This window comes from Rissa tridactyla, chromosome 9 (genome assembly GCF_028500815.1).
Source record: "Rissa tridactyla isolate bRisTri1 chromosome 9, bRisTri1.patW.cur.20221130, whole genome shotgun sequence".
Lineage (NCBI taxonomy): Eukaryota > Metazoa > Chordata > Aves > Charadriiformes > Laridae > Rissa > Rissa tridactyla.
The window spans coordinates 37,943,498-38,231,855 of record NC_071474.1 but is presented as its reverse complement, the minus strand read 5'-3'; the positions used below and the strand labels follow the sequence as shown (position 1 = coordinate 38,231,855).

General features: G+C 40.8%; 2 protein-coding genes across 5 annotated transcripts; one reads left to right on the top strand and one right to left on the bottom strand.

Annotated features, from left to right (window-relative positions):
- The first annotated feature begins 63,875 nt into the window (after positions 1-63,875).
- On the top strand, positions 63,876-217,469 carry GRIA3 (glutamate ionotropic receptor AMPA type subunit 3). Of its 4 annotated transcripts, none has more exons than XM_054214869.1 (16): positions 63,879-64,531; positions 65,422-65,580; positions 100,175-100,414; positions 134,255-134,442; positions 152,456-152,509; positions 153,942-154,103; positions 157,455-157,622; positions 161,001-161,105; positions 162,446-162,553; positions 163,753-163,959; positions 173,480-173,856; positions 181,281-181,479; positions 197,153-197,400; positions 214,179-214,293; positions 216,431-216,678; positions 217,268-217,469. In XM_054214869.1, the coding sequence occupies exons 1-15, from the start codon at positions 64,441-64,443 to the stop codon at positions 216,674-216,676; spliced, it is 2,667 nt and encodes an 888-aa protein (XP_054070844.1). In that variant the 5' UTR covers positions 63,879-64,440; the 3' UTR covers positions 216,677-216,678; positions 217,268-217,469. The 4 variants fall into 4 exon arrangements, with proteins under 4 accessions (XP_054070845.1, XP_054070844.1, XP_054070846.1 ...); XM_054214872.1 differs by lacking the exon at positions 214,179-214,293 and adding an exon at positions 197,961-198,075 and having other exon boundaries at positions 64,270-64,531; XM_054214870.1 differs by lacking the exon at positions 163,753-163,959 and having other exon boundaries at positions 63,876-64,531.
- Positions 217,470-229,888: 12,419 nt separating this feature from the next.
- On the bottom strand, positions 229,889-287,778 carry THOC2 (THO complex subunit 2). Its single transcript, XM_054213480.1, has 39 exons — positions 287,615-287,778; positions 280,463-280,521; positions 279,008-279,099; positions 277,757-277,808; positions 275,475-275,545; positions 274,592-274,713; positions 273,663-273,796; positions 271,800-271,966; positions 271,122-271,214; positions 268,338-268,493; positions 266,132-266,304; positions 265,785-265,980; positions 263,242-263,283; positions 261,904-262,034; positions 261,715-261,816; positions 260,365-260,449; positions 259,248-259,341; positions 258,686-258,766; positions 258,326-258,422; positions 256,429-256,546; positions 255,473-255,652; positions 254,765-254,929; positions 253,804-254,079; positions 253,214-253,355; positions 251,041-251,198; positions 249,614-249,742; positions 248,974-249,105; positions 248,705-248,889; positions 247,771-247,955; positions 247,366-247,468; positions 246,543-246,979; positions 245,603-245,661; positions 244,040-244,075; positions 239,655-239,792; positions 239,254-239,323; positions 239,022-239,179; positions 238,292-238,368; positions 238,137-238,184; positions 229,889-230,750 (listed from the first exon to the last, which is right to left on the bottom strand). Exons 1-38 carry the CDS (start codon positions 287,674-287,676, stop codon positions 238,157-238,159), a joined length of 4,785 nt encoding a protein of 1,594 aa, XP_054069455.1. The 5' UTR covers positions 287,677-287,778; the 3' UTR covers positions 229,889-230,750; positions 238,137-238,156.
- Between the last annotated feature and the right edge of the window lie 580 nt (positions 287,779-288,358).

Below are 288,358 nucleotides of genomic sequence, written 5' to 3'. Positions count from 1 at the left end.
GCAATGATTTTTTTACTTAAGTTTCCAAATTGCAACTTTATTGTTGCCTAGACTACAGAGGTAAAAGCTTTTCTGAAAACGTTCTCTTATTTTGGTTGGTAAGTCTCCCATCCACAGCTGAGGAGAGCATTTTCAGCAGAGGCGCCATCCTAACATCTTTATTTCCATGTTTAACCCCTAGTGAGACACTTTCCGTTGCCTACAAAGAGAGTCTACAGTAGACTAAGTTGTGGTGTGGCTTTTTTCTTCTGGACTGTTTCCTTTAGCAGACAACAGAACTATCCTGGGCTCATCTTCAGACTGTCTTTTGTGTGATTCTGAACCTCACGTTGATTAAGTGACTTTTTTCACCGATGCAACAGCAGTGCTACTTCTCTTTGTGTACTTTTATTTATTTTGGCTTTGCTTCATGAGTTACGCCATCTGTGGTACCAGTTCTCCATCTCTTAGCTATAACATGCATCAGTGAACGGACTTAAGCTGGCCTGTTGTTGAAGAAGCTGATTGATGATGAGCTCCCTCAGCAAGCAGCAACTAATAATAAAAGTGACCTTACGGGGCGATTTGAGTTAGTGCAAGCAACTACCTAGTGGCTGCAAACATGCAGGGAAGGGAGCATAATATATAAACAAGTTGAAACGGAGAAGATGGTAGCGGTGGTGCTACTGCGCCTGCTACCTGCAGCTCACCTTCTTTTGAACTTAAACTACTCATTGCAGGGAGAAAGAAACCCCATTGAAGCAGAGACAATGAAAAAGATCATCTGCTTAGATACGTTAACCTTTGTTTATCATTCCTCTGTTCTCACATTTGGGTTTTGACACAAAATTTTTTTTCAGTTTACTTCTCCCTTGTTCCCAATTAATCCAAATCCATACTGCACTCGGTTTCCAGTTTGTTGAAGACGTGTTCTGACCATGTTTGGGGAAAAAGTTTTGTATGGTAGAATTTTATTCCATAAGGATGATTCTGGGAACTGTCCATGCATATCCAAAATTGTTACTTTTCAGCACACATTCTGAGCTTCTTCATTCATTCTCCAATTTTTGCCTTTTTATGATCACCTGATGAAGTTTTCACTAGTACAGATACAGCTCTGCCATTTTGTAATGTCCTCAAACCTTTCGTCATCTGCTTTGCTGTCTGCAATAATAGTTTGCCAAGTACAAAGCAGTTTTCACTTGCTTATAATAAAATAAATTACATGTGATAAAAATAAGGAAACTGAGACTAATGAGGGGGATTTTTACAGCATTGAGAAAGCTGGAATTGCCACTTGTGATTGATATGTGTAGAGTTTCACACCACACAGTTCTGCTTTCTTCAATCACCATGCCAATTAATATACTAAAATGTTAATGATACAGTCAGCGAGTCATATACGGTTGCTGATTTATCAAGTTAGCAGAGAAAATGCAGGTAATTCAAAAAGAAGATAAATTTTGGAAAGTTAGTTTGCCACTGCCTGTTAAGAAAAAACAATGCAACCACTCAGAGATGTGGAAATAGGTTAATTTTGTAATAGCTACAGATGTTCATTGCAATTCATATCATGAGAATTTTGTTCGAACTTTGTTAGTATCACAGCTATGAGATTGCTATGAGAATGTAATAAGAATTATTCTATTTTCTTTTCTCTTTTAATCTTCGTGGCAGTTATGAGTCATCAAAGAATTTCAGTCTTCAGTATATTGCCAGTTTCACCATCACGTCAAAATGCATAACAAAAAGAGAAACTGTGCAAGTTGAATCTGTTTTTGTGAACATTTTAAAGAGAATAAATGATCTACTTATGATAAATTGTGTTTCTAGGGCTCTTCCTGATGCAGCATTTTCTAATCATAGCTATAAGGTACATTGTCACAGAATTCCAAACAGAAGATGTGTGAAATATCATTAGGAGTTTATAACGTGTATAATAACTCGTATCATCCATTAAATGTATGCTTGTTAAAGTATCATGATGGATAAATTACCACCTTATTCATGGAAACTGAAATCACACATACAGCTTCAATAATAATATTGGTTCCGTTTCTGGCCTGTAAGAGGCAAAATTACTCAAATAATCAACAGTACACACTTCCGTTGGGCACAGAGGACCTGGTGATGTGTGGAGTCCATATAAGTCCCAGGTCAGCTATCCTGGAGGCATCAAACTACCCACTGGGAAAAAAAACTAGGCCAATCTTATTCCAGATTGCCAAATTAATCCCTGGTCTAGCTTGACTGAAGTGTGTGTGGTTACACGTCAATAAAGTTGGCCCCAACAGGACAAATCACATCTGCTCACTAATACAGTCATGCAGTTGGCAAGACAAGGTGGCCATTTTCCTACCAGAGCAATGATGATTTATTTTTACTCTTGCTAAATTGCATTGACCTCAAAGTGGTGACGTTCAATATGTGTAATTGTATTTGTCTCTTGGAGGATGGGCTAATGGAAAACATTCCTATGATAAATACGTTCAGTCCAATTTGCCATTATTAGATGATGTGGTGACTGTCAACTTTGCAAAGGAAGCGTAGAATGATGCCCACTCAGAGCAGCATGTGAACTCATTTTCCACAGGCTTAGGTGGTAACTCAAGATGCAAGGAGTTAGGATCAGTATGCTCCTAGGGATGTGCATCTTAGTTATTTCTATTGTTTCTCTTGTTTTATATTTTGCATAGCACAGAATCTGTTATTTCACCTCAGAAATAATAAGAACACTCTACCAAGTTCAAAAGATCAAGCAAATTTTTCACTTCTGTAATGAACTAATTTTGTTCTTAATTTTAATCTTTAATTTAAAAGGACAACAGATGTCTTAGAGGTGTTTTAGCATTAACTTTCTTTTCTTTTAAATGTGCACTAAATGAGGTTTATTCATTCTCATTTGAGAATCCTCGCTCTCTGAATTTGGGCATCGTGAAAAATCACTTTTCTTGGGTGGCTTCTGCAAGCTACAGAAGCAAGAGAGAGACATGGTGTGGAGGCTGGCTTAGGAAGCACAGCGGCATCTGCATCTGAACTTCTCTAACATTAACTTTTCTTGAGGCTTGCGATCAGGTGCAACTCTGAATCTTTCCTTTGATATGTATGCTTCAGCATGGATTCAGTCAGGAAATACTGAGTTCATTTCCTAGCAAGAGCTAGCTAGCATTTCCTAGTAAGAGCACTCAGAATTTCCCACAGCAGTGTTCTTCATTCTTGAGTCCAGGAAATTTAGGCCAAGGAATTTTAGGAAATTTAGCCCCTACTTGAGAACCTTAACAACTCATTCTGTATCATCTACAAATACTGCTTGCTCTATTCTGTAGTTGAAGATCCCTGGTTTTGCCAGGGAAAGTTGTATTAATGTCAATATTTTAAGAGGCTAGTTCAGTCCACATCAAATGTTATCTTCCTCTCAGTCATTGTAGTGTGTGCTGTTTTGTCACTGGTAGCTTTCCTACACGATTTCTCTACTGTCAGTTGGTGACACTTGCCTGCTTAGTATAACGACATACTGAGGTCTTCAGGTGCAGTAATAAATTTTCTATACTGTTCTATTAAATTTCTTTCTATTATAGATACTAACTACTATCTGTGATCTCCATGTTTAGAAGGTAAAAGCCTATCAGGAATTGGAGACCGGTAATTCAAAGGATTTTTTCAGAATTGCATTTACCCCGCTCATCACTTCCATCACATAAACACTTTCACACACGTCCCTGCGTGGTTACAGCATAAATTAAAGGCAAAAATCCACATTCCATCACTGCTAATAGGACCTGCCATCATTTTCTGGTAGTACCCAAAGACTCAGCTGAAGACTGGAGCTTGATGTAGCCAGGCTTAGTACAGATGCACAAGAGGACACAGACCTTACTTCATTATGCAGATTTTATTACTGTTTCTCATACTGAAAAATCAGGAAATTACCTGTAGAGGAGAGTATTTCACAGCACAAATGAAACTGTAAGAGGATCCTCTCTTCTGTCCTTGAAAAAAGAACACCCCAGAAAAAAAGGACACCCCAAGTGATATTGTATCATACTATCAGGGCTGATTAGTTCAGGGTAGTGTAAGCTAATGCATGAAGAGAACTGCAGCTTTCATATTGTTAGTTTAATTGTTAATGGATACCTTTATTTAATTCCCTTGATGATAGAAAGAAATCCAGCCTCATAAAAAATATAAGGCAAAATTTACTACCCATATTAACATGAATTTAAGGCCATTGCTAACAGCTACTGTGGAGTATATAAAGAAAAGAGAAGATGTTTTATTCAGTGCTGGCACAGCTTATCAACAGCATGTGTCTGTGCTAGCGAGGGGAGCCTGCTGTACTCCATCAAAGGCTGGGACAGTCTATAAAAACATTCAAGGAACTGGGAGAAGCAGCGGACTCTGTTCCAGCTTTGAGAGACAGCAGCTGTGTGCCAGGATGTCGTACTTCCTGCTGTAACAAGTAACAATAGCGAGCATAAATTAAGGAGGTGAAATGGGAAGTGATGGAGAAAGAGTAACTGAACAACTTGGAGACGGTAATTTACAAATTGTTTAACTGTTTGGCATACCCCAGTGCCAGCAGGCTGGATCCAGCCTTGAATATCTCTTTCTGAAGATTGCCATTGCCCTGCTGTAGGTTTGGGTGAGGAGAAGGTGACAGACAAATAGTACTGGGAAGCTGAGCCTGTATAAAAATGGACTCAGAAAAGATACCTCGTGCAGGACACTGCTAGGTTCAAGCACTGTTAGTTGTTTCTGCATAGCTCTCTCTTCACTTGAGCCATGGACTGAGACCAAAGATTCATTTCACATAGGTCAGCTGAGAGCCAGCAGACAGAGGTGACCTTCAGGTACTCTCAATTTGGTTTGTCCCTGTGGGCTGGAACTGAACAGCCTCACATCGTGCTGCCAGTTCTCTGACTCACACAGCTCTCTGTTGGCCTTTTTTTGTTTTCAAGACCTTGTGCTTTGATTCTGGAAAATCTCTGCAGTGGCGTCTGGAAAAAAAATTCAGCTTCAAGCCCAATTTATGTTTTTAGATATATGTATTCAGTAAAGTTCTAAAGGGGAGCAATTCTTCCCTAAAGTATCTGTACCTTCCAGCCAGCAATGAGGCCTCCAAGAAACAACTGAATCTTGAACAGTAGGCAGTGATGCTGAAAAAGAAACATAGTCACAGGATGTCACCACATAGATTTACAGGTCTCCCAAAAGGTTCGTCCTCCCAGGGTACTCCAGAGCTTCTATTTAAAGTTACCCTGCCTAACGTGATTATGCCCACCCAGAAGAAACTAGCACAAACACCAGCTGCCCTCAGTGGAGAGAAATCCCTTCCTGCCTGAACTTGCCAAGAACGGCATATATAAAATAAATATTTCTCTCATTGTATGGAGGAACAAGAAGGCCTGTCACTCAAGACCCAGCTAGGGGGTACTCATGCGAACTTCTTTGGCCTCCTGCAAAATGCCATAGAGCTTAGAGTCTCGTTCCTGAAGGATCTGTGTGCCCAAGCGTCAGCATTTGTTTCCAGAGTCAGTTCTGTTTTGCCAGGTGACATTTAAGCTCCTTTAATTTCCTTCCCTTGTCTTCACAGCATTTTTATGGCTACTTACAGATACATTCACCCATGCATTACCTTTTCAGTACAGCAATCTATCAGCCTCATAGAGAATATTTTGATGTATTTGGCTTCCCACAGTTGTACAAAATTCCCTAGCAAATCCCCTACTCTTTTAGAAGAAGGTATAATTGCGCTGTATCTGTTTTTTTCTTTTCCAAAGCTGAGTGGGATTTACAATAATGCGAGTCGAGCATCAAAGGAAATAAAACCTCTTTGTCAGTTTTTAGCTAGCAAAAGAGAAGCACCAGCCCACCTTATCCATGTGGGTGTTCTTGGTCTGTTCCAACAGGGTGCATGCTTTAAAATAAGAGTGGGACAATAAAGCTTGGGAATCATTCAGCTGAAATCACCAGCCTGCATACACTTGGCAGATTAAAACTCCGGAAAATTTCAGTCTGACATTTAGAATGGAGTGAAATTGTTTAAACTGCTTTTAACAGTAACTTTTCCATAGCCCTCATCTCTTCATCTTCCTAGCACGACGCCAACGGACAATTCACTTGGCAGTCTGCAATATGTCTGGCTGAGATGGTCCCAGTCTAAATCAATAACGTACACTGCATATATACTGTGGTGATTCACTGGGCTGCATTAAGACACCTGATGGAAACTTTGCAGAGGTGAGGCTGTTTAACCTTTTAAACCCATATCTGGAAGGTATTTTGCAGCATCCTGTGCCCACTACTGGAAAACCACCTCAGGTGCCTGACTGACCAAGGACTGTGTTAAACCCTGGCTGTGGTAACCCCTAGCTGAACACAATGGTCTGCACTGAAAACTGCGCATTTACACTGTGCTTAGTGTAAAGTTTGGCTAAGGCTGAGGAAGGAAGTATTCAACCATTACTAGAACTACAAATTGTCTATTCAGGTTTTCGGAGTAGACGAATCAAAGAAGTTGTTGGTTTTGGCGTGGAGTTGCAATGCAGCCATCAACGCTAAGAACTCGTTTTCCATGATTCCACAGTACTTTGTGCAGTAGCAGCAATTTGCCCAGCTCTAACTAAATTTTGTTTCTTTCTCTGTTTTATGCTTATGTCTAAACTATTGTTTCAGTGACATATGCCACTTGGAAAGTGGTAATATAAGGTTCCTTTTCTCATCTTGGCAATAGGTTTCAATCCCCATCTTGAACCGTAGGTTCCATGGTTGAAAGGTACTCGCTTAATTTCCTAATGCAAGGGTGGTTATTCTGGGGGGTTGTGTTGATATTTTGTACTGTGGGTTTGATTAAGCACTTATTTTTCAAAATGATATAGTTCACTGTAAAATGTCTTCATAGACCATAGAAACCATGGAAATAAAAGCTGGAAGGGACCTCAGGAGACTATTTATTCTGACCACCTATTCAAAGTAGGGTTAATTTCAAAGTCAGATCAGGTTACTTAGGGCTTTGTCTATTCAAGCTTTGAAAATCTTTAAGGATGGAGATATATGTAATATGGTATTATGGTCTTCCTTCCTTCCTTCCTATTCCTGTAAAGATAGAAAATCAAGGAATATACTCTCATTTAGGCAAAACAAGCTGCAAGAACTGATGATTCTTGCATACAGTTGGAGAAAGGTATGGAAATGCATTTCACCTGTGAAACAGAAATTTTCATTCAGTTGTTACAGATCTTATTTTTTTTTAACAGATGGAAACTTTGTGTCTCATTTCTACCTCTTAAAGAAGCCAACCACCATTTATTTTCACAATTTGTACAGAAGCATACCACCTTATAACAAGTGACTATGTTAATCCCTACTCCATACCAGCTAAGAATTGTTCGCTTACTGTTATTTTACCCTAACTCTTAACTGAGTTCTTTGGCTCCTGCATTTGTTGTATTGCGCATTCATACCCTAGGTTTCTGGGCCACTTAGATTTTCAGACAGAGCGAGCTTTAAGGAGGCGAATTTATTATGTGTTTGTGCAACACCTAGCCAAGAGGGCAGTGCCTTCCTTAGAGATTGTAAACATGACCAAAGAACAAATGCTAAATAATAAAAAGAATCCATTAAACTCTGAAAAGCAGCTATGTAAAAAGTATTATTTCTTCAGTTGTCCTGCTCACCTCTTTGTGTATTCAAGTGATTTTCAAGTGCATGGAGAAAGGTCTCTCTGGGAGATGTTTGCCTAACACTCCCAGTTAGCTACCTAAGGGAGGAAGGGATTGCTGTCTGGAGAGTCTGTTCTCTCTTCCCTGACTAGATATGTAGAAAGATGCTTAACTTGGAAACAAGAAGTGCTGGTTGAGGTATATGGCAATGAGAGTGGGAGCAAATGTGGGGATCAGTTTACAAGGAGTAGCCTTACCATTATGTGGAGAATATTAGTATTTAATTACTTACTTGTTTTGCAATATCTTACAGGCACTCTGAAGTTGGAAGTAGCCTAGAACTAGTCCAGATGCTTCATAAAGCATTAGCTTTCACATAAGGATCCTGTGCCATGCAAGCGTGTTCATTTCTGTGGTGGGAAGAACCAAGAGATGGGGTGGGAGGTGAATACCACCTGGCATTTCATAGCACAGTTGTCACGGGAATGGCAAAACCTACTCAAAGGATGCTGTGGAATTAGCATCCTCCTCCCAGCCACAAACAGAATTTCCAAGAGCTGAGAGCAGCTCATAGCCTGAGCATGAATGAATGTACTGCTGTGACATTTGGGCTGGTCGTATTCTCTCTCACCTTACTCATGCAACAGCAGGGGACTTGGGCTATGTCTAAAAGTTGGGATGCTGGGCAGGCAAAGAGCCCTGGCAGCTGGGTGCACCACAAAATGCCCCTGCCACGGAGTCTAAACATGGCCTTACTCACTGAAGCAGGATTTAGTGACTTGTGTGAGGTTAGCACGTAGGCTTGCTCTCTTATTAGATTTTCACCATGTGCATCTAAAAGGGCAACCCACCTTCCAGGCCTCATAGCCATGTTTGTCTTTAGAAAAGGCTTTAGTTTGCCTTTAGAAAAAGGAGGCTTTTAGTCATCCAACAGAATCGTTCATGTGTCATATTCAAAGACACACTTCAATGGATTTCAATGTTTCAACCATACATCACGTGTAACATCTGTTCACCTCGTGAACAATATTGACTTGATTCCACTAAATGGAATGAAGTGAGATCTCAACTATTAATTGTAATGAGCTGGAGTTTATTTTTAGGACCTTAGAGTACTTAGTGTAGGAGAGCTCTGTTGTTCTAGCAACTGCATGTGTACCTGTCCTCAACAGTAAATCATTGTATTCAGACTTCTTCAACTATCAGTAATTGATTTTATTTCCAGCTACCATAATATGCATAAAATAGTACTTAGCTGCTTTTGGAAATATAACTTCCTTCACTCTTTGTTCTTAGTAGGCAGACGTTTAGTGAATATCTGTAACTACAGGCATTTTTGCAGCTCAGAGAAAATGTCAGATAAATAAGGGCATAGCTCACACTCCACTAAGCCTGTGGAAAGACTCCTATTGACATCAGTAGGAATTCTACAAGGCTTTAAACGTTTCATCCTTTTTTATTCCCTTTTTCATTGTGCTGTTATCTGCACTCTCCTCTATTAAATCCAGTTCACCTAGTACATGATAATGATAATGAAGCCCCAAATAAGGGTGAGAAGAATCTATTAATGGATAGAAACTAGTCGATGACAGAACCCCGCTATAGTTTCATAGGATTATGGTGGCACAAAAATCAGTAGATACTTCCCGGAAAGGATAAATTTGCAAGGAGATTTTCTTCCACTTCAAGCCAGAATACTGCATTCCTTAAAGACAGGAGAAATGTTAGAAAACCTCCTGGGCTTTGCCTCTTTTGGGGACTTTATCAGGAACAAGTTAAGTGAATTTGTTTCCTGAAAAGCTTCCTCGGTTTGTGGGGTTTTTTTTCCCTCTTTCATGTTTTCTTCAAAATTACACAGGGAAATACTCAGAGGATCTCTGGAACCTTTGTTCACATGAGATACAAGAAAGCATCATACTAGATATGAGCTGGAATGCATGCCTGAAAAATATATAATATTCACTTAAAAGCATAGTTCAATTTTAAGACGTTTTCAGATAGATAAGAGCTGCCTCTTTCCTAGCAGACTGTGCATAACAAAAGTAAAAAACCTTCAAAACGTCTTAACTTTAGAAATGTGATTCTAGTGCTTTTCTCTGGTTATCTCTATCTTCTCTTTTTATTTTTTTCTCTCTAGCCATCTGCAGCCCCACTGAGATCTCTGCCTTCCAAAGCCTGGTTTCCACCTGATACAAAAGCATGTAGCCTGAACGCCAAAGCTGCGGTGGTGGTCTTTGCTATGCTCTCTCTGGCAACAAAGCCACATTAAATAATTCTTATGCTGTCCTGTCCCCTGTTCCATGCTGCTTCTTGCTTTTCCACCTCCTCTAGGTCAGTGTCCCATCAGATGTGATGATTCATCTGTTTGTAGGGCCTTGCCTGTAGGACTTAAAAAGGAGGATTAAGAAGAACATATTGCAGGATTTGGGTTTTTTTTTCATAGTCTGGGTCAGGGATCTAGTTTATAGCTTATTCCCTGAAAGCTAAGATAGTCCTGCTTAGAGCTTAACCCCACTAATAGTTGCATCAGCCCAGCAAAGGGGAGCAGTGAAGGACAGTGGTGACCAGCAGCAGCCAAGAGAGGCCGAACGCCTCCAACACTGGCCTTTGCTACCAGCGAAATCCCAATGTGGTGACACCACGACTAAGAGTATGGGTCCAAAGACAACTAACAGCTGAGTAAGTTAGGTGTGACCTTGCAGTCTGTGAGTTGTCCCACAGGACCCACTGAAGGGTACGTCCCATGCTACAGTAAATACAAGTGGGTTTACCCCATTTCATTAGGAGTGATGTCATCCTGCAGGGCTCAGTGCTTAGTCCTAGGTAAGGGCAGATGTACCTCACCACGGGGTAACTCACCTGCTGTAAATCAGAAGTTATGCTGTCCCTGTTCATCTGCCATGTCCTAAGTTCTGTTTAAATCAGTGTAAAACCTGATAAGGACCCAGCTATTCCTTTTTTAACTTAAATTACTTTTGTTTTTTAAATTAAGTTTTTCTGTGTCCTATTTAAAATCCTCCTCACGCTTTCTCCAGCTCTCCATACAGTAAAGACTTATCTGCTACACACACTCTCCGGTGATTGAAAATGCTGTGCTGTTCTCTCCCAGCGCAGCCAAGTCAAGGTGATAACCACACTTCCCCTTCTCCTGCCTGTCAGTTTGCAGTGTGCTGAACTTACATTTTCATTAACTTGACTTTAACAAAACTTTTCACAATCCTCCAGGGACGCCCGCTCCCCAGTGTAAGTGCTCAGAGCTCCACTGAAGTCAGACAACTTATGACAATTTCTACCAGCTGAGGTCCAGCCTGAGAACACTGGGCTGTGTCTGACGCCTTAATTCCTCACGAAGCTCGATTTATTCTAGACTCCTGTCCTTTCAGTGGGCAGCGTCCTTTCTGCATGAGGAGGATTGCAATGTTTCACCAACCATAAGTGGATAAGCATTTCTCAGCAGAAGTTTCTGCAGCTATTTCTGCAGAAAGTTCTTTGAAAGCGGTTTTCATTGAGAGGGGAAAGGGAAAGGCAACCTCATTGTTTTGAAATGTGATTTTCTTGCTGAATTATTTATTGTCCCTTCTGCTTCTGTTGCCTCAGGTGTTCTTTCAGGTGAAATGCCCTTAAAGCTGATCACATCAATGCCACTCTGTCTCTTCCCTCTCACTTTTATGTAGTACTGTGTTTCCTTTTTTCTTGCATCTGTTAAGAGAGCTATGGCATATCAATTGCAGAGCCTAGAGCTTCACAAAGGTACCACGCTAGACAGCTTTGAGTTTCAGGAATGTGTCAAGGGTCTTTTCCTTCGTTTTTGTCCTTTCGCAGCACAGAATACTCGCAAAGATGCTGTGGTCGTTTTTCCTTTTAGTTACATTACACGATTCTGATTATCACATAAATTTATAATCTCATTACACCCCCCACCCCGATCTCTTTCAATTTGGTGAATGTTATGTTGTTTGACCCATGACTTATCAGCCTGCTTGCATATTTTAATTAAAAGTCAAACTCAGAAACCACCACTATACTTTATACTAAATATTTAACTCATGTCCTTGGCAGGAAGACAAAACCTTAACCATAGATTTTAAATGGCCTTCAAAATCAGAAGCCATTATCTACAAAAAAGGTTTATTCTCAGTTCAGCCATCTATAATTACTGTACAATATCAAGCATCTGTCTATCCTATTTATATTGCCCAGATGAATTTATAACCATGGTTTTATTCTCTTTATTTTTATACTGAGAACTAGCATAATCCACATTCTTTGCAAAAATAATCACCCTCAGCCATTTAATGGTATTAGCTTTTCATTTTCACTGAGGCTTCAAAATATCTCTCCATATTAAAATTTATTAACAATTCTCAAATAAAAGTATTTTTAGGTATAATTATCTGTTGTTCTTCCTTTGTAAATATAGTAGCAAGAGCAGTACTACTTGATTACCATCAGTAGCATTAACACTAGATTTATATCCTGAAAAAGAAGTGGATAAAGCTCCTGATAACAGGTATGTTTAGGAGGGTTCTATTGAACAGTGAGGGTTCTAGTGCTTAGCTCAGCCAGTAACTAGAAACTCTTCTCTGCCTGCTGGCTCAGACTCTACAACTTAGCATATATTCCTCATATGAATAATTCTGTTGCCATCAGTGAGATAATACATATAAATAAAATTCACACATAGCTCTATGTTTTCAGGCTCTTACTGTATAAAATCACCTAAGTGCCTCTGCAAAAATGATAGGAAGTTCTAGTTTCTGGTCATAGATTAACTCTGTCACTTCTTCCAAAACCTCCGTTTCCAATCTTACCATTTTCTTTTGATTGGTTTGACCTTTGATCCATTTCCCTATGTCTTTAATTTCTGAGGCTCAGCATTGCCCGTCTCCGTCCCCTAAATACCAGCAAACTGGAAGTTAACTCTTTGACATCATCTCCATTTTTTGGTGCTGTGAAAAGACACAAAAGCTTCCTGGACTCTCCTGACCTGCCTTTCCCAGAAAAATCCTGTCTCAAGTACTGAGAATCTCGGCGAGCAGGTATCTCAGAGGTTTTGTCATTTGTAAGCAACCTTGCTGAGAGCGGATGGGGTCACGGTGTGCTGTTTCAGAATTAGGGATGTTTTTTCACTCTGGGTGCGTAGAAAGACATAACGCTCCCTCCCAGCATCAAAAAGAAATACCAGCAACTGTAGTATTTCTAATAAGTTGGGGTTTAAAATTTTTCCTTCAGTGTTATCAGCTGCTTTTGGGTGGATATTAAAATCCGGACCATATCTGTAGCTTATAGGTGCCACAGCATCAGAGGGAATGGTGGCAGAAGCTTGCTGGTCTCAGCATTCTCCATGTGAAATCCAACCAAGCCACTGTAATATATTCCTTTCTGAATACCAGTAGCGTCAGTGCGTTACCTGCTTGTGCCAACTGGCCCTGTGGGGCGGGATTTCAGACAACATAAAATGTATAATATACACAAAGAAACACTCGCACTGAGATCTGCGTAGATCTCCTTGTAGGACAAGGCTTAAAGACGTGGGGTTTCTTTCTTTGGTTTTCTTCTTTTGGTGATTGAAAGGAAGGGATCGACATCCATGATTCAAGATACAAACAAACAATTGAAAAATCCAGTTTTAGAACCAGAACTAATTGTTGTTCTAATGCCTGGACTAGAAAAAACATTATTTTTAAAATAACACAAATACATTCTTTCTGCTCCTCTGCTGACATTTACGGGAAGCTTTTCAGCATAGAGAAGCTAATTTTAGACAGAAAACAGTGAAAGTGGATATGCAACATTCAGGCTAAAAATCTTGAGAAATTGTTCACAGTGAGGTTGTTTATTCTCCTCAGTTACAGTAGTCTCAGTACCGGAGACTACTAATATTAGCATAATTTTACTATGTTTTTATTAAGTTACAGTCCTTTTAACAGTGCTAGCACAATAGTTTAAGTTAAGGAAACATTTGAAATATAAATATTGTAATATAATGAAGAACTAAAGGTGAAATTCTTTGCTGGTATGTACAGGCCTCTCAGATTTGTGAGGGGGATAGAGGGTATTTAGCAGCTCATTTTCTTTGGTTTATTTTAGGTTTTCACTCTCTTCAAGCATTAGGAGAGCAGATGGTATTGATATTTTGCCCACTTTTATCATTGCTAACCGTTCAGTTTGGAATGTATTTATGTAGCCTCATTGTCATGGAAATGCAGACAGGAAACTTTAAATCAGCTCAGCCATGTATGTGCCTTTGTAAATCTCTGTTTTCCTTATTTAGCTGTGAAATGAGCCTGGTTTTTTTCATGAACTTACATATTTTTAATATTCGATGTTTCAAGAAAACCTGGGGAGCAAGTGCTGGCTATATCAAATTAACTGTGGAGTACAAAATTAAACTCACTAATACAGGGGCGTAGAGGCTTCAGTACTGCATTTATTCGCAGTAGCAAAGGCAACGGAGTGGTGTCAGAAACTTCTGTTAGACCATAAAACATTTGCAAAGGTGTTTTTAGCTCAGAACCATAAAATATTTATGTAGGGTCAGTGTCTCCCTTCACTAAACTGATCAAAGTGAGATCAATAGTGACCTTTCCTCTAATCCAAAGTCCTTATCATACTGTAGAAAATTCCTAGAGATGTAAAACGAAGGAGGCAAGGTATACGAGGGAGATAAAGAAGGCAAACAATAGTAGAACATAAATTCACAGAACGTGTTATTCGACGTGCCCAGTGCAGCTGTGTCTGGGGAGGACCTGCTTTTGCTGCACATGGTACGCGCGGCAGCTCGTGCGCTGCCTCCTGCGCCGCATGAACCAAGTAGGTCCCTTCACAAGGAAACTGCCACGTGCTCAAGTGGCCGGAGAGTGACTTAGGTCCTGCACCTCCATGCAGTGGAGTAGAACTGTAGTCTGGCCTGATCCAACTCCCAGGGCACCGGGGATCTCATCAGGTGAATGAAAGCGGAGTGTATGTATAGGAACGAGCCTCCTGCTAAGGCCAGTGTGGAAGCAGCCCCACAGAGGAAAGCAGAGACGCTGTGAAGGCCAACGTTTTCCTCACATTTTCTGCTCTGTGCATTCTTAGTGGTCTTCCTTTTAAAAAGAAACAAACAAACAAAAAATGTTGCTCTGAAGACAGAATGACTTCATCCAGGACAATTATTCTGAACTTTTTTGGGATATGAGGGAGTCTGGTTTAATTTTCAACTTTTCTGTTTTTGAATCTCTGTTATTAGTTCTCTCTCCTGAATGATGTTTGTGAATCATCAACCTAAAAAATGCAGAGGAAAAAAATCATCCATAATAAATAGATTACGCAGCAGTGAGGAACTGGAAGGTACTAATGCTGGGAGAGACCTGCTGGAGAAGGCAAGCAGCAAATTAGATTTGCGTTTGTAATTGATATGGCAGCATGAAAGACAAATGCAATTTGGGCCAGGATATGGAAAGACATCATGTGACAGAGCAGGATGAAATGTAATACTGTATTTAATTCTGGGCACCAAATAACCAGAAAGGTCAGTTAGGAGTTAATTAGGATGCAGTGTATTGGTTCTTAGAACCACATTCCCTGGGGATTCTTCAAACTCTAATGCATTTAGCACCAAACACATTTTCTGCTTCTTCCATTTTCTAGTCATCCCACAAACTTTGCTTCATTAGAGTCTTCTTCACAACTGAAATGTCCAGCATGATTCTGTCTTTGGACTTCTTCCTGCATTTCAGTATCTTCCTGTAAAAGCAGGTGGCTGGTGACCACCTCACTATCCTTTTAGGAGATTAGACCTCTGTTTGTTCTTTAGGGACAAAAGATGTATATTCCCAAGTCCTCTGAAGTTTTTCAGTCTTTTACATAAGCATTTCTTGCATTATTTGGATCAATGTTTGAATTACAGCAGTAAAGGTAAAAGCGGTGCAGAAGCTTAAAAATGATGCTGATTTTGTACAGTCTCTCTGTTACCACAGTGCCAAAACAAACCACAGTCTGAATAGCCCTAAACCTCAATTTTTAGTTAAAATACTTGGACAAGCCTGCTTATGTTAACTGACAAACCTTTGTACTTCTATACCACACACTAACTGTCGCCTTGAAATTAGCAAGGAGACAGATATTTTGAAGATACAGATTGAGTGATTTATGGGCTTCCCCTTTTCATTTCAGTGCTGTTACAATCTCACTTGAGATCCCTGCTGTAATCTAGATGAACGTTACAAAGGTATTTGACAAAGCAGAGTATGGGCTCTGTAATTATATTTCGCCAATACATCTTCAAAGAAGTGTTATTTTGATGAAACTTTAAACCAACCCTATTGGCTGTGAAATTATAAAGAAGCCACTCAGGGCTCATCTATAAGTAAGCTGAATAATACAAAGTTCTCTTTTATTCTTTCATTTATTGTCTTATAGTAAAATCTCTAGAACAAATACCAGTTTATCTAATGAAATACGGTGATCTGGGGTAGTGCATGAGGTGTTAGAATACAGATGAAATGCGTGTATGTACCTGTGACTCACAGCCCGAGCTTGCTTCAGTCTATTACCAAAGGTACTGTAATGTTCTAGCCTGATTATATACAAATACAGATTTTTAAAATTTCTGTACACCCAGTTGGGCTATCTAATTTTGCTTGAGTCGTTTTTTAAATGTATGCTCTTCCTATTGCAGCCAGAAATACTCCTTTACTTTGTACTCAAAGTATTGGTTTTCTCTTCTATTTCTGTATATCTACTTTGTAAATTTAAAAAAAATATTTAAAAAAGTACTGCACTTAAAATTTCCTTTTGGATGCTTGGGATAGAATTTAAACAGGAGCTAATAAAATTATTGGAAATCACTTGGGCATGAATTCATGCTCACACTAGTTAGTCCTCTTAAGATCCTCTCAAGTCTTAGCTGAAATTTCAGGCATATTACTGAGTCTGTAGGTTTAGACAAATTATCTCTCCTTCTCAGCAATCTCCAATTACTGTGAGTGAGCACCAGCATTGTAACATTGCGTAACCTCAGTGCTTTTTTACTGGCCTTTCTTAAAAGCTGAATACCTAAGGAAATAGAACATTTCCGCAAAATGATCAAATATCCTCCTCAACTATAAAAAGTACTTTTGAAAAAGTACTTTTGCAAAATGGTTTTGATCCAATACTTCATTTTAGTATAGCTATAACTTCCTGGTATTTAGTAGTCTAACAAGGAGAGAATGAAAAGAGGTCAACAGCTGAACCTAGATCAGCTTTGTGACAATGGAAATTTCTGCTCTTTTTTCCTTCAATTAGAGGACAGATTCCCAGATCTGTGGAGTTTAATTCTTTCATTATTGCTGTTTAAGTGTGATTACGTGCTTTACATATCTGTGAAGTCATCTTATTTCTAGTTTTAAAAGTTCTTTTATACCAAGCCATCAATTGAGAAATCTCTCCTCTGTCCTGTGTTCTCTTCCTCTTTTCCAAATCTAACTACTTTCAGGTATAATTGGAAGACCTCTCCACCTTTCTGTTCCTCTGGAAAAAATTTAGAGTAGGAATAAATCTGTCAAAACTCCCATCAGATGAAATAATAATTTTGCTCATTTACTTTGTGGTACCTGTGCTCAGAATATATAGAGCGGAGAGTATGTTGCATAATATCTCCTCCTCAGGAGACAGGCCCTTGTAATTATATTAGCAATACTATTCCGTTGTAGTTGATCTCATGCATACAAATAAAAAGTAATATAAGTAAATTTTGCATTAATTTTTTTTTTTAAAAAGGCATTTGAATACAACCCTCTAAATGGGTTTTTCTCAAATATAAATGGATAGCTCTCATGCCTGTATCGAGCCTTAGTCTTCTGAGACTGCATTATCTGATGATCAGTTGACACTTGGAAAATACTGCAGGTATTCTTTTTTTGAAATGGTTTTACAGTCATTGTTGGATTAAAATTGCAGAGCTTCCGCAAAAAGGTACTTCTGAAAGATTTTCAAGAGAAAGCAAGTATGGATGTGACAAAGTGAAAGACTTGGTGTGATCCCCGAGTTTTCCTTCCTTCTTCCTATGCACAGTAAGCAGGGAGTAGGATGGCACTCTGTAGAGCCTGGAGTAGAGAGCAGCGAACAGGGCTTGTGAGAAGGATCACAGATGTCTTTTCCTCAAGAGGAGAGAGGGTGCCAGGCATCAGCTGGTGTGTACGTTGAGACCATCTGGGATGTGATCAGGGCCCTGGTTTGATCCCCGCATCCCTGAAAGGAGGATGAAGAGGGAAGGTCAGTCACTATCAGCTTAAGGAAGCCTGTGACACCGAACGAGCCAGGGGGACAAAGTGTTTCCTCCTGCCTTTTTCATAGGTGGTCCAGCACACAGGACAAACGCCTCCCTGTGCCTCACAAAATTCATCAGATTTGAGGGCAAACTCACTAAACATGCAGATTTTCAAACATCTGGAGAAACAGCCTGAAGAGGGAAAGAATTTTCAGCTTTCACTATAGCACAGCTAACGCTGTCTTGTCGTGTGTGTTAAGTCATATGTCTAACTGCTGGTGCATCTGGGAAGTAATTTCCTTTCTATGGATTAACAAAAATGGGAACACCCCCATCTGACTGGCATATTTGTCATGGGTGGGGATCAAACAACAGCTGCCTAAAGAGCTGGCAAATTTGACCAGACAAGTGCAGAGATGATCAAGATCCGCTTTGGTCACCTAAAAGCGCAAAAGTGGTTACCCAACTGCTGATGAACTTCCATTGCTTTTGCTCAGGTGCCTTTTTCAAAGTTAATGCAAAGCGAGCGGATCAGGTGGTGTTTGCTCTGCATCCCAGGAGCCCGGCAATCCAGGTGCAGGTCTTTGGGGCTGGATGCATCAGAGCGGCTCTTCCCCTGGCCCAAGGCTCCAGCGGGAATGCTGGCAAGGCTGGGTGTGCAAGGGGGACTCCCCAGCTGGTGCGATTCTCTGTTTATTAATATGGCAAAAGGTGAAGTGAAGCATGTAGTTCACTGCTTTCCACACCTTTGCAAATACAGTTGGGCCAGCACACAGTAGGAGTACAGAGGAAAATTTGACAGTAACAACTAGTTATTCTCTTTTTCTAATGAAAACAGGAGGATATATTGGCCTTTTGTTGACTATGCAAACATTGTATATTTGTTTTAGGTAGAAAACTTATTTGTAAACTAGAGAAGATCTCTTTCACTTATCATGTTGCTATTGTGTTTTTAAAATTAGATATTTCTTTAACTGCTCTATATATCAAGTTGTTGGCTAACACAGATGATCACTTCCCAAACAAATGTTGGTATGTGAAATGATTCCCAATGTAATGATGGTCTCTGTTTACACCATAAAGATTTTGCATAAAATTCACAGGAGAAGTTACTGTCCTGGGTTTTTTCCCTGATAAATAACATCAGGAATATGAACAGCAAGGAAGCCTCAAAGTGCATTTGCATTAGAGAGAAAGAGTATTAGCAAACTTTCATCTTCAGTAGCTGAGCTGATATAAAAGCACCTATATCCCAGACATAAGGTTTTACACAATTGTGGGAATCCCACATTAATTGACACTTCATAAACATACTTTTTTCCTGTTGTAAACAAAGCATTGGAAATGACCATTACCAGGGTATGATACGTAGTAATTATCAAACTGTAACTCAGTTCTCTTTAAAAATGACAGTTTTGCTGAGCTCAGGATTTGCCCTAAGTGCATGCAGTGAGGAGAACTAAGTGCTGAACCGGGACACGGTTTTACTCAGCTTGCTGATTTGAGGACAAGCCAGGGCTCAAAATCAATGAAATCAATATGAGCCCTTCCTTTGACTGCAATATTCTCATATTGGGTTTGCATGGTGAGGTTTTGGTAGCAGGGGGGCTGCAGGGGTGAATTCTGTGAGAAGCTGCCAGAAGCTTCTCCCATCTGCAATAGAGCCAATGCCAGGTGGCTCCAAGATGGAACTGCCACTGGCCAAGGCTGAGCCCATCAGCGAGAGTGGTAGCACCTCTGGGATAACGTGTTTAAGAAGGGGGAAAAATCTGTGTGGTAGCAGGCAGACGAGAGGAGTGAGAATATGCGAGAGGAACAACTCTGCAGACACCAAGGTCAGTGAAGAAGGAGGGGCAGGAGGTGCTCCAGGCGCCAGAGCAGAGGTTCCCGTGCAGCCTGTGGCGAAGACCATGGTGAGGCAGGCTGTCCCCCTGCAGTCCATGGAGGTCCATGGAGGAGCAGATAGCCACCTGCAGCCCATGGAAGTTAACAGCGGAGCCGATATCTACCTGTAGCCTGTGGAGGACCCCACACTGGAGCAGGTGGATGCCCAAAGGAGGCTGTGACCCCATGGAGAGCCCGTGCTGGAGCAGGCTCCTGGCAGGACCTGTGGCCCCATGGAGAGAAAAGCCCAGGCTGGAGCAGGTTTTCTGGCAGGACTTGTGACCCCGTGGGGACCCATGCTGGAGCAGTCTGTTCCTGAAGGACTGCACCCCGTGGAAGGGACCCACGCTGGTGAAGTTCATGGAGAACTGTCTCCCGTGGGAGGGACCCCACGCTGCAGCGGGGGCAGAGTGTGCGGAGTCCTCCCCCTGAGCAGGAAGGAGCGGCAGAGACAACGTGTGATGAACTGACCACAGCCCCCATTCCCCGTCCCCCTGATAGAGCAGCTTGGTGGGCACCTGGCATCCAGCCAGGGTCAACTCACCACAATTCTTCACTTTGGAACTTCACTGATGTTTGAAATATGTCTGTAATATTAAGAAGTATTTGGTTTTATTTGCTGTGCACATTTACTAGAGATGCAATCTCCTCGTTAGCCTAAATAAGCTTATAATGCCCCTCTGAAAGAAAGAAAGGTAGAAGAAAAAAAGAAAGATCAAAGGCCAGGAAACTTGCAGCTGCACTGTTAAATGGGATAAGCAATAAAGTACACCATGATATGTAAAGAGTTAGGGTAACAAAGTCATTGAACTTCTACCATTATAATGGAAATATTTTATTTGCAATTAGACAGAAGACCTACTTATTTTGCTATAATTCCTAATAGGTTAGTAATGAACCAAAAGAAATCACAACTATACAAAACAGGCAACGTTCAATGGTATCACTGAAGGAAACAAACAGTAGTGTAAGTGCATTATTGCCCTCAGTAGTCTAAGTGCATTATTACCTATAATAGTTCTCCTGTAGCGATCAAACTTTTATTTAGCAGAGCAAGCAAAGAAATAAAGCAACTTGGTAGATCCAGCATGGCCAGAGAGGTCCCCCCAGTACACAGACTGGAATGCAAAATACACCTATTTTAATGCTAATGCCAGTGATTTCACCAATGTACGGCATAAAGCATTTTCAGTAAGATCCATCTCCTTCCACTGGATCTTCATCTCCCCATTCACATATATCCAGCATAATAAAGCGCGGGTTGGAATCCTTAATTATAGGTACATATAAGCACTGTTTTGAAGATGGTGCATTGTATTGATTTCCCCTCCTAGTTACCTCACTGTTTAATAATAATAATAAAAAGAAACACACGATAATTAAATCTGCCATGACATTAAAAACCCTTCACACTCTGCTCTGTTAGTCACAGAATTTCTGTTCTTTTCTTTAGAATGACCCCAGTTCATTATCTGGGAGCCAGGGCAGGAGGGAGCTTTTGTTAAACTTTTTGTTTGAAACTATTCATTTTGATTTAAGTGCCTGCTTTGTAACAGAAAATTCATTGGGGTTTTTCTGTGTTCTGGAGCAGGTACGGGAGTCTGAAAAAAAAAAAAGTGTCTTGCTGCAATACTGCTGTTTCCTGTACTAACTCTGTATGTGCAGATGAAGTCAAATATAGTCAGTGAAAGAGGAAAATTAGCTGAAAGTATCTGTAGGTTAGTCAAACAGAATCTGGAAATTAATCTGCTCAGCTGAACATCCCCAAGCCCAACCTGAGACAACAAAGCTGTCGCGTGTATCGATGTGCTTGTAAATAAGCTGAGGAACATTTTCTGCAGAGACTGCAGCTGGATGGATCAACACTTTACAAATGTCATTGCTGGTGGAAGGTGTCCCTCATCTTCACCTCATTGTCCTCTTTTAGTGCTCTGAAATTCAGAAGCAGTATGATGATAGGAAGGCAAAAAGGGCTCTGAACTTGATTCAGCAGCACTTGCTTCTTTGAGCGGTAAATAAAAGATAATCCCTCCGTTTGTACAAGTGCACAAAAGAGATGTAAGCACTGCAGCCAAAACAGATGTAAACTGCACCCCTCCCCACAGACACCTGAGCACTAATGTGCCATCTAGTTAATAAGGTCATAGACTACAAGGCCAAGAGAAACCTCTGTGCTATTATTATCTAGCTGTGTTAAACATCTATGAAATTATTCTTGTTTGAACTGGAGTTCTAAGAAAAACATCTACTTTTGATTTTCAAATTACCATTAATAGAATTCTTCACAACCTTGATTAAATTGTTGCAAGATCTAATAACTCCTCCTGTTAAAACTGTGAATGCTATTTTTAGCTTGAACGTATCTGGCATCCGTATCTAAGCACTGACGCTTTGTTAAAGCTTTGTTTGCAGACTGAAGATACCATTATCGGAGTTATGTTCTCCATATTGGTCCTTAAATACAATTGTCCTCTTTCCCCTTCATCTTCGCATTGGTAAACTGAAGAGACTATGTTCCTGGTGGCTATACATTCTCCAGTCTTCTAAGCATTCCTGTGTCTCTCCATACCATTTAGCAAAAGCCTTTTGAACTACAGGTCTCACCAGTATCAAATAGAGAAATAATACTTCCTCCTAATCAGTGCTTCCCTATCTATATGTTCAAATGTCTCATTAATCCATTTGTCCTCAGCATCACACTGTGATGGTTATCCACCAGGATCAGCCAGCTTTTTTACAGTCAGTGCTTCCATGTTGGTCTCTTATCTTGTAAATATGGCTTGACTGTACATGCAGAACTTGACTTCTGATTATGTTACAGTTTTTGTGTATCTTTGGATGTCTCAGGATGTGATCCAGCACACTCAGTTTTACACTACATATCAGCAATTTATTTCCACTTCACCTTTAATCACCACTACAGTATGTTCATTTTTTATTAGGTCTTAACTGTCCAAAGATGTGGTCTTAGTCCCTGAAGATACTCATTGAAAACACTTGCTACGGAGTCACGTTTTTCAGAGTTAACAATTAAGGGACAAGCCTTATAACAAAATTGATTTGAAGTGGGCAACATTTACTTGATATTTTCTTAATCAAGAAGCAGGATTGTATGTATTGTAGAGATGCTGTGGCCCAAAGAATGGTCTTTCTGCTCAGTTTCTCACAAGTTTTCTTCCTTGTTTTCTAAAGTCAGCATAGGAAAGTATTTGTATCCTGTGCTGTACCTGACTGGTAGTTCCAGGTGTGTGGGAAAAAAAAAGTCTCTGAATATAATTACTTGCTTTCTGCTAGCATGAAATTATAAGAAAATAGAAGAAGGTGTATTTGTAAGGTTCGTCAGTGGTCATTAGTGCCTACTCAGTCTTGGATCTCAATGTTTGGGCTAAAGGAATAACCTCACTACTTGCTCTGTTACTGTCACTCTTGATTAGCTATCACAGGAAGGGAGAAGAGAAACCATGAGGAAACTGCCCTGATATTCACGGAAAGTTTCATTATCTGTATTAAATATATCTTGTTAAATCTATCTTAAAAAGCTAGCGGTGTCAGCTTCTCTCAGACATAGTATCTGTCAGCCAGTCCTCTTGTTTCAGGAAGAACCTCAAACCACCTGTGCTCTACGGAAAAGTCCTTCAGCACCTCTAATTGCCAAAGTCTGAAATCACCAAATGATCAGCCAAGGCTCAGGGCTGAATTCATATTTTCAACTGTATTTAAAATCTTTTTAGCGTATAATATTAAGTGATCTGTGCTTTGTGATGTTTGGTTTTTGTCATTTCAAGAAACAATTTAGGATGTGTAGTGATCACCCGTATCAGCGTGCAGCTCATTGGTCCACTGTGTAACAAAGACTGAAAAAAAGATTTTGTCTTTATTTTAATTAGTAGAGTTTAGCACTTTGACTGTAATCCATAATAGCTCTCTTGACACATCGTCTATTCTTCCCTTTTATGTTAACTTGCTTCCAAGCTATTCTCCTGTAAAGGTTGCTTGCTGGCAACTCCTTTTCATCTAGACTTCTAAACTTGGGGCTGAAAGTCATTCCTATGCGAATAGCTGATTTCAAGGATTCGGGTCTTTGCTAATTTCTCATTAGAACTGTGCAAACGTCATAACGCTATTGCGCGTAATCTGATGAGAATCTCATTGGCTATAGGCCAAAAAATTATGAATTAAAACTTTTCTGGTGTATTTATCAATTTTAAATGTTTTCTGACCATAAATGTTCTTGTCTGTCGACATTTCATGAGGTCAGTTGCTGGAATAGAAGGTCATCTGGGACAAGAACATAGTGTGGAAACAAGGAGTCAAAGCAGGATATAGAGGATGAGGTTTCCCCATTGCACTGGTCCTTCGCAGAGTCCTGTTAAGTCTCTTCTGCGGCTTGGTTGGCTTTACAAGCCCCACTTGGCACAAAATAGTTAACCTTTGTGTTCAGCAGAGATCTATATATTGGGGGGTGGGAGCGGGCTTTTTTATAGCAGCAGGTGATTTAGGGATTATTAAGGCAACAGTGGCAGAGACTCTTAAATCATAGCAGAGCTTTGTGTTAAATTACATAGCGCCGAGTTCTGTGCTTCTCGGTAGTTTTTCTTAATTGTGCTTGTTAAAACGTACTTTAGAGTTACATGTCTTGCACGGTGATTTATGGGTATAGATCTTGCTTCTGCTCATAAATAAGAAACCTTGCATCCTCCCTACAGCTGCCTGGCTCACTGAGCACCTGGGAAGGTATACTGTCCCAGGGAGTCATTTAGCTCATTCCCTGAAGGCCATTACCAGATGTTCTCTCAGTCTGTCTGGTTTAGGGGTTTTGTCTGACCTGTTGCCCTAGTATTACTCTGATTATACACTAAATTAAATCTACATGAGGAAGTCCCTAGCACTTTCCTTCTGGTCAGTCTTTTAGGTGTTCTGCCTCAGGCCAAACCCTAACTGCAGTCAACGAAGTCTGTACCAAATTGTATTTGAACCTTGTCTTCTGCCTGGTTTTTGCATGCTCCTGTGGCTCCATTCAAAGTTCACCATCTCCTTGTAGTTATCCCAAGAACTCAAACTAGAAACCTGCCTTCATAAATTTGGCTTATTAAGCCTCATAAATATCAATCTTAGAGACTTTTCTCCAGCTCAAATGAAAACCAAACACTATTCTCATTTGCTCTGGCAAACTAGAAACAGTTTATAAGAGGAGCTATTTATATTTCTGTCCAAAAAATTCTATCCATATTTCTAGTTCAGAATTCGGTTTCGAGGGTTTTTTTACCTGTAGACATTATTCCTTTAGTATGTTACTGCAATTGAAGTCTCCAGTGTTTTCTTTTTTTCCCTGCGTGGAATGAATCTTGCTTGCCCTGAGATTTTTCTTAAATACTCAGAACTCCAACAGAAGTTCAATACCAATATTTTATGAAAAATATGGGCTCACTAGGACATTTGGTGGAACCACTATACATGACTTTAATTAAACATTTTACAGATGCAAGTTTTAAAAGCAGCATTTGCTTAGTAAATGTTATATTTTTACCAGTACAGGAGAATTACACGTCTAGTTGTCTCTTCCTAAGCCTCTGTTTCTCAGATGTTGAATAAATTAAGCAAAGAAGCTGCTGCTACCTGTTACTCTGGTTTGTTTGTTCGTTTGTTTTAGAAGAACGTTTCTTGTCTTGGAGGTGTTTACATGCGATAGTATTTTACTGCTCCTGACCATGCGTGCCATTCGTAGCAGACCACTTTGAAGTGCTGTTGCTCCCAATTTAGATCTGGAGATCTTAGGCACAGGAAGAAAAAAGACAACATTAAGTTGCAGACCAACGCAGAGACACTGGAGCAAGCTCCAAGGAAATTGCTAGATCTGCACAGTGCGGTACCGCAGCACAGGCTCAGGTGCAACCAGAAGGACTGAAATGCTGCATGTTTCACAGGCAGCTGGTTCAGCAGTAGCTCTAGGATTTCTGCAGGACATTGCATCACCAGATGTAGGCATGCTGAATATGATTCCTCTAAGGTTACACAGAAACAAATCCATGTCTCCTGGGATAACAGTAATAACGAGACCATCCTTCCTCCTGTTATTCATCTCCTGGCTGTGCAGATCTCTCTGCAGAATGGGAGGACCAAGAATTTCAGCTAAATGTTCTGAAAGCTTTGCAAGCTCATAGCTGGCAGGGAGATAGGCAATGCTATGCAATATATCAGAGACAAGTGGAAGAAAAGATACCAGCTACCCAATACTGCTGTAACCATTAGACTATACTGTTTCAAAAATATATGATTATTATGGGTTTTGTGTCTATTTGTATTTTTTAAACAAGCTTATCTTATCTGCAGTATATGTAAATTATTGACTCTTATTTTCAAAGATCCATATTCTTCAGTTCTAGTAAATGCCTTGAAATATTTCACTTAAATGAAAACTTGCATATAAATATTCAATGAGTTCTGCTGACCAGAATAGATGTGCTCATTTATCCTTCAGGCAGACATTTTGGAGAGTCAGGAGCAGTTATGCTTAGTTGGGGTTTGGTCCAGAAAGTACGTATCTGTCTCAGTATCAAGCCTTCCTGTTGCTTTGAGGCCCAGTATCCACTCAGACCACCTAACGTTGATGTGAAATATTATATATGAATCCTGTTATATAAAATAATTATTTTTTCATCCCATTCACTCTGCTGAAGAGATTGCTCCCTCCTTTCAAGTCCTTCTCTTGTTTCTGAACTTGGTTTCATGTCTCCCTTCCAGAGTCTCTGTTTTTTTCTCTTTGCTCACAGGCTGTTTTCTAGGCTTGTTTTAGCATCTCTTCTCTGAGAGGACTGGCCAAGGTCTGTAGGGAAACTACTGCCAAGAATCCAGGACCCAGAATTCCTAATTTCCAGCAGTGTAGAGCAGCTGGGACACTAAACAAACCGTTTATACCACATCATGGTAATAATACATAATAATGCCACTATTGAATGATATATATTATCAATGAACATTGAAATTTGCTGGGATCATGAACATGGAAGTACAAAATATAACTTGATAAAGGTTTCAGCACAGCTGCAGCTAACAAAAACTGGAGATTTGGGAAGCTCGTTTACCTTGTTTTTATGGAAAGAGACCTAGGAATCCAAAAAAGAACCGTTAATAGCATGTGTAATGCCAGAAAAAGATAGACTAAAAAGGGGCCAAGTCAGTTTTATCTCTGACCAAATGTGAAAAACAGCAGTGGATGGTAGAGCTTTACAGAATACAACATAAAATGAAATAAACCAAGTTACAGGCATTTCTGTATTCAGCTCCTATACCTGCAATCATGGGCTACCTCCAACATTTTTTCCTGGATATCTCCATAAATACTGTTATCCTAGAAAAAAATTGTTTTAATCAGGATTAGTTCCATTACTAACGTGACTTCTGACCTCTGTGTTCTATGTCACTTCATACAGCACAGCGCCTTTAAGCATATCAACGCCTACGCTGGCAAAATTGCCCCCAAGACGATCGGGTTTTGCAAGTAGTTTTCCTGAGTATGAACTATAACAGAGCAAATATCTCCCATGTTGTTGGAATGACCTTACATATTTGTGATCAATTTGGCTTTTACAAGAGCTCACTAAATTCAGTATTTGCACAGTTATCCTGAAATTGCTTAACTGTAATGAGCAATGAATATCAATTACATGGTTACTAATGAAAACCTAACTTAGCCTAAGCACAAGTAATTTCTGTTGAAATCTGACCCCTCAAAATGTAAGTAAATCGACTTGGTTCTGTTTTAATGGAAAGATTTTTTTAAAGTTTAAATATTTTAACAAGCCACGTCAATTTTATAAAATATGGTGTCCAACTGCAAAGCTTCCTCTTTCATTTGCAGATGCATACATCTTGGAAAGTTAATACACCATATGTAACGAGAAATTTCTGCAAAGTGATTTAAAAGCATAGGGAACTATTTGTCCCCAAAGGCCCCATCTTAAAAGATGTAAAGGCACTGATAACAATATTCCAGGTATACTCTGTAAGTCAAAAGGCCTGATCCTTCAAGTTTCTAAAGACTTAGGTCATCTGATCTCCTTACCAAGACCCGTTTAAAGGAGGGGAGCACTTTCCCTAGGGGACTACAAAGACCACTGCCAAGAGAGAAGGCCGAGAACAGAGGACCGTCAGATTCAGTGGCTGTGGAACTGAGGTGTTAGTGCTAGCAGTCCCTCTCAAGCTCTTCCTGTTGCTTAGCCTGATCTGTCTGCATGGTCCTCTAGAGTTCAAAAGATGTGAAATATGTGACACAGAATAGATTGTTCCTTCATCTCAACTGCCAGTGAATGAACTGTATTTCAGTAGGGCTGTTGTACCAAAATATCTGAGAAGACCTGGGGTTGTTTCTTAGATCAGAACTGAGTATTAAAATGTACTTGCCACACCAAGCTCAGCAAAAAAGTTTGCCCTGGAAAGTTTCGTTTCCTAGCAAGCCATTATGAGACAAGCAAAGGAAACGAGGCATTACGGGAGTTACCAACCACTTCTTGTTTCTTATATTTGGTAATTCACCAGTTCCCGCATTTCAGCTGAATATGGAAGAGCTGATTCAAATCCCTTGAAAGGGGCTTGGCCCTACAGCCTGGATGAATATCCTAATCTCCCAGGTCTGAAGTCTCTCTTGTTTAACTCTTCCAGGTCAACGAGCAGTCGATAGAGCTCCTCCTCCAGAGGGGAGGCTGAGGATGCTGCTCTGGACCAGCAAACAGCACAGTTTAGGACAGATTAGGGCAGCAGCCAGGTAGCAATGTCCTCTGGGCTCCCATATCCCTAATGCCTTGTGCTAACCACTGGGCCGCTGACGGACTACTAGCTAGTTGTAAATCTACCATTTGCATCTTCTTTTAACTTCAGGCGATTTGTTGCATGCAAATTAAATCTGTGAGTTTTGATCAGCAGCAGTGGCCAGCAATTCAGGAATGAACAGCAATTCAGTGGCACCTGTTTCAGCGTGTTCATTCATTTTATGCTTGAATTTAACTGATCACTTTGCTTTGAAAGGAGCTCTGAAAATCAATGTAATAAATAAATACCAGTATTAAGCTCTATACTTGTTTGTTATGAAATCCATTGTTTTAAATGAAAATTTCAATACTCACACATACTACAAAGCAGGATCATTGTAAATTTTAACCCAACATTCACATACTGCAGGGTACATCCATAAAATTTGTAGAGGTTATTAGATGTTTTTACTTGTAGGTTTCTTTATTATTGATTTAAAAGCTGTTAGCCAGAAGGCTTGCTGACATCAAGCTTTTTTTGTTGTTTTTTTTTTTACAGTGAGGAAAGCAAGTCAGGACTCTTAAGTCTTCAGACACTGGTAATATGCATAATTTTATGTGCAGCCTTTTAATAATACAGCAAAAGGATATGCAAATATGCCGATTTCATTTACAGAGGTGAAATCTGCTTCAATAATTCTTGTGAGATAAGAAGAGATAAACTATATGTATTCATTTGCATCAAAAGCCCATTGACAGTCAGGTTTTAAGAATAGCTCTGGTACCTTCTTTGTTCCAAAGTACAAGTTGGAATTTTTATTTTCTAATAGAAAAACAACATGCAAGGGAAAATGGGCTACTATATACTGGATATTTCCTACACCAGGCAGTCTGCACTGGTGTCTAGCTAGATGTCTATCGTGCATTCTCTTCAAGAGCCTAGAGAAAATATTTTCACCACCAGTCATTATCTATGTAGTCCTTCCCCCACATTTATCAGCCAGTTTGGAAGCAACAGTCAATGGTATATATTGGGGATTATAACCTATATGTTTAAAATAAGCAATTCAACTGAGTTTTCCGCATGAAACTGGTCCCAAGAAACAACTACGGTGCAGTTAATACTGAGGTGGGCTGCCACAATATGGTGAGATGGCCCTTCAAAAATCTTTGACTCCTTCAAGGTGATCCCCTCAAAAGTATAAACTTGTGAAGCGGAGATAGTATATAAATTTTAAGAAACTGCAACAACAATGTCCGGCGCAAAATGGCCTACAAACAACTCCCTGATACCCAAGTTACTGTTAGTATTCAAAAGGCTTTTAGCAGTAAAAAGAATAGAGTATCAGTCTTTTTCTTAGCATCTTGAGGTCGTTCTGGGACACTAAGGGGTATTTTTGCTGTAGGAAAATGATTCAGCCTATACGTTACAGAGGAAAATTTGAAGTGCCTCAACTTTTCTGGTCTAGAGATTGATCAGTGAACGTATAAGAGATTTTTAGCCAATTTCCTTGAATTGATCTAGTTATTCCCCAAAGTGTCAGTGTACTGCTATTCTCATGAGTAACAATGCCAGCTTTGCAAGCTAGCTGAAACGGTGCTTGTATCACTGGTCTGTTCAGCATGGTCCTGGGATGTCAGCACAGCAGTAACTCAGAGGGACGAGGGACAGCTACCAAATCCTCAGTGCCATTCCTCTGGGTGAGGACTGAGCCCAGGGTCTGCACTCGGTTGAAGATCAAAGGACAGGCAGTGCTTGCTTAGCTCGTCAGCTCTGATACAACCAAGGAAATGTGTGTGTTATCTAAGATAGACAAATCTCTCTGGGCAACAAGAAGTTTTGATTTAGTCTTGCGCTTTTTTCTTATTACAAGCAAAGGTGAGTGTTCTTCATTAACTCTGATCTGTTATTTTTGAAAGCAAAATTTTTTTCTGCTGTTATAAAACTGCTAGAAACTGCCTGTACATATTTATGCCAGAAGATTAACAGAGACCAGGTCACCTGTCATTGCTGAGGTTTTGTTCCACATTGCTTTAAATCCTTTAGATGTTACCATGATGCAATTTGCTTAAAATAGGTAGCCAGTCATAGAATCCCTAATGTTGTTGGTATTTATCATCCAAACACACAGCTGGGCATTCACCGTGTGCTACAAATGGCTCTGGCTGTGCTCTTTGTCAGGGAAGGATCCTGAAAGTGGTATTTGCTAGGTATTCCCCTGTTAAAGTAAAGGAAACGGGGGGCTGGGGAAACACATGCAAAAAAGCAGTAGAATTCAATGCCTTTGTAGGTACTGTCATTTTCATTCTTAAAAAAAGGCATACCAAGGACAAGAGTGACTGGAAAATTTAAGGGGAAGCCATGAAGTTTAGCAGATTCTGGCTAGGTTTACTGCTGAAGCCGCATAAAATATTTAAAAGTACTGTAAGAGGTATAAAGTAAAGTACCTCTAATAGTGCTGTTTAAATCTGAGTTTATGGAGAATTAACACCTGGCAAAACTGTTAAAAAAGGGTAAGATTAATAACCTCTGGGTCTTGACAAATGGCAAATAGAAATGTAAGATTTTTTCTTGACCTGGTTCTGATCAAAACTTTTAGTTCCCATCCCATTAAAGCTAGGCAGTAAAACAACAGGAGCATTGAGAACAAAGATCTACGTAAAAACTGACATTGAGTTACCTGGGCTTAATCCTGTAGTTAACGTAAAGTGAGGAATATGTTCAAATTAATGCCTCAACTTTTAGTATTCAGCTTGAAACAACAGCGAGCATATAAAATAGTATTTGCTGAAGCTCCTGACTGGCTGAGATTCCCAGCAAATTATTTGATTAATTAACTTCCTTTCTTATAGCAAGGATTTTAACTTTGAAGCCTTCAGAACTCAAGTATGCTCTGAATAATGAGATAACTCTGACACATGTTGCTGTGGCAGTTAAAATTACTATTGTTTTTTGTGTGCCATCACTACAAGTTTCCACTTCCTTAGAAAAATACAGAGGGAGCATCTGCCACGGCCTTGGCCTTGCAGTGCCTAACCAAGTGTCTGAGATTAACCTTAACACAAATGGAAATGGACCAAGTTCACCAGATCTGAACTGAAGCCATTGAACTACTATGAGGGAAAATACCTATCTGTCAGGAAAATACCACAAGTGGACGGCTAGGAAAAATACTTTCTTGAAGTGATTCAAAAAAATTATCCAGAGCTTGTGTCATTGCCTGTTTTTAATACTTAATATTTTTCCTGGGGTTACCTAACCCTAAATGTTTGATTATCATATTAGCATCTCGGTCTGTAGAAAGCAGCAGTCTTCCCCATACTCCATCAAACAAAAAGGCTTCTGAGAAAACTCCTTGCTGGATCAGCATGTGGTTTTTCTTTTCACTCTTCTACCTCCCTACATTGGCAATATGCACAAGATCCTTCAACTGATTTCACAGAGGGATAGTATTCACATAAATATACCTGCTATTCTATATATATAAAAGTCCTATTACATGCACATTTTAAAGGAATATTGCCTGCAGGTGTTACTCAAGAATTGAAAATGGACCAATTTGGGCTATATTTAAGCAATAATGACTGATGGAGAGGCTGTTTCTTTTCAGCTAAGTGTGCCATGACTTATCTGGTAATTAACTGCTGGGAAAGTCCTCCCTGTCAGTCATCACTGCTTAAATAAGTATTAGATGGGGGGGAGGGGAGAAGGCTAATTAGTCACTAGGAAATGTCAGACAGCTGCTGTTTTGCTGTTACAGAATGTGCAAGTATTAAGAAACACCACCAACAGTTACCTTCCAAGGTATTGTAATTATATATTGGCCTGCGTGTTGTCTTAGCTAAGTCTCATTTATATATAGCATTTAGAGATCAGCATAATAACTGATAAGAAAATAGGACGATACAAAATTTGTAATTTTCAGTACGGTCACTGTTGCACTTGGTTGCTTTCAGTATGTTTTTCAAGTGAAAAAAACAGCATTTGCTAGGGACAGGCATGCATCAGCTTTCAGAGACTGGGAAGAACTAAAGTCTTAGCCAGAGATACAGGCAGTGAAGAGCCTGTTCTGAGCAAGGAGCAGGATTTTCTCATTTGGTATTTCTGTCTGGTGTTTTGCTTCATCGCAAAGTATAAGAAGTATAATAAGTAAATAAGAAATATAGCAGTAATTATAAATGACTTACAAAATAAATACAGATTTCATATTTGTATAAATATCTATCTTTCTTAAATGTATTTAAATATTTTTTAAAAATAGAATTATATAGATGAATGTAACTTGTATAAATAAACCAAAACACAATAAACAAATACATACAACCTACCACAGAAAAAAAAAAAGGACAAAATGTCTTATATTTCCACATAGGCAAAGAAAGCTCAATTCGTGATTGTCTGGTGGTCCTTTAGCTCCAGCTTGCACAGAAACAGTTGCATGGACTCACTCTCTTGTCTACAGCAAATGCTCTCATACTGTGCTATTAAGATGAAACTTGACTTCTCCAGCCCTAAGCTGCTCTGTAGAGGTACTCCTAAGAGCACAATATGCCAAATACACAGGTAGCCCTGCCCCTCAGTTCACAGTCCTACTGTGAAACCAATGTGAGCCGCTGGCAACTGATCCCAGGTTACAGCAGCCTTAAAAACTCTTCTACGCTCAGTCAAGTGTCCCTTCACCTGAGATTAAAAGGGACATTGGTTCCATCTGTGGCTCTGTGTACATTTGTCTGTCTCAGGAAGGGATAAAACTGAACCCCATCTTTCCGTAAGACAGCACATATTGTTCACTGCTCTGCCAACGGGGACTCTTACTTTCTGCCTGGCACATATTAGAGAACTGCATGCAGGTTCTAATGCTTTCACATTAGGAACCAATAGTTGTGAAAAGGCTTTTTTCCATCTTACCAAGAGGGTCATTTGTGCCACTTTCCCCTTTCTAGCAGTAATATTCAGTACCAAGAACCTTCAAAGCAATATATTTCAGGATGAACAACCCACTATTTTAGTTTACCGTGGATGTTATGAATATTACTAGCTGTACGTCCTGGTGCACATATGGACTGAAATCCCAGCCTCACTGAAATGGTGGGAGCTTTGCCAGTCACTACACTGTGATCAAGATTTCGTGCACTGTAGCTTAAAATGTAAAATATCACCATATGTGACAGATACAGAATCCCGCCTATCTACCGTCCCTTTGGCAGGTATTCTATACAACAATGTCAAGATCATTTCTACATGATTTGTTTTCTTCAAGTCATGTAATTTCAGTGGAGTTATGTGTATTGATGATACTCAGATGAGAGTAGCTGCTTCTAGATATATTACCAAATATATCTAGTTTAAATCCTGAGATTTCACAACAAGAGATCTAATAAGGCTTATCAGAGAATAGAATAGTATAACAGGCCGCCCTGGGGCAAGTAAGAACTAATGAAGCTACAGTATTGGTATTTTAGCCCAGACACAAAGCAGACTTCATGATTTGATGCAGACATATTCCCCTCTGCAACAGGGTTGATGGACTTGGATATGATACAGCATTTGTACATAGCATATTACACAGCTCCCTCCTGAGAACATCAACCAGGTTGTGTGCAGACTGTGTAACACCCACAGACAAGATTGTTCCCTGGTTGGAAGAACCGCCCTAGCAAGGAAACAGGAACAGGACAATATTTAGTAGAAAGACAGACCATGTCAAGTAAAGGAGAAGATGCGATCCGTGACTCAGAACTTTGTTTTCTAACACTAAAGACTGATGCTAAGTCAAGCAGAACGAAAGAGTACATTTTTTTATGACACACGTGAATTAGAAGGCATAATTCTTTTTTTGGTAACCACACATTGTAATTTAGGGTTAAAAAGACGAGAGAGAAAGGGGCATTTTCATTGAGAAAGTTCATATATTAGTCAATATTTAGTTGCAAGTGTGTGGTTTTTTTTAAGAACTTTAAATCTTTTCAGGCTTACATATATTAATGTTACAATTTATTACAGAAATCTTTCACTCTAATTTTAGGACTACTGTCTTGGATTAGGATTCAGGCAGGCAAGCTACCAGCTCTTTCTCTCACCTACTCTCTCTGTGATTTTGGGCAAGTCCATTTTTCAGTCTCAGCTTTTCACCCGTAAAATAGGAATATCAGCAATCATATCTTTGCTTGTCTTAGCTATTCATATCTGTAACATAAGCACAGCCTTCTGACTTTTTAAAAACCTGTTATATATTATAAACAGTAAGGTATGAGCCTTGGTACCTTCTCTAAGGGAAGTATTTGTTTTCTTTCTGGATGTGCTGTAGATCCATTTCTCTTGACTATATGACCATACTGCTGTTATATAAATGTTAAATAATTATGTTGGTAATTATATAGAGTCAGTGTGCAAATGAGGCTTTAAGAAAGATGTCCAAAAAAGGAAAATTGTTTACTGAGGTAAAGTTAAAGATGAAACAAATAAAATAAGCCTTATGTTTCAGCAATGCAGAAAAATTGGTGTCTAAAATAAACTTAGGTATATGTCTAGAAGTTATGCATTTCTCTGGTGTCTGATTTACCTGTTTATCACCTTGCCTTGAAAACTTCTATTATTTTCAATCTTGTTAAATTCTAATTTGAACTAATTAGGACTTAATTTGAAGTTATATCAGATGTTTCTCCATGCCACATTGTATAGTCTTGGTTTTTCTCATTAAAAAACTCTTTGTTTTTCTACTTTGCTAGGAGTACACTATGGATGGTTGCTACAGGTTGTCCAAAAGAAGTAAAGAAAAACATATGCTGCAGTTATTTCTATAGTTCTTATTTTAGAGCTCTTTACTAAAAGGAAATTGGAATTGAAATGGCTGTTTCAAAGCAGAATGGTTAAATGAAAAGATCTTGTGTTCGGTTTCAATTATCCTTAAGATATAATCACATCATTTATCATTTTATCAATACTATAAGCATTGTTAAAGTAAGAGGTACCAGAGAAAGTACCACTGTAATTTTTTTGGTTACTTTTTTTATTGGCTTTTTTACAAAAGCTTTTCAGGTACTAAGAGTATTTCTGGTTGGTTTGGGTTTGTTTGTTGTTGGGTTTTTTTTGTCATTTACAGAAGCCCTTCAGTGACTAAGAATACTTTTAGCTGGTTTTTAATCAGGCAAATGCTTAGAACTCAGTTTAGGAAAGAGCTGATTTGTTCTAAAGCTGAGCAAGACCAAAGTCCTGCTGTTGGTCACTGGAAAGTGCTCCAATGGATCTGCAGCCTGGGTGGGTAGAAGGTGCAGAGCCACACCAGGCAGTTCATCTGGGAGCTCAGGAGTGTATTTGGTTAGCTGCTAGCGCTGCTGTCTCGCACTCCAGCTTCTGTTGGAGACATTCTCTATTACCGCCACTTCTGCACCTGATGGCCCGTAACATGAAAGCGCTGCTTCCTTTGTGGGTTCAACAAGGGAGTAGATTAGAGAGGCAGCCATCAGCCCAACTCTAGTCCACAGGGCAGTGCCTCTAACAGCAGAAGACAGTATGTGTATATTTCGCCTGTTATTATTTCTGAAGCAGCTTCAAATTGCCTGAGAATGTCACAATAAGCAAATGAAAGACAAATGAACTCAATTAAAGAAAAAGGGGGAAGGAGGAGCTGGATTTTCAAAACCGCTTATATGATTTAGAGCCGTAACTCCTTTCACAGCTCCCAATTCACTGGGAATTGACTGACTAAATCTTTCAAGCTCTTTTGAAACTACCACCCAATAATTTTTCCCTGGGCAGATATCACTAGCTCTTGCTTCTCCCCAATGAGATAAGTGTATCATAAATAACGTTCAGCAAAATAACTCCATAATACACACTTTTTATACACTTTTCATACACTTTCACAAGGGTAAAATACTGTCTGTATAAAAAGTTAAAATGGTTTCGTTCTGCCATGGATTAATACATATTTAAACTGTAAAATATTGATTCCTTGCCAAATCTCATCTGGGGTAGTGCTTTCCACGTCTGTCTTCCATTTCACTTTGGTTTAAAGGATCAAAGAAGTTCCATTACCCAAGAAGCCCAATAAATCAGGGAGACTAAAATCTCAGATTCAAAATGAAGTGTATCTAAAGGCTAAAAAGAAATTGTATTATGTTAGAGGTAGGTAAATACTGTAAAAATGCATTCACCTCACTGAAATTAAACACATGAACACATGAACAAGACACATCACATGAACAAGAGGCTTCTTTAGTTCCAAGCCAACATGAATTTCATTGAATGTTTGAGAAGTGTCAGCACTCGTGTTTGTGCGACCCACACTGAGTATGCGGACGTTTTCCCCGTCTTGAGGTGCACAGCTGCACCCAGTTGTGCTTCACTTCAGGCAAGGCTGCAGTACAGTATGCAGTTCTCAATCAGACACACTCCCTTTGCAGGTGTATTGAATATGTAGTATTAGATATATCACTTTCTGTTGGAAGATGTTTCCTGTTCTTTGGTATGACAATTATAGATTATTGAGTGTAAATCAAAAAAAAAAGTTAAAAAAAAAACAGAAAACCCAAACTGTAGAGACTGTCTGTTCCACTAAAACAGTATGAATGTGTCTCAGAGAGGCATAAAAGAAGAGGAAAATTAGTTATTTTGCTAATATTAACATATTTTTGGCCATTAAATTCAGAAACATTACTAATGCCATGCTTTGGAGAAGGTATTTAGCATGGGGTTCATCTCACTTGGCTTTATCCATCCAGAAACTAGATGTCCGGTCTAAACTCACCTAGGCTTCCATATGGCCAAGAGGTATCACAAAGTGATTCCATCTCTTTTGGACTCTTAATTTAAGGAAATATGTATTGCTTTCTGGTGGTACCTATCTCCTGGCAATATATAGAGCAAAGCTTCAAATAATTTAGCTTTGACTAATGCCGATCTTTTAGATGTTTAACACTAGGTGAGATGAATTCTAGGTTTAAAGTTTGCCGTGGGAGATGGCCTAAAGGCTGGGAATTGCTTCCTGTCATTCTCACTGTTTCACTCATTCCATAGGGACTATTTACTAAAGTCTAGAAAGAATCCATGTGTGTAGCTACTCCATACTACTTACACAGTTCCTTCACCTTCTCCGATTTCCACGTGTGCCTGTCCCTGGGCCTGAGCTGGATTTTCCCACAAATTTTTTGTGCTCCCGTGTGCAGAGCACAGAATGGTTCAGAAGAAGCAGACAAGCCAAACACACTTTTGGCAACATGCATTGGTGATTGTGGCCTTCCTGGTCCCTTCAGATGTGTTGGTCACCTCAGATCACATCATATCCAATTTTACTCATCATCTTTATGAAGAACAATTCTCCTCACGAGCTAGGGAGGAAGGAGAAGGCTCAAAAACTTTTTGAACTGTCTGATCCTGTCTGGCCTAACATTCTGCATACACATGTTGAAGAGCTTCCATAGCCTAGACAACCCACAGACCAACATACAGTGTAGCACCTTAGGAAAGGCAATTGTAAAACAACATATTCTTAAAGAAGTATCTAATCTTGTTTTGAAGGCTGCAGAGATACTGAGTGTACAAACTGCTCCAGTATTTAATTACCCCTGTAATAAGAGAGAAGGGCGGGGGGGTCGTGTCCGAGTTCCATGGCTTCCCTTCACTGTCTTAAGTGATTTTAGCATTTATGAATCTTTTCTCAAACATAGATGCCAGGCTCTAATACCGCTTTTGCCATTGCTGTTAAGAAGGATAAGATAGTTTGATAATTCCCCCTCCTTTTATTCATCCAACGATCATATTAGACGGTACTGCTACAGAAGTGCAGTGAGAGCTCATCAACTCAAAAGCAGCAGGCAGACAGAGATGAAAATCCTAATCCTTAGGTATCACTTTCGTCCATGTTCTGGATAGATTGCTGCATATTTGTATAAAATTAAAAATATTGTGTTGGCTTGTGATCATTTTATCAGGTGATTCATATCACATTGTAACAGCAGCCCCTCCTTATTGCAACTCTAGTGTTAAAAATACTGGAGTTTGTTATAACACAAACCAGTCCTTAAGTGTTACCAATAGAAGCAAGAAAGTTAATACCGCCTCAGTAACAACTATATTCTCTGATCTGTCAGTGGGCCAATAACCCATCTAAGCTGTCCTGTTTTATGTTGCTGTTATGAGCATTTTAAAATCAAAATTTGATGTACTAAGTCAAATGCCTTGAAGAATTCAGTACCCCACCCCAACAGAGTTGCCGTTATCAACCAGGCACACACTCCTGCCAAAATAACAAGACTTGCCTTCTAGGAACGCTGAGTGGCATTCATTGCATTTTTAGGTTTGGATGCTTTGCTGACACAGTCTTGAATGAACTGTTTATTATTTCAGCCAGTATTGATATCAGGCTAACCAATCTGTTATTCTCTACATCATCCTTCTAATACGTTGGGATCATGCTGGCAATCACCAGCTGTTTGATATTTTCTCAGATTGCTGAAGTGTGTTTAAGTTAATATTACTGGTTGAGAGAGACTCATTCACTTTAAGACTCCTGGGGTGGACCTGTCTGTGTACGTTGGTCTGAAAACATTTCTGTTTTGAAGATTTAACAGATGTGATTTCACATTTTGGGTTGTTTCATTTGATAAATTTTTCTGAATGTTTCTGCTTTTTAAGCATATTGTGAGGCATTGCTGTCTTACTTGATACTAGAGGATGTATTTTGAGTCCTTCCTTAAGAAATCCTGTAATCCTGCACATTGTTTGCCTTTCTCATTGGAGTAATTCCATTTAAGTGAAATGGGGGCATAAATATGAGAAGCATTTGATCAAGACTTCAGGTTACATTTCCAGAACAAATAGTACCCAGTTATAAAAGCTGGATGTGGTTTATCTGTGAACTATCTCCAATTTATAGATGCATATACACAGGGCTTTGATCTGATATTCTACTGATACAGATGGGTTATACTATTCACTTTAGTATCTGGTCTTCCTTAGATCTGAATATATTTGAGCAAGGCCAAGTTTTAATTTGAACCAACAACAAAGACGTTACTGGCTCTCTGTTATCTGCTCTGCAGGAAAAATAATGTATGAGTGTATATACATACACACATGTACTTCAGAAACTAAAGCAACAAAGAAGAGAGCGAGACAGAAGCATTGACCAAAATAAATGGTGGAATTCTGAGGATGATCAGAAATTTTAGAAAGAGAAATGGAAAAGGAATCAAAATACCATCCCATATCAGGACATATTTGCAGAATAAACAGTCCAATGACTCTGGTCATAAGGCAAAGCAGGTGTTTTGAGGAAGCAGGAATGTTCTCGCGTTCTCGGAGTGGATGCAGATTTCTTGTGTGTCATCCTTATTGCTCCCCAGCCTTAGCACAAGGTAATATTTTAAGGGAGGAAGTAGAGAGATTAGAAATAAGAGCATTCCAGCTTGAACATAACAGTTGCCAAATGATACTGTAAGATTTACCTGTGTGCATTAACAAACCAAATAGGTCCACTCAATCATGAGAAAAGAATATTAGAAAGGTTGATACATTGTTGTTATTACAAAATACAGAGTGAAAATGCATCTGAAAGTAATTTTTTCCCATTTCATTATAGTTTACAATATGCACACTCAATACTGGCCATTACCTCTGTAAACTATGATATAATGGCTTCCTACCAAATCCTAAGCAACGCCATTGTAAGCAATTTTAGCATATTTTATTGGGTCAGTGAAAATTTTAGTCTCTGAAAGACTGTAAGAGAATTAATTACTTTATGAAAAAAACAGGATAGTACCATGTGCAGATTGGAGGGCTAATCCACAACCAGTGAGATTCCCTGGCTTTAATAAACCACCTGAGTTCAGAAGCCAAGTTCTCTGCGTGTGGGTGACACTCTTGTGTGCAGTAGCCAGGGAATGCCATCTCTAGTAACGCTGCCAGACCTGTTGCTGAAGTTCATGGTCTCTAGGAGTCTTAAGACAGATAGGTTCTTCTGCAATTGAGTATTTTTCAAGCAAGCTAACTTGGTAGCTACTGCTGGGTAAACTGCTGTTTGCTGGCAGGTATTTTCCTGTCTGCTACCTCCATTGGAGGAAGGAGGAAGCAAGTACTAAGGAGAGCTTAAGTCCTTTCCATCTGAAGACTCGAGATGTGAGTTTTTTATCTTCCTAGGTGTAAATCCTACATAACAAGGAGAAGGGAGATGAGGGTGTTAATGGCAGATTGAGGGGCTGTGGTGTGAGTGTGCTCATCTGAAATCTGTGCAGGGCTTCTCTGAGCATAGGATCTCATGGGGTGACAAGCCTGGAGGTACAGCACATTGCTGGGTCTTCTCTACTCCATGCCACGCTAGTTGGAGTGGAAGCAGGCTGGGGCAAGACTGGTGCGTGAGCCTATGAAGCAGTAGCCAGATATGTAGGCTGATGGGTTTCAGGGTGTAATAAATGACAGGCTTGATTGTGTATACAATGATTTTCAGGCTTTTTCAGTATAGAGGCCCTAAACGCTTTCCAGAGGAAGCAGAGATTTGTGTGAGGAGAAGTTAAGCCTTTTCTTTTTTTTTCCTTAGTTACCTTTCTCGGATCCCTTATAGACCACTACCCTCAGGGGCTCACAAACCGTAGGCTGAAAACTACTGTAAACACACACACAAATCACACAGTGGCACTAATGTTGTTTGTAGGCTGTCGTTCACTTCACATTTGTTTTGTCTCTCTGGACTGCAAGCTTTTCAGGGCAAGAACTGCCATTTTCTGTGTATAATGCTCAACACAGCAAGGACTTGATTTTAGGTGACAATACAGGAACCCCAACAATGAATAACAATAATGAATGAACACAGTGATTGTCATCTAGTGTCAGGAAGGATTCTTCCATGGAAACCCAGCAAGTCAGAGACCTGATTACGATGAGGCAGAGAAGGAGGTGAAAGAAGTTTTCCCTCCCACTACTGACTCGGTCATTTATTTATTTATTGGTACGGTGGGACAAAGATGTTAAGTGTAATGTGCATTTCTTCCTAGAGCTATTGTACTTGCAAAAAAGTGCAGTATAAAATGTTGCCACCATGCCTGCTTTCTTACATGTGGCCATCGAAATACTGACACAAATATTGTACCCATGCTGTTCATTCCAGAAATCTGACATTTCTCAAGATGAGGCCAAATGTGTTTACAGATAGATTTCTGAGTTTATTCAAGCTGAAAGGTACTTCTCATCTTTTGAAATGTCAGACTGCTGCTCCAAGAAAAATGAGTACAAGAGATAGGGCCACTGTTGCACAGCTCCATTTTTAAATGAGCAATATCTGATTGAAGATCCCAGCATTCATACAGCTCAGTGTTTTGCTATGATATATTGGCTGCACTGGCAGAGTGTAGTTACTTGAGCCCACTGATTATTTGCTTCAATTGAATGCCCACAGCAGTCCCAAAATTCTAGTATCCTTTACAACCTTTGTATTTGTTTCAACATCTGTAATACTGCCTGAGGGGCTGTACTTTTTAAATGAGTGATTTAATAAGCTAGAGGGCACAGGTTTGCCATAGAGCTGCTCTGTAGATACGTAAAGAGAGGCAAAGGAGAGCACAACACAGTTAGGAGTCTCACTGTGGATCAGCAGCGAGCAGGCTACCTGTGCGTTGCAAGAGCAGATTGGGAACAGCAGTACTGAGACTGTCAGAAAAATTATGAATTGATGTCTCCTGCTTCAATGCCCAGTACCTACAGCTTCATACAACTTCTCTATATCTCCTCTACAGAACTCCTCTTTAGAGTTCTCTGTAAAATCCACGTGTAATATCTAAGCCCTCATACCATACTGTTCATGTACCTTCCGTATATATGCTGGCTGGGCATGTTTTTAAACAGAAAGCATCTGTTAGGAATATTTTATTTTTATCCTAGATGAACTGAATAATTAGTGACTACTTGCCTCAAAATTGCTTGGATATGGAAAATGCACCACACACCACACCAGAAAATCCAACAGAATAGTAGGACATTAAAAATGGTTAGTAAATCATTTGACTGTTACAAAAACCTATTTTGGTTCCTCTGGTAATAATGGAATCATGTTAAGAGCCTGCTGCAAGACAGTAATGTGGATTTGCTATTGCTGTTGAAGCCTCGATTGAACCTCTGTGCCAGAGTACAAACTACCTGATCTACACTTAGCAGTGGAACCACTTTGACCCAGCTCTCTGCTAGAGCAAGACGACTTCTGTTTAGTTTAATATTGTTCAGTACAAAACTAAGGGTTAGATTATCTGTAACAGCTGCAAGGTTTAAGTGTGGCAAAAGCACTGTGAGGGATTGGGTCACCTAGCTTCCATTAAAAGAAATAAAAAGTGAAGCAGCTTGGAAAATCTGCCTGTAATTTTTTGATGTTCATCTTTTCGGATTCCCTTTCCCTTACTGAAGGTGTCTGTTGTCGGCACATCACTTATTACAAACCTCAGTGCTTGACATAAGCTGTTTTATTTTCACTTGTCTCTTCAGACAACTTCATCATAGTCTCTCTTCTTTTTTTCCCACGTGGCAGCCTTCTGTGAGAACAAATATCGAAATTAGATATTTTCTGCTTGTATGGAGAAGAGAAGTATAATGATACTTAAATGACTTTTAAATAAAGCTAGTACTGCTGCTTCAGACAAGGCAAGGGTATGTGGGATTTGTCCTAAAGAATTTATTCTATGGAGAAATTTATCTGTAAGATTTGTATAAACAGGCTGTAAATAATACCCAGCTGTACATAATAACAGTCCCTAAATAGCGCTTAACTTATACAGAGCACTGGATGAAAAAATTACAAGATGAGGCCAAATCAAGGACAGTAATGTCCATAAGAAATCTCTGGACATCGCCAGTAGGCATGGGAGAAGAAACACAACTTTCAGTCACTCTGCTGTGGTGCTACATCTCTACGAAGACTTGAAGTCTTCCAGTGTCTTCTACACATCTTATTTCAAATGTCTTCCTTCTGGAGATACCCATGAAACTTGCTGGAAAGTTCATCTTTGTGTAACATGCTGGTTTAAACAGACACTAGAGATAGTGAAAACATCATTCCCTTCTCTCCTTTGATTTTGGAAAGCCATACAAAGAGGGAGGCCGAAGGCTGCTACAAAGTCAGGAAGTGCTGCCTCTTAGTCCAACAATTTTCTGTCCAAAGAAGCAAACAATAGTCTCTGTAATGAACAGCTGAGACAACAGTGTGGTGATCGGTACTCCCCACGAGACTCCAGGCACTGGTATGAGACCTATCACAAACCTAGGCAGGAAAATCCAGGCCTTCCAGCCTCCTTCTAGTTAATACACCCAGGTGTTTGACTGGTTCAGATGATGTTTATTAATATGTACTTCTGGTCTCATGTTGAAATTGTTCTAAAAATTACTAAATATAAAAAACTGATTTGAATTAAGGATGGTGTAGGAGGAAAGGGATTAAACTGCAGAGTTCTCAATGCAGTATCATTTTCCTAGTTTTTCCTAGTGCATTTTTCCTAGTGCATTTTATGTTAATAAAATCTAAGTTTTCATTTAAGTTTCACATAAGATGGAATAAATTTACTAAATACGTGAAATCTGATATCGGGTAGGATCTGGATACACACTCCCCTACATGGCAACCTCTCAGAGGACCTCAGTGTCTCACATTTATGAAGCTGTGTGTGGCAGACTGAGTCTACATTTGCTGCTGCAGCGAACATTTACACTTAATGATGACAAGTGTATCCTCTTTATGCCATAAACAATTGATTTTCAAGCAAAGATAAGAGAATTATATATTATGTATTCTGTCTGTAAAACTAATTAACTCCTTTGATTTAGCTGAGAAAGGTGATGTTTTCTGAAGCTCAGCTTTACTGAAAATTGACCTTTCCATCTACAAACATACCATTTAATTTACAAGAGAAACAAAACCTTCGGAATTGTATTTACTCAGTAACTTTAATAAAGGTCAACCCTTTTCAGAAACAATTGTAAATGTGGCATTTAGCCTTTCATATTTTGGAAAGTGTTACTTGAATCTCCACATCCAAATAGAACATTGCCTTTGAATTAAAAACAACTAAATAAATAAGAACAAAGAAATTTTACAAAATTTTCTAGATCTAAGATGTTGTATTTAACCCTTAGCTTTTATACTACTTTCTTGAGTCTCTTGTGACTAAGGTCAACTAATATTCCATGCCCATAGTACATACACGAAGAATGAATATAATGTGTTTTAAAAGGTCCGCCAAGTTCAGCAGGAAATAGAAGAGGCCTTTTCTTTGACCTTTAGGAAGGAGACTTGGCAAATTCATTGAAGAAAAGCTTATTCATCCAAGATATGAAGCCCCAGTCTAGCAAAGCACTTTAGTATACGATTAACTTTAAGTGTGAGTAGCCCCACTGCAGCCAATGGGTCCACTCCTGTGTTTGAAGGCAAGCAGCACTAGTTATTTATTATATGTATTGTAGTTCAGCCCTGGGATGTCAAGCTGGAGCACAGCTGTGTAATGAACTAAAAAAGAAATAAAACAATAGACTATGCCAAAAAGCTGACAATTTCAGTCACAAAAAAATTTTTGTTTGTTTGTTTTGTGATTTGTTTTGGGGTTTTTTGTGGTTTTTTTTTTTTTATTAAGACCTTTCTGAGATCAAAGAATCTAACTGCTCTGGTCTCCAGGTACGGAAAATGGCATCCAGAAAGAATTTCTTTGTTCCTTCTGTCTCTCATGCTTACCTGTATAGCTGGAAGGACTGAGTTTTTTATTCTGCCAGTTCTCAAATAGGAACTACAACAAATGAAAGCCATTTGGATGAGAACCCCTTGAAGTTTGTACAATCTAAAGAGGACATAACCAAATGACAGGGCTAAGACAAGCAGGGATTTAAACCTGTTCTTTTCGCTCTTGGTTTCTCTCTGAAAGTGCATTCTTTCTTAAAAGTAGACAGTGCTAAAGATGGTGCTCAGAAAGGTTTCTGCCATCTCATGTGATGCTGTAATAGGAAAAAGGGTTGGAAGTGTGCAGTGGATCCGAAATCTGCAGTTGTTCTAAAGCTTGGACTTTCTGAAGAAAAACCAGTCTCTCACAATGTATTTGTGATGCTTTTCAGCATGTGGATCCTATAAGCAATGGCGGAACCCTTCCAACAGCTTCAGTGAAGAAAGGATTTACATAAATCCAATAAAAAAGCTTACATTTGTCATCATATGATAACATTTCAAACTAGCATGTGGAAAATTCTGCCTAATAGAATTAACCAGAGAACTGGATGGCTCAGGACATTTCAGTCAGATTAATACTAATCTTACAACGATTTACAGTGTGAGGAAACTTTCTCTACAAAATAAACATACTGGAGTCAGTTGAAAAATGTTATCTGTTGACTTCAATGCTGTTACACCTGGGATGTATTAAAATTGTCCTCCCAAGAGCCCTTTTCTACAGTTTTTAACCAATATTAAGTCCCATTGCCTTTAAGAGATTAAAATAATTGTGAATGAATCCCAAATCATTGTTTCTTTGATCTTCTTCAGAGTTGCATGCTAGTCCTGTGTTTTGTGGACCGAGTGCTGTAGGCTAAAATTTAAGTTCGGGAGCTGCTGGAGCAAGAAATTGTTTTGCAGAAGCAGCAGAAGAAATCCTCTAAAACAAACTCAGTGTACAACCTATAACAAGGCTAAGCCATAAGTATCTTGCTAGATTCAGAAACTGTGCTGGACTGCTGAAGTTCCTTGTGGGTTCAGTAACAGACAGGTTCAAAAAGCTTCTTGCCCGTGAAAAGTTTGACCAAAGGTGAACCAGCTTTCAGCATCATTCATTCAAGACTATCATAGTCTTCAGCCTTGCCATCAGCATCTGACCTAATCTTCTACATGCTTGAATCTCATGAAACGTCTCAGTGAAGAACCAGTCTCAACCATGCAAGAGCAGCGCACTACCTTGTGTGAATGATATTGAGAAAACTCTTTACCTCACTGCACCAAGCAGCCCTGAGGAATGAACCATGTGAGCTTGCTCAGAAAAGCAGAAAGGAACCCACTTCAAAGGACTTGGCAAATAAACCAGCTAGAATTAATATAAGCAAAAATTTTATTATGTCCTGACTTAATAAAATGAAGGAAATTTAGATTGGACTTGGTGGGTTTTGTAGCAGCTTTTCACGGGGAGACCAATTCCGTTTTGTTACCAAGCATAAGCACCTTCACCAAGCTGTCAGCCAGCTGCTCAGAGATTGTACACGTACTGTCAGAGTAGGTGGACAATCCAGAGCCGGGACAGATGAAAAAGAACAGCTCCTGTTTCCTGGTGCATGATCCCTTATCTAACTGAAAGAGGAAGGAAAGCGTGCTCATCTTTCCCTCTGCTCCTGAAGAATAAAAGCAGCTTGTTGGTGTTCTTGCAGCAAAGTGAAGGTTCCATCGCATACTTTTTGTGCCACCTATTTTATGTTCCTATTTGAGTTTACATTATTGAGATTCAATTGTAAAGACTGTGGTTCCTAAAATGTTTGTAAGCCTTCACCAACTACAGAAGGCGGTCTCATCAGATTACTATTAATTGTGTTAATTATGGTGGGACCTCCAGGACCAACTAGAAATAAGGTCCTCTTTGGCTAGCCAGGCAGAGATAGATATGTGAGCAGACAAGACAAATTGGAACAAAATAAAGGCACAACACACAAAGTGAACAATGTCAATGCAAAACCGGACGGGTTGTAAGCATTGTTTTGTTTGGGACAGACTATGAAAAAAGGAAAGAGGGCACCATGTAAAACTAAGTATTAAACAATTACCGAATGACCAAAGGTCCTTTACTTCAGCTGCTCTATACCTGCTTTATTTAGTTGAAGTTTCCCGAGAACTCTTTCTCACAGTTTTTGACAAAAGCTACGTACAAAGAAGGGGTATTTGCTGCATCTTACCCAATCCTAATTCTGTATAGTTTTGCACACAGAGGATTTTGAAGTCCTGGTTTGAATTCGAATTTTTGCAACTCTTACTATACTAAGAGAGTACCAGTTGTATTCTTTCAGTACTACTAGAAACTGTCATCACTTAAGCCGTGAAAGATGTTTGATTCTGTATGAATTAATGGCAACAATAATGAAAAGGACTAGTTGAAGTACTTGACAGACTTTTCGCTGTAGTAGAGGCCAGTAACATTTTGGCTATATGAATTATTTATCTCAGTACCAAAAGAGCATAATTTCTGTCTCATTGTGAAAAAATATGGGTTGATGACACAAGTTCAGTTATTTTTTCCCACACTCACAGTAATGCATGCTTCACCTCCATAAACTGACTGTATTCTTTCAAATCTTTCAGAGTCCTTTGCAGTGTTGTCACTAAAAATGCAATCTCACTCAACACAGTAATAAATCTCAAAATGAGGTATAGAACTCTAATGTATTTTAAGTGACACTTCTGTCTTGTCATGTGTCATTTGGACAGTAATAAAATGGCAATGACTGGCATGATGCTAGGAGGATCAGACTGTATGTATTGGATCAGGAAACATACACAGCTTTGTTATAGAATAAAACCGTGCATTTTTAGCTAGGAAAAACGTCTTATTTTGTGGAAATGATAATAATAAGGCAGACAAATCAGCCTGTTCCAGCCAAGTTTTAAAAGTCCTTTAATATATCCTTTCCCTTTTCAAGAACAAATTATCTTCTAGGCTCAAAAGGTGAAATGATGATGTTTGAAAGCCTCATTGCTTTGGAGATGAAGTACGGTGTAGTTTAAATATCAGAGGGAAACAGAAAAAATGTGTAAATTTGGGTTAAAAAAAGATAAATATTTAAGTCAATACATTCAGATATCTAAAAGAAACACTAATAAATGCATTGTTACTTTCTGACTTTAACTCTGAAAAAAAAATATAGCTTTCATTGATAACAATTAAGATTTGCTGGAACTTACTATGTTAAGATAACATATTTAGTAATAAGCACTGCCTTGAACCAAGTACTAAAAGCAATCTGAGAGTGAATACTAAAAAGGTTCTTTTACTCCTTAACACAAAATTCCAACAGACAAATACATCCACTGTCAAGCACCAGCTGTGCTAGAGTTTCATGTTTATCTTATAGAGACCGCGGGTACTAAAAATGTGCCCTTCACCCTTTCAGACTAGGCATAAATATTTCAGTAAAGAGAATTCTGAACATACTTCATTCCATTTTTTGAAGGAAGAGTAAGAAAAATTCTGTTTGTGTTTCTGTGAATATGCTCAAGAATTGCAACAGTATTTGTTATTTGTAATGGTATTTGTGAATGGGATTTATCTTTGAAAACTTACTCATAAGGGACTGCAGATATTGCACTTGCAAATGTAATGCTTCTGGCTGCAGTTCCAACGTTCTAGCAGCATGCCAAGGGGCTGATCGGGAAGTGTTTGGTGCACAGCATTATCTAGCTCTGTTCACACTCCCTCATATTCTCCTCCTTCCCTCTCTTCCTCCCCGGTTGACATAATTTTCCACTAGCAGTTTAGAAACTGAGGAGGAAAAAAATAACAAGTTCCCATGTATCCCTTAAATATGCAGAAGTCCCACTGATCTCAGTGGGAAGTTTGCATATGAAAGGATGACAAGGTTGGGTTGTAACCAAAATCCATATTTGAAAAATGGCAAAAGCTTATGCTCCTAAGCTTTAGAGGTGATTAGAATGCAGCAATCCCCTTTCTGTTCAGTTGCTATTCTAATCCAGGCAGCTGGACAGCATGAAGATACATAAAATAGACTAAAAGTTTCCTATTAAAACACCCATCTTCCTTAACAGGTATTTCTGTGCTCTTTCTTTTTATATAATTCAGAAGAAATAAGCAATAAAGACAGCATTCTACCTAAGAAAACCATGCAAAAGGCAAGAAAAAATGAAGCTGATTATTGCTATCTTGGTGATGTCTTTTTCAGTGCCCCAGTATTTTGTACCCCATTTGTGGCTTCTAAGCTGCTTCAAGCTCCTTGCTAATGTTTGATTAAGACATCACATGGTGTCTTGAAGGTGATATGGCAGCTGCCCCCAGGCAATTTGAAACAAAAAATAGAGGTGTGAGTGCACCCACACACATATGGACTGTATTGACTTATACAGAACCGGTCTTCAGAGACTGGTGACAGATAGCCAATGAGTCTAGGTCTTCCGCTATGCTCTGAAAAACACTGTTCTGACTGTAGATTTTGCTGACTTGTTTGGAGCAGTGTATTAACTCTCGCATAAATGCCTGCGCACATTTCTCTATTTTAAATGCGGTTCATTCTTTCATGGTTTTGTGAGCCTCTGTTTGATGACAAAGTAGCTCTTCGCTTGTCAAAGGCTGAATGCCACTTCTGTACAGCGCTGGAGCTTTTTGTGCCTAGCTATCAGTGCATGCCAGTGTTCAACAGCAAAGTGATGAATTCATAAAATGTACTAGCTGCTCAGCATTAAAAATTCTGCACCACTAGGATGTGATAATCATACTGACTTTTGAGAAAATGTTTTGGGGTTTGGTATTACAAAAGGTCTCTGTGCCTGGGAGTTGATGCTCTAACCCCTACTAATATGAGGAGACTTCTGCAACGTTCCCCCTGCCCCCTAAATAGTGTACTTGCTGATGTGCTCAGCTTTTGTCTGGAAGCACTAGGGAAGGCATCCTTTCCCCTTTTACACATGGTGGTGCCAGAATAAATTTTCTTTCCCCCAAGACTGTTTTTGGTAAATAAGATATCACAAGGATTTTGGCAAATAAGCATTCTCACTGGAAGTATTCACAAAGCTGTTTTGAAAGAGCTGGTGTGTTTGCAAATCATCCAGATACGGATCAGAAACAATGGTATGTGACTGAGGTGACCAGTAGCACTTACAAAACCTAGAGAGCCGATACTTCATTCATTCAATATGTAAGGAAGATGAATAGTGCTATTGCCTTTAATTCCTCTGGAGGGTTTTTCACATGAATATGTATATGCAGGTCCTGCTGTTACGTTTATAGATTAACTTTTGGAAAACTGAAAGAGTTTCTTATTAATACCGAAGCTAGAAGGGGAAAGCGCAGCCATTGACTATATGTGGTTACAAAGTATGTATTTTATTACATGCAGTCATTACCTTGCTTACATCTCTGAATATAGTGATGAACAGTTGCTCTTAGCAAAGTTTCTCACGTTTATGTGATCACGTCATTTCAGCGATGGGCTTCTGGAGGCAGATGGAGGCATGTCAGAGAAATGAGAAGAACTACTCCGAGTATACAGCAGTCAAAAATCTCTAATCTAGACCTGCTTACATAGAGGCTCCTGCATCTATATTTCACCGCGAAGTAGCCAGGCTTCTCAGAGTTACAGAGCTTCTGCTGCTTTCACTGATTTATATTGTTTTCAGGTACCTAAATTAGAGACTTGATTTCAGAAGGTATTATTCACAGTTTAAATGTAATGCAAAATGCAACTGCTCAGTGCAGTTATTCTGTCAGCTTTTAAACTGTGTTCATATCTAGAGTCAGTTGCCTGACTGGGAAATCAGAGTTTGTTTTTCACCTCTCTATTTCAGTTCCTGTATATCAGTCAGTCACTCATCCCTGGTTCTGCAAACACAGAACGGCTAAGCCTTTTTTTAAAAAACATGTATCACATAATGTGTTCTTTGAGGTTTGAGCCTGTGCCCATTGAGGTCAATGACAAAGCTTCTATTGACTTCAGTGATACAGAATCAGGCCCCAAGGCTCAAAGAATTGGTGCATTGTTAATCCCTTGGTGCTAGCAGGCAAAAGGGGCTTGTAAATGCATATCCCACTGCCAATAAATGGATGCCAAGCAGTGAGCATTTCTTGCATCCAAAGCATATGCACTTCATATCCATATAGGTTTTAGAAGTCTAAAGGAAGTACAGTCCCTCTCTAGGCTCCCAGAGCTAACTTTTCTACCTTCTGATTAAAGCGTCATTAATTAGCAACACAAATTTTGCTGAATTAATCAGACCAAACACAATTCCAGCATATTTATGTATGGAACAGAGGTATAGTCTGCTTGTTTTATTATCTCCTCTGTCATCGATCATGTACAGTACATTTTACAGAGTAAAGTTTTGAAATGATTAACTGCCCTGTTCCCCCCCTAGTACTTCGCCCATTTGATCGATTTCTAGTCATTTCATTCAGCCCTGACCTTGCTGTGTTACAGTCATTTCTATAGCTCCAAATCCAGTTAATCTGTGCTTAGTGTCTGAATTTATAGCGGAATAACCGAAATATTTAAATATTAACTAACCTGTGCTTGTGTCTGTGTATTCTCTTTGGCTTCCTAAATTTTTATGGTATGATTTCAGTTCTGCATATGAACTGTAGGGCCAGATTCTGAGGTCTGTAATCCTTTCTTCACCAGAAAAATCTACTGAAAATGGAAGTACACTCCCAAAACTTGCAAGGTTATTTGGCTCAATCTCCTTTTTTTAGAAAACAGCCTATTTAGAGAATACCTACTGATGCTTTGAAACACTGAGAAACATTAGAAAAGGGAGGTGAGGGCTGGGGAGAATATAGACAGTTTTCTAATGATTTGAATCCAGAGGCAGAGAACGTTATTATGTTTGTGTAAAAAAGCTTTCCTTTCCATGCTGCTCCTGGAACAACAGAGCTGCTTTTGTGATCAAACTTTCACTTCCAAATAATTTTTTGGGCTAGAGTACAAATCATGTACTCTCCTGAACAGAAGGAAAAGCCATAGAGCCAAAACACATGCTAACCCCTACCTGAGGAGTTTTGTGCAAAGTGGGGAGTCTGTTTATTGCACATTCTCACTCAGCAGTCCTGTTTATGTTTTTAAGAATCACTTATGCTGGCTTTCGTGTGAAAAATAGGTTTTCACTGCTCTCTTGCTTCTGTTTTTCAGAAAGAACCAACATAGCTTGCACATGCAAGCTGGATTCTTATGAACAGCTTCAACAGGATTGAAAGTGTTGAAGTTTCAGTGTGTTACCCCTGATAAACCTCACTGATAGGCTTTAGGCTGCAAGGACATCACTGGGGGCGCAATTAGGAGGCAGTGGTATCACCGAAACCATTGAAGGCCTTGTTTAGCCTTTAAAGACTGTACTTGGTTGTGAGATTGGGAAGAGAGAGAATGACTTGACTCTCAAGGCCCCAAATGAGTCTGCAGAACTGAGAGCTTGAAAGTGCATTTTTAATCTTAAAAGGAGTATGTTTGGTACAAGTAATCAAGAGATACACAGGACTCCACAATGCTGTTTTTACAAAGCTGCTGCAAAGTATTGAATTTCTCGGTCAGTTGGAAGCATTTGACCTTCTGAATCAGAAACATATTTCCTGTTATGGGGAAAGTATCCATATACGTACTGCATGTTTTTAAGATGTGACAATCATGGCCTGATCAAAATAAAATTAGGATAGTATTTCCTCCTTCTTTTTGCATTTGTGATATAATGTCTTGGAGTTCAGTCTGATGTCCACGGATGTCAGTGAGGGTTTCTCATTCACTGTGCATGGGACCAGAAATTTGTCTCAAGGTTACATCTTTATATTTCCAGGCTTAATGGTCTGATGACCTTGAGGCAGTCTGTGAACTTTGAAAAATGCAGTTGCCACTAAGAGCTGCCATTCAGTTTCCCTTTGGCTTGGGTAGCCTAAATGGTCTTCTGTGTTCCAAAACCTCACTAATTCAGCAAAAGCCTTTTGATGAACACCAACTAAATTGAGAGAGTAGATCTTCTCTGATGAACCAATTTTGGAAATTTTAGTTATGTTTTGTCATCAAAAATGAACGTTGCTGATGGATGTGAGAAGTGCTGTCAGCTGATCTTTGCGTTTTTAGCTTACAGCTATAGTTCTTAGAAAATTATTTTCATGTCCCTATTTTAGAAGATCACTATCAGCTTATTTGAAATGTATCATAATCAAGGCATATGTGAGTGTAAAGTTATGGGGATTCTGTTATTTGACCAAATGACTCTTTGTAAATATGAGAACTACAGGAATAATCTCTTACAAAAAAGCTGGTACATATAGTGCATACTGAAAATATGCAGAAATTAGCTAAATTTCAGTTCGTTATTGTGCAAAGTATGGAAAATGCATTCACTGAGAACAAGTAAAACAGCTGGATTCTGGTCTTGTTTTAAATACAAATCTCAGCACTTATGAAGTTCCCAATGTCATCTCCAATGTGAAATAGCTGTTTTAGCTTGAGTAAAGCTCATGCTGCGCTCGAGGAGGCTGTGGCCTCAGCTGAAACAGCAGAATGTATGTGGAGTACACGACCGTACTCACATAGTTCTATGCCTATGTGGAGGCACATCCATCATGGCCTGACATTTACTTGGGTTTGACAGGAGGTCTGCAGGGGTATTTGTCGGGCTGCTAATTGTCACTGACTTGAGTTTCTTTATATATTGACTCATGGAGTGTTCTAGAACAATTCCTGCATTTTCTGAATTAGTTTCATCCTCTGAATTACAGCGTAATCCACAAGCCTCTTTTTCCTAGTCAGGCAGGGTCCTCCCTACAAAAATCACATGTGAACTGACCTGTTAGAGCAACATCACTGCGGTGATAATTATCATTTATCTGTATGCAGATTTACTGTTGATTGCTGTCTGAACGGGAGCTGAGAGAGCTCCTGGCACCCTAAGCCATATTTTACAGCTAGCCGTTGTTGTATTTACAACAGTGCAGCCTGCTGAGGTGAGGTCTTTCAGCATTCTTCTGCAAAAAGAGAGCATGTGGAACTAAGGGTCAAATGCTGAGTAGAGGTATATAAACTGGCAGGTAGCTTCTAGCAAGAGCCAAGTGGGAGACAAATGATTCCGAAACTACAGGGTCAAGGAGATGCAAATCTTCCTAAACTGTGGTCATTATGGCCCAATTCATACAGAATTAGAATAATGCCCTGTCTCCTTGCTTACCACAGATATTTTATTTGCTTTTCACGCTCTCACTACATTAGTAAGTCCATAAAAGAGATATTTATCTTCCAAACTGAATCCATAATCCAATCAGATGTATGTAGCAAACACATGACTTCACGTGTGCCTTAAAGCCAGACTCCTCACTGAAAACTTTATGAGTGCTGATCTACTTAGAAGTTGAATTCAGCTCTAACAGCAAAGCCAGGTTCAAAGTTCATGTATATCGAGGCATAAGGGATTGTGTGATGCTGGATGGAATGGGGTGGCCCTTCTGCTATGAATAAGCTTGCAGTGAAAACATACACTTTGGTGCTCCTGTCACTGGGTTTCACCTTTGACAGCAGAATGTTTCCCTAAAGAATAACAGAAACAAGTGCTTTCCAAAAGATTTCCAGCATGTCGCTTTTCATATATACTTAATACTTCAAAACCTTTTAACAGCGCTCCAGAAATTTACAGCACCAAGGAGCCCTATTTAGCAACGCCTTTCCGTTAATCTGCCTTTTTTTTCTTCAACAGCATAATTATGTGAGAAATAAGGAAAGCAACTGTGTATTCATAGTCCAATTTAATAGGCCCCAATACTTTGCTAAAGCACTGCAGTGGATCAGTTGGAGTTAATTATTATACAAGATTACATTGCAAATAACAACAATATGTCAAAGTAATGTGTAAGGTCTGCCTTGCAACACAAAAGCAAGAAATTTCAAAGTTAAGTCTAAAATTATGTGTTTGCATTTCCTCCTTATCTCACTACATCACACTTACAAGTATTACAGCCCCAAAGAAACCTTGTGTAAGACTGGCCATTTCTTAGCTAACTCTTCTGATAACTGTGTACAGCTGATTAACAAGGTGTTAAGGAAATTTTGAATTGTCTTGCTTTTAGAGATTTAATTAACTGGTCAATCACCGGGAAAGTAATTGTGGAGTTTGAGGCTGCTCATATTGTCTTAACCTAGGTAGAGGAGGCAGAGCTACTGTTTCTGAAAAAGGGTGATTTTTATGTAAACAAGTTTTGAGGCAGAACTATAAGGTGACCTCTCTGTCACCTTCCTCCTCTCTGCCACCTTCTTCTTCCAAAACAAAAAAGTCCATGCTCTTTTATTTTATACTTTCTGATGTATGAAGAACAAATAGCTTATGAGATATTTTAAATAAAAAAATTCTAGTCCTACCTTTCCTGTTGTTCCCTAGCCTCCCTTGCACCTAAACACTAGGGATGTGTAGAAACAAAATAGGCTATTATCTTTATTCAAAGACCATTGAAGTCAATAGAATGATGCTTAATGAATGTAATGGTTTTTAGACTAAACTCTAGGCCACTGCATCACAAGTACCAACGAAATAGCACCTGACTCATGGAAAGGAAGGATTTGACTTGATTTACATTTATTGTTTTGCATTTGTTAAAATACACAAATTATTATTCAAGATTGAGCGTCCAGTTATGTTTTGATGTTTCAAACAGTTCTCTGTAGTACCAGAGGGGCCTCTGGTAGAAAGGAGAACAATCACACTTGATATCCCTAATATTTAGAAAACAATATAAAAAATAAAGTAGTAAGGTAAGAATAAAAAAATCTTTCAAGATTTCTTTACATAATTTGAAGCAAGAACAATCACAGTGCTTTTTTTTTTCGGTTAATTTGGCACTCTTGAAACATGATTCTTCAGTGGGCATATATGCAGCAAAGCTAAACAGTAAAAACATTTTAAATTCAACATCGTAAAATAATTTTTAAATGAAAGGAAATTTCTGCTTAAACTTTAGTCTTAAGGGATGCCCAGAAGGATTGTGGGGTCTGCTGCCTAGTTCCTAAACAATACACATGGAAGGGTGAAAAGGGTGAAATCAAATATATAGATCATTCACTCATGTGCAGGCCTTGATGAGAATCTTTGTGCCATGCACAATATGATAACTGTATAGAGTCCATTTATCCTACAGTAGAATTTATTTCATTAATCTAAGGTGCTTTATGCTAGATGAGGATTTGGTCCGGTATACTTTGAAAAGCAACACTAAGAACCGTGGGTCTATGAACACCAGATGGATGGGTGCCTCTTCCTTGACTTTGTCTGAATCAGTTACGCTGTGAAGTCTGCTTTCAAACTTACTGCAAGTAATGGCTGTACACACAACACAGGGCTTCATCATCAGAAGTAGGATGCTCCAGCAACATAATGGGTTAGACAAAGTTCCCAAAAAGAGGCGTTCAATGACAGCAGTGATTTTACCTTCGTGTTAGTGCTTGAGTACTTAGCTATTATTGAATGCTTATGAGGACACAACAGAACTCAACACAGGATTCTGGCAGTTTGCATGTTCAAGAGCAGTTTCGAGATAAGCTGATACTAAAACAACATTTAACAGATGATAATAAATAAATATCTCTTTTCCTGCAAATCAGGTCTGTGGACTCCTTAGGACTCATGGGCTACTTCTGAAGAGTCTGCAAAAGGTAATTAAGAAGAGTAAATCTATTGTCAGTTGACTTCAATTTGCTATATAAGGACCACTGCAGATCTATTGGAAAATGCTTAAGACTCTTCAAATTGATATAAGGTGAGAATTGCTATTACAAAGCCCTTCTGCAATTGTTTTTTCACGTCTTATGCCTTCTGTTGTGCTGAAAGAGCAATCAAATAGTCAGTTTTATACTGTAATTATCAAGATCCAGCACAATTGCTACAAGGTGTGACTTACAAAGCCAAACAACTTTTAATTAGGAATGGAAGTTTCATAAAGCATAAGAACGCTTCTGTTAACATTGGCTGTGTTGTTAATATCAGACCTTTTCAAATAAACCACTGGGTTTCCAAAGGATTTGCTTGTCTCCCAAACACTGCATATTATCAGAACTACATTGTGTTATTCACATCAATGTAAGCGTACAACTGTAGTCATCTTTGTACTCTCAGTTAATCCCACTGAAATCAATAAAACAAATCATGTTAGGTGAAATTCGTCTCTGTGAAGATGGACAATGCAAGTCCATCACAATATGACAAAATATGATTTAAAGACCGTGTATTAGATCTTTTAGTATACAGGGATCAAAATCTCCAGCCTGTGGGTTAGACTGCTATGTGGCAATAGGATATCTCTTTTCCTATGATTTTTCTCAGATTCTAGACTGTTCTGTAAATTCCCTGTATTGACAGTTTGCTAGTACCCTTGGTGTTTTTAGTCAATTTATTGTCTTGTTATACCTTGAGATGCTGTTGGACTTGGATGGGAGATTGGGTAGGTCTCTAAGTGAGAGTTTAAAAAAATGGTTTTAAAGTACCAGAGCTGCTTATTCTTACCATGTATGCTATATGCACCTCTTCCTTTTAAGGAAATGCTTTCTTTTCATGGAAGTTGCGTAGGGAAATATTTTTACATTCAAGGTAATGTTTCTTGGGTAGTGACAAAGCAAGGGATAGACTGACACTCCACAGACAATATATTCCCCAGGACTAAGGAAGACACAGCTTAAAAGTTCCTTTTCTGTCTAATTTCCTTCCCATATTAACAAATACCTTATTTATATGAATTGAATGAACTCTAGAAAAAGAGAGTTAGTTGATTCCATACCCTAGTGCTGCAAAGGCTCACTTTGGTAAAGTGAGTTTACCTAAAAAAAGGTAAAACAGGTTCTTTGAAACTATCAGAGAACTTAATGTCAGTTTTCTGCATAACTCTTAAAACTTTGTAACTACTAGACTGCTGGCTTAGGGGAGGGTAGGAATCTCTATCTGATCAAATGGAACAGAACAAATGTGAAATCCTTACAACTTCAGTGAAAAATGTAAATTCTTTTTGTCTAAACACCTATTTCTAAGAATCTATGTGCTGTTTTCAAAAGACTTTCTCATTAGAAGACACTACTGCAGGTTTGAACTGAGATGAGGTGAGTTATAGTAATATACAAACACATTGAGAGTAAAATAGACTTTTGATTGGCAAACAATCATCTGAAGTGATTATTCACTACTTAGGGCTAAAAGATTGTATTTAAGAAGAATATATTTCAATAATTATATACAGAAATTAAATATTCAGTAGTCAGATCTTGCACAGTTAAAGTGGGTATGAACTGGATATAACTCCCAAGATTGCTTGAAAACTGTATTCATAGGTATAAAACAAAGAGAGAGAGAGGATTCACTTTATTAACTGTATATAAGGGATACCATTACTTTTTTATTCGATTTACTGTTTCCTTAAGTAATAAATATAGATGAGCACAGCAAAAGTACAGGTTTAAATAAGAATTGCAGGGCTGTGTTATGCCAGCAGTGCCTAGTGTACAGTTAATCAGAAAGCAGAAGGTAATATAAATTGTTTCTGACATTATGGGACTATAATAACGCTACATTTCCACCAGCCCCATAGCTCTTAGAAGAATGAGAAGTATGTATCCTGAAGATACCACAAACCCAAGAAAAATGAAGACATTTGTACATGCTGACTGTCTCCACATTTGTCTTAGTTGTGCAATTGTAATATATACAGGTTATTACTGTAACAGTCCATGTTCAGTTCTGATAAAAGTTGCTGGATGAATTTACTTCTGCTACCTAAAGTAGAATTAGACTCCAGTAATAGAGTAATGACTTTTATTTATTAACAAGTGTCCTCTGTGATACCATTCCTATAAAACCTTGATCGCCCTTCCACTATTGGAACATATTCCTATGTGCCAGACCATATTATTCTGCCAGGATGTATTGGGTAAAATCCTAGCTCCGATGATAGGGCTAATAAACCTACCATACATTTCTGTGGTTCCAGGATTTCACCTGTTAACCATTCTTAGAAAAAATTGATAATATGATTCAGGTAGCCTCCTATCCTGTCTCTAATGCTGACCAGTACAAAAACTTTCAGAGAACATTAGACATGCTGTAAACTCTCATCATGCGTAAGAATCATAGAATAGAATCATAGAATAGTTTGGGTTGGAAAGGACCTTTAAAGGTCGTCTAGTCCAACCCCCCTGCAATAAGCAGAGGCATCTTCAACTAGATCAGGTTGCTCAGAGCCCCATCCAACCTGACCTTGAGTGTTTCCAAGGATGGGACATCTACCACCTCTCTTGGCAACCTATGCCAGTTTTTTACCACCCTCATTGTGAAAAATTTCTCCCTTATATCTGGTCTAAATCTACCCTCTTTCTGTTTAAAGCCATTACCCCTTATCCTGTCGCAAAAGACCCTGCTAAAAAGCTTGTCCCCATCTTTCTTATAAACCCCCTTTAAGTACTGGAAGAGTGCAGAAGGGTCTCCCTGGAGCCTTCTCCAGGCTGAACAACCCCGACTCTCTCAGCCTGTCCTCACAGCAGAGGTGCTCCAGCCCTCTGATCATTTTTGCGTGCCTTCTCTGGACCCGCTCCAACAGGTCCATGTTCTTCCTGTGCAAGGGCTCCGTAGCTGGATGCAGTACTCCAGGTGGGGTCTCACCAGAGCGGAGCAGAGGGGCAGAATCCCCTCCCTCGCCCTGCTGGCCACGCTGCTTTTGATGCAGCCCAGGATACGGTTGGCCTTCTGGGCTGCAAGTGCACGTTGCCAGCTCATGTCCAGCTTTTCATCCACCAGTACCCCCAAGTCCTCCTTGGCAGGGCTGCTCTCAATCCCTTCATTCCCTAGCCTGTACTGATACCAGGGGTTGCCTCAATCCAGGTGCAGGACCCTGCACTTGGCTTTGTTGAACCTCATGAGGTTCACATGGGCCCACTTGTCGAGCCTGCCCAGGTCCCTCTGGATGGCATCCCATCCCTCAGGTGTGTCAACCGCACCACTTAGCTTGGTGTTGTCTGCAAACTTGCTGAGGGTGCACTCGATCCCACTGTCTGTGTCACTGATGAAGATATTAAACAGATCTGAACAGGTCTTTCAGGAGGTACTTTTTGCCATGAATTCTGAATATTAATCCAAACAGCTTTTTACTGGTTAGTCTAATGCATACTTGAAACTTTTAAAAACAATTATTTTTGCCAAGAATACTGTGTAGAAGACAGCTTTATAGATTAGCTATAAACTGCATAGCAGAATATTTCTGTTAAACTGTCTCTCGTCTGATGCCTTTTAATTTAATTTTACGTCTCTGTTATTGCATGGTAATGAAAGGTAAACAGGAGAGCTTCAATAGTTTGCTCTATGCCCACTCATCATATAATAAAATCTTAACTAGATGTCCTTTTGACCTGTTTTCCAAAATGTATGAAACTGTAATGTCTGTATTCATTTTCCCTTTTTTGACACTGTACTTTCCCCTTGACTCCTTCTATCTGTAGTTTCATCTTCTCCCTGAATCCCTTTTCATCTTTGCTTCTGTCTCTCCCCACTATCACTCTATCTGTTAACTGTCTATTGTAGAATTAATCAGTTTAGCTAATCAAAATGCTGACATTAACATAAAGTTCAGTTAATTGTGTCTCCTTTGTTTTCATGAAGAAATAACCAGTTTAAAACAAACCAAAAAAAAAAAAAGGCTATAAGACATGATTGGTAATACATGTATTGGCAATTATAACCTGATTTGGTTGGTATTGGGAAAAGCACATGATTTCTAGAAACTCGCTGCCTGAGCTTCTCTCTTGCAATTACAAATAGGAGTGACAAAAGTGATAAAGTCAGCTTAGTGCAGTTAGGGTGAAGCTTGAGCCACAGAATCCTAGTGTAGATTTTGCCATGACTTTATGCTAACACTATATGTTTAGCCTAGTAACATCAGGAAGCTCGGTGAGAACACTGTGTCCCAAATTCCATAGCGTTTTTCTAATCCACTATTAGACATTACAATGAGAACACATTAGCTAATTATAGATCGTTACCTCCTTCTGCTCAGGTAGATAGTACTCAGAATCCCCTAGTGTCCCAGAACACTATAAATCATCTAAACATGTAGCTCTGATTATCCTGCAAAATCTTTGTTGTATATAGTTAGGGAAGTTTTGGGAAAGCATCTGGTATGACCTCAGTTACCATGGAACTCATTAACTCGAGTCACTGAGCATCCCTAGCAAAGTATATAAACGATTTGCATGGCATTAACATCCACATAAAGCCAATTCATCTCCTACCATTTTGTCCTAGGAGACACTGGGCTTGCTGTAAGAAAGATAAACTGGGATGGGGTCTCTTTGAGTATCTCCAAAATCTGTATGGGATGGCTACTGTACCATTTGTATCTGCAAATAGTACAATGAGACTAATTACCTAGGCAAAAAGCAAAGTGCGTATTGAAAACGCTAATAATAATAATAACAACAACATCTCCATTTTGAGATGAGGCTGTGAAGCACCATTTTATTTGAGATGAGGTACCCACCCTACCGGCTGTGTATGAAAATGAGATTCTGACACATGCCACCTTCATTCATGGCTATTTTATCTCTTCTGTTGTCCTAACATCTATAATGTTAAACAATTTCTTTCATAATTTTTTCAGTACATCATCAGCTGTCAGAGTGCAGGTTGCAGTCAGCCTGGAATACACAGCTGCAGGAATGGAGAGACGAACTTTGTGAGAGCAAGTGAACAGGAAGAAAATAGGGCCACTAGGAAAAGACACAAAAAAGAGGACAGGAGGACCTTGTGGAGAACGTGTTAGAAATGGGCTGGAGGTAAGTAGAATGGGGAAAGAGAAGTAGTTTGCAACCAGAAATTATTTGTCTATAGGAACATGCTTTTTGCAACAATCTTGAATGGCTAAACTTCACATACCTGTCTGTAGCTTTCAGATCTCCTGTGCTTACCAAAGGATGTTTGAGAGGAGTGTGCTACAGTGAAGCTGGCTTGTTGCTCATGATCTTAATTCTGGGTCCGAAGTTTCCCACCTAGGTGAGCCAGGCCAGTTGTTTTCCTTGATTTTTAAGTTTTTACATCTGTAAGGTAAGAATACAATCATGCTTCATGGGGGTGTTTACAGGAATTCATAGGTAATATTTGCAGAGTGCTTTGAATTTGAAGAGTGCTATAGATATAAAGATGGACTTTATACCCCACCTATCACTACACATAGCCATTTCATTAAATAGAGATAAAGTGACAACTGCCATCTCAATCTCAACAGGGAACACTACCAGCCACCCCACAGCCTGATACCTACCCCTCAACCGGAATACACTCAGCTACCCTCAACTGGAATACACTCCATCTTCTGGGCATGACTCTCATAAAGGAACACACAATATGTAGCAACAAATGCATGCACCTAGGAGTAATTAGGGGTCACATGTATGCTGCTAAAGGCATATGTCATGCTCCTGTGTCACGAATGTGGTGCCCTGTTCTTCAGCTGTGCCTTTGGCTTCCTCCAAGAGTTGTGGTTTGAATCTCTGATGTTATTCATCAGCGTATGTGCAGTAATCGGCCACTGCCTTACATCTCAAGTACTTATACAAAGCTACAGCCAGTGGCACTGGTTGATTATTTTGCAAAAGCAAAGCTAACTGGTTTTGATATTACCCCTAACTCAACTGAACATAGGCCCAAAGAACACCAGAGTCTGAGATTAAGGAGAAAAAAAGAAAAAGAAAAGAAGGGCAGAGGAGGACCAAGGAAAAGTGACTTACTGAAATCGGAGGAAAAAAAACGTTAAGTGAAGAACAATCTTCCCTGGGCCTATGAGATGGACTAGGTGACCTAATATCTCTTTTCTGTCTCCATTTTGTACAGTTTTGTGAGCCTCAAAGCAGCAAAATGAGAAAAGAGCTGCAGGATCCACATAGCAAGGTGTCAAGGAGACAGAGGCAAGATCAGCCCCTCAGAGACCCAGGCTTCCAGCAGAAGCACAATAGCTCCCTATGGATGTGCAGGCCTGAGGCGCATCGACACTGGTGCTCAGCCAAGAGGTACACGGGACACCCAACGCCCACCCGCCAGCTCCCCGGCGGTCATCGGATAGGCCACGCTCTGTGCTGGGGCAAGACAGCATCTGACAGAGATGTTCCCTGGTATGAAACAAGGAGACTTGGGTGGATATCCTTCCTTTAGAGGAGGTTGGGAAGGACCTACTATTCCCTTGCGTGGGATAAACTCGTCCTTGCCTCCCCTCACTTCGTGGCACTGTGGGCGTATGAGTGGGGGAGCCCACCCCCCCCCCAGGCGTTAGCATGGAGGAGGGATGGGGAGGACTCGGGCGCAGGGCAGACACAGTCACTCGGGCAAAGTGCCCCCCGCTCCGTGCTGGCTGCCCCGCGGCCTCTCCCCGCCCTCCCTCAGGCAGCTCCCGCCTCCCCTCTCCCCTCAGGCGGGGCCGCGGGCCCTCGCCCCCGGCCGCCCCCGCACCTGGGGCGCCGTCCTCCGCCCGCCGAGGGGCAGGCCCCAGCCCTCACGGGGCCTCCCCCGGCCCCGGCCCTGAGGCGCCTTCGCCGCCCTTCGGCCCCCGGCCCTAAGGCGCCTGCACCGCCCGCCTTCCCCGCCACCGGGCGCGGGTAGGACCCCGGCCGCATCCCCCTCGCACCCCCCGCTCTGCCGGCTGGGTTCGGCTCGGCTCCCCGCCCTTCCCCCGCCCGCAGGCAGGCGCACGCACCGCGCACACACACACACACACACAGACACGCCGAGGCGATGCAGCTTTAAAGGGGCCAGCTGCAGCCCGGGGACCGGCCCACGGGAGGCCGGTGAGCTCCCTCCGACCGCAGCCCCGAGCGCTGCCGCCGCGGCCGGGAGACTCCAAGCGCTGGGGCTGGGCGGGCGGGCCGGGCCGAGCCCAGCGGCTGCCAGCCCGCCTCACGCCAAGTTTGATCGATAACCCTTTCCCGGCCCGGGCGGAGCAGCCTCGTCGGCTCCGCTACCCACCATCTTTGGGGGAAGTCCCTGCGCTGGGGGGGGCTGCTGGAGACGGGGGGAGAAAGGCAACCTCCCAGCCAATGAGCCCTCCCAGGCTGGGGTGAAGACAGGAGGAGAAGGATTTGGCGAAGGAAAAAAAAAAAAAAAGAAGAAGAAGCAGGGAAGAAAGGAGGGGGACCATCCTCCCCACTACCTCCGCCAGCATCCGAGTCTCCAGTTGCGCCCATGCCTGTGCCGCCAGTTTCGTTGTAGGGGCTGAACTGCAGGGACTGAAGAAAATGGGGCAGAGCGCACCCCGGACCCTCCTGCTGCTGCTGGCGGGGCTGCTGGGGGAGGCTCTGGCAGGGTTCCCCAACACCATCAGTATAGGTAAGCGCCCGCCGCGGCACGGCCGCCCGCTCCTTCCCCGCCAGCCGGGGGGAAGTTCTGTGGAGAGGGAGTGCGGGGCGGCGGGGGGGGAGTGCGGGCAGCTCCGGGGACCAGCCGGGCTCCGGCTCCGTTCCTGCGTGGTGGGGGAGCGGCGGAGACGGTGCCTGGTCTGGCGGGCGGCCGGGAGCGGTGCCGGGCTGCTGCGCTGCCCCTTCACCGCTGGAGCGGCAGCGGGATCGCTCCGTGCTCCTGCGGAATCGCGCTCTGAAGCAGCGCATCCCGTGTAGCGAATAACGTGAGAGAGTAACGGCGTGAATCTGTAACGACGTGCCCGAAACCTGGGGCTGAACGAGCCCTAAGGCTGAGGGCGTGCGAGTGAAACTTGGGGTTTTTTTCCCTGCCTTCCCCTCGGAGCAGCGCTCAGCTGTGCGTGTTCCCCACCAGACCCTGCCAAACCGCACGTTTGCCACGCCGCACGCCACCCGTGTCCTTAGCGAGTAACTCCACTGAGCCGTTATGTGGGGAGTCTGGAGATAATTCAGGGGGCACAGTTCCCCAAGTTCGGCTTTTAAATCTGTGTACGGGCATCCGTGTGTAAGTGGCCTGGTTCTCAAGGTGCACCTGCAGCTCCCAGTGACTCCCGATCGCTCAGGGGGCACCTGGATGTGATGTGTGGCTTTAAAAGCCCAACTTTGGACTTGGAGTATGTATTTCATGTACGCGCTCTGTCAGAATTATGTGCTCAGGCTCAGCTTGCTCCTGTTCATGCTTTCCTGAGATGTGCAGTATGCAAATGTAATTTACCTCCACTCTTTCTCCTCAAAATTATTTCTGAAATACCTTTTCCCTTTTTTCCCTTTTTTTTTTTTTTTTTTTTTTTTGCATCTTAGGTGGACTTTTCATGAGGAACACTGTTCAGGAGCACAGTGCATTTCGATTTGCTGTGCAGTTATACAACACAAACCAAAATACCACAGAAAAGCCCTTCCATTTGAACTATCACGTAGATCACTTGGACTCTTCCAACAGTTTTTCAGTGACAAATGCTTGTAAGTAAATACATGCTTTTTAAAAAAAATATTTATTTGTTACCTACTTTACATTCAATTTCTCTCTGGTAGCCTAGAGTTCTTGTTCATACAATATAGTGCAACAAATGTGTATACTAACATGAGGTTTAGTAGATTTGCAGCATTATATGGTTGAATAATACCTTAGGGAAAGTTCTGTCACTGCTTCTTTTCACCCCTTTAGTTTTGTTTTCCAGAAAAACAACCATGTTATTTATATAGTAGCGCTGTGTAGCTGTGATCAGTGAATTGCCGCTGAAGTAACATCCCTTTTCTGTTGACGCTACAACCTAGCCATGTGAAACAGCGTAATTTGCAAATAATACCCGTGTAGGAATAAAACGGAGACAGCTGTTTACAAGTAACCTTGAGGGGACAAAGCTAAGTCTCTCCTCTGCCCTGAAATACTGGGTTGTTTTCTTGCAGTGAAAGTCCAGTTAAAAGCTGAGGAGACTGTAAACTGACAAATACCGTTAGAGCTGAGGGGAGAGAAAATGGAATCAGAACGCTTAGCATTATGAGAAATAGCTCTGCACAAGCAGTGCATATATATAATTTGAGCCTTTATTAACAGAAGAAGCAAAACAGAACCTTGAGTAGTGTTAATGGGTGTTAAAATGTGAAATCTCTTTCTGAAAGACTGGTGCGTGTTCCGCATTTAAAAAAGCGTTCCTTTAGCAGTAGTAGTTCCTGAATATTTGTTTTACTGATGTGTCCAAATTCAGTTTTATACTGTTTTTATTATAAACATCTGAAAATGAATGGAGTCTTCTTGTGAGGTAGTTGCATGCACTTTGTAGTATACAGAAATATGTCTGTACATGATCTAAAGGACCTCTGAATGCAATGTACTAACTTTGTGTTATGAACAGGGTTCCTGTTCATATATTCAGAGTATAAAATGTCCAAAGAAGCAGCATTGTGCTAAAATAATGAAGTATTGCAGTACAGAAAACTAATATCTCTTGCTTTAAAATGATTTCATGTTTTGAATATCTTATTTATTTAATTTTTTGTTTGTTGGTAGTAGGCTAGTTCTTATATTCCTGTCCCATGCTGTATAATCGAAACACTGGACAAGTAGATATTTTATTTTTCTAGGATTTCAGGTGTTTTCTGAGAAAGTTGATGGTTAGAAAATATACAATAAGGAAATATCTGGACAAAATATGGATCGATATTCTAACATATCCCCCATGTGACTGCTTCTTGCTAGTGCAGCATCACACTTTTAAAGGGCTTTGAATGAGGACCTTTAAAACTTTTGCAAGGGTGTTATTTATATAATATCCAATAAAAATATTGGTGAAGTGGAAAAAAATGGTAAATAAAAGCGTGTCTGTACTTTGCATCTTATTTTACTAATCCTATCCAGCCTCAACAGCTCTTACAACAAACATCAGACTATTAATCCTTAATCAGTGTAATCCCTTCAAGAGGCTGTATCTCAAACATAGTTTCCTAAATATCAATTATATGGATTTAAACTAAATACATTAAACTGCTTGGCTGATTAATTATTAATTGTTTTTTTAAAAGTTCTACCAGCACTTCTTTACAGATGCCACCAAGAGAAGTGAACCACATGCTTGTTCAGAGGCAGTCAATGTATTATTTAGTCAGTGCGCTTCTCACTGACATCTAATGTTCTTTTGTCATTGTTTAGTGAAAGCTGTGGCGATTTTAATGAGATGGTTTTCTGTAGTATAGGACTGCATGTTCCAACACACATATTGCTAGTGTAGTAAAATTGAGAAAACTTAAATCTCCGGAGAAACTGTAGACCAGAGAATACCAACCTACAGTAACCTGTTTAAAAATAGATGATGTGAAAAAAGAAACAGAAGAAAGAAAATGAAAAGGTGACCTTGTCCATAGCTATGTCAACCATCTGGTAATACTGTTGGTAGGAAAAGAATACGGTGAGTCCAAGTCACCAGTCACATAGGTCTCAGTAGCTCAAAATAAAAGAAAAGGCAGAAGAACAGTTGTTCTTTTTGGATCCGGAAGCAAATATCTTCTTTGAAAGTCAGAATGCTCATACTTATCAACGCGTTAGGATGAACTAATAGCTCCTCACGTTACCTGGCTAACTTGTAAAGCATTCTGGCCTAAGTACCCTTAACCACATCCTCACTTCACAGTGGAGTGGCAGATAATTTCAGGGTGCTGCCGTATCCATGACGGAATTCTTTCCACAACATTTTTACTTCTCTTGGAGATAAGCATAAATTGTCTCCAGTGCTGTCACACAGATATTTGATCAATATTTGCAATTGGCAGGGATCCATAGGAGAGAAACCTGCAGTGACTCTGACTGCCTTCCCTGGAGAGGGAGGCTGAGACTGACTTTGTGGTGGGATAGGTAAAGGGACTGAAGGGAAACTGGAGAAAGTAGCATGTGTGGTTTGAGTCTGGTGCGTGTACTAGTCAGTATCCATAAAATAATACTTTTCATTCTCCTTTGCCTTGATTTATGTGATAGTGGCTGTAGTAAGTGTTCATGTGTGCAGGAATTGAGGAGGGCTGTGCTTGGGAAAGACTTATGTTCTTACTGTACAGCTGCACATCCCACTTGGTGCAATCTGGTGCATTCCAGAGGCAGGAGGAAAAAAAAATCTCTTCTGAAGTATCCTCATGAGCCAGAGATAAAAAGCTCACCTCTGGTAGGGCTGATTTGGAAATATCCCAACATGGGAACAAACTTGTTTAGAAGCAAAAAAAAATTCCTGCGCTAAGCCCCTCCCTCTCATTCCTTTTTCGGTTAAATGATGCATAATCTGATTTACGTACATGTATTCCCTGCTTCACCGCACCGAGCCCCTCTCTGTATATTTAATTTACACACAGGCATACAGTATTCATCCACTCTGTATTTATCTACCCACCTATTTATTTAGCTGTATATCTTAACAGAGAGCAAATGCAAACACAGATGAAAATTTCAGTGTATTTAAAGGTGAATTGAAGTTTATCAGTTGGCTCTGGGGGGGATTTATTGCATCTTTTAAAATATACAGCTTTTCGCCAGCAGAAAAAACAGAAAGGAGGAAAGTTAACTTGACCTGTGAATGAATAAAATCAGGTAAAACATGGATGTTATATTTTCTTCAAAAATACTCGTGTAGGGAGTGAGCTGGCTTTTTCAGAATAATATGAATATAACGACTCAAAGGTATAAATTCATCACTGAAGCGTCTTTCATGCTTTTCTTATAACCTCTGATGAAGCATGTTAGTATTAATGTTGAATTATGCGTACAGTTCTGTAGATCATAGTCCCTAGAAATAACGCGTGTATGTCTTTCTGCTCTGCACTTGTAGTGCACTATACTAACACTGCTCTAGCCTCTGCAGTGTCAGCTCATTAGCACACAGATCTCATATTCCCTCTCTGCACTGTCATTGCAAAAAATTGCTGTTGTACACCTTTACAGCCAACAAATGTGCACTTGCATTATGTACAATTTTCAAGAAATATTTAGAAAAGTAAACTCAACCTCATACATAGTCCCCTTGGAATTTGTCAAAAGAAAGCATTAGTTTTCATTAAAATCTGTTGATCATGTAATGATAGTGGTGGGATGTGTATGGGTGAAAAGGGGCTGTGATTCAGAATCTAATTAATCTACAGGCAGATTCCCTCTCCCAGCTAAACCTAACTGATCAGCTGCAAATTCTTGTCCTGTTAATTTTTTTGAGTCATTTCTCATATATCTTCTGAACCCAGGAGGCTTTTTATATTTTACCAAATCTTGATGTATAGTCCTTTTTTCACAAGCACTCGTTCTTTAAGAGACCAAAAAAAGAGGGAAGATACAATGACATGCATACCTTAAGTTGCTAAAATCCTGTAAGTGATTGTATGGACCCTTTCTTGAAGGGGTCTGATTTCAGACTTTCTTAGCAAATTTTCTTTAGCATCCTTGCAGTCCTTGTGTTTCATCTTTAAAATTCAACTCAGAAGATTTTAATGGAGAAAGTGCCTGTTTGTTGTTGTGAGAACATTGCAGAAAATGATACCACAGGGCTAGTAGCAGGCAATTTTTCCGGTTTAACTCTACTACTCCCTTTACCAAAGCACAGGTGGGGTGTGTATATATATATATATATATATGCTCTCACATGCGTACACACTCGCACACATGCACAGACACACACTTTTTCTTTAGGTGCTGCTCAGCATTTCTTTTTGCCAGTGGGCAGATAATTTGCTTCCCTTGCATCTGTGTACTCTTTGGCCAGCTGGCAAAGGACACTGATGCTGAAAGTGGTCATCTCCTTTCTGCCAAAAGCATAAGCATGTCTCGCTGGAAGTCTTGCCAAGTTTGGGCCGTGTGCTGGTGATTTTTGCATGAGTAGAGGGCACAGGGTAGATGCCTCACTCTCCCAATAATGAATGCACTGTGGTTTCTCCCAGCATTCAGTGGTAAAACACCTGGAAATGTGCTTTCTACACAATTCTGTTCATTACAGATCCCTGAAAATGCCTTTTATGCTGCAGAACGTGTTCAAGTGTTGTATGTTACTGCTGTGTGACAATCTGCTGGCTTTAGTTTAGGGGTCAAAGCTTCTGCAATATTGGAATAGGTCGAAAGGTAAAGGGGGTGTTCCAGCTACAGTTTGTTTCCAGTTCATGGCAGAGCAGATGATTTGTCATTAAGCTGAATGTGATCTCAGTGTTAACAGAAGGAACGCTTTCCAGCATGTTTTATTATTTCTTAAATAAATTTTAAAATAAGCTGACTGTCTCTCTTCCTCTGCTGCATACATAGCATTTACATACTGTTTAGATGTTAGAATTCCATTTAACTCGCACTATAGAGATGGAAAAAATCTTATATGAATGGATGCTTTTTTGAGAAACTCTGAATTCGCCAAATGAACGAAGAGTAAAGCATGATGAAGGGCGCCATTTACTTGTTCAGTTTTGGAAAGATTTTGTGCAGGTGCAAAGATGAAATTGTTCACTTTTCCAGTATAGCACTGGGCCTGGAGGACCCATGAGACTATGGGCATGGGTTGGAGAGCTACTGATTGTACTATGCTATTAGAACTGCTAATGAGCTACACATTCCAGTAAAACGTGTAACAGCTGTAGTTTATCTCTGAGAGGAAATGGAGATGCCATGATGGGAAACAAGCTTGTGACAGTAGCTTTTAACAACAACAAAAAACCACAGTTTTGTTGAAGGCTGACTCAGGATCTTGTCCAAGAGCGGCAGAAAGCAGTGGGTTCCTTTCCTCTGGGTTCGCCGTGTTCAGTGTCTGGGAGGTGGGAGGCCGTCCTACTGCAAGTGTAGGACTGTTATGCAAGAAGGTGTGAAATGAGGGAGCTGACATATCTTTAATGATTCTTTATTGCCACAATCCAGCGATTTAACATTTTTCCATTTAAAGTACGTATTTTGTCATTAGTGATTTTGGAACGCTAATTTTGGTTTAGTTAGGCATCCTTAAAACGCTTTGGAATAAATATGTTATTTTTAAAGCAGCAACAGTTTGGTTTCATAGTTCAGTTTCAAACCAAGCCAAACCATATAATTGAAAACTCCTGTTCATTTATTGTGAGGAAGATGTTTATGTTGAATTCGTATTTGGTATTTAAGTTACAGCCTAAGATCAGTACTTTCTATGCTGCTGTAAGGTATAGATCACTGGAAGGCCACAGTCCCCTTGCTAAGGGGGCTCATACGGCAGCCTAAAAACTCTGTACCTATTGTCATGAGGTTTGCTGTACAGGGGCTTGCACCTCCACTGGAACAATGTGTCGATCTAAAAATAGAAATATAAAAATGATTGATCTAGATCAAACTAGTTTCTGTGAAACTGTGTGATCATCACTGCAATGAAGCAATTTCCAGATTTCATCCATGGGGATTCTTTTTCTTCTAAATGTGTATGTGTTACATTTCCCGCCAGAGGCAGAGGCGTGCTTCCCTCCGTTATATCACCTGCTTTATATTATTGTTGATCTTCAGAATATCAGATGCCCTAGAAACCTCAGACTTGAAATCATCTTGGAGTTTTTCATGTGCAGTCATCTGAAGACTCCAAAGTAGACACTCATGCTCAGCTGTTTGTAGTCGTTGCAGCGTGGACTCTAATAACTATCCCACAGCTTCACAGTACATACTCTGACCTGACTGTATCGGGAAGTTTGGAGATATTTCTACAGCACCAGAAATGCAGAGTTCATTTATCAGCATGTAGCTCTATGTGGAACGCTCAAAGGCAGTGCATGCAGGTTTAGTTGATCTCACCAAGATGTAATTACTAGAGGTAAAACTATCATACATACACAAAGCAAGAGAGAAACAGGTTATAAGGTTTCTGTGTAAAGGAGAAGAGTGAATGTAGGAAGGAGTTACGTCAGTGAATCCACCTAGCAGTCGTTCCTGCACATCCTCCTCATGGTGTCTGAGGCACCGGGCCTGTTTTGTCATCTTAACCACTCCTCAAATAGTGCATGGCAACGTGTGGCCCCCCCGCATGCACTGCACAGGAGGCACAGAAGCCCTTATGCGTGAGGATCAACCTGCAGGGGCACCGCGCTGCAAATTACTTGCCCAGGCACTTGTGAAAAGGGTGAATTGCTCTTCTAGAATTGGATAATAGCCCAGGTGAGCACTCTTCTGCTGGAATGGAGTGACCTATCTGGTCACTTGTAAGCAATTATTTTGCTAGACTATTTGGAGATTTCAGATATGCTGAAAGTTTCTTGTTTGTTTTTTTTTTTTTCCAAACACAATTTACAACGTGTTCACTTTCAGACCACGTGTAAGTTACATGATTGCCTTTGGATGCTTGGTCCTGCCTGTGTATTGGGTTTGTATTTGCTGGAGTTAATTCAAATGTGATGTTTGAAATTCTGATCAAGAATTTAAAAAAAAATGCAGGGCTGCATGATGACTTCACTGTCCTGAGTCCTTTTTAATACAAGAACTGTCTTTAAAATGATATGCAGGTAGCTGGGAAACATATATCTGCTCTCTGAGGGTATGTAGTCCATGTATATATACTTCATTATTTTCACACCTCTTTTTCTTGGAGTGATGTGTGCAACAGTGCTTGCTGATTTCGCCATCAGTAGTTTTGACATATGCAAACATCAAGCATTTGGGCCCAGCCCATGTGGTAAAGGGACTGAACCTGGGAAACTGTGGAGTCTTCTGATGGCTCTTAGCATGATTTAGAGTAAGGCAATTTGTACTTTTGGTAGCACGGTTTTGCTATCTCTTACGCAAGGGTAATACAATTTACCTGTATAGACAGCTAAGGCAGGGTGTTTTGCGGTGAAAAACTTGGAGAGCTTTAGCTAACAGTGCCTTTTTCATTTTATTGATCACTTCTTCCACTTCCTTTCCTAAAAAAAAAAACCAAAAACCAAAACAAAAAAGAAAAAAAAAGCCACGAAAACCCAGCCTACTCTTCATGCATCTGAAAAGTAAATTGACATTAGCACTCGCTAATTTGCTGTCCTTGCCAGAAGACGATATATGTTCCTGCTGAGGGACCGAGGAGAACACATGATAGCAAGCCAACCTATCCCTTGACAAAGGAGAAATTTTCATCTCTTTACCTGAAATAAGCAAAGCTGTTGGAAGGAAAGCAAGTTTAATACGGGAAAATTCTGTGTCTCCTACATACCCTGGATCTTTATTATAAGTATGGTCCGCAGCTGTGCAGCACAGCATGTGCCCAATTCTTGCCTACGTGACCCACACTCAGACTGCTTATTTGAGCGGTGGGAGAAAGGACCATCGTTACTAGAAGTGGTGTTGCCTTTTGATTTCTCCCAGTGAGAACTATAGAATGTGCTGTAATCAGTATCTCACAGCTGCCAGCTTTCCCAAGAGATGTGCGGCGGTGCATTTCAGGGATTGGTGCCTTCCATGACTTCTTTGTCTGATTTCCATTTTGTAGCTCTTAGTCCGAGATAGGTGCTGCAGCCCTGTTAGTGAACATGGAGCAGGTCATGCAAATCACAAAGTTGCTGCATCATGACACATATCTTGATTGGTCTTTGTACCCTGCTGTGTATGCTAAATTCCTTAAAAAATTTTGATGGTTGTTATTGTTGTTGTTGTTTGTATTTTTCTTCTGAGGGAGAGGTGCAGGGGGAGAGACGGCTTGGGGAGAAATGGTAATTGGTACGTTTTTTCAGGTGATGAACTTTCTATAGCCTCTTTACAGCAGAACATGGTAAGACATTGGTTTTTACAGGGTTTTTGTCGTCTTTACCACTTGTGTCACCAAGTTTGGATTCTAATGAAGTCTGATGGTCAGAAAACTCAAGTTCATGTGCATTCTTTTTTCCCAGCAGTTAGATAAGAGCTAATTAGCGTCCATTGATTTGCAAAGGACTGACCCAGGGTCTAACCCTGCATTGAATTGAAAACCGTTAGGGGGATTCTAAATTGTCTAGCAAGTTTAATGTACTCGACCATCTTTCTCCAAAGTGTTTGTGCAGTGGTCAGGTAGCATCTCCAGGGTGGCTTCATTGCCATCGTGGAGTTTGTCAAAAGGAGTTGGACCTAAGGAAATGCGGAATGAGCAAGCAGTGAGCATAATATCTGCTATGCTACTTTGAATTTCCTTTTTAAAACATTGCTTTTTGTGCCTATTTACTTATGACTTCTTGATGAATACAAAATAATACCAAAGAGAAAAAAATGTATATCATCGTCCTATACCACCTAATCCTATTTCTTTCCTATTTCAGCTGTGTCAGCAGAGTGATTCTCATGACTAATGGTAGTTTTCATATATTTAGATTGAATGCCTTGGCCAGCTCAGACTGAGTTCCTCTGTAGAAAAAATCTGTCTCTGCTGTTCTGCATCCCAGAAGCAGGTTGTATATCCCAGAACATCATGCTGCATGACTTCAAAAACACATGATTGGAAATGATGGGAGCCATGTGACTTGCTAATCTTTCATTTCAGATGTAGTTCCAAAAACGTTTTAAAGATTAGATTGGGATCAACCAGAAAATTAGAGAATTAAAAATAAAAGCTTTTTTAATAGTTTCAGTCTTCAAAAAATTGACTTGGTTTCAGTTGAAGCCAAATGTTTTGTCTTGGAAATGATGATTTCTGGGTTTTGTAAGTTGTTTTTTCTTCTTGACTGAAACAATTTGGTGTAGGCTGGCTGAGTTAGCAAGATGTTTCTGCAGACACGAATCTGCCTTTTTCAATGTAAAAGCATCTGTTCTGTCCAGTTTTTATAATGACATATAGGTGATGGATGTGAAAAAAATAAATGTGTGTGTTTTGGAAGAAGCTGTCTGCATTTTTCAGGGTATGTAATTCAAGCTGCTTGTGATGGATTTTATGGATAGACAATTTTTGTCAGCTAAAGTATGTATAGAATGTCTTTCCACGCCATCTACACGCAACTTTACTTTATTACCTGGAGAGGCAGTGATATAAGCCCAAAATTGAGTTAACCCTCCTGAAGTTTTCCGCTACTCCAGTTTGGTACTTCAAATGCAGAAGTCGCCTTGTTTAAAGTGTGAATCAGCGTAGCTTTACTACATGCAGAGCGTAGTAAATGCAGTGATGGTTTCTACAACCATGATGTCCTGTTTCAAAGACATGGATTCACATGCATCAGATGTGCTTTACTGCCAGTTGTTTTGTGCTATATAACACAAAAAGAAATGGCAAGCAGTGAAATGTAGTTGTGCGTATCTGCAATGACCACTGGGTCCAAAATGTTTTACTGCTTCATTGCTCTACCCTAACAGGAAAAAAAAAAAAAAAGCCTCTTAGTATCCCGTTAGATAAATATGAGCAGTCAAGATACATAATGGAGTCTTCCTCTGAACTGATTTACACCAGGGTAAGTTTGGATTTGCTTTGTGGCACTTTGAGGGGGTGAAGCCAGTAATGGGTAAAAACAGAGTGGTCCCTCATGGGGTATTCCTGGCTTTAAGCCTCTGGATAAGTGAGGGATGTGAGTCCAGGACAGACAATGGATTCTTCAAGGGGGACTCAGAGCATCTTAATCAGTAGCTCACCTCTCCTCCAGGACTGCCCAAGTTGTCCAGACTCTTGACTTCAACAACTAACTGAATACCCCCTTGTGTAGCGTCGCACATATTTCCTCTTGGAACTTTGGGAAATTTAACAAAATGTTCACGTTCAGCAGTAATAAGTGTCCCTTTATAAATGATGCTGGGTATCTCAGAAGTATCTGTAATAGACTGTGTAGAGCAGAATCTGCCAAGGAAAGATTTTGTTTTTCAATTGAAACAAAATAGTGTAAATCAAATAGTCTCCAGTGGCAAGTGCTGACCTTGCTTTTAGCAGGAGTCTCTTATATCACCTCTAGTTTCAGATTTTCATTTTTCTTTTTTCCCTTTCCCCCCATATATGTATTTTGTAGCTGTGAATGTTTTGCTACTTTTCTTTCTCTCTCTGCATCAGTTTATGGATTTGGCAATTCTTGAATGAATAGAGAGCGTGTGACATTAAAAACCACAGGCTCTTCTGTGAAATTTAACTCATTGTGTCTCTTGTGTGCTTGCGTGAATAGTGATAGTCCTGATTGAAAAACATAGCACCTTTTTCTGAGTCACTCTAAAGGTAATTCAAGAACAGATCTCTGGCAAAACAGGGTCTTTTGGCTGAGGCGTAAAGCTAATATTTTAACCTATTTTGATCTGTAAAAATGCCCTGTTATTTTTCATGAATAGTGAACCTATTGTGGGTAGTGATGCTGCTAACTCCTGCATCCCGGTCAGGTTCCAGCTTGGATCATTATCAACATAAATCAGTTACTCTCCTGGAAGCTTTATTCAGATAAATTATCTGCACTTCCTGTCTTAAATTCTTATTGTGTTGTTCTGCAGTGCTAGCCCCTGCTACACATAAGATGCATTTGAGATTTGAGTTGAGGCAATCTCTGCATACGCTGGAGGATACAATTTGATATTGAAGTATGTTTTCCTTGCAGGCTTTTCTGAAAAGATTTTATGCTTCCTCGGTAATGTCTGGAGATTCCCTGTGTTAGTAAGAATTGTTTTGTTAATTGATTCCAGAATCTGCTGCTCTGGAATAGTCTGCCTTAATCAGGATCTTCACATGAATTTAAAAATGGCATCTTTCTGTACAAAATTGCAAGCAGAATCAGTATGATTCCTCCTTTCTACCATGTGGTCTCTAAAAATGCTTGTATCAGCCCTGTGTATTTTTTGTGTATGCTGAGTTGAATTCAATCTATTGCAACATTTTCTGTAAGGGGATTAAAATCTTCCTGGAAATAACTTAATCAAAATTGATTATTAACTGTGTTTTCAAGAAGCCTGGGTGAAGCTATGTGTGAAATATGAATCTATGATTTCAGTTTCTCAGAAGTTCAGCTGTGTAATTCGGTGTATGTGGAGCACACTTGCAAAAAGTGGAACGCTCCAAAGACAGGAGACCACCTTCCGCAAAATGGGTGCGGGAGGGGCAGTAGCAGTTTAAGATTCTCCCCTGCTATCCTGCCTGCTTCATTCCTGGATGAAAGATGCTATAGAAGTGTAAAGCACTAAGATCAAACCTCCTGGATGATCAGGACTGTGACTTCGTTCAGAGAAGGGGCTGCAGTTCAGCCACTGCCGACTGCTGTCTCCGCTGAGCCTGCCAGCAAAAGGGTCAATTAGTGCCAACTGCAGGAGTGTGGCTCCGTTACAAAGGCCTGTGTCCGCTTCGAACTGTGCATTTAAGCTCTCATTATGGACTTCAGGTTAATAGTGGTGTACACTGCTACCTAATCATTTACCTGAGACTGAGAGTCTTTATTTTAACAGTTTAGCCACCCTCCTACCCAGTTTGTTTGGGGTGGTTTTTTGTCACTGAGCCCAACTTTAAATCTCTGAGGGAAGTGCACCATGTTGTGCTGTGATGATTACAGTTCAAGTGTGTAGAGATTTATTGCCAATATAGAATAAAAAGTAATAACTTTGAAATATTGATGATCAAAGCAATAAAGATCTGCAGCTTGATAAATCTGCCCATTCTTAAAAGCTGTCTTTCTCTATGAATGTCCTGCAGAAAAATTTACTTTAACAATATAATCAAGGCTTTCATTTTAAAACAGCCGCTAACTTTCTGTTTGCAGAGGCAACTTCCATAGTCCAGCCCCTCTCGTCTCTCACAAACCAACTGGGTTGTGAGCTTCCCCTGTTTGTCCACTGCAAAGCAAGTGTTCTCTTTCTGAAGACGCTGGTGCCGTTAATCTTTTTGCTGTTGGCCGTTGTGCTGGAAACATCCCACTGAAATGCTTTCTTGGTGCGGCTGGGTGTGCTGGTTGTCCTTTGTATTATACTAGCAATAAGCTTGTAAATTGGATAATGCTACAACTTGAAGATTATTTTAATTGCCAGGATATAAATTTTCTGAGGAACAGGCTTTAAGACTGAAAAGTGATTGTTTATAGCCATAGATGGAACAATGGGACTTTTTAAACTCGGTCCAGCACGGTGTGGTTACCTGGATGTACACACATACACTGTCGCTTCCTGCCCAGTAGTCTATTCAGAGGACGTGGGCATTTCTGCAGAGCTCATCTAATGAAGTTTCTTCGGAGCATTACACTCTGTGAAGGAGCTGAGGTGACGGCTTTGGCTCCCGTTCATGATACTTGCAAGAAAGAAATTGCTGCAGTCGGATGGCGTATTGAGCTCTCTGCAGTGATGTCTCATGGCAGCACAAATCCTGCCTGGAAGCAGATGAGTGCCAACCTCTATGTCTTTGGGAGAACTGATCACTCCTCTGTTTTCCCTAGAGCATGCACCAGGCATCTTGTGATTCCTAGTCGGTGAAATAGGGTAAAAACTTTATAATAATTCCCAAAGGTTAGGAGATTTTCCTGCAGGAGCAGGAGATATGTTCAGAGAGCCTCAGGGCCGGCGAGGCACCGATGTGCAGGCTCCCAGGCTGGGCAGCAGCGGTGTTGCGGTGCTAGCCCATAGCCCAGCAAGGCTGCTAGGGAGGGTCGCTTCAACCACAGTAATTGGATCTTTTTTCACTTCAGGGCTTTGGAAGTTTTCTTCGGGATCTGTAGAGATGTGTTTTTTCCCTTTAGTCAGCTGTCTTTATTCCTTTTTCTCTGTTCTCTCGTCTTGCTTTGATAGATAGGAGCAGATAGACCATAATTTAAAAAAAAAAGAGGTATTTCACTTCCTAGAGACAGCGAACAGGCCTGTGAATGGCGCCTTCTGTTCCCTGTCTGCCTGGGTTCACCTCGCACCCATCAGCCTCAGCGTTAGTTTCATTCACATTGAGCAGTTTAGGTTTGTTTTGCTCTCAAAAACTCTTTTGAGAGTGGGCAAGTTTCACACTGAAGCAGTTAAAAATCCCAAACTTGCTCACGTTTCCTCAGAAGTGACGTTAGTTATCCCCAGGGTAGGGTTACTCAGGTCACTGGAGCTTTCCTTGAATCCAGTTTGACTTTTGAGATGGTTATAAATCCCTGAGATACTGTGAGTTTCCTGCAGAGCTGGAACTGCTGTAACACGGGAGGAATCCTGGTGCTTTTGGTGGAGCCTGTATGTAAATATAGTAACTGGGTGAATGAAAACTCAGTGGTATAATTCTTCAGCATTTCTTTAGTTTCTTGATGCCTGCCATGCCGTTTGCACTGATATGAGACTTCTGCAGCTCTCAGTGATGAACCCCCTAAAACAAATGACTGAGATTGCTATTATTTATAGATAACCACAGAGATCATTCATTCCTCTCAAGCTGTTTATTTTTGGGCAGCCCAGTGAAACTGATGAAATTGCCAGTTGTCTCAAATGCTTCTGCCAGTTGTTTGAATGAACGGTATTGATTATAGTTACAGGACTATTCATCTCATACTGGCACGCATACAATACATGTATTATAAAAACGTTGTCTCTGGTGACAGCTGGGTTATGAAAAATACACTGAATTATATGCCCTTATACGCCTTGTATGCATCGACTTTTCTTAATCCTAATTCAAAAGTGCTAAAAGTTACTTGAAGGAATACAGACTGGAGTATCAGACTTTGAGGAGTATTATAATACCTTTGTTAGAAACGATCAATTAACAAATTTATGTTGAAATGGTCTGACACAGTGAAACCCCAATGGGTGCTAACTGCTCTAAACAATTTTCTACTGTGGAGATGGAGAAAATTTTATTTTATTAAATGAGTAAAGGATTTCTTAGAAGTTGCAGATACAAAAGAGACCATTTAAATCTACTCTATTACTGCAGTTTTGTTTTAGAATCAAAGATGACCTTGAGGCAAGCCCTGTTTGCAGCGCATACAGTACTAGTCTTCTGGCTTCATAGCAAATAACCTTCGTCTTTCTGATTTTTTTTATTGAAAGAAGAATGCAGTGGTGCAGTGATTGTATTTGTCTACACCTATCCTCAAAAGTTTCCCATCCTTCATTCTGTCACTTACTTAATGGTGTGTATCCCAGTTGCCTGGGTTGCTCCATCACATCGCCTTTTGCCGTGGGGATTCACTGGAGAGAAGCTCAGCAGATGGCCCTTTGGCTGCAGCTTCTGTCCCTTCACTGGAACAATCTGTTGTTCTAACTGAAAATGGGTTAGAACAAGCCCCAAAAGTTGAAATAAAAGCCCCTGTCGCGTTCTAGAGGATGTGATCTTTCATTGTTGCATTGCTGTGTATTTGAAGGATTCATATTTTGAAAAAGTGTAATTGTTAAATAAAGATTAGATAGATTTTTAAGTACTGTACTTGAAAATTTCCATTGTCTTGCTCTGTAGTCATGAGTGATCAAAAATAGATTAAAGCGCTTAGAGCATTATTTTTTTTTTTTAAGTTTTACTAATGCTGACTTGATTGTATCCGAAATTACACCCTTGGCTCCAGTAGTTGCCCTGAGAGTTGACTTTCCCCGTATTTACCTGAACTAATTGTTGCGTTGAACGTAACTTCAACAGTACACAGGGGTGACAGATGTAACTGCAGAATGCTTGGGTTTGTTTTAACATATATTTGCAATTGTAGCAAATTTATTAAATAACTGCATTTGAGGTTTCATAAAACATGAAAGTTCAGTTCACAGCTGGAGTAGCTTGACTTAGTAGTATACCTGATGTAAGTGGATGGAAGCAGATTTATATATCGCCATGATTCTTAAAATGGCATTTAACAGTTCTTTTTGGCAGTATGGTAGATAGAAATCTTTACAAATTTGTGCGTTGTTCATTTGCCAAAGGATCATATTCTTCTTTAGCTTCCGCTACCTATGATGGTTTTCAAATGGGATGTTTTTTTATCATAATTTCAATTTTCCACTGCATAAACTGTCAGTTTCCTGAAAAGAATTTTTTCCTCTTGTTCTTTCCTTCTTTTTCTTCATAGTCTGAGATTTTTCTTTACCATTAAGTAATACATCTGTAACCATGAAAGAGCTTCATTTGAGCATCTCGTCATTCGTTTTTCAGATCCTGGCAAGCCACTTTTTATCTGACTGTTTCTTTCTGCTTAATGCTTTTGTGTCTGTCTCTGTTTTAATACAACCACATTAATTGATGGTGTTTTATTTTCAAATTCTTTCTCTAAAAATGTAATCTCCTGTTATGAGACGGGATATTTACATGGTCTTCCTCTATACAACTGGATGAGTTAGTGAAATAAATACCCTACACGTTTATGGGAGAAGGGACACCCCCATCCCCACGCTATCAGTGTAGAGAGAGATGGGTTCCCTTGATAATTTGTGTGGTGGCTGACAAGATCCAGCAGCAAGGATGAAACGCTAGCTACCCCACTTGGCAAAATAGAGGGGTCTCTTCAGCTGTGAATGGCTCTGCTTAATTGTTACCGAAGCCTCCCTTGCTGAAATGATGCATCAGAGCAGCACAAGCTGAACAGTTGCGATGGCTGAACTTGCTCCTGCTGCTCCTGAACCAGACATACTGTAAATACAAATAAGAGGTGCCCCCCTTGTCTCCAATTAAAGCATGGATGCGAGTTTGACTATTCAGCTGCAGTATCAAGTTACTCAAAAAGGTAACTTAGGAGTTGAAAAGCAGGTATTTTTGCTTTGCTTTTCTGGCTTCCTCGGTAGAAAGGACACCTTGAGGGTGAAAAAATGTGCAGTTGTGAATCTCTCTTTTTTCTTTCTCTATATTTTTCTTTTTTAATTATGGAACACAGTGATATTTTCTACTGTTCACTTCAGAGTAAAGAGGAAAATTTCCTGGGAATCCTAAGGAAAGGTGGCCTTCCCTAAATGATATTTTCTCATTCTTCTGTGAAGCTGCAATGTGACTGATTCTGTCGTGCTGTCTTTTAAAGATACAAGATCAATTATGAGAATAAGGATTACATGTGATGGTCATCTGGATTCTTAAAAAACGATGGCAGAGGAGGAAATAGGGAAGGACAATATTGTCATTTGAGAGGATGCTTGTATATGGTTTGTAGCTAAAAGTCTTTGTGTATGATCTTCAGTATTCTGTGCATTTCTCCATGAAGACATTAACAGCTTGTTGGAGAACTCAGGTATTGAAATTGGACACTCTAGTGTCCAAACTTGCCTTTCAACACTCTGCTCAGCTGGATGAAATGCTGGGTGGATATTCTAATTCAGGCCCCTACTTTGTTCTTCATTAGTATCAGTATCCATTGCAAGAGCTGGTGTGCGGGTGTGTAGTCTCCATCGTGATCTTCCATTACATGTCAGTCACAGCTCTGCTTCTGGATGGTTTTTTGTCTTTCAAGAGAGTGAGAACGTGTGGGCTTGCTTAACTTAAATAGATGGTTCTTTTTCGGATCTGGTTAATCACAAGCCCAAGTTCTTCACCTGAACAATCTTTCAAGGGTCATCTATTCAAGTAGCTTTTTCTAATCTTAGGCAACAATTTAACTTTTTAAGCACAGAAACCCTTATTATGCTGTTTAGAGAAAGAATTGTTACCTTCTAAATGATGTTTCCTCTCGCTGTTGATGTTCCTTCTTTTTAAAAAGTCTTGGTGTTGGGGTTTTTTTGATTCGGATCAAACTTTTTTTTATTTTCCACTACAGTTGCGTCGTGGATTAAATCCACATCTCATGTTTGTGTAGACAACATCTGCTTATATCAAGGCCAAAAATTTTAAAATTATATGTACAGAGGCATCATTGTGTAATATTACTGTAATCAGTAGTGTGTCTTAATATGATTGCTTGATTCCTGAGAAGAGTGTCACAAAGGTGAGTTAAGTTTTACAGGGTGAGATGAATTTCTCACTTGCTCCCCCCAGTCTCCAAAAACTGATATTCAGAAATAAATCTTTTAGGAGAAGAATTTAATTATCTTGTATTTCCCACTTAGTTGGCTCTAATTAACTGACTGTGCTTTGGATTCTCTCCCTCATTTGGGAATTTTGAATGGGTTCTGTAGATACAACAGTTTTAGAAAGAGACTTCAGAATGTGGCTTGTCAGAAGACTACATCTCTGTACAGCATGACTAGTTTCACTTATTGGCTTGACCCGTTGCATTTATTCTGCTTGGCCGAAGTCATGAAAATGCTAGATAGTTATTTGCATTTTTTTGAACCATCCTTTTGGTAAAAGAAAATATTTTTATTGTGGCATTTTGATGGTTTCTCTTTATTCCCTAGTAATACAGTCTATGTTATGTTTTTATTCAAAGTTAATTGTGTGGTAGCAGGATATTTTTTTGTTTGGCAATAGTTTTGAGGGCTGGGAGGGAGGAAGGAGAGGACCAAGTAAGTAAAGGGAAGCCACAGCTTCGAAAAGGATCCAGAGCCAAGATGGTTAAATTGTGCTTCTTTCTAAGATGTGAAATTGCAACTACTCCTGTCTAGGACACAACCTTGGTGTGTTTGCTGGTGCTGTTTTGAAAGATTTTCAATTACATGGGTAGATTTTATGGAAGGGAATTTTCTTTCTCAAGAACAGAAATTAAATCATACTTGCTTCTTTTGGAACTAATGTGTAGTGTGTATCCATATATTCATGGCTACTGAATTCCTGCTTCTGTCAATCTCTCCTCTTGTTCCTGTAGTCCCTCAACAAAATAAGAGGACAGATTCAGAGTATTGGGATTCCTCCAGAGTAAAGAGGAGGCTTCTATCAGCCGGCCTCTGAATCCATGTAAAACCCAAGAATTTTGATGGGATGAAAGATTTTTTATTGAACATAGATGAAACCAAAATAAAATAAAAGGTTCTGTGCTTAAAGAGATGCTGTGAATTTGTGGATTACAAGTGCTCTGTATAAAATTGTCTTGCCTGCTGTCCTTACTCATAGCACCAACATGACTGTCATTTTAAGAAACTAGAGGGGAAAAAACATTTCGTCTTTTTTCTCATTTATTTTTGCAAGTAGCAGCAATTTCTTACTTGTTGCAGGATCGGATCTCTGTTAGTTAGTCCCATCACTTTCTGTCTTCCTTTTTTATACAGTAACAAGAAAAAGAGAAAGAACTGTATATGAAAGTATGCTGTTAAATCCATAAAATATTTGAGAGAGCTGTGCTGAGTGCAGGGCCTGAAAATGCCTTGAAAATGATCTTTAAAAACTGACTTTATATCCAACTGAGGATGCAACAAATACATCAAAGAGCATGAGAAAAAGAAGCTGAGATAACACAAATTTAGTACTTGAACAAAGAGAAATAAACTGTTCCAATACAGTAACTGAAATCCCGGTTGCTTTCCATAATAGGATGGTTTCAGTAGGATTTAATTTAGGACTAGTTGCACTAAGCTATGGAAAAAAGGAGAGACAGAAAGGGGTGGTTTTGTTTCTTTTTAAATTATTTTGATGGCTGCAAAATAATTTGGGAATTTTCAGTTCATGGAGTTCATCATTTGGTTTGTTTGATGTGGTTTCTGCAGGTCTCAAGACTTCTTGAAATATTTGACTGACAGTGCTTAACTAAAGCTAGTGACAGCATAACGGCGTTTGCATTTCTGGCATGTTTTTGCAGACTTTTCTTGGTTTAGTGGAAGACTATAAAGGTCAGTAGCTTGTTATATGTCCGTACGGTAACTTCAGGGTTCACAACCATGCTCCTACCCAGAAAGGGTGTTAAAAGTATATTACTCTAATGAGAAAGATTAGAAACAAATCAGAATATTTTTAGATGTTTCACATCCACTTACTGCAGATTCAACAGAGAGTTTAACTCCAGAGGCAAAGAGCGGCATAATAGAGGCACTCGAATGCCTGTTTTTCTTTTATAGGTGATCTCTGTAGAACAGGACGTAGGAAATATTGTCTGGGCTTCTTTGGGAACCTTGAAAGAGCTGATGAATTCATCAGCTCTACTGGAGGATTTAAATCTTCATGTCTTCAATTTATTAAATTATTATGAGAAAGTCGTTCTATTGTTATCAAATTCATTTTTCTTATGCAGGTTTCTATGCTATTTTTGTTATAGAAAGGTATTGTCTCACTGATAACATTTCTAGTGTGGGAGGAGGGCCTGGACTGGCTCATGTAAATGGAAAATATACGGAGAAAATCAGAGTACAAAGAAGTCTTCTCTGCCTATAACTGACATTTCTTGGAAAATGAGGTCTCTTATGCCTTCTATTATAGTCTGGAGAGACACTTCACTAAGTCCATTAATCTATCTGAAGAGCTTTACTACCTGAGTTCACCAAATAAATCTATTCCAAGGCCTACAAAATTATCTGGTCCAAAAATAATCAGTTGATGGGCTGCTTTGAAAAGTTTGATGCTGTCAGGGAGTCTGTTTGAAAATCAGACTAGGAAAATTCAGTAACAATAGCCTAGCATTAGCTCTGTACAATGTATTATTTTTAAAAAATGCAGGGACATATTATCATAGTCCTTTCTGTTGTCTGCTATTTTGATAGGCAGTATAGAATCACATAAGGTATATATATGTGTGTGTGTAGAGAGAGAGAGATTTCCGATTTCCTGGTTTGGAACCTAAGTTTGCGATGAGCTGCTTTTTGCTGAATGACGTAGATGCTTCTCTCGATGACAATTACACTGGTTTTAACAAAAGAAAAATACTTAATTTAAATTTAAACTGAAATTGGCACTGACACTTGCAAGTTAAAATGCAGAGTCGTTAATCTATAAAACCAGGAAGATATTCTGAACTAATTTATAAGAAATTAGTAAAAGAGAAATTTAATACATTTATATTTGGTAGGACACAGGTATGTTTCATTTAAAGTAAGGCATTATTTGCGATCACTAACCGGAGTCTCATATCAGTTTCTGTTCTTCTATTCTGTTGTGCATAGCAAGCTGATTTTTCTTTTTTTTTTTTTTTTTTTTAATCTTATTTGAAAGGGAGCTGAAAAATTAATGGAGTTCATTGAGTTCATGAAAGAGTTCCTCCCATGGTTACACCTGTGCCTGCTGTGAATAAGGGCTTCCCTACCTACAGAGCCTTGTCGTGTCATCCAGAACTGGCAGTGTTTCTCTCTAGTTTGTCATCTCCATGTAAGATCCTTCCTCTCCTTAGCACACTTTTGTTCAGTGCTTGACCTCCCTGAACAGGTGGTGCTGCAAACAAGGGGTAACCAGCAACGGGGACAGGCCTTCAGGGTGGTGATGGTCTTCTGGAATGCAGAGCTAGAGCAATGGTACAGCCGTGTGAGAACTTTCCTTAAGACAGAGAAATGTATTGCTACCTGTTACCCAAATTGCTACACAGAAGCTGTTTGGTGCTGGTAGATTTGCTATAGGGACTACTGTCCTGGAGGTACACGCTGCTGTTTTAAGGCTGTTTTCCCCAACTTTGTACTGATCTGAGTATTGCACAGTTGTGTTTCCGACGCTGGTGGGACCCATCTGCTTGTCCCTTGGCTGAACAATACCCCCTAAATGGGCAAATTCCTTATGGTATGGCAAGGACTGATTGAGAGCTGTGGAAGGTTCACTGAAGTGACTTCTAAGGGAAGGATCCACAGTGCACTGCTCTTTAGAAATTCATACTTATTTTCTGCCACAAGGATTAGAGTTTTTGTTCCCAAGACCAGAAAAGACTTGGATAGTGTTGTGGTTCCTTTGTTGTTTTGGACTTCCCCCTGCCTCAGTTTCCCTCTCCCTCCTGAGTTTACAGTGTTTTTGCAGGATGCTTGGAATTTTTGGTGTATACAAGGAAGGTGTTAGCAGATTTAGTGATTCTTGTGAAAAGTCAGAGAGGATAATTTTTTAGATACTTCTGATAAATGCTACTGTTACAGAGGGGTTTGGATTAAGGATGCCAATGCATCTCTGAGGATGGAGCATGTCTATGAAACAAGACGCTAGGGAATGAGTTGGAAAGTAGGCCTGACATAGATGATTAAAGAGTAGGTTGAACAAGTATTTGTTTCAATAGCAACACAGTTGCTTAAATAAGCATTTTATTTACATGCAAAGTAATATTACATAAAACCAGGTCTATGTTTAAAATATAGTACAAATTATTAAATCAAATCACGTACCAGAAACTCATAAATTGAAAATACTAAGAAGTTTGCAGTGAGGGCCTGGTTAACTGTACATATGAAACAACAAAAGTTCATGACATCACTGATGTTAACCTTTGTGCGTATTTGATATGCAGTACACACAGTCTCACCTATCAAATTCCACCTTTTCAATCAAAAGAACCGCCAGCAACTTCAAATGTTGCTTGCAGTAAAGAGGGTCAGTGAAGATGCTTTTGCACAGAAAATTTCACTTCCTTGAGTCACTTCAAACTTAAGAAGGGGCATCAAGAATTCAGGATTAGGAGCCTCTTGGATAGGAGAACGTGGATGCAAATCATTGATTGTAACCCATGGATGTGAAACCCTTGGTGTGAAAAATGCGTGTAGCTTGGTGACTTTGGTACATGTCAGGATGCTTTCAGAGGAAAGCTAATGTTTGTTAATCATGTTTCTAATATGGAGGAGCTGTAATGGAGAAAACATAATCCAAATTTTTTTTAAAATATCAGTGGTTTTGCATTCATTTGTATTTATGCTGATGAGACTACAAACATGATGTGATCACAGCAGTATTCTCTGGCCTGGATGGTGGTTGTTAATAAAAAAGCTTCAAACGCATAGCATTGGAGGTTACAGAAATCTTCTCATTTTCTGTTAACTGTACTAGCAAGTTTGAGAGAGGGGGATGGGAGAAAGGGCTTTTCTTTGAAGTCATCGATGCGCAGGTGTATTCCTGCTAGGAGGGGTTTTCGTAGGTTTTAGTAGGGAAGGCTAGGAAAGAGTGGAAGTGCCGTTGTGTAAATCAGACTAAATCGTCTGAATATCCCTGGTACAGCTAAATCGTGATGCATCGCTGAAGGGAGACCTCCTACCAGAGCGAGCCTCTTGGTAGTTTGACGCTCAGCTCTGATTCAGTGTCTTGTGCAAGTACTTTAGTCTGTGTCTGTTCATCAAAACACCTAAGTGTGTACTTAAATTTGTGCATGTAGCTTTGGGATCTAGGACTTTATTAAAGCCTTACTGGTGTCAGTGAAACAGTTCTGTGCATGTAGAATCAAGTTGACCAAGTTCTTTATGTGTGTGCAGTTCTAGAGAAGTTCAGGTGCTGCCCCTCAGTGCCACTGTCTCATGACGCTCTAGGTTTCTGATGAGGACTTCTAGGACCTCTTGAGTAGAACCAAAGAGCTGCTAGCCTGGCTTTGGTATGAGGCGTTTAGCTCATCTCTGTCCAAAGAAGACAGGAAGAGTCCCGCTTCTCTATCATCATCACATATGCCCATGCAGGCCACAGTCTCATGCTGATGATTAACAAGATTGTTCTCTGCTAATGAATGTAGCCGGGTCTCATGCAGCAGGGAAAAGCAACGGATTTGCACCAGGTTAACATTTCACTATACAGCTGTCTGAGAGCAGGCTTTGAACCAGTATTTAAAGCTACAACAATCTCTCTGGACCCTCTGAGATTAACAAATAATTTCAAACTAGCCCTGTCCCACTCCTCCTCTGAAAGGGCAGCAGTCAGTTAAGAATTAGCATGTAGCAATGTGACTTTTCTTTCACAGTCAGGCTTTTGCTGTACCATTTCCATCAATTTTGGCTTCCACATTATTCAGCTGTGCACCAGACAACTCTTTTGTTATGTGCCAATTAACCCAGCTTGATAAATAGTGATTATGCATAATTTATACAGAATAATATTCTTGTTGTTTCCTGTAAATAAGGCACTGGCTTAGCTGAGGGTACTGGTCTGTGAATTACTGTCAGATGTGATCGTGAAGGTCCAAGAGGCTGGTAGCAAGGACTCTGAACTGTGAGGCAGATAAAAGTGGTAAAAAGAGTAAAACTAGATGGGGTGTGGGGCTGTGGGGTGCTTTTGTTTTTTTGTAAAGGGAGTTTGGGATTTTGGTTTTGCAGTTCTATAGTAGTTTTCTCTTTCAGTGTACTGGACCAGCCACTCCGTTCTAGTCCAGCTCTCACTGAATTCCATGAGAGCTTCTCCAGTGACGTTGGTGGCTACTTGACTGGACCCATAAGGAACATCTTCAAATGATTTCCCTGGCTACTCAAGCCATATTTTCACAATCATTCTGTTTCCTCTTCTGCGTTAACAGATCTGAAGTCTCTCAGACTGATAAGCTGACAGCAGTGGGACACGAGGAGTGGGTGAGAATTGCATAGCCCCGTGACCTTGAGTAAACAAGGGGAGGAGATAAGGAAAGTGAAATCCAGTTCACTGGTCCAAAATGTACTGGCAGTGACAGCGCTTGCTGGAATATTATTGCAGAGCCTCCAGGAAAGTGTTAGGGACTGTTGCTTTGGGTAAACCAGGCTGTCTGTCAGCCAGCACCATGTTCTGCATGCGTGGAGCCAACTGGAAACCCTCTGGAGCTGGCGGCTGCTTGTGCAGCTGCTCATTTGGCGATTGCATCCACTTTCTCCTTGGACAGCCTTAATCCTGGCCTTTACCTCGTGGTGAATTTTACCCAGTTCAGTGACTCCAGGTGTGTTTGCCATTTTGCCTCTTCTGTCTCATCCCCTGTAATATATCCCCACAGGCCTATAAATGGCACCACCTCAGCAGACTCAGCTCATCTTTCATCACGCTGCCAGAGCCTTGTTTTGATTTATTGCCTTTCACCACAGTGGCCCAGAATGAAGTCAACTTCTGAAATCACTTAGAGACGGATCTGCTGAACAAGCATACATTTAATAAAATGCCTCTGCTTTTTTACTTCCTGCATACTGGGGTGTTCCAATGAAATAAGAAATCCCTTCAGTGTATGGGAGTGCTGGAGATAGCCGCTGCTGATTCTCAGCTCTGAGGCGCAGCGTTGCCTTTAACTGCTGCACTTCGATTCAGCCCTGCGTTCTGCCGAACATCCTCAGCTGTGAAATCCTGCCGTTCTCTGATGGGTGTGACTTTTTCTTTTTTTTTCCTTCATACCACAAAATGCTTGCCTGTCTCTTAGCATGTTTTTTAAAGTATTGACGAAGTACGTGAGGTAGATCCTCTCTGAGGGTAATAACAATAGCTCCCTGATCTACCGCATCTTATCAAATTCACATTAAAAACACGTTTTTGAGCATGTCTTTTTGTTCCAAGGCAGAGTACTTAATGTCTTGTGGAACTCTTATTACTTTGAATAAAATCATAGAAACATTCGTGATTTTATGTTGAACTATTAAATGTTACTATGTTTATTAGAATATGCATATTAGTACAGTATATTGGCTTCCTTTTGTAAGTAAACCGCTTTTAAATTTCCTTGTGTTTTATAACTGAAGAACTTTCAAAAGAATAGGGGTTTCATATTTTTCCTCTAACCAATATTTTTAGAAAAATTGCTTTAGAAAATTAGAGGTATAGTTACAACGAAAAGTGATCACAGCATGCTGGCATGACATACTAGATTAAAATGAAAAGCATTTCAAATAGTGCAACAGATGGAAACAAGTTATTTAACTCAAGTGCGTGTTACGTACATGCACACTATCCATGTTTCTGCAGAGATTAGTCACAAAACGGGAGCAGGAGTCTCGGATGTGAAGAACACAAATGATCATTGTTTGCTGTGAATATATTTAGACTCTCCAGGGGGAAACTTTGCCAGGTCCTCTGGCTCCCTCACACAGGTGTTAGCTCATCTTCCATGCTTCAGGGCAGAAGCTCAATGAACTGCTTTACAACCACACGATAAGTCTCTAACGCTCCCTGAACTTGAGGCCAATGCCTGAACTCTTAAGCATCCGGGACCATGGAGCTGCCCATCAGGAGCAGAGTGTTGGCATTGCACATGCTGCTGTTGTTGGAAAGGCACTGATTATCCTGGAGAAACTGAGCGGAAACATCTCTTCATCAAAGCACAAAAGGCAGATACCAATGCCTTTCCATTTCTCTCCAGCAGTGAGTTTAACTGTCTATGAAGAGAAGCCTCTTGCTGCTCCTCCTGCAAGTATCTCCTTAGGTGTCAGGACCAGCACAGGCAGTAAGTGGAAGAGCTCACAAATAACATGAATCCACAGCATTTAAATCTGTTTTAAACTGTGTGTGTGTATTTGATGTCTTCCCTTTAAAACTAAAAGGCATTCTCCCTTGTTGAGCAGCTTGTGGGGGTGGCGGGATCAGGATGGAAAGTGGTCTGTTAACAGTAGAAGATCATGGATTGCCAGGATGGGTTTAAAAATAGAAAAGTTGGATATAATTTGTTGTGCCTGATCGGAGAGCTTGAACTCCATCTTATAAAGACACAAGCAAGATAATGTAGTATTCTGATCAGCACATACTGAAGTATAGTCCTCAAATACCCAACATTTTTTTAAATCATCCTCCAAAAAAATCAGTTGATTTGTATGGCACGTATATATCTCCTCTCACCTTTAATCCATTTTAAGCTTTAAAACCCTATTTTGCTTCCCTCAAACTGCAATAGATTATACTTCAAATTGCACCATGATAATCTGATTCATAGCCTTTCAAAAGGGAATGTTCTCATAGAACTCCGAATCCATGGTGTTTTAAGAAAATCAGTGTGCAGTAGTGATCCCAGTTAAACAAAATCTTTTTATAATTTGAACCTACTGATAGGAGGCTGACGCTTTTGCTGGAAACTGGGTGGATTGACTCCTGGGTTTCCTCCACCATCAGAAATGTGTTGTAAATACAGAGGTTTGGGGTGGCTTTTTGTTTGTTTTGTTGGTTTTTAATGAAGAACAAAGCATACATTATAATTTCGTAGGTTTGCAGGACAGATACTCATTTTGTGTTTGAGTTTCATCAAAGTTCTACAAAATTTTTATTATTTTTTTTTAAGCTTTGTGGCCAGTGACCTGAAAACAGAGGTAGCTGAGACTCTACATAATCTTAGCTTTGGAAGCAGCTTCAGTACTAAACAGTAAACAAGTAGGTAATAGCAGCACAAGTAGCATAGCCTGTTCCGAGCCACTTGGGCCACCTGCAGTATGTTCTCAGACTAGTTGAAGAACACCTTTCAGAAAGCTAAACACAGCTTTCTCAGGCCAGTCAAGGTCATGTTCAGCCTGACTTTCTGTGTGTATTACAGTTTGGTGCTCAAGGATGTGCTTGTTATTGACATTTTAAATATGTTAGCAATTTTTTTAAAATATCAATGCTTTTATTTGCATGTATATAAATTGGCAGTTTAGAAGCAGAGAGATTTTGGTCCTGGCTTACCTTTATTTGGTTTACCTTTACCATTGTTACACTAATGGACAAAGTACATCGGACCTGAATGAACTTCAGCTACCTTTCTCTGAGTGCTTTCTGAAACTGCGCCTTTTGTCAGCCTTTCTGTCTAAAAGGATCTGACTTCAGATATGCAATTCTTTCTCATCAGCAGCCATTGCAGGTCTTAACAGGCATCTATTGACATCATGGTCTTCATGAGATTTTTGTGCTGCTGGTGTTCCTACCAGCACTGTTACAGCCTAAGTGGCCTATTTTTATTGTTGCAAGCTGGCATTTTTCATATGCTCATAAAATTCACACAAATGTTTCAATGTGAAGAGAAGATCCAGCACGCAGCAAATTCATGTACATTGTTAGGGTTTTATTTGACCGTAGCAGTATATATAAAGGCCAAAATGTGTAAAGTTTAATGAGTCAAATCATGTATGTCATAAATAATTGGACATACTGAAGGAAACCAAGGTTGCGGTAATGTATTTGTCCAGCACCCAGCACCCAGGAGCTGTAATTATGATCAGGGTTCCAAAGTCATTCTGAAAAGCAGATAAGAAATAAACGCTCATTTAGTAACGTGTAATGGAGTTGTGACAGGGTGACAGAAGTTGTCTTGAATGGCATCTTGACCAAGGATTGTTGGGGATACTTGGATCTGGACGTTTGTTTTGGATTGCTTTCCAGTAAATGGTTTGTAAAATTTGAATGGGTTAATCCTTATGCCTTTCATTTGTGATTTAATAATATCCTCCTCCCAGTGTCTGAACATACTGTTTTTATTTTATTGGCTCTTCTAAAAAGAAATGCAAACTGAAGGTAGTGTATATATTTGAAGAAGGCACTAGATAGAAAGAAGCAAGCTGAGTATTTGTTTATAAAAAGAACTAGACAAAACGCACTGCAGTTATATCACTAAGAAAACTGTAGCCATAAATGAAGTAACAAGAGTAAGTCATAATTGGTTTTGCGCTCTGCTGTGAGGTTTTGAGTTGTGAGTTTTTTTGTTTTGGAGAGATACTTTATGTTTGTTAGGTGTATTGGGATTGCATGGCAAGGTTTTGGTAGCAGGGGGGCTGCAGGGGTGAATTCTGTGAGAAGCTGCCAGAAGGTTTCCCCGCGTCCAGTAGAGTCAATGCCAGGTGGCTCCAAGATGGAACTGCCACTGGCCAAGGCTGAGCCCATCAGCGAGAGTGGTAGCACCTCTGGGATAACGTGTTTAAGAAGGGGGAAAAAAATCTGTGTGGTAGCAGGCAAATGAGAGGAGTGAGAATATGCGAGAGGAACAACTCTGCAGACACCAAGGTCAGTGAAGAAGGAGGGGCAGGAGGTGCTCCAGGCGCCAGAGCAGAGGTTCCCGTGCAGCCTGTGGCGAAGACCATGGTGAGGCAGGCTGTCCCCCTGCAGTCCATGGAGGTCCATGGAGGAGCAGATAGCCACCTGCAGCCCATGGAAGTTAACAGCGGAGCCGATATCTACCTGTAGCCTGTGGAGGACCCCACACTGGAGCAGGTGGATGCCCAAAGGAGGCTGTGACCCCATGGAGAGCCCGTGCTGGAGCAGGCTCCTGGCAGGACCTGTGGCCCCATGGAGAGAAGAGCCCAGGCTGGAGCAGGTTTTCTGGCAGGACTTGTGACCCCGTGGGGACCCATGCTGGAGCAGTCTGTTCCTGAAGGACTGCACCCCGTGGAAGGGACCCATGCTGGAGCAGTTCGTGAAGAACTGCAGCCCATGGGAAGGACCAGCATTGGAGAAGTTCATGGAGAACTGTCTCCCGTGGGAGGGACCCCACGCTGCAGCAGGGGCAGAGTATGCGGAGTCCTCCCCCTGAGCAGGAAGGAGCGGCAGAGACAGCGTGTGATGAACTGACCACAGCCCCCATTCCCCGTCCCCCTGCGCTGCTGTGGGGAGGAGGTAGAGAACTGGGAGTGAAGTTGAGCCTGGGAAGAAGGGAGGGGTGGGGGGAAGGTGTTTTAAGATTTGGTTTTCATTTCTCATTACCCTACTCTGACTTCGTATTAAACTAATTTACTACTTGGTAGTAAATTAAATTAATTTCCCCAAGTCAAGTCTATTTTACCCATGATAATAATTGGTCAGTGATCTCCCCGTCCTTATCTCAACCCATGAGCCTTTCGTTATATTTTCTCTTTCCCTGTCCAGCTGAGGAGGGGAGTGATAGAGCAGCTTGGTGGGCACCTGGTGTATAGCCAGGGTCAACCCACCACAGTAAGGGCACATCCTTTATTAGGTGGGTTGAGAAGTGAGTTTATAGCAAATATCTCAGGAGGATTTGTATTCAAATCTAAGTTATAACTTCCGAGGTTCCCTCCCACCTCCAAGAATATTCACTATTAACTATTTGAGAAGTGGATGTTTTCAGAAATGCTTCTTTTCTTGGCTGAATTTTAAACAAGTCAGTGGAATATTTTCTTCCTGACAGAATTCAGTGTCTTAACAATTTAATTGTAAAAGCTGGTTTTATCAGCTGTAGGTGAATGCAGTTCACTTAATTTTTAATTTTTAATATGATGAGTTTGTCTTTAAAGGAAGCTCTCAAGTCTGATTGCCTGGAGCCCCCAAAAGTAGCTTATTCTGCATTCGGGGGCACTGCTGTGCTGATCCCCTCAGGGCTCAAGGTAGAGAGAGTGTGCCTTTTCATTCAGCGTATTAAAACGAAAGGGAAAGCAAGCAGTAGAGGCATTGTCGGTCTCACTAAGAGCCTGTATGCTTACAGTATGAAGTGATGTTAATGATAACCCTTATATTATTACAGCAAGGAAGTCATAGGATGGAGCCTTAGATAGAAAATAGCAACAGCTCTGAGATACGCTGCATATTATTCCATTATAAAGTAGTCCCATTAGTCTGTTGGCAGAGGCTGGCAGTGAGAATTGTCTGGAATCCAAGACAATTGGCAGAGGAAAGTAGAGGGAATAAAATTATTTCACAGCTGAGGGAAACACAGAACACAAAACCAAGGAACTGGTATGAGCAACATGCAATAATGTCAGTTGTGATTGTGCTCCTACAGCGCCTTTTGTCCCACAGAGCTGTATAATCATCAATAAAGCAGGCCTTACAGTGCCCCTTTGACATAGGTTGATTTTGTCAGACCTATTTTATAAGAAATTGATACAAACAAAGGGGAAATTATTTGTCCATACAGACAGTAATGAGGAAGAAATAGTGTCTGAGGTATTGCAGCCTCCAACCCCTGACTCCAGAACTACCAGGCTGTTGCACCCCTGGGCAGAAGTGCGCTGTGTGCCACGCTTGGGAGCATCCTGCCAACTTCTACAAGTCAGTCGTTAATGATATCATCTAGTGGAAATGGTGTATTAAGATCCACCCATTAACATATTTATTTTGTTGGCTTTATACATCTTTTCTTTAAATAAGCAAAATCCAAACCTACTTGTAAGTGTTCCTAGTAACGCTTCAGTTGTTTATAGTAAGAACTGTAAGTAAAAAAAAAAAAAAGTGTCAGAGAATTTTTAACTTTAGCTTCCAGGCAATAGACAGTAGAAATGTCAGACCCTACACAACCTTGCTGTGTCAGGAATACTCACAGTCACTAAAAGGTAGAAGAACTGAATACCATTAGAAAGCAAAAAATAAATTTTAAAAAGACACAAAACATCTAATAACTTGTGTGAAATGGGGCATCTTTTCAGATTGTGGCCTGGAGCCTTCCATGGGCCTGAGTGAAAAAAAAATTGCATCTGGTTAATCTTAGCAAGTTTCTGTGGTGGGGCTGATTTGGCTGGAGGGAGGATGGAACTGCTAGTAAAACAGAAGGCTGGGGTTCATTGAGTTACACTGACGTTTAGGATCGCGCAGCTGCTGTTCAGTATAGAAGCAAAGATTTTTATTTGTTTGGGTTGGATTTTTGGTTGCCTTTTTTTTTTCTTTTTTTTTTTTTAAAGCAAATTACGCTTGCCGCGGTGATCACTCTGGCTCTGAGCATTTTCCTTCTTTGGCACGAAACGCTTCAATCTCTCGTGACCCAAAAGTTCCTTATCTTCTCTTGACATGCCTGAGAATTCATAGGCTTCTGTCGTAGCATCCCTTCCTCTCCTGAAAATGATGGCATGTGGCAGCTAACTTACTCTGAGAACAAGCCCGGAGTTAAGTCTCTGTTAAGAAATACCTTGCACCCAAATAATGGCTTATTGTGATCTGGTTGGTCAGGACCTCTGCCCCTTGTTGGTGGAGCTTGCAACTTTTTCAGATCAGGTTATAAAGCAAGTTGGTGATGTGCTGTCCTTGGAAATGGATGCATATCCACAGTATTAATAACTATAATTAAGAGCCGTTTCATAAAGGCATAGCTCAGCAAAAAAACTTCATTTTTTTTGAGGGATGATGTTTCCTCAGGATTTGTCCAAATCGCTTCTTTAACAGCCAAAGTATGTGTTTGGCCATCTGCACTTTCCACATAGGGAAAAACAAACATAAATCAACTGTGATTAATTAAGGAACAATACCAAAATTCTTACTCGAACATGAGGATAGTTCTGATTGTCAATAGAAAGCAGTTTGTAAAAGGAGCTTAAGGCTAAGGTTTAGTTAGCCTTTTAAAAATTTTGTTTATGGCTCAGTGATGTTAGAATAATAATGTAATTAAAATGGATGTCATTACATGTTTGTTTTTTGGAAAACAAGTAACAATAAGGCTATGGGTACATGGATGTTTGGTAGGTTCATCTCATAGCATAGGAGATTAGGTCACAAACTAAACAAAAGACCTAATGCTACAAAATTGTAACAAAAATGTGAGTTCAAAAATGCGAGTTCAAAAATGCAAATGAACATTGAGAACCAAGATGATTGGCCTTTTAGCTTCTCCTTGTGAAAACAAAGGTTTGTTTGCCTTTTAAATGGGCCAGTAAAATTGAATTGGCACCCTACAGTGCATGCAGAATAGATAGTCAGGAGGAGTAAGCTATAAGAAATAAGCAGAGGAGTTTAAGAGATGAAAATTTTTCAGAACTGATAGGAGACAGTCTGTAAAAGTGTTAAATCTTAAAAGATCTGTAGTAGATACAAACCTGAATCAGGGAGAATAAGGCTGGGCCTGGGGGCATACTTGTTAGAAGGTATTCTTGGTGACCCTCCAGAATTTTTAGGAAAAAAAAGTTGCAAATACCTGAAAGGCCAACTTAGAAGCTCTCACTTGCTCTAGGATGCTCTGTGCAAGCAGCAGCTCCATGTTGGCTATTAGGTATTGTTTGGAGGAGGTCCTGCTTACGGTCAGGTTGTTCACAGACTGATATTTTTTTTTCTCAGATTACTCACAAATTGAGAATGGGCTTTTTGCATAAATGAGCACAATCTGCTATGCAAATAAATACACCTTAATTCAGTGTTTTAAAATATCCCCGCAAGACAGAATTTTGTCCAAAGGACAGAGACCTTGAACCATTTTCAAGCTGTTGACTGCAGTGCCCAGGTGCAATAACTCTAAGAACAAGACAGAGCACAAAAGGGACCAGTTCTCCGCTGGTTCCCAGCACAGTGCAGAGGAACTGGTCCATACTGGAGCTAGCTCCTGCTGGTTACCGTTAGCACTGCTCCTGTTGTCTCTACTGACTCTATGGGATGTGAGAACTAGCAGTCCTAATACGAGCTAATCTGTTTTCTTCATAATAGTCCTACACTTAGATAGCACGGTAGGCTTTCTGGCGCCCCTTGTGACTGTTTTTTCAGATACCGTGTCCCTGTAAATCTGAGAGATTTCAGTGGAGTCACAGTTCAAAAGTATTCCTGAAACTTTATACTTGATAAGAAATAATGGGTGAACCCCCCATCACTTGAAATACTTTAGGTTTTTAGGGTCAGGAGACATTAGAGAATATGTTTTGTTTGCAGTGCAAGAAGGGATGTTTCCTGGAATATTTGTTCTTTTCTGCTTTCTCCGCAGTACAGAATCTACATGAAAAGCTAGTAAACTAGGCCATTAATAAATATGTAAAAGAAGCCTGATCTGCGAGGTACTGACTCAGTGTATGCGAGGACACCCAGCTCTGCTAGCCCCACTTCAGTGATTATTCCCATGGAATTAGAGGGCTTACACGCCGTTGAAATGATTTAGAGACTGCCAGACTTTCGAATGTCGTCTTTTTTTTCTCCCCCCCCCCCTCTTTTTTTCACCTGGAAGTCAGTGCCTTTTATTTGTTACTTCAGCAGATAATTTTTATGGTAGCTTTTCTACTTTATATCCTGCTGGTATATAGTTTAACAAAATGTCTTTTGAAACAGTGTATTTAATTCCCCTGTCACGCCTCTGGGAATAAATTCTTGCTGTATTGTAACTTCTTTTATATCTTTTCTTTACTGTGGTTGAGAACTTCTGCAAACTTTTCTTTCAGAAATCACTACTTCTTATTCCCTCTCTGTGCCCAATGTGCGTCTCTTTTCTGTCTACACCAGCTGTTATTTGCTGCTGTTATCCACGACTGGTCACGTCCCGTTACAGTGGCTTAAATACTTGCATCTGGATCTACAGGAAGAAAATTGAATTTTCACACCTGACTACCTATTTGAGGTGTTATCCATGATGCTGTTGTCAATGAGCTGATATTGTGGAGAATCCTTTTTAAAATTACTTTAACAGGCTTTAGTGATTCTGAATGGTAGCATTTATGGTAGGAAATGTTTCATGATGGTACTTTCAGAAGTAACGATGCTGTATATTTCTGTGTAGAAGTCATGTCTTCTTTACTGGTAATTACTTCCCCTTGCTTTTTGCGAAGTTAAATATGCAACGTTTTGGCAAAAGTGGTTAATGGGGCTAGTTGAAAATTGTTGTTAAATCCAGTTCTTGACAGGCGAAATCGTTAATGTTGAATGAACATTTTTCTGGGAAACTTATTTTCATTACAAATGGGACTTTCCAGAAATGTTTTGATTTAGAAGTGCTGCTATGCTGTAGTGTATTTCAATTGTACAATCTTCATTATGGACCAGAGTCCCAGCATCTCATATATCAGGCTCCCTCGCTATCCCTGCTGCAGTCTCCCTCCATGGAAGGAACCCAGGGTCACAACAAGTTTGCTCCGTTCCTGCCGAGTTGAACAACAAGGAAACTCTTTTACCTGCAACTCCCATGAAGTTGATCACATTTATAAATTAAAATACTTTTCATTTTTGTCCAAAATGGTCATTATTCAATCTCTATAAAACATGGGAAATGAAGTGTTTCCCCAGATAAGTACATGTGAAACAAAACACCTTTGACTGCATTTTGATTATTTTCTGGTACTAGATGAGTTCCTCAGGACGCTGGAATGGTTAATGACTAAAAGCCTCCAGGTTAAGGGATATCAACTTTTGTCCCATGAATCAACAATATGTGTTCCTCATTTTTATTGTCATTAATGAGCTTTGCAAATTGCTTCTGAAAGATTTTAATGCTCAGTTAAGAAGCCACTATAATTTCCTTCCTGAAAAAGACCACACCCAGATTTCATACAGAAATTTCAGAGTTGTGGACTGTAAAGGAATAAAACATCCAGATTTCTTTGAATCAGACCTGTATCAAGGTGGGATACAAGGGAGTATTGCATCTTAACATTTTGACTTTTAGGCAGACCTGATACTTGTTACGTAGCTGCTAACAGAGCTCTCAAGGTGCTACTCAGGGGAGGGGAGGTATTTTACAGACAAGCAATGTTAACCCATGTTTGTTTTTAAAGAATATGGAGAGATTAGTGGATTATAACAATATAGCAGGACAAATCGCAATCAAAAATGTGCTCAGGCCAGTTTAATTGTGACAAAATTGGTACAACTCACAGCTACACTGAAATTAGCATATATGATCTCATGAATTCATTCCATCTGATGCATCATAAAGAATAATTTCAGGATTGCTTAGAAGGCTTACTTCAGAATGCTTTGAAAGTTTGTTTGAGTTCATTATATGTCAGATTTTAACACCCCTGTCTGTCTTTTGTTAGTCTGTTCACAGTTTTCCAGAGGAGTTTATGCCATCTTTGGATTCTACGACCAGATGTCAATGAACACACTGACATCATTTTGTGGAGCCCTTCACACATCCTTCGTCACACCCAGCTTCCCCACAGATGCAGATGTGCAGTTTGTCATCCAGATGCGGCCAGCATTAAAAGGAGCCATCTTGAGTCTCTTGACTCATTATAAGTGGGAAAAGTTTGTGTACCTCTATGACACAGAACGGGGTAAGCACCGTCGTTTTAAGTGATTTTTTTCTGTTTCATAACTTGCTATAAGTATTTACCAGAATTGGTATATGCAGCCCATCCCAATTTTCTTCTGGATGCAGGTAGTGCATTCTGATGGTCCTAAAAAACAAGATTATTCTGAAGAAACTAAAATGAATGGATAAATGAAAAGAAGGCATCTTCATATTACTGATCATTTGTAAAGAGATTGTCTAGAGGATAGTGTTAGCAGTGTAAGCATTCAATTTGGAATACCTGGTTTCCATGGAACCGCAGACTCAATGCTTGCGAGGGTTTTTGAGTCCTTGCAAAATAAAGTTGGCACTATGAAGTGGGCTGTTAAGCAAGACCTTCCACTGTGCGTGACATTGCAAATCCCATACAGCTTTACATAAATGCACATTTCTCCTGTCACTGGACAAAGGCAATCCAAGCTAAGATAACACTCTGGAGATGTCTAGGCATCAATAATGGTCTAAGAATATAATGCATAAGATGCTTTAGGGCTCTGCTGGAGAAAAGATGCTCTAGATATGTCACATGGATATCCAGAGATGAATTTAGATACATGACAAGAATGACCAGAGATATGTTTTACTAAATGAAAACATATTAAAACCAGTGTTTCCGCGCTTAAGCCAATTGTTAACTACTAAGAGCACCAAAGGTAGCAAATCCTGCCAAAAAGAGATCTAAGCATTTTCTAATGCTTTTGGTTTCATGGTTTTCTAAACCATTTTCTGTGAGGAATCTTGCATATCTCTGTGGAGCAGCTGTTGCCACCTACTCTGAGTGTGCAGAATTTACTTGGTTACAGATTTTACCTGGGTAGTATTTTTTGCATCAGATAGATGTGCCATTGCTCTTCTTACCAGCTTTATGATTAACAACTCCCAAGACCTTCTTCAGATCAAATGGGTTTGGATAGAGCCAAAGAAGCTTAGATTCCATTCCCGGCTGTCCTGGTTTCAGCAGGGATAGGGTTAATTGTCTCCTTAGTAGCTGATACAGTGCTACGTTTTGGGTTTAGTATGAGAATAATGTTGATAACACACTGATGTTTGGCTGTTGCTAAGTAGCGTTTATACTAAGTCAAGGACTTTTCAGCTTCTTGTGCTTTGCCTTGCCAGTGAGGAGGTGCACAAGAAGCTGGGAGGGGTCATAGCCAGGACAGCTGATCCAAACTGGCCAAAGGGGTATTCCATACTATGTGGCGTCATTCTCAGTATATAAACTGGGGGAGTTGGCCGGTGGGGCACTGAAGCTCAGAACTAGCTGGGCATTCATTCCCAGGTGGCAAGCAATTGAGCTGTGTATCGCTTGGTTTTTATATTCTTCTATTATTATTATTATTATTTTCCTTTTCCATCCTATTAAATTGTTTTCATCTCAACCCACAAGTTTCACTTTTTTTTTTTTTTTTTCCAGTTCTCCTCCCCATCCCACCCCAGGTTGGGGAGCAGGGGGAGAGCGAGTGGCTGCGTGGTGTTTAGTTGCTGGTTGGGGTTAAACCATGACACCAGCTCCCACGACAAAGTTGATACCCTGGTTTGCTGCATATTGATAAAGATCAAGTCTTCAGTGGCTGTACTTTTCACACTGAAGATTAATAGCATCACCCAACTAAGGACATATACTGTTTGTTGAAAGAAAGTAATTTTTGGTCTGATTTTAGGTGAATGCCAAGAGTTCAGAATTTTCTGAGTGATTTGGAGGTGTATATGTTTCTAGCACTGAAAAACGCTAACTATAAGATCAAGTAGGAAAGCGTGGAGAAGTTGAGAATGCCATTAGTTTTTAAATCTTTTAAAACCACTACCTAAACATCCATGTTTCTGGTTTATTCCACTTCTAAATGAAAGCTCCTGTGAATGTGCCATTTGTCTGAGTAAGAAAGGTTTGATGTGACCAAATGCAATAAACTTACAGCATGTGATAAAGTAGAATGTCGTGTGTTCCAGGATCGATGAAACTCAGTCATGATTAAGGCTAATAAAGTTTGTTTTGGAAAGTCATCCGAGCCCATGCCTAATAAGAAATTCGGCACTTCAGACTGGACAAATCATTCAAAACAGTGGGAGTTTCACTAGAACTCGTCTAGATGATAAAACTATCAGACTAACTGAGATAGTACGAAGTTATGAGGGAAGGTTTGCAGACTCAGGCTTCCATTATTATACAATTCGCAGTCTTTAGGTAGATACAGTCTAATCATGAGCTTATTATGATGACTAATCCCTTTGGAACAGTTTAGGTTGTGTCTAGGCTTCCTTTTGCCTTGTTCATACTAGGATTTTAATCACAGTTTAAAACACAGCTCTTGCTGGCGAAATTAGCCCCAGAATTACCCACCACCCCCCCCCAAATGTCTGTTGCCTTCTAATCAAAATCACATCGTGAACTTACTGTGGCTCGCATGCGTGTTACGCTAGCTGTATGTTATGTCAGACAGTCAGACTAAGTCTCAGAGTGCGAAATCTGAATTAGATGACAATGCAGTTGACTGTGGGATTATAAAATGTAGCTCAGGGTTAGAAGATAAAGGACAGCCATGTCTCTAGAGTGGAAGAGTCATCAGTGCATATAGGTAGTTTCATGATGGGCTTTGAGTTGAGATAAACTTACCACATCTTATCTTTCCCTCCTATTTATGTATCCTTTTTGCTGTTGTTTGATAACATATTTGCCATCTGCTAAAACAGGAACAAAAATGAACAGTTGATTATCTTCAGTTACTGCTAGTTTAGTTAGGTTAAAACAAATTTGGTAGCAGCCTTAGAGTTGCAATTGCTTTATTCTTCCAGCATTAAAATAAATTAAGAAGATTCACATAGGAGGGAGAGGCAAGGCAATTAGGTACTGAGAAATAGACACTAGATTCCTTTGTTTGATGAGCAGTAATCGTGGATGACAGCACCTGAAACGTTTGGCAATTCCAGTAGGCTGCCTAATTTTTTGTGATATGCCTTCAAATACAAAAAACCATCCCAAGAGGTTGAACAATAATAACGGTGAATGACTCCTTGTGTCGGGTAGTGAATAGGCTGTACATGTTCCTATGCTGAGATACCACTGGAGATGAAAACACTAGAGATGTCGCAATTTTTAATAATTCCTATCTTAGATACTTAACTGCTTTGGGGCACAAATACTGTAGAGAGAAGGTGTTAAGCAGTTTGCTGTCAGTTCCTGAAACAAGCTATCAGTTAAATACTGCCTTCATATATGAAGATTATTATCTCACTGGTTTGTTCTGTGAATCTGAGAAGTTGCAAAACATGAGACTCCTCTTTCTTACGTTGAACATTAGTTATGGACTACATTGTTCTTGCAAGTATTTTTACAGTGTTCTGCTGAAGCAAAACATTGCCATGTATTGAACATTGCATTTACTATTAATAAATACAGCAGCGTATTACAGATGCCATACAAAACTGACTAAACCTTCTTGTGGTTTTATACCGCTTATTGAACTATTTCAGTTTAAGCTTATGAGAATGGAGAATTGGCTTTATAAATCTGTTTTCCTTAAGCAGTGGCTTTTTTCTTCTTTGCCATCAAATCATATAATCCTATGGTTTCCCCCTCAGTGACATTAGGCACAATACTGTGATGTTTGGTTCATGCAATGAAGACAAAAGATAAATCTCAAACAATAGTATGAAGTTAAGATCTACAATTACATAGATAGGTGGTGAAGCTTTTAGTTGAGTGAGTTAGTGTGTATGTTGTATGTGTTTAAATTTGTAAGTACAGTATTTTCTGTTGCTGTGAGATGACTGAATGTCGTAGGTTGTGCTCTCAAATGTCTATTTATGTGCAGGTGCAAAATTTATTTTCTTAAGAACTGCTAAAGCACACAGAAAAAAAAAATAAAATGGGATATTTATGTATTCCAGCAGCAAGAATTCTGTCATGTCGTTGCTTATTTCAGTTGCTGGACTTATTCTTCTGTGAAGAAACTGAAATTTAAGAGAAATATCAAATTGCATGTTCTTCTCCTAGTACCATCACAAAAAATAGAAAGTAATGATGCATTAGGAAATGGCTGCTAAGGGAAGAAAGGATGTTAAGCAGTGTATTGAAGAAATAGTCATATGTTCATTCCATGCCACATGCTTTTAGTTCATGTGAAAGAGAAAGGCAGGGTTGATTTTGTTTGTATTAACTCACATCAGTAAGTTGACACTGTTGGTTGCTGTGATGCGTGCAAAATATCTGATTAATTATATGGTGCTAACTGCCTCAGTAGGCTTCTCTGCAGTAGAACTAAGACTAATTAAGATTATGTCAGGATGAAATGAGATGGGGTTACATTCAGAAAGCTATTAAGAATTTGGGTAGCACTTGTCAGGAAAGTCACCTTTTACATCTCATGCTGAGGATTATGTTTCATCAAAAACCCCAGGTTTATTTCCAGTCTTTAGGTCTGTTTCTCCCCTTGCTTTACTTTACTGTAAATCAGATGTTATTCCACTGAAGTCAGTGGACCAGAGTAACACTAGCAGGAATGTGTGGAGAGGTAAGCTTGTGGTTTTCATAATCATCTTAATGTTGCGTGAAAGTGTGAAGCACTTCTCATTTAATTATAAAAATGGTATGGTAGACCGTAATAGTGAAGCTTTTGTTTATTTAAATTTCCATAATGTTTCTTAAATAACATTTCAGTTTATTTTTGCCTGAGAAACATTGTTTTGTACAGATTGTTTGCTTTCCATCTGTCAGTGCAACACAGGCGTTTTGTCCTAAGTTACTTTGATTTGTCATACCTACTGTGTGCAAAGACCTTGATTGCTGTCATGCAGATCATTTAAACAAAATCACACCAAGTGATTTCTGTGATGTGCATGAAGTCTTCTTCCTCTTCCTTCAGATCATAGGAGTCATCACAGGACAGAAAAGTGACTTTGTGTAATGCCTACATACACAATAGAAGCTCAATCTAGACAGAGGTAAAGACAGATCACAGTTTTTATAGCATTGTAAGCAAATACCTCTCTAAATCTGAAATTCTTCTGTAATTTGGTTTTGATTTAGTCTGTATTGCTATCCAGCAATACCTAAAATCAAGAAGGAAATAAAAGCTGTGTAATAAGGGTTATCATTGGCTAATATTATTTTCTTTTTAATTGGCTAACACTAGCTAGATGAAGGCTGAGGCACAGAAGTGTTCTGCTAAAGCCCCAGGTTATGTGACTAAGAAGAGTTGAAAATATGTGCTTTAAAAGCAATTACATCTTTAATCCTTACTGCCACAGAAACACAAAAATTTGACCTGAACATAACAGATGGGTAAGGATGCAGAAGGCCTGAAAATACGCTTCAGAAAATACAACCTGTCCTATTCCTCTTAAATATAAAATCTTCTGGTATTCTGTTGTATAAATAAATGCCAGGTAAAGAGCTGAAAAAAAAGGTACAACTGTAAGCTTCTCAATCATTATTTGTAAGGCATCGAATTGCCTTAAATTGGGTTCAGTACAAGGCAATGAGGTCTGATTCACTGCTGCTGCTGAAGACAAAGAATAAGTCTTCTGTTTAGTTTTGCTTTTACAAAATGAGGTTAGTTATCTATTGCTGTCAAAGGACAAGACACTTCTGTACTGCTCTCCCTGGAGAATGAGAGATTGGAGCTGATAAAAGAAGCTGTATGTAGAACCAGGCTCATTAGATCTTCCACAAAATTAAATTGATGGATTTTTATTTTTTTTATGAAATAAGATTTGCACTGAAAATTACTGATATGTAGAACATAAAAATCTTTCCAAAACATCTGGGGTAAGATTAATTTTTGTGGAATCTTAAAAGAATCTCCTTTAGTACCAGGTGGATTCCTGGGTGTTTTGGAATGGACTGAGTCTCTGCTGAAAACAGCAATGAAAAATGCAATCTAACAGAGGATGACTGACGCCTGTTTATAAGCCCCTTCCATCAGCAGACAGGTGCAAAAGAACTCCTCCTTCCACATAGCTCGTTTGTTAAATTTTGTATCGTCTTTTTGCATGTCAGAAACTTTTATCTTCATTTATAAAGATCATTCTTTAATAAAGGGGAAAAATGAAACTGGTGGTAGCAGCTACACCAGCATTAGTAAACCCTGAATTCAGCACCTCCTGAACAGTCAAATGTCAAAAGAATCAATAGCTGAGCTGTTCATTAACGTGTTTATTCTTTAGGGCAGGAGAGTTATTCCACTAGCTGAAAAATTGGTCTGAACCCATTGCATGAAGGAAAAAGGATTTAAGGCTGGCTCACCTTTTTCTCAGAATTAAACATGGGCTTGTTCCATTTTAAAATTGTAATTCTTGTTTGCTAGTGTGTTTATACCCTTTTAATTCTTCTCAGTTGCACCTGTAAGGTTGATGCGATGTATTTTGCTTACACTTTCAAAAGTATGAAAGGATTTAAAATCTTGACATTATCTTCTGTAAATATCAGTCTGTGGTCAAGAGTAATGGAACATACAAAGCATGTTTGGAAGTCTATAAAACACCAAAGGTGACAAAACGGGGAAGAGTTACTGCAAACCTTGATGCTTCCGAGTTTTTGGCTCTTTTGCAAGAGTGTTTTGGATAGCAGCCCAGGATCATGGGGATGACATGCAGACACTATCAAGTGCTAGCATTTAGGTAGCTATGTAGATGAGCTGTCTCATTCTCCTTTCCCACTTCTTTACATACTGGGAAATGCCCAGCAGGAAATAAAATCTTGGCAAGGCCTCCCGAGCTGAGGCTCAGCCTCCATATCACAGGAACAGGCATCACAGGTCTGTACATTTGAAAAATCATGTGCCCCAGTAACTGCCATCCAGAAATTTTCTTTGAAGTCGTGATCTTGGCAAAAGGCAGCTTGCAGCATGGCCACAAAATGTTGCATCTTTCACATGGCTTTGCTTGAAAGAATGTGATGTAGGTTCAAGTTTTCAAGCTCTGGTACAATAGAGAACAGACACAGTGTAAAGACCCTTATGGTAGAAGATCCATTATTTAAAGAACAATCATACTCCATATAGTTATGTGCAATAAGAAAATGATCTGTTTCTTACACTATCAGCCTTTTGGGAATGAGCGATTTTACCATCTTATAATGCCTAGAATTTGTATTTATATAGAATGGAAAGTCATAGATACTGCTTAGCAATGTTTGTATGAAATATAAGTAATCTACCCTGACAAAGAGGCAAATCTTGACATTCTTATTTAGGGCACATTGCTTCGTTGCTTTCAGTAGTATAATGTATGAAATAAGGCTCTATTCAGGAAACATGCCAGAACCTTAACTGAAATACTCCAGGATTGCTTTACTGTTTGACTTTACTGCCTAAATGTGTTTGGGAATAATCTGAGCCTGAACAGTTATATCTAGCTTTTGGTAATCACTCTCCATTTATTTCTTCTGAAATCTCTAAAGTCTCGTACGGACTCCTTTTATCTTAGTCTCTGTGGTACACAGATACAGAAGAAAGCCTTTTTACTGATCCTTCCCCAAACAAACACTGAGACCTTGTGTGGGAGAATGGATGTTGGCTGGTTTTTGGGTGGACTGAGAGCCTTAAGCATTTTTCTCCTGATCTTTCCCATTAGCTGCTATTTGTTTAGCTTACCCCTGGTAATCACTTAAACCGTTTTTCTAGCTTATGAACAAGAGGAGTGAATCAACTTTGAAAGTCATCCAGCATGAGATGTATCATACTGGCAAGGCTAGAGATGCAGCTGAAGACCAACAGTGTAGAGTTCATGGCAGTATTCTGTACTGCAGCTTTATGCCTCTTTACAAGTTTTTTGTGTACACAGTGGGTTCAGTTTGGTGTTGAGATGCCCAGACAGAATGCCTGAGCATCCCTTGAAGCTCTTGGAAGACACACTACTTTCCCACATTTCCAGTATTTTCCAACAAGGGGAGTAACCGCATACATGCAACAAATTTGTGTCTTGTTCCATGGAGCCCCTGAGAATAAGGAAGTGTGTCACCTTGTTCATGAAGAAAGGCAGGAACACCAGAGCAAGAGCATGGTATGACAGAGCCCCAATACTGCTTGTGTGGTGACGATGTGTATCCGTTCTTGCATCCACACATAATGGTGTTGTGATAGGGCGTTAAGGTAGCTCGCTCACACTGAGTGTGAATCCAGTTGTGGCTGAGAAAGCATCAGAATCTGACCTCCCTTTATGTGAAATCAGCTTATAAAACTGAGTCAGAATATTCAGGATACAGACTATGAATGGGAAAGTCCTGGATAAATAATTTCTGGAAGCCTAAAGCAGGATGTGTGCTACCTTGTGGTCCTAACAAAAGCAACTTGATATTTCAGGAACGTGAGCTGAGGCCCTAAATATCTTACATAGTAAACAGGAGAACTATCAGCATTGCCACTCACCCATGCCTTAGAGATGAAGTCTGCAAAGAAATGTGCTTATAAACTGACTTGTGTAAATGCATGCATTTAAATATTTATCTTTTCATAAATATGCATGTTTTATCAACTTTTGGTATACCCATCATGTTTAATTTTTTTATTGTATGCACAAGTAATTTAAGTGGCAGAAGCTTTTGTTCTCAATTGATTTTATGTGTGTATCAACAAGGCTTAAATGGTCAGAATATCACATTTACAGAGTTCTTGAAACAAAGCTGAAGTTTAAGATGGTTTCCAAGTGCAGGTGGAGGGGGGAAGGGCTGAAAAGATACATGAGAGGGGTTGCTGGCCCTTTTGCTTTGACAAGGGCAAGGACTTGACACAAAGCCAAGCCTTAGAGGTGATGGAAAGGCTTTGCTTGGAACCAGAGGAGAGGAGGTGGAGTTTGTTGATCTCGGGGAGGAGATAGCACTTTTCAGACTAGAAAGGAAGGCTCTGGGAAAGGATACCTATATGCAAATGACTGCATGTAATTTTTTATCAAACCTATTTATTTAACCTATCTCACCTAACAGATCTAGGAGTTTACTTAAAATTACTTTGTTTAAGTTTATTGTTTTGCATCTGCATATGCAGCATAGCTTTAAGGACTGGAAGCCTTTGGTGTCTTTGGCATCCAGATGCTCTGAGCAAGATGGGCTAGCTTCACCTGGGGAGTTGTGACAGTTCTGTTCATGGAATTGAACTGTCTTGCTGACTTAAAGTCTGCGTAAGGGACTTGGTGCTTTCTGTGGCAGTGAAGAAAAATTTTCCTCTTGTGTCCAATTGGAATCTCCCCAGGAGTAACTTGTACCCATTATCTCTAGTCTTTTCCATGTGACTCCTTGTGAAAACGGAGTCTCCATCTTCTTTGTACCTGCTGTTTAGATACTGGAACGTGGTGATAAGGTCTGCCCTAGGCCTTCTTTTCTCAAGGCTGAACAGACCCAGTTCTCTCAGCCTTTCCTCCTGTGGCAGGCTTCCCAGGCCTTTGATCATCTTGGTGGCCCTTCTCTGGACCCTCTCCAGCCTGTCCACATCTTTTTTTGTATAGTGGGGACCAAAACTGAACACAGTATTCCAGGTGTGGCCTGACAAGCGCTGAGTTGAGTGGGATAATGACTTCTTTGTCTCTGCTAGTGGTGCCCTTGTAGATGCAACTCAGCATCCTGTTGGCTTTCTTTGCTGCAACAGCATGTTGTTCACTCATGTTGAGCTTGTTGTCCACCAGGACCCCCAGGCCCCTTACCACAGAGCTGCTCCCCAGCCGGGTAGATCCCAGCCTGTGCTGCACTCCTGGATTATGTTTTCCCAGGTGCAAGATCTTACACTTGTCATTGTTGGACTTCGTAAGTTTTTTGTTAGTCCATTCTTCCAGCCTGTCCAGGTCTTCCTGCGGGCTGGCTCTCCCTTCTGAAGTGCCCACTTCCCCACTCAATTTGGTGTGATCGGCAGACTTCATCAGGATACACTTGAGCAGATTGAGAAGCTCACAGTTAAGCCAGCGGGGTCTCTTGCTCCACCTACTTCCCTTACCTTTAAAGGGGATGAAGTGGTTTTGTGCTTCCAGGAGAGCATTCTTGAAAAACTGCCAGCATTCGCTAGTTCCTTTATCCTCCATGGAAGCTTCCCATAGGATCCTTCCCAGCTGAGCTCTGAGGGAGCTGAAGTTTGCTCTTCTAAAATCTAAAACCTTTGTCTTAGTACTGACCTTCAGTGTGCTCAGCAGGATCCCAAACTCCGCAATATTGTGATCACTGCAGCCAAAGCTATCGCTAACGAAGACATTACAGCACAGTTTTCTTGGTTTGTGAGTAGCAAGTTCAGCAGTGCCTTGTTCCTGGTTGGCACATTAAACATTTGTATGAGGAAGCAGTCCTCTATGCATTCCATTAATTTGATGGATGAGTTGTGAGCTGCTGTATTGTTGTCCCAACAAATGTCTAGGCAGTTGAAGTCACCCATACCAACCACGTTCTGTTGACCCAAAACTTCTTAAGTGACCAAAATATGGCTTCCTTGGCCTTTTTTGTCTTGGTTTGGAGGTCAGTAGCAGATGCCTACTGTAAGATCCCCCTTGGAGGCAACCCCTCTGATCTTGACCCAGAGGCATTCAGTAGAGCTTCCACAATCACTGTAGCTGAATTCTGTGTGCACTCAAGGTTCTCCTTAACAAGCTAAGCTAAGAAGCTTTATATTTAAGGTAGTTAATTAAATGGTGTTTGTCATGGAGTTTATATGAAGCAATTCATTGGTTATTGCTTCAATACCTTCCTTCATCTATGACACTTGGCCCTTTTCGATGTACTTTCTTCTTTCAGGCTTCAGAGAATCTACAAAACTAGTTTGACCACATGCCTTTTTCTTCCCAGAAAATATCAGCTGTCTCGCTAAGCATAAAGAGGACTTGAATGCTTTGTAGAAGAAAACTAAATGTGAATGCATTTATGACAAACCCACTCAGCTGGCAGGTAAAATGACCTCATATTGTATTTAGGTTAAGGAGTTTTTAAAGGAGTTTTCTCTTATGGAGATAGATTTTTCTCTGGTTTCTCATGAGACATTTAAAATCACACCTTTTTCTTTTTTTTTTTTTTTTTCAACTCTCCTTGCAATTCACAGAAGGACCGCACTGTGAGCATGCATTTCAGAAGGTATCTAAAGACAGTGTATTACTGTAGTACAGTGGAATGAAAATACCTCCATAAAGTGATTAAGTATTAATCTCTAAAGAAAAAAAGTGAAAAGTTCCTGACATGAATTTTATACTCAGTAACAAGTAATTATTCATTTCTTCAGCTCTACATGCGTAGCTTTTCCTGGCCGCTTCTTTTGCTTTGATTCATGATGCAAAGAATAATCAGGAGAGAAAGGTGGCCTAAGGTTTTATTCCTCCTGATCCTGAGCTCATTGTGTTCACAGCCTGTTGCTTTGCTTTTAAAAGTACTTCTGACTTACCTTGGTTGTCGGCAGCCCAAAGAAACAAATAACCACTCAGTGATTTGCACAGCAGCATTTAGTCAGGGCCCCTCTTCAGTTTGTTAAAGTGATTAAGCACAGAGTTGTCATCTCTTACAACAGCAAAGGATCCCCTTTATTGCTGAAATGTTTCTCCTTCAGTTTTTAGGGACAGATTCCTCAGGCACAGCTCTGGGAAGCGAGTGTGCTGTGGAGTCTGGATCTGCATGTGAAGTACATCGATGCTCTCTCCAGGTGAATGGGATGGAGCTTAAGTAAGGTGAGGTGCTTTTTGCCAAGGTAGTAGTAGTTTAGTGAGCAGCATGGGCTAAGGCATCGTATCTGAACCTGAAGAATTTCATAAGCCAGAACTGTGACTACTGGAAACAGGACTCCAGTTCTGTTCTCTGCCCAGCGCAGGGACCTGTGCTGGAGCTGTGACTGCTTGGTAAGCTCTGAGCATCGTGGTTCCATGCTGACATGATAAAACAGCATCAGTCTGGAAAGGTTAACAGATAGCAAGCAGTGATTGTTAAGGTGTCTTAGGAGCTCCTGAGGTGTTGTTTGCTTTGGGGATATTTTTGTCAATGCTGATAATAATAATATGCAATGAATTTCCAGGGCTGTACACATACCAGATACAAGAGCACTACTGTTATTTGCATAAAGTGCTAATATCTTTATAGCATTTCTTCTGCTGCTTATGAAGTTACAAGTTATTTCTCCACTCTCTCTTCATGTTCAGGAGAGCAATAATTCATTTTTGATAACTCAGATTTTGATAATCTGCCCAACTGTACTTGAGAATGGGTTTATAAAGGAGCGCTGCCACTCCATACACTACATTGAACTGTACTACCCAGGGCCAATGATAGATCCAAATTGCTTTGTTCAGTTGTGGCGGTTTTTTAATCAGCACTTATGTGTGGTGAGCATTTAACTGAGGCTCCTTTCCCCTTTGTAAAGTAAAAGCCACTTCTGGCTATTCTAATTTAGCCTAGTGAAATGGCTGCTGATCACTGAAAAGCCTTTTTGCTCCTTTCAGGTTCTCCTTGTGGCATGGTGTACAAAGCAGTCTCAAAGACAATGGCTCTGAGCTGTTCTTAAGCTGTCTAGATCTCAGAGTCATAGTTAAGAAGACTTTTCCAGAGAAGAAAATGCATGACAGTGGTCGTTAAAGATTTCCTCAGGGTACCTTAGAATATTTTAAACACTCTGAAGCCATCAGATAAATGTGGCAAATAATGCAGACACTTTCAGGTGTCTCTTTTAGCAAGATGCTTCTTACTGATCACTGTAAGGACATAATATTATCATTTTTGTAGCAAAGGCTATATATGGCCTTGTAAATTTATAAAAAATAATGGTGTATGTATATAAAATACATATATATAGTGATACAAAAATAATTATGTAGTCTGGGATTAATATGAGAAAGCATTCATTAAAACTCTTGGGTGGCTTCAATACAGTATGAGCGCTGTAGTTAATACCTAAGTATGGGTAGTTCTAATGGATGAATACATCAGACTAAAATGTTGGATAAGGTTATGATATAAACAATATATTTCTTCTATTGGATGTAATTTTCTGTTGCCGTTGTGTCCTGCTGAGTCATCTAAAATATACGAAAGAATACGTAATTGTCACTTATATTTATGAAATGTCAAAGTCATATACTATATCGACCTCAATCTATGTGCATTAATTCATGAAGAATATAATTTGATGAGTTTAAGTCAGAACTGCAGTATGAAATCCTTTCAGTGCGGTTTAATTATTTTGCCAGCATTATATACACATAACACCATCATAGTCTAGACTGGATTGTGTCATGATCTGCTCCTAAGACTAAAGATACTGTAAATCTGTTTCCAGATCAAAGAGTGCTATTTGCTGCAATCTTATTTCTTGCTGGCTTCCCCCCCCCCCCCCGCTTAAAAAGAGGGAAATTATGATTTTAGGAGTTAATATTAGCCTTCAGTTTGTGCAGTTTAGCACATCTTTTATTAGCAAGATAAGGCTTTATTCTTTAAGGGGGGGGGGGCGGGGGGGGAAGGACAAAAAAGAGGGAAATTAAAAATAAAGAAGCCAGTCTTCTGACATTGTTTGACTCAGCAAGATCAAACCTTTGAGCTGACTACGCCAGTGTCAGTAATTGCTCTGTAGATAGAATTACCTATTGCTTAGTAGTACTAGCATTATCGATCAGTTGTTTTTGTCCATGAACTGACAATGGTAACCTCAAATTAGATCAAGTTTTTATTAAAGAAATAAAATCAAGTTATGCCTGGCTGTAGACAAATAATAATGAGCTGTATGAACACATAATTATTGCAATAACATTTTTGCAGAGATTTCGTGAAAATAAAACCCCAAACCCTCCTGCTTGTTTTTTCTGCCACTCATTCTGCAGCTCCCTGCCTAATGTCACTTACACACGTAACGGGCAAGCCGAGGTATTTTTAATGACATTGTAATGGTTGCCCCAGAGAGGTGGGGAGCTGGGGGCGGGAGGGGAGATCTGAGCTTCTCTTTGAAAGGGGAGGTATATGAGGGGGTGAATACAAGGATGCATAAGTTATTGCAGCCTCAAGGCAGCAGTAATTTATGCACTGACAGTTTGAGTTTCATGCTATGCTATTTTAAAAAAGCCTTACAAAGTAACTGCCTCCGTTACATTAGTGTATGTGTTGGTTTTAGAGATATTCCACATCATGGAGACAGTTTGAACACAAACATTTGAAACACGTTCTTCACAGTGTGGCAGTTGTCCTGTTTCAGTAAGAAAAAAACAGTAATATAAAAAGGATAGTTATTTTCCACATTCTACCAGGAATTCGGGTGCCCTGAAGGATTTTTCAGGGTTGTTTCATTGCTTATTTGTCTGGGTTTAGGTATGTTGATGAAAGTGAAAATTGTGGCTTTAGATGATGCATGTATATTGTATTAGTGTAGTTGTTATTGTAGTTGTCCTCTCTGGAACCATTTTGCTACATTTCTCAAAGAAAGCAACAAAATGGATGTGAATGGCATACATTTGAATAATGACCATTTTGGTTTGCGTGTTTTCCTTATGCTACAAATCAGAGAAAAGTCTAGCTGCCCACAGCATCCGTGATGTGTAAGACCAAACAGTGCTTCCCTTTTGAACCATATAATAAAATTTATGCATTAAAGCACCATTTCCTTGCAAGGAAGTATTAAGGGCTGTTTGATTATGAATTCCCATTTATATAGCAGTAATTTCCATTAGTTTAACAATTACTGTGAAACTACACATCTGGAAGCATAAATACAGTGGCTTCAAAAGTTTGAAGTGTATAGAGTTACACTGAGTTTCCATTAATAATATATATGAAGCCAAACATATTAAGTGCAAGCAGCTGTAGGCCATTACAATTTAGATTTAATTTAAGTAATCGCTGGATTGACCTTCTTCAAAAACTGGCCACAGTAGGCAATATAAACACATGATCGTCTGTCTGGTAGTGAATTTTAGATGCCAGCTGCATCCTCATAACACTTTATTGGGTCTCCTATGAAAATTACGGATAAAAAGATAATGGGAACGATGATGTTATTTGTTCTTAAGTTTTAAGTGCTGTTCATTTTGCATAGATATGGTCCTGGTTTATGGGATATTCATTTGCATTTTTCTGCAGATAGTGTTTTTTTGACTTTAGTGACCTCCCTCTGACTATAAAGCTGGGTTTTGTCAAAATGTTTTTAACATTAAAACTTTTACTGCAGTGAATTCAGACTGCTACTGAATTGTAACCAAATCGGTTCAGTTGTATAAAAATCAGAGTATGCCTCAGAGCACAGCAAAAGCCATTCATTGCATTTCTTTGAAGTGAAGCAATGCAGATTTGCACAGGTGAAGATTTGACCTTATGTGTTGAAAAATAATTTCTTGACAGGTCCATTTGAAAGAACAAAATTGTAACACAGAGATAAAAACTTGTACAAAATCCTTATTATAAAATAAGATGAAAAATTCTCCCATATTTTTATATTTATATGTTCTTTTTCCAAATCCCAGATAGGTTAATTTTTAGGACTTCACATGAATAATGGATGCTATTTAAAATGTTTGCCTAAGAACAATGAGTTCGTTGCATCAATAATGAGAAGTTTTATTGTGGGCGGCTTTGTAATATTTTGATTGTCATGATTTATACCACTCTTGAGGTCAGATGGTAGAAATGTACTTAATTGTTGTATTTAACCTGCACTCATTACTGAAGTTGGGGAGGGAATACGTTTTTGCTTTCTGTTTCTACAGCATCTACCCAATGAGGGTTCTTAAGAACTACGTTAAACAAATAATTGCTGATTATTGCACTGGAATGAGGGGAAATGGAGAAGCTTCAGTGGACATTTTGTTAGAAAATTGAGAATTGGCTTCAGTTTTTATTACTTGAAGTATATTTATGTGAGTTACAGTATGAACAGTAGCAGCCTCAATTGTCATACAGAGACCAGAGTCTAGAAGCAATAAAAACGGAAATCGCTGTGTCACAAGGGAAACTAGTTTTCCGTAAACTAATAGAAATGATGTTCTGATGATTTCTGTGTGATCCTTCAGGGATTTTTAGGGACATATTTCTTAAAGAAAGACTGAAAGCTGTTGTTTTTCCCTAGTTTTAGTCTTTTTTTTTAATGACTGTCCTCTACAGACTGTTCCTTGGTGTGGTGCCTTGTTCTCAAGTTACTATTCAGTCTTTCCTCATTTCCTTTCCAGGGCTTTCTACTTTATTCTGTGATAATATAGCACTAGGTTCTTCAACATAAGTAACAAATGTATATTTTCTCTCCTTCCTGACAGAATTAAAGCTTAGAAAGAAAATTTTGTTCAAATTAAAGTCAAGTGGAACCTGAGAAGGCGTGGGAAATGTTGAGTGAAACAGAAATTACCAAATTAATTTTGAACCAAGCTGAAAAATGTTAGTTTAATTGCAAAAAATCTGGTCCATGTTATTTTAAGATTAACCTTTAGTTTAATCTTTGTTCAGATTATGAAAGTAAAAGTCATTAACTTTCATTTCGAAAATATTTTCCTTCAATTTTTTTCAGCCAAGTTATAAATTCAGCTTGGCCTAAACTAACTTCTAGCTCTGGTCCCCTCCTCTTCTAAAGCTCTATTCTTCCAGTAAATGTAATGTTAATTGAAAAAAATTCACCCAAGTCTACTACTAAATTAATGGAGCTGTAACTGCTAACGGGACACTTCCGTAGACGGTAAGTGAAGTTATACGGCCATATGTGAATCGTGCAGGGCATCAAAGAACACTTTTAATTTGTTTGAGAGTGGCCAATGGCCACACTTTACAGAAGAAAACCAACCAGCAATAAACATGCTCCTTTTGGCCAAAAATAAATGTATCAGGACATTATTTTAGCAATCTCCGCATCTCAGTTAAATATATCATTTTACTCCGTACAGGGATATAATTTCACTGAGACTAGAATTATTTGCATACCTGCCTTCAATTGTTATCATCCACACTTTGTTTTATTTTACTAGTAACTATTTAAAAAATAATAAATCACAGCTAAGACACTGTAAACATATTATAAATAGGTTCCTGTGTTAAATTTGGCCAAAAGCAAAATGGATAGTTAGTGATGATTTTTAAATCATGAAATTACGGAATTATTGCCCTTCTGCATTGTATAAAATTATTTGTCATTCATTGATCATATGTAGATATTAATAAACATCCCAAATAAAAAGCACAAAATTATCATTAACATATTTCGCTAAAACAAATATAACAGGTTTTGATTAAAATTGTTCAGGAGCAGAGCAAACTTTTTCACGTTTGTTGTATTTTCAGCTCAGTGTAGTCTTGTCCCCGTGACTCCTGTGTACTGTTGTATAGTGTTGAACATGCATTGCATTATTTTTGTAGACTTCTTAAACATTGTTCACTTAAGCAACAGGTTAGCAAAGTGAATAATAACATACTATTTTATTGATGTACATGAGAGACACTTCCCTTTGCCCTAGGTGTTAGTTTGTATTTACATCAGGCATGATAATCAGAACCAGGCCTATTGTAAGGAGCTATTTAAGAGCTAAGGCTTTTGAGAGTAGATTCTACCCACACGCAAGAACCATCAGACAAGAGGCAGTCGGCTTTACTTGCTGTCATATTTCTTGCATGGTACTTTCCAGACAGTCAGCCTAATTTCTGTAATTTTTGTCCCGTCTCACAGAAGAGGAATAGTGCTGTGGCACCGCAGGACTCAAATGAAGCCATGGTACATAGTTGTATCTTCTAGTGGTGAGAGTATTTTTGCGGACGGAATAGATGAACCTAGACAAAATCAAATGTTGAGACTGTCTTATCTCTCAGCCCTGACTGAGATACCCTGGCACGTATCGTTCATTCTCACACTAGTTCTTACAAATACTGTGATAAAAATCTCATTAAAGCTGATGAGAGGTTTTCCTTTGTGCTATTCAGTTTTCAAAGCAAAAAATCCTAAGCAACAGGGTAAAGGCTCCAAAATCCATTGAGCTAAGTAACAAAAAATTACCCTGCCAGGAAAGCAAGCATTTTTGTGCTGCTTGTGGAGAACAGAGAAGTTGGTATCTTTTCCATCAGCTGTGGCCCTGATCATACAGGATCATTGCATACTATTCTCTTCTAGCATCCAGCTCTGCACAGTGTTGTAAGGAGAAGTGGCCTCTTCTAGGCCTCTGGTCTTTTTAGATGAAGTCAAATTGCAAGGTAATCCCAACTTTTTTCTTCTGCAGTTAACAGAAATGTGTAGTTTAAAAAGCAAGCCTTTATACATTGGGGTCTTGTTTTCTAATGGTGCCTGGAAGTGACTTTATGCATGAACTGTGCTTGTTTCACTAATTGGATTGTTGCGTTCAGCTGCTACGAGTTGCTCTGACAATACCCAGTGGAGCCTCTACCTTCTGCGGGTGAGGGTAGTCATGGTGCATCAGTTTCACTGCAAGAGTAGCTCTGTTAAAACCATCACATTTGCTGACCATTCAGTAAAGGTCATTCTGTTTGTGACAGAACAAGCCAACCAGAAAAGAATTACATGGCTTCTGGCCAAAAAAAAAAAAAAAAAGAGTAAGGGCAATATTTTGTCTTTTAGGATCTCTCCCTTTTTTCCCTTGGGATTCTTTCCAAAGAAATTAAGTGTGTTATCCATGTGACTTTTGGGAGAAAGAACATTTGAAATAGCCTTTTAGCAATGCATAACTGAAATCAGGATGTGTATGTCAGATACAGATGTTGCAGTTTTACTTACTGTGTAGAGGGATGCAGTCTGTATATCCAGCAAAGCAAGGAAAAGCTGGATTCCACCACATTCCACCTGAGTGCGGAACTGCTTTAATGCAATCTGAGTGCTGCCACATCAGGGGCTTCGTCTCCCACCTTCCTTTGTGCTAGTAATGGTATCTGGGAGCACTAGGGAGAGAAGACGTAATTTTGGTCTTCACACGCCAAGAAGAAAATTTAAGTCATTCTATGAAAGACAACTACTGATGCAGAAGATTACTGAGTATTGCAAGGCAATCCCATGGAACTGGAGTGCTGAAGGTGGATCCAGTGTGTGTTTGAAGATCATGCTCAATATTATTGCTCTGAGGAACTAACTACGTGAAGGATACAGGAACTGAAGCTTCAGCAGGGAGTGAAACCTTTCTCACATTGTCAGTAATGAATGTTTATTTAAGAGAAAAATCAAACAACAAAATACAAGGATAGCAAGGAAGAGCTTTCCTATGCCACACCAGCTGTTGAGCTCCGTGCAGAATTCCTAGAGAAATCAATAGGAGGTATGTCTAGTGTATTACACTCTTCCATACTGCATGAATCTCATGCCTGTTGGCCGTGAATTGGCCTCGGTGACTTCCTAAAAGATTCTAATTTGGATTCAAATTTACCCATTCTTCTTTGGCCATTATAAAAATCAACTCTTAAAAGATCTAAGTTACTCCTGATATGCCGAGAGAGGAAAACAAAAAATATTGTTTTGCTTTATCTTTAATAGTTTACCGCGGTTGGTCAGTACAAGTTAATTTTTAACATCAAGAGACGAGACATATTACTGTGTTCAACCAGAAATAGTAAGCTACTAGCACAGTGGAAAAACTATGGTGCGTGTGGTGCACAATCACAGAATCACCTTGCTGGTGGGTGTTTAAGCCTGTAAGCAGTTGGATACAGCACCTGATGCTGTTCCCTCCACAGTGAGTGGCAAAACCCCCTGGAACTCCGCAGTGCTGGTGAAGTGTTCAGTGATTTGGATTAGGTGAATTACTTTGTGATTGCTGTGCTTCAGAAGAAGTATTTGCAGGTCGGGTAAATAAGATTTCTTATAGCTGTTGACAGGCGCTGTGGCCATGGCCTGATCTCTGAGCCAAAGAATGACATGGAAAATGTTGCAAATTGTTGGCTTTTAAGTTTTGAATGGCGTGGGGTCTTTCCTGTCATTCAGGTTTATATGCTTTGATCTAAACTCAAATCTTTTTGTGAACTCTTTTAGAAATAACACATACTAATCTCCTCAGGAATATGGCTGAAATAGTCGCAAGTGATCTCTGAATTCCCACAAAAATTCCACATGGCTTTGGCTGAAGCAGATTTAGGCTAATGTTGGTTGCCAGTGTTTTAAAACTCTTTGCTGGGAGTGGAAAAGAGCTGATCTAGAACATACACAGTTAATTTAGCTCTCTTCCTCCCAAAGTGTTGTGGTTCCAGGATGTAAGAGGGAGAATAATATACTGCTATCTGTGGAAAATGAGGTGGTGGTGTTGTGTGGACACCTGAGGAACTGGAAAGTCAAGTTGTTTCTCTTCTGCTGCTCAGGACAGATAATGGCATAAATCCGCTCCTGTACAGAGGACATTTGGGAGTGTGCTTGAGTTAGGCTGAATGAAGTGGCTTATCCTAGAGTTCCTGAACCTCTAGCGCAGCATGTAATCAGTGGAGGTATAGACAAGACGTGCTTAACTGCATGGTGGTAGGACCATGGTCTCAGCCCTGTGTCTTTCATCCAGCATGCTTTTATTTTTAATCCTCCCTCAGTTCCACATCACCCAAGGTGATAGAGGTGAATCTCAATGGGGGAAGTAAATGAGTAAAAGCCATGAAGTGTAGCAGGGGAGACAACAGTGCTATTTCTGAAAGACAGGAATGAAGACACCAAGACTTTCATTACTGGCAGAGACAAAAGGGCTGTCCAAAGAATGAGGACAGAGATGCGCAGTGTAGACCCTTTAAAATGGGGACAAAACTTTTGCTGCGTAAATATAAAAGGAATCAGTGAAGTGGTGGGACATGTTCCAAACAGTGAGCAAGAAAATCTGGCATTGAGAGCTAAGATGTCAGCGAGAGCTGTTAAGTGTAGCACTACAGTTAAAATGTGATTCCTGACCTCTTGATACGCTATGGCGTATAGCACAGAGCACAGTCAGACTAATCCAGTGTTTAAAGAATATGCTTTTTAGATGTTTGCTTTTTTTTTTATGCAGAAGCAACACTAATAGAACTTTTTGCCGTAAAAAGAAAGATGTTGGCTGATTTTTCACTGCAGGGGGAAGGTTACTTAGTATTGAGTACAATCAGAGGAGACCAGCTCCCTGGAGTAAGCACAGGCATTATATTCTGAGCCCAGAACAGCTGTACATTAATAATTAGTAAGGTTAGATGGAAATTTTTTACTGAAGTCAACTCCAGTTGCTCACAGGCGCGACCGACCTGGTTTTCCCTTGCTTTTCATACCTGCACAGAGATAATTACAGCAGCAGAGAGTGTTAAAACGAAGAAATCTTGTTTAGTTTACTTGGGGCAAAAAAATAAGACTAACCAACAAGTGCCACCGTGCTGAAGGAGGGCAGTGGTGGAATGAGAACCTTTTGTTTTAAAGTATTGATTTGTACGGAACACTGAAACCTTTCCACTCTATATACCAGGGACCTCCCTTGTTCTGTGAAATCCTTCTCTGCCTGAATGACTACAGTAATGGTAAACGGAGTGATCAGAGCTATCAGTGCTTGTGCTTCTGGCTGTGTGTACCGTTCGCTGTATTTTTTCCTCCTTCAGATTAGATAATACTAAACTTTTTGCATATTTTATCATTGTAGTTTGCTAACCATGCAATCAGATTTGTGAAGCTTTGGAGTCATGGAAGAGTAGTCATGCGTCAGTAGAATATCAAAACAAATGGAATAGAAGAGTTCTTTTGTTTCACTGAATATTGGATTGAATATTCAAATAGCATATAAACATTTTAAATAATAGTAAACACTTGGCAGTGTAATTGGGTACAAAGCCCAACATAATTGGAGTACTGAGGCTGACTGGTCCCAAGAATGTGTTTGTTACAGCTTCCTAATTTTACAAAACAACTCTCGGAAAACATTAAGAGCAGTTTAGTTTGAAACTATGAAAAAGGGAGTTTGCAGTTTACATGCAACCCTGTCCTTTTGTAATAGATACTGTACCACTCTGCAACCTTGGAGGGGAATTTTCTAACTCCCTTTTCTTCTTCAAGCTAATAATTGATAGTCTGTCTCAGATCTGTGTACATCCTATTTCGTCAGGCAGTCCTTATCTGTGCGTTTATTGAACATGTTGCAATGAAATAACTAATTAACAGTGTATTCTGTAGAGAATTCTGTGCCACTTTTTAAGCAGGCCACAAAGTACACATTCTGAGAAGCACATATCCTATTTTCATAAGTGATTTCCAAAGGCACACAGGACAGGTCTTTCAGAGGTATTTAGGGTTTTAACATGCGCGTAGTCACACTTTGAAAAGCACCTCAACGAGATACATGCCTGGCTGTCATTTAAACCAGTGGAGTGCAGGTACCTCACCTGCTTAGATTCTTCAGCATCTGCATCTTAATTGCCTCTGAAAACCTACTCCTGCCATCCTACCCAAGTCCCTTTTGAACGTGAAAGACAGATAACCTGTGAAAATTTTACCTATGCTTCACTGCACAGTGAGCCCGTTTCAGAGAGGATCATAGGCAAAAGTATTAGTTGTTTCAAATACTCTAGTTCTTACCATTTCTAGATCACTTAACAGAATCTTTACCTTTTACCATGTGCACATGCACGAACAAGATTTATTTTTTTTTAATGTTTATTGATAATATAAAACTAAGAAACATAGTTTTACGTCTTAGTGATTTTGCTGTGTAGTCATGGATATATATGAGTGTATAGTCCAGCAGCAGTTTACACAGATTTAGTGGTCATTAGTTCTTGAAGGATACGTAACCTTTTATTTATACCGTTCTGTGTTTGTGGTGATCCAGCAGTGTACACTTCCATTATGTTAATGTGGGGACAAATTTTAAGGGTATATGCTTGTCTATCAGCAGGTCCTTTATATGCAGGACCAGTTTTTGTCCAAGGTGGTCAAGTATGGTAAGGTTGAGCCTCTGTTGAAAGTGCCTTTGAAGTCATATAGGTTCCCTGAGTCCGGTTTCTCTGGGAAGCCCATCATACTAGTATTTCTAAACCATCAATTATCAGAACAGTAAATTAGACAAATTCTGCGCATGCCTTGGTTCGGGGAGGGGGTTCATAGATCAAAATTGTGTTGTGCCTTCCTGTGCAAATTCCAGTTGTGGAGCATAAAAACGAATGCAATGGCACCATAAAGGGTGGGGGGGGAAGTCCAATCCATGGGAAAAATGCCCTGGAAGTGGGAGTGCTGTAGTCGTAAACCATCTTGGATGCTGTAGAAAAGTCTAGATCTGAAGCCCAACCCTTGCTGATGTGTGGAGCCAACTCCAAGAACACCTCTCCCTTTCCTTCCCCAACTGAGCACGCCAACGCTTGGAGAAATGAAGCCAGAGCTAAACTTTTGAATCACATTCCTGCCTACTTAGCAAATATTTATGCTGAAATGTTTGCACATTTCTATATAATCCAGCCTAATATTTCATCTGAGCTGCCTTCAGAGCTAAATCAGGAATAGCATAGTCAGTAACTGACCATAGATGCTTGAATTGGGGGGGGTGCCTATCTAACGTTACTGGCTACAATCCCTGTATTTAGAAGTTGCAAAATACAAAGTAGCAGCCAAAAAATATTCTGTGTGTTAGCAGAAAAGGGATAGCTAATTCTAAAGTTCTTAATGCGTTTTAAGATACCTCTAACGTTCAAATGGGATTATAAGGTTGAATGCTAAAAACAAGGCACTGTTTCCCCTTTAGTCTCTTTCTTCCATAGCAGGCAAAACCCCAGGAACTTCCAGACTGGCAATGGGTAGTCTTTACTCTCTTGGTTACGTGAGCCTGTGGTGTGTCACCACCCTGCAGAATAAACCAGGTCTTTTTGATACACAGAAGATGATGGTGCAAGAAGTAATGGTGCTAGGACACTGATACAGAGCGCTGAACCGCTGCAGCCTCATTCTGCCACCTCGTCTGCGTCAAGTGTTTTGAAAGGGAACTTGTTACCCCCAAGCTTTATGCTGGGTCAGATATTGTCTATTGATGTCATGTTAATTCTCTGCTAACTTTGTAAATGGTCATCCCGTGGCTTCACTGCAGGAAGGATCGGTAGAAAGCAGGTTAGATGATATACCCTGTATTCTGATTAATGTGGTAGAACTACACTTCTATGTTCAAGCCCAATTGAGACCAAATCTGTATTGCCAGGTGGTCTGGGAGGTACACAGATCTGTTTCGAATTCATATGAGACCTTGTAATTAAGGAGTACATCATTGTTATGAAGAGAAATGCTTGTACTGAAATAATATAGGTAATAGTGCTATATAAAAGCTCATCGTTGCTAGCCATTGGCAAAAAAAAGGCAGAAATAACTGAGTGACTAAAAAGAAACACACATGCAGACTGTGAGTATGGATCCATAAATTATCATTTATATTACCATAAAAACTCATTTAAATTTCAGAATATTTTTAAAATCAGTACTCACCCTTTGATTGCTATATTTTTTTTAGTGTTCAGAATAAATAAAAGGAAATTAACTTACGGGTTGAGACATGAGACACATTCCAGCTGCAAGGGCAATTAAAATGCTGGATACCAAAGGGTGAGATGTTGATGAAGACAGACTTTGAAAGGCTGATAGCATCTGTTAATGAAAATTCTCAGAGGGAAAAGATTTGTTTGCTCAGGTAGTTTGAGAAACAGAAAGTGTAGATAAAGGTTAGGGAGAGGAATAAATATTTTTCTAACATGATTGACTGAAGGTCAGATAGGAAGAATAATTTTACTATGTTTGAGGACAATTCAGCTAGCATAATTTTTTTCCAAGACATTTATCTGAGGTGAATCCAGTTGGTTTTTTTTCTGATGAATATGTATTTCAATTCATAGTCTGATTACCATAATCTCCTGTGATTGTTTCTTCAAAGGAATAATATTTATCATTTTTTAGACTCAGCAGTTCCAGACATGTTTTTAAGAGAAGGCAGTCAGCAGTACTCTTGCATGCTCATGTAAAAAACCCTATGCATATCATGGCGAAGAATTAACTTGTGTTATCAATAGTTTTAAGTTTGCAGCATACATTGAAATTACATTTTGGCTCTTTAGATTAATGCAGTGATATATGAGGCCAAGTTTTAGCTGTTTTCAAAATCCTCTGCTGTTGATAGGTGGATAAATTTCCTTTTCCCAAAACACTTATTGCCTATAACAAAATAAATGCACTAATATTCTCTCTTGGGTAAAAAAGTTATTTAAGCTTAAAAAATAATTAATTTCCTTTCTCAGATAATAATTCTGCACAATACTTTCCTCTTTAACTCTATTTGTAATTGTGCAACTTTAATGGAAATAATAAATAACACTTTCCATCAGTATCCCGGTTTACTGGGGGCTAGGTAGCTATTCAATTTACTCTAGCAAATAAGATAGGAGGAAAATGTGTTCTGAGATACCATACTGATGTTTTTACTATATAATTTCAGTGACTGGTGTGTTTGTAGGCAGTATAGGAATCTTTAAAAGTATACATTCAACTGTGTTACAGCTTGAAATAAAAATAAATCTAGATACGAATCAGGAGAACCTGAATTTGGAAATTGGCTCTGTTACTAATTCTCTGTATGGGATAGGCCAAATCATTTTTTAATTCTGTGTCAAATTTATTATTTGCCTATTTCATGTGGGAATGTTGGCAATAAATCTGTTAATTTGCAGTGCTTTGAGCGTTATTTGGCATTGTTGTTAACATTATTAATGTTTCTGTAAGAATTTACTGAAAACTGGGTGATGCAAAAACATCTCGTGGGAAGTGCGCTGCTTTGTATTAAGTGTAGACCACTCTGTGGGAGATACAGGCCCAGGTACGATGTACTTCTGAACCATTGAAGCTGGGCTAAAGTGTTTCATTAAGGCAAAGATACATCAGGAGTTTTGCAGGCTCATTGAAGAGAGGAAGGAAATCCATATAGCTGTATCAATGCCGGTGGGAAGGCCAGCGTTAGCGTTTTATACAGGAGCACACCTTTTGTTTCTGAAATAATTCGTTGCACCATCTCACTCAGACCAGCCGCAGTCAAGCCTTGAGAGAAGCAGTTCAACAGCTTGGCTCATCACTGAGAAGCAGCACACTGTCGCCTTGTTTATCAGGTGCCTTTCCATTTTCTATTTTTCTCCAAATCATACGTTAGGCCAAATATATGTCCTTGAAGTCAGTACTGTCGACAAAAGATGAGTTGAATTCACCATGTCTTGCAACATCTGTGCATGCTCTGATTTTGGGTTTTGTAAGCTTTCCCCTTTGAGAACTGGCTTCACATAGAGTGTGTTACAGTTGTTCTGTAGACAAGTTAGGTTTTCTTTTGCAGTCTGATAATTGCTAACTCTGTGATTCCTAATTAGAATCTTTTTGCTGAGATAAATATATAAACACAATTAGATATGTATTTTTAACGTGCAGTAATTAGCCTCATCAGTTGAGTGCTAGTCGACACATTGAGATTTTTCTTCTCTTTTAGTTTCTCAACTGCAGGTAAAAGTTGTGAGTGATAACTGCATGATGATGCCTTACACAACTTCATGTCTGTATTTTCTTCCGTTGATTTCCATGCATGCTGCAAACACAGAAAAATTACATGACATCCCTCTCTTGTGACTATAAAGAGAACCTAAGGGACTGCATCCAAATGTGCCTGAAGTTAAGGACAGACTAAGGCCAAAGCATCTCACTTAGGCCTCACTGTGGTCAACTTGATGGCATCCGACATCAAGAGGATTATGGCTGAGATGCTTTCTATCCGTGGTGGCTAGGTGCGGTTACTTCAGTAAGCACCGCACGGGAGTAATGAAAAATCCCGGCTTTGATGGTCTGAAAGAAATGCTTGGTAATATCTGTGTGTCTTGGTTTCTTCTTTTTTTACCCAAAGAAACTTCTGTTCTGATCGTATCATTCCAAGGCTTTTCAGCTGAAGGCTGGTGCGTTGCAAGCAGCAGAGCCTGCTGTGAGCTGATTCTAGCTTGCACCACACAAGAGACAGTAAGTGAGGCTGCAAAATTGTGTGGTCGTGGGATAGAAGTGCTCAAAGGTGAATAGAAAGGAAAGAAACCACTGCAGAAGGCTGCATCTAGGCAAGGCTGGGATGTTGTATTTAAGGTTATGGTGTTACCTTCCCGATACCATGGTGTGCAGGACTGTACTCAGCAAATGGTTTATTTTGAATTTGCTAATGTCACTTAGAGCATGTCCTTGCTGGAGAATTCAGGACACTCAGGGAAGTTGGTGTTGGGCAGGAATACCATTGGAATTGAACTCCCTAGATTTGCATCCCACTTTATGCGTGACAGTACTGTGCTTACTGCATAGTTTTAGGTTTTTGGCTCTGCTGAACAGAGGCAAAGCTCTGAACTCAGTGTAGAGCTTGACAGATGAAATCTCTCTATACTTAAGCAGTTCGATTATTTTTTTATTCAGATCTCCTAAAGCTTGAAGTTAATTATTTTTAATGCTAATGTAGTTTTACCATTTTCCCATTTGCATGTAACAAAAGTTTTCCTTTTGGGAGGGCTCTCCAGTACCCCTAGGCCCATGTCTCCCAGATCTCAGCATCCTCTGGTGACAGAATGCCCTCACCATTACCTCTGCCAGCTTTCTGATAGTATCAGTATCAAGAGTTCTTAGGAGTAAGTACACAGAGGATACCCTACAGCCCATACCCACTGGACAACACAGTGGTCTTCACCTTCTGTCACTTCTCAAAATACATCATCCCTTTCTCAGATTTTCTGTGCTAGTTCTTCTGCCTTCTCGGCACAATTGTTTACCTGTTAAATTTTTCTCAAGCAGAACATACTCTAGTTTTAAAGTGTTTCCATTTCATCTGTTTTCTGTTACCCATCTGCATCCAGAAACTATAATCGCTCCATTATTATTCCCTCGGAAATATTTAAATAATGATTTGCATAGCAAAGCTAAAACTAGAACACAGCTCTTTTGATAAACTTTGGATCATATTGTTGTATTGAGGTATACCTATCTGCCCGACAGCAGGAGACTTGCCCACATCATTGTGAAAGTCATATGTAAAAGTCGCTTTATGGAGGTGACAGCATTGCTTACGGCATCTTTATGTCTGCCCTTGGTTATTGTACTCTTTGATCCTTTACTACATTACTCTTGTTTTACACTGCCACAGCTTCATTCAAAAACACTGGAGTTGCACTGACCTAAAACTTGAGGAAAATGAGGGGTGAGTTAGATACAAGGTTGTTATGAAAGAACAGATCAAGATGAAATGCGTTCAGAAAGAGCCATTAAAAAAAAAAAAGTCTTTTACTTGCATTCAGCGTTATCCCATCTCAAGCAAATGCGGAGCAGATGGTTCCTGTAAATTCTCCTTCAGAGTCAGGCAAGTTCACATTCACCCAGCCAAGCTGACATATCTGTTTGTGTAGATTTGTGTGTTTATGGATGACAGGTTGCAATAATGTAATATATGTAGAGGGGAAACTAGAGGTTTACTGACTAGAAAAAGCAGAAGAAAAAAATAACATTAGAGTGTGTTTGCTGCTTGGTCTAGAAGGTTGTTTGCTACCAGAATAGTGGAGTGTTACACTTTACATGCTGGTTACCAGATAGAAGTGATCAGGTTAAAATCAGGAGGAATGCAGTTATTCTACTTTTATTTAATAATTTGATCTTACATGTGTTAGACTGCAAGAGGACTCCGGTGTAGTAGTCAGTTGCTGCACCTCTTACTGGTGACTAATTAGTGGCTTGTTCCTTGCTTCTTCCCCTACTATAAAATTGTTAAGCAGACATAGGTTATGCAAAGCATGCTCGCCTAACTGATGTTTGGATTTTGACTGACAGGGAGTGTTTGGGCTTGGCTAGTTGTTTTTTACTCACACCTAACATGCTGATGTGTTTGCTTTTAAATTAGTGCCAGGCTGAGTGCCAAACACACAGAATATCCAAGTATATCTCAATTTACGGACCTCAGGTACACTTGAAATGTAAGCTGGTGTCATAGATTTTGTATTTGTCTTGGGGAAGCACTTGCTTTGATGGCCTCCGTTCTGATGAGTTCATTGTGCCCTTGTCAAACACAGTCCATGCTTAAATCCCTGAAGTTCACTCACAGACCAGAATCTTAGTTCTTTGTATCATGTCCCATAGACGTAGTTCAAAACACAAGTATTCAGACCCGAGCTGCTGTTCATTCAGCTGACACAAACATGCTTCGTGCCAGGAAAATATACCCCTCAGAGATCTTTGGTACACAGCAAGGCAAAAGAAAGAGAGATGGCAAGCAAATGCTCTTTCATAGCTAATAGGAGGCTATGGTCCAAGATCTTATCAGGAACATTCAGGAAAAGAGTGATTTGCATAAGTGGGTAATTTTTTTTCTGTAAGTACTTTGGTGCCAATTGCAAGCGCTCATGTGATGCTACAGATGTTCCAGTGTGGTCGTTTACTCGTGACACATTAATGATTGCTGTTATTTAAATGAGTAAGTTCAGTGATGTCGTATACGGAATTTCATCTGTCTGAGCAAACTGCTCGGATGAATTTTGCTTACGTGGATGTGGGAAAAGTTTCATGAGCTTTTTTAGATGCAAAAGTGAAATGTCCTCTTCACCTGTGTTAGTAGGGTCAGCTGAGAGATGCTTGTATCAAAGGGATGATCTGAGGGACTGGCTTTGCTTCCCTGGCAGAAGTGTGAAGATAGTGGGTGAATTTGTGCCTTAGTCCAGCTGCAGGGAGGACTGCCTAGAATGTAATTCTGTCTGGGTTGTTTAAAGTACAGAGATAGCATTGCAACAAATAATATTTTCCCTGCTTTGAGGGAAATTTATATTGAATGTTTTCCCTCTTTGCAGCCTTCAGTCAGCAAAACTCAAAATACTTGCTTCAGCTCACTGAGTAGTAAGCCGAGCGCTTCTTTTGTTCTAGTTTTCTTAGTTGCCTCCAGCCCAATCATTTTGCAGACTGTTTAGATGAGGGTTAGCGCTTTTAAATCATCAGTATTTTAAGAATAAGCCAGACAATGACACATTTGCATATTAAGGCCAGGATTGTCTAAGCTTTTAGTAGATGCAGTTCAGATTGACTTGTGTGATTGCATTCAGAGATCAGAGGAGCAACCCCTCCCCAGTACAGGGCTAAAAGGCACCGAATTGTAATACAGGTCTGTTACATGACCTGGCAAGTGCGGGCGTCACCATCGTGTGACCAGACGCATTTGTAAATCAGGAAGCCAACATGTTAATAATGTGGTGTTGTGAAGAGATGTGGCGCCATCGGAAGAACTAGCCTCAGAAGCAGCGCTTCCAGAAGAATGCATGCCTTTCATCCCGCTGCTTTTTCACATCCAAGGTATGACTAAGAAAAAAGAGGTTGAAAAATCAGATTGGGGGTTGAATGAATTTCTTTCTGTTGTCTGTGTTAATGACTGTAGAACGAACAACCTCTGAATTTTAGTAATGGTATTATGAACCTGTTTTGAGGTGATCTCATTGCTGTAATCTTCTAGGAGGATGTCATTTTTTCTTGTCTTACCTAATATTTGGGGGCTTTATTGATTGAAGTAGTATAAACTTCAGGGAGGTTGTGGAGTCCCCTTCTCTGGAGATTTTCAAGACCCGCCTGGATGCAGCCCTGAGGGATGTGCTTTAGGCAACCCTGCTCTAGCAGGGGAGTTGGACTAGATGATCTCTAGAGGTCCCTTCCAACTCTGAAGATTCCGTGATTCCGTGATTCCGTGAAACCAGCAACAGAAAGCCTTTCCTGCATGGCTTCATCACAGAGCTGTGGTGAATTATCAGTCCTTTAGTCTTTTGGGGTAGATCTGATGCAGACCATAGAAAAACTACACAGTAGAGGTAGTTGCTGTGTCCGGCTGGTTTCCTTTAGGGTGAATGAGATGAGAGGCGCGCGTGAGAGTTCAGCACCTCCACGGTGCTCAGGGACGAGCACCTCTTGTGAAGCATCTGCACAGCGAGTTTGCTGGAGGGTAGGAATGGAAAAAGCTCGGTGTACAGGTCTGGTCACTGACGTGCACAAAATAGGGAAAATAATTTCCCCATTGAGTACCCCCGAACTGTCACAGCTTGCATTGTTATGCTAAGGAGAAAGAAAATTTCACGTTTGAAGGTAAAACGTTCTTTTTATTTAAACAATCACACTGCTTATGTAACAGCTCTCTTAATGGTAAAGTGCAGCTGGAGCCTGGAACATGTTGTTTACAGAAATACCTTGTAATGGGTAACTGTGAAATGTAGTAAGTGGCACTGAAGGCAATAGGCATGGAGAGGGATGGGAGGCTGGGAACAGTGAACGTGGGTTTGCGTAGATGCGAGTGCACTGCCTTCCTGAAAGCAGGAGGTTTGAACCATGCTTTTGTAAAACAAGGGCAATGGGCTTCGTAAAGGTCATCAGAGGACTGGCCTAATGAGCTGTTGCAGGAAGGGCAAACGGTGAGCAGGGGAGAGGGAGAGGGCCCCAGCCAGGTGAGCTGGCACAGCACAGACGGTGGCCATAGGGAGGATTTCAAGAACTGACAAGGGTGGAGGGGCCTGTGACTGTGAAAACTTGGTGTGACAAGGAGAAACAGGAGGTAGAGAAGACAGAAATGATGAAGCCCTGGAACTTTTTCATGCTAAGATTACTGTAATTATATTTTCATGCATAGGAAAAAGGCTGCTGAGTAACCTTGCTCTTCTCTTTCTTGAAATGATAACCACTGACTAATACACACACATGTGAAGCCACACACGCTCACACCCACACCAACATGCAGTTGCACAAAATTAGGAAAATTGCCCAGCTTTCTTCTGAGATATTCAAGGTTTGACAAAGCGGGCTCTGACTCACAGCGTTAACTGAAACTGGGTGCATGGCAGTCAACCAACGGCGTCTGCTCTCCAGCATGTTCATTTTCACTTATTTCCTTGAGACAATTCATAAGTTTTGTATATGTTACTAGCAAAAAATAGAGCTATAGATGTATTATTTTTTTTTAGTGTCATGTTTTTTATAATATGTTGAGCCATTTTGTTCAATTTGGAGTGAAAAAAAATAGACTTATGGACTGTTTTGTTGTTTACAGCAAGCTCAAGGTTCATACTTAGACATATGAATGATGAAACAAAGTTGTAAATATTCATTACTTAGTGGAATCGTATTTTTAAAAGCACATCTTTGTACACAAAGCATTTGTAAATCCACATTAGTGGTATTTATGTTCCCACATCAGAATTCCTCGTTTGCAGCCAACCAAATATCTTAGGCTTAGATCTTCCTCCTACATGTAATGGAATCACAGTGCTGTCACAGGCATCACAGCCATTTTTGTAAAATATGATGTTAAGGAAGACTGAGTTCATTGTGCTATACATATGTAAATGCCTCCCTTTCAATAGTCTCAGGGGAAAGAAGATGCCAGTAAGAATTCTGAACCAGTGTACATATTAATTGTCACCACCTTTCATGGGATAGTAAAGTGCATTCATACAAAGAAAAGCATTAAGAATCAAAGAGGCTGCACAGGGAAAGTGAAGGCATTTAAGTGAGACTTAAGGAAGTCACATGGTAAATTATAATAATCTAACTGCAATCTAGAAAATCACACTCTTTCCTTGTTTGTGTCTGTAATGAGGTAATGATGCAGATCCTCTGGCTTCAGACAGCCACTGCAGATTTACAGCAGCCTAGAGAAGATGAGACTGCAGCACAAGTTCTTTGTTATTGGTGTGTACCCCTACAATGATATCTGAGTTCAAATAGCTATTGGTATAATTTGAAGCAGTGAACATGTTGTTCCTCAGTAGCTCAAACTCCTTTGAGTGTCAGAAGCGTAGGGGACTGGTTATCACAGAGCACACTTAATTGATTGTTGATCCTGTATGTTTATGTGTTTGTGTGTGTGAAGACATTCTGAGCTTCTGAAATCCGGCTGTGGATCAAAAATCCACAGTATGACTGAATGATTGGACTGAAGGTTTTACAAATAAATTATCTGGATGGAAACACATCTCACAGGGATGCTTCTGTGCAAAGAAACTCCACTGGAAACCACCATGTGTGCTTGAAGTAGATGACCTCTCTCTCTGATTGGCATCTGCACAGATTTGAAACAATTAGAACTATGCAAAGATTTTAATTTCCTGAATCAAAACAGGTAATTCAGCAAATTCCCTGCTACATAGTATAATAAGGGGATGCAAATCAATTTCTGATGGCTCCTACATAGCATGACTTGGAGATTACCACTCCCAGTTCCACCTTTTGCTTGGGGATTTAACTTGAGTTCTGTCTGCTGCCCAGACGTGGCTGTTCACAAGAAATGAAATGCTGTTTGCTTGTATAATTTCCCTCCATGCAGTCTTTGGTCATTCTGTGCTGCTTCTCTCTGTTGAGGCTGCTAAATGAGTTGGTATTACCTTAATGAAAGTATTGAAAGTGTGGTTAATGCTGCTAGACTCCATATTTAAAAACATTTTTTGAAATCAAAGTGAATATCACTAAAATATTCTCTTGTGGTTCGTGGCTCCAATAACCAGTACAATGACTTAATTGGCATTCTTGTGCAGTGCTTGGATCTTTGCCAGTTAATGACCCATTGCTGCAGTCTGCACAGGCAAATTGCCCCTTCTGTCCGGCTCTTCAAGCTGATGGACTTTTGCCCAAGTAGTGGCTGCAGGCTCCTCTTCTCAGCTGGCACGGACCCCAGGACGACCATAAACATCCCTGAAAGGATCATAATATGATATGTTGGACAGATTCTGATACGCCTCACGGTAATATACCACCGAGCAATTCTGCTGAAGTCAGTGACTTTGGCAGTGGCGTAGCTGAAAGAAGAAACTGGTCCCTACACTGTTGCTTTCTCAAGTAATGAAGCACTTGCAGGCTGTAGCTAGTCTGTGTCCCTTTAGATGATGCAAGTTTTTGTGAATCCTTTGTCAAATATTCAACACAGTTCTTATTTTTGTTCTGTTTTCAAATGGTTGCGTTGTCTCTTCCCTCTACAGGATTTTCCATTCTTCAGGCCATTATGGAAGCAGCAGTACAGAACAACTGGCAAGTGACAGCCAGATCTGTAGGAAGTATAAAGGATGTTCAAGAGTTCAGAAGAATTATAGAGGAGATGGACAGGCGGCAAGAAAAAAGATACTTAATTGACTGTGAAGTGGACAGAATCAACACCATTTTGGAACAGGTATATGCTTTTCAGAAATTGTGATCTCTCTGTGACAGACATCATTAATGTTTCCAGAACTGTCTGTTTCTAGAAATTAATTAAATATCCATTGAGATATGAGTCCCAACAACTGTCCGGTTACCTAGTAAAATTAAAATGCCTCAGTGATGCTCATAGTTGGTGGCAGCACTTAATGTAACCTACCAGGAAATGTCTCTGTGATATTTTTTCCCAAATGTTAATAATGAATTATTTTTAAGTAGGTTAAGAACCTAAAACCTCAGCTGCCAGAGGAACATTTCTGGCATCTGGGCTACTTGTCGGGATTGCAAGACAGGTGCAGTTGGTTGAGTGGAACACGAAACAAGAAATAAAAAGCCAGTGAAGTAGTTTTGAATCATGTTAAAGAATTCCCAAATGGAAATATTGCTAATGAAAAATTCAGCTGATAGTCCAAACAGCTCATTAGCACTTTCTGGTACATAAAGCCCTTCCCTCTACACAGCCAGTGCTGTTGACAGGCTTAAATTGTGGGTGATAGAGTCTAAACACCTTTACTGGGAAAGATGCACTTTTGGGTGACTGCTTTGTTATTGCATGGCCTTCCCAGTGTTTGCTTTCTCTCAGAGGAATGGCCGTACCCCCTGGCCATCCCATGGTGCCACCCAGAATGCCTGTGCCACTGGCTCTGCTGTACAACGTGCTTGAAGAGGTATAGTTACAGCTACACATTGCAGGGAGCAGAAGCAGGACAGGTCCCTGCTGCCTGGGCTCACAGCAAAGCTGGTGTTGGTATGGAACCAAATCCATGATTCTCATTTATTCGTAGGTATGTGGGAATTCACTTACAATAAGACTGAAAAACCCTGTGATTATTGCCACTTCAAAAAATTTAGCCGTGGGTTTATAGTATGGAATAGATCAGAAGTAACGTTTTAATTTCATGAAGCATTAGCATATCTCTTAGAAATGTTGTATTGTAAACTAGCAGCAAACTGACCTCAGTGCCATAAATACTGGGAAATGGAAAAGCTATATTCACTGAGTTCCTTCTCAAAATATTCAGTTCTAGTCAAGCCTTGAGGTGCCTCACTGAGGGCCAGTCTGCGGGGACTGAATCGCTGTAGTCGTGGCCAGGTCCCATAACTGCAGGTTACAGGGGGCAACAGGAAGGAAAGAGGTGCTCAAGAGAATGTAGTACAAGCCAGTGGTGGTCTGTAACTAACAGCTGGTGTCATTATGATACTAGTACACAGCATTGCATTTTCCACTGTATTTTTAGTCAAAATGGTGAGTGCTCTCTTTAGGGAAATTCATACTGCAAAGTGCAAGAAACTTCTATCTTCCCCCCGGCCCTTTCATTTGCTCCTGTTCTTGCAAAAGATGCAGAACACCATACCCACAGCCCACTCTTCAGAAAATTATGCAGGAGAGCACCCCTGAGCCAAGCTTAAATAGCTGTTTGGGCTCACTCTCAGCTGGGGAACAGGCCTTTTGTTGATCTAACTCCATTTACGTTTTGTTCTCTCTTTCTTATACTGTGCAAGTGAGAGAAAAAAAAATAATCAAACCATTCCAGTGCCTAAAACAAAAGCTATATACCAAGCAAACCATATTGCAAAAAAATGGTGAACTCTGCTTCTCTCCTTCTTCTGCAAGCATTCTAAATTCAAACCTAGTGAAGTTTTAATTTTATTAAATGTTTGATTCATCTTTCTATCAATGTGTGTAGCATCTGTGTAACTAAAGATTTACTGTTGGAGCCTCCAGGTTTCCCCAAACTCTACAGTACGCTGTACACTACTCACACTTTTGCATCACTGAAGCCTTTCTATTGTCATTATTGCATTGATATAGCCCATCTCTGTACTGTTAACTGACTCTATTATGCCTGCTGTCCATCTTTTGAACTTTATTTACACAAAATTATGGCGTTTCCTTGAAATCTTTATCCTAAATTATCTCCAATATTTCTAAAGGTCTTAAAACTTTCTTGCAGTTGGATTTTAGGACTGTATCAACCAGTTTTAGCCAATTGATTGAGCACTGTCAGTCCATTATTTTGCAATCAAATCCTGTGGACATTTTCACACATAAATACTATGTCATATATGTTGACCCATTGATGTAATGTGACTGTTTCTACTTAATTTCATTGAAGATACTCATGAGGAAAATTGCTGGAAATGTCTGAATCAAAAATGGATTTAGAACTTTTTGTTTAGGAAGCCAAGCTAGATAGTAAAGCAAACTAAACCTACCTGCTGAGATAAATACTGTATTACTAATCAGGTCTTTTTAGCAATCTAACAAGAGGAGTCTGGTTATGTAGCACTTTTTTTTGAGTATTGTCCCATTTATTTTACTGGGACCATGCACTTGACAAAGAATTGCCTGAGTAGATCCCAGGCTGGCGCCTCTGGTGCTAAAAATATCTTCTGAAAATAATTTCCAGAGGTTTTTTTATCTGATACTGAAAAGCAATGACTTAAGTTTCTGCAGGGAAAGTCAGTAATGGTGGACCCCAGGTTGATAGCTGAACAATTATTGGTTTTAGGCTTTTCCTTTCATTTCGTCTGCTTACCTTGTTATGTTCTCATAAAGTAGTTAAAAAATCTCACAAATATGTGTGGTACTTAAATCCAGCCAGCCAGTTTGCTCAAGGGAGTGGTGAGTTGTCTTCTTTATAGCCAACTATATTTGCTGATAGCATACCATTGAGGGGGAAGATAACTCTGGATTTACATATTTCAAATCTAGCATTTTATTGCAGTTTAGAAAGTCAAGTCGGTGCTTTCTGTGGAGTCTAGAAATTCTGCTCAGCTAAGAGGCAGTAACATCTGAGCATGTTAACAGGAGGCTGACTGCACAACTGCAGGTGGCTTTGGAGAGCTTTTTCCCAATGAGAGCAAAGGGAGGGCAAGACTCTCTACCTGTTATGGCAGAGTACTGATGGACAAACTCTGTCCCACAGAGCATCGGCATAGGCTGCCTCAGTCCAGCTGCCTTTCCATCCCTCTCCTTTTTTTGTCCTCCTCAGGAGCACATCTTCAAAGGCCAACCCTCCCATCACTTTCTGGGGGTGGTGCCTCCCTCCAGAGTGGGGGTTTGCTGTGGTCACTATGATGGGGATGTGTGGCACCCACCATTTCATTTTCTCAGGGACAACAGCAGCATTTGCCAGGGACTCTGGATTTCAGAAGCTTAAATAGGACTTATTCAAGAACAAAAGTCATAGCAGAAATAAACAGACGGTAAACCACTAAACAGTCTACACACGTGCTGAGTTTGCTATCAGACTTTTGGGCTCTTGGCCAGGCCATTCGGCAAGCTTGTCAGTTCTCTGCTCCAGAAACCACATATCATGGCTTTGTGTTAGTGCTTGGATTAAATAAGAGTGACCTCTTCTCCTGTATTAGGCTGGTCAGTGCGTGCAGTTCTCTTCCTTTGATGCTTTTTTCAACTGGTTCAAACCAGGGTATACCTCTCTTCCAAAAGTATAGGCTTATCTAAAGACAGGTACTCATCTGAAGATTTTCTTCAGAGACTTCAGGTCCTGCTGGAATACTCTTTACATTCCTCCAGCAACATAGAGACATGTGGGTCAGTGACCTTGAGTATTCCATATGCCTTTAGCATCTGGCACATCTGTATGTCCCTATGTTTCCAAGATCTGAAACGTGTCATATGAAGAATTTCTCTTCTCAGGGCTGGCTGGTACCCAGGAAAGGTTCTCTCCCAGATGTCTCCCCCTGGTATGTAAGTGTAAAGTAGGGGAAAGAGGACACCTCAGCTCGTACTCTGCCTGGGTAACCTGTTTTGTGCCAGGTTTCCCTCCGCAGCACATCTCGTTTCATTCCCTCTTCAAAAATCTTGTGACGGGCCCCATATTGTGTCCTAGAGGTGGATGCCCTGCCCAAATCACCTCTGACCCTGTCTCTTCAGCTGCAGAGTGAGGGGAATTAGAGAGATTAATGGTCGTTCTGTAAGTTATCATCTATTTGTTCACTTGCCCTATGGTTCTATAACCATTGAGCAAGTGGATCCATATCCGTCCTTCCACAACAAAACTATATCCAATCAAATCATCTAGTGGCCTCTCAAGCATACAGATAGCAACACTTATGTCATGCAAAATTCATGAGCTCCCCACGCTTCTTGTCCCTTGATGCTAAAATATTCCAGTATTCCTTCACAGATAGATATAAAATTTTGTTCTCATATACAGAAGAACATTTTCTTCTGAGAACTAACAGTAAGCTTTAGCCTGTTCAACTGTGTATTTAGAGACATATTTTTGAGTTAAGAAATATGTTTTTCTTATTCCCAAGATAACAAGCTGTATTTCAGACTAGAGTGGCTTTGTGTCCATTTAGAAGAAAATCTCCTGAGGGAAAATAAGGAGGAAGAAACTCTATTCAGGATCAAAATGGTGAAACTTTACAAAAGACCTGTTTATTCCAGAGACTGCATGCTTTTATCAAAAGGACACTATCTCCAAACATAGTCATGAAGGTTAGGCTCCAAGGCAATCTCTGTACTGAGTCGAGGTATCTCACAAAGCAGAAGGAATATTACAGTAGAGAATGCAGTCCCCAAAATTTTACAATGACAGTCAAACCATCAAAGACTTGAAGTAAAGCATCCATAGGATTAAGAAGGGTTATCTGATTGACTGAACTCTGTCCATTGCAAGCACTCACTATGGTTTGACCTTTGAGTCTGAAATTTTGAGATTAGGAAGATGGTCTGCGGGTTTTTGGTACAGCCCCAGCTGCATCCTTCTGCAGACCTGTTCAGATCTCAGCGGACTGTGCTCACTGCAAAACAGCTTTCACATTGGGGTGTCATAAGAATAAATACAAAACCGGAGTAGTCGAGTGACCAATGGCCATTAAAAAGTACAACAATAAGGAAAAATGTAAGTGAAAAAATCAATGCCTTTTTCATGTAAGCTTCTTTGTTTATGTGTTACGTTATAAACAGTCTGGTATGAGTTTGCCTGTATTCTCTGTAGCAATTAAAAATATAATAACTGCCTATAAACACAGTGGGATGCTAGAAGGAGGAGCAGAGCTAAGGGCAGCTTCAGCTTCTGCTTTGCTTATGAACCCCAGTGATGCTGTGTCCTCGGAAAGTACGGTGTGCACGGAGCACTGCCTCCAGAGCAGTGGGCCACCACCGCCTTCTCCGGGGCTCGGTGCCACGGCCGTGTCACAGCATGGTTTTATCCTTTGTGTGGAGCTGTATGGAGCAGAGGAGGAGGTTCAGCTGAGGCTCCGAGAGTATATTTGATATGTACAGTGTTGTGTAATGTCACTCAAAAACTGGTACAGCACATTTTTACATTTCCAATGAACTAGAAATTTAAAATTTAGGGCATTTCTTCATTAGGCGCCCATGAGTATTGTTGAAACCAGGTTCTAAAGCAGAATGAAAGGTCACTTCTTCCCCTTCACATCCAGAGAGTTTCAGCAGCTCACAGGCGCATCTGGGCGTGTGGGGAGGAAAGGGGAATTACTTCGGTTAGTCAGAACATAGCTAGTGGAAGGTAAGTAAAAAACGGGCATATGTCAAAAGCGACAGCTGCATCTGCCTTAAAGGGGCTGCTTCTATCAGCTGTAAAACTAATAAAGGGCCAGAGATGGATTGCTAAAGCAGAGAGAAATAACACCTTGGGTTAATCTGCCCCACATATAGCACATTTCACACATACCTGAGAATGTCTCTCTAAAGCCGTCATCCAGACTTCATAAAGCAGGGCAGGTTCCAAATGACAGGAATTTAACAGAGTATTAGTCATCCTGCAGAACGACTGAGGTAATGGCACACAAAGCTTAAAAGTGTTCAAAAGACATTAAAGCACAGTTTTAAATGTATCTGATCACTAATAATAATAATTAATACAAAATGTCTCACCGTAAGTGTGCAAGCTGCCGTATGTAGAAGGCCGCTGCCAAGCAACTCTGGTTTCTTATGCCAGAGGCGTATGAACCTGAAGTCACCATTAGAGTTTTTATTTTTATGTGATAGTAGCAATTACTCATTTTATGTTTTATGATAATTCATGGGATATAAATGCACACACCAATGCACACACATGCATCTGCTTTTGGTATTTTGCATATTTTTACCACAACATTTGTAGTATGCTTTTATGCAGTTACAGGCGTATTTATATGGCAACCTCTGCATTGCCATTAAATGTACAGAGAGCCAAAATCTTTTCTCAGTTAACACTGCTGCAAGTATAGAGTCAACCATTATCCTGAACATTATCCTGGAGACAATATTTAAATTGATACCATTGTGCTCATAGAAAGATTGTATTTGCTTTGAACTTCAGTTAATAGGTAGCTGTAAAAGCGCAATTTGCTGCATAGTTCGCCATTCTTTTCAGCTTTTCAGTGCACAGAATTTGTGCATGTGTGTTTGCCCCTAGAAAGCCCTCGGAGGGTCCCACTCATTATTTAGCCCGTGTCCACATCGCATGAGCTGCTTCTGCAGCTGGTACTAATTGTTACCCTGGTTGACAGTCTCAGTAGAAAAGTTGAGCCTGAGGGCCATTTGCGAGAGCCTCTCGCTCCTGCATTGGATGTACTTTGGAAGCAAATGTACACACTGATGCTTCCGTGCCATACCTGGACTGTGGGGAGAGGATTTGGTCTTCCATTAGCTGTACCAGTATTTTTCAGAAACAACATTCACAAGAAGTCTTTTAAAGATACAGAGTATTTGAGGAAAAGGGAGAGCTGGCTAGAATTTGCTCAACATGTGACCTCCTGAGTTTTTTTGTCCCACTGTATTTGTCCATCTCCCCATCCCTAATAGCTCTGGGAATCTTTTTCACCTCTTCTAAACTCCTGGCTGATTTTAAAATTCCTCACTCACACATCTCTTCCAGCTTTTAAAAATCAGTATTGTATAGAAGTTGCTTTGTTACAGTCCTAGCATTTAATGTGGTTCTTTCTTCTCCATATAAAGGATAAACCCTTTCATCTTTGCAGACATTACCTTAATTTCTGCATCTGTCTCTCAAATAGTTTAATGCTTGAAACTCTGCTTCTAACCAAAAGCTTTCCTTAATTAGTTTCCAAGGCAACCATCTTGGCGACAATTCAGATGAACCAACTGCAGGGAGAGGAAGGAAACACACTATCAAAATGAATAGTAATAGCACAATACCACTGTGCAAACAGGCGTCGTACATCACCAGAGACAACGTGATAGTTCTGGTGTCTCATAAGTTCATTTACAAGGGAAGAAGTCCTAACTCAGTAAAAGAAAAGCTGCACAAGAACGTGTTTCTTTTTTTCACAGCTGACTAAGCCAGGATTAATGGATTTGGTGCAATACGAATCACGTATCTGGGAGAGGAAGAGAACCCCTGGTGCTTTTCAGGGCCCTGCATGCACCAAGATGTTCCCAAGTACATTTCATAGAGCTCTGTTACACTACAGCTTAAATAGCAAGATTTTGGGAGTGGGGACCACCCCACTGGGCTTTTTTAGCCCAGATGCTGGTGGTGCAGTATGTAAGTCACTAGCAACTGATAGCTCCAACCTCGCAGGGGAAAAGTCCCTAAATATGAGGTCCCTAGGTGTGATCCAAAGCTATGGTGCATTTGCTCTGGGCTACAGATGAATCTGGATGAGGCCATAATATGGCAAAGATCCATCCCAGTGCAAATCACTCACTGCTTGTAATTATACATTCATACATGATTCCTATCTCTTATCCCACCTTCATACCCGTGCAATTCCACCAGCCTCCCTGGAGCAGATTAAAGCTATAAGGGGTAGAATTTTAGGCCCTATAAGTCATCAACTAAACCTCAAATATAAACTCATCCCACAGTATTCAACCAGTAATATGGAAAACAGCATAACAATTTCAGAGGAAGTTAATGTTCCCAGGCTTAAAAAAAGCCCATGTTACTAAATTAAATTTTTTTGCGTCACATCACGGGCATGCATGTGTCGGTATAATGGCATATGTACTACTGTTTCTTCTAAATCATCTAATGAATAAAATTATCAACAATATACATAGACCCTTAAAAATACCCTGAGTATCTTCTGTCCTGGGAGAATGCATGTAAAGAATCAGAAAGGAAAAATATTGCTGTAACTTTATTACCTCGTATGAGTAAAATGGCCTCCCCTGCTGCATAGACTAAGTCTAGTAAAAATAAATTAACTCTTTGCAATCTCTTTTGGTTCATGCTTTACGCACCAAGTTATATGGGGAATACTGCAGAACGCTGTTTATAGCAAAGCAGAATAAACCTCTCAGACTCTCAAAGCATTGAAAGAGCAAATTGAATGCAATTCTAGTCACAGTAAAATTCCATTTATAATAAAAGGTATAAGAAAAAGTAACATTGTTTTTCCTAGAATAGGTTGCACTGGTTTTTATTTTTTTTTCTTAATTTCATAGGGCATTTAAAAAGGAAAAGGAAAGCTCAAAAGAAAAAAAAAAAGAATGGCTACTATTCAGTATTTTTTGGTCTGCTTGAAGGCAGCGCTGTGCAGTACAAAACCCCTTCCAAAAGATTCTCATGTGAGCATTGGGACTGAATTACTGCGACACTTCTGGGTTATATCCAAATAATAGTTTGAAGTGATCCTGACATGCAGTAATGGTTTATATAAGCAGAATTCTGTTTCCAAGGACTCTTGTTTAATTCCAGGGAGTAATAGTGAGATTTTACTCTGACATGCTGATGGGAGGTGTGGACAAAATAGGAAATTTACGTATTTTTAAAATGAAAAGTGTGTGCCTCAGTTTACCTAATTTCTTCCTCTCTTCTCCTGACAGATATACATCCTTTTATATTTTGAGCAGCTAAGACTGAAGGAGTTTCATTTTCCTTGTGGGATATGAGAAGAAGAAATGAGCATTGTTTATGTTTATTTGTGGTTGCAAGAGAGTGTACTCTTAAGAATGTTCAACATACATTTTCACTGTATTGAAAGCCAAAAAGGACAGTTAGATATCATCTCCTGTGTCACAGGGATTAGGCACATGATGCAAATATCACTAAAGAACTGCTTGTTAGTGATGTGCCGAGAGTGCTGAAGCATTTGTGATTCCTGCATAAGGTTTGGAAAGTAAGAATAAATGTAAGATTACTATTATTAATAGTCTTTGTGAAAGTGACTTCAGGCGTTTTGAAACTTAGTGAAGGTTTCTAGTCTGGAAGTCAGTTTTGATAGGGCTGATTTTGATATACCCGATGTGGACTCGTAGATTCTACAGTGAGAGCATCCACAACTGCCAAGAAGCAAAGAGGTAGCGTAAGTAAAGAGAGCGTATGTGAAGCTGGAAATGAGGATGTTACTGTGATGGGACCATCTTACGTGGGATAGGAGCTGGTTGCGTTGTAGACTGAAGGAAATTTAACTGTGAATGTTACTAGGGAAAGGCAGTCAAGTCTAGCGGTACAGCCAGGTGCTCTTGTTTGCTCAACTTTTCTGAGCTAAGAATTGACTAAGAAATACCAGTGCCTTTTGAAAAGGTACTGGTGTGTCAGTGAAAAGCATGTGATGGTTACTAAGAAGCTTACCCATCTGAGCGGTTAACATAAATTCCTATTATTTTGGGCTCTCTAGAGTATTGGAGCAGAGATAGCAGCAGTACCTATTTGTTCTCGGGTTAGCAAAACCTCATGTCTCTTCTCAGAGGTGGTGAACTTAGGCTTAAGCAGCGTAAGATGTATTTCCACAGGGCCTTGACTGATGAACAGGAGTGGCCTTTGATGGGGTGAGATACAAGATAGATTAATATTTCAGAATTTATCAGAAGCAGTAGGAAGACAGAATACAGCAAGAATCTTTCTTTGTGTACCTACTATGATTTCAGTTTCCCTGAACACTTTGGAAGATTCATGTAGAGAAACAGAAGTTGCAGAGTCCCAAATGCACTACCAAATCAGTTGTCTTCTAAAAAGTAATTCAAACTTTGATGACAACAGTGTATTGAAAAGCTTGAGACCCAAGTAATGGTTGAACATTGTACCAAAAAATTCTGTCAGATCAGAGAACATAACCCAAATCCCTTGACATCACGGTTGCTGACCTTCTGGTAGTGTCTGACCGGAGAAGGGTTATAGCCCAGAAAGAGGGAGGAAGACAGAACGCTGAGCCGGCAGATGTAGAAGATGAAACCAATGGGGAGAGTACTGTAGCATAGCTGGTTTGTCAGCGTCGAATTAAAGCAATTCTGACACTCAACACAGAAAGCTTACTGTGATTTGAAATTTCATCTACACATTTTTTTTTCAGTTGTTTTTTATGAGACCTGAAGTCTCTATGTGAAATTGCAGGCCAGTTTGGAACTTAAGATTTCACAGAGACTTGAGAAAGCACTGGAATCTGTATGAAATTACCTTGGATGTAAAATCACTCCATTATGAACATTTTTCAAGGGAGGATCTTTCTCAAAAGAATATACTAGAACTGTGTAGACAATTAAAATATGGCCTCCTTCCTAAAATGATCTATGTGTGGAAATTACTGCTGCAGAGTAATATATTTAATTAAGTCATGTGCTTCCCGTAAATACAACTGTAAAAATTCCTCCACAACACAACTGTATTTTTACTTTCTTATTCTCACCCAAGAAGCTAAAGAATTCACTAATTACAATTTTCCAACACATAAATCTCTTCAAGGAAGCTCTCTGGGAACAAGTATCTCCTCTTGAGATTATCTTGGCAAAATAAGGGGCAAAGGTCTCAGCAATTTTGAGTGTCCCTTTCATACGCTACAAAGAATTTTTGTTATGATTGTAACAACCCCCCATATCTGATCTTGGTTTTAGTGGAATAGCTGCAAGTGATGAAGGATAGCTTAAGTTTTGATTGATTCTGACATGAAGGTCTTTGTGCTGAAGGACGTGACTTGTGAAGAGAGATGCATTCCTGAGAGCTGTAGCACTGTTCTCATCTGTCTAATCAAAGAAGAGGTTTTCATATAAAGACAAGTTTATTTAATGATTTTTATTCACTTTAAAGAGTAAATAATTGTGATTATGAATGTCAATTACCAGGGATCATAAAACTCTTCATCTCAGTGTCCTCCAGGGTCTGTTGTTTTGCAGTAGAGTATGTCCTTTAACAATAACTGTGCCAACAGATTAGTTAATCTGACAATATTGCTAAGTCACACCAAGGAAAATGAATTCAGGAAAACTGTTTCAGGGCACAGAAAATTCACAGAAAACTTTTTCATCACACTGAAAGAAATCAGGAGAAAGTATGATGCCTCAGAACCTGTGCTGCAGTTTGTAATTTTTTTCCGAAGTAATTTCTAATGTAACCTTTTACGCACAAATTAAATGCATATTCCACCACACAATCTTCAATCAGCAAATGTCAGATTTGTTCTGGGAAAACAAAGTTTAGCCATATGGAGGGAGAACGAAGTACAATACAACTTTCAGATGCTGCATTTAATTATCCTCCAAGGACCAACATGCACAACCATCATCTATCTGGAGATGGCCTGAAAGTAAAATTTCACTCTTGATGTGACTGTCATCAAGGAAAGAGGCAAGGGAGAGAAGGGCACAAGAAGGGGACCAGAAAGCAAAAAACTTCAATAAAATGCTTCAGAGGCATCCCATTCCACCATGCACGTTTTTGTTCCCTTCTTCTAGGAGACTCCTATTCCCTAGGAAATTATCTCCTATGAGAGACATATTGTGGAAGAGCCAGAAGCTGTTTGAAGAGTGTTTTATAAGCCAAAACAAATGATCTTGATACTCTGCTATAGAGGAAAGTAAGATTTTGGTTATGAGGTGTAGTCACAAACATACAATGTGGCAGTTGCATGGATGTAAAATTCTTAGGTTCATATACTGCACAAAAATACAAAATACAGCAATTGGGACTGTGTATGGATTTATGACATTCCCTAAAGGACATGAAGCCTCCAAAATGGTGGATGAATTAATCTCAACTATATATCCAGTTATTTTTGTCTGCAACAAATAATACGTGTGTAGAATCTTCATCTTAATATTTAACTAATTCTTCATTTAATATTTAATTCAAATTTAATGTAGTATTCATTCTTCATATAAATGAAGTCATTGTTTACCGCATATTTTACAGCATCACAATCCCTGGTGGCGAGATTCCCATCCCATTAATACTAAGTGAAGAAATGAATCGCCTTCCCTGGGTTTGCACTGCAGTTACAATCATGAGGTTTTGACCCTTTGTGTGAGGGAAGCCACTTTTACCAAACACGGAAATGGCTTTATTTCCATGGAATTAAAGGCAGGACAAGTATCACTTGTTTGGGTGTGACAGACCACCACTAGCTGTGACATACCTTTTGCCACTGCAGGATTGCAGTTCCTTTGGAACCTCATATGTTGGTGCTGGTGGTGTTGGTGTGATAGAAAGAGACAAAATCATGACACCAAAAAAGCTATTTTTTTCAAATTTACTCAGGGAAGATCTAGCCTTATCTAGTGTTTATAATCCTCAAAGGGAACTCGCTCTCTCTGCTGGAGCATGTGTGTATTGGAAAACAGGGGAGTGGGCATGGCAATCTTACAGTAAAATGGATCTACTGAGGTTACAAGGGATCTCATTTTTACTATGGCATCTGCTTAGATGAGGAAAATCCTGTTCACATTTCAGGAGAGCTTTTATTTTCTGTTCTCCTCCTATTTATCCTACTCTTATCTGGAAAATTTACATGACAGGGGGTGACCTGTACAGAGTAAACATAGTGAGGAATGATTATGTGTGGCTGTCAGACGCTATTGTGCCTTTGCCCACATGGTAACGCTGTAGAAGGTAACGGCATTGCTGTTAGCAGTGCACTGACCCCAGACAACTGAAGTGCTGTGGCCACAAGCCCCATGGGCAGCTCCCCCACTGCAGCAAGGGTCTACAGGAGGAGATGGAGGCCAGGGAGAGGACTCTCTTCCAGGTGAAGGGCTGCTTTAGTTTCTCATTTTCTTGAGCGGTAGAAACAGAGCTGAGATGCATTACATTGCAGATGCCACTTAAGATAAGCTAAACGTCCTTGCTGACATACTAACATACTGACAAGAACTTTTTGGGCCTCACTTCAGCTTTTATTGAACTAATTGGACTGTCACCCTGATGCTCTCTTCCTCCCCTTTCTTAAGTGCACCCTGAAGACCAAATTAGGCGGTGCCACTGGTTCAGTAGGGTGCTGCATCACAGGGCACTACTTTACAGTCATGCAATCCAGTATCAGGTAGGAGCTACCCCGATCTGAGATAACCTTTAAGTAACTCCATCCTCAGAATAGAAATACTGTCAATAGGGATAGAAACTGGAAGACACCTGACCTGATACCCATTAGAGAAGACAGTGTGCTCCACAACAATTTAAGCTTGCCAGACAGTTGTTGCCATGCTTGAGGTAGCAAGGGCTTGTTATCCGTGCTGTTCCCACAAAGTGCAGTCAACACTGATAGCTGATCCTGACAATGCTGTTGAAATGGTTTTAGACCTGAGTCCATTTATCTCTTTTGCTTGTTTGCTGCTGAAAAGGATCATGCCGTCACTTCTGGCATTTGCACACTGCTTTGAAGGCAAAGGTGTCATAACTGTATTTCTATGGCAAGGTATGAAGGCACATTACTGCTCAACTGGAGGTATCTGAGCTCTCCTGTCCTCAGAAACTTACACATATACTTAAAAATTGGTAGAAATGGTTGAAGTTAAATGTGGACTTTTTGCAGAAGTGGAACCCAAATTAATGCATGAAAAACCTCAGCAAAGAACAAAATCCTTTTTTACTCTGAGCTTATAGGAAATCTCATTTTTCCTGCTGTCTTTTTAAAACCTAGGAAAGAGAGTTCTAGAGTTGAGCTGTCTCATTGTTCCCAGACATGGCCAAAATGGAAAGACACATTACAGCAGGTGAGATCTCTGCCTGTCATTCCATTTAAGTGGCATATTTCTGCCATTTGTCAGGTATGAAAAGCACAGTAAAAATCTTTAGACCTTCTTTGTGGCAATACTGCCTGTCAGCATCAGTATTTTATGTTATGGAAAGAACTAATGGACTCATAAAATAGCAGGGTTTTGAGCTGTAGATGAGGTAGTCTGTACTTTTGTGATCTGATTTTTTTCTTTCTTTTTTCATTTGTAAATAAAGGATGATAAATAACTTTGATTAAACAGACTAAACTGACCAGATGGCAATGGATTCAAATGAAGGGAAGATGAGCTCCAAACAGGTATTAGTTGGACATGGTAGTTTTCTTTTCACTGCTGCCAAAATTGTTATAGCTTCTTCTCTAGGCAGAGGTGGAAGCATATACTCTTAGCTTGTATTTTTCAATGAGTCTTTAAAATCAAAGCCTACAGAGGCAATGGGGTGGATTTAAAAGTGACCAAACTGCTGGGCATAGAGGGTTGTGATCAGCAACACAAAGGCCAGCTGGAGGCTAGTTACTATGTGGAGTACCCTAAGGGTACTGGGGCGGTTACTGTTTAACCTCTCTATTAATGATCTGATGGTTATGGGATGGAGTGCACTCTCAGCAAGTTGGCAGGTCATACCAAATTAGGAGGAGTGTTTGATACACCAGGTGGTTGTGCTGCAGTACTTTAACAGGCTGCTGAAGTGGAGAAATATTCCAGCGAAACTACTGGATCTGTCTCCATCCTTACTCTTTAAAACAGCTTCCCTGCCGTTTTGGCTTTCATCTAAGAGTTCACCAGCCTCCTCATAACATTCCCTCCATGCTTAACGCCAATATTTAATTTTGATGGCCAAAAACCCAGGTCCATGTTCTAGAGTAGGTACTGGCTGTGGTTGTAATTTGAGTGGGCAATAAGTCAGAAGCTGATGGAGTAATTGTGAGGTTAGTATTAAAGTCATTTTGCTTCCTCATCACTGTTCGTCCTCTTAGGTGTTGTGTAGCCTTTGAACTGCGTCATGAGAGAATCATCATTATTGCTTTATAAATATCACGATGCTCCATACCAGTTTAGTATTAGCCAGTTAAATCTCTATAATGCTATCTTCCAAAACCGTAAGAAAAATGTAAAAGCTAAGGCAAAAAATTATAGTTGCCTATTTATTATCATGATGACTGATGCAGTGGAAACCAAGTTGTCTTTATCTTTATTCAAAAAATAACTTCCCCAGGCAAATGAAAAACTAAAATTGGCAATGCTGACTTAATTTCTCAAATCCAGCATATAAGTCTGTACTTCCAGTAAACCTGATGCTCGCCCGCAGATTTGACTTTTATTTTAAAATCAGATACATTTTAATTATGTTCTCTCTAGATTTTCTCTTAATTAATTGGAAATATCCGAAGAGTTAATTAAAAATACAAACTTTATTTGATTCTATATCAAACCTGACATTATGATCTTTTATCTACAAGGCAAGAATTATATGGGATCAGAAGTCTGAATTATTCATGATAGTTTCCAGCCATTTTTTTCCCTCCTCCTTTGTTCAGTATAAAATCTTATAAGCTTTTCTTTCAGTCAAGGTGAAAGCAATATTAAGTCTCAGAAGTGAAACTTACCAAAGACATGTAGCTCTGTGAAATCCTTGTCCTGTAATCCTGGCTTTCTATTCACCACCACTATTCAATATCCCACTTTCTATATAAGCTTCACAATATATAAGCAGTTGATGAGATTTATTTGTTATACTCCTGTTTTCCTTCTTCATAAAAAAGCTTTATCCATCCCTTCGTTCCCCTGGGAGTACCACTGATGTCTGTGATTGTTGCTGCTGGGCTCGCTAATCCAGCAGCTCCATTCAAGGTGCTGGACAGTCAGTAGAGGGTGGAAAGTGAGGGAGGAGGAGAGTTGTGCTTGTTAAGATTTAGGACAGCATGTGTTGTGAATTTTAAAAACATCGTTAAGATCCAGTTAAATAGTTGTGAACTAATGTGGTTGATAGTGAGTAGAAATACTGGCAGGTCACTTCTGAAAGACGCTTTATGAATTAAAGCTTGACTGTAGTACGTTGGACCTCTCTAAGGGACTAAACCGAATTCTTTCTGGTCATGTTGGAGACATGACAACAGATGAGATGAGAGGTTGAGTCTGATCTATGCTAATGAGTCCTACATTTCCTATTTGCAGTATTGCTCCTGATGCCTGTAGCAGCTCCATGCATGTTTTTCTTAAAGCCTCTGACTTCGTCTGTCATGGTATTTTTCTCTTAAATAAACACATTTCTGGACAGAAATGAAAAAGCTTTCTTATTTGTTGTTAAGGTTACAAGGACAAAGGGTATTGTTGTTGTTAAATAAGTGCTTTGTCTCTAACCTTTCAAAAGTAAATCGCTGCCTTTAAGGTGAAATTAAAACATACAGAGAATTCAGTATGCAAATAGCATGCACACCAGATGATCTGAAGGAAGCCTGCACATTTCCGTAGAAAACAAATGTGAGTGTAGGAAAGCAGATGCTTTCTACCAACAGAGTGTACATACAGTTCTCAAGAGGACCTGAACAGCAATTTATTTTCAGACTGCTGGAAGTATGCAAATTCCTACAGAATTAAACGTGAATTTAAAAGAAATGGCATGTATTAAGGACAAGACAACCCAAAGAGGCAATTGGGAACTTAATAATTTAATCAAGAACTTTAACAGGCTCAGCAGTATATCTAAAGTCAATGACTCAAATGTCATCTGTTTTTAGCAAAGATGTACGTAAGTGGTCATGTTGAAAAGATGTCTTTTAGAGTATGGCATATGGAGCGCTTAGCTGTGACCATGGAGAAGAACGTTAGTATAGTAAGTATAGATTTTCAGATGATTCTCCATCAAAAAGCATCATCTGTTCACTTGAGCTGCCTATAGGGTATAGTCAGTGATACACCTGTGGCGTATCGCCAGCGTTATGTTTGCTATTTTTAGCTTTTATTAGTTTCACCCAGCACGTCTGGGTAAGTTTGATTCTGTCCTGACACACATGTACTCACCACAATTATTAATTAAATTCTTACTGATGGACACCGTTCCACCTGATGGCTGTGGGACTGGATGGGTGTTACTGAGATTATACTCTGAAGGCAAGGGAACAGTGCTAAGTGCAGTGGCATAATCTTGCACAAGAGGTATTGCTGGTGAGCCGGCAGACAGCTGCGTACATATGGAAACTGGTTTTTCGTCCTTTCTGCAAAAGCACAGTATTACTGGAGTGGGGATGAGCCCAGAGGATGGCAGAATTCAGGCTTGTCAGACGGTGCTGCCTCCACTCTTCTCTGTCACCCTTGCAGAATCCAGTTGCTCGGTTCATCCTGCTGCTTTTTTGTCTCTTAGCGCTTCCATTTAATGACTCCATTTGTACAGAGAGATGCCCAAGTCGGGTCAGAGAGGGCAGGAGATGTTGGTTTAGTGGAATGTGCAACATCACATTTAGTATAAATTTTGATGAAACGTGTAAGGTCAGATGTGTCCTTTTAGATGCACTGGAAACGAAAAGTTTTCAGGCCTTTTGAAAGCTGTCAAAGGGCAATGAAGGTCACTGCTTATCATTTTAGGAATTGAACTTCAAGCCTTCGTGTATGACAAGGCTTGGCCAGGGTTCTTATGGCAGGAAACCCCCAGTATGACCTGGAGCCTGCCAAGCCTGGCTGTGCTGGTACTGTTGAATGAACCTGCCTCTCATACAGTCCACAAACAAGGAACAAAGCAAGCAGGAGTTTACTAAGTGGGTAGATATAGTTTTACCTCATTTCAGAGCAGAAATACTTGAACTGATAACTAAAATTAACCTGGTCAGCAGGGGAGACGCTGATCACAAGGGTGGGGTTTGCCAGGTAAGGTCATCTCCACAAGCGGAGTCTTCCCAGCCTTGTGAGTTACTCTTCTTCGTACTCTGCCTGTGTGTTTTAAAAACGCAAATGACTGCACTGTGTCTGTAAAGCCCCAGGTCTGTAATACTCATGCTGCCCACAGGTTGGGCATACCAAAGTGTTCATTCTCTGCTGTTTTCCACTAGTTAAGAGTCATCCTTTTACAACTGAATAATATGTAATTCTTTTCCTCATGCAGGTTGTAATCCTCGGCAAACATTCTAGAGGCTATCACTACATGTTAGCTAACCTGGTAAGAACTTTTCTTCATTACAAGTATTAGCTAAGGTTTAGAAGGTAATGTATTCTGATCAGTTTGTGGCAACTTTAATCAGAAAAAGAGGAAATACATGGATGAGTTCTTGGATTTTGAGAAATTACTTTAGTAAATACTAGAACTGGTATGTTACAGTCATTTGTACTCAATTATGGTCTTTCTTTTGTCTAGGAATCTCCTATCCTCTACTAATTTTAAAATACTAATTTAATTATAGGTTTTCCACTAATTTGTATCCTTATAAATAAGACACTTGATAACCATAATCTTCTGTGTAACATATTTGAAATTTAAGCACTCCAAGAAAAATAATTTTAGCATATTTCTGTGTAAAATAAGTGGTAAAAACCTGCAAATTAGAACAATTCCATCAAGTAAACCAGCCAGGCTGTTTAGCTGTTCTTTTGTATTTCAGAAGGTAGGGTGGTGCCTGCGTACGTGTTGACCCACCACGACAAGATGGTACATTTTTGTCTATATCAGAGCTTCCTATAGATTCTAGAATTGACTTTCAGGGATGTTTATGATGCCTTTGAAATACCATCTGCTAAAGTTCCTTAGAAAAAGTGTTATATTGTAATTGATCCTGCAGCAAGACTAATTTTTAGGTTCTGTGTCTCTACTATCAGTGGAAAAATGTTTTTCCAAAACTCACATTTTCAAGTTAGCATCCCACTTAGTAGGAGATTCTCTGTATCCATGCGTTGGTGTGATTAAAACAGAAAAGACAAATTTTAAAATATCCTTACTTGGTATAAGTACTGTATGACTTTCAAATGTGTCATTTTGCATTATAAGAACCAGTCATGATCTCACTGATTAGCGTGTGCATAGAAATACAGGGGTTCTTATTCTGGGTTGCCTTTTAGCATGTGTAACCATTGACATTCAGATAAACATGACTGCAATCAAGTCATACTAATCAAAAAGACATCAATTTACTGCCTCAAGTATAAATAACAACAGAGTGGGAGAGAATCGTACCGTTATGTTTTCGAGTAATGCTGTGACAGAGAACTGCCTAGCAAGAGGTGTGCACTTTGCTGTACCAAAGGGATTGAACTCTTTGACCAGTTTTCGCCATGATGAGGAGAAAAGAGGAAATAGTACTTCACATTTCCCCACTATTTTCTTTCTGACCAGTGAATATTACATACCACATTGCCACAACACAGCAGGGCAGTTTTCCATCACCAAGGTCTGAACAAGAAGACACTTTAAATTCTATACTATGCTGCTATCGCAATCCCAGTTGTGATAGTAATCGTCTCCTTGGTAGAATATTTTCAGCTAACAAGAGGGAAATCAATCCGCTCCTTCTGTGCTATGCTTGCAGCAGGTAAAACTGAGCCAAAGAAAAAGGACTTTGGATGGCAATCATTCTCGTTTTCCATGTGTGTCCTCCCAGGGTTTCACAGACATTGTTCTGGAGAGAGTAATGCATGGAGGTGCCAATGTTACTGGATTCCAGATTGTTAATAATGAAAACCCAATGGTTCAACAGTTTCTACAACGCTGGGTGAGACTCGATGAAAGGGAATTCCCTGAAGCCAAAAACTCCCCATTGAAGGTATTTATTTTACCCTGACAGTGATGGAGACTATATGAGTTGCTTTTAACAAGTACTTGGGTTTTTTTGACCTCAGATGTGTGCATATGTACGATACAGATTCCTGATTAGAATATCTTGCCACATTCACTGCCCTTCCAGAAGAGAGAAGGAGGCAGAGGCTGCTAGCTGGACACAAGTGCCCACCGTGGTGGGAGTTCCTCAGAGGCAAAGGCTTGGTCTTGCAAATCCCGTCATTGTGCAGTGGATGTAAAAGCTTTTAACTTGAACTTCTTGAGTTAGTCTTGGGGTGGGGGTGGGGGATAGTTAGGTTAGGTTTTAGATGCAAACCGTGGGTTACTGGTCCATTTTATTGCTAATAGAGAATTTCATGTGCAAAATAAAGCTGCTGTACATTCACTGAGGAGCCACTGCCACCTCCTAGTCACTGCTGACAGTTGCCCTTGTAATCTAACCCTGTATTTTGCACCACTGTACTTTACTTAAACTCTTTGGATATTACATCTGCGACCAATAAATTCTTCCAAATTTTTTTGAATGAAAGTCCCAGGTTCTCCAAAACTGTCACAGATTGGGTTAACTAAAGGCTGCTGCTACTAGGAGACTCATGACCTGTTAGTATCTCCCTCTTGTTTTTTTTCTGCCTCAGCATCTCTATAGTAGAGGGGGATGCTATTCACTGTCCAGTCGAGGAGTCTGTCAAGGATACTCTGTCCAGTGATCAAAGTCATATGTAATGTCTTGATATTAGTAAGACAAAATTCAGGGAAGCATAGAATACTAGCTAGGAAGGAAAAATCTAGTCTAAGACAGTGTACGGGGCGACACGGGGGCAGGCGGTGGCACTGTGTAGGACTACGGACAGAATAGCAACCGGTTATGCGGTTCCACTGCCAGAAAGCTAGTGCCATTTGGAGACATACTCTTCCATCCCTGGGATCATGTGATTTCTTTGGGTAAGGAAAGTTATCTTAATCCCATGCCATCCCACAGCCTTGCTGGGATTTCAGAGGAAGCAAAGAGAGGCGAACAGAGGCCCACAAAACTCGGATTAGTGCATTGTTCCCTGTTGATTAGGACTTAGACCTGCTTTCTAAAGCTTCCTAGCAGTGATGCAGAAGTGAAGATAAGTATCAAACTAATCTTAAAAGCTCTGAAATATATAAAGTTAACCTGGGAAGATTTTATTCTACTTGAAAGCAATTTACCTTGAGGGAAAAATTATTCTCCATCCTTAAAAAATAATCTTAAGTATATGGTACAAACACAAAGATTATATTACCTTTCCACAAATGTACCGCTCATTATAGAAACGTGCACAGTATTTGTCAATCAGACAAAAAGCATACTTTAAAATTGATGTACAATATTTTTGATTAGGAAATAAAATTGCCTAGAGATTAAAGCCCTGATGTTTAATTTATTCTGTATTTTATCAGCCTTTTCCTTCTCTCTCTCTTTTTTCTCTTTGCATGCTCATGCATTTATAAGTAGAATTCAAATAAAGTAGAAAATTAGATAGCTCTCTTGGCATGACTTGGAAGGGACTACATTAAGGTTACTGACAATTGACGCAGTCTGCTGAAAAAATTATCAGCATGTAAGTTTTACGTGGTGCTAGATTGGACAGCTATTACAAGATTTTTTTAATACAAGAACAAATACCTTAAAATTACTATCTGATTCTATATTGTTTTGTGGAAAGTAACATATCACCTTTGTTAACTTACTAAAAGAGGAGAAGGTGATCATTGCAAAGCATCACAGAAAGAGGTAAAGGCAGACAGGATCAAAAGAGCACCTGTACCTAGATACAGTCAGAGCAGGAACCACCCCCCACACACGCGGTAAGAGGTTAGAAACGGCTGTCATTTAAAACTCAGTAAGAATGGCTACTGTATAACCTTCTTCACAATCCTACCTTTGTACTCTTTTTTTTTATCAGATACGATTCTCTTGATCTGCAGATGCAGACACGCCTCATTCTGTGCAGATTTCCTAAGGCTTTATATCAAACTGAAGAGCTTGCAATAAGATAATACACATTTTTAAGAAATGCAGACCACCAATTGTGCTATCCTGCCCTACCAGATAGAATTAACTACTTCTGAATTTAGTAAGTCTTATCCACAAAGAGGGTAGCTGAATGTGCAGTTGAAACTTGGATTTCCGCCTTTCTAATTCACGCCCAGGCAGCATGTCTTCTGGCGTGAGCTCCAGCGTAAGGTTCATCGGGAGCCAGGAGCTCTAGTATCCCACAGACAGCCAAAAGAAGGGCAGGTGCACCCGTACACAGATACCCCTTACAGTCTTTTTTTCTTCTCTTCATTCTCATACACACACTGTGGAAATCTGAAGGGTCTGTTACCAGGGGTTTGAAATCTGGTCATACACACTGAGCACATGTAATTGCTCCCAGTATGTACATGTTGAAATGGTCTCCGGTACACGGACCTTGAAGTTATAGGTGTGCTGTGATGCCGGTGAAGGCCAGTGATGTCATGTGCAAAGCCTGGGCCACTCTAGAACAGAAGAACTTTCAGACCAACACATGAATGTGGAAAAAAAAAGTGAAAAAACGACCTCCATGACATTTTGTAGGTGATACTAAATTTATAGCATTGGGGAGTGTCACCAGATACATGTGACAAGTAAGGAATGAAGTTGACAGCAACATGAACGAGTAATTAAGGAGTGGGGGGGGGTTGTTGAAGAATTGCTGCTACACAAAGCTTGCCACCCTCCTCAGATTTACTGTGGAGTAAGAGAAGGCAGATGGGCAATTACCAAGGGGAAGTAATGCCTAAAGTGTATTTTGTGATTACTTGCTTGTATAGCTGTCTTCTAAGAAAAGTAATCTGATCTGTTCCTTGCCACAGATGCTACCTAATCAGGATTGTGGTCCAAACAGAAATGATGTATGTTAACTTTAATTCAAAACTGTCAGTCTTGGCAATCTTGTTAAAAAGAAAAAGAACACTCCAAGCAAAAAACAAATATGAGCTCTTCTTTTCTATTGGTAGCCGTATGGGCCAGCATGGAATTGCAGACTTTTATAGTGAGCTCACTTAGATGAGCAAGCTTCCAATTAAATTTAAACCTTATGCAACTATAAACTGGTTTTGTTATTTTGCTGCTATATGCTATACAAAATGAAAATATTTTTAATTTGTTAATTGAAATAGATAGAATTGTTAAACAACATAAAGCACCTGCGGCAAGACGGAGCAAGTAAAAGGGCTTGCAAGCATTATTCTTCTAAGAGCATTTTAACAAAGAACTAGACCTGATAAACCTGGGGCAATTCTAAGACTGCAATTTGTCACCATGTTTTATTTGCATCAATTTTAGTATACGTCTGCACTGACCCACGATGCAGTCCTAGTCATAGCAGAGGCTTTCCGTTACCTCCGAAGACAGCGTGTGGATGTCTCCAGGAGAGGTAGTGCTGGAGACTGCCTGGCTAACCCTGCAGTGCCATGGAGCCAAGGAATTGATATAGAAAGAGCGCTGAAAATGGTAAGGGCAAACATACCAGCTAATGAATGCATATATTCCACAACAGCAGCAATTCTGCTGGGACCGAACTTGCATCCTGCTCCTTGCACACAGAGTTTCTGTACTCACACAAACAGCCACAGCTCCTCAGGAAAAAAAAAAAAAGAAAAAAACCAAAACCAAACTTAATGACAAACTCTAAAGGGTGGCTAAAATATATTCAGTAGTAGGCATGGTATAACAAATTAGGTCTCAAAACTTTGGCCAAAATCACGTCTCCCTGGCATCGCTGCAGCGACAGCCTGATTGTCCACAGCAAAGTGCCTACAGTCTGACTCCCCCACAACACCCACGCTTCCCATGAGAGTGAGCATGAGCCATTTTGCAAACAAGCATGTATTGGACATTTCTGAAGTCAGGCTGGGGCTGCAAATCTGACTAACAGAACGAGACTGAGTCCTCAGCATGCGTATTATAAATCTTGCAGGGGTACGTGTATTTATGAACTTAAGCACGTGACGCAATGTTGATAATTTGCCAGTAAGAAGTCAACTCAGATCGGTTTAAAGCAGTGGAAAAAATGTTGTCGGTCATCGCAGTACTGCTGGGTTTCAGCACCAGCCTGAACCTTGGCACAGTTTAGCCTCAAACCAGTTCTGATTCCTGGCATAACTTTGCACTCAGACAAGTTACCTTCTGCATGGCCTGTTTTTTTAGCCCTAATACAAGTTACTGCATGGGATCCTATCTCACTTATGTCTCTAATTTTGTTGATTTTTAACTATTTTTAGACTGCTGTGTGTGTTAAAGCAAGTTGCAACAGTAAAAATTTGATAATGTTTTTGTAGATATAAGAGACAAGAATATGGTCTGCTTTTGATCTGGCTTAAATAACTCTAAAACAAGCCTCTTGGAATCGATTCTATTAATGCAGGCATAGAACTGGAGCGAGTGTGATCAGAGTGTTCACTGATCTCAGTGAGTGAGATGTTAGGTATAAACAAGTTAGGTACAAACAAATCCTAGCTCAGCCTTCATACACTTAGCTTAATTACTCCTTTTTCTGAATTACCAAACTGGAAGGATTATATCAGAAGGTTATAAAGAGCTATAGAAGGTTATAATCAGCCTATATCACTCTGAAGAGTGAGAGAGATGGTTCAGTCACACATTGCCAGAGCTCTTTTTATGCCATTATGTCACTCCCTAACAAAGGCCCTAACTGCACGTTCACTAATGTAGCATTACACGCTTTTGAAGAGAAGTTAATTAAATTCAGCCTTCACAATAGTTAAAGAATTTGTACTGTCCATTTGAACTTAATTAAAAGCAAAACATAAAACTCCTCTGAATGAGATATGAGGTATTCATGTTGACGAAGAAAACCAACACCGCTACAGGACACTCCCTTTATTCAGGAGAATTTATTTAAAGAACATAATTCATAAGATATACAAAGCCAAACTCACGATTGGCAAAAAATGCAGTAGTTTGACTTTCAACTGATTGCCTTGCATTGTTTTAGCTATTCAAAGTGATCTAAGTGAGATTTATGTACACCTCCAACAAGTGTGACCCAAGGTCATCCCGCACTGCCTTCCAGGCCCTGTCCTGTCCATCACACTCTCTTCCCTCTATTCAGACAATGATATTGAATCTTTGCTTCAGGAAAAAAAACTTTGATTTAACAATGTTTCCTCTCCAATCTGTAGCAACAACTCAGATAAGAATATTTTTTCCAAGACATCCTTGAAATACCCTGAGCCAGCAGAAGGTTCAGTGCCACACTGTAGTCGTTCTGCAGGCAAAAGGGAAAAACAGGTATTACCTGAGTCTGCTTCCCTACAGCCTTCAGAACTGTGCATCTCTGTATTTCTAAAGCTGATTCTAAGACACCAGATCAGTGGCAGACAGTTTACCTGAACAGATCTGGGCAGTTATAAATAGTCACTCCATTTGTGATTGCCTCCGCACGCTGCTACCAGAAGCATTCTGAGTCCTGGTGAGTCTTCCTGCCTCGGTGCAGCCAGATTTTGAAAAGTGCTGAGTTTTCCCACCAAAGATAGAAATTTGAAGTCAAAATGTGTCAAGTGCCCAATGCTCATGTCTCAATACGCATCAGGATGAAGCTCTGCTGAGACATAGAGTCACTGCTGTGCTAAGGTAGCCAGACAGCTTCCAGCAAGTGCCAAAAGCAGGCACAGCAGCTCACCTCTGGCTGCAAGTTATATGTCAACTACCCTACAAATACATTAGCTCCATCCACAGTTGATAAGACCTCTTAGGGTCACGTTTGGCTTTCAAAGCCAAATTGGAGGCAGGAATAACTCACTTGTTCTTCCACACCCCTGAATGATATAAACTATTTTAAGAAAGGTTCACATCCACTTACTGATTAAAAACATCACGCTCCCTGTATGTCAGTGTGAATTTGGCTCACTGGATGATGTGGAGTCCAAGGAATTTTGGCTGTTTTATGTAGCCTTGGCCACCATGACAGGTTTGATTGCACCATCTCTAAACCATAAATAGCAGATCAGTCACCAGCCCTAAACAGTTTCCCTTTGACTAGTGTTCCATCACCTCTTCCTGTAACTTCTGCTGCATTTTGCTAAATATTAAAGCTAATTTACCCCTACTGAAGTTTCAGACTGTTACCCTTTCTTCCTGAGATGACAGCTTGTCAGTGTTGATAAGTGATAAATGGAAATATCTCACCCTTTCATACAGGGAAATAAGAAAGAATTTTTTCTTTGAAACAAAGTACCTTATACTTCCCCTTAAGATGATTCATGTGAGTAGGTAATGATAATGACTTACCGTCTGTACACCCATCCATCCAGATTGAGACCAAAACTCCATAAGCAGCAGAGACAATTGTCTCTGCTCATTCAGAGAAGACATTCATCCCTTTCTCCTACACTGGGACTGATCATAAAATAAAGCACTTCCTGGAATGAGCAATGATACGGGATTCTGGTCCATATCGCAAATGACTCTATACCGTATTGCGAGGGGTTTAATGGCACTGAATTGTTGCATGTGCCTCGCTGATACACCATGCCGTATCAGTGAACCTGGTGTGACTAAGCATGGCAGAATCAGTCTGTCTTGCATTTAACATACGTGCAGGGCTAATTTCACGTATACTTAAATGCAGCTCACTCTGCTGGAGTGAGTCACCAGCTGAGTACTAACTAACAAAGAATATGTACAGCTGAAACTGAGAGAATTGGGATTGGTTTGTTATGAAGAATATAACCGGCTGTGTCAAAAGCGCCACAAGTCTCTTCTGTAGATAAAAATTGTGCTAGAGCTAGTGGGTTCCTGCAAAATGTAACGGAGGGAAAAATAAAGTGAATCTTTTATTAAAATGTTTTTTCTGTTTATTCCCTTAAGGTGCAAGTTCAAGGAATGACAGGGAACATCCAGTTTGACACCTATGGGCGGAGAACAAATTACACAATTGATGTGTATGAAATGAAAGCCGCTGGATCACGGAAGGTGAGTTTCAAGATATGCATCCTGATTTCAAATCTTCTCAAATGTTTATTCCAACAAACTAATGAAACTCAAAAATACCACACAGGCACTGTAATAACAGGGCCCTGAGGAAACCCAACCTTCTTACTCTCTTCCCTGTCCTAGGAATCTTGCTCTGTTCTGTTCCTGGACCAAATCACTCGCCCTGCTTAATATCTTCATTGGTTTCCATGTCAACTTCCGACCCCTTAAAGCCCTTCTGGAGCTTTTCCACTGCCAAGCATAATGCCTGCTGTCATGGTCCTGTGCTCAGCCCTATCTCCTGAATTCCTCTTTCCCTTCCTCTCCATAACAGGGCCTTGGAGCTGTAGTGAAGCTGGAGCCAGTGTATTTTAGAAACCTTCCGAAATTAACAGAAAAAAAATTTGGTTTTAATTAGGATTTGCCACTTACTCTGTTGTCTCCTAAATAAAGTATAGATTCTAAGTGGGATAGTTGCCTAGATCCCTGTTATAAAAGAAATTTAGGGCAGATTTTCAAAAATAATTAGGTAGACGGGATCTCAGGAGTATCGAGAGAAGAGTCTGTATGGACAAGGCACGTAAATCCCCCTGATTTCACCTGGCGATAGGTACCTAACCTGCTTACTCACCATTGAGACTCCTTACACTCTTCTGCACATATTTAATAACAACATACCCCCAACATGGCCCAGGCATTCAGCTAGGTTTACAGCGCAGGCAGAGGTGTTACTTCTGTGTTGTGCTGAAATACCAAACTAGTGTAATAGCATAGCAATGTAGCCACAGCACCATAAAGGTCAGCACAAACCAGCTGACAAATAGTCACCTCGTGCTCGCGGAGGGGTTTGTGTCCCGTACTGAAGATAATGCTGCTGTGCCTGCGTTGCTAACGATGTCTGTGCAGCTACTCTAAAGCTAGCTCGGGCATCTCTGCAGGGACTGCATTCATTCTCCGAACTGCAGCAGAATATGGATAAAAATTATAAAGTCAAAGAATTTTAGTCAGAGTGCTGTGCAGTTTATTTTCTTGTCGATAGTATGTTCTTATGCTGTGGATGCATGGGGATTTATTCCACAGGCATGATGATGACGTGAATTTAGATAGGGAGAATTTAATATGTATTGTCACTTAGATTTGGCTTGTATTTATTTGCAGGTGGGCTTGAGAACGTTGTTTCTTTAAGGAAATTAAATTGAAGCTAATGTAGTCCTTTAATGGCAAAAATGTTGCATGAATGAGTGTTACAAAGCCCAGTGTTTTGGCAGTTCCTGTTACGAGTTCATGCACCAGAGACCTTGTAAACGTATGTAATGAGGTAACAATCTCCATTTTTATAGGCTGGTTATTGGAACGAATATGAAAGATTTGTGCCAGCATTAGATCAGCTGCCCTCTAATGACACTTCATCTGTGGAGAACAGAACTATAGTAGTCACTACCATCTTGGTAAGTTTTATGTTCTTAGTGTGTTTGTGTTTAGGAAACAAGGCGCGTGGCTCCTGAGGTGTGTTAGACACCTCTCCAGGAGGCAAATGTTGGACACTATGTGACTTCAAGAGGCTGAAAAGTTCAGTAATTTCCATAGATGTACTGAGGGCTTGACCCTGCAAACGTCTCTGTGTGTCAATAAGTTTACTCACAGGAGGAGCTCACTGAGCTCAACGTTGCACTTTGCTGCTTCTCAGACACTTGAATTCAAATGCCTCGCATAAGTGAAGTTATTATGCATGTATGTAATGACTGCGGGATCTGGCCTTCCTGCTGTAGGGTCAAATCTTGCACCCCTCACTCAGGTACAGCTCCTGTAAACTCAACCCCTGTGGACTGAGTAAGGGTGGCACAATGAAGCCTGTAGAGAACTGGAACTGCTCTAGCACGGGGTGAAAAGCGACCTATACCCGTGCAATTCCAAAGGAGTAAAGCTCTTCCTGTGTCTCATAAACAGCAGCACCTGTGTCAGTCCCAACGCCTCTAGCAGATGTGCTCTGTACAGTATTGTTTGTGACTTTTATGCCTGTTACAGTTCTACTAAGCATGAGCCAATTTTATGCTATTTCGTGAAGCATTGTATTTTATAGTCCTATGGATTTAGTGAGATATAATCAGCATTTCAGCTAGAATTTTCCAAGAAGGCTAAGGGAATTTAGTGACAAAAGCTGCTGCTGAGGATTTTAGCCTAGCTTCACTTAGGCTGCTTTGAAAATACCTTCATCAGAGCCCCATTCTAAGCCACTGGGGCCTTAGGAAATGATTTTGATGGTACAGGTGTTTGGTGTGTTGGTTCTTTAAGCACTAAGACCTGAATTATTACTACAATGATGCTATATGACTGTCTAATCGGGCTTAATCCTGCAAACAAAAGTGTAACTTCGTTAAAGTGGAATAGTCCTGTTGTCTTCAATGGGTCCGTGCTAGGAATAAAATCAATACTATGTGTAGGATTCTACTATGTGTAGAATACAATAATGTAGGATTAGCCAAGGTTTTTTAAACTGCGAAAATCTGTCTTTCTAATATCTGTACCAAAGCAGGAAATATTGTAAATACTTGCCAGTAATATAAAGGATAATAGCAGCTGTCATTTTGTATGTTTTAAAGCTGTATTTTTCATTCATAGACTTTTGATCTTTACTTTTGTTTCAAAGGAATCACCATATGTAATGTATAAGAAAAACCATGAACAACTAGAAGGGAATGAGAGATATGAAGGATATTGTGTAGACTTAGCTTCTGAAATAGCAAAACATGTTGGAATAAAATACAAACTGTCAATTGTTGGAGATGGGAAATATGGAGCTAGGGACCCTGAGACTAAGATATGGAATGGCATGGTGGGTGAACTGGTCTATGGGGTAAGTTTCTCTTAACCTTCATTTTAATGTTCTTTATAAAAAGTTATGCTCAAAGTTAATAAACTGCAAAATAAAGATCGTCTGTTTGAATACCACCTTTAAAATTCTAGGTATTTCTTTGTAGTGCCACTTTTATAGTCTACTTTTCTAATTGTTTCATTGGAAAGGAAAGTGTCACTTTTTTACTGGGGTTCTCCAAATCAGAGTCCACAAAATGTTGAGAAGTGACATTGGGCAAATTTCAAATTCTTGTCTACAGCAGAATTTTCAGTTTGCACTTCATATGCTGCTTTTGCATTGCCGTGTCTCCTTTTTCTTTACCAACGTTCTAAGTGCTGGGAGGGTTCCCCTCCCGTTAAGGGTCTGGTCCTGTGATGCTGGCCCTCGTTGGATCACTGATGTCAGTTTGTGTTTGACCAGAGACTAAAGACTCAGTTAGCCCCGTGGTTGCTTTTCACGGTAAGCAGCAGTGCAGGTGTGAAATCACCCACGTCTTTTTTCTTTTTAAACCTAGGTTTGGCTTTAAAAATCAACTGTCAGACACACCAAAAAGAAGTCTAATTCATTGCATTCCTCTTTGTATTTCTATATTGGGTGTACATTGCTTTGTTTAGTAAGAGCAAAAACAGTCCGGAATTGCCATTTTAGAAACTTCTTTGAAAATTAGAATTTTGGAATACAGATAAACCAGATGGAAGGAGGAAAAAATTGGCTTTGCAGAAAAGACTTTACAAGCTGGTATTTCATCTTTGCTTTTTTTCCCCCAAATGCTAATGAGATGATTTGTGATTCCGCCCAAATCTTCTTTACAGTTTATTTTTAACAAGCTTTCCTTTATTAAAAATATCTGAGCAGAAGCGCATATTTCCATTGCCTCCTTTTGTTCCATGGCTGAGTGTAATTCTTAAAAGTCACCTCAGAATTTCCTTGGGAAAATTTGTGGTGAGATAATTCTTTTCAAGTGAATCAGTCTTTTTAAAGTAATTGCTAGATTTGCAGAAGTTTTCTTTTTCTGGAGCAGTCAGTCCTGTCACCTTGTTGTAAACTTGCTAGCCTATTCAACTTCAAAATATTTTATATAAGCCACAATGTTTTTGTAGTATTGTATCAAGGGGACGGAGGGAAATCTACTGATTAGAGAAAGTAAAAAGGGGTCTGGACCCCTGGGTTATGTCTTCACTTCCCCGTTGCTTTGAGGTTTGACATTATGCAGATCTTTTGTGATTTGGGAAACTGGTGCTACGTCTCTTAGAGAAAACAAGTAAATCGAGAACCGCTGAAGCAAAGGTTTAGTTGAGTTCCAAGCATAATTACATTGCAGTGGAAACCTAAACCCTCAGTTTCCCTGTGTGTGGTTCAAGAAATATCAAGAGTATTAGCCATAATTGGGTCCTTTTGATATATTTGCAAGTGAAAAGCAATGAAACAGTTTGTTCACTTAAAAAAATAATCATACCATATGTGAAAAGTGTGACAAAAGAGAACCTGAAATTGCTGCTAACAGCCAGGGCACGGTGACTGTCTACACCAGAGGAGGAAAGGTGTGATATGGGTCACTGCCTTTGGGACTTTAGCCAAGATTAGCCTGTGCAGCTGCTGTACGATGCAAGATCCATCTGGAAAGGGACACAAAATGATCAGAGGGCTGGAGCACCTCTGCTGTGAGGACAGGCTGAGAGAGTTGGGGTTATTCAGCCTGGAGAAGAGAAGGCTCCAGGGAGACCTTATAGCCCCTTCCAGTACCTGCAGAGGGCTTATAAGAAAGATGGAGACAAACTTCTAAGCAGGACCCATTGTGATAGGACAGGGGGTAATGGCTTTAAACTGAAAGAGGGTAGATTGAGACTAGATATAAGGAAGAATTTTTTTACAATGAGGGTCATGAAACACTGGCCCAGGTTGCCCAGAGAGGTGGTAGATGCCCAATCCCTGGAAACATTCAAGGTTGGATGGGGCTCTGAGCAACCCGATCTAGTTGAAGATGCCCCTCCTCCTTGCAGGGGGGCTGGACTAGACGACCTTTAAGGGTTCTTTCCAACCCAAACCGTTCCATGATAAACAGGTTGGCTGCAGCTGCCTTTTCCACAACCCTTTGGGACGAGCCTAGCTCAGAGACCTCTGCCTCCTTACCATCAAACTGAGCCCTTGCCACTTCCCCATGACCAGACCGTACTTGTGACTTTTCCACACCAGCAAAAACCAGCCTCGCAGGCACCGTGGACCATACTTTAAAACAACCACACTCCCACCCCACCATTGTTCATTTTCCCCTGCAAAAAGGCCTGTTCCTTTGTATTCTGAAGCAGTTTTCATCTGTGTTTTCACATTAATGAAAAATTGAGGAATGTTTCCCTCCCTGACCCCCAACAGCTCTTCTTCTCACGCTGCGAGCTCAGTTAACTGAAGCCTCTTTGCTGCAGCGCTCAATTATTCAAAGGTCAGATGCGTCCCTTGAGGTTTGAGTGTAGACCCAGGTTAATGCTTACAGCCCAGCGCTGCTGAGCCAGCTCCCCGTCCTGCCGAGCTGAGCCTCCAAGCTGGCATGCAGCACAGAAACCCACCTGGCTTTCTGCCAGCAGGGAAGACAGCCCCTCAACTCCCAGTACAAACCTCACCAGCCCTCCAGACCCTTTCCCAGCCCTGTTTGCAAACATCGTGAAATGCCCTTGGCCTCTTTCTCCATCTGTTGAGAGGTGGCTGTGTACCACACTCACGAGGATGCCCACAAAGCCTTTTGAAGATGAAAAGTGCTCTAGAAGTGCTAATTATTTGGAGCAAGCGCCTCATTTATGTGCTGGCTTTCCTTTATCTCTCAGGGGCTTAAAACTCTATTAGGGAACTAAAACTGTACGTTACCCCTAATGCCCCTGCGAGCCTTGTCTGCAAAATTACTGTCATATTTGGCTCCTCTGGATTCCATTTTGGGAAGACAAGAGGGAGACTAGATTTTAAATGCCTTTATTAGCATGTATGGAAGACAGGCATGGGGGGATAAAAGGGGCCTGATTGGTTTTGGTACCAGTTATCCAGCAGCTGAACTGAGCTGTGGCAGAAAACGCAATCTTTTAGATTGCACTTGTCTCAAGTGATAAACAGTGACTAGTCATTTGTCAAATACAGCATATTCCTGACCTAACAAGCTTCTCACCACCACCTGGCACTGCTGGGAAGTCTTACCAGGCTTTTTGAATGCTGTGCCCTTTTCTGCATAGCTCCACGCATACCGCTCTTTTCTAAAATTGCTCTTAGGACAGTCATAGGAAGTGAATGGCTTGTCATTTTAATGCCAAAACCCTAATTAACTGTAATTAATGTTTCGTTTGTGCCAGTTGGTTGTTGCTGTCGCTCTTGCTTCCTGTGGGATGCAGCGTAGAATCAGGAGAGAAAGTGCAGCTGGGTCCTTGCAGCCTCCAGACCCAGGCTCCGACTGGGGAGGGATGGAGGGGGGCTCAGTGTGCCCTGACCTGTACCCAAAGCCACCTTTCCTTGTGGCTTTGCAATGGGCTGTACAACTGGCCCTGGCTACAGAGAAGGGCTTGCTCTTTGGCAGCGTTGGGGTGTCAGCCCTGGAAGCAGGGAGTTCTGGCCGAGGAGACGTTCCCAAACCCCTTTGCTCCAAACAGGAGAACCCAGGAGTCTTGTTAGAGAGGAAACAACAGAGCCTTGTGGTTTTGTCAGCAATTTTCAAATGGTGGTGGTCGTGGTAGTAGTAGTATTAATAGTAATAACAATTAATAATGATAACATAATAATAAAATTTGACATAAAAATATAATTTATTTGATATTTCATAAATCAAAGAACATTAGTCCAGGTTGAAGAAAACCTTAATTTTGCTCTTTCACTCTGATGGTGTCAAAATAAGACTCTTCTTCCTACCAGAAAAAAACCTACCAATTCAAGCACTATTATTTTTTAAACTAAGAGAAATTTCTAAAACATAGTGGAAACTTCTGACAGAATAAAAATAGCAAATAGGTAAAGCTTTTCTCCTGGACATTTTAGAAGAGGGAAGTAGTTAAATCATTCTCAGTCTGCGAGACTGAATCACTATTTAAACCTAACCAGCAAAGCAAACCAGCAAGGCCAGTGCTTTGTCCTCCAGTGATCAACCTGCTAACGAGGTGCCCTGGGCTGGGGCTGATGAGCAGCAGCACCTCCCACAGTGCCGGTGCTCGGGGCTTTGTACCCACCAGCTGCTGAGCACTAGACAATCGTCTTTTCTCTTCTGTAGGGTAAGCCTCTTTCTGTGGGCTTTTATTTCTTCTTTCCCTTTTAAAGCAGGCTGCTGTTCTTCCTTCTCTTTTCAGCCAGGGAAAGCCTTCCCTCCCTGGGCCTGATGCTTTTCACATCGCTGAGGCTAATTGACAGTAGGTTTAACACAGATCTTAATTGTAGCTACAAATGCTTTGGGAGTGGAAAGAGCAGCCAGACCTTACAGCCTTTAAAACTCTCCTCAGGTAAAAAAAGGTCTTTATAAAAACCTTTCAATATGTAAAATAGCATAAAGGAACGAAGCAGGGATGTAAAGGACAGACAGTCCCCGGAATGCGGGCAGCCTCCACAGTCTGTTGGAGTGGGACCACCTACACATCTCCCTGCCTTTCACAGACTAACCGGCCTCACGTGGCGCTGGCCTCTCTGGCTCTCCTAGCAGCAGAAGAAAGGCTACAGATGGCATACACAGCCTTTGAATCGCAGCGGAGAGGAAGACTAATTCAATTCCTAATTCTCCTCAAAACATCCCATGTGCTCTTAGTCTGTGGCAGAGCCTGACTGTGCTGTGAGCGGGAAAAGCTCGCCCCTCGCCCTGGTTTCAACAGGGTGGAAGCCCAGGTACAAGTGCCCAAAGGCAGCCGTGCGATGCCACTGCCCCGTGGCTCAGATGGACCCTCATCCTCTAGACACATGAACAGATGTGGGGTCCCTGCCCAGGCCACCACTGAGCTGCGGTGGCACCACACCGTGTGGGGGGACAGGACCGCAGCCCTGGCTCAGAGCCATGCTGGCATGGTCCCAGACTTTGTCTGACCTGCGTCCGAGCACAGTCAGAGGAAGAACACGGGTGTGCGCAGCTCAGAAAGCAGATATACCCTTAATTTCTCCATCTGCATAGAGTGTTAGTGCCTCCAAAGGAACTGTGGGCATCCACATATAGCACGCATGGACTTAACATTGACAAACTACAGCAGACAAGGCCAGCTGCAGTTTTAACACCTTGATAGCTTTTTATACTGCTCAGCTAATACACATTAAGACTCCAGTGTAGCATGCTGCTAGTCATACACAAGCTGTTGTTTTTAAATAAGTGTGAACTAATGTGTTAAAAACACGTTGGCCCATGACCTGGCCTATCAACACACCCCGATGTCCTTGGGTAGACTGGACTCTCTTTACAAGGTAGCTTTTACCAGCAGGTACCAGAGGTGATGTGTTGCTCTGTCTGACACCCTTTTCTGATACCTGGAAACCTCAGACTGCACTGAGAAGTCCTAAAATGTGCTCAGACCCAGTCATTACTCCAGCACAGGCTCTTCAGACACCGCTGTGTACCTGCGTTCAGCACATCTGGGGCGCCTGGAGGTTTGGCTCCCGATGGAAACGGGGCCGTGTCCCTCTGCTTCGGTCTGCATGTAGTCCGAGTGCTGGCTGGCTTCCCCTCACACAAAGTCTTGCAAAGCGACTGCAGCCCAGGCCCACTTCTTGAAAAGCAACACACTGGCAAAGAAATTGTTCAGTTCTGCAAGCACAAATGACCAGAAGCACGTACAGGCAGGAGCATATCTGGTATCTCCTCTAGTGCATGGCTTTGAAGTTAGGAAGACTCATCTTTAGGTCTGTAAGCAGAAGAATTCGATCCCTCCTTTTGGATTACAGAGGTGGAACACCTTATCGCTTTTCTTTCTCCATGTAGAGGAATATTTCCATTTGCAATTTTTTCTCCCTCTCCTTAAGAGTCTCGAGGTTTGTGGCCCCCTGGGTCAGCTTTGAACAGAGTGGGTAGCGCCTCCGTGCTGCATGGCCTCTCTAAATCCATCCCTCCCACATGAGTAGGCAAAGACAGAACAAGCCTCAGAGGAATCCGTGACATTTCTTGCCCGGCTCAAATGCAGTGAAGATGCTGTTTGAAACGCCATTAGTCATGAGTGATTAGCAAAGCGTAGTTGTTGAGGTTCTTAAACCCCCCTCCAGTTCTGCACGGGGAAGGGCATGTTTGTCGTTTTGGTTGTGTTCTTTTTAATCGAGCTCAATTTTTATGGGTTCTGCTTATCTGCAGCCGTAAGAGGGAGGGAAATTCACAACTGTGCTGCAGTTATTAATGATCCTTTAGGGTGCTTAGAGCTCTCCATAAGCTCTCCATTTCAAATACTATATGCCTAAATAAACAAGTAAAGAGCGGTCTCTTTTTAAACTTTTCCAGTGCAACTAATATTCAGGGTAGTGGTGGGGAACCAGGCTCGGGTGCTGGATTGTAGGTGGTCCACTCTTGGTGACCGGGTTGTCGATGGTTCCCTGAGATCCTGTGTCTGAACTTCCGCTTGTTCCCTCTGCGGAAAACTATTGCTGCCATATTCATTCAAGGCATGAGGGTGTTTGTCAATGTTTCCAATATACTGAATGCCTGTCGAAATTGGTAGGAAAGCAGGAAGGCAGAAATGTATCAGAAAAATAAATATTTGTATCCCTTGTAATATTAAAATGCAATTTTAAATCATTTACAAAGAAATCTGTACTGTATGAGATGAATGAGGACATGGTAACAATCAGGCCTTTAAAAACTGATTTGTCTGTGCTTCAGCACAGCATCAGCTTCATCCCCCCAAGACCCCACAGGAACATCCTGCATGAACTCAGCTGCTCAGGAAGGAGATACGGACTTTATTGCACGCTGCATCAGCACTTAGGAAGAGCTCCACCGTGTCTACTTTGGCAATTAAAATTATTACTTTGGGAGAATTAAATTTCTCCAAGTCTGGGAAAATGCTACAGAAACTAAATGCTCTAATAGCTGAACCAGCCTTTTCCTACCTTGACGAGCTGTTTGGAGGCCAGCTCTCCATGTGCAGAAGTACCAGGCAGTAGGGCATCTGCCTCTCACCTAAGCTTCACTTTGCGTGGAATCATTGCTAAGTCTCTACAGGGGTCCTGAGCCATTCAGCTTGCTCTAATAAGGATTAATTTGTAAGTACCTCATTAGTTCAACACAAAATACAGTAGCCACGGTCAAAGTGCTTAGTCTCCCAGCCAGCCATGGACTCTGACTACATTTAAAACTGATATTCTGTGTGCTTCCTGTACTTACTGACTGCAGATATCTAATATTTAGCAGTAGCTCAACAAGCAGCAGCTACAAGACAAATATATATTTTGGGGGAATTCATCAGCAAACAAGTCCCAGCATCATCCAGTCCCTTTACCACACTCCACCCGTGTCCCCCCAAGTCTCTCTATTACTTAGGTGATTTACACATTCAGCTGCAAAGCCAGTAAGCACCCAGGCATCCAAAGGCAGCCGGCATTTTCAGGTTTTATATTCAAGCCACATTAAGCTCAATTTTTGCAGTAAGTGACCACAAATCAGGTGAGGGTTTTCTCCTTGAGGAAAGCGGTCACTGGAGGGGAAAGGCAATGTCCTGAATGTCTCAAGGGGCTGAGGAGGGCTGTGAGAGGGTGCACCGAGGGCTGTGATCTCCGAATGGCTTCCTTACCTGTGCAGGCATGGGTTATCCGATCATTCCAAGCAGCGAATGTGTACACACACCTTGCACATGCCAGTACAGAGTGTTGAGGGGTATTCCTGAGTGGCTGGGGCAAATCTAGAGGTCACGTGTGCAGTTGGGACTGCAGGGAGGGAGACTTGCCATGGGAAGGGCTGTAGAGAGCCGGTCCTTGGGCCGACAAGTCTGCCCTTAGCAGAGAAAGTGCCTCGGGCATGGCTGCACGGTGAGAGGACTTCACCATTTCTGCTTACTAAACTTAAACTTAAAAAAAAAAAAACAACTATCTAGGAGGAGGAACAAATTAGATATTAATGAAAGTCATGTACATCACCATCAGATTTACATAAAGGCATATTCGATTATTTTATGGCACAGATTGTAATCAAGTCTTATTAACATTTCCTATTAAATTTTATTCAAACTTCTACTTAATCAGGTTTTGTTTTTCCACCAGCAAGAGATATGTACTTACTGGTGGGAAACAAAAATCTGATTTAAAAGGTGCACAGTGGTTTAGGTATTGTTAAGTTAAACCTTCCCTAAGAATAATTTTTTCTTTCTGAAATTCTTAATTACCAACAAAAGGCTAGCTTTTAAAATTATCAATAACGTGAATAGTTAGAGTGTTTCAAATAGATTACAAAAAAAGTATGTAAGTATGTAGACTCTCGCATAACAGTAATTTTTAAACGAAAAGGGCTTTTTTTTAACATTCTAGTCCCCTCTGGTGCAAATGCTGACACCTGCTTGAGTACTTGGCTGAATCAAGGCTAGCTTATCTAAACAGCGTGACTTGAATCTTTCTGGCATAGAAATACAGATACAATTAAATATGTTAAAAATCTATTCTGGAATGTTATTTTTTAATCAGGTAACCAAGTAATTTTTTTTTACTTCACATTCTTACGCCCATGGAATCCAGCAAAGATGTATTGAGTGAAGGGAAGGGTTTACCCTGGTGGTGACCTGGTACCTGGTTCACCGCTGGTGAAGGACAGATGCAACGAGATGAGGTTGTGCTTCCAGGTGACACAGCCCCAGAGCATGGTCTGTGTTATAGATCTATAGGGCTCAGTTCTGCACAATAGGATGGCATATGTTATACTGAAAAATACTACTTTGCATTCTTCTCACATAACCCAGGCTATTTACTTCTCGGAGATTCTAATCTGTATTATCATTCTTCAGTGACCACAGAAAGGGTGCGCTGTCTGCTTTGTGTCACCCCACTATTTTACCATCTTCTATCCCTTATTGCAGTGGGGTTTCAAAGGAGCATACGAGTGGTAGCGGCCAAATGCAGCTGAAATTCAGTAACTGATTACTTCTCTTTGGTTCCTTTTAAAGATCCTGGACTAATCATTTAGGCAAGAGAACTTGCTGAAAGAATGGAAAAGAGAAAATAAAAATATAACAAACACATAACTTTCCCAAAGTCTTCAAGACAGAAGGATGGATACAGACCATTTCTAGAAAATGACATCATTTTAGTTGCCATCTCACTGGCCAGTTTGCATAGTGTTTATTCATCCATTTTAACTTAATAGAAGTATAAATACATGTTGGTACATATGTGCCTCTGTTGTGAGGCCCTTGCACAGATTTTATTGTAATTTTTCTTGTTAAAAATTTTCTATCGATATCATGTAGTCCTTAACTTCAGTAACTGAAAAACAGGCTGCAAAGTAAATGTTTCCTGCTCCCTTTTGTGATTTATCTGATTCATTAGCCTGAGACTCTAGATTGTGATTATGTTGCAACTGTTTTGTAACTAACTTGGGTTTGTTTTCCCTTTTCAGAGAGCAGATATAGCTGTTGCCCCCCTCACTATAACATTGGTGCGAGAAGAAGTCATAGACTTTTCCAAACCCTTTATGAGCCTGGGCATCTCCATCATGATCAAGAAGCCTCAGAAATCTAAACCAGGCGTATTCTCTTTCCTGGATCCTTTGGCTTATGAAATTTGGATGTGTATAGTCTTTGCTTACATTGGCGTCAGCGTAGTTCTTTTCCTAGTCAGCAGATTCAGCCCTTACGAATGGCACTTGGAAGACAGCAGTGAAGAACCACGTGACCCTCAGAATCCTCCTGATCCTCCAAATGAGTTTGGAATATTTAACAGCCTTTGGTTTTCCCTGGGTGCCTTTATGCAGCAAGGATGCGATATTTCTCCAAGGTTTGTTCCATATCACTCCATCACCTTTTTGCATTTTATGGTCATTTTCTGATGCCATGGTGCATATATGTTACTTTTTCAAATTTCTTTTTGATTCCAAATTATTTATGTTGACATTCCATTCAATGCTAAGCATCATCATCAAGCCACCACGCTTGCTGACATTCACCTCCAGAGTGAGTGCCATTGCCTTATAATACCATTTATGCATTTCTGCCAAACTTATATACACCATGTTGAGGCTGTAAAATGCATAGGGTTTTCTGTTTTCAGCAATGCTTGGAGGGCTACCGTGTTTTTGCTGCATATCTCATTTTACGGTCATCTCCTTGGTGCATGTAACATATTCTGCTTTGCAAAATAAGAATTGTTTATTTAAAAAAGTCACATGCAACAGCACTTTAAAACACCTCCGCTCCTGTTATGGCTTCTGCTAGTCTTTTTACTTTCTTTTGTGCCTAATTTCTCTAGTTTTGTTCTTTTTGAACCATCCTTTCATCTGTTACTGATTTGCTTACCACCATCTTCCGTATGTTCACGTCTCCATATGTGCCCCTCTAACAGTTATTGCGTGTTCCCCTGTATGTGTATCGTTATTTCAGTCCAGTCTAATCTGTTGTCCCTGTGTTTGTAGTCAATATGGTCTAATAAGCATTGCCGGTTTCCATAACGATTTTTTCTTATTTATGAAGGCAGTCTTTCTGAATAAGGCTGTAGTGAAATGTGTTTGATATTAGTTCCAATTTAACAGAGAGCACTGGTATTAACTATTGTAGAATTACATTTCTTTCTTAAAGAAGCATTTTGAAAACCACCTGAGAATAGTGAAGTTCTCTCGAATTGAACAATGCATTCCAGAAATGTTTTTTGAATAATATATATAATGTTTCTACATTTACATTGGTAAAATACTTTGGTGATGTGCCCGTGATAAGCAGTAAAATTATCTAGTTTCTTGGTGATGGAGCACTAGTTGTATTTTGTATTACAATATTTTAATAACCAGTTTACAGCTATTTTAATTATTAAAAATACCTGCTTAGTACAAACAGGATGCAGTTTTTCCCTTTAACAAGGTAGCTAATTAAAGCAAGAGAGACAGATCTTTTCTAACTAAGCATTTATATTGGAAATATATGTGTACCTTTTCCAATACCTGAATGATTGAAAAGTTACCAGGTTTTCCTGGTCCATGTAGTGGTAGGGATCTTGAGTAGCCTCGCTGAAGCAAGTGACACAATTTCTTTGAGATTTCATGGAAAGGATCATGATTTTACCTGTTATAATGTAATAATGATCTTTTAATTTCACAATCACTGCACATTCAAATCTCCTAATGATTGCAGCGCAATCCAGGACTTTCAGCGATACTGGTGTGTGCCTGTTGGTATCTGATGCAAGTCAGGCGTATGTTTTAAAAGTCTTGATAGCGGCAATTAGATTTCATACTTATCGACAGATGCATATATATCCTACGTAAACCACGCATACGTTTTTGCCTGGATGTGACCACACATTAGTTTGTGCAGCTGTCAGTGTTTGGGTGTGCTGCCTCACTGTACAGTTCTCGCTGTTAGCCTTCTCCTCCTGTTTATACACGGTGTTTCTGCTTTATGCCTAAATTCTGTACCAAAACTTTGCCTCTCTGCTTGCTGCTAAAGGTGATGAGTAGTGATAACATTTAAATTGCTGTTGACCATGTGTGTGCCCAATATAAAGGACCGGGAAATAAGCACTGGGACATCACATGGAAAGCTGCAGGCATTGCACTGTTTCCGCTAGGTCTGTTTATTGACAGTTAAATAGAAGTGCATAGGATTTCTGTTAAGCTCTCATGTGACTCTTTGACATGTTCAGCCGTTTACCTTATATAATGAGGGGAACATATTCTATTTTTTTTTTCAGTACTACCATGATAAGTGCTTTAGAAATACCTACCCAAAAAAAAGAGACAGCAGTAAAGCTATTTATTTTATCTGTCCATCAGAAGCTATTAGCTCAGTAATAATACATGGCCCTTGTTTGAAGACATTGTCCAGTTATTTTGTTATCTTTCATGATAACAGATTCCAGGCAGTTAAATGCATTGTTACATGAAAATAAGAGAAATCGAATACTTTGGTTTAAATTCCAGAAACCCTGTTCCTTTCACCAGTATGTTGCTTTAAGTTGATTAAATGTCAAATTTCTTTTCCGTAGAAGAGACTATTCCCAAGTATTCCATTCTTAATCCGTATCTTTGTAAGGTTACGCCATTCACAGTACATTGACTATATGAATGTTTCATACTATTTTATTGCCATTAAAAGGGGCTTCATTCTTCCATTGTGAGTTTTGTCTGAATAAATTTCTTATATGAGAGCGTACAGCACTTGTAGAGAGATGCCGACAAGCAGTCTGGAGAGATCACTTTTGTACTTGCTGATAAAGGCTCTTTCAGCTGCCTTTGTGTGGAACAGCTGTGACATCTAATGACTAGTTAGATCTATCCTCGGTGAGTATGCTGTGTGGATATTCCAGAGGATATATCCCTATACTCTCCTCTCTGTATTTAATAGGAGTCGTCTAAACGGAATCAGATAGCAGCCAAAGGATGGGGGTTACTCCATCCCTTGATGGAATCAACATTTGTTCCAGCAGTTTTGTTCTGCTATCAAAGGCTGCTGTGTTCTCTGCATAGTGAGCTAAAGCATTGAAAATTCACTTTTGATGGATCAAAAGTAGATTATTAAACTTGCTTTAATGTAAGATGTGTACAGCAAATGGAATCAGGAGAAAACACAGTCAAATTTGTAACACTGTTCTAAGCGGAAGTATCTTTGAAATCTCTATGAGAGCATGTATTTTCATTTTGCTCTTTATTCATGTGGAACAAAGAGGCTAGATTAATTAATTGTTGATGGAAAAAGACAGGGGGTTCATTAAAAATTATCTCATGAGGTTGGTCATTTAAGAGGGTGTATTTCTAGATCCCTATTTTCACAGCAGAATACTCAAGAGACTCCTATTAAAGGCCATGGGAACGACTTTGTGGGACTTTCAAAATAGCAAGGAGAGCTGGGTAACTAGATATTTCTGAAACTCCCACTGCCGGTTCCTGTGACGGAAGCATCTCAAGTCAATGCTTCAGATGCTGTTATTTATCGTGTTCTGTCTCAGTCGCAGGGGTGAGGGCCGCCTGGCCATGTGGGGCCGGCAGGAGAGGCCGGGGGCTGGCTGGGGACGTGAACAGGGACTGAGCTCGCAGCTTAGTGGCGACCAGATAGCCCAGAGTTATGGATAACCCAGAGTATGAATGGGTTCTAGGCACAGAGAGTTTGCACCAGAGTTGTTCAGGGTTATTTGTCAATATAACAGCCGTTCGGTATTGATCAGAAGAGCCCAATTAAAAATTGAGTAATGTGAGAAGCTTGTTATTTCTGCGTGCTATAGGAAATCAAATATGTTTTATGGCCATGGGTAGAAACAAAATTCAAGCTATTTTGATAAATAAATGAGATTTTGTTTGAATGCAGTGTTCTCCTGGAAACTGAATGTGAATTTGAATATTTATTTTGTTTTTCTCTTTTTACTAATTTGCTCTCATTTGACTCCATGCTTCCTTTTAAATTTCCTCTCAAGGTATGCACTCTTCCTGTTTACTTGCTTTTGAAAACACCATCTGACTTTATTTTGATAATTGAGTTATAATTCTGTTATTCCAGGTCTTTGTTACTCCTCTCATTTGTTAACACACTAATTTGCTTTAAAATAATGTCACGAGGTAATTCAGAAAATGGCATGTTGGGATAAAGCATTAGTTGTTTGATTTTAATTTACAACACTGCACACGTGGACAAGTATGTCTTCATCAGAAAAAGTGGTGCTGGTATTAAAAGCTGTGATTGATTTTTCTATAATTATTATCTGAGTAATGGACAAACGTTTCTGTGGCTCACAGTACAAACCGTGCAAGTATTCTCTTATTACCAGCCTGGTGTTTATGTACTAACCCTTTTTCTCCCGCATCCCTCTACACCAGCCCCTGCAGTGGGTATAAGGAGCCTTCACATCAGCAGATGGACTGGGGGGAAATGGGGTCCTTTGGACAAGGAGGCTGCCAGGCCGTGCTCCTCCGTGTTCTTGTTCTTCAACTCTGTCTGTCTGTCTGTCTTTCCTTCAGTGTCCGCTTTGTGGTTTGTTTTGTTTTTCTTTTGCCTCATCCTCTGCTACCACCAGTCACAGCTATGTCAGCCCAGGCTGCTCCGTAGTAGCAACTGTTTAATCTTCCTTGTCGTACTCATTGGAAGACTCTGGGAGAAACAACTCCGTAGCGACATCCACTTTTCTTTCAAGTGACCTCAATTCTTCTGAGAACAGCTCTGGTCCTCATCTAGCAAGACCCCTCTCTTGCATGTGGGACCCTCAGGGAAGTGCCTCCTTCATCAAGGGATCCAGCCATGCCCACCTTCCCCTGCCTCTCAGCTGTTCTCCATTTTTTGTCCTGTATCTGTCTGACGTGGTTCATGCAGGTTGCAAGATCTCTGGGTCAGTCTTTCTCTGTGTGTAGTATGCCGTACGAGCATGCATCTCGACACAGATGTTTTATTGTTACAGCAGCATGAGCTTGAGGTTTCACTGGTTTGGAAGATGCTTGTCTCCTGCACATCTCCATCCCAGCAACCCATCTGTCCTGCTAACAGCAGGGGCAGCTACCAATGCAAGCTAAGACATTTCCTATAGGAAACTATAGGGAGAATGAACACATACTATTTTGTTCCCAATAGTTCCATTGAATTTATCTGAACACGCTGGCAAGTCTTTTTTTCATCTTCCTATTTCAAGACCTACTGTAAAGCAAGAAGGCCACGGGAACCTGGAGACCCCAGGTAAAGCTAGTCTTGCTCTATGCAAATGGATGTTTCCTCTGCTGTACCTGCTAGCCGGACGTCTGTTCAGTCTGGCTCCGAAACCTCGCTGCAGGGCGGAGGAATTCAACTCCAGGTCTTCTGTGAAGATGGAAAGTATGTAGTGAAGGACTGAACAAAAGGGTGATGAATTTCACCTGATACAGCCATCTAAAAGCAGGAGGCTGTGCTTTAGTTAGGCATCTCAGTTCCCTCCAAAGTCATGAGACAGATGGGCACCTTCAGACTTATCCCACACTACAGCAAGGGAGATAAATCTCTTTCTGAGGGTGTCTGTCTCTTCGCTTTCTCTCTACTGGCTCCAAAGGGAGCCTTACGTGAGAAGTTCTGCAGGCACTGCTTTGTAGTTGGCTAAAATTACATCAGCCCATGTGAGAGGCTGCAGTGTGTTGGGTATTGAGTACTAGGAAGCAGCCGAAGCCAAGACCCTAACTGTTAAGGGAGATGGCCAGAAAGGACTTTAGTCATCTGTAAAATCCCAAGATACTCATTTGATACCTACAAAGAATAGAGTGAGGTAGAGAGATTCCTTGACTTACTACGTTATTCTGGAGTTGTACTTCTGCAGCTTACCTTCACTCAGTAGTCATCTTTTAGTGAGCACAGGTGCAGCATGGCCCAGGTTGAAACTTGGAGGCCTTTTATCTGCTTGGGAGGCCCTCAAGAGAGGCAAGGAAGGCTCCTGCATTTGTCGGTGATCTGGCAGGTGTGTGCCTGCCCTGGGAAAGCCCACACAGGCCAGAGTTATGGCCATGTCTCTTAGAGTTCACGCCTCGAAAGTCATTGCTTCCTGATGGACGAAGAGATGATGCTTCACTCCTCAGGCTTCCCTAAGCTTTGTAACCACCTGAACCACCTTGCACATTGGTACGGACTCGATGCAGCAGTCCCTGGAGTGCTAACGGTGCTGGCACGCGGTGTATGCTGTAATCCATAGGAACCAGCCTGCATCTGCCCTCTCAGTGAGAGCTGCTGCTTCAGCTCCTTGGGCAGAGGAGAGTGGAGAATAGTAGTGCTTCACTTCTTAGTTTGTTTCTCCACATTCCTCTAACCTATTCCAGGTTGCTTTCTCTGTTCTTATTGTGTTGGCGATTTTTTTTTTTCTTTGGTGTGTTCTTTAATGTTGGATGGATTATTTTTTTTCTTTCTTTTTTTTCTTAATAATTTAATGGGATTTTTTTTAATGGCTCAGGCAATCTCAGGCTCTGGCCAAGACTAGGCAGTTGACCAGCCGACCCCCCTGTGTGGGCGGGTTGGGGGCACGTCACGAGACTTTTGCTTTTTTCCTGTCTCCATCTGTTGGTAGGACAACTTGTACCCACTGTCTGGGGATGGCACAGAGGGGCTTGAAGGAAACAAATAAACAGGTAAGAGTTTTCTTGCTTTCTGCTTCTTCCCTTCACACAAAGCGGGGACTACAGCACCCAGGTTCCACGGACTTAATGTACTGATTCTCCTCCACTGGTATCAGTAGAGCTAAGGGAAAACAAATGCAATAGCTTTGTCTCAGCTCCTGAAATGATCCCTGGTCAACGTGCTGCTGTGTTTGAAGAACAAGCGCTGTACGTGGCAGTGAAATCCCCTGCCCAGCTGAGTGATGTGGCACTGGCGTCCTTCAGCCCTGAACAAATATTTTGAGCCTGATGTTCAATTGCTTTAAAGCATCAAGAGCTCTTAGTGACAGGATCTAGACTTCCTGACCGCTAGGCATTTTGTAATTATGTGTTTACAAATAGGCTTTTTTTTTTTAGTCCTTATGGATCCTTTTAGAAAACAAAAACCAAAAAAAAGACAACAAAACCAAAACACAATTAAATTTTTTTCTGCTTCCTTCTCTGTTGCTCTGGTGGTTATAAAGCGGGAATACACTTGACTTGGAACAGTGCAACATGCACATTTTAATTAACATAAAACATAAAGAAACCGGCTTCTCTCCTCACTTCAATATGCAGATTCAGTCTGTAATGCCTGCTAGGTTGTGATGAGAGAAGGATACTGGATCGTTTTTGTTTATTCTTTTGCATGTTTACTCACATTCATTTTTGCAGTTCATGACATCTTATGTTTTGAGAGTCGATGCAGTAAAAGTACATTTGAGTCCTGCAAGCTGGGCAGCCCCCAAAGAGAGGTGATGCTGGCATGTCACGGCAGCAAATCCAGCCTCAGGGAGAGGCTGGGCAAGCAGAGAAGAGTCTTGCAAGAGACTTCTCCAGCAAAGGGTCTGTGGAAGTCGGGAGAGCTTGTTCCTCTCCAAGCCTCCGATCCAGTTGGCTCAGATGAATTGTTTCTTAATCGCCTGTCCTTGTTTTCACTGAAAGACTGGCGAGAGAGTTTAACTAGGTAAGGCCAGGTGCACACCGAGTTTGCTCTCCTGAGGAAGAGCTCAGTCTGCCTGATCCCAGATACCTGGAGGGCCTGGACAAAAGGGTTGTGCATGTGAATTTCTCGTCAATGAAGAAAAAAAAAAAATCAAGGAATGTCTTCAAAGCAATTTGACGATGTGTTGTTTTTCCATAGATCTCTCTCAGGGCGAATTGTCGGAGGAGTCTGGTGGTTCTTCACTCTCATCATTATCTCTTCCTACACTGCTAATCTTGCTGCCTTCCTTACGGTGGAAAGGATGGTTTCTCCCATAGAGAGTGCAGAGGACCTGGCTAAACAAACTGAAATAGCCTATGGCACTCTGGATTCAGGCTCAACCAAAGAATTCTTCAGAGTAAGTCTGTTAAATCTCCATCAGAGCTTTTCTAAGCTGTAAGTGCCTAGATATGGGTTTCAGTCGTTTGTTTTTACCCAGCTGTAATAGGTGTTCTGATGAAAGCTGCTTTGTGCAATCAGGACAGGCCTGAGCACGGATTTTAATAGCAAAAGGCATTTTTATCAAAAATAGGTGATTTTGCTCAACCTGAAACATCTCAAGATGGAAAAGCTGACCTCTGCTATCACAGGAAGGGGTTTTTTAACACCAGTTTCAGAGCCTCGGTCTGATGAGCAATAATGCAGTCGTTAGCACAATATTTAGCAAAGGAGACTCTTGGAGGAGTGATGCTCTTGACCTACTTGCTCGGTTTGCCCAGCTGGCAGCCGTTAATGCCATCCGACATCGGTGTTCACTTGCCAGAATGCGAAGGGGGATGGGAGGCATGTGTTGCCCTTCGTTTCTGTACGGTGCATTGATTGCTGCAGTTGTTGTTGCTGTGTCTTCATTGCTCGCCAGCATCTGGCTGTGGCTGTATGAAGCAGTCAGGGGTGAAACTGTACCCCAGAACGCTGGTGTGTGTTCGCCTTGGTTAGGGAAACGCTGGGTTTGCAATATTTGGGGGTAGGGGCGAGTATATGCTTATTATTTAAGATTGTCCTGTCTTTCTCCACTCGCCAAGCCACAAGTTTGAGAGTTTGCTGAGGGTCATTAAAAACTCTAGATGTGACCTCAGACCACTTTTATGTATCTAAAAAAGTTGCGACCTGAAAAGCTCTTATTTCTGGCCTTTCCAAGGGCGAACTGAAATGCTCAGCCCTTTCAGGGAGCTCTTGGTCCTCTCTCGGCAGTGCCAATCCGATACCATTCGCACCATTTTTTTGTATAGGAAAGTGGTCAGTGCTGCAGGACTAATTATTGCCTGTCAGGAATACTGGCCAGGTGCAAGTGTGAGGGAGGAGGGAGACAAAAAAAGCCTTGCTGTTGTAGGCTGATCAAATACTGATGGCTCTTGAATTTGCTTAAAATTTCACTACACGACCACACACACACATACATGTGTGTATAAATCTAATGTAAAGCTGGAAGTGAATGCAAAGGTATTTTATGGAACTTTTGTACTCTCCCTTACTTATATGTAGTATCTTTATATAAAAATAGATACTCAGTAGTTCTTAATTAACTGTGGTGGCTTCTGTTTGATTAACAACGGCTTCTGTTTGTATTAGAATCGTGTAAGATAAACACTGACCTTGGGTGACATGAGTGTGTAAAAATTTGTATTCTGTTTAATTATCAGCCTGAGGCGGTATTATCTGCACAGCAAAAATGAGTTGACTGGACCTGTCAGAAGAGGTAGCACAACTTGATTAGAAATATTGGTGCTGTTAACAGTCACTATACTGTTCTTGGGGTGGGGGGGGGAAATCTTCTTTTTACCATTAATACAGAAAGAGGGTTTGTATGGGGGTGTTTCTTCATTTCCTTAATAGTTTGACATAACAAGGAAATCTCTTCTCACGGAGAGATCAAAGGAATGAGTGTTCCGTGTGAAAGGATACAAAGTCTAGTAAATGTATGAATACTTTGTTGTGCTGTTAATAGTCTTGAGATGAGCTGTGACTCTCTGCTGGTGCTGGAGAAAGCAGGGCTGTAAATGAGGATGATCTGTCAGGAGCTGCCAGGGAGAGGAGTCAGATGGGGAAGGAGGAGAGCGGAGCCCCGGTGGTGGTGGAGCGGGGCGTAACGCCTGCTCTGGGTGATCCGGATGGGCCAAGAGGGAAGGAGAATGGGCCCTAAGTGGTGCTTCTCTCTCCTCGGCGTTCTCAAGGCACACAACATAATTTCAGTTGTATTAACTTTTGCAGAGTAATTAATCTGAATAGAGTGATGCAGCCATGAAACTGTTGTAATTAGAGTCTTTTTCAGTTGCTTTGAGAAGGGCAAAAGCTTTGCCATAGATTAAAAGCATGTGTTCACATAAATACTTTGTTCTACAGTCTTTATTAGCTACTTAATAAGATGGTAATGATGGCTGAAACTTGAAATAACTCTTAGAGAACAGTTGGTTTCTGAGCGCCTGCTGCACAGACTATGCCTGCTCTGTGGTTTGGGATACTTTTCTCCCTGTAAGCTCTTTTCTCACTGCTACTGGGGCATCAGTGGGAGTGATTGAGGTCTGAGTCAGAAAAAGGCTCCCGTTCCCCACCAGCATTTAACCGATGTAAGCAACAGTTGGCTGAGTAGGTCAGGATCATCTACCCAGTGAGAAAAGCAGCTTCTAACTGAGGGGATGGCTACATGGGCAGGTTAGTGCAGTCCTTACTTACACGGGTTGCCCACGTGTATGTACACACACTCTGGCTGTGGCACATGAGAGGTAGCTAAATCTTCCTTCGAGATGGGAGAAGTTACCTGGCTCTAAGCAGGAGGTCAGCAGATGTGTAGAGGCACCACGAACAGTAACTTGGCTTTGTAGCTGGGCCATGGCTTCACACAGGAGAAGCAGGATAGTCTCTGAAGATCCCCGAAAGAAGCTTGTATGGGTATCTCTTCCCAGAGCTATAAAGATAAAATGTTTCTCAAACAAAGGTATTAGTCAGATATTGATCTTAATGGCTGCTGTCGGCCAGTGAAACGTGCCAGACTGACAACAGCAAGGAAAAATTGCCTCCTAATGCATTGTAGAGGGACAGCACATAAATGAGTTTCAGATACCCACCATCTTGTCTGCGTGTGCTAGAAGGAGCTCCTGTAGAGCCTGCAGTCCGTGGCTCCTTCCTGCCAACCCCATTTCCAGCTAGGAACACTTTTGAAGGTTTCTTTTACGGTGTGGATACCTATCTGGTAGGAACTGGAACAAAAGCGGCACCTCATTTCAGATGAACAGATGGTAATGACTTTCAGCCACTTCAGACCTGGGCAGACTCCAGCTAGTGACCTATTTTATAGCGTTGGCTATGTCTCCCAGATAGTCACTATCCCAGCACCGTAGATTAACGCTCGATACGCCATTGCTGTTTCAAGCGCACACAATGACTGCTGTCGGCATGACATTGCTCTCACGGTTACAGCAAGGGAGCTCATTTTTTATAACAGTTTCACAGCAGGCACTGTTCACACTCCTCGCTTGTTGGTGACTCTCTGCATCAGGGCATTTGTCGCCCCGGTATATCTAAGAACCGGATGAGCCTTCCTGTGTTTGCGTGGCTGTTGCTTGTTTCTGCTCAGAAACGTTTTATGTTTTGCACTAATTAGCTTATAAAGGCATTTAAATGGCAATCAATAGATTACATCAATTCCCTTTTGGCTTTCAAAGGGCATTCATCCATATTGAAAAGGAAAAGAAAGAACCTCTCCTTAGATATTTATTAACATGCAGCCTCAGATTAGGGACTCCAAAATACCTCTTCCTCTTTTGTGAAAACTGGCAAAGGCCTGTAGTAGACAGCAATTTCAAATCACTAAGCTACTACTTTTAAAGGCGTATATGTTAGAATTAACATCTTCTAATACATTCAATTAAAGCTTCAGCATATCTGAGCAGCTCATCAAATCAATATAACACCATTTAATCCAAATTCAGCACTGACCCTAAGTATAATACCACAGTCTAATCGGTTTCAGACCTCCAATATGCATATATTCAAAAGGCATGACCTTTATAACCAATCAGTAATTCTTATGTAAACTTGGCTGTATTTAAACTTCACTAGAAGCAGAATCTGTTTCTAGACATTTAGAAATGTAAATTGCTCTTGAATTTTTGGTGGTTTCTTTTAATTGGTAGCAGATATCTGTGTTAAGAGGCTTTTGTAAAATAACTTGCGAAGTATGTGTTTGATCAGTGAAAAACACAAACACAGCTGACTCACTAGAACACTTTACTGAAAACCTGAAATTTCAGAAGGTATCCTCAGAATTGATCTGATGTGACAAGACTTTACAGGTTGAAATACTGAGGCAGGTGACATTTAGCAAGATCTTGCATTAGGTCCTTCCTGCTTTTGTGGGAAATTGCAGGCAGCTCGTATCACACCATTACCAATGTAGTTAACTAAAACTAAGAGGACAAAGGAGGCCTCAAAGGACGGATATTTTATTGTAGAACTTCTGTGTTTTTCTCAGGAGTGGTTTCAAGGATGTCCCTGACAGTGGCTCTCCTGTGCCTCGCATGAAATGACTTGTGGCTCTGAAGGCAGTTCCTAATTCTTTCTCCTGGAAATGGAACTAATTGCCAGGCCTGTTAGGAGTTTCTGTAGAAAGGCCAAAGATCTTTCGGACATAAGGCTTCCTGCTCTTGCGGTTGGTTACTGCTACCTGACACTGATGTTCATGAGTATTGGACAGAGTTTGACACTGACGTTGCTTCTGCTGTCGATAAAGACTTTAGGCTCAGTGCCTGGAGAAATCAAACAGGCTGACAGCTTTCAAGCACAGCTTAGATACTTCAGATATTATTTTTAGGAATTTTTTGCAACACGGTACGATATTCACAGCTAAGGCTGAAGTCTCCGTTATTTCAGGACACATGGGAGTGACAGTTGACTTGAGGACTCTGCACATGCTTGTGCCTCCTGTGTGAAGGCTTCACTGCTCATTGCACTTGGATAGCCTGCCCAGACACTTCAGTAATGTGTTGCCTTTAATTAATGTTTTGCGAGAAGGCGACACCGTTCTTCCACTCCATTGTGGGCACATTCCATACTTGAAATACCTCTCCATCAGTTTTCTCAAAAAGTGGTTCTTTCCAAACCAGGTTCAGATGTGAGGCCTTTCTGGACTTCATATATACATAAGATATGACATAAACCTACGATTTTTAGGACACAGGAAGTCGTGCTAAGGATGGCCCCTAAGTTGGTCGCCCTTTTTCTCTCTTCTTGATTTCATCAAGTCTGAGTACTTCAGCAAGAGCAGATATAAAAGCACAAGATGCCCTGGCAAGAGCCTTTGTGTGTCTGTCTGCAGCTCTGGTTGCCCATGCTGAGGAAAGATGCTTTGACATTGAAACACGTACCAGAAAAAGCATGTAAATATGGTAAGAGGACTGGTGAGGTACATCTTGAAAAGAACATTAAGTACAGCTTGTTTAGCTGGTAAAAATAAAGCCGGTATAGAAAACAATTTGTTAAAAGAAAAAAACAACAGATTAGTGGAAAGTAAACATTTATCTGAAAAAAACCAGTCAAACAACAAATGAACAGATTGACCCCAAATTCCTTGGAAATCAAAAAAAGTTCCTTAAACCCATCAAAAGGATTTTGAAATACCTTCCACTAACAGCGCTTGGGGTAACTGAACTGCTGTTCAGGCGGTGCTCTGTAGCGGGCTCTACGACGTGGAGCTGCAGTGGCACCGGTGACACCGGCGGGTCCCTCCCAGCTCCAGAGAGTGATCTGCCGCTGGATCCCACCCCAGCTGGCAGCGTGCCGAGAGGACGCCCTGTGCTGGTCCCTGCCGGGGCTCTGGGTGAGGACAGGCTGTGGCAGGCGAGGCTGGTCCCACGGGCGGGAGCACAGCATCACCCCAGACCCATTATGAGGAGAGGGAGAAATAATGACCGTAATGCGCTCTGAAGCACCAGCGTATTACACCCAGTTATAAGATAAAGAGCTCATTGCTTTCCTCTGATGATAAGGTTGTGTGAAGACAAGAGCTAAGGGAAATAAATTTTACCAGCAAGCGGCTTAAGTAGGGAAAAGCCTTGAATTATGAACCAATAGCTGCCGTGCGATTTTTATGCATTCTGTGCAATCAAACGATATTGAGATCATCATTAGAGCCTATTAAAAACACCATAGTGAACTCTATGCACGCAGCACTAAGGGTTTCATCTGTAGTTAAACTCTTTGATTTTTAATTTCAAAATTTATTTTGCTAGTGAAGATGAAGGGCTTGTTTCTAGCACAGCATTCATACAAATGCTTTGCTTTTGCCTTTGGATAAAACTATGATTAGCAGTTTTAAGCCTTCTGTGTTCTTGGCATCGAGCAAAACACCACAGTCATCATAATAAATGCCTGACAAAAATATTGAAGTGTGATTGTATTTATGGACTTTAAAGAATGGAACATCACAGAAAAGTGATAGCTTCAAATACGAGCTGTATAGATCTTTGATGGGCAACGTGGCAGCAATTAATCAGAAAAATTACTGTGGTTTACCTGTTTTTCAGCACAGAAACTGTGAAAAAATTATTTACCCATATATTCTCTCTCCCTTCCCTGTTTGATATAGGTGGGAGTGTGCACAAGTATTAAAAGGTGAATGTATGCGTGCAGAGAGATCGCAGCCCCTCCGTTGCATGAATGATAGATGGTCTACTTGCAGGGAGGCTCTTCATCTGTTGAACCTCCTTTCTGCCACTTGGCTAACAGGCAGTTTTAAAGACAACAGGAAATCAAATGTGACATAATTCCAAAAGAAATGGTTTCCCATGAAGTGATATAATGTCTTTAGGCCTATGGATTGGAGAGGAAAATGTATCCTTACAGGAACTGAAATTAACAGCTCATCCATCATTCGCTCCTTGGAAAGGAAACGTTTGGATGCAACCAGGGTTAAGGTGCCTGAACTGTTTCACTCATTTCAGCAGACAAGCCAGGACTCAACGAAGCTTTCAGTCAACACTTAATAACAAATATTTGAATAAATCTCTCCCTTATCTTCAATAACAGATGGCGTTTGTCTATCAGCTCTAGTTGTGTTTGCGGTTTAGGCTTTCCAGCTCACCCATGTCTCGATACTGCTCAAAGCCGCTGTCAGCAGGAGCAGGGCTGCTGGCTGCGGTGCGGAGGTGACGGGTTTCCCTGGGCTGGGGGGTGCGTGCGGATGCAGCCCCTGGTGTAGCCGGCACAGCAGCTCGCAGCGGGTTAACACCAGGGCTGTGTCTGCACCACAGAGGCCAAGCCGAGAGCGCCTGGGGGAAAAATCACTTGCTGTTTGAATGCTCTACTTTTTGGAGAGCAGCTCTATGATAATGATAATGACATTGCTCAAGACAAGCGAGGACCCTGGTTTTTCAAGTCGCTCCTACTTTACGTAACGCTGCTGTGTCACATTAATACGTGCTTGTTAGGGATTCATTTAAAATACATGGGTGCTGATAAATTACTCACGGTGCTGCTACTGTTATTTTTGCATAATTAGAAAATACATGAAGGTTTAGAAACTTTAATGATGTCAATATGAAACATCCCCTCTTGCAGTCTGCTGGGATTTCTCCATCATTGCCTGTATATTGACCTGTTCTGTCTGGAGCTGAAAGCTCATTAGACCTGACAGTGTTCAGATCGTGTGCTGGAAATGCCGTTCTCTGTTAATTTATTATGGGCCAAATCTAGAGCAGGGCTGGTGTGCTGCTCAGTTGCCCAGACAGGACCACTCTGCTAAATATGTCACTGCTGGAAAGATGCCCCTTAGCCTGAAGGCTGATGTAATCCCGCCGGCCGGCCGGCTCGGGTGCGTGCTGCCTCCATCTCCCCAGGCAGGCAGACAGACAGACAGACAGGCGTGCAGAGCACAGCACAGCCGTGCTGCGCCCCAGCCGTGCCGCCCAGCCCCATCTCACCCCGCACAGCCTCACAGGGCGCTTCCTCGGGGGGAGCACTCGCCGAGCCTGGCTCTGGCCGTGAATCACGAGGGGATTCACAAAGACAGCTTGTAAAATCTTGGTAAAGACTTCCATTTTCATTTCCCCATCAGTATTGCAATGGGGAGGAATGGATGGCAGCAATAAAGTGAGGAGAGGAATACGAGCGTAGTCTGAAGTTCAGTGCTGTGCCAGGAAAGGACATCTTAAACTCTTGATTTACATTTTGCTACTCAGACTGTTACCGACCTGTCAGCGACGTCTAGTTCCAGCCAGAGTGACTCTTTGCTTGTCTGTTAGTAGGAGCAGAGCTCACTCCAGAAAAGCTGTCTGCTAAAGCAGTTACAGCACATTACCTGCCTGCTGCCAAAGTTCACGTTTTCAAAATTACCGTGATCCACGGGAAAAGAAAATGCCTACAATATTGTAATATTTTTATAAGATAAAGTTTCGTTTGTAATCAGGCCCCTATGTTAAGGGTGTTAAGGGTAAGGGTAAGTTAAGGGGGTGTAAGGGTATGTTAAGAGTGGAAAAACTGTGGCGTTGCTGAAGGCTGGAGGGGCTTTGCAGGCGGCTTCCCCAGCACTGCCCTTGGCCCTCCTTCCCCACCGCTGCCACCAGCGCCCTGCCAGGCTGCTGGCCCTGCTCCGTCACGGGGGCTCAGAGGGCTCTCACCGGGAGACAGCAGCTGTCCCCACAGCCCCCGTACAGGGGTTGTCTGGACCCTGGCTTAGGGGATCCTAGAGGAAAGCGGGTGGCCCCGGGGCTCATGGGCCTAATCCTTCAGCTCCGTGGGCCTCCTTTGCCCCAGCTGGGAAAGGAAAATACCATTTCTACAGCTGAAGTTCTAACATCATTAATTTGAACAACGCACCAGCATGACAATGTGTCCCATCCCAAACTTGACTGTGAAATAATATTCACCAGTTCACCCTTTCTTTTACATTTATGGATATGTTATCAAAGAAGTCTGTGTTCCTACAAATATGCAGACTAGTTTACGTACACATACCGAACCTTGCTTATCTGTGGCATCCCACAATTTTATAAACTGTAGGTAGAGTTTTGGTAGGTTTGGGGGTTGGCCTTGCTAAAAGAGAAATGCCCTGTGCATGCTCGTGGCATCTGACCTACTTTCTTCTGCCGAGAATATAATAAAAACAAGAGGTTTGTGTAATGATGGGATTGATTTTTCTGTCCATATAGGTAAGTAAATTGCTGGCATCACAAGTTATCTGTGGCTAAAAGCTGTGACATTGATCTGTTAGACTTTGCCCTATGACCTTCAGTAAATGACATCTCTGCTTTCATGTCCGCACTTGGGAAAGGGGACTAATGGTGCCCGCTGGCCTTCGTGAGACCTGTTTTTTCCTTCACAGTAAGGAGCTTGGAAATCTCAGGCCTTTGCTAATAATATTTATCATGTTCTGATTATTGATGTAGCGTCTTTAGGCCAGCCGCCATGTGCTCCAGAGCTGGCATTGGGCCGGGGGCTCTGAGCACTGTCCCTCGCTCCTCCCAGAGGCAGCTGTGGCCGGGGCGACTCGACGTCAGGCTTGCGGGGGAGCAGAAAGGCATCACATCGAAGCCTTATCCGAAAGACCAAGACAGTGGAAGCCACTCCCTTGCAGTCTGCCCTGTTGAAAGTCCAAGAAAACTGCTAAAACCGATAGTTCTCAAAGTGACCCCCAAGCCAGGGACAGCAGTGGTACCAAGGCAGGCTTCTGGCATTTTTTCACTCCTTTTTTAGTAACTTGTTTTTTAATGGTTCATAAGCTACCAGATTCATTAGCTGCAGTAGAAGCTGCTAATTGCACGCATGGAAGAAAAGCAATGAGTGATGATAATGAAGCTAAGGTTCACACTTAACTACCTAAGTTCATATCAGTGAGGCGTGCATCTATATAAAGGCAGCATGTATTATTCAGATTAAATACCTGCACTGTTTTTAGTACAGACCTTTGTGTTTTCTAACAGCAACATCTGTCTGACCTAGGGCTATAAATTTCCCTTGTTAAAGAGCTATAAAGTGGTCATAGGGCTGGGGTAGCAGAGGAGTGTGCTAACTCTGCTGCTTTGGATCCTTTATCGGTGTCTCAGCCTACCTTCATGTGCGTGCCGTGATCCGGATGCTCCCCCCGCTTTGCATTTGTCTCACTCCCATTTGCTGCGCTTCACTCTTGGATTTGCTGCATTTCAATGGATGCTGGCCTACTCCAAGGTATATTAAAGTTTATGTAGCCTGGACCCAGCCTCGAGACCTGGCAGCTGTAACTGGCTTCCTTTTGGGTCTTCTCCCTCTCCAGTATGCCTGTTCCATTTCTTGCATGGATGTTGCCCAGCATGAAATGTTCTCCGTGTAGCCCAGCTCCTGGATTACGGGAGCAACCTCATCTCTTTCTCTCCTCTCTCTTTTTTAAGCTTCTTTATCACTCTCGATAGTTTTGAAGACAGGAGTAAAAAACTTAACATCAGTATAATCTAAAATTATAAACATACAGAATAAGAAAAGGGAGAATATCTACATTAATTTTAAAAGCAAAATTTATTTGGGTAAATTTGGCTCATGACGGGGTGACCAACAGTCATCACCTGTGAGAGAACATTTTGAGCTTGACTGCTGGGAAACACTTTGCGCGTGCCTGACATAAGAAACAAAGGTCCATTTCGGTCATTTTAAAGTAAGCCAACAGGGTGCACGAGGTGGGCATTTTGAAGACGACCTGCAGATCACAGAAGAAGTGGCAGAGAGGGCAAAACATTCTCAAATAGGCAAAGGGCATCCCTGTAACATACTTTGAACTGTAGAGGGAAAATGCTGTTTCTTTCAAATATAATAGCTTCACCACTACTCAGTAGTGCAGGAGGTGACGCAGTGTCACTTTCAGCAGAAGCGTGAGACAGGTGTCTGCAGAGGGGGAAAGGTAATTCGGTCAATGGGAGAAGGCTTCAGTCACAAAGGTACTTTGGAGCTGAATTTAACCAGTGTCAAGGAATCGTCCAAGACGTGCTGGGTTTTGCAGTATATCCCTAGGCAGTTTGGGATGTGCAAAAGTGAAACCAAGGCAACTGGTTCTGCTCAGCTGGAGCCAGGTTTGCCGGTGCTGGGTTTTGTTGTTGGTGAATGGATTGAAGAAAGAACCGCAACTGAGATGTAAACCTGCCTCCTTCCCGCTGCCGATAACGCGTGCCCAGCCCCGTCCAGCTGCACTTCGTGATGCGGTGGCACGCTGCGGGGTGGTTTGATTTTTCATTTCAGTGCTGGAGCCAACCACGCATCAAAACTAGAAGAATTAGAATGAAAGACGGTGTTAAAATTGTTAAAATTTGATAGGACGAGGGGTAACGGTTTTAAACTGAAAGAGGGAAATTTCGATTAGACATTAGGAAGAAATTCTTTCCTGTGATGGTGGTGAGGCACTGGCCCGTGTTGCCCAGAGAAGCTGTGGCTGCCCCATCCCTGGAGGTGTTCAAGGCCAGGCTGGATGGGGCTTGGAGCAGCCTGGTCTAGTGGGAGGTGTCCCTGGTGTCCCTGCCCAGGGCAGGGGGCTGGAACTGGGTGATCTTTAAGGTCCCTCCCAACCCGAGCCATTCTGTGATTCTATGACTGATTGAATTGGCACCTTCTTTTATTTAAAATGAATGTGTTGCTACCCAGAAGCAACGTGCGTTTAGGTACGGGTTAGTAGCAGGCCGAGTGAAGTGACCTGTCGGCACGAGAGTTGCTGGCTCTGCTGACATGAACGGGAGCTGCCTGCGCCCTCGCGCTGAGGTGTGTGATCCTACTGCTGCATGAACATCTGCAAATAAAGAAAAAAGCCGGCACTATTGACAAAGCAAAGGCCAGCTCGATTTATATCTGCAGTAAGGCTGCGATAATGAAAAGATGCTTTAATGTGTCCCAAGGCCTAGATGAAACACTGAAAATGTTGCTTTTAGAAAAAAATGATAATAATATCCCCTTGCAATCCCGAGGAAATGTGTGTGACGGACTTCTTGAGAGCAATATCAAAGAAATGAAATAGGAGTTGCAGAGCATAGGGAGTTACTGCACTTACGGGCTTTGAATTGGTTTAAATCCTTGCTTTTAAGCTTTTTTTCTAAATATCTCTTTAAAAGTAACACTTTAATGAGAGGGAAGATGTTTTACTGCCTCTGAACTCTAGCAGTAGTGCAGATCTATCAGACCTTACCTTATTTTGCAGTGTAAATCCTTCCTCTGTGGTTGCTCCTGCTGTCTGGCCCCTCTCGCGGGTGTCAGACTCCAGGGGGGGCCACGCAGGCGCTGGCAGGGGCTGGCAGGGGCGGCGAGAATGTCTGCAGAGGAGGACAGATGGGTGAAAATGTTCTTTCAGCACAGGATTTGCAGCTTTATAGTTAGAAAGGAAATAAATTTTCCTTTTCTGAAAGACTTCTAGGGACTTCTGGGGGTTTTTTTGAGGTGATTGCAAAATTGGAAGAAGGAAAATATTTATTCAAAATACCGTCCTTCATTTTGTCACATTGCATCTTTGACCAGCTTTGGTCAACTGGTTCTTTTATGCCGTTGACCAGGTGTAAAACACGGGCTCCTGGGGCAGAAAACGCCCTTGAGCATTTTGGAGCGGGTTTGCGGGTTTCACAGCTCCTCTGGTGGCACTGACTCTCTGAGAAGCCTCAGCGTAAACCATTATTTTGGCCTCATCAGGAATTTAGGGGAACGGCTAAGCCGGGCTTAGCAAAGAGCAGGGCTAACCAAACAGGACGCAGTGGCCAGAGCCCGTCACCTCCCTAGTGACACCCATCGATCTTCACCCAGATGTCCCCAGCCAGGCTCTGGATGCTGTGAAACCAACTCGTGCCCAATGCATTTTATTTTAAGCTTTCCCAGTGAGTTCCTACTGTGTTCATTGATAGCTTGCATTTTTGTCTACTTCTGCTAAATCCTTTAGTTAATTTGATAATAACAAGGTATTATGAAAATCCCACATGGCAGAAGAGGTGGGCAATGATCACATAGAAATGTACTGATTTACATTAACCACATCATCCAAGAGTTAAATGAAGGGAGCAAACTATAAAGCTTAGGCTATTTATTAAAGTTGAGAAGAGATCTGGTTTTGAGCCGTGGAATGTGGTTTTTTGAAGCATGAATGGTGATATTCACCCTTTGCCCTTGGAGCAGGGAACGTGCTTTGTTTGGACCATTTTGCAGCCCTGAGCGTGCTGTTGGCACTCATCAGATAACTGTTATTATTAACAATGCACAGATGTATTGGCAATTGCTTTCAGGTAGTCAGGCCAGCTGGAAAGGGTATGAAAGAACTTATTAAAGACAGATACTCCGGTGTGAGTTAGAAGATGAAAAGGAAGAGAAATTCTGGTTTATCTGTGTAATTAAAGGCACACTCTGCAGAGGAAAACAAGCAAAAGCATCCGTAGCGCATACGCAATTTTTGAAGGCTGATCGCTTCAGCTTGCTGAGAGATAGAAAGAGTAAAGCTGTATTTTTGCGTCTTTTGTTCCTTAGAGGCCCATTTGCAAACATAAATGGGCAGGTGCGTTTGTATTATTTATGTTAAAGGAAGCTGAAGGTTGTAAGGACAAGCACCTTGAAACTAGGGCACGCCAGAGGTGCCGTTGCTCTCGCAGTCTCTGTGCTGGCCAGCCAGGCTGCCTCTGTTACCTTTCTGCGGGAGGCACCGGCACGAGGAGAGCGGGCAGGTCGGCCATGGGCACTGCGGTCCTCTGCCTGTGCTGCCTGCGCTGCCCACTCTGCCTGTGCTGCCCGCGCTGCCCGCTCTGTCTGTGCTGCCCACTCTGCCTGTGCTGCCTGCGCTGCCCACTCTGTCTGTGCTGCCCACTCTGCCTGTGCTGCCTGCGCTGCACACTCTGCCTGTGCTGCCCGCGCTGCCCACTCTGTCTGTGCTGCCCACTCTGCCTGTGCTGCCTGCGCTGCACACTCTGCCTGCTCTACCTGCTGTTGCGCAGGTGCACACAGCTGCCACACAGGCTCTGCTGCCTGAAGCGCATGAGGATGGTGGCAGCTACTGAGCTGGTGACAGCCACCACCTCCCAGCACTTCTGGGGTCCCCACAACCCCTCCAGCGGGTGCCTGGGAGCAGAGCTGTGCCCTGGGCAGCTGCCGGCGGGGAAGGAGGTGTGAAATGCCCAGGAGCACCAAGGGGGTCATTGGAAAAGTGGGAGACCAGGCAGTGGGTGACAGAGCAGCTAGCAGCGTGTTGGAGCTGCTGGCCCGCAGGTGCCTGACCGAGACCCCCAGCGAGACGTCCCTCCTGGGGCAGGACCCATGGTCCCACTGCCAGCTGGGGATGGAGCTGCCCTCTCCAAACCCGCCGTCGGAGGCTGGCAGAGGCAGCCAGGTGGAGCCACTCTCCTCATCTCAGGGTATTTGGTGCTCGCTGTTGCAGGGGGAAGCCAGTCAAATCCCCTGACTCCTTTTACCTGCGTAAGGACTATTTCAGGCCCCATTTATATCCCCCTCCCTCCTGCCGCTTCTTCACTCCCGATGCTAGACAAATGAAGCCGTACAGCCCATCTTGAGCCAAGAAATGCTCTCCATTGAAATCCCTCTTGCTTGTTTTTCACACCCCGCACCCGGCCAGCTCCCAGCGAAGCTGCACTGTATTGTTGTCTCTCTGATTTCTGTTGTTGATTGAGCTGATTTTAATTGGTTTGCATTTTCAGTTGTTTTTCAACTCATCAGGAAGGATAATTAAAGCAAAATCTTGCCCTCTGTGCTCCTCTCAATCTGTCCTAGCGACACTATGTGAGCATGTTAATCTGAAGACTGGGGAAGGCAGGGCTCACTCCCTGTGAAAGGTTTGGGGGCTGGCTGTTAAGCATTACAGTATTCAAAACACATTAAATTGTCCTGAATGAGGAGGAAGCATGTCTTGATCATCAAGCTGATGGACATTAACAGTCTTCTGCCACAAGTTTGTTAAATCTGAACTAGATTTAGCTACTGCCTGCCTCATCCCCATTCTGCAGGGAAGGCTGCGGACAGGAAACTGGCAAGGAGTAGGAGGCATAAATCTGAGATACCCACAGCTTGGACCGAAAGCCTTATATAAATCCTTTGGATTTCTAGACTTTAGAGAAATACGGTTGGCATTACTGCCTTCTGTCGACCAAGCAGGAAAGTTTAACCGGTAGTCCACGGTACGAACGCTTCAGAGGCTGGAGGTGGCTCTAAGATCTGAGGGTGGTTTAAATGTTACTGGTGGGAAAGAGGGAGAAGGGGAGGTAACCCATTTCTCAACATTTCCAGGTTTACAAAACCTGTGTGCTGAGCTAGAGGCTGTTAGGATTGGCTCAGTTTCAAAACAGGGAAAAAAAAAATATATATATATACACGACACACAAGCAGCCACAAGCAGTTAACCAGCAATTTTTTAAGCTTATTGGTAATATTTGTGTTTGCTATCTTTTAGGAAAATGTGAAAATGAATTTTGAAAGTTTGACTATTGGTTCATAAAGGATTCCGTCATTACTGTTTATATCCTGCATATGAGCATCACTATTAGAAGCCACTAGAGCTGTCCTGGTCTCCTGTATCGTAGACCTGCCATTGCCACTGTGAAAAGAGGGCTCCTGCCTTGCTGGGAACTCGTAATAAGCAAATGTTGACGTTTCCTAGCTGCAAGTTAGCACGAAAAACAACGCTGAGGATTTGTGCAAAGAGGAGAGGCTTCTTTTGCATCGGTTGGCCATGATGGGTGAGGGAGGGTTTAACATCTTCCCTCTGGTTCAGCGGCAAAGCAGCAGGCAGGCGGATAAGCCCAGCGCAGAGCAGGGACCGAGGCGCTGGGACGGGCACGCACCATTTCTCATCCTGACTGCCAGGCTGCCAATTACATGGCAATTAGTAGAATAAATGTCTGAGATATGTTTCCTCCTCCCCAACCATTTTATGGTTTGGTCATTTGTTCAGGGGGCAGTGTGTCTCTCCCCGAGCTACCTTGACTATTTGTATGTTAGCCTTAAACAGTTATAGGGTGTTAATTATGCATCTAAGCCAAATAAGCCCAAGGAGCTTAGTCTTGTGCCCTTGCCAACATGGCTCTTCATTTCCCTCCTTTCGTCTCTCCCAGAGGTCAAAAATAGCCGTCTACGAGAAAATGTGGTCATACATGAAGTCGGCCGAGCCCTCGGTGTTCACCAAAACAACGGCAGACGGGGTGGCCAGGGTGCGGAAGTCGAAGGGGAAGTTTGCCTTCCTGCTGGAGTCAACGATGAACGAGTACATCGAGCAGCGCAAGCCCTGCGACACCATGAAAGTCGGCGGCAACCTGGATTCCAAGGGCTATGGTGTAGCAACCCCCAAAGGCTCAGCATTAAGGTGGGTGGAATAATATAACAATATCCATGTTGTTATAGTATTCCACCTACCCTGATGTATTGTGTTGTCATTTTCTTTCTTGTGGATTTTGAGGTAACTTTAAAGTTTAAAAATCTTCAATATTCCATGGAGTTAAATAAGACGGTAAATTATGGTTTCGTTTATTTAATGCATCCATTTTTTTAGTGTTCTCTTCGTGTTGTCCTTTCTGATTGTTTGTTGCTGTTTTAATTTTACAGTTCAATGGCTTTTTCAATTTAAATGGTAAAAGCCGAGTTAACCTGCCATATGTGACGAATGTTAACTGCATGATGTGGTGTTCTTGTTACTTTTTTTCTCAAAGACGATTTCCCCATCCCGCACACTTCAGTTTTGAGCAAATGTTATCCTCCATGCCACCTTCCAATATTTAACCCTGTATTTGCTGTACAGACATTTTGATAGCTCCACGTTCTGTGAAATTTTAGCCAATTTGTCCTCTTGTGCTCCTTTTTTTATACGTTACGATTTCCTAAGCATTTGTGCATTTTTTCTTACAAGTTATGTTTTATCGTTTCAAGAAATGCTGTTAACCTGGCAGTATTAAAACTGAATGAGCAAGGCCTCTTGGACAAATTGAAAAACAAATGGTGGTACGACAAAGGAGAGTGCGGCAGCGGGGGAGGTGACTCCAAGGTCAGCCTCAATGTCACCACAATCGGGTACCTTAGCAAAGAGTAATCGGCAAGGCTGTTATTTTACTTCTCAAGGGAAAAAACAAAGCAAAATAAAACAAAAGAACGCAGATTAAAACCATTTGAATAATTGTGGTGGGGAAAAAAAAAAGCCATTGGCTTGCCCAGTAGCTCTTTCAAAGAAATGGTCTTATTTAATATTGTCAGCGGGCTTGGTCAAGCTTGGAAACCTTATTTAACTAACAGATAGAAAGTCCATTATTGGTGGGACCTACGCAGAGCAAATCAGTACTTGTAACTGTACGAGAAAGCCGTGATGACCCCTGGCCACCGTACTGACCCCTGGGGACAAGGCTCCAGTCCTCCGTGGTTTAGCCGTGATGCAGAGTGGGCTTGGAGAGGCTTTCTACCCCAGGATCAGCTGTGCCAGCACAGACCTGCAGGCGAGAGGGCTCCCTTCGCCTTTGCTCTCTTGGGGAGGGGTCGAGCCAAGCAGAACCAGCACGCCCTGCTTTGCTGGCCTGAACTGGTGCCAGCGGAGCCCCTGGGAGGAAGCCTGGTCTCTGGGGAGGAGCTGCTTGGCTGGGTCTGTAGCTCAGGGAAGGAAGGGGCGGCTGCTCATCTAATTGCAGCCCGGGGTCAAGAGATGAGAGCTAAGCAAGCACCACAGCAAAGACGTAATGTTACGCAGAGATGGCAGTCACCCGTTAATGGTAAAATAATAGCAATAACAGGAACATGTAAGGAGCTAGAGCTTGCTGCAGGCAAAACTGAAACAAGAGGTATGCTGCTTGCAACAGGGAAGCGTGTTGATGCGCTAAGCTGGAAATTAATCTTAAGGAAAAAGATTTTGGTAGTTTTGCCTAGAATATTCAGATGTCACTTTTTCTGTGCCGCTGACCAGTCTTCTGCAGACACCTGTGCAGGAGCACTGTGTCTGTGTTTGCTGTGCTTTTGGAACAGATGTGGATTAAATTCCTGGCTCCAGTGACAGCAGTGGCAAAGCTGTCACTGCCGTCTGCTGAGCTGAGGCTTCCCCCAGTCTTTCAGGCAGCCCGTACGGTCACGGGACTCTCGAAGTTGCTTTAATGAACTTGTATATTGCAAAAGTTAACTAGTGTGCTTTCATATCGCCAGCCTTACCCTGTAAAACTGGCAATTTCTGCGGTCTTTAACCTGGTGAGGAGAAGCTGGAGCTGGAGCAGGCTGGGTACTGTTGGTCACCTTGGGTACAGGAATTACCAAGAAAATAATTTTAAAAGACATTTTTATACTGAAAAGTACTGAGATTAATTTTCATAGTGACACTTTTCTACGGCTAGGAAAACCAGTTCTTTAGGGAACAATAACTTCTAATCTCGCTTATAAAAATGCTTCAGCTTTGGTCCAAAATCAATAATAACAGTATTTTCAGTAAACCACAGTTTCAGACAATTGCTGCAAATTACTGCTGCATTCTGTTAATAAGAGTTGCTTACAGTTGGCTACGTAGGAAATTGCTCAGCTGCTCATCTCTGATGTTAGCAAAAGCCACTGTGGAATAATGAAGGAAGGCAAAGCTCTCCAGTTCAGGTTTGTGCAGTAGCTGGAGGTCCGCAGTGCTCAGCGGCAGCCTGGAGATGAGTGCGAGCTTTTTTTATGCTTTTTAGCTCTGCTGCTCATCCTTGGCACAACATTTTTATATATTGTTATACTTGCCAGTATATTAAATGTTTAATATTCTCCTGGGATCCAGCAACGCATTGTCTAATGCTGCCTCCATGAAAAAAACCTCTTTGTACAAACCAGCGTCAATGAACTTCACTGCTTCGAGTTCATTGAATTAAACTCGGCCGACTAATGCTCACAGCCCTGAGGAAACTAAAAAGGGTTTTTAAAATGGTCGTAATTAGGGCAGGGCCATCCTTCTGATTCTGCTGGTGCTGAAGGACCTTTTACAAAGAGCGATACCATCCTTCAGCAAGCCCTTGGCCCTGGTCAGTGAGCGTTAAGGGAGCGGAGTCAGGTCTGCTGGGATACCGTGGGAGGTGTCCAGTGGAGAGGGCAGGGGAGCAAACATGAGGACACGTGTTCTGCTGTTTTAGTCTGTAAGTCATAAAGCGCTGTCTTTCCGCAGTTCGTCATAACACGCTGTGATGAAGGACGACTTGTTTTCTGAGCTACAGATGTCAGCTCTCGGGGGCACAGCTCAGCCGGCAGACGTCCCCAGGGAGGAGAACATGGGTCAGAGAAGATGTCCCACAGAAGACTAAGCTAGGGGAGGTGGTGAAGGGGTTAGTTGTTGTTTCTGGAGATGTCGTAAATCAAAGGGCTGTTTAGTTATGAAGTGGCTTTTCTTTTGAGGTGGGGTTCTGTAGGCACTGAATGCTGCAGGCTGCGGTGCTGCGGCATTGCGGCAGACAGGCAGATGCCATCCTGGCAGCGCACACCCCCCTGGGCAGCCACTAACCCCGAGTTCAGGCTGTGCCCCAGCCCCGGGGGAGCCCTGCTGCCCTCTCGGGGAAGGCGAGCACCGGTGCTGCCCTCCGGGCGTTATGGCCCCAGCAGTCTCGCTGGCCGACCTCTCCTCCTCTCTGTCCTTCCACCAGCAGCTTGAGCTGCCCTCATCCCATCTCTCCCGTTAATTGTTTGTATGAACACGGCTTCACTTATAGAGCATTTCAGAGGAGTCACTTCAAAATGGTTCTTTTTTTCCCTTTTCCCTTAAAGGAGGTGGTAGCTGGGGGGAATCAGAGAGGACGGGGTGGTGAAGGTGCCTCAGGTGGAGATGCAGACCTTGTGCCCCATCACACAGGGCGGCACGGGGACCGTTACTTACTCGGGGCAGCTCTCTCTACCGGCTAAGGTGACAGGCCACCTCTCAGCTTCGTCAGTAGAGACCCAGGCTTGGGAAATCGCCGCCCCGAGTTTGTAATTGGCCGCTTCCTACCTACTGCCAATGAGTCGTGTGTAGCAGTTGCAGACTTGATGGTGCCAGTTTCTTAAACTTAAATCCTCTGTGCAATCTGATATTCTAGCTTGCGCTGAAAGCCAGAGGTAAGTATGCAGCCTGTTTGCTTGTGCCAGTGCCCATCGTTGTACCGCAAAGGACCCAGCCACCCAGAAAATGCCCTCCCGTGCTCATCCTCCCTGCAGTTTAGCATGCCGTTGGCCTGTGCGTGGAGATGAATGATTCTCAGTTGTGAGTTCACCTCTCATTATCGTATCTTCGTCACCATTGGAAAATTAAGCACTGACTTCAAATTTCACAAGAATTTTGAGTCGTACAGCGGGAAAAAGAAAAGGTATTCAGTTGACTTTCTGCAGGTTTTTTTAATCTACTCGGTTACACAGACTGTAAGGTTAGTCCTGTGGGCACCCCATGCTCCTGGAGTTCACTTGCAATTTAAGACTAAAGAGATTGTGCTCTTCTAATGAGATTGTTCTAAAGGCCTCAGCTGACATATGTCTCATTTGCAGTGCTACCAGTATGTGCCGGCGCTGGTGTGGAGTGGAGGGTGCCGGTCTGCCCAGCACCGTCTTGGCTGTCGGTGCTGCCCTGGTGAAGGGAGTTCCCCCATCTCGGTAGTGGTCCTTATTTAAAAAGTCTGAAGGGGAACATGCTGCAGCCATACATAATTTGTCTGTGGTGCACGTCAATACGTGTGGGCTGACTTGGCTGGTGCAGACATTCTGGTACGTGCATCAAGATTTGTTCACTTAGCTCTCCTAAATGAGCGTGAGCCATTGAATTCATGGCAAAATTATACCATCTTCAGATTCTCTTATATGTGTGAGCTGAGTTCTCAATCGTGAGAGAATGCAAAATAGCAGTTATAAAAAAAAAACATATTCCAGGAAATATGTTACAGTGTATTACAAGTTTGGAAACTAATTATTTTGTTTATTATACAATCCTATCATCTCAGAGCTGAGTGATGGCTGAATTAGAATTTAACAAGAAATAGACAAAAGGGGATGCAGACAGCGGTAGCAGGCTGAGTGACTTAAGTGAAACTAATTATTCAGTTGCATAGGAACAATTTTCTGCTAAGATAAATTTCTATAGTTCTGCTGTTGATACATTTCTTGTATTCTTATACCTTCATGGTAACATTTAATGACAACCAACACAGAAGGAGATTCTTTGAATGCAGCATCTCGCCAGCTTCACGTGCCAAGATTCCTTGCTAATTATTTGACTTAATTTCTTTAATATATTATTTTTTAGGACGATATCTCTTTCGGGGTACATCTGTGAAATGACATGCCGTGTAATACTACTTCATTTTTCAGTTGTTTCTTTTTAGTTTTTCCGGCCTGCTAGTTGAGCTCTGCCCTCAGAGCCGTGCTCCGTAAAGCATCACATTCTCAAGCCCTTCCGAGCTGTGAGTGTGGCCATTAGCAGATGGGATTTTTTTCCCCCATTTCTCTGTGCTATTTTGCTTTGATACATTTTCGGCACAGCCGTTAGCATTTGCAGCATAATTTGTTTTAAGTGGCTTATTTTTAGAAGAAATCTGTTATGCATTATTTTAGATGATACCTGACATCTAAAGAGCACCATTGCCAAATGTGTTGTGCTTTAAAGAGAACATTTGGGGAAATGGCTATCTTAAAAAGATAGCTGCACAATTTATTTGAGCAATTTGTTTGAAATTATGTTCATCAGCATGAATTTACTTGCCACCTATTCCATAGGCCTGGGTTATGAGCTGGAAAAAGATACAATGGCTGGTCAGAGCCAGTGATGGTAGCTCAGAGCTAATTCATGCTCAGAGCTAGGAAAGTAATATGAAATTATTGTCTTGTGCAAATTAGTGACAAAAATAATACTTTAAAAGGAAGACATCAGAATATTTGTTTAATTGACAGCTATTACTTTATAGCATATTAGGAAATAATACTGTGTATGTTTTGTGCCAGTAATGAAGTCTTAATGCTTTAGGAGTTCATTGGAGCATTGTGCTTAGATCACTGCCAAGAAGGGCAGAGCCTGCTCTGGTTTGCAGAAGCGTCCGTGCTGTTGTGCAGATTGTTTGAGGGTATTTTCCTGGGAATGTTATTTGGAGACCCGGAAGGAGAATTTGGGGTGAGCAGGTTGCCCAGGCTGGGAAGGAACTGGTGGAGCCAGGGTTGGCATCTAAGAATTGGGAAGTGTTTTGTTTTGCCTGTGTAACATTGTGGGTTCTGGCTGTGCTGGAGCTGGACCCAAGTGTGCAAGGAGACATGCTCGTGCAGTGGTGCCTGCGGCAGAGCCCAGCCTTGTGCGGTGGCACTACGTCCTGCCAGAAACCTTAGAGAAAGACTTGTGACTCATGCACTCATTTTGATGATACCTGTGGTGCTTAACAGTTGATTTCCATAAATTGATTGCGTGAGTCATTTATCCTGCACTGTAAGCATCAGTAAGGGAAAAGCTGAGGCAGAGCTCCTTGGGACTGGCGAAGGAAAAAGGAAAACCAGCAGCTCCAAGTGGGGCTCCCAGCAGCAGGAGCAGGGCCCTTCCTTTGAACAAAGCCCTGGGGGTCTGGGCTTGGCTGTTCCCTCTTTAATGGTAACTGCTGTCACTTAACATACAAAGGGAAAAGTAAATGCCTTTCTTCTTCTTCTTCAAAGTAATTCTAATGTTTCAGCATTGAGCTCACATGGACGCAGGCGCTTGTGCTGCTCTGGTGGATTTCTCTGCGCTCGCCGGCACTGTAGTCATGGGTCGGACACCTCTAGCTTTGTACGAGCGACGTAGCTGTTCTTTGAATGTCTTGCGTAGCCATTGGAGTAAGCAGCACCTACCTGCAACCTGCCGAGGAGCCCGAGAGCAGGAGTCGCAGAAGAAGCCGTCCCAAGAGGAAAATAAATCATAGAAGACAGGGGAAAAAATGGCTGTGTCTAGAGGCAAGAGAAAGAGAAGGTGAGGGGATGGCCCACACGCAAGGTAAGTTGAGTCTCTTGCTCGTATCCACCCAGGTTAGAAAGGATCCAGGCAATGACAGGAAAGATCCATGTCGCTGTTTCAGGTGGTGTAGGTTTGAGCGTGACAATAAGCATCTGCCCTCCCTTATTCTGCCTCCCTGTTCGAGTAGCTCTTCCTCCCACCCCCTCGCCACATCTGTCCCTCTGGTCTCGGGCTCTGCTGTAAATGAACTACAATGACTTGTTATGGCTCACATTTCCTAATCCAATAGGCATGCGTTATTGCATTAGCACTCGGCACTTCTATTAAATTATGATCCTGTTAGTACAGAGTTTAATTTGTTTGAGCTACATTTATGAAACATATAAATATACTTTCCTAGAGACGGTCGCTGCTGCCAGACACAGGCTGCGGAGTCTCGGCAAAGCGTGGAGGAACTTGCAGTCTCAGCTGGTAACACATCTGGCTCCGTGTAGGTGTGTTTGGAGCCTGTGTAGGTGTTGTGATGGCAACGTGCATCTTCCACGTCGCAGCAAATACAGCATCAGTTAAAACACCTGAATTTAAAATGCATACCTAGTTACTGCAAGGAAAAACCCCACAGATTCCAGAAGGATACAGTGGTTGCTCCAACCTGCTGTAACAAAAAAAGGCAAGAAACCCTGAACTGACCAAAAGAACACCTATTTACGGAAAAACACAGTAGTGAAGACTAGAACAGAGTTCTGTTATGGAGAACTATTGCAGCTACTAAATACTCAGCAATAACCAAAAAAAATCCATCCCCGATAGATGATTTGCATAGTGTTCAAATGGCCGTTGCAAAACCTGTGTTCAGCGCCCGCTGCAAAGCCTCCCGTTTACAGGCATTTGCCATCAGAGCAGGACTGAAAGCTGGCGTGGCTGCGCAGGGGTCACTGATGCCCTCCGAACAGAAGCCACCCGCACAGGCTGGCGCAGGGTGTCCGTACGGCAGGAGGAGCCACCGCCTGGCTCCATCCTCCGCAGCTGGTGGCTCTGTCGCTGGCAATACCACAGCCTGAACAAATCCTAAAAACTACTTTGTGTGCTGTTTCATAGATAAGATTTTTATCACCCCATGGCACTGTTCAGTACCAAGAGGCACAAAAGAGGCAAAATGTGCATTGACCTCCTGAAGGAGGGTCCCAGCCCAGCTGTGATGGCCGAGGAGGAGCCCACGGCCGGCGCTGGCAGCCGGGGAGCTGCAGTCCCGGGGTGCTGTTCACCGGCACACAGGGCCTCCCTGGAACAACGGGAACCACTTCTGGCTCTGCCATGGAGGAAGAACAGCCTCCTCCTGCCGGGGGATTTATTGCTGTACTGGATGTCTCCGAGCGCTATCCCAGCCACCAACATGCAGTGTATTTCTTAGGTGGCTGGAGGATATATGGGGCTTGAGGCGCCAAGTTTTAATCTTCTAATTTTCAAAGCTCTTTGTCTTTTCAAACTAGATGGCTTTCACTTTTATCCCTTCCTCTGTCCACCCATAAAGCATTTCAATCCTTCCAATGTTAAATCTTGTAGATGTGCAACTGCTGGTAACACAGGGCAGGGGAAAAATGGTTCAGGTCTGAAATGGTACCAAAGAGCAACCAAGTGTTCATTCCTTAAAGAAGCAATGCCTGGTGCTTTTTCCATGAATATTAAATGTTCAGTGTAAAATACAGAACGCTTCTTGAGACAGAAGGTAACAAATAGGAATAGTGAGTGACTATATGTTTTTACGCCCGTATTTTCAGGGCTCTGTTCACTCCTGCTTTGAAGCACCAGGTAACTCTAGTTTTGAAACAAACATAGTGGGTTTTAATAATGAGCCCGTTTCCATCTGAAATCTTCCCCATCCCCCATGCATGGGTGCATAGCAAAACATAACTTGTGGCACGAAGACATTGTTAAATTGGTAAATTCTGACAGGCAGATAGATCTGATCTCAGAAAGAGCAGAGCCCTTGGACAGTGCGTTCACCCACAGGTTTTGTATCTAGTCAGAAGCTATTTCAGTAACAAGATCTGACAAAAAGTCCATTCAAGAGTTACAGATCAGGCTGGGATTTATAGAGCTTGGGGGAATAAAGTGCCTTATTTGATTTAGATGGGTCTTTGACCTCAAGCAATGCCCTCTAGAGGATAACATTGGATTTGGTATCTCATCCTGGATTGTTTCTATCTTTATATTTTAATGATACCAAGATGGTTGTTAGTGAGATTTTCATGGTATCCTGTCAAATTAAGCGGAGTGCCTCGTTTGATTTCTGGATTTGTCAGTGCCCTGTGCAGCCGCGCGGGCCGGCTCGGGGATGTGTGGCTTCCAGGGGTTTCTCTGCGGTGCTGGACGTGTGGGGCTGAAATCTCGGTGCAGAGCAGTGGTGCAGTCGTTTGGGGTGGTTCTCCCTGTCCCCTTCAGATATTTACCTCTCAGAGCATGGTAAAGGTGACATTTCCCACATGTCTGCAGCAAGCTTCACACTCTGCTTCCCCTGAAGTCAGTGGAGATTTGCCAGTGATACCAACAGGAACAATTAATTCAGTGTTTTCAGTGGTTTTACCCTAGAGGACTTTAGGAAGCATTTTGAATTAAGAATATGCTTGTTTCTTTATGCCTTAGTCTACTTGCCTTTCCTCTGACACTATGAGGTGGATTTTAGAAACCCGGACATTTGATATCTAAACTCTTTGATGTTAGGGTGTTGTTGGTTGGGTTGTGCTGAGGTCAGCAATCCCAGGGACGCTCCAGCCAGCAAGGGCAGCTTTGGTCATAAGAAACAAAAGAAAAATTCGCGCTGCAGAAGTGAGACGTCTCTAAGTATGTCGGATTCCTAAATTAAAGGGGTTACGTAAAAACAACAGGGATTAAAACTAGTCAAAAAACACTTTATAGTGTACTAACCAAGACCTGGTACCACCGTGGACTTTCGCCTCCTTCACGTCACTGGGGTTTGGCCGGGAGGGTAAGAGCCCGTTGCAGGGGATGCAGCTGCGGGTCTGACTGCACGGCTCGGGGAGGGTCGCGGGGCGGCGTGGGGGCAGGACGTCACGCTTCATTAATCTTGCAGTCTTCAGAGGGATGGCTTTGCCAGAAACCTCATGCAGCTTTTTGTTGCTCTGATCCCAACAAAACAGCAATAACCCTGGCCTGGCCAGATATTAGACCAGATTTACAGCTGTTCTGCGCCCCCGCGGTGTGACACAGCCGGAGCCCAGGGTGCCTTTGGCGCTGTGATTGTGCCTCCCCTGATGTACCCAAACAGCCAGCGCCAGTGTACATTAAAACACAAACAGCTTTGCTGTAAATACCGCATCCCTAGTGATGCGTGTCTGCGTTTCCACAGCACTTCTCCAGCCACACTTATTTGGCACCTGATGTTGTACTGATGGGGAAAAAATGAAAAAGGGCATGTTAGTGACCACGCAGGATTTCACATTGTGGCAGATGTGGTATTAAGCACATCGGGAACTCATCTCTTTGGCCTTCCAGCCAAGCCTGTTTGCAATGGACAGGGTTCCTGTTGGCCATGTTCACCATACATTTGGAGCCAGCGTCCACCTGCCTTGTGAGGAGGATCCCCATTGCCACAGGCCTTAAATTTCTTAGCTCCATCACTGAGTAAACTCTCAGTGGAGTGCCCTGGGTGAGAGGGCACACATCCCTCCAAAGTGCCACCGGGGATGCAGACATCCTGCCTGTGTAGCACTGTGGAAGCCACCGAGCCCTCCTGCATGGGGACCGCTCGTAAGAGCCATGGATCTGCGGTGGTTGGAGTTCTTCCCAGTGGTTGGCATCCTCCCGAGCCGGCCGGGCGTCCCTCCCCGGGCTGAGGCACTGATCAGCTCCTCTGCAGCTTGTTCTCTGCTATCCTGAGACTCAGCCACTGGGCACGAGTGGAGAAAGGAAGTTTTCAAGACCAGAGAGGAGCTCTCACTGCTGATCTTACTCTGGTCTTCCTTCAAGCTCATGGGTGATTTCTTCACCCTCTACCCCCAAAAAAGGTACATTTGGATTCTTAAGATGCTACAAGCAACAGTGCTGAGAAAACACCACACTGCACCCTATACACCAAATACTTCACGAAACACCAGAAACTGGCTGCTGATGGGTGGAGGAACACCTGCAGTTCGTAAAACCCAAGTGGCGAGAGGAGCCAAGTCAGCCCTCGGGCAGCCCCACTGCCTGGGAGGTTCAGTGCCACCCCTGCACTGCCCGCCCCGTCCTGCGCAACTCCAGGGAAGCCCTTTAATTAGTGCTTCGAAGAGCCTTTACTTCTTACACCTTTTCTTTGCAGCTCCCTTTTCTGAAAGATCACATCTAAAAATTCTAAATTAATTCTGAGCAATGGTTCATCTCGTTTGAGGGAACAGTGTGCTGTCTGCCGTGTTCATTCGCTCTCCTTGGCAATGATCATTTTTGGGTATAACATTTATATTACATCCATTAGAGCATAGAATGGGATGTGAATTATCCAAAGCTGTTCCAATCACCACTTAAATCTTTATTGATTGCAAGTAATAAACATAACTACAGTGTTGCCGAGACTTTATGCCATTCACATACTGGTTACACACAGCTGACGAAAGTCTACAGATTCTTGGGTGAGATTTTTCAAGTCCCAAAGTGACTTTTGCTCCTAAATCTCACCTGTAGCGGTCACCGGCTCTTCTCTGTATCGCCTGCAACAGCTTGTGAGGACCAGCCCAAACACTGGGCTACGGAGCCACTAGCATCAGTACATCCCATTGCTCGTTCCAGGAAAACGGCCCTTTCCTGGCAAGGCTGGCGACCAGGATGTTCTTTTCATAAATTAACAGCACTTTTTCCAAGAAGCCGCTCAGACTCTTCTGCGCAGTCCGAGTTCGTTCAGGGAAGGATCCTGTTTGCAGCACCGGCACATAAACACGATAGCCAGTAACTGCAATCAGGTTGCCAGAAGAGCAGCCTGGCCAGTTTTTGCAGTTGTATCTGGGACTTCGGCCTGCTGGGGCTCTTTCTAAAGCCAGTAGAAGCTAGAGTGGTGGCACTAGATAAAAAATCAATGTTTTCACATTACCTACTTTATATCCGTGAAGGTAAAATCATGAAAATGAACCTAAAAGGTCATTAATCAAATTAAAAACCTGGTTTGATCTCTAATTTGAGAGGGGCAGAAGTTATACCTTCTAACATTTGGGACTAATAAAGAACTATGTCTTTGATGATTAATTTACTTTTCTTCTGCTTCAAAGTCGTTCTGGACAGAAAGAAGTATTATAATGCCACCAGTTTTCTCAACAGAGATAAAAATTACTGTAACTAACCTGAAACTGGTGCTGTGGCAAGAGGAGGCTGGGCAAGAAGTCCCTCAGCCAGGATGAGGGTGTCTCGAGGAGATGTAAGAAGAGAGAGCAGAGGAGCTCTGTGTCATCGTGTTCCCTCTTTTCCATATTAATGGAAAATAGATAATAATGAAATAGAAACGTAATAGATGCTCTAAGAAAAGCATAGAGCAGCTCTTTCTTCTGAGGGATGATCTCACGCGTCAGCGTGGGAAAGGAACATACTCAGCCTGGAAGCGATGCTGTATTTTATGCAAGATCACCTGCGTGACAAAGAAGTGCTGTAGCGACTCCTGAATCTGGAGGGAGACGTGGCCAGGATTTTCAAACTGAACCCGAAGCTTTGGGGACCTAGTTCAGGGGTGAGCTTTTAATGAGTGAGTGCACATCGTTTTTCAAAAATCAGTTTGCTCCGTCAGCATCATCCTGTCACCTGGGGCCACCAGCACGAAGGGGTACAGCAGGACTTTTGGGGATGGTGCCCCAAGCCAAGAGGGGCTGAACTGGAGCTGGGAGGAGGCCCCAGGGCCACACAGCAAAGGGAAGAGGAGGGTCCCTTTGAGATGGTGCCACATTGCATTTGGAAAAAGACTGGTGCAGCTTGTTTTCTAGCAGTACGTGATGGCTGAAGAGGGGAAGGTCCTGCTGCCGGCACCCGAGCCGGGTCTTCTAACAGGGGAGCAGAGAAAACAAAGTGCTGAAGCAGCGATAAAACCCACCTCTGTCCCAGGTATAAAATCACGTTTGCAACAGACTCTGATGAAGTGAAGCCTGTGAGAATAGATGGGCACCGGTCTTCTTAATGTCGTGCCTCTCTTAAATTAGTCAGTCATAGCAAATGGCTTAATTTGCCACTGGGGGCAATACCGTTCAGTGTGAGGCTCCTGGTACCGTTTCTCTAGATGCAAGTCTTCCCATCTTTTGTAGATGTCAGCAAAAAAAAACCTTAGCGGGATTTGTCGAAGCTGCCCAACGGATCCAACCTCACGTGGTTAAGCCTGGATCAGCCAAACCTGCTACATCCAGATGAAAAGCACAAGCAAGCAGACAAAGAAATCCTTCCATCATGGTGAGGAAGAAAAACACTACAAGTTTCTGCCCAAGAATACCATCTTATGACATCTGGAACACTGACATCTTGATCCTAATTGCCTCGGCTCATTTTCTTAGGCGTACAGAGCGCAACAAGAGAGCACAAGCTCTCAAACCTCTGAACATTTTACATTGATAAAAGCAACCAAACTACTAGAGAGTTGGGCTGGAAACCACACAGGGGGAGATGAAAAAGAATCCCATCATAAATTAAAGGCAGAGGAAAAACAGCTGAAGCCACCCAGGAAAGGGCTGAGGACCTCATAGGATATCCTGTGCAGCCCAACAACAGCAACCTAATTAAAAAAGCAGCTGGAAAGCACAAAATTATTCCAGGAAAAAGATGAGGAAAGGGAAGTCTTTTGAGAGAGAGACCCAGAAACCAAACAAATGATCCTGTGAGTGGATTCTGGGGTAGCACAGCTGGCCAGGGGGGCAGGTGGGACACGACACAGCGTTCCCGTGGGACCCGGGCAAGTCATTGAGTCACTCCGCTCCTCTGCCTCTAGGGCAATTAAAAAAATCTCCCCCTGCAAACAAGCAGTGCCAGGGCAGGCTCTGAGAAATCCTCTTCCTACAGCCAGCAGCCCTCACTCCCAGAAGAGCCCCGCGCTTCCCTCTGTAATAGCAAACAAAACGCTTTGCATCTTGGTAGCCTTGGGCCTGCCGGCGTGGGCAGGGTGCTGCCGCTGCCCTGGGGCCTTTTTGGGACGGGCTGGGTTGCCAGCCGAGGCACGGTACAGAGCATTCGCATTCAATGTGCACTGCTGAGTGCTCGGCGAGAAAAATACCACCATCCAGACATGCTCTCCGTCACCTCCATCGGGATCTCGGCCAAAGCCATGCCTGACACTGGCTATTAAATTGAGGCTATAGGCAACTCAGAGGTGGGCAATCAGAAAATGTACCAACAGCCAGGCTCACTTTTCAATAGAGTTACTTAACTGGGGAATCTGGGAGCTGAGGAGCTTTTCACGTTGCGTCCCTGCGGGTGAAGAGCTGGACGGGGTCTGCAGAAGGTCGCGCCTTCGCCCACCATCAGGTCGCTCCAGTCCTGCTGCACAGGGAGCAGCTCGCGCATTGAGAGCTCTTGGGATTCATTTCCTGGAAGCAGACAAAATTGTTCCTTAGGACTCTGACCATACAAGCTGCATTTCATGCTCCATCTGTGAAGCACAAAACAGTGCCTTTTCTAGCACACTGAGAGGGCTTTTTTGCTCAGGTTCACCCTGTGCCCTGGCCAGGAAGACAGTGGAGCTGGGGGAGGCCAGGAGTTCCTCCTGTCCCTCCTCACTCGACCTGCCTGTCCCATCCCGTCCCAGCCGCCCGCAGTCAGGACAGCTTACAGCCCCCCTGGCCTGAAGCACACAGCGGCTCCTCGGCGCTTGTCCGCCTATCCCGTTCTGCTCCTCCTGCCGGGGCAGACGGACGGAGCAAATCTCCTCTTTCCTACCTGGGTTGAGGTATCGCAGTACCTCACCTGACAAACAGGGCCATGACAAACTATAGTGAAAACCCCAGTTCAGGCAAATTCCCATCTGTTTAGTTAAGATAATTTTAGTTTACTACTTTTTTTTTTTTTTTGGCAGTTGGCGTATGCGCAATTAACTGCAATCTTGGCTTTAAAAAAAAAAAAAAAGCACCCTAATTAGCATGTTAAGCCTCCTCATTTCCCAATACTGTATAATGTTGTGAAAGCTAATCTATAATGTATTGGATGTTATGCAAATTCTCTGTACTCCATATGGGGTTTATAAAGGCATGCAAATTAAAAATAGTGTTTGGAATAGGACTGGGGGGAGGGGAAAATTTGCACAATAAAATATGCGGATGGGAGAAAAGGTGTTTATAACCTTCTCCTTATTGTTTATGTATTCTCAGCTGCACAGTGCTTCTCAAAGCGGATAGATGTATTGCATAAAATCTCTCCAAATTGGATAGTTTTTAAATGAAATTTAAAATGAGAGTGCTGTTCTCTAAGCAATAATCCACACCGTTCTTTCTGCTGGGGCTTGTGACGGGTAGGTAAGGGCACTCAGCTTTCACTGACTTGCATTGCAATCATGCGCGGCTGCTCGTAGGGTATTTGCCCGGGTGTCACCAGGGGCCTTGTCACAACACGGCTGCCCAGGAGGGCCCATGGTGGTGGCTTGGCCAGCACCTGGCTGGTCCCCGTTGGCATAAACCACGGGGGCAGGTGCGTTACCCAGGGCGTTTGCAGTGTCTGGGGAGCGTGCTTTGATCCCGTTGGTATTTTATAGCCCTACCTATAGGTGGGTGCAAACGTCGCTGTGATACAGCTGGCTCTTTACGGTGCCCCCGGCTCCTGGTGGAGGGGCCAGAGCCCAGCCAGCAAACGCGGCCTTGTCTCCTGCGGCTTGTCACCGCCCCCGTCGGCTGTGTCCGGCTGAGTGCGTACAGCCTTCCCTGATTGATACTTAATTAGATTACAGCTGCTGCTTAAAAATAGCCATTTTACAAAAATGAACTCTTGGCTGGTGTCAAACCGAGCGCTGTGCAGAGCAGGGGGAGTGGTGTTGCCGCTGCCTGGCTGGCCAGGGAGCTCTGCAGGCGCAGGCAGTGACAGCATCGCTGCCACTGGGACCAGGGACCAGCCGTTCTCCCCACCTCCATGGCTTTTCCCTGCTTTTGCCCTCCCTGCTGGCCTCAGTAACACCACATTGGGCCACGTTGGTGCAGCCCCTGGGGCATTCAGCTCAGGAGCTCTTGAACATGCTCATTTTTCTCATGGTGCCCCATGACCTGCCTGGGCTCGGCCAAGCACAGCCTGTGTCCCCTCCAGGGGCTGCTACCCCCAGGGTGGCACCTCAGGCCCGCTTGCCTCCCGAAGGGCACATGGCTCCTCCGAGGGCAGCGCTTCTCAACATCAGCCGCAAACAGGTCTCATGGCCTTCTCGGACGCAGCTGCTTGGCAGATGAGGGAACGGGGCAGGAAAACCTCTGAGATATCTCACAAGAAGGAAATGGAAATGACAAACCCCAACTGAGGGCTCCTCAGGTGCCGCTTTCCCGCAGGGGAGGGACGGGCGAGCTCAGGTCTCCCTGGGCTTGTGGGCTTTTATCAGCGCCAGAGTCAGCAGCTCCCTTCATCCTGCCAACATTTCCCGCCCTGGACACTTTCAGCCGGCATTTCCACATTCACTAATTTGTTTCGTAAAGGTCTGCATTTGCTTATTTTCTGCTGCAGTTCCCTGGACCGGTGGTGCTTGGGACGCAGCAGCTCTGGGGGAGAGCGGCCGCCCGCGCGGTGCCTCCGAGCACGGAGCTGGAGAAACCACTGCTGGCAGGGAGACAGCTGTGACGGCTGGCAAAATCCCCCCTCCACGGCACCCACACGGCCCCGGGTGCCAGGGCTGCCTGGGGGGTCTGGAGCCGCAGGCGCTGTTTCACTGTAAGGAGCCGCAGTTGCTCGTTCGTGGGACTTGCTGTCTGTTAGTGCAATACGGGGCATCCTGCTGGATCAAACCCACCGTAATCCGTAAAGCTACTGCGAACGCCTGCGATTGCACCAAACTGGGAAATTGGCCTTGTTTTGTTTCTGCTGCCTTCATTTAACAGTGAGTGCCGATTACTCAAAGCGATATGGGCAGGACCTGGTAATGTAGCGTTGCTCTAGCGTTAACTTAAGGGGATGATCCAGTTGCCTGCAGTGTAAATACTTTGTGGCCAGGAACCCTGCTTTATCGCTTTGTATAGTTTTAAAGTAGTTTAAAGATTGAATAACATAAAATAACATAATATAATGTTATTTATGTTATTTCCCACGTGAAGAACTCCTGTAAACCTTGCAGTATTGAAACTCAGTGAACAAGGCATCTTAGACAAGCTGAAAAACAAATGGTGGTACGATAAGGGTGAATGTGGAGCCAAGGACTCCGGAAGTAAGGTCAGTCGCTGAAGGTCTTTTTGTACTGATTAGCAATCACATTTTGACCCACTGTTTGTTTATACAAAGAATGACTTTCAAAAGTTGGTATTTACATTTCGAAGGTTGAAAGAAAAGAATAGAAAGAATAATTAAGTCTCTGAACGTGACAGCATTTTTCTTTTATGCAGTAACAGACTGTAGTTGTAAGTATGTTTTACTGTTTGAGTATTCTGCTAGAAAAACGTGGAAAGAGAAGCCCCCAAAGCCTCCCAAGCTGGTATCTTCATTTAAATGTGCAAGTTTCAGCACAGTCAGTGTGTATTATTCAGGCCAGTGTCTTTTCTTAGTTTTCTTGCAAAACCACATTTTTGTTTCAAAATTGTGACTTAGATTCTCTACATGTCAGTTTGGGAAACAGCCACATGCTTGCTAAGGGTGGCCAATTTCAGGACAGACCCGTGATAAAGAAAAAAAAAAAAAAAAAGCCTTTCTGCCCCATTCCCAATTCAGTTTGAAATTGGTTTGATTTTAAACAAACAAACAAAAAAATCTAGAAATACTGCTGGTAACTCATTACATAAATATCGTGTATTCTTTTTTATTCTGCTTTGCACCATCTTGCTGCTGTACTGCCCTGTGCCACGCCAGCCGCGCGGCAGGGCCCGCCAGCCTCCGGCCGCTCCTCGGGCAGGACCCCAGTAACCCCCAGTGGAATCCCCCTCCCGGGGTGACGGGTGGATCAGCCCAGCAGCCGCACACTTAAATTGCAGGAAATACTTATTTACACCATTCACTTAAAAGAAAACACAGAGGAATTATTATTTTTTTTATGCTTATAGAGCCATTGAGTAGAAAAACACTGTAGAAGTGCTGAGCTTGTCTGAGTAAAGGACATTTTCAAAGGCGCCAAGAGGAGGAGAAATCCAGCTCCAGCTGAAATCGGTCACAGCCGAGTGCCCAACTCCCCTGGTACCTTTGGAAGTGCTCTCTATAATCATTCAAACAGAAAACTATAATTTGGAAGCACCCTCTCGGTGTCAGAGGACAATTCCAAGTTCCATCGAAGCCAATAATAAAAAATTCATTGGTTTCAGCTGGACTGGAAGTTGCTCAGGGCACAACCCTGTAGCTGTTGTATGAGTGAAATTTGGGATCACGGGGCAGCTGAATGTACAGCAGCTGCAGAAGGAAACTGTAATTGAAGAGAGGTGCAAATGAGTAGTATTTTTAGTTTAAAAGGCAGGCTGTTTGCTCCAAGGGCCCCTATCCAAACTGCCTGTGAAGTGCACAGACACTTAGAAAGTAGATCCTATTTTATTCTGAGTCTGTGCCGGTTTTGCTGTCCGTGGGGATGCCCGTGTGCCGAGCCCCTGCCCAGCCCTGCTCCGGCTCCTGCCCGTCCCGCAGGGCTGCCAGCAGCGGTGCCACACGCCAGTCCTGCAGCAGCAAAAGGGTTGCAGCTCCAGTTAATCTGATTACAGAATCCTGTTTTTAAAAAAAAAACGCAAGCCTTCTCCCCCATCTGACATGTATTGAAGGAAGATGAACCCTGGCCAGCATTTTTTGTGTTGCAATGACTGGTTTTATTCAGTAACTCCCTCTCCCTCGGTCACCAAAGGTGTTAGTTTAGTTTAGGGCTCTGCTGCTTGACCTTAAAGTAACTGACCGTCTTCCTAGGGTGCGGGTTTTTTTTCCCAATTGTTGAAAAAAAGGTAGATAAGTTTAGCAGCATCTGAGTAATTTTATCTGCATTCACCAAAACCGAGTGTGCAGTGGTTTGGGGTTTGGTTTTTCTAGTTTTATAACGGCCTTCTGTAAAACCTGCTGTTTTCCGCAGCTGCTGCTTTCCCCCTCAGAGCTTTCCCGAGGTGCCTTTGCCACCAGAGATGCTCGGCTGGGGGAAGTCAGTGGCCAAATTAAATCTCATCGCCTTGGAGTGGGCCAGGGTTTCACCCGCCAAAGGGTGGGAGACAGAGCAGTCACTGCTGCGCAGCCCCGGGCTGCCGGGGACGGGGGGACACCACCCACCCGCGAGCGGGACACCAAACGCCATGAGTCTAGTCATTCCAGCTAGGACTAAGTGCAAAGTAGCCTGTTGTCTGTCTGTCTGTCCACTCCTCACAGCGAAACTAACGGCGTGGCTCGTTTCTCTTAGGACAAGACGAGCGCTCTGAGCCTGAGCAATGTTGCCGGGGTTTTCTATATCCTTGTGGGAGGCCTGGGGCTGGCCATGATGGTGGCCCTGATCGAGTTCTGCTACAAGTCTCGGGCCGAGTCCAAGCGAATGAAACTCACCAAGAACACGCAGAACTTCAAACCCGCTCCCGCCACCAACACCCAGAATTACGCTACCTACAGAGAAGGCTACAACGTGTACGGCACAGAAAGTGTGAAAATCTAGGGGTACGGCTACGGGCCAGGAACTAAAACCCTCTGGTTTTCTTTCTCTATTTTTTTTTAAGCTGTGTGTGATATTTCATTTGTGTGCATCAGCGGACTGCTGCAAAAGGGCTTGTGAAACATCGTCTGGTGGCAGTCTCAGAGTATAAGTGACGTAGATTTCTTTCCTGAACCGAAGTAAGCTTGGTACCATCCTGTATTACAAACAGCGATAGCTGGCTTCAGGCTGAAGTGAGTAACTCCTCTCTCCAGCGCTGGGCTAGTTCAGCACATATAAAAGTATTTTGTTAATTGCTTTAAAAATTACTGTAATCAGAATTTGCATCTCTCTTGCTAGTGACCTCTTCCCCTTTATTTTTTAAGCTAGTATCAGTTCAGGTAAGTGCTTTTTAGGAAATCTCCAAAAATATCTACAATAGAACAAAAAAGTCTGCGCTAGAAATCGTGATGTCTAAAGCATGAAAAGTAGAGTTGAATTGCTGAAAAACGAGCCTGGAAAAGCCTGGTTAGCCCATCGCCCACAGACTGTGCCCCCCCCCAGGCTGAGCATCCCTGCCCCCAGTGTGATGAAATCTTTCTGGTTTTATTATAGATCCTCACCCTGACAGCACGCAAGAGGAGAAGCAGCAGAGAATGTGGCTACTTCACAGATTCGGACCACCTGAGCCAGTCGTACTCTCTCCGAGGTGTCAGGCATGACACGCATTGATGATGGTGCAATGTACTTTTAATAGGAAAAACTGATATTTTTTCCTTCAGTGCCTTATGGAAGACTCTGAGATTCACAACAATGCAAACCATCACCGAAATATTCTTGCTTTGCTTGAAAGAAGAAAAAGTAAAAGTAAAACAAAAGAAGAAAAAGAAAAGAAAAGAGAAAAAGAGAAAAAGAGAAAAAGAGAAAAGAAAAAGAAAAGAAGAAAATAAAAGAAAGAAAGGAAAGAAAAGGAAAGGAAAATGAAAAAGGAAAGAAAAAGAGAAAAGAAAAAGAGAGAAAAGAGAAAAAGAAAAGACTGGAAACAAGATATTAGTACGTGAAAAAAAAAAATCTTGTAAAAAAAAATCAGTGCAACAAAAGCCATTCTTTGATACCACTGCACAGTAAATGAACTTGTGTCCTGAAAGCAAACCGCAGCCGGTTTCATCAGCCACCCCAATCGTATCAAATTATGAAACTCCTCCTGACACAAAGCCTCAGAAATCTGCTGCGTGCGAACACGGACTGGCCTGTCGCTGCTTCTATGAGCTGATGTCAAGATGTTTCAGTACTTACCTACCAGTGGTGTGATTTTTACTTTTTTTTTTCTGAGCCACTTTAAACTCTCCAGCTAATTTGGGCAATTCTGTATAGCAGTAAAAGGTGTAACACCTGAAGAAAAGAATCTGTGCATTAAAACCAGTTAAGGTCAATGACTGTGAATCTGTAAATCCAAAAGAAAGTAATTTGTGGAACTGCATGTCTTTGCTTCCAGATCAGTAAATTAATTTCTTGACAAGGTAGCTCAAGTGCGGGCAGAAAATACTGCAGTCCTTTGGGGTTTTTTTTTTCCCTATCATCAGGCATACCTACAGGTGCTTTATTAAAATGACATTGGGTGGCTTTTAAAAAAAAAAAAAAAAGAAAAGCTACTTGCTGTTTAGGTTCAGACCATATATCTCTTTTCTTGCTGTGCATTTGCAGTTTAATTCACAGTTTAATATCAAGCAATGGAGCAAGAGAAGCGCAGGTTAGTGTTTCCCAGGCCAGCTTCCGCTTCCCCCCAGGTCTCTCACGACTAGCACTGTGCTCCGCTAACGCTTCTTGGGAACGGTCATTTTAAAACAGAGGTAAGGGAAGAGGATAGTAACTCAAATTAGAGCTGCAGTTCCAGAGTAATATTAAGCAGTCTAACATGACTCCTGCTAGTACTGTTATATTATATCAGCTCCTGCCAACTCTTGTGTCATGGCCACTGGTGAGAGGATGCTCCTGTCCTTGCCCTCTCTGTAAAGAGGACGCCGCGCTCCAGCCGCCGCCGCTCCAGGTAGGGGCTCACTATTACTCACATCCAACGGCTTAGACAGCAGCAGCCTTTCAGCCTCGAACCTCTGCCTGGAAACTACTTAACTTCATCTTTGGGAAAAAAAAAAAAAAAAAAAAAGAAAGAAAGAAAAAAAAGAAAAAAGCAAAAGACAAAAAAAAACCAAACAACAAACCTTTAAACATATTGTCAATCACATGGGAAATGTTCAATGGAATATCTGCATACTAATTACCTCTAATCGACAATATGTATTTTCTGTAGTTTACTATAGAGTTTTATTTCATCAGTAACACACAACGAAAAAGAAACTCATTTAAACCAGTCTGACCCTTAGGCGTTTAGTTTGCTGATGATAGATTTGAACTTTTAATAGGATTTAAAAAAAAAAAAAAGAAAAAAATGATATGGGGAAAGTCTTGTTAAAAATAAGTATTTCCAACAAAAATGTAATATAAAATCATTTTAAAAGCTCATAGGAGAATAATTTATTGTTCGAGTTTTTAACAAGATATTGACAAAAAAATTGTTGTTTTGTTTTCATTTTCTTTTCATGAAACTGATTATTTTTTTTTCGACTTCTGAACGCGATCACGTCCCCAGCCAGGGCGAGCTAAAGCTGTGCGGTTATGAGTTGTATTTAAAACAAACATTTTTCTTAAAAGCTGTATAAAATATGTATGTTTATCAAATCAATTTTTAAGAGTGGAGGCTTCACACCAGTGAAGGGAGTTTGGTAAATGGTTCGATATTTTTTAAACTTGCATGTAAAGCTAAAACAAAACGTGTTGAGTGCTTACCAATTCCGGCTACCAACTTCAAGCTATCGGAAGTTCGGCAGTAGTCTCACGATGATTTGTTTCGGTATTTTTTTTTTTTCATTTGTTTTGCTTTGGGGGATTTGGGGGTTCTTTCCTTTTTCTTTCTTTTTTTTTTTCTCCTTTTTTTTTTTTCCTTTTTTTGTTCCTACTTTTGTTGTTGAAACTGCACTTCAGTGAGCAGAAAAATTGCCAAGCAAACTAATGGCTGTAAAAGCATAAACTGCATGTGTGGGCATCAATTACTGAGCCTCATTTTAATGAGGTGTTGTACAAAGAGTTTTAATACATTTTGTAAATAAAACTGTAAAGAAAAAAAAAAGATAAAGAGCCTGCTGATCTTTTCTCTGGAGGAGAGAGAGAAAGTCCCTGCCTACTGCTGTCCCCTTGGCCCCATAAGCCCGTCTCTCTCTATTGGGGGTGCCCCACAGGTATTTAGTTTGGGGCCCTGGAGGTGCCACTGATGCTTCTCCCACAACACTGAACGGAGGACGCTGCTGGGAAGTGCGTATTTCTGGTTTGGTACCCTGCATTGCAGCTAATCCCGACTCTACCGACTCTAATTCATCGAGCTCACCTCAGCCACAGTTCAGTTTTTCCAAGTCACCACAAACTATGGCCCACAGGCAGCAATCCTGGTATTAAACAGCCGGTGTGCACCCAAATCACACCCTGGCAGGATCCTGGGGATACCCCTGGCCCAACCAGCCTGGTGGTCCCCGTCAGAAACCATCTCCCTCGTGGTTCCTTCCTGAGGCCACCATGGGTGACGATCCCCTGCGAGCACCCAACGTCTGCCGGGGGCTGAGCTGGAGCAGCGCAAGACTTCACTCAGATGGCTGGGGATGTAAAGATCATCTCCCGAAAAAGAAAAATCCAACGGTGAGGATCCTAGGCAGGTGGCACTGCTGCAGAGCAGAGGGGCAGGGGACCTGAGAAACTGGTTGGGTACCTGCTGGCCAAAGCGCACCCTGACACCCAGCCAGACGAGCTGTGTGTGTGTGAGACGCCTCTGGCTGTGGGGAAAAACATGCGTGGCAATCACATCGGTACATTTCCAGGTCAGCACCCAGTGCCCGGTGGTGAGTCCCAGCCATGGGTCTGGTGGGCCCGGCCCCGCTCCCTGCAGAGATGCCACCAGCTGCTGGTGCTTGTTGTAGGGACAACAGGGGCTGAGCCCACCTGCGTGTCTTCACCCAAGTCCTCAGCAACAGCAACATAAGCCCAGGAATAAGCAAGGGCTATGTAAGAACAATAAACAGCAATTATTTGATCCTAAACTATCCTACAATGCTGAAGGTTTCGGGTTGTTCTGGGGTAGAGAGGAGTGTGGTGCTTGGTGGGGCAGGGACATGCGCCTCCCTCACCTTGGCCTTGAGGGAGCCCACGCCGAAATGAGACTATTTATATGTAAAGCACCCACACACTGAATGCAGGGAGGCAGGGAAAGAAATATTGTTCTGTCCTTTAGCCTTCATTTCACACTCAGCACCCAGGCCAACACGGGCAGGTTGCATTTTTGTAGAAAGGGGGCCTTGACCTGCTCCCCACTGCCAGATGGCCGCACACAGCCTTGCACTGCCCACAGGGCGTGAGTGATGGTCCCTTCCCCATGTACCTGCCAAAACGTGCCACTGTGAGCAGGGATTCAGTCACCTGCAGAGCCCCAGCGCTGAGCTGGGAGGGTGTGAGTGAAACGGTAACGCCAGCCATAGCCAGCCCCGTCCCTGTGTGAGCAGCCAGTGCAGTGCTGTCACATCGCGCACCACGTCCTAGCACTAATAAATACGCATCAGGCAGAACAAGGCAATTGTCATAAAATGGTTTGGGTTAGCAGAGACGTTAAAGATCCTCTAGTTCCATCCCCCTGCCATGGGCAGGGACACCTCCCACTAGACCAGGTTGCTCAAAGCCCCATCCAGCCTGGCCTTGAACACCTCCAGGGATGGGGCATCCACAGCTTCTCTGGGCAACCCGGGCCAGTGCCTCACCACCCTCACAGGAAAGACTTTCTTCCTAATGTCTAATCTAAATCTACTGTCTTTCAGGTTAAAACTGTTATCCCTTGACCTATCGCTCCACTCCCTGATAAAGGGTCCCTCCCAGTCTTTCCTGTAGGCCCCATTTATGTACTGGAAGGGGCTATATGGTCTCCCTGGAGCCTTCTCTTTTCCAGGCTGAACAACCCCAACTCTCTCAACCTGTCTTCATAGGAGAGGTGCTCAAGCCCTTTGATCATCTTCATGGTCTCCTCTGGACTTGCCCCAACAGCTCCATGTCCGTCTTATGCTGGGGGTCCCAGAGCTGGACACAGTACTCCAGGTGGGGTCTCACCAGAGTGGGGCAGAGGGGCAGAATCACCTCCCTCACCCTGCTGGCCACACTGCTTTTGTTGCAGGTGGCCACCTGGGCTGCGAGTGCACATTGCCAGCTCATGTTGAGCTTCTCATCAACCAACACCCCCAAGTCCTCCTCCTCAGGGCTACTCTCAATCCCTGCTCCACCCAGCCTGTGTTTGTGCTTGGGTTTGCCCCAACCCAGGCGCAGGACCTTGCACTCAGTCTTGTTGAACTTCACGAGGCTCGCACACACCCACCTCTCCAGCCTGTCCAGGTCCCTCTGGATGGCATTCCTTTCCCTCCAGCGTGTCGACCCCTCCACAGAGCTTGGTGTCGTCAGCAAACTTCCTGAGGGTGCACTTGATCCCACCGTCCATGTCACTGACAAAGATGTTAAACAGTGCCGGTCCCAGTACTGACCCCACTCGTCATTGGTCTCCACAGGGAGAATTAAGGCTGGGGCGAAGCGGCATGGCTGTACCCAGCGAGCAGGGGGGACAACCCCACACAGGGCCATGGCCACCAGGACAGGGTGCAGGAGCAGGGCCTGACATCCTGGGCCAGGCTGGGGCTGGCGGGGCCCCAGAGCCTCCCTGGGCTGCAGGGACGGTGCACGTTGGGCCAAAAGCTGGGCTTTGCAGCAGACACTGGAGCGAAGGCAGCAGGGCTACGGCAACAGCCCTGGCACACGCTGCTCTAATGGGCCCCAAAGTGACTTTGCCTCTAGACTTGGTGGGAAATAACATAAGGGAAAATTCACAGTAATTCATCAGGTTTCCAGAGCCATCAACAGGAGCAAAAGGACCTTGACAGTGTTCAAGTTCAGACGTAAAAAAAAAAAAAATCCAAACCCAGAGCAGCTCCTCCTGACAGCAAAGAGTGCATCTGACAACGAAATAAAATTAATAATAATAAGTTGTAACACAAACCCCACTGTATTATTATGGCACAGTTTTCCTTCCAAGGTTTTGTGCAAAGCACTTGAACAATTTTTTTAAAAAAAATTATTATTATTTATGGTTACTAAAATAATAATAAGTCATGGTTATTAAAATTAAATTACAAAATTTCTTTGGTGCTCACATTCATCATCTCAGTCTGGAAAATTGACTCCATTTTGCAGGCAGCAATACATAAACAAGCTCTGGATAGTGATAGCTCTATTCAATTAAACTAAAGGATTTAAATACAGAGATAATATTTTCATGGATATTATAAATTTCAAAGTAATATTAGCTCAGAACATAATACATCTAAAACTGGTACCAGGGAGGACAGTGCCCACGGCAGCAGCACCGCCTGCACCCCGGCACACCGCTGAGCTGGGCTCCGTGGCCCCACGGCCCCAGGGCTGCAGGGAAGGCCCAGGCTGGCATTAGCCGTGGGCTAATACGGGGTCAGGGCAGCTGCTGCTCTGTCTTGCCCAGCCCAGGAGCTCCAGGCTGGAGCCACCACAGCGGGCCCCCACACCTTCCTGCGTGGTACCCTACGGGGAGGCAGGTTTGGCTAAAATCCCCCCAGCACCCCAGACCTGCTCAGGCTTTCTTGTCTGTATTTCATCAGTCAGCAATAGAGGAATTACTGAGACTGGTTTCTAACATGGCAGCATCGCTGCAACAGCATCTACAAAAGCGCTTTCCTGCTTCCCCTGGGCACAGGCATCGGCAGCAGCCGCCCTGTGAGGCGCGGAGCAGCCGGACACCGCACCGGTACCCAGGGAAGAGTGCGAGCAAAGGAGCTGCCATATGCACCTTAGAGCCAGCGTAACAGCAAAGTCTCTGTCCCTTCCCAGCACCCAGGCTTTCCCCTCCAGGCTGCTGCTGGCTGGAAGCACCTGCATCGCCGGTTTTGCTGGATGCCATGGCACGGGCAGACCAATAGACCGATGGGCCGGGTGGCGGTGCCTCTGCGGGCTGACAGGAAGGGCAGAGTAACGAAACCTTTGTTCACACACCAGGTATTTATTCATCACAGTTTCTAACATGGATGTGTTAGCCCTAAATTATTTATGATGGCTATGGCATTTTAGGATGACAGGGCATCTTACAGGAGAGCAAGAGGACAGGATCCCGCTCCGCAGCAACTTGTAATCAGTGGAGCAGGAGGAGCAGGACGGCGCCATGGGAAGCAATGGAGCACGGGGCCGGGAGAGCAGAGCCGAGGAAGGGCAGAGGCTTTCCAGCAGCGCATCATTTCCATCTGGTGACAAGGCTGTTGACATCTCCAAGCAAGCAGGCAGAACTGACACCTAAAGGTGAACTCAGAGCCAATTTGTAGCAGCAGATGAGGATAGAAACCAGGATGAGCAGTGGCACCTGGCCTGCCCCAGCAGGTAGTCACAGGAGATTCTCCCATCATCCATTTTATTTGTTTCAGGTCTGTCTTTATTCTAGTTTCAGGCGGTGTGAAAGAAGCAGTGAGGAGCTGAAGGCAGCAGCGGAAAACAAGCCAAGGCGAAGGGAGAGGGCTCTGAGGAAGGGCTGGGGAGCGGGGCATGTGGGTGCGGAGCTGCCCTCTGAGAGCAGGACCTGCACAGGCACCGCGGTGCTGAGCTGGTGACTGGCCCGCAAAGGGTTAATGGGGGTCTGTGCAAGCCCCCCCGGCCTCGGTGGCAAGGAGAGGATAAGGCACATAAAGCCTGTAAAAAAAACGTGCAACACAAACCACAGCCATGATGCTGGTAATGAGGGGTGCTTTAGATAATGTTTAGCATATAAATAAAGTAATTGACCAATTAATGAGCGCATGGCAGATGCTTGATACGCTGTAATGAGTAGGGAAATGTACGATATAACGCAAGAAATTGATTAAAGGAATAGAAAAGCGGAGCCGCAGCCTGTGCGGGAGAGCGGGAGCGGCGCCTGGGTCCTGCCAGCGAGCTGCTGCCCGGCGGGGCCGGGGTCACGGGCTCGGGGGGGGGACAACGGTTTGGTCCCCGCTGCAGCGGGGGGAAGGGGACAACGCCGGGGGGGTGTCCGGGACCGGCCCGCTCCGCCCTCGGCTCCTTTTCCCCGGTATCGGCGGCGGAGCCCGGCGGGACGCGCTCGGCGGCCGCTGCCGGTGCTGGAGCAACACTGACATGCAGCGGCCGGTGCGGGAGGGACCCGCCACCGCCACCGCCCCCGCCCCGCTGCAGCCCCGGGGCCGTGTCCGCCTCCCGCCAGGAGCCCAGGGCTCGCCGCAGCCAGCCCAGCTGCCCCCAGCCCACGTCGCCGGCCCCAGCTGAGCCCCGAGCCCAGCAGGACGCCACAGGGAAGGGGGGGGTGGGGGTGGGTGTGTGTCCCAGCCAGTGTCCCTCCCTCCTATCTCAACAGCACCCTGGTTTTCCACCCATCTCCCTTTCACCAACTCTTTCCCAGCCTTTCGGCGCAGGGCTGGCATTTTCCGAGAGGGAGAGGGGTTTGCTGCGTGCCGGGGGAGCAGATTTTAATATCACTCGAAGCTTTTCAACAAATATTGGATTTGAATTCCAAATATGGGCTGAGCAGGCTAATTACCAAAAACCTACAAAATTAATGTAAGAGCCACAGTTTGATCTGAGGCAAATAAATATAAATGGTATTTATTTAATATTCCCCTGCCCTTTAAACAAGGGAAGTTTGCCATATTCAGGCAAAATAGCTTATTATAAAATAGCTGAAGCTGTGACCTATCACAGATGCTGCAGATTACACAGAGCGATTAGAATATCACATCAGACAGGCCGCACCAGAAACGGGGCTTAATTGATGGGCGCTTTGTACCAGGTTTTCCCCAGGGCCATGGGCCAGGGTCGTGGCAGGGTGCACTGTAGGGGGCTGACCCCAGGTCAAGCCTGCCCCTGTCTGTTCTGCCCCACAACCCTCGCACATGTAGTCGATGGTGTTGATGAGCGTACCATTGGCCCCCACAGCCACGCAACCTGGCCAGCTCCGGGAATATAGTCCCCTTCGTTCCATGCTTTCCCCAGCCCTCCGCAACTCGCTGAACCCCCTATTGCCACTCAAGGTCTCCGGCCTTCCCCCTCACCGTGGGCTGTACTTACATAGCACTCCCATCACCAGACACCCCTAAACCCTCACTGATATCTCCACCCACGTGGCTGAGTCCCTGCAGAGACCCCACAGCTTTGTTTTGGAAAGTTTTCTTGGGGGAGAAAACCCTCCCATAGGCATGAACAGGGTGAGAGACTGTTGCTGTGGCCCTTCTCAGGAAGTCAGGACATTGCAGAGCACAGCTGAGTTGTCCCAGCTACAGCACGTGCTTTCACTAAGTTTAGCAGTGTCCTTCGGACTGCTGCAGTTTGTTGCCGGTGTATCTCCGCACTTGCCACACCAGCGACAGGGTCAGCGTGAGCATCCTGCATCGCTTCTCCTCTCCCACCACTGCTCGGGCATTGCAGGCGAGGGATGAACCCTCCTGCCAGGGCAGGTTCGCAGGTCCTCAAAGCTGAATTTTAAACAATTGTTTCAGCTCACCGTTAAGTGTCTGGGCTGACAGATAGTCTCCCGTTTTCTTTGGAGACTACGCCACACTCAGAGACCCCAGGGTGACGTTTCCTGTGCCCAGTTTAGCCCCATCTCGGAGTGCCAGCCCTGCGCCCCATCAACCAGCCAAAGCCTCATCTCACTCACACTCCGCTTAATCCCAAGGACGAGAGTGACATTGATAGAAGTATTTCATTTTAGACTGCCTTAACGAGTTAATTAAAAGCACCTGAGTATTTAGCTTAGTTACTCTCCTTTTTAGTAATTCTTCCTCACCTCTAATGAGCTGGGTAACTCTTACCTGATTCCCGTCCCAATTTGTCTGTGTCTTTCTTGCACTGTGGGACAAGGGTTTGTAATCTTCTCCGATTCATTCAGAAATAAACTCTAATTAATAAGGACAAAGCTAATCAGAAGAGACCGATCATGTCTATAAGCACTATGATTTCTTAATATTCAGTACTTTCAAATACAGCCACCAAGATGACACGGCTTTGTCCCAAATCCCAGATTACTGAAGACACAAACTGACCACACAGCCCAGCGATGCTCAACTTTTGGTTCGAGTTACCTTTCTCTGGATTATATTTAAAACAAAACAAAAAAAAACTCAAAACAAACCACCAAACCAAAACCCTGCAATATTTAAAAGACAAGTAAGACTCTGTATTTAATTGATGCAAAAAGGTTAGGTTTTTTATCATTATAATTAGCAAATGTTCTATTAGCTATAGCTTTGCTCTTGTTAGCGTGGAATCCATGCAAAAAATCTATTTGTAAACACTCCTGGGAATAAAATTAATTTGCTTTGTGGACAGTACCTGTAGGCCAAGATCACTTCCTGCAATTAAAACTCTGTCAAGTTACAAGGCAGCAATTTTAAGCGGGCACGTGCTCCAGCCCTGCTCAGTCCCGTCATCCACTTTGCGTGTCCGCAGCACCACGCTCAGGCACGGCAACGGCTCAGATCCCCACCCCGCCTCGTCGTGCCAGGCACAGACAAGGGCACATTAAGTATTTTTTTAAACAGAGAAACAAAATTCTCAAAGGAGAAAAAAAAAAAAGTGCTATGCTGCAGTTATTTAAAAGGTCTTTACGTTGTCCATGTAACATTTTCCCCATTGTGAAATATTTTGTGAACCAGTTAAAACCAGTTAAAACTACTAGTTCACGATGAAATTTTATTAGGCTCAGCACTGTTAAACACATTATCAGTTTAGCACAGGATGTACTTTATATATTTTACTATTTTTTAATAGTTGTTATTGGTAGATTCTAACCAAACACCAATCAAGCCCCGCAGAAAACACCGCCCCGAGGCAAACCGCGCTGCCTGCCTCAGCTTGCTCTGCTGAGCACCCACGGGCGCCCGTCTGTCGCCAAAGAGCCCCTCCACAAAGAAACAACCTCCAGGAACTCGAGCTCCTCATATACGAGTTTTTTGGACAAGGGGGAGAGCAGGACAGCAAAAAGCAATACAGGCGTGGTACTTCGTATAGAGCAAAACAGTGTTGTTTAAACAGCACACAGCAATTAACTTACCATTTAAAATAGGATTTTTTAGCATCACCCTTATTTCCTTGTGTGCTCTTATCTTAAAAGTTCACATAAACAGAATATTGAGCATTTAAATCTATTAAGCGTGTTTCTCAGAGCAATCATTAAAAAGTACTTTGCTCTGACAGAGTTGTATTTTTTTATGCTTCCCTGTGAGCAAAGCCCGTTTCCCCAGGCCTGCTCAACAAGGACCCGTCTCCCCACGTAAACTTCGGTTGATTTGTATCAACGTCACTAATAAGCACCAATGAACCTCTTCTTGGGAGGGCACGGCCAGCAGGACTCACTTATGGGAATCGTTGCCGCTACAACCATCCTGCTTGGCGGAGGTCAGTGGAATTCGGGCAGAGAGACCGGGTGCATGGAGCACTGACGGCAGGAACACAGAGCTCAGCAGTCCCACAGGCAGAATGAATTTGCTGCTTGTCAACCTGAAAGTGTGACCTTAAAAAACATGATCATCCTTTCCTGTCAGAAAGCATAAAAAAAAAAAATCAGAACAGATTCCTTTATGTAATAATTCCAGTATTAGAGGGACTGGAATACATTACAGTCCTAGGAAATTTAAACCTACAAGAAATCTCAGTCTCTGTTACCAAGATCACCATTTTACAGCACTTAAATCTTAGATGCCACACCTCCTCCAAGAAACCAGTCCTTAATTTGCATGACTTCATCTTTTAAAATAATTATTCAAACTGACGGGACTATGATTAGCTTTGTATTTGCCATGCCTTTTAAAAATAGAGGAGAACTTCACTCTAGCCTTTAGGCAGGAGCTGTGACAGGTTCAGCTCATGATGTTCTGAAGACCAAGGCTGTAAGGTTTTACAGTTCTGCTAATATTTCAGTCTTCACATTGTGAAACGCCTCCCACGCACCAGATCTTCTCCTCCGCACCCCAACAGTGTTATTGCATTGATTTTGAAAAGAAAGCAGATCCTTACTAAAGGGATGAGGAGCAGAATTTGGATTTAGAAGAGACAGGAGGTACAATAAACACAAAGGCTGGAGAGGAACCCTTGGTGCAGTCTGATATTACAGTTCAGCTGATTTGATGCGCAAATGGCACCAAAAGTGGAAGTTTTCTCTCCCCCACCAGGTCACCACATCTCCTTCTATCGTACCTGCTGGCTGCAGAGCCAAAGGAGGATGTAACTGGGGTTAGAGAAAGAGCACGAGAGATGCACCATCTCCAAAACTTAACAAGAATTTAGCTGTAACAACAGCTCCTGCTTTTTGGTGAATTCATCGGGTATTTGAACTGCTGTATCCAGGCCAAGAGAGCTCAGCTTCCAATCATACCTTTTTGAACCCTAAATAGTGAACAAAGTCTCTAAACAAGACGTTGGCGTCTCCCTTTCTCCAGTGAACACAAGCGTGTTTTCTTTCACAACCCATGTTTTCTAGTTTAAACAACCTAGTGATCACTTTTACTGAATCCACACCTGAGGGAGGGGGGAGAACAGGTCAGGGGTGGAAATTAGTCATGAATGTGACCTACAGAGTTCCAGACCTGAGGATTTCCAGACCAGAGGTTCACCCAGGTGAACATCTGAGACACTGGCATCACCAAAGTGACCATAGCATGGTCACCTACCCATGCTATGTCAGAAGCCAGGCAGAGTCCCTATTTTGTCAGGCATTAAACTGGTTAAACTAAACCAAGACATTTTCAAGACACACTAAGTCAGTCTAATTTGACTGAATTAGGAAGTGGGGAAAAAAAAAAAAGCGCCAGAGATTTTTAGTGAGCTTTGGGTGAGAGACAAACATCTCAAGATAAAGATGTAAACTTGACTGAATGCAGGAAGGCAAACCTTGGGTTTCTCGAAAGCACTGGAGACACGTAACACATCTTTACAGCAGGCACCGCACTGTGTAACTAACCCTTCCCGGCTGATCGGCGAGCAGGGACACAAACCAAGACAAAGACACCCTCCCACAATCCCAACATGTACCAAATTTTCATAACAACACATAAAGCAATAAAGTGACCACACAGAGAACGATTTACGACCCATTGAGAAAACTATTGTTTATTTAGAAAAAAGGTTACACTGGTAGAATTCAGCAGATAAAAAAATTCTTTTTTTTTTTTTTTTTAAAAATGTCATTGTGAAACTTTTCAGACTAAAGTTCAGCAATACAAAGCTCCTGTAGCTGTAATTGAAACTTAATTTATTTCAGTTTTGAAGAGAGCATTTCCAATCAATCTAAAAACATGACAAACAAAAGGTGTGGCAAGGGACAACTGAGCACAGGTTTAGGTCAGGATGGAAGGGACAGGGTTCATTCTTTGTTTCTTTAAACAAGTCAACGTTGTACACAATATACAAATAATCCCTAAGCATTGCATGAAAACAGTGCTCCCACTTGACTTTTTTTTTTTTAGTCACTGATATTAAAAACAGGCCAAGTAATAAATAAAAACTGAGTTTAAATGAGGTAAATCCAAAAAGGTTCAATAACTGTTTATTTGTGGTTTTCAAACATCTAAAAGAATGCATTTCAAATCGAAAGAATTACTAAACTCAGGCAGTATTTTCGACAACCTAAAGTGGAACTCTGTACACATGAAACCTCATTTGCACTATGGCAACTGTTTGTTTGCAGCACATTGTGCTAAAATATGGAATAGGTAACACTTTCAGCCAGGTACTGAAAATAAATGTGTAAGAAACTAAGCAACAAGTTAAAATACAGTAATGTACAACTCAACAATTAAATCCTCAGCACGGGGAAATAAAGCAGAGAACTGAATAATTTAAGGAGATGCAGATGGGTCCTCTTCATTCACAAATTTCTGTGCAATCTATACTCTGGAAAATACATTTCTGGTCACAGCTGGATATCTTCCCATTTCAATCTCACCTGCAACGAAGGCACACACAATTGGAATTAGATGTTGTTCAAATGAATACTGATCTCACAACTTAGCATTTTATTCCATTCACAATTCAAAGAACGAGGGGGAATAAAACTATTTTCATCAGTCATTCATTCCCTAACTGTAGTTTAATCCACAGCATGAGGTATATTAATGCGCGCACTGCATTGTAAGCAGTGAAACACTAATTTGAAGATACAAATAAGAAACAAGTAGTCACTTGTGAAGGTAAAAACAACCCCTTCAAAGTGTTACCATCTCTAAATTAGGCAAGAAATAAATGCCATTAGACACTGTACATTAGGAAGAATGTTACAAGAGATGTAACAAACAGGAGCACAGGATTAGATTCCACAACTGTGTTGCTATAAACAGCATTTTTACATAGTTCACTATGCAAACGATGGGGTGTTGTCAGTATCCTAGGCCAGATGCTCCAGTTTAGCCTATTACATAGCTGGATGTGAACTTAACTGTGCAACTGACATTTACCTAAGCACTTGTTGCTTAAATCATGATGTAGTCATAAAAACACAGTTGTGCTTTTTTAATTGATGACAATCCTCACTTTATATTGAATTGCTGCTCAAGATAAAACTTCAGATTTTATTATTAAAGAAGCTGTGAGTCCTCAGCAGCAAACTTCATCTGCCAAGATTGCCTTTTTTTTTTTTCCCCTCAAAAGTAATATTTAAAGAAACAAGGAAAAAAAACTAGGATCCATCCACAGTAATCAGACAATACTGGCTATGAAGGACAAAGAGTCAAAAAAATTCCATTAAATTCTTTCCAAAGAGTGCTCATTCATTTTCAGTTTGGACGCTATTCACAGAAGCATCCTCTATTATTTCAAGGCAATAAACCAAAGAGAAATAGTACTAAGACGCAATAACCTGAACTCCTATCCTTTTTTCTACCAACACCCTCCAAAGAGCACACAGTGTCAGCACCAGCTTTGTTACCCAAAACCCACTCCACATGTTTGCCCTCAGCTTCAGTGGCTGAACGAGCAACGTCACCAAATGAAACTCTTGAGACCCTTTTTCCAATAATCCCCCTCTTTGCTCTTTGAGGCCACAAGCCATGTGTGGAGACTTATTTCAGAAGACCTTTCCGGATGATCAGAAGACTTCAGATCTCAGACCCTGGGGTTTGTTTTGTTGGATCCTCATCAAAACACTCCTCTGTAAGTGTTATATAAGCCATCCTATAATCCTTAGGCCTCTTGGAAAAGAATTCACAAAAGCAAAGCATTTACATCTTTCAGATTTGGTTTCTGTTGATTCAGTGGCAAACAGAAGATCCTGGGACTATATCATGCTTTCTCTGACACCTAAAGCAAGTACAGCCACTATAAGGAGCAATGTTAATTTGAGAGTCCACAACCAATAAATCTCTCCAGTAAGTTTTGCCATATACCACCGTAAGTATTCTCAAATGTGTTACCCACATAACTGAATTTCAAAAATAATGTGGTTGGAAGGAACCTCTGAAGACTGTCAGTCCAACCCCCTTGCTCAAAAAGCAGTTAACTACAGCAGGTTGCTCAGGGCTGTGACCCGCCAAGTTAGGCTTTGAATAGCTCTGTCACCTCTGGGCAAACTGTTAAAGAGTTTTTGACCACCCTCACAGCAAAAAGATTTCCCCAACACACCCTCCCGTGTCTTTAAATGGAATTCACAACAAATCATGTCGGTGAAAGGTAGCATCACTTTCTAGACCAGACAAGACAATCCTGAAAACAAGACAAATTTTCAGCCTCATCAATCCTTCTTCAAAATCTGAAACAAAGGACTTGTGCATTTAAAAATGTTGTCCTCCCCTTCTCTAACACTATCAGTTTGTCTGATAAAAAGGAAAACTGCCTGCCTTATGACGGGAATGATTTGATCACCTTTGAAAGAACCCCTTGTACTAGCCAGCTGATCGACAAGGACGTGCTGGAGCTCGCGTACCGCGAGCTACAGAAGATTTGAAGAAGGGAGTGTTTTGAAAAGAAACTTTTAGCGGACTAAGACTGTTTACCGTCACAAGATAAGCTCAGCAACAGGATGTGTAAGAGCCAGATAGCCTTGCAACGTATAACCAATTAGGAGCTCAGCTTTAGCAATATGTATGAAGCTATTATCTGTGTAACCAATGAGCCTTTTACACGCTGACTTATGTTGAGTAACTTAAAGGTATAAAAAACAACTATTGAACAATAAAGTTAGATCTAGCTTGCACCCGACTAGGTCTCCGTCTCTCAATCGCGGCAAATTGGTGACCCCGACGTGATGGGTTTATGAACCGCCTAGCTGAGCGGCTTGCTGCGAGTCCCACAGAACGTTGAATGAGCTGCTGAAAGGAAGCAGGAGCCGGCCGGCCTGAAATCCCTCCGGAGTAGAGAGGTGAGCTGTGGGAAACATGGGGAATCAAGCGTCTTCCCCGGAAAGAGACGTATATGAACTTATGAAAGGTCTTCTTAAAAAGCATGGGAAAAATATTTCCGGGCATGACCTCAAAGCAATGCTTAAATGGGTGCAGGTAAAAATTCCCACTGTAACTGCATCTAGTATTTTTACACGGGAACTCTGGGATGACGTGGGGGTAAAACTATGGGACGCGGCAACGACCGGGAATGCTGAAGCACTACGTATGCTTCCTTGGCGGCGAACCATTTTTGAAACCTTAAAAGCACAAGAACGCCAGGGTAGTAAAGACGCCGACAATCAAAATAACCCGCCTGATGTCGACTCTGCTAAAGGGCTCCTTACGGTGGGTTTGGCTGGGCGCCCCCCGGAGGAAGATCCCTTTGACCCTGGTCCTGTGGACCCTGACAAAGAGCCACAGCTTTACCCCCCAGACCCTCATGATGTATGGGCTAACATTAAACGACAAGCTTTAAAGGAAGGAGACTTAGACATAGCCCGGACAATAGTCGCCCCTGTGATTTATCAAGGTCGGGGGGGTGGAGCACAATGGGAAGCTCTATCCTTCCCGGTAATAAAAGAACTGCGCCGCACTATTACAGAGCATGGGCTCTCTTCTCCATATTTTGCGAGCCTACTATCTTCTGTATTCGACACTTACGTGATGACTCCTCATGACTTAAAATCTCTTGCGCAGCTGTTATTAACTCCTACTCAGTACTCGTTATGGGAGTCACATTGGAGGGGGGGACTCCAAGCTCTCCTCCTGACCTATGTAGGTCATGCCAATGAAGGTCTTACTGCTCTGACTATAGAACATCTTACGGGCACAGGACGCTGGGCGAGTCCGATCGCCCAGGCGCGAGATATCCCACGAGAAGCTCTCGAGGCAGTTCGAGAGGAAGCAAGAAAGGCTTTAGGAAAAGTCCCAGACTCCCAAAAGCCGCAAAAAGCCTTTACTTCTATTACACAGGAACCACGAGAGCCCTATATGCAGTTTATCGATAGACTGAAACAAGCCTTAGAGCGTCAGATAGATAACACAGAAGCTCGTGAAATCTTGTTGTTGAAATTGGCAGTAGAAAATGCTAACGCAGATTGTAAAAAGCTTTTGAAATCTCTTCCTAACCAAAACCCTACCTTAGTCGAAATGGTGGAAGCCTGTAACAGAATTGGCACTACGGAGCACAAGTATGAAGCAATGGCAGCCGCCTTTGCAGCTATGCGCGGCCCGATGACTCCGGGTGTATGCTACGGGTGTGGTAAGCCTGGTCACTTAAAAAAGAATTGTTTGACCGCGAATACCAATGCGAGACCTCGAGCTCCGGGAATCTGTCCTAGGTGTAAGAAAGGGCGTCATTATGCTAATCAGTGCCGCTCTAAGTATGATTTGCAGGGTCAATTGATCCAGGGAAACCGCTCACGGAGCGCGGGGCAGCGACGCGTGCAGACACAAATGCCGCAGCCGATACCTCAAAACCCCCAGGGGGGGGCAGCAGCGCCTCAAGTCTTCGTCCAGCAACAGCCGGTAGCGCCGGATTGGACTTGGCAACCTCCTACACGAATGCTGGAGGTCTCAAACGGCAGTTTGGACTCACATCCCAACAAGCGTCTAATATTATTGCTGTATGCCCTGACTGCCAAAGACATTCTTTCCCGTCGATAGCGGGCGGAGTTAATCCCAGAGGACTGCAAAGTTTACAGCTGTGGCAAACAGACGTTACACATTATCCAGAGTTTGGTAATTTGAAATGTGTCCATTCCTCTATTGACACCTTTTCCGGCGCCTTGTTTGCCTCTTGCCACACAGGAGAGAAGGCGCGTGACGTCCGCAAACATTTGTTGCGTGCCTTTGCTACCTTAGGCATACCCTCTCAGAAAAAGGCCCCAGGTGGATACCAGCAAAGAACGTACGACCCTTCCGTGAATCCCTACCACAATCATCGAGTGACGACTCCGATCATCTCGACTCCGGTCATCTCTTTGATCAACAGACTCCTGAACCCTCTGGGACCCCGAACGACTGATACAACACTGCCGACTCATGAGGGTCTCAGAGCGCCGGAACAGGATTAGACTTTGACTCTTGTTACTGTGAAAGAACTTGGGACCATGATTGGGTGTCTGGTTTTGATAACAATAGGTATAGGACCCTTACCCCTTTGGGGCAGTCCTTTCCCTTTCCCCCCTCCTCTTCCCAAAGTAAATGTGTGGGTTACATTGGCAAATTTGACCGGACAAGACACTTTGTGTCTTGCTACTGCCTCCCCTAACAACCCCTTTTCTACGTGCCTTGTGGGTTTGCCGCTAGATGAGTGGCCACAACCAAGCAATCCGGCTATTAAAACCGTCTACAACAATTCTAGAGAGATCGTAGACAGTTGGGACGGGTATTTTCCCTACTTCCCAATCGGTGACCTAGAACCACAAGAGATTGAGCTCCTCGGATCAGTAAAAATGGATTTTTGTGTTAAATTTAACTACACAGAAAAAAATCAATCTAGAGCATGGGATGTCTCTCCTTCCCATCCCGTTTTTAAAAATGCTACTGCTTGGTGCAATTACACGGCAACAAATTTGTCTCGGTCTACCAATGCTCCCGTTCTCCTACCATCAGGGATATTTTTTATTTGCGGAGACAGAGCATGGTCCGCTGTCCCTTCTCACATAAAAGGAGGTCCCTGTAGCCTCGGACGCCTTACTGTCCTGACTCCTAATACATCCATGATTTTACAACACCGTCTTTCTCATAGGGTAAAGCGCAGCATTCATGCATATGCCCCTGACTGTGATGATAACACAGATTTTTGGTCTTTTAGTCACCGCTTTGCCGCCTCTTTACTCTTACCAGGCGTTGCTGCTAGCAAAGCCTTATCAGTCTTAGATAAACTTGGTTGTTGGCTTGCCAAACAGACTAATGCTACTAGTGGAGCGCTATCAGGCCTTTTATTAGATGTTGATAGTGTGCGCCACGCTACATTGCAAAATAGAGCTGCTATTGATTTTTTGCTTTTGGCGCAAGGCCATGGCTGTGAAGACTTTGACGGTATGTGTTGTATGAATCTCTCCGACCACTCGGAATCGATTCATGCCAGCATTCGACAGCTTAAAGATGGAGTCTCTAAACTCCGACAAGACGATAGTTGGGATTGGTTAGATAAAGTTTTTGGAGGATGGGGCCTCTCAGGATGGTTACGAAGTTTAGTGAAAACGCTCGTATATGCCTCGGCTGTTTTTCTTCTTCTGTTGCTCTTTTTGCCCTGTTTATTGCAATGCTTGCGGAAGTTAATCACTGACTCTATGACACGAATCCTTGTTGTGCAACAAGAGGGGGGAAGTGACGGGAATGATTTGATCACCTTTGAAAGAACCCCTTGTACTAGCCAGCTGATCGACAAGGACGTGCTGGAGCTCGCGTACCGCGAGCTACAGAAGATTTGAAGAAGGGAGTGTTTTGAAAAGAAACTTTTAGCGGACTAAGACTGTTTACCGTCACAAGATAAGCTCAGCAACAGGATGTGTAAGAGCCAGATAGCCTTGCAACGTATAACCAATTAGGAGCTCAGCTTTAGCAATATGTATGAAGCTATTATCTGTGTAACCAATGAGCCTTTTACACGCTGACTTATGTTGAGTAACTTAAAGGTATAAAAAACAACTATTGAACAATAAAGTTAGATCTAGCTTGCACCCGACTAGGTCTCCGTCTCTCAATCGCGGCACCTTACATGTTGTTCAGTAGACAGAGTAGTACTACTATGAAAGCAAGTAATCTCAAACCTCAAACTGAATAAAAACTTGTTTCTACTTCATTTCTGCTTGTGTTCACTTTGAATGCTCACAGAAGCTACAAAGTTTTCACAAAAACAATTAATGAATTCTAAACAGAAAAACATAAGAATCATAAAGCATTTGGACGATTTGTTAACAGAGAGAGACGCCATATTCTTTAATATTTGTTGAATACTTTCAGTTATTTTCATGTTTACCCAACTTATACACGCTTTTTAAAATGTAAAATTGTCCATTGCTTTACGTGGAAACATTGGTAGTGGCGTGTGACTCAAGTTGGGTAGGTCAGGTGAAGTTACTTTAAGTTCACTGGGGCAACTTTCCTTCCTGAATAACTGAAAGTGAGACTCTTAAAATGGCTAGATGCAAAGCGGAGGAAAAAACCCACCCTCATACCCCTAAAACTAAATTTAAGCCTTCACATATTTGCACAGGTCTGAAAAAATAAAAACTTCAGAACACTGTCTGCTTCAAAGAAAAATATATTTTTCTAAAAGCTGCAGTCTGAGTAAGGGTTATTCAAAATACTCCGAAGTTTCTTTCTGCAAATAGTAAATGTCTCCATATGAAAGTCTTCCTTTTGCTTCTTCCACCTCAAATCTGATCAGATAAAAAGATTAAGCAGAGATAATGAACTGACTTACTACACTACATAGCAATTTGGTTTAAAAGCTAGTGCTTTTGTTAAATGTAAAACAAGAGGAGGATACAAAATTTGAGTCTCCAAGATATTAGGCAAGATATTCTTAATTAACTGGTAGATTATCAAGACTCATGACTCTCAGGATCACATGGATTCACTTTTGGGTTTTGTATGGCAACCCTTCTTGGAAAAAGTGACAAACATAACTACACCAACCCCCACCCTTTCTTGGTTTTTTGGCCAAGAAAAAGTTGAGTATCTATCCAATCTCTATGCTGATGATAGGAAAAGTGTTTTGTTTTTTTTTTTTCCCCTGGGATGGAATTAAAAAAAAACAAACCCAAAACCAAACAAAATAAAACAACCATCCCAACAAAATCCCCACAAAACAACCAAAAAACTGAACACCCCACCCTGGGTAATTTCAGCCCTTTCACACTCAGGCTGTTTTGTTTGCATATCCTTTAGCAGCCAAAAGGAGCCACAGGGGATACCAAGTCAGAGTCAATCATAAAAAATTTTACCTTGACTGGCACAATCTTCATTATCTGTGCTTGTCTGAAGATTTATGAGTAGATTCAACGTCAAGGAAAAAAATATATTTTATTACATAAAACAAAAGGAAGCTTATTTTCTGGTTTGTTTTTTTTTTCCGAAATGTTAATGTGTAAAAGGATATTGCTTCTTTTCTTCTTTCCCTCCAGTACTGTCTCGTTTTTCTTTCTTTTCTGTTTTTTCTTTATCATGTCTTGATTCCTTTAAAAATATACATATGGAAATATTTTTTTGCAGTGTACATTGTACAGTCTGATTAATAGCATTATACATATTTACAATTATAACTGGCCACAGCTAAAAAAATAATTGGTCAGAATGACAGTAATCAGCTCCTATGATTTCTGAGATTATTGTAACTTTGTCTTACAGTTCTATGATAACCACTATCACTAAAAAGTTACAACAATTGTTTGGCGTTTTACAAATATGACTAAAACATACTTGCCTGTTTTCACAAAAAAAAAAAGCTGTACTAACACATGCACTCAAAAATCTGAATACAAGCAGACTAGTTTGTATGTAAATTAACCCTGCTTTCACATATTTGCTCAGTAAACCAGTCTGCAAATATTCTAGATTATTCAAAACCTAAAGTATAAGTTATGAATTTTCCTGGCTATTGCTAAAATGAACTACTCCTCCAATTTATCCTGCCAAGAGTGACTGCTGAAATATTTAAAGCCTCAAGATACCAGAATTTCCAGAAACATTTTCCTACACATTCACAGTGTATCTTTTTAATTTAGGCCATAAAAGCAGCAATAAAATTTAGGGGAATAGAATCAGCTTGTTCTGCCAACACCACCATCAAAAAAAAAAAAACCCAACAAAATGAGAATAGCTTATTTTACCTTTTTGCTACCAGAGGAGCTCTTCTCCATCTTTTCTGCTTTAATTGAATCACCTTTCTCTTTTCCTGAAGACTTTGATTTGTTCTTCTCCTTCTCCTTTTCATTTAAGCGAGGGGAATCAGAAGGACTTTCACTCTTACTATGTTTTGAAGAACCAGCTAAAAACACAACAGAAAGTTGTAACTCACAACAAGTAAAAGCCTAATATACACACACAAAGTGAAATACGTACTTGTCCCATTTTCCTCTTTGCGTCGTTTAGTTGAATCCTGCGGTACCTCTCGGTCACTGTTTGAATGATCCTGGCACCAAATACAATTATGCAGATGTTAGCAGATTAAAACATACTCCTAAAGTAGCACCTCTTATATGTTCTTTTGGAGAACTAATTTTTGAATACTTAAAATATAACTGAGTTATTACATCTTATGTAAAGTTTCTTGAGATCGGTTTTGAAGGGAAAATGTTTTGAATACATTATTGTGAACCGACCTTTGAAAAAGTAACAGAACAAAAGAAAAACACTTCTGCTTGTATGGGCTGTACAACCAATTATTACTGCAAGGACTTCGAACAGAAAGCTTTCCAAGAACATACCAACTTTCTAAACTAGTTCATAAAAACATCACCAACCCTTTTTCGATCTTTCCTGTCCTTTTCATCTTTCTTCTCTCTCTCTCTGGATCTTTCCCTTGACTTGTCCAAATCTTTCTTGTCCACTTCTCTCTCCTTACTCTTGGACAGTGTTGGAGTAGTGTGGTTAATGTAGTGCTGTTAAATTAAGGCAATATCACCAAATATTAATATGTATTCCTAGATGTGTGAATAAAAAGTCTTACTCTAACATAACAGATCTAGCTCAAAGAGCAAAATTAAACATTAATACTTTACTGGCAAAAAAAGCGATTGAAGATACTTTCAAAACTTGTTATCTATAATTTAACCTATAGCTTTGTTTTCTCAACACTGGAAATTCAAGAACACTTTCTCTTAACTGAAACACACTAAATACATACAACATTGTTCACCAGTATTGTTTGATACATCAAAGCAAGTCAGACAGCAGTACTATTGAAACAGGATATGCAGATTCCTGGACTGACTTAACGCTTGCCGTCTTGCCTGGAATGAATGACTGGAATCAGCTCTTAAACAGGTTCTAATTAATATTTAAAGAATAATCGTAATCAATAAAGTATTTAAGCCCATACTTTGTCTGTGTTTTTTCATCTGAAGTAACACAAAACTCCACCTTAAGCCTAAACTTCCAATGATAAATGCAGCCGAACATAGAAAAGAACTGGGTTTGCTCTGTAATGTGTTCTAGATTGTTATTCCACTCTCTCTTCTAAGCCATTTTGATAAGCTCTGTAAAACATACTAGTTTCACAAAGCTGAATATTTTTAATATAAACTGGGGTCACAGGGGAAGATAGAAAATAAGTCACAGTAACGTCAAGTACAACACCTGACAAAGTTTAAATGCTACTGTGTGTATATATAAGGTAGCACATGTATTATATAAATACCAATGCATTACAGTAACTAGTTCTGTTTTTTTAAATACAATTATATAGCTAGAAATTTATAAGAAATATTTTTCATAAAATAGCAAGAGCAGCACATTTTGAATTAAAAACAGCTTGCTTTGGTATTTTATACACTTAAGTTACAGCAACACACAGATTTAAATTAGTATACTTTAATCTTTCCCCAGTTCCATAAGCTATCCATTTTATTTGGGGAAAAAAAAAAATAGTATCTTCTAATTAAAGTGTTCTCTGTATTTCTTTTTAGAGAGATGTCTTACTTAAAAGGACACCAAAGAAAGAGGTATGTGTAAGATAGTTTAGAACAATCTAGAAATCACTTGAACCAAAATTACTTGAAATATTTGTTTTGTTCTTTTAATTAAATTAAACTTGTCCTTACCCAGTTCTGGTAAATGTTTAATTCACCAAAACTTGATGTTATGGTCCTGTGTTAAAAGTCACACTGACGACGTTAGGTCTCTTTTCCTTTTATTACTTAACTGGAATTTTATTATCCTCCTATGCCAGGGACTGAACCTTCAGTTCTCCTTTCACTAGAAAATTTTCATTCTGCTGTTTTCCCTCATTCTTCTTTTCTTGTTCTATTTCCTATAATGCCATTCCACAATTAAATTTATCCTTCCTCCGTTTTTCGCTCTCAACTTTTAACAGTGACTTGCAAATACGGGTTTTTGTCCGTAGCCCCATTCATCTGTCTATGTGAGAAAGCAAACGTGTGGGTAGCTCTGCTTTCTCCTACTATATTTCTGAAGTTACATGATTGTTCATGACAGATTCCACTGCTCTTCTACCATCCCAATGCAGAGTTTTAGAAAACTGCATCCCTCTCACACCCACTTTAGAAGAAAAGGCTGGATTTAGCTCATCAGGCTTTATCAACTTGCTTCTTGAAATGCTGCTAACTGAAACCACATCAAATTTTGGGCACTGTTGTATGTTGCGTAACTTGGGCAAAGGCCAAAGCAAGAAGGAACACAAACCTAACTCAAGTCCGGCACCATTTATTTTATGACCTGCAACGTAAACCAACATTTCAATGGTCTGGCCCCAGAAATTAGGCAAAGTCAGGAATAAAGAAAGCCTGTAAGTATGTAACAGCACTACACTTCTAACTTTCGGTGGAAGCTGAACTCACAAATCTTTTGGGCATCTGAGTATCTTATCCTTTCCCCAAACAAGTACATGGCAGTAAAGAAGAGTATTTAACTTGTCTTACACCATGTATAGGGAGCATTGTCAAGAGTGCCTTAAGACTGTCAGAATGGCACCGAAAAATGAAAATTAATTCATTAAGTGAGAAAGAATAGAAAACAGCATTTAGAAGAGGAAGGAAAGGGTTGGACACCCCCCATCCCCTGAGCACTTAAACAGTAAACCCATGGAAGAGTCACACAACTGCAATCCACTCCAGCTAAGTCTATACAAACACATTAGTTAATTCTAAAATTTAACTGTTCAAATTGACTAGAAAAATAAAGCTGTTTTTATTAAGCTAATTACAGATAGCTCCACTGTCTCCTTGATTACCACATCAATGTGTTAAAAAGTAAAATAGTTTTACAGAAAAATTTAGCTTAACTAATGAAAACTTGAGGGTAGTTTCAATTAACCAGCTGAACCTTGACTGATACAGTAAGAGAGGGAAAACTGTGATTATTAGACTACTATATACCACGCTTCAGACAGATGGGAGCTCAAGACAAATATTCTGGTTTTCTATTTTCAAAAACCTTAAATATACAAGATATCACAACAATGATTTATAAAGCCTTTTTTGAAAGTATATGGATTTAATCTGTAGGCACTATAATTTCATCACCTGTAAGAATCAAAGGATGCTTCATATATACACTCTCCCTGTAAGCAGATATGGTTGGTACTGACAAGATTCATTTAAAAAACACAAATCAGCAAGTGTCCATTATAAAGTCAGAGCTATTTTGAATTAAAACATATAAAAAGTGTCCTGAACACTTTGTTTATAGAAAGAGAGATAAAAGTAAAACAGCAGTGTAAATATAGAATAAGTGATAATCCATTATGCATTTTCAAATTAAGTGAATATAATTAATTCTAGGTAAATCCACAAATTATCCAGAAAGTCCAAATGGTCAGCATTTCCCAAGTGCTAATCATTTGTGCTTTTTAGTTACACACTGTGTAATCAAAAATCTTAATAGCAACTTCAGAAGATTTGATCCATTTCCTATTAGCCACATACCCTAATATACTAGCAAGTTCACAGTATTTGTGACTGTTACTATGCAAGTGGCTGAGTTTAAAAAAAGCAACAGAGTGGTTGCAGAATCTGTCTAAAATACAATATTTCAAAGTGCCTTCCAACTCATATGCCACTCCACTCAGCACCTGTCAGGCCACACATGGAATACTGTTTTGGTCCCTGCTACACAAAATAGATGTGGACAGGCTGGAGAGGGTCCAGAGAAGGGCAACGAAGATGATCAAAGGCCTGGGAAGCCTGCCATAGGAGGAAAGGCTGAGAGAACTGGGTCTGTTCAGCCTTGAGAACAGAAGGCTTAGGGGCAACCTCACCACCATTTAAAGGGTGGCTACAAAGAAGATGGAGACTCCGTTTTTACAAGGAGTCACATGGAAAAGACTAGGGGTAATGGGCACAAGTTACTCCTGGGGAGATTCCGATTGGACACAAGAGGAAAATTTTTCATAATGAGAACAATCAGCCATTGGAATAATCTCCCCAGGGAAGTGGCAGATTCCCCAACACTGGACACTTTTAAGATTCAGCTGGGCAGGGAGCTGGGTCACCTTGTTTAGACCATGCTTTTGCCAAGAAAGGATGGACCAGTTGATCTTTGAGGGCCCAACCTGATATTCTATGAACTCTTGAAAGTATTCTTTAGCATACATTCTCATAAGATACTAAATCTGAAGTGCATTTACAGGAAGCAAACACACAAAAATGATCATTTAGAAGGTTGTCTGTGATTCTTAGAAATATAGTACTATAGCACAAAAACATAAATACAATTAGTAGTAAGGGGAAAGAGTACTGTTATTTCCAGAGATACGCCTCAAACATTTTTCGTTTTCAATAACTACTGTTTTTTAATTGGTATCAAAATGAACTAACTATTCTAATAACTATTTTACCTATTCTATTACTTCTTCAGTCAAATAAATGGCTTAATCATAGGGACATTTCTATAAATTTACAAGTTTCAGAGAGCACCAGAAAAGATACTGACCCATAAAATCCCTTAAAAATACTGACAGAATGGTAAATTCATTATGTTGCTTCCAAGTAACTATCCCTCTTCTCCTGTACAGAGGTTCTATATAGGAGACTGAAAAAAATCCCTGTTGCTACACTAGCATTTACAGGCATGGAATTTGAATCTTCTGATGGGGTTTGCCACAAGACCAAAAGTTCTTTCTGCAACAAAACATGAAAGTAAACTTTGGTGGTGTCTAAAAGATTCAAACCTTTGCTGAAGAGTCCTTGAGTTCGTTGAGGCTGTCCTGTAGAAAATGAACGGAGATGACACGTAAGCTGGAATAGTTTTCAGAAACCAGAGGAACTTTGGGAAGCATGGCTGTACCCTTGAAACAAAAAACCGCTACTCCTTCTGAAATAAATCTTAAGTTAATACTGTACACTGAATAAAGCTAGGAACTGAAATATTTTTTAAAAAGAAAGAAGGAGAAAAAAAAAAGAGACAGTCATATCTATTCTCTAGACCCAATTATTAAGTAAATTACAAAATATGCTTATATCTAATTCTTCATAAAACAGTGGAAAAAAAACACTCTCCTGCCAAGACAAATTATAAAGACAAAAAAGTCTTAACTCTAAATACAGCTGAACCACAGGTGAAACAGGTTTAAGATGTTTTTAAACGTGTATCTTCTCCACTTTCAGTTAAATGTGGTAGAAGTCACACTAGAATGACTTTACATTGCCATTTACAAAAAAAGGCAAGAAAAACTTTGTCATTTTGAGTAATTATCACTGTCACCTGCTTCCTCAAAACTAGTAACAGCTATTTGAGTTTTCCAAAATTAGCCTAAATCTTTCAAGTAAATCTTACATAGAAAAAGATGTACTCTTTGAAAAAAAAAAAAAAAGAAAAAAGAAAAGCTTGTTCTAAAGTTGGTAAGACGGTGAAGTTTAAAGGCCCACATAATCCATCACAGTGCTCTTCATGAAGTATTGGTAACTTACAGTTTTAAATGTTCAACGTACTGCAAACTCAAAGATTCCATGAACATAGATGGTTTAGAAATAAAATAAATATGGAGCAAGGAATGGCTACCCTGAGTCTTCAAGTAGGCTACGCCCATGGTTTTGTGCTGCGCTTGAATGCTTGGGGTTTCTCTTTGCTGGGTAGTAGGCTTGGTTGCCACATCTGGTTTTATCGTAACGCAGGGCTCAACATGGTGGGAACCCATTGGAAATAAACAAACCTCGAAGGGAAGGTACAACAGAAGCTGCATGCGCACTGAATATACACAACTACAGGAGAACTGATCACCCAGGAGACTTTAAAATGGAACTCCTTTCAAGACTCCTCCTTAGAAGGCACATATCGGTATGATGCTCATCAAGAAGCCTGATGAATTCAGAGGTATCGTACATCCCGTATCATCCAGGAATCTTCAGTGCTATAGATTCTTCAATAGAAGTGCAGAAAAATATGCTCCACTCTGCTGCAAAGACTCATTTGCTTGTAGCTACCATTGCACTCCAAAAAAACTGACTGCTTAAAACAATGAGGCACTTCTGTGTAAAAATTCTCTTGCAATTTCCAAACACTATTTACAAAATTTGTGCTAGGTCCTTGAAGCATTATTTTGGTTAATTAAAAATATTTTTTACAGAAAAAAAAGACAGTCCGCCAATAAAGAAAAGGAATGCATTTTCTAATGCAACTTAAAACCTCCAGTGGTTCCAGGGAATACTTGGCACAAAACTTGAAGGAAGTCGAACATTGGCATCCCAAACTTGTGAGCCTAACATGGGTGCTGCCTTCCTCAGGCTATACTAACCTTTACTGTTGAGGAATGTGATGGAGAAGAGTGTGTATCAACTTTGCGGCGTTTTTGTTCTGAGGAAAGAAAAGAACAATAGCATTATTAAAACACATTTAAAAGAGAATAATCTAATAATATGGCTTTCTGAATTACCTAAATAATTCAAGATAGAATTCAAGTTTTACCACTAAGTAAACTTTGCTTTTCTTAATCTATCTAGAGTTACCAGCATGCCTTGACCCTCTTTATGAAAGTTTGCAGGAAACGTGTAATGTGAACAAACTGCTGCAAAATTATGCTAATTTAAAAATTCCATTTTTTTGTAAGCCTGTATCTGAATTTCAGAGTTGCTATGAAGACCCTGAAAAGGTGAACCCAATGAAAAGCATTACAACCCCCCTTTACTTGGTTTACCTTAAGCAGTGCAAGTAAAAACAACAGCAGCCTCAGATTATAAGAACTTAAAATATCAACATTAAGGATGTGTTAACTCTTAATATAAGGAGGAACTAATTAAGCTTACTGTGTCCTTCTTAAGGACAAAGGCCTACATCTCCTACATCCCCTGTCTTCTTTCAATTGAAAGGTTATGATGAAACTCTGAGTACACTCTTGACGTTTTTGTGTTAAAATTTTTGCACAACTTGCTAGGCCACAGTTACACAAATACATTTTAATAGAAGACCATTTAGATTTGTACTAAAAAATGTTAGGTTTTTTTGAAAACAAAACACTCACTGAAGACACATAAAGTTCACACACGCACAGTTCGCCTTCTGAAGATATCCTGACTAGGTACTTTAGGCGCTAACTGTATGTAAAAGCCAATGCCAAAATGCCAGGTATTGCGTAGCAATTCTTGCTCACCATCTCTAGCATTTTTGACAATGAGTGATTTTCCAGTGACAAATTCTATTTTTCTAGACAAGAACAGAAATTAAATACGCAAACTTACCCCTCTCAGATTCTGATGTTTCTGATCGGGGAACAGGTGACTTCAAGGACCCAGCTACTGGCATCTTTTCTCCTCCTTTAGCATTTTCCTTGGCTTTAATTTCCTTCGCTACATCTCTTTCTCTGGACGGCTCCTTTTCTCTCTCCTTTTCTGCGGTTGACTTTGACTCAACGATGGTAACAACTGTCTTGGATTTTTCTTCTTTTGAAGCTTTTTCTTCTTTCTTGACTTTTTCCTTCTCTTTGTCAGATTTTGGCGTTTTCTCCTTGATCTCTCTTGCTTTATCATCTTTGTTTGCCCGTTCTTCCTTTGGTTTATCTTTCCCATCCTTCCCAAGTGCCTTCATCTCTGGAGTGGCAGCTGGAGTCTTGTCTTTTTTTTCTTTATCTTTCTCCTTCCCGCTTTTTTCTTTATCATCTTTCTCTTTAATAATTTTGCTGCATCAAAAATAAAAAGGCCAATTAGCATGCATATAAAACCAGCTCTAGTTTTAGCACAAAAGTTTTTCTTCTGATGGTTTGACAGAACCTCCTGAAGCAGCCACTGTCAGATTTCAGATTTGCTGTCTCCTTACCAGAACAGCAACAAGCAAATGTTCTGATTTGTTTTATCTTTATTTAGCTAAAATGGAATGCATTTAACAACAGCTTCAGATCAGTGTGGCTGTATATTTTGGAAGAAATAGTGTCATTTATTAAACTATGAGGAAATTGAAACAATTTATATAGAACCTGAAAGTGAAAAAAAGGAAGGTCAGTTTCAAGTACAATTCTATGGTTTGGAAGGAATAAAATAGATAGTGTCAAAGAGCAGTTTTTCTCACCTATTAGAAGCACTGTTTCCATTGCTTGTTGTCACCTTTGGTGTAGCGTTGACAGTTTTATTAATAACTTTCACCACACCCTGAGACTTCTCCTTTAGTTTATCTATTCAAAAAAGAAAACAGCTTTGTTTCAACAAAGTTAATATACATCTTACTGGTTAAAATAAAATAAGTACCTAGGCATATTCATGTAAGATCATGTGTAACTAACAGTTAAATTAGGTAATTAAAAACAGAACACCCCCTCCCAAAACCAACTAAAAATAAAGAACACACACTGGCTCTATTTAGCATATTTAGATATTTTCCTTTTCAGTTTAGTGAGCCAAGTTTTCAGAGAGTAGCTTGTATTGTCAGAAGACTTACACTAAAAAATAAGTAAATAAATATCATAGGTTTGTTTACCAGTCTCCTCAGTAGTGCCTTCTTCCAGTCTAACTGTATTTATTGTGAGAGATGTAGGCATCCCAGCACCACCTGGCCCATTTTGTACTGTTGCAGCTACAGCATTCCTGGCAGGTGGGTCTTTGTGGTGGAATTCATTTTCAGGTATCATGAACGGCTTCCTACTTTTCAACTGCCCAGAATAGCTGTAAGTCGCACAGATTGTTAAATATGCACAAACATAAAGCAAAACATGGGTTGAATTTTAAATGAGGATCTATTCTAACAGTTCATCTGTTATTTATTTCACAGTTTTTCCCAACTGATATGCAGTGTCTTCCCCCTTTATTGATGAGCTCAAAAGAAAAGAAAAGAAAAAGAAAACAAACAAACCACTAGATACAGAAGCCCTACCTTCACACCCTCTTCACCACCACCACACACATCCCCCTGCTTAACACACAGAAGAAACTGCCTACTGACAAAACTTAAAACTGTTAGGGCATCCCGAATTGCCCCTCAAGCATACGTAGATGACTTTGCATCCATTCACCACAGAAAGATGTGAAACATAACTAAGCACTTTACTTTAGCCTTTTAGAATCATGTAAGATTCCAAAAACTACGCAGTCTGGCATCAAAAGCCTTCGGCTTTCTTCATTTTACTCTCCCTCCTAGCTACTTGCTGCTATACTATTTCTTTAAAATTAAGCTATGCTCTTGTGAGTGGAAACCTTTACTATTTAAAGTGTTTCACTAGAGTCTTGTAAACGAAATTAGTGATCATCCAGCACAAAATGAAAGTTTTCGTTCACACTGCCAGCCCTGAGACGCAGGATAGTGAAATCTTCTCTGATAAGGTAAAAATCAAATGTTAGGACTGTAACAGTTCCGAGTCTTTAGAAGCCTTTCATGATCCACTTTTAACCACTTTCTTAAAGTAAGGTGTTGTTACCCCATAGCCAATGCATATAGATCAGGTCTCTTCTCTTTCTCTTCCTGACATATCTTATGCACTCTTCTTTCCAATGCTTGTCCCAGGTTCAGCACTTTTGGATACCACGGAAGGATTTTGGTCAGCACAATCAGGATATTTCTGATATGTGTATATTCACCTGTTTCAAGGCAGTGCACAGAAGCCTAGAACACAAAATAAATCTAATTAAGTTGGGTTTTTGTTATTAAAGCTTCCAAAAACTTAAGTTTTTCGGCATCTTTCTTTACCTTAGTTAATTTATAGTGCCATTTGTGTACCACATGTCTAAAATTCTCATAATCCAATTGATCAGCTTTATTTCCACCATCAAATCCAGTTGCCCGTAATATAGTTAGGAAGCCTGGATAGTTGCCACATTCCTACATGTACATAAAAGAAAAAAAATTTTGGGAAGCATAAAAACAATAATTCTGCAAAAGTTAATGTGCTAACTGAAGCACTTTTTCACTGATTCTGCTAAAGACTAAGACACAATAACACTTTACAAGAGTTACACACATTTTTAAAAGCTTATTTATGTTGAAATCTTGGTTGTGGGTAAGAGAAAAAATTATTTGCAATTTAACTAGCTTTTGCAAGAAGTACTGTGAGTTTCCATATGCTTCCTAAATTATCTTCAAGACATGCTATGAGAAAAATGAGAAAATATAAGATTTTTTTAGTCACTATATTTTTTGACACTATACAAAATTACTTCTATTAAAACTACATGAGTTACAGAAACTCAATCCTAAGATTACACCATCAGAAAAATTTAATCACACGGTGTTTTTAAAGCTATTTCACTAAACCCATTTTTATTGGGCTGAATTACACAAGTGGCCATTATATTTTCATGAGCAAACACGTTTTAGTAACTTCACATACCTTTTCATATATAACTCTGTCACTGTGCCATCTAGTCACAGTCTCCAGCATACAACATAAAAACCTGCCGTATCTACTAGCTTCATTTTCAGTGCAACTTGCAACTGTATATATAATATCAGAGAAAACCTGTGAAGAGCAGTAATAAAAAGTTACAATGACTTTACTGAATTACAAAGGGTAAAAGAGACAAAATGATTTTCAAATTTTTCTTATCTAAACTACTGTTAAGCTGGTTTCTAAACATAAAGGAGATCTCTTATAAAATATTTTCAGTTTGTTTTCAATACTTTATTACCCAACTACTGGTCCTTCACACTCAGTTTTCCATAGTTAAAGTGTTTGTGTTTTCATTGACATGTAACTGTTTTATTTTCAAATTAATAATTTATTTGAGCAGGTGGAAGTAAACACCTAACCCAGCTGATGCAAAAGGACTTTCTTCCTGGCCTGCACAGGTTCATCAGATAGGGCTCATGCAGTCGCCTACTTTGTTACCTAGAACATGGACTGAGTATTTGAGTAAGAATGCTCTTTTGGAGTCATGAAATCAAAGCAGATACCTACTTCAGATGTCTCATCTCAAAGCAAACCAGACAATCTTAACTGAATGTTCAGATGAAAACAATCTTCACCATAATTTTTTACAATACAACCCCATACACATCCTTTTAATCAAAGCTCATAGTCAAATCTCTTAGAACAGATATAATAATAATTTGACTTATAGCACTACAGGCTAGAATGTTGGAGTTGAATGCATCCTGCGAGATTCTGCCATCTATGTTCTACACTTGTTTCCTCCACAGGAGAAAACTAATGGCCACATAAACAGTGGGAAAAGCAAATGCCTCCTCCAACTGCCCCATTTGACCCATAAAGTCAGGCTGCTACTGTTATCTACAGTACTCCCCAAGTCACCATGGGAGTCCCTTCCCATGTCCCAGCAGTGATACAAATTAGTCCACTCTCTGTAGTGCCATTGGCCAGGGTCAGAAGAGTCCTAAGGATGCTGCTTGCGGGGGGGAGGCGGGCAAGTATAAGAAAGTTGATACTACAAGCAGTAGGGCACACACAGCTAAAATGGGAGGGTTTGATGAGGCTGTAGAAATGCAAACCACTGGAAGACTGCAAAACCTGAATGCAACTCCTATGACTGCTAATGACTGCTAGTGACTTTGCTCCAAAACTCTAGCCCCATTAGGATAAACCAAAACCAAAATTTCTTCAAAATAATCCTCTGAAGCTCTAGGAGAACTTGGTTTGTAGAATCTGAAGTACAAAAGGCAACTTTTGATTGCCACAGATTCTGGAATTAAACATAGGTAATGATTTTGTTTACCTCTTTTGGAGGGAGGGGGGATACCAGTTTTGCATGCTCATAACAGTTAGTAAGTACATACACACACGCAGTTCTAGCTACTTACTCTGTCATAGCAGAGAAGCGTGGAGAAATTGGGTGTTTTCTGTTGATGCACCAGTTCTACAAAGTGAGCGCAGTAAACTGCATCGATTGCCGAAAAAATGCATCGAGGAAATATACATAATTGCAAAAATTTTGTGATAGTCTCATTTTTGGTAGACTCTTCAAAAACAAAGAAGTTCAGAGAAAAAAGGAAGAAAGTTAATTAACGGTTTAACACTCAACTACTCTCTTCCCAAGAAGTTCAGTATCGCACATGCATATTCTCGAGTTTGTACATTAGGCCACTTGTACTCCAGACATATCTTTGGCACTGCTCAGAGAAAGTCAAAATAAGATTAACTGTTTGAGGACAGGGGGAAGGGTAGGAGGGTGGTTGTAAGAAAATCTTTATGTCTTATTGGGAAAATTCTTCTATTACACAATGTGGGGAAAAACAGGCTCAGAATAATCTTTTGTACGTTTCTCCAGCTGCTCAAATTCTGCACATTAGTGAAAGGAAGACCATCTGCTATTTCTCTAGAATACTTGTTTTCTCCTTTCAAGATGGGGCTGACTTTCAGCTTGATTTCCTTAGAAATGAAAGAACATACAATCCCTTAACAATCATTTTTCCAACCAATCATTTTTCCAAATTACAGGAATTTAAACAGAGGAATAGAATAGTGAACCACTATTCCCAATACACATACATTTTGTGAAAGCTCATTCTACCACTGAGTAAAAGACTCCACTGAATGCTCAACAGTTACCCGTTCCATTTGGCCAGCCACTGGTTGTTCACTGGTTAGTCAACACAACAGCCAAACGCATACCCAAACTGGTCCCATAGCAGCTCTTGCCCAATAAACAAGGAGCATAAAAACAAGCTGAGAGGGATGTACAGCACAAAAGGAAGGCAGGAAGAAAATAAACATATGGATGAAAGCACAGAACTGAAGACTGCAAAGGGATGCCTTCAGAGGACATGATCCTCATGACGGCAACTGCTGTTTTTGCACTGGGATTCTTGCACGGACTGCAGGGCACGAGTCGTAAGACCCAGGATTTACTTGCTTCTGTTCTGTAATGCTCATGGAATAAAGCTTGTTCAAGAAAGGACTGTCAGCTGTCCATGAGCATTACAGATCAACAATTACAGCTATTCTGTGTACCTACCTCACAAACGCCTGTATTAAGAGTACATGTTTATTTATAGATCATATCCACACAAACAATTTTCTATGTGCTTTTGGGTGCTTCCTTAAGCAGACAAATTTTATCAGTCAGCTCTAGCCCAAGCTTCAGTCAGGCAATAATTTTTCAACCAGTAATTTCATGCATCTAATTAGCTGTCCATACCAGTACATTAAATATTTATAGGGAATAAACTTTCTTGATTTAACTGTCAATGTTTCTTCATTAAATCAGTTGGGTGTGTCTTACATGAGTCGGACAATAAAACGCTTTTCCACTGGATTATGCTAGGCTCCTTGGGACAGACGAACAACTACTTCCAGTTATAAACTGAAAGTTCTTCCAGAGAAAACTGACCAGAGAAAAACATTTGAGATTAACCACACTAGTAGAGTTCACAATCAATACGAAACATTACAGAGGCTCTGTCAGAGAAAAAAGTTTGTTCTGCCTCCTGCATATCTGGCATATAAAACATTTGCATGCTGCTTCATTTCATGGTGCTATTAGACTGGCGCAATATTTATCTCATCATTGGAACAGGTTTTATGTTACCACCCAAATACTGGCACATTGCTCCTAATCACAGGACTCAAAGTAAGTTAACTCAAACCACCCACTGAGGGTTTACATGCTTATTTCTTGCAATGTAGCAATTATCCCAACTTAGCAGCATTGTAACTGCAGACAGTAAGTGCAAGCCATCTTGCAATTACAACTTTCCACTCAATTGGTCAATCTCTTCTTTATTTGCTAAATTAGTGCAATATTTAAAAGGCCTTGACATTGCAAGAAACAAACAAAACATCTCCCTGCAAACCAACTACTCAGCATTTGCAGCAAAGACACATTACATTCTAATTAGAAGTTTATATGTTAAGGTCTGTTAGAGATCGAATTTTAAAATCAATATTAAGAGTATTAGTGCATGCTGAACTTTTACTTCTGGGGACAGTGATGACTACAAAAACATCCAGAGCATTTCCCCTACACACACTTACTTGCCAGGAGCCAGTTATCCTTCTCCAGTTTCAGTCTCTGTAGAACCCTCTGCACATGCTCCAACTGTTTCTTCTCCTCTTCAAGGAGCTTGTCCTGAAGAGCTGTGCAACGTTCTTTTTCTTTTTTCTTTTTATTTGGAGGCTATAAAATGTCAATGTAAGTCACTTAATATTATACTAACACTTGCTATAGATAGAGCAACTAAATTCCTTACAATGCTAAAGAATACTTGAAAAGCCTTCTATTTCACTAAATAATGTTCTCCTCTAGTAATCAACTGGGATTTTATGAACGCTGGCTGACTAAAGTTAAGACAAAGGTGAACAGCTAAACCACAGATACAGGTGTCACAGATTGCTTTCTGAAACAGATTTTCCAGTAATTTTCACTTAGTTCTAAGTCACTGGTACTTTAACGTGGGAATTATAAGGAAGAGCCAATCCAAATTATGTGAATGTGACAAATCAGAATGGATGAATCAGGTGACACAAAACCTCCCAGATCTAAGTGACCTTAATATAAGATTTCACAAAAAAATTCTTTCAAGGTTAGAAAGTTTATACTGGACCATGAAGTTACATAAACTTACCATTTCCTGATTGTCATCTATGGCTTTCATCTGGACTTTAAGTTTATTGACTTCTCTGTCATAGCTACTATGTGGGACGGCAAGGTCATACATTGTCAAAGACCAGAATGTAGCATAAAACTGAGGACTGATGTCATCCCAAACCTTGGGAAGGTGCAGAGAAATCACAGCATCATGAACAGGAGCCATCACCAGCTCACACGATGTAATGTATTTGTGAACTTTGTGCTGCTGTTTATTTCCCTTCTCAGCTTTTTTTAGTTCATCATACTTCGACTGTGGGTAAAAAGAAAAATGAAAAGTTTGTAATCTTCATACACGAACAATATAATTTAACTTTTACAATATAATTAAACTTCCTCCAGAACCTTTCTATATAAAAAACATTCACACACATGAAACATCATTCATGTACATAAAGCACTGAAGAACACCATACAGAACTTTTAGTATTCATCCATATTGGATGGTTTTATCTTTCTTCACTGATGCTCCCACTTGTTATAGTAACACATTATACTACACCAAGTAAAAATTCCTCTCGATATTTAACAGTTTAGATGCAGGGACAAATTTATTTCTGACACTTCCTGAGATACCACACCTTTTGGCTGCTGCAACATTTTCCTCCACAGCAAAAAATCCATCTAAAGCATCTGCAGAAGAACTTACACATTGGGGGGAACAGGGAGGGAGAGAACTCCTACTGATCACCCAGATCAGAAGAGATGACTTCATTAGCTACAACTTCTGTCAGTTTTGTGAAAGCTGACACATGGGCCATATTTTCTATGAAAATAAAGGATAACCTGTTTCAGCCCACAGCTGCTTCTTCTACCTCAACTCAAAGCTTCTACAAGTTTTATTTAGCAAATTAAACTTTAGCAGGAACCTAACACGTGTAATGGTAACACGTAATATAGCAGCACTAACAGCAGGCAAACAGAAGAGTTCTACTTACTGAAATATGGTGTGCATACATGGGTCTTGAGAGGAAAAATGCAGCATCGTGAGGTGTGTGAAACTCGTTACAGAGAACATCAATAGAAGGCACTCGCTTAATGTAATCCTCTGTGCTGAGATTGGATGCTAAAAACCCACCAAATTGTACCAGGGTATCGTGGCACTACATGTGAAAGATACAAAGTTAGCAAAAATTATTATTTTGTTTAAAAGTGAAGTTAGAGAGAGGTTTAAAGCTTTTTTTCTTTTTAAAAAAGTTTACAACACATAGTACAGCAAGCCCTACAAAAGCCTGCAGGACTGTAAAAGCATTCTGTTCTACCAGAAAGAAATGAAACTAGCTCCTACTGCCTAAGGCAGCAAAAGAATTCAGGCTGCTGCGTTGTTAGAGGAAAATTCTTCTAACAAAGTAAAATCAGAAAAACGTAATAGCTAACTTAAGAAACAGGAACTTCATTTTTTACGACGAAGGATGTTTTAATCTTTCACTCAGAAGTCACTTGTCAATATAATATATATTTAATACACCCATACATTTTAATGAGATCGCTGCAACTAATTTTGAAAATTCTCACATATTTGTATTTACTGTGCTGAATTCTTATCTATTCTTATTTATGTGCTGAATTGTTATATATGGTGCTGATACACTAGAAGTTACCAAAGAAAAGGAGGGGTTCTTATAAACGCAAGTGGTTTTACTTGCCTGATCATACAGTTTTCCCACCAGCTTCAGATGTTTTTCCCCTCCCTCTTGAAAGATCACACCATTTCTCTGTTGAGCCATAAGCAGGCAGAGTGGAAGGGCAAGATCATGGTCCAACAATGCATCTTTCAATCTCTGAGAAGATTTCTTTGTATTCCTGATTTGGCCAAAGTATCCACCCTGTGTGGTACAGAAAAAGTTGCCCAAGTTTGGAAATAGTTCATCACAAATGGAAACCATGAGTGCTTCTTACTGTAGAAATACTGATGAATTAACATCAATAGTTTACTGTCTGTCAATAAACTCTCTTCTCTGGATCCTGTACGCAACGTACGTATAAAAGAATCGGAAACAAACTAGTCTTGCATGCTATTAAATGGTCTTTTACCCAATAAATGAAGAGTGACATTTCAGCTCAGGCATCATGATACTGCATTTTAGCCCTAGGTCTGCTGTGATCTGCTCAAAGTCTCTTCTCTGTTCAATACAGGACTGTCAGATTTTAGTTCAGATTACAGCTATTCAACTCCCTGGGGAGTTGAGCCTAGGTCAGACTCAACTAGCTCTTTGACACCAAGGCTGCAACAGTTTTAACTATTAAAATGGTTTAAGATGTTACTCCATTCAAGAAGGAGCTGCTGCCCCCAAAGCAGGGCTAAAGCAGCAGGACTGCATAATGTACAAGCTCGCTGGCTGCTGTAATTCACAGGTGTCTCATACAACGAGTAACGAAGGCTGCTTTCGTTAATATGAGGTGCTGTGAACCACAATTAAGGCTCATGTATATGTTGTCTTTGCTGCCTGTCTGCAAGGCTTCTAAGTTCAACAGAACAGGAAGCTCTCTGATGAAAGCAGTAACACCTTTCTCGGCTACGCTGCCAGTTCATGAATCAGAGTCTTCAGAACCACCATTAATAAGCAATAGCTACTTTTAAGTAAATTTAACACGAACACACCTCAGCTTTTAGTTGTTCTCCACCAGTCATGGCTTCTAATTGTTCCATTGTCATTTCTTCTGTAATTTCTATCCCTGCCATTTTCTGCACTACCTCTTTTAAAATAAGCAAATCAAAGCTGCACAGAAAACAGAAGAGTGGAGTAAAAACAAGAAAATTTGTTTAAGAAATTGAAGCTATGACATTCAATACACAGTACAAAACAACACTATGACACACATTACAACAAGTAACATTTTAATTCCTTTTTGAAGAAAAAAAACCTAGTATGCTGAGTGCACAAGGATTTCTTTACTGCAAGTAAAACATTAGTACTTAAAAGCAATGCAGGCATTCAACAGCTGGATTTCAGAACTCCTTCACAACATCCCTTCAGAACAATTTCACTGTTTTTGAAAATAATGGTGTGTGGTGCTATCGCTATCAACAAATTAATCGTAAAGTTTATTGCTCCCTTTTGTTGTTTTTCATGTTTCACAATGTATCTATACAGTTATTTCATACACATGAAGTATTTTAATTTTTATTAAAACTTTCTAGAATAGTACACAGCAGTAGAAATTTACTGGCAAGATTAGTTTCGAGAGGGTATTTGGAACATGGAAAACATTTTTTTACTTAAAACACAGAATATACAAAACACTCCAATAATCATCCTGTCCAGAGACCAGGCTTTACTTCCTGCTCTGCATTCTGTAAGGACAATGACTCTTCCTCAACAGAACAGTAAATTGTATCATGATTATTTAAATCAGCAATATTTTCCAGTAACTTCTGAAGTCTGTGTGACCTACTTACAAAAAGTGTTGACCCATGCCCTCCAAAACAAGGTTTTATATTTAAATAATTTATATTGTTTGTATTTTTGCTTTTCCAACCATACATATCTTTTCTGTCTAGGAACCAGCATATACTCCAATTCAAATACTTGAGTAGTCCAGTCCTATGGAACTGGTCATAGTGGTAAATCCAGTTTATTTCTACGTTGCCAATACTAGACTGAATATTAAAAAAATTTTTTTCCCCAAAAAATACTTAGTGTTTTAATACTTAATTCTGGAGAAAGACAAGAAACATTACTTACCCTTCCTCTGTAGCTCAATGTGATTGTACCATCATCAGAATACAAAACAAATTGGGGACAGGGGAGCACATGAGACTGAGTGTCTACATTGCAGGGAAGGGAAAAAGCTAGCCCTAAAATAACATCTCCACTGGTAAGCTGTCTTTCAGTAAGCATATGGAGATTCATAATAGAAAAAGTTGATACTCACCTATGTGATAAAAATAACACAGTACAATTAAATAAATAAATGAAACAATACTACTAAGTGATGATGATGGAAGGACAAAAGGAAATTTCAAACTGCAAACCTTGTTTACAAAATTTTCAGTTATAATTAACAGTGACAGATCAAGAAGCAATTTAACTGCCATTAAATAAATTGGACAAAGTTTTCAAAATATTAAAATGTTAAAGAGACATCCCTGCAGAAAAGAGATTATGAGAAAGAAAAAACTAAAACTGTAAAAATCACACCATTTTATATCACAGGTACTTATTTTTTAAATAACATACAATAATTTCTATGAAAATATTACAGATCAGCAGGGGTTTTTCCCTGCTTAGTTAGTTAAGAAAACTGTACTGAAGTAAGTTACAGATGAAAAAATCAGTACTTCAAAAATATGTCACAGCTACACAATTAGAGGAAAAATAATGCAGTAAAGAGGATATTATTCTTTCTGCTTTAAATTGCTTAACCTTCCTGGTATTACAAATGGAGTTTTACCACTACTAAAGTAGTTACTACATCAAGTGCCCTTTTATCAGCAAACATCCAAATAATACATAATTAAAATTGAGTTTCTAAAAGAGCAGTTGTACAAGACTTGCCTTTTCCCAGCTTTCAGTTGGTTGGCTACATATTGAAGTAGACCAGCAAGTTCAATTGGGTATTTTCGGAAAACTGCACCACAAAAGCTAGCCAGACCTAAAGTAAGTAGAAACAGGTATGACTGCACCTCATGAGATACTTATCGATTAAAGTATTAACAAAGTACATGTGGAATATTAGCAATATATGTATTTTGGTAATATAAAGACAAAAATATTTTCCTATTGATTAAACTTGCCAGCTCTCTTTTTTGTTTAAAAAAAAATAGCTGGTAGATCAAAGATAAATATTGACCATAGGTCATAGGGAAGGTGAAGTATTTTAAACATTAATATAGTAAATAAAACAAGAATACTAACTCTGCAGCCAGCTCGAGATTGTAGTGTCGTCATGCTTCATTCTCTCCTTCTCGGGGTTTGCCAGAGCTTCAATTATACAGTCTTTAGTTGCGTTAAAGAGAATATTTTTCCTCAATTTGTAAAAACAAAAGTTACACAGGCTCGTTTTTCCAGCTCCACAATTTGTAATATGTGAACATGATATGCAAGTATAGCAAGCTTGATATTGGGAATCCACTAACAGTTATGGTATTAAAAAAAATCATGAAAGAAATGGTAACTTAAAAAGCAGTATTTACCTCACCATTTAGAGGACCACTGTCCCTTCAAGAACAGGGTGAAAGGAGTAAAAAATACCCTTAAAAATAAAGTATAATACTCATAGTGTGAAAGAATGAATAGAGAGGGTTCTGTAACCCACTAAGAATACAAATTATTTGCAACTGTCACTAAAATTTCCAGCAAAAGCAGCAAGAATAAAAAACAGTAGAAGATAATATTTACTCACAGACAACAGAATTTAATCTGGCTACAACTGCAACTTTATCAGTAACTAGACATATTGATTTACATAAAAGGATACATGCCAAGACATCGTAGTTCAGCGAAGTGAGGTATTTCAGTGAATCAACAACCGGAGTTATTAAGTTATCGTATTTTTGTATTTGTGATAAAATCTGAAAGTAACAAAGGACATTGAGCTGAACAGTATTCCTTATCTTTCACATAACAAATCGAAACCATTTTAACAATGTTTGTCTAGACAAAACTTCCTTTGGAATTAATTTTTCAGAAGGTCCTAAACCATTTTCCAAGTAATAAGTAATCCCATGAATTTATCTAGTACCCTACAGATATCAGTGAAAGATGTCTCTAACATGTAAGCACAATTTTGTGTAATTATTTCTCTTCTCAATTATCAGAAGATAAAATTGCAGAAACATTTAACTCATTTTTTCCTAAGATTTCTTAAGAATCTTAAACCTTAGCAGTTAGAGTTCCTGTTGCTACTTATAATCATAAAAGACTATTAAAAAAATTAATGTAGGTCATGAAAGAATATAAGTAAACTATATTAATCAAGTTTTAGAATGTTCTCTTTGGTACACGATGCATATGTGTGTGCGTATATTGCAGTATTAATGTCTTCAAGTAACATCTAAAAACTGGTAGATGAGTAATCACAAGACACATTTGTGAATAAGGTGGAGGTCCATCAACACACTTTCAGACCTCTCAAGCATTCTGTAGCACCAAGTAATCATAAAAATCCTTCCCAACTTCATAGGTGCATTTCAGACTTCGAAGCTTTATGTTTTCTTCTAAATGACCCTGATGTATCTTCATCACAAACACATACAACCACCCAGAGCAACCTAACTTGAATTTCCATTCTGCATAACCTGATCAGCACATCCCTGTACCTCTGAAACCCACCTCAGCTATCTCAAATTAAATACTTTACTCCTATAAATAAATGGATGTAGTTTTCTGTGCAATTGTGGTTATTCGAGAGCTATTGTCACAGTTAGTATCTCAGACCTGTGCACTACTAGCAAATTACCATATTTTAAAATTTGCATCAAAAGTGATAAATAATGCAATTAGAACTACCCTCCAACTAAGACAGCAGGTCCCTTCCTATACTTTAGTATCTGTTGTTGGGATGAAATAGTCTTCAAATACATGTAACTACATACATAATCAAATAAAATTGTAGGATTGCTGTGGCTGAGCTTCCCAATTTGTCTTCCAGAGGGTTTCACATTTTCCTTAGTTAAACGCCTGTAAAAGAGACCATATTTTATTGCAACAGACAAGCTGAAGAATACTACAACAGCAGGTTAGTTCCAGTGAAGAAACACCTTATTAGCTGCAGAGATTAAGTTCTCAGTAGCAGATACATTTTTAAGAAGTCTAAGCACAGAAACTACTCCTCTGGGAACCTGAAATTTGTAAGTCTGTATGTGCAGAGAGTACAAACAAACCAATTGTCCCTATATTACTGTGGACTGTATCCTAGTTTCAACTTTGAGCACTTAAGCATTTGGAATTTGTCAGTGGGACCTATACCACATCTAAAACCAGCATGTGATGCTGTTAATCACTCATGCAAATTCAATTTAGCTACAGATTAGTCATTTTGCATTTGTTGCATTCTGTTCATTGTAAAACAACGTTAATTTCATTGTGTTACGCTTCCACAGCATTTCCTACTGAAGATATGAGCTTAACATGAAACCTGAAGTCCACACACAAAAGTAAGTTGTACACATCACAATCTCAACAACTGACAGCACTGTGGCTCATTTGCACAATTGAAATCCACTGTACAACCCAGAGAAGAAATGTAAAGTTTTACTGTCTATGCTAGCTATACAGTAAGTCAGAAGAGAATCAAAATCATTGTTTCCAGCTTTCACAGCTGCAAATCCAAAGTCTTTTACCCAGTAACAATTATTCGGCATTGCCTATGTAGAAAGATTCTAATTACCCACATTATAAAACAGTGGTATTTGCTTTTGGCAATGATAAATGGAGAACCCAAATCCCTGACAATGATATCAGAGATGTTAAATCTAAGGTAAATCTGAAATAGTCGTGAGCCTGCTTGAAGATGAGAATTAATCATTCCATTCCATTCAACTTACTGCCCTACTTTCAAATCTACAGAAACTGTGACAAGATTTTTGAGACTCTTCAGATTAAAGAGTCTCCATACCTGGAGAAAATACATTGCACTCTGACATTTCCAGAAGCAAAGCAATTTATCAAACAACAACATACCCATGGAAAAGGTTTTAAATAATTTAAGGGGATATTTTTCACAGATGAAATACGCCTGTTGATGACAAATTTGTCTGTATCCTTACTTACTTCACAGTTTTTAATCACAGTATATTAAATACTTCATGAACAAGGATTATCAGCGAAATTACTGAGTCATTAGAAAGGGAATGTATTTGTCAAGTTATTTTTCTTCAGTTGGTGACATGCAATACATTGATTGTATCCCAGCTGATGATTATTTATGGAATTAGACAACTTACTTCATGATATATTTGGCTCGGTCTATGGTTTGAGCTTTAACTTTCACTAGAAGTGGGTGACTATTGTATGTTTCGTTCTTCCATTGCCCATAAAGACGGTACCTTGAAAGATTATAAAGGAAAACTATTTTTAGTACTCACAATTCAAAAGGCCACTTCCAAAGAATGGAAACAAATTATTCTACTCACCGGTATTGGTACGGAAAAGTTTTGAACATCCCCCATAATTCCTCAGACATGCATGCATTGCAGTCCATCAAAGAAAGAGACGGAAGTAAAACTTGATCGGTAATACTCAACAAACAGCTAAACAGTATCTCCTGAGATGAAGACAAAAAACTCAAGGTGACTATCAAGTAAGTACATCAGAAGCAATGCAGATTTTAGTAGACTGATAAAATGTTTGCCACAAGATTAAGACTTTCTAAACAAAAATCTAAAGAGAACTTAAAAATATCTCCCATCATAAATCTTGCACTAGATAAATTATGGATCATATATACTGTCACTATTTTATTTGCCTATATAAGGTATTTCAGCAAGCTGCTGAAGTTTTCAGCAAGTAGCACTCATATTTTCAAATCAAATAAATCATTTTAAAATCGATATACTGTGGACTCACACGAAGTGCAACAGGAGAAAATAGATTTTGGCAACTGCTCTCAATGTATGAAGGTATTCCTTGTCACTACTCCATTTTCAAAATTCCAGATTAAAACCTGAAGGCATTATACACGTTCCTGAGACACAGTACCAACTTCCACGTTTCCAGTATTCTACCCTCCCCCTTTCTTAAACATTCCTCTTTCCTATTGAGCTATATTAGAATAACCGTAACAGCAAAAAAAAAAAGCCTACACAAAAAAAACCACAGAAGAGACCACTTTTCTCTGCGATGATCTGAGGAAGTCAGGAAATTATGAGAAGTGAGAAACAGGAGTAATAGCTAATAATGAAAACTGAGCAAACTTCGTATTGAAAACTTGCTTGTTGATTAAAAAAAAGACAAACCAACTTGTTTTTATAAGTTAGATTTCAACAGGACACTTGGGTTTCATTGTGACCAATCTTGATAATTCAATACATTAGAAAATTTAGAAAGAAACAAATTAGCCAATAAAGAAAACTTAGCTATTGTACTACCTCCACTACTTCTAATTTCTCCTTTTCTCTGTGCTTTTCCCCAGTAAATTCTTTAAGATACAAGGTGCTACCACGAAAACTGTATTTATAGAACAAATAGCTGAAGATATTCCAACTAATTCTGAGCAAATAAGTAGAATGCATTGGACCAAAAGAACAGGATTAGATTTGAGAACTCAGGAGAATGAAAAAAAAAAAAGGACAGAAATACAAACAATCCACCTGTGACTGGCTCAAAACTTGCCTATAAAAATCAAGACAAGTCTGTAATGTACACTTATTAAAGCATAAAACTCTACAGAGAAAGAAGAGTTGTACAGTTATTAAACATTTGTTCTGAATTACAATCTCACATAAAGACATCTTCCTTCAAAATAAACTCACCATTTTCTCTCTATCTTCTTGCTTGCTTCCATCAGACTGAAACTGTAACAAAGACAATCATGTTAATTGTAGCATAATTAACATAACAGTTACAGTTTCAGAATAAGGCTACCTCAGCAAAAGCAAAAACCTGAAGAGCCACATGCCTAGTAAATGTTTAATTTTCCAGGTCTGTCAGCATCAATCTATTTTTGAAGGAAAATCCAAATGCACAGATGAAATGCATTACACAGGGGCTTTGTACACTTTTGTTCAAAAAGAGGTAACAACTAAGATATCATGGAAACTTACTATTATATACGAAATATTGGATTTTCTTACTGGAGAGAGGAAAAAATTGCCCTAAGCATTCACCTTCTCCCTACAAAAAGAACCAGGACTTCCAACCCAATTATTAACAGCCACAGATTATTCTCCCCACCTTTCTCTCACAATAACACCCTCTTAAGCTTTTAGTCTTCGTTATTAAATTACCTTATTTTCTCTCGTCTTTCCACTCACCATGAAAAGCATATTAAGCTATCACACCAGTAAGTGTACACTTGAGCATGAAAGCTGCAGTGCAATGTTAGTAATCTAACTTTTAAACTACCGAATGGGTTAACTTACAGTCAGATCACCTCCAGTTATAAGTATTTCTACTGTGTGTTAAATGTAGTTTCATAACTAGAACATGCTGATGGCAATAGTGCATTAAAAATAACTTTCCCTATGTTACCTTAACCATTCTGTCACTGACGAATTTCTTCATAGTCCCAACCTAGAGCAAATAGCTAAAATGTTGCTCATTCTTGTCAGAAACACATTAAACTATTATATTCATATATTTACAGTAAAACTGCATGAGAAATTGCTATAACCAAGTGGTCTCCTTTCTACTGTATGTAGAAACAAGGGCTTTCTCACAAACCTTCAGTACTTGAACTTAATGACAAAGTAGTCCTAATAGTTTGCTGACAGTAGTAAAATGAATTACTCCCTTGTAATTATAGTTTCCAAATTAACTGCGTTGTCAGTGCAACATAATGTATCATTCAAATATCAATCTTCTCACAGACCAGCAAGAAATAAGGATGCTATAAAGCACAATATTAACCACTGGGAAGCTTATCATGCTGGATGAGAAGATGTTGAGAAATTATACCTCCTACAAAGACACAGCAGCAGAGGAAGATGGAAATGCTTGAAGTTATCATGATTTTATAACAAAGACTACTTGGAATCCAAACTTAGTGTAGCTTCTGTCACCCTGTCATTGCATCTTGGAACCTGATGAGAGCAAACTCTCTTGCCAAAAGTCTCTTAAGTTAAGACAAAAAGATGTTCAGTCCGAAGTCTGTGATCTTAGCTCTGCATCATCAAGTACAGCTGGACATGAAAGCTTCCCCTGAGGTGGTACATAAATTTTGAACATTCCAATATTTGTTAGTTGTAGTGGAAACAAAAAATACTTTCAAGAAAAAAAAAAGTTATAAAACTGAAAATCTCCCCTCCAGTATCACTCAGACCAATCAACCTCTCCAACTTTCAGTTATAAGTTAAAATAAAAAGCTAGGTAACAATAATATTGATTCTTAAGTGGGGGTGATGGTGGTGTTTGTTTGCTTTTAATAATAATAATATAAAAAATATTTTAAAAACTATGAATGTGAAAGTTTCTCTGAGCTGTTATTTTTAAAACAATTTAAAAACCCTCTATTGTTGACTTGAAAATGAACCAAAAACTGCTAGTCAAATAGCAAATTGCCAGAAAAGCAGCAAAAGAAAGTCTGAGCTACTGAGTACATTCCAAGGGAGTTCAGAATATAAATTCAATTTACAATTGAATATAAATTCAATTTACAATTGGTCACACGACCAATCTTTCAATATATACATGGTAAACATACAGTCAAAAGAAAAAAAATAAATATCAAGAGGCCAATTTATTTCTAAAGTTGGCTACTTGAGGCTTTATAGGGTGTTTTAGATCTCCACACTGAACTCATCCTTAGTGGCATCCAGAGATTTGTCACTAACACAAGTTCAGGAATAGCAGCATTTCACCTGGCACAACACGGGGACACCCCACTAATTAAAAAGATGCAACATCCTCTACTTCCCAAGTAACCTAACAGATGGAACAGAAAGTATTATTTTAAGTACTGGACATGTGTGAGGTTATTGCTCACCATTGCCTATGCTCTCACTCTAGTAAAACGTAAAAGCTTCTATCCAATTAGTATCATATGTCCGTGTTTTTAAAAACATATCCACACACAGATGACGTTTTAAAAGATTATGACCATAATAAGAAATTAGTAATTACTAAATATTCCTGGTTATAAACCTAAAGTGCTTTAAGTTGCTCACAAAAATGCTATGTTTATTGATCACAAAAATGAACAAGAATTAAAATAAGATTCTCCAAATTTGTCCTTAGTCAAAGAATTTTTTTATGTTTCAGAATTTCAAGATTACACAATTAGTAAGACTTGAGCATTTTTTGACATCAGAGGAATTGGTATTTTTCAAGTTTTGACAAGCTGTTCTGTCATACCAACCTCTTTCATAAATGCTTTTCCAAGGCGCACCACTTTCGCAAATAAAATGGGATCATGGGAGAGGTGAGGACCAAGATAACAAAGCATGTTGAACACTTCCTTCCTCAAGTCCTCGAAGCTGTCTGCTTGTTTTGGTGCTCTCTTGTTTGGCAAAGAAGAAATTGGTGACCCTTTAGCTCCTTTAGGTACACCAACTCTGAAAAATAAGATGCACAGCATTTCACATGAAAACCGAAGTGAAAGTTTTAGAAATGTGCCAATACAGTTAGGCTTATTATTGAATTCATGCTTATAAATAAATAGTAGTTTTCCCCTATGTAGCAACAGAATTCTACTTTTCACTTTACCTGCGGTACAGTGGTTCAATTGTCACATGTACAAGTTGGCAAAGGGCAATTGCAATAGGCTTGTGTGAAGTAGCATAAAACGGAGGCATCTGATCCATAATACTTTGTGCATGCTGCCAATCACCAATTTTTAATAAAGCTTCCAATAAACCAAGCTTTTGATTATCAGGAGGCTGCAAGATAACAAACAATTAATGAGAAAGTGTATTCACAAAGTCTTCTTAACATTTCTGCTTAAGCAGTATGCAGCTGTAATCCACAAAAAAAACTATTTCAACTATGTGATAAAAAAACATGTAAAATAAAATACAGCTAGACAATAAACACACTTCAAAAGCATTAATAAACCAGTCCACGCAGAATCTAACATCTGGATCAACAAAAAAAGTTAAAGTTAAAAACAAAAGTTTATAAAGTTGTCTGACATATGTCTGATCATGTTCATTTCAAAACGTCACAATCTATTGCAGCTTATTTCTTTACATGACATTTTAAGAACAATGCAAGCATTTAAGAATCCTTTACATTGTGTGTAGAAAAGTTAAGTCAGTAATTGTTAAACATTGTTTTCTTTATCCAGGCATTTACTCTATGGTACTGTATCTAAAATTGTATCCAGTATGCAGTTTTAACATATAAAGTATTCAAATTTAGACTGTCAACAGCTTTCACACGTAGTTACTCTACTAATTGCTACGAATTGCACAGCTAATCACAGACAAAAATATTAACACAGAAAGAAGCTTTTCAAGAAACAGAATGCATTGCATAACTGTACAAAGAGTCACACAAATTCTTTTTAAGTACAACTCTCCATTTTCCCATCACACAGGCTCAGACTTCATTAGTCATTGTAATCCTTCCAAAAAATGTTGCCGTTTCTGCCAGAGCTTAAAATTCCCTAGTTCTTAAATTCTAAAGCTTTGCCATAAAAACTGTCTTAATTTTTCTGACACTACTTGCAACATATACACTCCCCACATCCCATCAAGAGTTTACTTTTCCATTAGAACATGGTGACACGCACACTTCAGAGAATACCAGGGAGCCTCAACTGACTGCAGAGAAGGTGGACCAAAGCAGTGTGGTATAATCAAAAGGGATATGGAAATAATGAGCGGGAGGGAGGTCAGAAACTTAAAAGCTAGTGAAAGGAATCAGTTTAAGCAGCAGATATGGCTGCAATTGAGAGCCAGAGAGCAGTAACTATATCAGCTGCCTGAAGGAAGAAAATTAATGCGATTTTTCAAGCTAGGCAAGAAAAATGGAAGGAGGAAGGAAGGTCAGAAATTTACAGAATCAAGGTGGGTAGAACAAACAGGAGTAAGTAGACAAAACAGACTGATATAATGAATCCAGGAGGATACAGAAAATGAAGAATAGAAGCTGTCAAGACCGATGGAGCCCTCCCCCCTCTGCAGCACTCTACTTATAAAATGCAAATATCAAGCTTTTATTTCACTTTTTGTTTGTTTTAAACAAGATGTTTAAGCAGTACTTAGACAATCACATGAAGATCACAACAGAAAGGCTGATAAGAGATTAAATAACTGTTTTTAAAGTTAGGCTTGGACATGCTGAAACAATTTAGACCTACGGAAATATGAACAATACATGACATAGTAGCACCTCAAGCAGGAGTATATATTTACACATACAAAGATACAGAACTAACGGAAAACACAGCAGAAGTTACAATTAAAAATGTTCAATTAAAACCTTCTTCTACAATGGAGGATAATTATACAATTATCCTCCTGATATTGTCTGACAATTGTTTATGTCCCAATTCTTGATCGGGAGAAATAAGGAATGAACTCTTACTAATGTCATTATTTTCAAGAAATCAACCAGAATTGTACTATCGCAGGCCCTAGAAAACACAGTTGTTTAAGATTTTGAAGTATATGAATGCTGGAACATACTCTGTGGAGCTGATACAACAAGAAGGAAGGAAAGAAATTAATTAGCCACTGAACCAAGAACATTAAACCTTAGCGAAATTCAGAACAGCTCCCCAACCATGCATTTTTGCACATTCAGTATAACGGAAGTGCAATCAGAGGATAGACACAAGCCGTCCAAGAAGTACGTACCCCGTCTATCTTTCAAATAAATACAAAAATGTTTTCATAACAATTATTATGTTTAGTTTAAAATAATTCAAATTATTTTCTTGGACAGCAAAATATTCACACATACTCACCTTTTCAGTTTTCTCCTCTTCTTTTTCTTTTTCCTTCTCCTTTTCCTCAGTCTTTTCAGAGGATAAGACAACCATTGTAAGTTTTCTGACAATTTGCTTTGCTTCCACTATCTCTCGCTTGTGTTCCTCAATGATGGCATTATCCCCTGGAAGGAGCTAAAAAAACAGAACAAACTTTATAGCTGAAAATTGAAGTGAGCTACTGCTACTTTTGATCACTTGAGCTCAAAGCAGAAGTTTATCCTTCGTTGGTAGTAATCAGATGAACTTACTCCCTGGAAGGTTCTTTTCCTTGCTACCATCATCCCAACAAGGAAATATACTATTAACAGACTATTTGGCAATCAAGGACTCACGAGAAATCATTCTGTTCTACTTCCTCACAAACATTAGTCATATAAGCTCCCCTTCCCCTCTCCAATTTACCATTCAGCTGTAGATATATGGTGACAATTACACATGTATTTTTCAATACTTTGAATTTACAAAATTCAGTAGTTTAAAAGCAAGTGAATATTCAAAAGCATAAATTTTCACTTGCTCATCTAAAGGAAAAAAAATTCATCACCAAGGAAACCCAGTTAACCTACTTAGATACACATTTTGATTGCACTGTATTTTAAAGGAATACCATTTAAAGCTTACCAAATTTCCTTTTTATCAGTAATGTGGGTTAAATACACGTAACATCTGTTCCTTAAAACCCATCTTACATTAAGAGATACCTAGTATGATAAAACCTCAGCAGTCTTGTACTTGAGAACTGTCAGGATGAGGAAGATAACCCTACACTCAAAAATTAAAAGGTCAAGTTGTGAGACTGAAGAAAAGCTCTTTTTCTGACAAAGCCAAACTTCAAATTGATTCCTAAAATCATACTCAAAATTTAACTGCAAGTAAGTAATTAAAACTTATTGTAGGATCATGACCTCTTTGATACAGTAATCTTTTCTTCTATTGTTTTTAACAAGGGAAGATTTTTACTGGTTTTTGTCCTCCCAAACTGACAGTAGAAGGAAGAAAGACAAAGCATCATCATCTTCAGAGAAAAGATAGTAGAAGTCTGCATTTTCATGGAAATTTGGGGAAGAACGTATCCCGCTTGGAAAGGTAAAAGGTTGAAAGAGTTGCACTTTTCTTATTTGAAAACAAAAGTAACCTAAGATTCACCAAGAAATACCTAGCGTGGAATTTTAAGGTGTAAATCATTTGGTCAGGATGCAATACATATTATATACGGCTGTGTGTATGTATACACAAATAGAAAACAGTTCTTACAGGGTTGGAAGGGGAAGGTGGGGCGGGGGGGGGGGGGGAAGAACATTCTTGATGTGAATGATAAACCTGACAGCTGCTATTGTATAAGAGCTGTACAATATATGCCACTTGAGACTCAACACCTACACACTAATTATTTTCTTGAAACTCCCATAGCAAGTTAAATTAAGCCTGAACTGAAAAGAGGAAAAAAACGCCATCCCAAACACGTAAAGAAAGACTGTCAGAGAGGTTCTGGAATGAAAGTAGATTACAGACTTATTAATATTATTATCTTTTCTTTTTATTATTTTATTTTCATTATTATTTCATTAAAGTAGTTTAGTTTCAACTCACAAATCTCAATCTGTCTCATTTTCTCTCCTGTCTGAAGGGGAGAGAGGAAAAAGAGAGCATCTGTCATTCATTCAGCGGCCGGTCCAGCCCAAATCATGACAATGACAAAGTTGAACAGTATAAATGAATGCAGGGCCCATTTTAGCTGTGAGACTGTCAGAAAACATGCCCACACCTATACAGTTCGAGTTGAGATTGCACAGGCCACTGTAATTCTGAGTCTGAGCATTTTTTTTTTGTAAGCTTACAAACATTCCTTAACAAGCTAGCATTATTATCATGCATTCCTCCCTCCACACCGATTATCTGAGACAGGCACTCCTACTCTTGCTCCACCCAACACGTTTTTAGCCAAAATACTCCTATGAAGCCAGTTATTGACAAGTCAGATTGTGACTAATGTTATTAACTGCCACACAAATTAATGGCAGGACTACATTACAAAACTTCCATAGCTGTAACTAGAGCTCATTTCCTTGATTTCAGTGGAACAGTTAAGAGTCTTAAAATATCTATGGATATTCTGAAATTAAAGAGTGGTGTGTAATGCAAAATTATTTTTATAACTGCAACATTCCATTTATCATCTGCCAAATTGGCACCTTAGTTGGTAAGACTGTCAAACTGGAGAGGATAAGTCTCTCTGACTAAGTCTGCACACGTAACTCCATTTTCCTCTTTCAACCTAACGAATCGTCAGAATTCTTGTAGATGGAATGAGAGGTCTATTCAGGAATATGTTAAGAGTTTTTAAAAAATCCTACTATTAAACTAAACAAATAATGTTATGAGATGATTGTCCTACCTGTTTTTTCAAAAATTGATCTTGTAAGGCAGAACACTCCAAGTGCTGAGTTCTTAAGGAACATTACTTTGCCATTTAATGCATACTGAGGCATTTACCTCCTATTTCCTATTCAGGCAGGAGGTAAACAATACAGAGGATGCTACACAGATAATTCAAAGAAAGTGTTACAGCATTGACATTTCACTGTGTGTTTATTTGAATATGAGGCATTAGAAATTGCTGGAAATTTTAAAGAGCATAAAAACACGTACACATACAGCTATTACACATTACGTCTAAATCTGAAGCTTTAGGAATAGCGTAAGATATCTTTTTAAAATTTTCTTAGTTTTGGTATTTGACAGAATAGCACTGTCACTTACATGAACATAAAGGTCTTCCAAATCTATGAGATTATGTTGCAAAAGGACAGCAGCAACTCTGTATAAGGAGGAAGGTGTCTCACCACTTGGATCCTAAAAGAGACAAGATTGCAAATTTAAGAAAAAAAGCAAAACAGACCACTGCAGAAGGTCAGGAAACAGAAAAGAAACCGCTCAAAGTTCAGATGAAACATACTAACCCACAGTTCTCCTTGTTACCATGTTATTTAACTGCTATTACTACAAAGCCACTAGACTTAACCGCAGTACACAATCAGAATTTTCAGAAAAAAACCCATTCAATTATCTTCACACCTTATGGTGCTTGTATGCAATTACTAACCATACACCTAAAAAAACCCTTGAATATTTTACCGAATGTCAACTGTGACTCCCTTGCAAACACGCTTTTCACTCCTGGGGACAAGTCTTTTGATTATAATGTACAATCTCTTCTTTAACGCCAATCCTAAGCGTTCTCCTCTAAAATATGTCAGAGACTTCCACTCAAATCATTAAATTATTGCTCTTTATACTAGAATTTTACAATTTAGAATTTAATTTTTATTTTAAAAACAAACACATTTACAGGAAAAGAAGCTGTTATCACTAACTGCAGTTCAACACTGAGTACCAAACAACCACCAAAACCAAAAATTAAGAATGGAAATACATTACCTGATAAAATTTGAATTTGAACCCAAGGATATGGCATAGAGTTTGAGGTTCACACATGTACATGTAAGACTCTATCAGTGGTACAAAGAAGTCATCATACTCAGGCCTGCACTCATAGACTTCTAGGATAATATCCAAAACTCTGTTCGGATCAAGGTTAAAACATCCTAGTAGAGAAGAACGGAGAAGAAAAGCTTAACATTGCTACTTTTTGTCTTCATTCTGTTAACAAACCACAAATGCGTTAAAGTTAATTCTTTTCAGTTAAAATTGTGCCTGGATTTATCTACAGCAAAGCAATCTGGATCATCTGTAAATACAGGATCAATCACTTTGACTTACGTTGAAAATTGAAGTAGGCAGAGATACTAAACAGGACTTTCAATTCAGATTACAGAAAGATTAAAAATTACCATTTTACAGCAAGCATTTAATAAGTAAAAACCCAACCTCACTAATACCATAGTGCCAGCAAAAGGCATGGGCTGCGTCCTCTCTTCTTGTGCTAGCACACGTATTCATGCTGTCACACAGATCAGACAGCTGGAAACTAATTGTTTTACACCCCAAAAATTGTTCTAGTTTGAGCTAGACCCTGATCCACCTGGTTGTACTGTCCTGTCAATCCAGTGTTATTGATAGCATTAGGGAGAACAGTTTGCTTATTTTGAGGGGAGCGAGTGCAAGTACATAGATCAGCTTAAGCCAATGTTGTAATCATACCTGTATTTTACTATATAAACTTTTCCACCAAAACTCCAGGAGACATGCTCGAGACAGAAACATTACTTATATCAAAAGAATCCACATCTAGACTATTTTCTTCATTGTGCCATGAGAAGTTTTATCCAGGCACATCCACTATGCAGATATATAGCTGCATCACTCTCTCCTTCCCAAAAGCCATTTCCACTACACCAGGACCTACTGCAAGTCAGTACTTTGAAAGAATTGACAATTTATAGGAAGTCTATTTCCAATTCCTGAAATTCCAGAAGCAGAAAAGTGTTTTGTTATGAAACTCCTCAAACTGAGCACATGTTTTTTTACCATAATAACTAGCAAAAATATTATCTTCCCTAGGTCTCTTACGAAACAAGTAATATTATTACAGGGATTTCATAGGATCAGTCAAAATTTTGTGATAGATGAAAAATTATCTTTTATAAAATAGCAGCATAGTTTTTTGACCATTACTGCACTGCTACCATATGAAACAGGTACTGGAGCAAACATCTATATATTGTCTAAAACTCTTTATTCAAAAAGGGGAATTACAGATTTAAAACATGGGGAATTATAGATACTTCCTGGGTTTAGTGCATTTTGCACTTTGGTTGTGACACTCGCAAAGATTTAGCTTAGAAATATGGACAAATCAAACAGAACTAGATAAAAGAAGAACATTTACTACTTCTCATTTCTCTTCACTTGTTGAACTTCTTTAAGACTAAAAGAGTATTCATGCATTGAATAGGGTACCTTAAAATAGCAAAATGCATTGCTTTGTTATACTCCAATCTGCCTGTTAAGAGATCACAAGCACATTCTCAACAAATACTGCTGAAATGAATCAAAATCACAGCATGCATATTTGAGGTTGTACCATAAATTCAGTATCTAAATTAAGTTTAACTACGTAACATTCCCAAAATTAATTTTGCCACAGAAACAGGAACTTCCAAATGTCATAATTCTGTCCAAGGTAATCTACCAATACGTGTGTTACTATCACGCCACATGCCTGCATGACATATTATTTGATCCACAGATGATTTCAAACAGCAGTCTAAAGTCACTCTCTGTAGTTATAAGACCATGTAGAAAAACCAGTGCCCACGTTCCTTAAAACAAATTCCTTACCTATTAAAGATTTGATATTTTCAAGGATTAAATCACTAGTGATATTTCCAGATAAGTCTTGCCCAAGTTCTGCAATGAGCTTTGCATAACCTTCATTCTCCTCTCTTAACAAATTAAACTTCTGTTGCTTATAACTGCAAATAAACAGAAATTACACACTATTGTGTAACACATGTCCACAGTGAAGCTTATTTATGCTCTTATCAATATTAAATTTGTTATACAAAATCCTAATTTTGAACATATTTTTAAGCACTTGTCATTTACTTGAGCTATGGCAAAAATTACAGAACACAGTACAATGAATACATGCAAGGTAGCAAGCAGTCTCCAAACAAATCCAGCTCTTATTTCAAATGCAGACCATTTAAAAGCAGTATTATGCTTATACTGAACAGTAAAGCTTGTTCTTACACACTGTGCTGGAGAACTGAAGTGTAAGAGTCCGTGCTTAAGGACCTATTCTAGTTTCAAAGGGTGTTCTTTGAGATCGCAACAGAAATATTGGATGCAGAAACAAAAACCACACATACGCCACAAAAATATATCCTGTGTTGCCAAAACTAATATAACTGTATTTGCTTATTTATGAAAATATATGCCTATGCTTAACTAATACAACAGCAGGAATTAATTTTCTTATACTTTGTAAATTCGTATTTTTCACAAATTAAATATTTAATCTGCACATATGGAATCACTGTAGCAAAAGCCATAGCAATAGCTGACATTAAGAAATATTTTACATTTCTCAAGAGTTTGAAAACTAAGAGGGCTGACAAGTTAAAGTGCAATAAAACACATTTCCTAAAGAAAACAGTATTTTTATTAAAAGAAACGTTACACACTGTTAGCAAACATTGTTACCAGATTAATTACCATTGCCCCTCACCACCCACTCCCCAAACAACCCGTGCCCCAAAACTTACAATAGTTTTGTCTTTATTTTAACAGATTTCTGATTGAACTGTTGAGACTGCTTGATAAGTCCTAATGACTCCAGTGTCTCTGGATCTAAACGCTCCTTTAGGACAGTGTCAGATACAAGATACTAAAAAACAGCAAAAACATACAGCAAATTTGTCAATTAGAAAGACCTAGAAACCATCTGATTATTACTTTAGGCTACATACATGTTCTGACTACAAAGAAACCAGTTCAAATGCCATCATATAGCATGATACTAAATGCATGCTGCTTCAAACATAGAAGCAGACAAAACTGAGAAACTACTTAACTGATATTGGAATTTTACAGCAGTAGATTTCATATACAAAAGCACCTTGAAGAAACAAGTCCTAGAGCCTAATTGCTGGTTACAAAGTATACATTGCATAGCATCTAGGGATATTACCACCAAGAACTGCATATTTACAAAGCTTATACCCATCCTCTCCCATATTCTGGGAGAAAAGCCTTATTTTCATATACTGAATTTTCCTACAAATCAAGCATATTCCATGTGGTTATGATTGCCGCTTCTGAAGACAGAGGAGGTTGCATAAAGGAGAAGTCCAACTCAAAACATCCTTCAGAAGCAAAATTTCTGTTGAACTGACCGGAGGAAAAAATTTAAGTTCTCTCAAAGCCCTTCAAAGAATTCAAGGGACAACGACATTAGTCTACCATAACACTTCGAAGATGCATTTTTAAATGATTTGGGAATTTGATAAGACATTCTAATAGTTATTTCCTCAAAAAAAAGAAAGCAAAAAAGCAAGCTCCAAAACGCTCTGATTTTTCTTGTCAGATTTTGGCATATACTTTTTTTTTTTTTTGACATATACTTTTACTTTCTAAAGCCCAACTTACCAAACAGGCTAATACCAGTTGGGTAAAATGATCCCTCTTGCTCTTTTCTTCTAAACAACTTGTTTCAATATCTAGTATAAAAGAAGGTGGGGAAAAAAAAGGAAAAACTAAATCATTACTTGTGAAATTTATGAGTTTCTTCTTTTTATAACTATTCTGACAAATACTAATGATAACACCATGCAAAGTAGTTTGTTTTTAACATGCTAGCTTCTTGCCACTTTCTACCTACCCACCCACCTTGGGGTCCACATAATATTTTGATGAAAATTCTGAAACATCCACAAGTCTCATGAGAAGGTAAAAAAGAAACCACAGAAATGCCATGGTAATTTTTCTTGCCCTTCTCTCTGTTGCAATAAGGTTTATAGCAAGCATTAAGAATCAATAACAAGGTGCAAGAAGATTCTTCTTGTGCTAGCACACGTATTCAACGAATTGCTGAAAAGAATGGCAAGATCCTAGTCTTAACGTAATGTTCTAGTCTCTTTCCCTGTGTCTTCAGGGTAACTACCATTTGATGCCTGGTCTGCAGTCTTTTACTAGCTACGATTCTGTACTTCCATTCTTTTCTTTTGCATTGTCAACTACTGAATGTAATTCATAAATTTACTCCTGTGGGAAGACAGGCCATAAAACAATGGCCAAGGAAGCACACCTGTCTAAAGCACATCATTAAAGGAAGCGAGGAGCTGCAGAAGGAGTGGAAAACTCATTAAAAGAATGTAAGGCAGACATTACAAAAAAACCAAACCAAAACAAAAAACCCCACAAAACCAGCCCCACACATACCCAGAGAAAAACTAGACCCATAGAGAAAACATCAACAACAAAAGTCTGATAAAGACGGCCCCAAACAGGCTGAAAACCAATGATGTCGCAGGGTGGCAGCAGAGGCAACAGACTTGCCAGATCAGGCTGGACCCTAGCAGCCAAGCCTCTCAGCCAAAGAGGAATCTGCAGAAAAACATTAGTCCAGGGAATGTGGGTAAGTGGATAAATCAAATTCTGATATATTGAAACACACTAACTACAAGATGATGACATTAGAAAAAAAATCCTGATAGTAGCAAATACTGGTTAGAAGGGAAAAGCATTAAAGGAAACTCACTAAAAACATGCAAGAAATTGTCAAGTGTCCTTTGCCCAAGAGTTTGAAACCTAGCTCCTTAGCCATACTGTTTCTCTACTACTAGTGGAGGCCTGGCATTTGGCAACATACTAACTTGGAGGGAAGAAAAAAAAAAAAAAAGGAAAAAAGGGTAGGCAGATACACCAGTTTTAGTTATTCAAATAGTTCAAGAAGAAACTAATCTAAGTTCTCTAACCCAGCTTAAAAAACAAAAGGGTATCAGTATAATACTGCACTATAAAAACCAATTATTACCAAAAAAATATACAAGTACACAGAATGAAACGTTATGAATAAAACAGAGTCAGAATTCATCATTTAGATGTTACAGAAGTGAGGGTGCATATGCAAACTTAATTAGATCCATCTCTGCACAGGCAGCCACAAAACAGAAGATGTCACACTCCTTCAGTATATGGAACAAACCAGGATCTGTGATGAGCAGACTGTCAAAAGAATTTGCTGAAAATTGTTGAAAAAAAGAGAGATATAGAACAAGACAGAAACTGCAAGCAGTTAAAACTATGATCTGGAAAAAGAGTACACAGGATTAAAATGCTAAAAACATGAGAGAAACTGCTCTGGATCAACATTACAACATAAAAATCCAGAAGTTATTACCAGAATAAGCACAAATCTTTAAAGCTCGCTCAGTTTGCACACAGTAACTTGGCAAACGATGCCATTTGTCTTTAGATTTCTGGACAATTAGTACAAGCTCCATTTCACTAACAGTGACTGAACAGAGAAAAATATTTACAGAACACATTCTGAGAACGGGGGATCTACCTACCAGTAAGTCAACTTTTATTTAAAATACTTATAAGAATGATAACAACACTACGTTGCTGATTCCATTAGCTAACATCCAACATTCTTACAAGCTAGCTCCTGTAACTATTCTTAGTAGATCAATTTCCACTGCCTTTAATAGGTAAACGTCTGGAAACTACAACAGAACAAAGCAGAATGAAAAGACATTAATAACTGAGATACAAATACACTGAGAAAAAAAATCAACACATGTTTTGTGAAGAGAAGCCATGCTTTACAGATCTAATGAAGTTTCCTGAAGTCAACAAGCAAACACACAAAGCATGTATTTCTCCAAATCTCTCACAATGCTGAAAAGGAAGGGAACCCAACTTACCTAATATGCAGAATACATCAGCTAGAATGGAAGGCATGTCTTCCCGAAATTCCTAAAAAGGAAAAAGATCACACCTAGTGAATACAGAAATTCCAATATGTAGACTTAGAAAATTCTTATTCCATTACATAAAACACTTCATCATAAAGTAAATTCAGATTAATTAATAATGTGATTATTATTACCAATTATGTTAATAATAATTAATGTCATAAATGATTAATAATGAAGAGGCTCAATTATTGACTAATATCTAACATAAATGCTGTACTAATTATTGATATGTAATGAAATAACATCACATTTTAATGTAATTTAAAAGAGTATCTAGTGGCCAGGGACAAAACCCTCTGGTTACTACCTCCATTTCTGTAGCACAATGGAACTCCCTGTCTGAAGAGCAGCACCAGCCTGTACAATAAACTATACTTTCTCAGGCACCAAGCAAATTACAATCCCCTACAGTAACTAAAGATCAAACATTATCATATGCTAAGTCAGCCTTGACTTCTCTCTAACCCAATGCAGAAGACTAAAAACCTAAAAAGATTATTCTAGAATAGACGACTGCAATACGTACTTTTTTTTCCATGTTCTATATATGTCGATCTATACAGCAATCTAACAACTTACAAATAAGAAATCATTTCAGAGGATTTTTAAATGTTGTTTTTTTTTTTCCCCTCTTTTAGGAACACCAATATTTGGTAACCTTAGAAGTTTAGAGGTAAATACTCTTTTCCCTACTTTCTCTAGTTATTCAAAGTATTTTAAGAAAAACCTTTTTCAAACAAAAAATAAGTCTAATGCATTATTTTAAAGACAATCATGGGACTTAGACATCTCAGTAGTAAAATGGCAGACAGGCACATCGTTACACTGTAAGAAAGATGTAAATTATAAAAACCAGTAGGTGGCATTACAGACATGCCGCATAAGCAAGTGAAATCTATTTTTAGCATTTATTAAAAACTTTAGTCTTCAAATGCCCTTAAAAAAATTATTTAATTTTTAATTTATGCTAAAATTAATATACCTATTCCTTACCACAAAAAGTAGGGGAAGAAACAAAACCCTGATAGATTACATGTATTTCAGGTGCACACAAATGAAGAAAAAGGACTTGCAAGAATGACTTTTTAGACAGGGAAAACCAAGTCTGTTGAATATCATCCTGCTTGACTTTCATTTGGACTTCTGTAACAAACTAAAAATTTAGTAAGTATGCAATTATTACAAATATATACTTACTATGATATCACCGAGAACATTAGAAGCTTGATCATGCTTTAAGTTTCCTCTGACAACATGGTATGCAAGCTCATACAAAGCCTGTTGGATATCTGTTGAAAGAAAACAGATGATTAAGGAACATATTAGGTAATTCTTGGTGTAGCTTTTAAAGCAATGTTTACACTAATGCTGTAGACCTCAGACACCCTACAAGTAAAGAGGATATGCTTCTCTTACCAATGAGGGGGATTACTTTATTACTGCTGATAGCTTAAATTTGAGCAATATCTAAGACTTCACGCAAGCAGATAGTAAGAGATGATACACTTTCCCTAGAGAGTTTATGGAGTAATAGTGAAATGGGATGAAGAACTACAGTCCTGCACATAACTTGAGTCTTGGCAGTTGGTTTAACAAAGACATCTGTAACTTATAATTCTCATAAATATCACATTATCCATATATATAAAAAAGTATAATATATAGAAAACATTCCAGTACTTTTTCTTAATCGTATCTCATCACAGACATGTAATTGGAGAGAAAACACTTAACAAGGATTTTATTTTTTATTTTTTTTTAAGGAAAGTCTCCCGTAACTGAAGAATGTTGTTTTACAAAAGCTTATATTAAGCTGAAACACTGAAGAGAGGTACTGCATTTGAGGAAAAATCTTGCAATGTTAAACATAGTGGTTGCAAAAGCAGCAAGGACAAATAAAAAGAAAACAATATACTGAAATTGTCAACCTCTGTCCAGAACAGAGTGGCCTGTCTTCAAAAACTTTGGGAATAGTGATTTTGCTTTGTTGAACAACAAATTCTTCTTACTTAGTAATATTACTTATAATTTACATTGAAATATTTTGGTTTATCTTTTCTGCTATTACAGTTGCCCATTATGACTATATTAGCAAGAACCCAAAACACTATCTGAGCAGCACAGCACGTTTGTGGTCTTAGTAACATGGAAGCTTTTCTTCTGCAAAGCAAATAAAAATTTAATTTTTCTTTAAACACAAAAGATTTCTTAAAGTGAGAATTTAAAACTTAAAGACAGCAGTGTTTTTCACTAACACGGGAGAAAAAGTCTGTAACTTATGTACTGTAGTAAAAATTACTTTCTGCAATATACAACCACACTTGCATACATCAGTGTTCATACGTTTAACTTCTAAAAAAAAAAAATCTAGTTGTATGTTGAGTTTCTAAAAGGAAATTCCATTTTCTACAGCACCAATGAATACTGGACTATCCCGCCACCACTTACTACTGTCTAAGAAATCTAAGAAAGCTGGACATCAGAAAGCAAACCTAGTTGTGGATATTTGTATTGCCTTACTATTTGTAGTATTCACCTTTAGCACACACTGATGGTCACTGCATATGAATGTTCCAAACAGATCCATGCAGAGATACTGTTTCCAGGCTTTTTTTATTGAATTAAAAACAACCAAAAAACTACACAACTTACCTCTGAAACCCATATTATCATGGCTTTTGTTTTCACTGAGAGCGCGACATAGTTGCACACTGAAATAAAAGAAATAAAAAAAAATGACCAAACAAAAATAGTTAGATATTAGCATACACACACAAATGCTTTGGGGCTCTTCTTTTGTTGTTCTAGCTAAAATAATCTTAAATTTGGGCAGTTTAAATGGCTGACATTTTAATTTTCATAGAGTAAACTCACAGAAGTTACACAGCAAAGAAATGCAAGACTCCTAATAGACCTCATACATACATACATATATCTCATATACTTTAAAAAATATTCTTCCTAACATTACATATGCTTACACACAGAAAAGTGATAACACTAGGTAATTTCAATATGTGAAAGGAAGCCTAGAAGTGCTAGCATTAACCTAATGTTGTTAGCAATGAGGAAACACTTCTCATAGAAATACTATGACTACGATAGTTTTCAAAATCTGGCTTGCAAAAAATTTTTTTTAATATTAAACTATGTGCAGAATTTCCTGATGCTATGCTGTATCAATGGCAACACAGACTTTTAGCTATTCTAGTCACTAAGAGATTCCACTATAGGATGCAGAGACCTGTCATGTTACATTGACTTTAGTCACTCCTGGGGCTCCCTCAACTAAATTAGCCATATGTAAAAAGTACGCTAAATACCGTACAGACTGTTCATGAAATAAAATAATAGTTCTGTGTGTTCTAAAGTAAATGCTTAAAGAGCAGGCTTCTCCACTACACTGATGGCTTAGAAATGGACATAATTCCAAGGTACAAGGATTTTCCCTCTCTTCTACCACCATGGTCATCCCTGCATGAGGCTTCAAAAGCAGTTTCACATTTAAAAGCAAGAGTATTTTAAAAGAGATAGTGATTTACCTATATCGTAACAGACAGTAACAAATATTTTAAGAGCTTTCTTCACACTTGCAAATTTTCGAACAAGTTTCACATATTTTTCATCAAAAAGTCTTTCATGTGCAGAAACTGATGACAGTATCAGAGCTACATCCTATTCCTACATAAAATGGCAAAACTACAAATTCCTGTGGGAGCGACTTTCAAGCATGTTCTCAAATAAGACAGGTATGTACAATCATTACAGAGGCTTATCATGAAAAATAAACAGTAAAAAAGGATCCTGTAGCAATCCGTTACTCATTCTATTTGTATCCTATACAGTTTATTACCTCCCTAGCCGCATTAAACAGCTGTTCCAGCAATCAAAGGATTATAATTCGCAAATACAAGGTATACGCACCCTTTAAAGACAGCTGGAAATAGGGCAATTTCATGTGTAATGTAATCAGCAGAAACATGCAAGCTCAGCAAAAAGCAAAGGTATGGCTAAGATGTTCTAAATGCTATTGAAGAGAATACAATATATTTGGAAATAACCAGAAGAGAGACAGGAAAACAGGAGAATTGGTAATTTATTTTGTTTTTCATGAATGGTAAGTGCACTTTTTAAAAAAAGAAATAATAGATTATTTTTTTCACCAGCTGTCTCCAAAGAGTGTATCAATTTGCTGTAAGTCAGATTTTCTTAAATTTTAATTACTGCTCCCCCATAAGGAAGTTACCCTATAAGCACTCATTTCTAATCTCTGTATACAAATAACAGCAAAGTGAAATATTTGATTCCAAAAAATTATCTGCTGTGATGCTCACTTTGACCCCTATGTCATAAGGTGATATCATCAACCAGGTTACATGAGGATCAACCCTGTCTGTTTGGACTGAAAAGTTCATTTAAGTACATCTTAATACAAAATAAGAGTTTTAACCTCTTCCAACTCCTTTTTCAGCAATACCAAAACAGTACTATCAACTTGACTTTAAGACACAAATCTGTTCGATCAATGTAACAAGAAACCCTATTCAAGATCAGTCTGTAAAACAATTTGCTTTATATTTGTAATTGTAATGTAAATTTGTAATTGAATTTCCAATTTAATAATTTCCAATTATTAAATTGGGGGGGGGAATTAAAAGTTTCTTTTTGTGAAAATCTACATGGTTAAGTTTTAGTAGTAGAAAAGAAGATGCTGGTACTACTCTGGATCTAAATTAATAATTGTGCTAACATTCTTTCATACAGCAACCCCATTTCCAAAGGAGGCTGACCTTTTCTGAAGATGCTGTCAGGCAGTACAGCTGAGCTGATTTAATGGCTTGTTGCTGCAGAAATGGACACTTTCACCAATACTTCCCTTCCTGGCCGCACAGTTCTAGCGCTCATACCGTTAAATCAGTTAAACTGACAAACCCGGCAGAAAACCAGTCAAAAAAAAAAAAAAAGGTCTTCTGCCAGCTTTGCAAGTTGAAGCATCTTACCCGGAGGTCAAATAAGCAGCAAAGAGAGCCCTGGTGAACGAAACCAAGGCAGAAGCCCTCCCTTCCAGTACCAACAAGCTATGAGATTAGTTCATCTATTCTCAACTAAGCGCATCATAAATTAAAATCAAAATGCTTGCGTGTTCACAAGAATAAAAATGTCAATATTAGTATGATTAATCAATTCAGAAAAAAGACACAATACTTTCCCACTTACATTTCCATTGTCCTAGGCACTGTTTATCAGGTCCACTTTTCAGTTCAACAGACTCAAACTGTCTGTTGTCTTAACCGTTAAGAGTTTGTTTGAAACTTTTACTACACTAATCTTGTAGTTCATTGCTGCAAGCTTAGGATAGAGAACTCACCTACCCTACTAAAATCTACATCCCTTCATCCAAAGATAAAACTGTATAATACATGTAAAATACAATTAAAAAATAGGGTAACGTAGAAAGTACGTTAAAAAAACGAAACAAGACACAGAATCACTTCTGAAAACCAAAGTTTCAAAATTAAATTTTTGAATTATGGGGTAGATTTGTTTAAACAACAAATTCTGAAGCAGCTTTGAGCACCTATCAAACAAGTTCGCATGGCAGAGCCAGCAACTGAACCTAAGCCTCACAATTCACATACAACGTCCTATATCCTCAATTACACTCCCACACATAGTATAAGGCAGTAATTATCATGAAGTGCATGTGCCTGCAAACATTTACGTATATGCATAACTTAACTGATCTGGGTAGTTCTCTAGTTGAGATAAAGTACAATCAACTGCATTTTGCAGTCGGGATGGCAAAACTACAACTCAACTCTGTTTTCCTGAGTCTCAGCCCTTTAACTCAACACTGTAATATTCTTCCTGCAAATAAAGTAACAAGCATGTTGGTAGTGCTTGAAAGATCGAGTCTCGAAATTTCACATTCACAGAATCTTAAGTTTCTTTAGTTTACCTTGAGGCTTAGCATACGGCATGAACTGCCAGCAAAGTACATTATTAAAGCCCTACTTCCCCACTAGAGCGTCCTCGATGTGTTTAATCTATAACAAAACAAGGCAAAGTATCAGTCTAATAGTAAGTACTTGCCATTGTATGCATATTACAAACATCCATATGGGCTACAGTCATAGACCAGCACCTTATTGTGGAGCACACTGTACAAAACACAATTTTGCTACAAAGGACAGTATAAGTACATACAAATAGGCCTACAAGGAGTCTAGACTGATCAGCATAATAAGCAGTCACACACGGATTCCAACTTAATCTCTCCACAATATCCGGCAGTAACAAAACAAATGCACAAAATTTAATAAAAATGTATTTAGACAGAGATGGGTCTGGACAAAATAGAAAGTGACAGATAAGATGACCACATCGTGACCAATTTATAGTTTTGGCAGCTAAGAACACCTGAAACTACCACATGATGGACATTTATGTATTTGTATTAGATATTACTACACATTAGTAGCTGAATTAAATTCAAAGCATTTACAGTTTTGAACAAGGTCTCTGAACAATTTCTAGGAAGTGAATGGTCACCGCTACCTAAGCTCTATGATGCTGCCTTAACATTATGACACTCTAAGACACATACAAAATCCTTACCTTCTGGTTTTTGGGTATTACAGTTATATCACGACAAACTGACAACATTACCAAAAATAAGCTTGTTTTTCACAGCAAAAGGTCACTTTAAAACTAACTTCCTTACTGGATTTCTTTAAAACATCCCTATATTTTGTTTTCTTTATAAAACAATCAAACTTTTTCTTCCCCCCCCCCGACCCCAATGACAGTATCTCCCACAGACTACAGCAATATTACAAGTCTTGTATGTTTCCAAGCACAGGCAGACCACCACCATACCACTCACTATTACATAAGAAAACATACAGAGATCATCTTAGGCATCCATTATTAATCACAGAAGAAGCTGAAATGCCAAATAAACCCAAAACATTTACTTCTCTCAATACAGTTTCATATTCCCCCAAAACATAAAGTTGTGGGTTTATCTAGGTAACTAGTAACTGCCAAATACTGTCTCGGGCTGATCTAGTCAGATCATGTACGCCATTTCATGCTACAGTAAATAATTTTTTTTTTTCATAAGACTAATCTTTTCTTTCTGCTAAATATTTTTCCTGTAATCCTTGCTTTTCAATAAAGTTGGTATTTGTCTCCCTGCAAATAAACCCATCACTTTGTTTAAAAACAAAACAAACCCCTCCATACAAGAGTGAATGTTCTCTGACTTCATGTATGGCCTTTATTAGACCAGGCTTCCATAGAGTAAAAAGAAAAAACCAACCCACCCAAAAAAATCACCACCACACCCACCTTTTAAAATTTTTGAAAATCCTGTATTTGGTAGAATTGTCAGGTTTGCCCTTTTGCAGTATCCTTCCCCTCCCCGCTTTTCTAATTTGTTTATCAATATAATGCATTGTCTTAACTTTAAACCACAAACCCTCAGATGGGAACTGTGGCCTAGACCTAATTTATATTTCTGAGCATATTTGTATTAGATAAATAATTAAATAAAAATAAGAAGTATCTTTTACATTAAATAATGCCTAAAAATATTTCATGCGTTTCAGTTTTGAAAGAGAGCATCACAATTATATTTTCCCCCAGTAAAACAGGAGACAGGAAGTTTTGGAAAAAGAAATGCAAAGTTACACACTGAAGATTCCCCCCAAAGAAGTTACTTTCTTAAAAAGTTCTCTAAATATTGGCTACAGATACATTGTTTTGCTCCTAGAAAGTAAGTTCATACACATTCCACATGCTTATAGAGCGATCACTGCAAAAACTGACAACTGTTATCCAGACGCAATCACATTTCTTTTAAAACACATGGTTTCTTTTGCAACCTACTCTTTAAATCATGCCTGGAACTGGGAACTGCATTTAAGCAGTATTCCAAATAAAGTGCAAATGCCACAAAAATAGGAATTTAGCCTATTATTTTGTTTTATTGGTCAGATTAACAATTTCTTACCATCATGGTTAAGACATACTGCTCTAGGGGGAGGGGAGAATCATAAAAGGTTTCATCATGGTCAAAAGCTAAGCTAACTTACCTCTTACACAGCTATAAGTTCTCAGAATTCAATGCAAACAATGCAGTTGCCATTAACTGATCAACTATGAAATTTCTGTCCTCATGCAAACTCCATACAATCTCAGTGATCATAATAGGGTAGGTTACAAAACCCAGAGTCATATGTGACTACTTCAAGCAAAAATGACTTAATAACCATTACAGAAAAGCTAGCAAGTCCATCTACATATAGATAATGTTATGTATAAAAAGGCAATCTGTGTTGTTACAGTCATTTGTGCATTTCTGAAAGGCGTCAGTACACATTTACACATTTTATTTTTTTTATGCATATAGAAGTTTCTAAACACTGAAGTTCAATAAAAAGGCCTTTGTGCTTATTGCATAAACATGGCCATGCTGGATGGAAATTCTGCTATTGCCATAAAAATCTTAAACAGGAGATTAAAAAGGCAATGCAAACCTCAGCATTGTTTGGGGGCTCCTGAACACTTATTACTGTTGGAAATGCAGGTATAGAAGAGATTTTCATTGGCCTTGTATCATTCACATCAAAACATGTTAAACTTACATGCTAACGTGATAATGGTTCTAGCACAATCCAAAGCCAAAAATAGCATTACTATAAAGGGGGGGCCCTTCACTACAAAATGGAGGGTCTGGGGAGAATGGTGTTTTGTGCAAGGAGCCTCTACGTCCTCTATTCTCTACCCCGCTACCTTTTTCTTCATGCACAGGGAAGATCATTACCATAGCTGCACAACCTTTTGAAACAGATGAAGAAAAGAAAATAACAAAAACAGTGAATATCAAGAAGCGTTTCTCAAAGTCATCCTCAGACACCCTTACTTGAAACTGCAGGGTTTTATAAGTTACAACAAAAAACCAAAACTGCATGGAAAAATTAAAATAAGGGCATCTAAAAACAGACAGTTAGTACACAGGACACGCTTGACCAAGCTTACATAATAACACAAAATAGACAAACTAGTGAATAAGCCCCTGAACTGATGTAGTCTTGAAACAATGCAGGCAGCACAGTCTGCGAACACATCAAGTTAAGATTACTTAAAACAGATACACAGAAGGCCCTGAAAGGGAAAGCTCCTAGCACACCTGGATTGATTTGGGAAGTTGCAACCAGACCGTTCAGCACACAAAAATTACCTTGTAGGATGAAGAGGAATGACTAGCTCATCCTACCTTGCCTGAATCAAAGAATACAGCGATAATCACCTCGGAATAGGTAGAAAGGTGGGAAGAGGCGCCGAGACCTCTGCCAGAAAGGTCAACACTGTGAAGCCAGCGAAGCAGGAAGGCTCCGGGCCCAACATTACCACGGGGGGCCGGCTAAAGAGGAGCCCGACACCCGATAAACCTGACACTGAGGCAGGAAGGGGGCGCTCGGGGCGCGGGCAACGGGCGCCAGGAGAGCTAGGCCCAGCTACCAGGGCTGGGTTTCGGCGGAGGTCGTTAGCAACCCACAAGGGAGGCAGGGCCGGATAAGAAGGCGGCCTGGGCCCTCAGCCCGAGCAGGATTTCGTCCCTAAGCCCCAGCAGCAAGGACGCAGCCCCGAGCGACGTCCTCCCCGCCCGCTCCCACCTCCTTCGCCGCCCCCCCGCCAGCCTCCCTTGGCCGCTGAGGCCCAGGCTCCCCGCTCCCTCACGCAGGCCGGCGGCCTGCGGCGCCCCATCGCCTCCCCGCGCCAAGACCCCGCACTCACAACTCGTTCTTGCCCCCTTTCTCCCAGTTCTTTATCCACTCGGCAGGGAGCAGCGCCGCCATCTTCCCCGTGTGGCGCCGAGAGCCCGGATGGTGGAGCAACGGCCCCGGGTCAGAGGGGACGCAACAGCCCGCGAGGCACGACGGGACGCGGACGCGCCGTACCCTGGGAGACGGCGCGCGCCGATCCATCGCGCATGCGCGCGCTTTGGCCCCGCCCTCTCGCCGGGCCCCACAGCGGCCCAGGCCTCTCCGGGCCCGGCCGTCGCCCCATCAGGGCCCGGCGCTGGTCCGCGGCCACCGGGGCTACCCCGGTGAGGGGGGTGTTAGCACAGCCCGCGAATTAAAACTCCCGGGGGCTAGGGGAACCTGCTCGTCATTTATAATGGGGGATTCAGGATAGAGCCGGGTGTAATTTTGTCACGCAGCACGCTTCACCACGTTTGTGAAAAAGCTGCACGCAAGGAGTTTCACAAATGCAGAAACAGTTCAGGCAACACACCGGGGTCGCTTGAGCGTGTTAGATGCCTTTAACGTTTATGTGACACAAAACGTCCTCATGAATCCTGTTTCAATCTGTTAGAACGTTGACAGTTAAGAACCGTTGACAGTTAAGAACAGTTAAGACTGTTCCGTTACTTTTCAAATTGTGAGCTCACAAGTCAGATCCCAGCAGCATCATTTGCAAACAACAAGGGTTTTTCTTTTGGGGGAAAAAAAGCAGATTCTGTGATGGGAACAAAGC

Coding starts and splice junctions, on each gene's coding strand:
- GRIA3 (XM_054214869.1), top strand. CDS start 64,441: ATGGGGCAGAGCGCACCCCGGACCCTCCTGCTGCTGCTGGCGGGGCTG. Junction 154,104..157,454: donor CCAAAAACTCCCCATTGAAG/GTATTTATTTTA, acceptor CATCAATTTTAG/TATACGTCTGCACTGACCCA. Junction 161,106..162,445: donor AAGCCGCTGGATCACGGAAG/GTGAGTTTCAAG, acceptor CCATTTTTATAG/GCTGGTTATTGGAACGAATA.
- THOC2 (XM_054213480.1), bottom strand. CDS start 287,676: ATGGCGGCGCTGCTCCCTGCCGAGTGGATAAAGAACTGGGAGAAAGGG. Junction 254,080..254,764: donor TGTATGCACACCATATTTCA/GTAAGTAGAACT, acceptor TTTTACCCACAG/TCGAAGTATGATGAACTAAA. Junction 251,199..253,213: donor GGATAACTGGCTCCTGGCAA/GTAAGTGTGTGT, acceptor TTGTTTTTGAAG/AGTCTACCAAAAATGAGACT.